Raw genomic sequence first — 232396 nt, 5'->3', positions numbered from 1 at the left:
CAACTCTACATCTACAAGACTTCTCCTAACACACACACAATGTTCACCCTCCATTGTGAGAGCCAACATCTCATCACTCATCTCTAACAGGTTCCTGCTGGAGCCTTGGCAGTGAAACCCAGCCAGCACCACCCAGGGCTGCAGCATAGCCTGGCTGTCCCTGGAGATCACAGCCACACTGGGATCCTGCTGGGCTCAGCCAGAACCCCATAAAATCTGGAAAGGAGTGGGAAGAGGGCAGGAGCAGTTGCCCCATGGGAGCAGGGCAGGAGTTTGTGGTTTGTTCCAGGGGCCCCGTGTCAGGCCCCTGCTGAGGACAGGAACCAACAGCCTCCAGCCCCTTGGCTCAGCTGGCACTGCCAGCTTCCAGCTTGGGCAGGAGCTCAGCTGCATGTCCAGGGCATGGGCAGCACCTCTGGGAGCAGCATCCCCTGCCTGCAGCCTGCAGGGAGCTCTGCTGAGGGACAGAGCCAAGGCCAGCACCACCGAGGTCCTGTGGCTCTGCAGGAGGGACAGCAGTGCTGGGCTTTGGGGTCCTGCCCAGCTACTGCTGCAACTCTGCCAGCCTTGACTGCCACCAGCTCCAGAACACCCTGCCAGGCACAATCCTCAGCCTCTTTGGAACCTCCCTTCTGGTCCCCAGAGAGGACCTGGCCAGGGCTGGCACTCGGGGTCCTGGCTCTCCTCAGGTGCAAGGCTGCACTCCAGAGTCAGAGTGTCCTGGTTTAGGGCAAATCTGGGAGAAAACCTCTAAAGGGGCCCCTCCAGAAAGCAAACCCACACAGTCCCTCTTCCCAACTGGTTCAGGAAGGATTCCTCAGAGAGAAGTGGAAAGAACCTGTTTATTTAACAGGCACAGAACCCCCCAGCACACAAAATGAACAATACCAGATGACAATACTCATTCGCTGTTCTGAAAAAGATGACAAATTCAGAAAGTCTCTCTTGGAAGTGGTTGCTCTGTTATCAGTCTCTCTGGCACTGGGGGTAGCTGCTGCAGCCACAAGGTGCAAAATCTGTGTTTCCCAGGTCCCAGTCCGGAGCAGGTTCGAGTGTTTCCAAAAAAGGGAAAGGAAAAATAGTCAGGGGAAAATTCGGTCTGCTTAGCTAAACTAACTAATGAGCAGAAGCAAAAAGCAAAAAGCAAGAGCAAAGCAGGAGCAAAGCAGAAGCAAGAGCAAAGCAAAAAGCAAAGAAAAAGCAAAAGCCACACTAAGTACTGCCCCGTCTGTGTGTGCCGCCAGCTGTAGGGGAGTAAGCTGATAACAAACAAAAAAAAACCACCTTCGCTCTCCACAGCCAATCTTCAAGGCACAGAACATAATATCCAGCATAAACAGAACAAACAAATGGGGATACATGCCTCATTATGTGACCCTAGGACACAGAGCCACAGCGTGTGCTGCTGGGGGAATGCAGCCCCCTCCCAGCACCCCCAGCCCCCTCCCAGCCCCCTCCCAGCATCCCCAACCCAGCCCCAGCACCCCCAGCCCCTCTGTGCCCCTGGCCAGCTGAGGCTGTGCTTGCAGCTCACCAGAACTGGACCTTGTTCCCCGCTCAGGTCCTATTCTAAATTTCCCCAAGGTTTTTTTATAATTCCTGCTTTTAAGCAAACTGTAGGAGGACCTATTAGTGTGGAGGCAGCAGGAGAAATCTCACCTGGGATGTAATCTGGCACTGAGAGGTAGCAAAAAATAAAATTTATTTTTTAAAAAATCATAAAAATTTACCAAAGAAAAATTTAAAATAAAATAAAATTTAAATTATTTTTTAAAATTTACAAAAATTCTTTAAAAATTATTTTAAGATTAAAAATTTAAACATTTATTTTAAAATATTTTAAAATTCTGCATGGATTAATCCATTAAGAAATTCCCAGTAACTACCCAGGAATTACAGTGGTACTATACAGTACTATTCAGCATTTTAAATTTTTTTAATTGCTATTTTCTTATAAGTTGACAATAAAAATGAGGGTGCACTAGAACTGTACTGAAGTGTATGCTTTCAATCTTTTCTAAAATCAAACTGCAGGTGAATTGTAAGGCCTCAGGCTTGTGATTGTTAAAACTTGATTGGTTTTCTGGAGGTGTTTTAGGAGTTCCTGGCTGTCTTTGATGGAAGTTTCCACACCTCTGGTGCTGCCTCAGTGTATTTTAGGCAGAGAAATCTTCTCAGGTGAGTAGAAAGAAGGGTACATGAAAGCAAAATAGAAGCATCTTCACCCACACCATGAGATAATTCAACAGTTTGTGAAATGCTGCAAGCTTTGAGAAGTTATCCTGCTCAGGAATCCCACTCAGTGTTTGGTGCCAGGGCTCTCAGCTCCTTCCTGGAAAAGCAGGGGGAGGGGGTAGGGCCCAGGGAGCCGAGAGTGGCTGGGGCATGTGCAAACCCAGGGCACTGGGAACATTTCTCTGTCTGCTCTGGGGTGCCCTGACACCCAGGGGAGCTCTGACTTTGACCCTCATTCATGGAGAAAGTTTCCCAGAATTCAAGATAGACTGGAATCCACAAAAGCGTGAAACAGATTCTAGAGAGCAGTGTAGGTGTGTCACTGGGTGAGAAATGGAGGGTTTGGGGATTTTTAGTGTGTTGTGGATGGAAGCAAGATGGAGGGCACAGGGTGCTGTCCAGTGTTTCTTCTTCATTCTTCTTCTTCCTTCTTCTCCATGGGTTTGGGTGGCATTTTGTAACTGGGCAGAAAAGTCCCCACTGGGGGCTCTGTGGGATCAGTTATTGGGTTAAAAGTGAAAATAATCCAGGTGTCAGTTCTTAATTGGATAGTTTAGTTTTAAAAGACCTTGGAACAAGAGATTGTTGGCCATTTTGTGCTTTCTAATGAAAAGCTGCCAAACTCACAGTAGTGAGGCTGTTTTACTGAAAAGAAATAATGAACACCTGAGTCTGAACATGAACAATCATCTCAAGTGCCTTCAGCCCAGCCCCAGAGGAACCCCCAGCTGGGACCCGGCAGGGGAAGCGCTCTCCCGTCGCTGCCGCTAGAGGACAACACAAACACGGCTGAGCTGCAGGAAAACACCAACCCCGAGCAGCAGCGGGAGCTCCGTGCCCGCAGTGATGCCATGGCTCACTCTGAGCTGCAGGTTCAGCCAGACAGGGCTGGAAATTACACTTCCACCCCCGAAGGGCTTGTTCAGAAATTCCAGGTTTGCCATGTGTAGTGGTTTTGGTTTGTTAATTTGAGATTTTATTAATTTTGAGATTAACAATTTGGGTTTCTTGGGGTTTTTTTCATCTTTAACATGGGTCTTTCACAAAGGCATGTTTAGTTTTTTAGTGGATTGTTAATTATAGAAAAAGTTTTTGTATCACTCCTTTAAATTTTTCCTGTATTAAACTATGACACCATGGGAGCATCCAAGCTCTGTGGTCCAAGTAACTTGGTGTGCAGTCCCTCAGTTTTGCCAGGATCCAGGTGACATGCTGGAATAAATGATGCTTTGGATGTTAGCAGCTGTTATAAGATCTCAAAGAAATAAGACATGGATATGAACCCCCCCAGACAGCCTGGAATAAAAAGCAACAGAGAAGTCAAAGTGGAGAAAAGCTCCACAACACCAGGACATGCAGCTCCACAGAAATGTGAAAACTGCAGTCAGAACCTTCCTGAGGAAATATCCCTACTTCAGCTAAATGATGGCTTCAACAGGAACCTCTTCAGTGGGATTTTCTGCAAGAACTGCATTAGCAGTGTGGTCAGCCAGAGCCCTGGTGCTGAGGACAATTTGCTGAGTGAGGAATTGTCAGGAGGGGGTGATGTGGGTGCTGTTGGCTGCTGAGGCTGGAGGAGCAGGAGTCACAGATAAGAGCTGCTGCTGCTGCAGGCAGGAGTGAGAGGCCACCCCCAGCTCCAGCTCAGGGGTTCTGTCCTCCCTGGAGCGGACACGAGGATCCAAGGGAGCTCTGAGCTTTGATCCAGCTGCATTTTCCAGGGAGGATGGAAAAATGAGGATGGAATCTTGTTTGGGCCTTGATTTCACCCCCCACCTACAGCTCAGGGGTTCTGCCCTCCCTGTAAATGGCACGAGCATCCAAGGGAGCTCTGAGCCTTGATCCAGCTGCAGTGAACTTTCTCCAGCCTGACTTCCAGTTCCTGGCTGCTGTCAGAGCATGTCCAGCCCTTCCAGGTCCTGCCAGTGTCCCAGAGCTGGAGGGGAAGCATGCTGAGAACCCCAGGGACCCATCCCTCTGAGGAGGGCTCCCTGTCTCCCACCAAGCTTTTGTGTTTTACATTTGGAGCTGTCAAAAGACATTGCAAATGTTTAATTAATGACATCCCCAGCACTGTTCATGATGGAAGAAGCTCAATTCCAATTAAACCAGTTCCAGCTCCCAGACCAAAATCGTCTCTCTCCTCTGCACTGGGGGATGATTTTTCCAATGACTGCAGCAGTCTCAGGGAGTCCTGGAGCTGCAGGACCTGAATGCACTTTGCAAGTGAAATGGTTTCACATCCAGCATCACCCCAGCCAGGAGCCCTCAGAGGAGTCTGTCCATCAGCCCCCAGCCCTGAACTCCATCTCAGCACTTTTTGGGGAGGAGACTCCTGCTCTCACAGGTCTCAAGGCACCCCAGCCCCATGAGCTGGAGCTGTTTAAGTCTCCAGGTCTGTGCCAGTTCACCTCCCTGACCCCAGGTAACACTTCAGCTCTTTTATCCTGCAATAATGAGGACATCAGTCAGGATACTCTCATGCAGAAGGAAAGGCCTGTTCAGAGGAAGCAGGGCTGTGAAAGAATCCCTTAGTCTGTGCCTTGGCCACAGCATGGGTACATTGGGAGGGGTGACTTTTTGGGTGCACTTTGCAGCCACCCAACCTGGGCCCTTCTTTCTCTGCCCCATTCACCTCCTCCATGCAGTGGTGAGAGGGAGGCAGAGGGAGGAACAAACCAGGGTCCAGATGCACCTAAAGCCCCATGGACAGCTGTCTGTCTTCAGGTGATGCACCTAAAGCCCCATGTGCAGCTGCTGTCCCTGTTGCAGACGAGGTGCTCGGCTCTGTACAGAGTCTTGGGGTGGTTCAAGCTGTGGGGCCAGGCTCACCCCTACCCCTCAAACCCCTGCCATGGCATGACAGCAGTGACCCCACCTGAGGGCATCACAGTGACACTGAGCAGCTTGTGGCTGGCATGAGAGGAGACAGAGCTGTCCTTTGCAGCCCTCTCCTGTGCAGCTGCAGCACCCTTTGCTGGGCAGGTGTTTCTGCTACCCCAGAACTCGGCAGCTCCTTGACACAGCATCCTGGTCTGATGCCCACCCCACGTTCCAAGACACTGGGAGGCCCTGGCCTGGGCAGTGCCCGCTGCTAAGCCAGGCTGTGACACAGGTCCAGAGGACACAGCTTCAAACCCCCACTCAGTGGAGTATTCCCCTACTTTGGCCACTTTAGCCAGGGTTAGAAACAGCTCTGGAAGGATCCCAGCCCCCTGCTCCTGCCACCAGTGATGGGCAGCTCCTGCAAGCACAGCTCACACGTGGTCACACCTGGGCAAAGCCAACACAGCACCGTGTCCCCCCATGTGACACTGCTGCTCCATCCCCTGTGTCTCCCCTGCTGCAAGGAGAGAGCAAAGGGCTGCTGCTCAGGACAGACAGACAGACAGTCTTGAACATGGTCCCTGCCAGCAAAGAGCTAGTCCTGAGCTCCTCAGTCCCTTCTCCCCTGACTTTCCAGTCCCAGCTGAGTTTAGCAGCCAGCAGAGACACCGAGTCCTTTATCTGGGGTTGTATTTCAGTGTCCCCAGGTCTGGAGCCCTTGAAGTGCCTGGGGTACTCCTGCCTCACTGCTTACACTCCTCTGCCCTGCCGGAGCCAGCCCTGCCTTCCCCTGCCCTGCTATCTCACAAAAACACGGTTACAAAACAAGCCAGCGTCCTGGAGCTATGAACAGGTCTTTATTTGTTGAGGTTTCTTTTGTTTTGTTTTTTTTTTCCTCCCCTTTCTTCCCTTTGAATGAAATTCCTGCCAGCTCTAAGAGAGAGAGAGAGAGAGGGAAAGAGTAGAAAGTTTAACTCCTCCCATTGGAGTGTCTCACGCCCCTGCCCAGCCCTTGAAACCCAATAACCAAGATCATTCAGCGATGCCTCCCCTTGCTCGGCCGCATCCTCGGCGCAGCGGGACCTGCCGGAGCTGCCGTGCCCGCTGCGAGCCCCGCAGGGCGAGCATGGCCGGGCTCCTCTTCTGGGGCATTCTCCTGGCGTGCTGTGCCCGCTGCCAGGCGGTGCCCGCGGATCCAGGTGCGCCCTCCTGCCCGCCCCAGTGCCACTGCGAGCAGGATGGCATCGTGCTCTCGGTGGATTGCTCCGAGCTGGGGCTCTCGGAGGTCCCTGCCAGCCTGAGCCCTCTCACCGCCTACCTGTAAGTACAGACTCACCCGAACCCTCGCTGCTTCTTTTTGCAATGCTTCCCCCGGAGCCCTCCGACAGCTGCTGCTTTCCTCCGGCTTGGAAGCTGGTGCCACATATTCCCGAAATTAAATTTCCTGTGGAAATTAGAGACCAAGCAAAATAACAACAAAAAAGGCAGCTCTTTGGGCAGGACCTGCCAAGCTCCCCTCCTCCCGCGCCCCTCCGCGAGCGCTGTTTATACTGCGATGTTCTGCTCTGCTCCGTGATTGCAGCGGACCGGGGAACTGACTGCTTGATTTTGATTGTCTGAGCACATAATGGAGTATTTTTACACAGCAATTAGCGCAAACTGCTCTGGGATCCTTCTGTCAAGCATTTCAATAGCTGCAATAACTCAGAGCTTTGCGGGGTTTGGGTTGTGCTGGCCACCAGCAGTGTCCGAGCTGCCTTTTTTAAATGAGTATTTAAGCCTTGGGAGAGGTCTGGGGGGTTGGAAAGTGTTGTGATGATTTATGTATTGATTTTATTTAGGAATTATTGATTATCTGAATGTTTCATACTCCTTCTGATGTTAATACCCCGAAGGGTTAATTGACAGACTGCTGCGTTCATTTCTAGCCCCAGAGGTGGTCTCGGTGCCATCATTCTGGTGATGACTGAGGATCCTGATAAACGGCTGTGGAAAATCTCAGGCTTTAACCGGGAGAGGGAACATCCCTCTCAGGGAGACAAGTTATCCCTGAGGAAGATGCTTCCTGGGTTCGTCCGCTGCAGCCGAGGTGTTTGGCAGGCAGGCTGGGCAGGACCGCGGCATTCCCAGCTCGGAATGCAGCCAGGGCAGTGCCAGGGAAGCCGCGTGTGCCACAGCCCTCAGGGAGCACGGGCAGCCCCAGACGGTGCTGGGGGAGTTCATGCTGAGCTCACTGCTGAGAGGGGACCCTGCCTGGGACTGGCACACAGACCATGGGGGTGCTTTTCCAACGTTCCTGGATGGTGCTGAGACGCAGGTGCTCAGCTGTCAGAGCAGAGCACCCAAACCCGCCCAGGAAGGGCTTTTGCACAGCCAGGTGGAAGCTGCCGGTGCTGGGTGAGAGCTTCTCTGCTCCTCCTGCTCGCCTGAGGAGCGCAGTCTTGTGCCAGCCACTGGATGGCCCGAGCTGTGCTGGCTTAGCTGGGAGGGAAGTAAGGCAGGACGGGACGATGTTCACTGGAGACCATGAAAGATGAGAGAAATGTGTCATGAAGGCTGTATTTCCCCTGGGAGAGGGAACCATTTGTGACATGAGGTGTGACTGCACAGAACTGTCCCTGGGGCTGGTTTGGAACCGGCTGCCCACGAGTGGGAAGTCACAGGACCATGAGGGAGAATGCAGAACATTGCCTGCTTCTGTGGGGACGGGGGCAGCCCCATCAGGCACCCCCTTCACCCTCAGGTGCCACAGAATGGGGACCCCGTTGGTGCCCCTCCTCAGAGAAGACGCTGCAGGTCATCCCCACAGAGCTGTCCCTTGGGCTGGGAGCTGCGGAGCTGTCCCATGAGCCCAGGGACATTCCGGTGCTCCCGGAGCTCAATGCCGTCTTCACCATGCCCACGGTGGCTGGAGCAGGGACACGGAGCGCTGGGACACGGATCCCTGTGCATGGACCAGCGGGGGGATGCTCGGAGGTGCAGCCGGCCCGGAGCGGGTGCAGCCGGACACTGTGGCGGCTGCTGGCAGAGCCCTGGATTTCAGCGGGACTGGATCCTCGGGACAGCCTGGAGCACCCCGCACTTCGGGAGGCTGCTGGTGCTGTCCCTTGGCCGCGGCCCCGCTCCGGTGTCTGTCCCGGCCCCGCTCCCCGTGTCTGTCCTGGCCGTGTTTCTCCATGAGCTGTCGCGGCTCCGTTCCCGGTGTCTGTCCCGGTCCCGTTCCCGTGTCTGTATCCCCCGTGTCTGTCCCGGCTCCGTTCCCGGTGTCTGTCCTGGCCCCGCTCCCGTGTCTGTATCCCCCGTGTCTGTCCCGGCTCCGTTCCCGGTGTCTGTCCCGGTCCCGTTCCCGTGTCTGTATCCCCCGTGTCTGTCCCGGCTCCGTTCCCGGTGTCTGTCCTGGCCCCGCTCCCGGTGTCTGTATCCCCCGTGTCTGTCCCGGCCCCGCTCCCGGGGCTCACACGGTGCTGCCGGTGACAGCGCTGCCCCCGAGCCCGGGCAGAGCCCCCTCCCCAGCCCCCGGGCAGGGCTGGCCGGGCCGGGGGGACCCTCTGGGTGCGGGACGGGCCCGGCGGTGTCGGGGGAGCCTCGGTGTTCCTCCCTTCCACTTTGGGGAAAGCCGACCCGTCTGGTGCTTCTCCACTAAACCTGCCAGCGAGAGCACCGAACAGATGTGATGGAGGCAGAGAGTCGGGACGAGCTGGGGATGACTGGGGCAGCACCGGAGAGCTGGGTTCTCCCTGCTCCTGTCACTACTGTCAGCAAGTTAGGTGAGATCAGTTCCCCAGGTACAGGTGGGCAGCCAGGGCTGGTTTGTCACAGTAAATCAGCATAAATTTTGTAGGAAATATGGATATTGGAGTGAGATCTCAGTTCTTCCTGGAAATACAGGCTTGAACTCCTCATTCAAATGTGTAAAGAAATGCTGGATTGCTTTGGAGAGCTACAAGGGCTGAAGAGGGAGCCCTGGAAGGGCAGCAGGAGCACGGAGCTGGTGGGCAGCTGCTCACAAAACTTTCCAGCTTCTTTGCTCCGTGCCCTGTGCTGACGGCAAGTCACTGGCACTGTGAGAGCAGCACTGCCTCCGGAGCAAAAGAAAGGATCCTGTAATCACCCTTGATTAGGCACTGCCTCAGCACTAATGAGCTGGTGCCCGTGCCCCATCCTGCCGCTGCCGCGCCCCCACCGTGCCTGTCTCCCTGCAAGAATCCCGTCCTTGCTCACTGCTGCACCCCTCTGTACTTGGCCCCGATCCCATCCCAAGCCAGGTGCTTTCAGTGGTGAAAATTTCATCGCTGGTGAAATCACAGCTGTGGTCCAGGAGAGGGGAGAGATTTCCCCTTTAGCTGAGGTGCCAGTGCCAGTCCTGTGTGCCCATCCCTGTCCCTCCGAGTGTGTCAGAGCTGATCTGGGGCTGCAGCACAGGGGGCTGGAGCTTCTGGGGGGTCCCTGGAAAGGACTGCAGTGAGCTGGGGGTGCAGGAGAGTGGAGCTGCATAGAGGAAGGTTCCTGTGCAGCAGAGAGGTCACTGCATGAAGGGGCACAAAGGAGGATGGGAAAATGGAAAACCTTCTTGGTGCTTAAAATTTTGTCTTAGCTGTGATCCCTAGCACCACTGCCCACCCTGCACGTGACCTGGAAGAGCAGCCCCACCTCAGATTGCCCAGGGAGTCACAGGGGCTGGTGCAGTTCTGTCCCCAGCTGTCCCCATGGCTGTCACCAGGGAGATGCCTGCAGATGGGTGCAGGTGCTCAGGGCAGCCCCCTGGCCCAGGAGGGGTGAGGAGCAGTTAATGAGAAAGGAAAAGTAGCAATGATGCAAAAGGAACAAGCAAATGTAAAACACCAGCCAAATGTTTTCTAATGTGAGGCAGCTGGAAATTAACTACTCATAGTCACATGGGAATATTTAACATTCAAAATATGTTCAAAAGCAAAAAAATCAAAATTGCCAGAGAGTGGACTCTTTAAAAATTAACACCCAAGAGGAAAAAGAAAATCAGAAATATTTTGCCTGCTTTGTAACAATTTATAATCCTGACCCCCTCAGCCCCAAGGGCCTGGCTACCAAGGCCTGCAAGGGGGACAGGTGGCAATGCTGGGGGTGAGGTAATGATCTCAATTTGCTGAGGCTGCTCCTTTTTCACAAATAAAAAGAAGACACTGTGTTGGTTGTGCCTGCCAGGTCCCCCCCAGAGATGTGCTGGCCTGTCAAGCTGTCACTTGCAGGAAAGAAAGGGAGAGTCTGTCTCAGCAGAGGCCACCTTGGGATGGAAAAGCAACACCCCCCAGTGGTGCCATGGCCACCAGTGGACATCAGCTGGCCAGGGAGCACACACCCTGCACAGGCCTAGAGGGGTGTGACAGAGGCTTCTCCCCAGCCTCATTCAGGGGGAGGTACTGGAAGGATTGCTCAGACGTCCTAGGCTGGAAGACATTCCTGGAGGTCTCTTATCCACTTTCAAATGGGTCCATCTTGTGAGGCTGCTCAGGATCTTGTCCAGCAGGCAAACCTACTGGATAATCTGGAGTATCTCTAAGAGTCCCTCACCTTTTTCCCATTTTTTACCATCCCATGTTTCCTAATATCAAATTGCAAATTCCTATGGTTTTTTTTGTGCCCATTACCTCTCATCTTTCCCCTCCAAGGAGAAGGGTTGGATGTTGGCTGGAGCCAACATCTCCTTGGAGCATTGCTCCAAGGAGATGTTGGCTCCAGCTTCTCTACACCCTTCCAGTCAATAAAAGAGAGCAGTAACACTCCTAACTATTGCTCCTATTTTTGTGAGGACTGATCAAACCTCCTGGTGTGAGCAGCATGTGGGGATATCTTGGTTTGGAAAGCCAGGTGTCTGCTAAGGAAGGCAGGAGCCTCCCCTGAAATGGAAAATGTAAACACACCGAATTGGTATAAATTTTAGATTAAGGGGCTCTCAGGCAAAAATTATGGGAGCAAGAATAACAGTTCTTTAATAGGGAAGAAAATAAAAAGATAATTTACCAAAACTTTTTATCTTCTTAGGAAAGAAGATGAAAAGTTTCAGTAAACTAAACCAACCCTGGCAGAGCCAGAGCACAGCCTGACACCCTGTGGGTCAGGGTGTTGGCAGCAGTGCCACTGGAATTGTGGCTCAGCCCTCCTGCAGTGCCAGGGCTGGTTCTGCTGGAGCAGGGATCCTGGAGAAGGGTGCACTCTGCCTCTGAAGGGCCAGGGGCAGAGGCAGCTGCTGTTCCTCTGGGAAATCCAGTGGAGAAGCCGTGCTGGTGTTCCAGAATCTCCAGATTCTATCCGGGTAGGAATGCTTGGCTCCTCCCCCTGGGCTCACATCTCCCAATGGGATGCTGCAGCTCTTATCAACCATGCAGGGACATTCCATGGCCTGTTATCAGCAGATAATAATTATTATAATATCAGCAGATAATATAGAATAGAATAGAATAGAATAGAATAGAATAGAATAGAATAGAATAGAATAGAATAGAATAGAATAGAATAGAATAGAATAGAATAGAATAGAATAGAATAGAATAATCCCTCCCAGAGGGAGGAGTGGGTGTGGAAGAGATAAGGAAAGCTGCCCGCTGAACAGAAGACAGCTGCCACACAGATGACAAATGGAATCCAATTTTCTTGGCAATCCAGGACAGGGGAGCACAGCCCTGTGGGAGAGGGGGAAGGGGAGTACTGCAGGGGGGGAGATCAGGGGCACAAACTGGACGGTGCCACACACCAGAAGCACCTGGCTCAAAGCTCAGCTGGAGGAGCCATCCCCGCCCTTCCATGGGTCTCAGGTCTCCCCAGCCCCACGGAGGGGTCAGGCAGTTCTGCTGCTCTGAGCCCATCCCCAGAAACACCAGTGCCTGCTGCGTTCCTGCCCTAGGCCCCTGCACACCTCACTGTGGAGCCAGGCACAGCCTGCAGAGCTGTTCTGTGTCCTGGGCAACCAGCAGAGACCTGGGGCAGGACACAGCTAATGGGGCTGGCAGGCTGCTGCTGCCACAGCAGGAGCTGGGGGAGGGAAAAGCAGCAGGTCCTGGCTGCTCCCAGGTATCACCAAGCATCTTGTGAGGCTTCTCACCCGCCACACTCTTTCCCTTGAAGAGAATGGGACCAGGAGCCTTCAGGGCTGTTTTCACCTTGCAGAGGCATTTTGAGACACTGTCTGGAATTTAGCATCCCACTGGAAGTCTGGGGCCCTGCTTCACCCACCCTTCCCCTCTGAGCTGCCCTCTGGAATCAGGTGCCACAGACCCCTGACAGGGATGTGCAGGAGACAGGGATGCTTTGAAGCTGAGGAGACACTTCCCAGGTCACACAGTGCTGGGTCCAGCACAGGGCAGAGTGAAGGAAAGATACTATTTTCTTGATATTTGCATTTTCTAAAGAGCCACAGAGTGGCAGGTGGGTGAGGCAGGAGGTTTGCAGGCTCAGCACACAGCTGGTGCCTGCAGCAGCACAGCACCAGTGCTGAAGGAGCTCCCCCCAGCCCAAATCCCTCCTCATGTGCAACATCTGCCCCTTGCAGCCCCCCTGTGGTAAGGACAGCCACCAGAACCCCCCAGGATGGGGAGCACCCAGGAGCTGCCACAGGAGCTGGCACACCAGGATGTGTAGCTGCCCTCTGGAAGCCTGGGCAGGCAGGACAGCCCTGAAGTGGGCATTGGAGCTGAAGGGTGATTAAAGCTCCCAAGGATGTGGGGTTCCTGCAGGGGTGACAGGGACCCCTGTGTGCCTCTGGGACAGTCACACACACTAGGGAGAAAGAGGGAGCAGCAAAAATGCAGAGAGCACAAAGTCCCAATGCAAAGTGTAAATTAAATCCTTCCTGGGGGCAGTGCTGCCCTCCTGCCCCAGGTGATTGTGTACAGACCAGTGAGTCACCATCCTGTGCCCGATGCTTGCCTGGGGCCAGGGCCCCTCTTCAGCTTCTTCTCCATGCCATGGTCACCACAGGAGCCCCACTGCTGCAGCAGGACCCATCCAGACACACCACAGAGGTGCAGACTCACTCCCAGTCCCTTCCACTTCTCAGGCCACAATGCACCTCAGGACTACCAAATGCTCCTACAGCTGGGGCTGCTCTCTGCCTGACTTTCCTTCCTGCTGGCAGACTGACAGGAAGAGCCATTCCTGCCCTGTTGGCTTGGCTTAAAAGCCAGGTGTCTGTTAAAGAAGGCAGGAGCCTCCCTTGAAATGGAAAATGTAAATCCCCTCCCTCTGAATTATAGTAATTTGGAAATCAAGGGCCTCTCAGGCAAAGATATGGGAATAGGAATAGCAGTTCTTTACTAGGGGGGGAAATAAAAAAAATAAATTTAAAATGCAGTTATACAAAACAGCATCAGAACAGGCCCTGCCCCACTGTGTGTCAGGGTGGTGGCACAGTCCCATCCCAGGGTGGCACAGTCCCATCCCAGGGGGCTCAGGGTGGTGGCACAGTCCCATCCCAGGGGGGCTCAGCCCTCCTGCAGTGCCAGCTGTGGTTCTGCTGGAGCAGGGATCCTGCACAAGGGGGGAGTTTTCCTCTGCAGCTCCAGGGCTGCTGGAGATGGGCCTGCTCTCCCTCTGGGAATGCAGGGCAGCAGAAAGCTGCTCCTCTGGGAATGCAGGGGGCAAAGGCTGCTGGGCTGTTCCAGGGCAGATTGGATCCAGGTAGGAATGCTTGGCTCCTCCCCTGGGCACAGCATCTCCCCATGGGATGGTGGAATTTGATCAGCCCTGCTGGGACACTCAGTGGCCATGGACAGCAGAGATCTCCTGGAGGGAGGGTGGGCTGTGGGAGAGATGAAGAAAACTGCCCAGTGAGCAGAGAGAACTGCCCCAGCTCTGACAGATTGGAAACAGAATTCACACTTATCTTGCAATCTAGGACACCTGTACAGTTCAAAGTCCACAATCTCATCCTTGGGAATGCCTGGGAGAAGGGAAAGCAAAGCAGGAGCAATGGGAAATGTTTGTGGGCTTGGGGTTGTGGATGAGGGAGATAAAGCTGGTAAGGGGCACTTGAAGAGCTGGGCTCTGCACACTGCATTCACATGTTTATATTCACCATTCATCAGCTTTGAAGAACTTTTTTTCCCCACACCTAAAATACCAGGGCTAACAAGGGTTTCCTACTTTCAGGGATTTGTGTTCCTTCAAAGGGACTCTGCAGAGTCCATCTGCTGACTCCACACAGACACTCCACAGGGACACAGCTGTGCTCTGCATCCTTGCCAACAGCATCCCAAAGATTTTAGGGGCAGGCAAGGATTCAGCTCCCTTTGCCCAGCACCTCAATCACAGCCTCATGCTCTCCTGTGGGTGACAGTGGCTTTTTGCTGGTGTGTTGCTATGAGTGCCCCAAGGGGGAACATCTCCCAGCACCATGACACTTTGGGATACCCAAATGAGCTGGTCCAAACCAAGGACTGACTGCAGGGAGAGCCGCTGGCACTGAATCCAGGGCTCTGGCTGGTGTTTCGCTCTGGAGCAGGGAGATGAGCACTAACCAGAAACAGGAATTCCTGTCCTGTGCTCCCCAGCCTTCAAGGAGGAGAAAATCAAGTGGAGAAAATCTGGGACCAGGCACAGCTTGTGAGAGAAACTGAACAGCACCAAGGAAACAGCACAGCTCCTGAGCAAGTGTTTGCAAATGTTCTTTTGTGTCCTCTGGGCAAGGTGGAGCTGCCAGCCCAGCAGGAGCTGAAATGCCCTGGTCCCTTGGGCACAGCAGTGCCTTTATCCCTGCACTGAGGATGATGAGCATGATTCTGCAGAAGCTTCATGGCTGTGTGTCTGGACTCGAGGCTCAGGGCAGTGGAAAAACACCAAACTCCACAGCAAGCAGACAAAATAGTGGTGAAGGAGCCCAGGTCAGGGGACTGGAGGGAGTGAGGGGTAGGTGGGAGTGCTCAGAGCAAAGCCAGAATTGCAGGACCATTAATCATAGAGCCACAGAACAGTTTGGGTTGGAAGGGACCTCAAAGATCATCTCATACCACCTTCCACTTGCTCAGGCTGCTCTAAGCTCCATCCAACCTGACCCCAAACACTTCCAGGGATGGGGCAACTACAGCTTCTCTGGGCACCCTGTGCCAGGGCCTCCCCAGCCCTCACAGGGGAGAATTTCTTATGAACATGTAATCTAAATCTGTCCTCTGTCTGTGGGAAGCCATTCTCCCTTATCTTCTCACTATCTGCCCATGTAAAAATTGCTCTCCCTCTTTTCTTTAAGCCCCTTTAGGCACTGGAAGGGGCTCTGAGGTCTCCCCAGAGCTTCTCTTCTCCAGGCTGAGCCCATGCCTTAATAGGGAAGTCAGTCCTAGAGCTGCCTGAAGAGCATGTTTGATGGGGTGGTTTTCCAAGCAATATCTCAATTAATTGAAAATGAAAAGCTTAATGAAAATGGACAGTGTTCATGGGGCTGTAAACAGTAGAAATGTAGTAACAAGTTCAATCAGGAGAGATTATTTCATTGTTTTCACTTCATGGTGTCTTTCTAAAGAAGAGTTTCCATTTACATATTTTCACCTGCTGGTGTTACATTTGGCCATTTAATATTCACATTGCAGGGTTTCAAGACTATCAAAGCAAAACATTTTGCTCATTTTAAAACACAGTGTATTTTTTTACTATGCTAAATATTGACATGCTGGGTCTTTGTTCTAGGCCGAAGGGAAAGGAAATTCAGAAGTGTCTGAATTTCCAATGAGTTTCATGACATCTCTTCCCATTTCCTCCTTCTGCTTCATCTCCCAGGCCCCTTTTGTGCCACAGGCTCTGCTCCCCTTCTGCTCTCAATGCCATAAGGTAGCAGCACTTTGGGTCCAGCAGTGTTCACTTTACCTGGCTGCTGTTTTCCCACTGTGGGTAGGGTTGGCATTAATGGGATGCTGTGCTCTCTGTAGGTAGCTGGTCCATGAACAAGGGGTGCATCCCTCAAGTCCTTCCAGCCACAACAGGCAGTGCTGCAGGTGCCAAAGCAGGTGCCAATGCAGGTGACAATGGCTGTGCCTACAGTGCCATCATGCCTGAGACCTCCCCAGGATCTCAGTTCCAAAGGAAAGAGGCACCTCTTGCAGGGCTGGTGGGAAGTGGTGAGGGTATCTGGCTGTGGGCAGATCTCTGACTCTTGGTGGGGACACACTCAGATACCACAGAATTCTGGGCTCTTTTGAGCTGGAAGGGACCCATGAGAGAAGTTGAATTCAACTCCTGCGCAAGGGGAGATGCAGGACAGCTCTGCCCCATCCCAAAGCCACCAGCTGGTGCCCAGGTCACTGCAGGAGGGGCAGCAGCCCAAAGCCACCAGCTGGTGCCCAGGTCACTGCAGGAGGGGCAGCAGCCCAAAGCCACCAGCTGGTGCCCAGGTCACTGCAGGAGGGACAGCAGCCCAGCCTGAGCTTCACTCGCTGGGCTCCGGCAGCAGTAGAGCAGGTGCGTGGAGGGAGGGAGGGAGGGAGGGAGAGAGGGCTTGGAGCCGCTGTGATAGAGCTGGGGCTGTGCTGACTGGACAGGCTGGACTGCCAGCACGCCTCCTCCCTCCTCCTTCCCTCCGCAAACCGCTCCAGGACTCGGCCGGGGCTGGCGGAGCGCGGCCGCTCCGCTGGGGCTCTGAGAGATGCCCCGGTGCCGTCCCTCGGCCAGGCGCGGGGATGGAGGGAGCCGGGGGATGGAGGGAGCCGAGGGATGGAGGGAGCCGGGAGATGGAGGGAGCCGAGGGATGGAGGGAGCCGAGGGATGGAGGAAGCCGGGGGATGGAGGGAGCCGAGGGATGGAGGGAGCCGGGAGATGGAGGGAGCCGAGGGATGGAGGAAGCCGGGGGATGGAGGGAGCCGAGGGATGGAGGGAGCCGGGAGATGGAGGGAGCCGAGGGATGGAGGGAGCCGAGGGATGGAGGAAGCCGGGGGATGGAGGGAGCCGGGGGATGGAGGGAGCCGGGAGATGGAGGGAGCCGAGGGATGGAGGAAGCCGGGGGATGGAGGGAGCCGGGGGATGGAGGGAGCCGGGAGATGGAGGGAGCCGAGGGATGGAGGGAGCCGAGGGATGGAGGAAGCCGGGGGATGGAGGGAGCCGAGGGATGGAGGGAGCCGGGAGATGGAGGGAGCCGAGGGATGGAGGGAGCCGAGGGATGGAGGAAGCCGGGGGATGGAGGGAGCCGGGGGATGGAGGGAGCCGAGGGATTGAGAGAGCCGAGGGATGGAGGGAGCCGAGGGATTGAGGGAGCCGGGGGATGGAGGGAGCCGAGGGATGGAGGGAGCCGGGGGATGGAGGGAGCTGCTGCTGGCCGGCCACAAGCCCCGGGCTCCAGCTCGCCCAGCCCCATCCCGCTTTTCCTCTCCTGCCCCCCCCGAAAGCCGCGGCGGAGCCCGGCTCTCGGCAAGGTCCTTGCAGCGCAAAGCCTCGCTCCCCCCGCTCCCTGCCCGCCCCCCGGGCTAAGCAATGCGCCACAGCCTCCCCTCTCTCCCGCCCTTTCTTGAAGAATAACCTCATAAATCTGCCCTGGGCAACGAAAACACTGAGCTCATGGCCCTTAGATCTGTGTGGGAGGAGCTCTCGCCGGCGATTAAAGAGGAGTTGAAGGTTTGCTTTGAAAAGCTCTTTGATTCTGCTGGGGGCTCTGGTGCCAAAGGCAGCGCTGGGGCTGCGAGCGCCGCTCCCCCCCTGCACCTGCCTGGGTCAGGGAGCAGCGGCTGCCCGGGGCAGGGAAGGGGGAGCAGCGCTCCCGGCTCGGCACGGGGAGCCCAGGGACCCCTCTGGGAACAGGGGCAGGGACCCCTCTGGGAACAGGGGGAGCCCAGGGACCTCTCTGGGGAGCAGAGTGCTCCCAGCTCGGCACTCGGAGCCCAGGGACCCCTCTGGGCAGGGCAGCGCGGAGCATCCTCTGCCCGGGACACTGCCCACGCAGCCGGGGTGTGACATGGCTCCGTGCCTCTGGAACACGCTGCTCCTCAGGTCCTGCCTCCCAGGGGCTGGGCTGGGCTCAGGGACGGGGATCCTGCCGGTGGGACAGGGACCGAAGGGACAGGAGTCAGGACAGGATCACCAAGCAGCGCTCTGAAAAGGGGTGGGAAGGGATAGGGCAGGGCTGTCAGGGCAAGGAAGGGAATGACTTGAGTTTGGTAGGAGCAGAAGAGAGATCAGAAAAGGTCTTTGTGAGGAGCAGCAGGACCAAGCAGGAACATCCTGTGGGAGCCCAGCTGAAACAGAGCCGGGCTCCAGCCCGTGGGGAGGCAGGAGCTGTGCCGGAATGGAGAGCAGGGGGAGGGTCCAGGGAAGCTCAGGTGCTGCCTCCAGTCCTGCAGGGATGCACTGAGGACCCAAAAAGGGCTCATGTAAAACCATTCCCGGCTGCACCAGCCCAGGCTTTGCTGGCAGGGATGAAGGAGGGCAGCTCCCAGCCTCCTTCCCTGCAGGGATGAACAGGTCTCTCAGGCTGTCCACAGCTCTCTGTCTCCCTTTGCCTTGTTTGCAGCCTTCCTGTGGCTGTTTCAAGCCCTTTGAAGGATTTGCAAATGAAAAGCAGTCCCCATGGGAGGGGAGCTGTAGAACACACCTGTAAGGGCAGGACATGCTCAAGGGACATGCTGTCTGTTCTTGTGAGCAGCCACAGGTCCCACTACAAAGAGAGCCCGGGAGACAGGATGGTTTCCAGCACTGAACACCCCCGTGGGGCACCAATTAGGAACATTCCCTTGGTTCAAAGGCAAGGTGAAGCCCAAGCACCACGTGTCATCCCATCAGATGTGCCACGCTGGGAACCACAGGGCTGAAAGGGGAGCAGAAATTTGGCCTGCTCTGCCAAGTATGGCAGGGAGACCAGGGCCAGACAGGCTGAAAGGCTTGGACCCTGAGCCCTGAAAGCCACCAGCCCCTAGGACATGCCCCTGCCTGTGCCACCTCCCAGCACTAGCTGTGCCAGCATGGAGCAAAGGGAGCTGTGGCAGTGTGCCATGTGGCAGTACCAGGGATCTCAGGGACCTGCAGGACCAGAAAGATGTCATCCCAAAGATGTCATCTGATGTGAGGATGGCTCTATAATTGTGTCTTGAAATTTCAAGAGAATTCACAATTGTGGGTGTTTCTCAGCCTCAGTAAAGTAAATATTCATCTTTGCATGAAATCTGCAGGAAAGACATTTGCACCTTTAGACAGAAATTCATCTTCTGTCTTTCCCTGAGGACACAAGAAAAAATTCTGGTTGCAGGAAACAATCTCTGCAGTTCTTTATCCCTGATTCTGCATCCCTGAAAGTGTCCCCACCAGCCCCTCAGGGCTTGGGGGCTGAGAAAGGAACAGCCATGTGAGCATTTCATCTTAGAATGACAGAATGCCAGAATGGGTTGGAAAGAACCAGAAAACTCATCCTGCTCCACCTGCCTGCCATGGCAGGAACACCTTCCACTGCTCCAGGCTGCTCCAAGCCCTGTCCAACCTGGCCTTGGGCACTTCCAGGGATGGGGCAGCCACAGCTGCTCTGGGCACCCTGTGCCAGGGCCTGCCCACCCTCACAGGGGACAATTCCTTCCCAATATCCCAATATCTCAGGCAGTGCAGAACCATTCCCCCTTGTCTTTTCATTCCAGACTCTTGTCCCGAGTCCCTCTCCATCTCCCTTGGAGCCCCTTTAGGCCCTGGCAGGGGCTCTGAGCTCTCCCTGGAGGTTTCTCCAGGTGAACACTCCCAGTTTGCCAGCCTGGCTGCAGAGCAGAGGGGCTCCAGCCCTGTGAGCAGCTCAGAGCCTGCCCTGGGCTCGCTGCGCTCCCCAGGCAGCACTGGCTCACCCTGGCTCAAGCAGGAGCTCACCCTCACACAAGCAGGAGTTCTGTGCTGCTCATGCCCAGCTGGCTGCTCCCAAGGGAATAATAAGATGCAGATCCACAGAGCTGCTCTCTGGCTCTCTTCTCCTGGGCACAGGGGATGGCAGTGGTCAGATGCCATCCCAAAACTGGAAGGTCCCCTCATGTACCAAAGGACAGAGATGCACCTTTAGGCTCAGGTGTGTGGTACTGAAGCAAAGGCACCACAGTCAGGACAGGACCCTGCTCAGAGGTGCAGGTGAGGTTTGTGTGCTGCACTGATTTCCTGTGGCAGTGTGTTCCATGCATTAATGAGGTCCTGCTGCACAGGGAGGTTTGATGTGTGCCCTGGTGTTCTATGTGTGTCACTACAGGACATGAAATGACACGATGTGCACACACTGTTGTTTTCAAGGTAAAAAGAGAAGTTTTTTTTCTGACTCTAACATTTATAAATTTCTAAAAGTGACAGTAGATTAGAAAGTGAAAGTGCTACCTCTCCAATGACACTAAACAAACAGTCCATCAAAATTCTCTTCTTTCATAAAAGAATACAAAACAATAAGTTATTTACAGAAAGAGTGGGAGAAAGTTCATTACGAAAATGTAAACATCAGAAAGCTTAAAAAATCTTAAAAAATTAAAGCAACATATGTGAGGCATTCTAGAGCATGGAGCAGCCATCCTTCACCTGCTGTGTGTAACTTGTCTCCAGCTCAGGGCCAGGCAGCAGGTTCCTGTGCTGCAGGTTGTGTTTGCAGCTGCCTCCTGAGCAGGGAAGTGCCTGCCAGTTTAGGTATTGTTGTGCTTTCATGTGGTGTAAGACAGCAGAAGATTTATTAGTGACAAAAGCATGAATGCTGGAAGCTGTGATTTATTGAAGGAGGGGGAGAGGAAATGTGCTGCAGCCCTTGCTGGTTAGTGTGGTGTGTCTGAGGTGAGCTCACACACGCTGTGAGAACCGCCCTGCTCCTCCACAGGGAGCTCTGGCTCACCTGGAGAGACTGTGGGGTGCACCCAGTCCCCCTCCAGGGGAGACCTAGCACTGCCCTTCTCACAGATGCTCTGGGGAAAGGGTTTCTCCTGCTGAAGGGACACAAGAACTCAGACTTTTGGGGACAGGTGTCCCACAAGCTTTGGCTCCCATGTGTGATATAGGGCGGAGACACAAAGGACAGTGCAGCAAGAGGAACAGGTCTCTAGCTCTGTCCCAGCCTTATGGCTGACCCCAAAGCACTTTTCTTTTCCTGTGTTTCAGTCTCCCTCTCTTTAAAGCACTGCTAATAAACCCTTCCCAACATGCTTTGGGACCAATTGATCAAACCAGTGCTCCGGAAGAGCTGGAGACTCTCTGCACTTTCCAGCCACATGTCTGGACCTCTCAAGCTAAAATACCTTTTAGAAGTTTATTAAAAAGTTCTTGAGCTTTCTATTTGTTCAGCCACAACATGAAGAAAAGCACCACTGAACTCTCAGATTTAGTGCTGCCTTTCATGTCCGCTGACCTCATCACTTCTCACTGACAGAGCAGGCACAAGTCAGAGCAGCTACTCAGAAACTCCTCACAGCCAAGGCAGCAGCTCTCAGAGCAGAGAGAGCAGCTCTCAGAGCTCCTGGGCAGTGCCAGAGAACCCCAGGGAGGAGGTGAACCCAGCTGGGAAATGTCAGCTTGGCCAGGGATGCTGTAAACCCCAGTTCTGTTTTCTGTAGGAAGATCCTTTCCTTGCAGCACAACTCTTCCTGAGTGGATGGGGTAAAGAGCAGCTGGTGCAGCTCTTTGCTAAGCCTGAAAAGGAGGGAAAAGGCTGGCTCAGGTTAAACAACCAGGGATGTTCTCCTCAGGTTTCCCAAGCAATTAAAACTAAACTAAACCAAAACACAACAAGTTTTCTCTGACTATCCCCAAACCATTTTCCTTTGACCCAAACCAGAGTACTTTTCTTTCTTGAGTCATCTGAAAATCTTTGAACCCTTAAAAAAAAAAAAAAAAAAGTCTTACAATGAAAGATTCCACCATTCCCCCCAGTCTCACTGATTTTTTTAGTGGAACATAATTTTTCTGTGAACTTACTTTTGACCAGAATGCTGTGGGTTCTACCTTGGCTGGAAGTGGCAGCCATCCAGATGAGCTTGTGCTGTCACTTGCTTTTCCTTTCAACAACATTTCTGTCTTTTCACCTCCCACTGCACAGACACAAAGGTCTCATGGGAGCATCACCCTCATCCCAGGGCTGTGCTGAGTTCCCAGGGAGACCAAAGAGGGGCTGGGAGAGGGAAGGGAAGAACCCATGAAGGCTCTTTTTAGCTTCAGAGAGCTCCTCTGACTACCTCTGGCTACTGCCAAGGCACCTTTGAAACACCTTTGAAACATCTCCAGCATGTTGGGCACCATGACTGGGCTGGAGGGGAAATCCACATTCCCTTTGAAGTCTGGATACTTGAGCAGTCTTAGAATTATAGGGCTGTAATGTGCAGGAATGTGTGGGGCTGTAATTGTGACTTAGATCCTTGGATGAAAGGTGCTATGTACATACAAAAGGTATTATCATTATTGCTACTATTATTACTATTATTATTACTATTATTATTGCTATTATTATTATTATAGGCTTGCAATATGTGGATTGGAGATGAAAGTAGCACCAAAAGATCCTGAAATACAAGATGTGTCTTAAGGAAATTTCAGCTTGGAGTTGGCTTTTGTCTACACAGGAAAAGTGGAGCTGACTGGCTCTGCTGCACTGACAGCTGTGGGGTTTGATGGAAGAACTCCTGTATGCAACCATAATTCCCAAATTTGAGTTCCTCTGGCCTTTAGAAGGGTGTCTCCAGTAGGAGCAATTCCAGTAGGAGCAGTTTTAGCATAAAAAGTGAAATCAGACATTTTCACCATCCTTTATGAGACACCCTGATTGCTCTGTAGACATCACAAAATCAGTCCCTGGCGTTTGGGCCATTTGGTGTGAGGAGTTTGGGAGCTGGTGTCCTCACAGGGCTCAGTGTCACTTCCTTATCTTCTTCTCTGCCTCTGTCAGGGTTGGGATTGAAAGCACTCAGGATAATATTTTGTGTTTGGGCTCAAATGTTTACTATTTCTTATCTATGTAACAGTCCCACAAGCTGTGAGTTCTACAGCATTCTACCAACAAGCTACAAAATGGCTATCTTTCTCTACAAGGTCTTTTAAGGATAAAATGTCCAATTAAGGAAGGACACCTAAATTATTTCCACTTTTAACCCAAGAACTAATCACCCAAAGTTGACAATGCAGACTTTTCTAACCAATTACACAAAACCACTCAAACCTATGGAGAAGAAGGTGAAGAACAACCAGCCCACCACCCTAAAACCTCCATCTTGTTTTATACATATTGCTATATTCTAAAACCCCAAACTCTAACTTTTCCACCGTGTGGCATCACACACCTCTATTCCCCACCCACAATCCCAGTTCTGTCATTCCATTTTGGAAGCTTCTCCACAGCCTCAGGTCAAATGCAGTGTTCTCTAGGGGTTCTGTGCCTTTCAGCACAGAAAGTTTAAAATTCTCAGCATCCAGGGTTCCAACAGCTCAGAGGCTGCAGAGGAGGCTGGAGCAGGCTCCTGGTGTCGCTGGGTGTGGAGAGAGCTCCTGTGCCCTGATCCTCCTGCACTGCAGCAGAGCCAGGCCCAGAGCTGCTGCCCTGCCCTCTCCAGCCCTTCCAGCACCCAGCACGCTCTGCCAGGGCAGTCTGGATGCAGCACATGGAGAATCACAGAATCACAGAATCACAAAGTTGGAAGAGACCTTCAGGGTCATAGAGTCCAACCTGTTCCCTGACACCTCAGCTAAACCCTGGCACCCAGTGCCACATCCAGGCTTATTTTAAACACCCCCAGGGATGGTGACTCCACCACCTCCCTGGGCAGCCATTCCAGAACTTTATCTCTCTTTACATGAAAAACTTATTCCTAATATCCAACCTGAATTTCCCTTGGTGCAGCTGGAGGCTGTGACCTCTGGTTCTGTCAGTGCTGCCTGGAGAAAGAGCCCAGCCCCAGATGAGCACAGCCACCTTTCAGGAGCTGTGCAGAGTGATGAGGGCAGCCCTGAGTCTCCTTTTCTCGAGGCTGAGCACCCCCAGCTCCCTCAGGGGTTCCTCACAGGGTTTGTGTTCTCAGCCTCGTTGCCTCCTCTGGACGCGCTCGAACATCTCAATGTCTTTCCCAACCTGGGGGGCCAGAACTGGACACAGCACTCCAGATGTGCCCTCACCAGTGCTGAGTAGAGAGGGACAATGACCTCCCTGCTCCGGCTGGCCACACCATTCCGAGAGATCCGGGACCAGCTCCATCCTTAAGGAGCTGTAGGCCTGTGCAGCCTCCACCATCAGCCTCTCTTTGGTCCTGCCCTGTTCTCATTTACGGGGGCCCATAAGCCAAGCCAGGCACTGGAGGGGACTCCCCACGACAACCCAGCGAGGATTTTCTCCTGTGTCACAGGCTCTGCAGAGCATCAGGTTTCACTTTCTACCTGAACCACAGGGCCCGCAATACCTGACTCACGCTGGGGAGCGGGGGAGGATGAGTCAGGTCCATCCACAGCACTTTTTCCATGGCTAAACTCCCACAAGAGCGATCTGGCTCCTCGCAGGAAAAGTAGCATCAAAAGATCCTGAAATACAAGATGTTCCTTAAGGAAATTTCAGCTTGGAGTTGGGTTTTGTCTACACAGGAAAAGTGGAGCTGACTGGCTCCGCTGCACTGACAGCTCTGGGGTTTGATGGAAGAACTCCTGTACCCAGGCATTATTCCAAAATCCGAGTTCCTCTGGCCTTTGGAAGGGTGAGATGGATAAACCCAGGGAACCCTCCTCGCAGGAGCGTTCAGCCCCGCAGCCTTTCCCAATCGCAGTGACCAGCGGAGCTCTCCCCGCAGCGCCGGGAGCGCCGGTTCCTCCCCGGCCGCGGTGCGAGCCGTGCGGGCCGGGGCTCCAGCGGCGGCTGCTGGGCAGGGGAGATGCCTGCCAGGCTCTGGACAGCAGAAGAAAGGCTGTTCCCGGTGCGCGGGTCTCGGGTTTTGCGTTGCTGAAATGGCTCCCGAGGTATTAGAGAGTCTTTTTTTTCCCAGCCCCGTGACAGAAGAAGTCGGGATTCCTCGGCTCTGGTTTTCAGGGTTGTTTATTTTTTCTTATCTATTCCATTCTTTCTCCGACCCACTGAGATCTGTCCAGCAGGTTGGTTTGTGGCACACTGACTGCCCTTGGGGTGTTGCTAGCTTTTTATACTAAGAACTACATTTACAATACTACATTTACAATAATTTTCCAATACCTATCACCTATATTAGACAGTCTGTCTCTACTCTAAACCAATCCAGAAGTGTCATCATCCCAGCAGAACATGGAGGACAAGAAGAAGGAGAAGAAGGACAGGACACACCCAGATTCCTCCATCTTGCCTCTTGAACTCCCATTCTAAATCCCCAAAATTCTACTTTTTCACCCTGTGACAAATGAACTATCATTCTACTCAAACTCTTGTGGCTTGTAAATCTTTACACAAAGTTGGTAATTGTTTCCATGGGCTAAAATCAAAGGCACAGGTGTCTTTGGTTTCTGAGCCCCTTGCCAGGGTCTCGAGCCATGCAGGGCAGTCAGAGGAATGTCCTTGGTTCTGACACGTGGGGACCACCCAGCTGAGGATAAGACAAAGCAAGAGCTCTGATGCCTTGTGGCTTCCTGGTGACACCATGGAGTCTGCCAGCTCACTGCTCGGGGGAGCAGACACTGCTGAGAGGAGCCAGCTCCCAGCATCTCTGACACACAGCCTGGCCCTCCTGAGCAGCACCAGCGCTGCCAGGCCATGGCTGGGCTTGGCTGGAGAGCACCTCAGCCCAAATCCCTGCAGGCATCTCTTTGTCCTTGAAAGGCTGGTGAGGAATGCAGCTGGGATCCACCTCCCACCTTGGGCTCCAAGCCCCAGCCAAGCAGCGAGTGTCAAACAGCACAGAGCATCTGCTCTGCTGTCCCAAACGCTCGCAGACTCTGTGTCTGTAAATCATGGGCTGGTGTTTGGGAGGCAGGGCCGTGAGGCTGCCTGGCCACAGAGATCCAGGCTGTTCTGGCTGAGGTGCTGGCAGGAGCAGCAGCTCCCCGGGGAAGGGCTCAGAAATGCCTGGATTGTCAGCACTGGCACCGCAAGGGACGTCTGCCCGCGTCAGAGGGGAGGAGTGACAGCATCCTGTCTGCCATGTGTCCCCACAACCAGGATGCATCCTTTGGGTTGGAGCCTCAGCTTCTTCTGGCTGAACTTCACAGCTGCTGTTTTTGAAATGTCCTCTTGAGAAGGCCAGAAGTCCAAAAGGCATTTTTCAGAAGCTTTCAGCCATAATGTTTCATTTTGGGAAATCTTTGGTCTGAACACAGATAATTATCAGCCAAAAATTACTGAAAACCACCAGCAATTTTCAGTTCTGATAAAAATGCTATTCTCCATTTTACAGTGTCAACAACTGTTTTTTGCTCCCTGTTCATTACAGTTTCCTGCAAGACAAGTCAAACATCTCCAGGCAGCTATCCCCTGGGATCCCAGCAGTTTATCCATCTCTGTCACTCAGCATAGTCCCTTCTCCAGGACTGTTTCTGTTGCCTCCAAAGAGATGCAGAATGCTGCCCTGGCTCAGGGTCTGAGCTCTGTGTGGATGGCAATAACATTTATGGAACTGCCTGGATTGGGCTTTGCTGCACACTAAGGCTCAGCTCAGAGAGGAAGGGCGAGCCACAGCTCAGAATGGTGCTGGCTGACAAAGTCATGGCAGCAGAGGGCAACAGATTAGGTGGGGAAATCAAGTAATAAAGCCCAGGAGCATCTGTGAGACTGCAGGAGCAGGAAACCTTGTCTGATGAAGCAGCTGGGGAGCAGAGTCTCTCCCTCTGCATCCTGGGCTTTTCTTTGCAGGCAGCCCTGTCGTAGCTGAGACAGGGACAAAACAGAGCAGCACTCCATTTCCAGAAGGCTTCAAACTGGTTTTATTCTAGCATGCATGCTTTAAATACATTCTTACAAAACTCACAGGTTTACACTTTACTCATTGGTCATGAGAGACAAAGTGCTCATTGGAACAGGCACTTGCAGGTTTCTCTTATTTACCCTTCTTTCTTTCTTTCTTGGTTTCTGTCCCAGTGACCTTGCTAGAAAATTCTTTCAGGGATAAACATGGATCCTCTTCTCAGACTTCTCCACGGCTCACAAGAGTCACTGGAAAACCTCTTCCACACAGCCCAAGGTCAGGGACTGAACTGCAGCTGGTGGGCTGCCCCAGGAGGAAGACAGGCTGGGATCTTGAGTGGCTCCTCAAGGGTTATTGTGCTACAGCCCAAGAAACAGAAGAGATGGTGTGGATTGGGACTTCTCAGAAGAGGAGATCTCCAAACAGGACAGCACTGGTCTCTCTCTGGCTGCAGTGTTGCCAAGATGAGCTGCAGCCAATGCAAGGCTGACTGCACTGGCTCAGAGAGCTCCCTGTCCCTGCAAGGCAGCTTGTGCCTGCTGCTCCCACCTGGTTCTGCTGATCCCTCTCCCACTGGGAGCAGGGAGAGAATCAGAAAGGCAACACTGAGAGCTCCCATGGGTCAAGACAAAGATAGTTTAGGAAGGAGAGCAAAGCTGGGTGAGCAGGAAGAGCAAACCAAGGGAACCATGCACTGCTTCCCATGCCAGGCAGGTGTTCCCAGGAAAGCAAGGCTTTGTCACACCTCAGGGCTCCTTGGGAAGACAAATGTCACCACCACAAATGTGTCTCCTTGCTGCCCCTTTCCCCACAGCTTTCAGTGCTGGGTCTGGTGCCACAGGAGGTGGGACATCCTCTTGGCCAGCTCAGATCACTGCTGCCCAAGCTGTGTTCTGTCCCCTCTCACGTGCACCCAGGCTCCTGCTGGGGCAGAGAGGGGGCAAGCTGCTGTGCAAGCCCTCCTCAGCACAGCCAGGACACTGGTGGGGTACCAGCATAGACACAGACCCAGACTACAGCACCCACGGGCTGCTTGAGGAAAACTCTCTCCATCCCAGCCAGGACCAGTTCATGTCTCCACCAGCTTGCCCAGCTCCAGCTGCTTGCACTTCTCACTGGCAGGTTTTTGCAGGCTGGTGTAGAGATCAAGGGTCTCTTCCCAGATCCTGTTATCACCATGTTAATTCATGGCCACAGCAGACTAGAATCATGCTGGAGCTAATCTGAGTGTTGGCCTTGATCTTCCAGAGCATGCTGTAGATGCTGGTTGCTGTTGTGGGCAGGATTCTGCTCGATCTTGATAAATCAATCCAATTCTGATAAATCAATCTGATTTATTCACTTTATATCTGGTTCTTTCTGTAATGATTTTCATCAGTTATGTGACACCCTCCTTGATTTTTTTTCTCACAACAGTTTGGGGGTAGAGAGGTAACATTGATGCTTGTAGCTCCAGTCCCACAGTCCTTCCCAGAGTCCCACACAACAGCACCAGCCTCCTGGGGCAGAGCCCAGCCATACCATCATTTCTATAAAGGTCCAAATAAAAATTAATATTAAGTTATGACATTCTTCTGCTTGCAGATGTGAGGGACTTTTGGATATGTGCAGTTTTGTGTCTGAGGTCAGAAGTTTTCCATGGTTCCTTGGCCTGCCCTTGCTATTCCTGACAGAGATTGAACTTTCACCAGACCCAGCAGGCTCATGATTGGACATAAAAGGGCTTTTTGTTACCCTGAGTCATTGAGGTATCTTGGCTGGGGGTGACGTCTCCCACCTGCATGGCTGCAGTTCTTAGCACAGGAGGGAGCCCTCAAGTTGTGCTGGAGGAGCTTTGTCCCCTTTTCTTACCCATTGTTTGTCCCACAGTGCTTCTCATGGTGAAATGCCACCTTGGCTGGCCCAGGTCTGGGATATGTGACAGACTCCAGGGCTGGGACCAATGTCCTCTGTGCTCTCTGAAACAGAGCTCCAGGTGCTTTCTGGTGAGGTGAGACCTTCAGAAGGGAGAGCACGAGCAGAGATGTTGCTGTGCACCCAACAATGCACCCTACAGGGGAAGGGTCTGGGGCAGCAGTCTGGGGAGGAGTGGCTGAGGGAGCTGGGGGGGACTCTGAGGGATCTGGAGGAAAGGAGGCTCAGGGGGAACCTTCTGGCTCTGCACAACCCCCTGACAGGAGTGGGCAGCCAGGAGAAGTTGGGCTCTGCTCCCAGGGAACAGGGACAGGACAAGAAGAAACAATCTCAAGTTGAATATTAGAGAATATAAGGCTGAATATTAGGGAATATTAGGGAATATTAGGGAAAACCCCTCCCTCAAAGGGTTGTCAACCCCTAGCACAAGATGTCCAGGGCAGTGCTGGAGTCACTAGAACTGTTCAAAAGATGTGTGCTTGTGGCACCTGGGGACATGGTTAAGTGGTGGCCTTGGCAGTGCTGGGTTAATGGATGGACTTTATCCTAGAGGCCTTTTCCAGCCTCAATGATTCCATGATTCTGTGATCAAGCAGACCTTAGAGGAGAGCTGGTTTTGCCCTTGCACAGCACTGAGACTCCTGTGAGGCACTGGAGTGCCCAGATGTCAAGCAGACAGAGACTGCGCATGTCCAGGGCAGCTGGGGGGAGGGAGGACAGTGTGACACAGACTGTGACAGTCACACCTGACAGGACACCTGGAGAGCCATGAGCTGTGTGCCAGAGCCCCTTCCCCAGAGCTGTTGGAGAAACCAGAAGCAAACCCTGCCTGCTCAGGGAGGAGGGAGCAGGGAAGCCAGGAATCCTGCTCAGCATCCTCAAATGCAGATCCCAAGCTGCTGGGAAAGGAGCAGGGAAAAGCCTCTGGGAAAGGAGCCTCTGTGGAGGCCAGGGATGAACCACAGCAATCTTTGCCCTGTGGCCAGCACAGCAGGAGCTCAGGGGGACAGAAGGTGCAGGGATCAGCAGAGTGCCCTCCTTCCTCCTCTCAGCCTGTTGGGTGGTACCTGCAGGGTGTGCCTGGCATTTAACCCTCCCTTGGCCAGCTGCTACTGGGACTTCCCCAGCTGGCACTCAGCAGGTGTGCACAGAGCTGTTTGCCCTGTGGAATTTGGAGTGGTGAGGCTGCAGAATGTGTAACCTTCATCAGCCAGGAGCCTGCCATGGTCTTTGATGGCTTGCTCTGTGCCAGGAAAGGTGTTTCACTGCTCACATTCCTTACAGGGCACCCACCAGATGTTCCCTGAGAACACCTGGGGGCTGTTTCCCACAGGTGGATCCTGTCAGCTCCAGCCTCTCAGATATTGTTATTTTGGAATATTGCTGCCTTTTGCTGTTGCTGGTGAAACTTGTCTGGACAGGACAGATGATCTTTTGGTGCATGAGCAGAGGTAATGCCAATGAATCACCCGCAGGGCATCTGATTTCCAGACGTGGCCCACATGCTTCATTGCCTTTCTCCCAGGAGACCAGGCCACAGGTTCTGGGCTCATTGCACCATCAGCTGAAGGGAGGGAGCAGAGCTGGCACTCAGGGCTTTCCACCAGAGCAGCATCTGCTGCCAGCAGGCAAAGGTTCCCACATTCTGCAGCTGCCATGGGAGCAAAAGGGGCTGGTGGGATGTCCTCTCTCATTGATGAGGAACATCTGGCTCAGCTCCCTACCTGGAGCAGTGGGAGAATGAACAACAGGAGCACCCTGGTGCTGTGGTGGGGAGGGATGGTTCTTGGCAGCTCTTTCCACCTGAGAGCCCCTGCAGGTCACCTCTTGGTGGCTGTGTGTGCTGATAGTGTCCTTGGGCACTGTGAGGATGGCCAGGGCTCTGGAGAGCAGCTGCATGTGGCATTAGGCACATGGGGACATGCAAGGACTGGGTCAGAGCACGGATTAGGCAGGGACTGCCTCACCCCAGAGCTCTGCTTCCCAGCCCTGCTCTGCCCCCCTGCTGTCCCACCCAGTTTGCCCTACCTGCACCAGAAGGAGCTGGGTAAAACCAGTGCTGAGCCCTCAGGCACCGGTCCAGCACGTGGCAGCCAGAGGTGGGGAGTTTGCACAAGTTCTGCTCATGATTTCCCAACCCAGGAGAGCACCAGGGCCTGCCCACAGATCCTGGCCACTGCCAGGGTAACCCCCTGCAGTTCAAAACCTCCCTCTAATTAGTGAACCTTCCCATTACAAGTCACAATGGAACAATTCATTATTAGTGATGTGTGCAGGCTCTGCATTCCTCTGGCTCTGCTGCTTCTGCAAGAATGTGGGGACTGATCTGAAGAGATGAACCCATCTCATCCGCGTCCTCCTCGGTGATTTAAGAGTTTGGCTCTCTAAGTCTTTGGCAATTACCTGCTTCTTAATCCTCCACATCCACCAGCTTCCAGGTCATGCAGCCAAGTGGATTTGCACTGAATCACATCTGTCAAAAAAAGGAATTAGAAACACTCTGCTTGAGGGTCCCTTCACTGTTGACCCCACAGCAACCAGCAGGGATGTCAAAACATGAGCTTCCAAACTTCCTCCCAGTGTGAGCACTCAAACCCAGTCCTGCTGTCAGAAACTTCTGTTTCCCCCTAGAATCCCAATGACTTAATGCTGCCTGTAAATTTCTCATGTTTTACTGAATTGTCTTTTGCAGCTGTGAGGGAGCAGGTTCCTGGATGGCTGGGATGGAGGGGAGCATGTCCCAGCACTGGCAGACAGGGAAGGGCAGCCCTGGGTACCCTGGGGGAGGCACAGCCAGAGGGGCTGCAGCTGGGTTTTCCACAGGGAACAACATCCTCTGATCACAGCAGGAGCTGTGTCCCAGGAATAACTTGCTTTTCTCTACGGGGAGGGCACCATGCCGATGACAGAGCAAGGTGACTTATCAAGTGTTAAAGTTCTGTTCACTTGCTCTCCTCCCATCAGGGAATTGCCTGTCTGGCTTCTCCTCTGCTGAGGGAGTGCAAGCACTCCAGCATGGACACTTGGGACCTGTTGGCCACGAGGACATGGAGATTTGGGACCTGTTTGTGGCCCTTTGGCAGCCTGGCATTGACTGGGTGGATCTGCCTTAGCCCTGTGTTCCCACCTCAGGGCCCCTCTCATGCAGAATGACCCTGGAGACAGCAGAGAGTCACTGCCATGCTTTCCTCAGGGAGCTGTGGCTGTGTCAGGGCTGTTCCTCAGGAGGGTTTTTACCTGTGGGACAGGTTTGCTCGTGTTGCACTCGCTGTGCCCCCAGAGCCTGGCTGCCTGGGGGGTGCAGGGGCAGGTGCATGCCTTCCACTAGCCCAGGCTGCTCCAAGCCCCATCCAGCCTGGCCTGGGACACTTCCAGGGATGCAGGAGCTTCTCTGGGCACCCTGTGCCAGGGCCTCACCACCCCCAGAGCAAGGAGTTTCTTCCATGGATCTCACCTTAATCTTTCAGCTGGAACCCATTGCTCCTTGTCCTGTCAGTCCAGCTCCTGATAAAAAGTCCCTCTCTGGCTGGTGCCCACCCCTGATTTATCCAGTCTGTCACTGCAGGAGCTCGTGGCCCTCCAGGGCAGCCTGTGCCTGCCCTCAGAAAGGCATGGCCAAGGACCAGCTTTGCTAAGACTGCTTCTGTAGGCAGCTGGCCCTTCATGTTCCTCCTTTCCAAGCATTTTAGATGTTTCTAGTCTGTTTTCCTGAATGTGGAAAGGGGGGAAAAGCCTTCAAGAATCCATCTGACACTCACATGCTGTGCTGTCGGTCTCCACTGGAGCAACTGCTGAAACCAGAACACAACAGAAACAGAGATGTTTTTCCAGGCAGAAATAAGGTCTATGGGACAGGAAAAGGCTGGATTAGAGCTCAAAGCAGGAATCAGTAAGAGATGATTAACTATTAAGAGAGGGCAGAGATTTGAGGAGCTGTTGGCAGCTGAGTGCAGGAAGCTTTTGGGATTATTGGAACATTATTTTTCATGTAGGTCCAGCATTGTTGGGGAGGGGTTTCCCTGGACATGGAGCGTCTGTAGAGACTCCAGCTACCACGGTGTGTCCTGCATTTTCCAGAGTCTGATGGATGGCAAATTTCCATGAGATTCATTTCAGTGGCTTTCCAGGAGTTCTCCAATGTGCACAACTCTCAAAGCAAAGAAATGCTGCCCCGTGAGCTCCCTCATAATCAGTATATTTTTGGGTTTGACACTCTGGAAGGTCACCAGCGTAGATGAGAGGGAGGGAAGTGCTTTTTCAAATGTGTCTTCATGGGGATTCATGAAACAGAGGCAGAACTCAAAGCAGCAAAGATGTAATTTATTGGGTGGATCTGGGCAGAAATTGTGAAAGGTTCCCCACAAAAATAACAGTTACATTTTTAGATGAGGGTGAAGTTTGTAGGTGTTTTGTCTAGACTGTCTCTTCTTTTGATGAAGTTGGAGACTCCCAACAATGAAAATCTGGCTGGGCTTTAAAGACTTCCTTTGATATTTTCAGAAGGGACTGTAAACCCTTCTGAAGACAGAAGGGTACAGAAGGCACAGTCTGGCCTAGGTGAGAAATCTGGCCTTTTGTAATTTAGTGTGGCAGAGACTGAAATAATTGATAGACCTCAACCTGTCAGTCCAGACAATTGTACAGATAAATGAAAGGAGGAATGCTATGGGAAGCAGGATAAAATGCACCTGGTCAATCAAACAGTGCAAGCCCAAACCATCCTCCCAGAGTTTACTTTAGTTTACTTTCCATTTTTACCCATTACCTTAAAGAGAATAGATAGCAGTGAAGAACTCTTTTGTTCCCAATATGATAAGAAGTTCTTTCCAAAATGTGGATTAAATCTGAGGCTTGCAGTGAGAACTCCCAGCAGGCAGCAAGTTTACAAGTTAAGGAAAGCTGAGCTGCTCCTTAATAGCAGGAGGGTAGGTACACAGTAGAAGGTGCATTATCTTAATTAAGCTGATTAATAAGGTCAATAAAAAGCTATTCTGATTCCGTGGAGGTAGGAAATGTAAGCTTACATCAAAACATCAGCTAAAGAGAGCTGTTGTGATTACAGATGCAGAGGCATCTCCAGTTCCTCAGCCTTGATCTATTTGCAGGGTTTGGCCTATAAAACACACTCCTGGCTGTCCCCAGGCATGCTAGGCTGGTCAAAAAGAATAGAGTAAGAAGCTTCTAGTCTCTGAACAACCTCCTGGGTCAGAAATGTGGTTTGCTCATACCTTGAACAGAGCACTCCACTGTGGGCTCCCAGCTCTCTCCCAGCCAGGGCAAGCAAGCTGATGTGTGCATCACACATCACAGAATCAGGAATCTCCTGGGCTGGAAGGACACACAGGGACCATCCAGTCCAACCCCTGCCCTGCACAGACCCCCCACCAACCCCACCCTGGGAATCCCTGGCAGCGCTGCCCAAACCCTCCTGGAGCTCTGGCAGCCTCGGGGCCGTGCCCATTCCCAGGGGAGCCTGGGCAGTGCCAGCACCCTCTGGGGGAAGAACCTTTCCCTGATACCCAGCCTGGCCCTCCCCTGGCCCAGCTCCTGCTGTTCCCTCAGGTCCTGTCCCTGTCACAGAGAGCAGAGATGGGAGCTGCCCCTCAGCAGGAGCTGCAGCCTGAGATGAGCTCTCCCCTCACTCCCCTCTCCTCCAGCTGAACAAGCTGAGTGACCTCGGCTGCTCCTCGTGTGACCCCTACAGACCCTTCACCATCCCAGCACCCCTCCTTTAGATGCTGTCTAACAGATTTAGATTTTTTTTATATTGTGGTGCTCGAAACTGCCCTCAGCACTTGAAGCAGGGATGCCACAGATCAGAGCAGGACAAGCTCCTGTGGCAATCACATATCCTCTGAATAGAGAGAGACATAGCTCTCTCCCAGGATTTTCCTGGGAAGCTGTGAGAAAGCTGAGAAGAGAATGAGAAACAATTCTTATCTCCACTTGCTGCACCTGCTGTTGTGCACATGTGGAATGTGTTATGGAGATTGTTTATCAAAGGGTGGTTTCTTAATTGGACACTGGATGGTGTTTGGATTGATTGAGCAATTAAGTTAAACTGTACTGGGCAGTCTGTAAGGGTTATGAGTTTATTAACAGTATAATATAATATAGTATAGCCTAATAAAGCAATTGATCAGCCTTCTGCAATCATGGAGCCAATGCTAATGACTCATGAGCATGAATAATGCCAATTATTCCCTGTTCAGGGGACTGTTGCCATGATAATCTCCTCCCTGCACTGCTGGCCCCCAGGACCCCGTTGGCCCTTCTGGCTCCAGGGCACTGCTGGCTCATTCAATGTGCCATGGGCCAGGAGCCCAGGGTCCCTTCCCACGGGGCTGCTCTCCAGCCCCTCATTCCCCAGCCTGCCCACACATCCAAAGTGCTCCATCCTAGGTGCAGAATCCAGCACTTGCCCTGGTTAAAACTTCATTGTTCAGCACAGAGAAGGAAGGCCTTTGGGGGTGCCATAATTGGGACCTTCCAGTACCTTAAGGGAGCCTGCAAAGAAGATGGAAAAGGACTGATTGAGGGCCTGAAATGACAGGATGAGGGGAAACTGCTTCAAACTGACAGAGATTAGGTTTAGATATTAGGAAGAAATCCTTCTCTGTGAGTGTGGGGCAGGCCCTGGCACAGGGTGCTCAGAGCAGCTGTGGCTGCCCCTGGATCCCTGGAAGTGCCCAGGCTGGACAGGGCTTGGAGCAGCCTGGGACAGGGAAAGATGTCCCTGCCTGCGGCAGGGGCGTGGAATGAGATGACCTTTAAGGTCCCTTCCAACCCAAACCATTCCATGATTCCATAATTGTTCTGCTCTCTCATCTGTTGAGCTCTCTGCAGGCCCTCTGTGTCCTCCCAATTTAGTGTCACCAACAAACTTAATTATACCTTCAATTGCTGCCTCTGAGTCCTTTATGAAGACATTGAAGGGTGCCTTGCATGGGCACCTGTCTTTGCTTGAAGACTGTGAGCCACGAGTCAGCAAAATCTTCTTTAGGGTGGCTGAAGAGTTCACACAGACAAACCCCAGGTGGTTTTCAATCTGACCTCCAGGACTGCAGACCAGAGCTGGTTTTAATCCAAGCCCACTTTCTACATCTTTCCAACAGGCAAAAGGCAAAGTGGTGAACAGAAAGATGATAACCAGGAGACAGGGTGGGTTAATAGAAGCTGAGGTTTGTGATCATGGTGCTTTATCCTCCCCAGTGTTCCCAGCCTGGCTGGGCAGGAGTGGCTCTGCTGCAGGAGCTCATCAATTGCAGCTAATTCTCCTGAATTCAGCTGCTGTCATCACAGCATGTAGGGAGCAAGCTGTGGCTGAAAGGTCTTTACCTGACTAGAGCTGCTCCTCCAGCACAGTGAGAAAGAGCTGCTTTCACAAGGACCCGATGGGAAGGGTCTGTGGGTATTATGAATGGGACAATTATAAAAACCTGTTCAAAATTATCCCATATTTCCTCAGCAACGAGGGCGTGATTTACCTCCACCTAAAACTCCCATCTAAACCAGGCAGCATGAATCACACAGTGAAAGGACTGGTTTCTCCCCATGGGACTGGAATGGAAATCCAAAGTCTAGCTCAGATGTAGGCAGGTACATTGCAGGCTTCCAAACTGAGGCACTGAGATTCAAGCATCCCCCTCTTTAGTAAGTCCAGAAATGGGAAGATTATTTGGTGAAGTCTTTAATTAATTGGTGATAAAAGCTAATGAAGCTAAGAAAGCACTGAAACCTAGTAACTGTCTTTGGCGTGGCCACGTCTGTGCTTTCTCAGAGTACATTTCCATTGCCTCTGGGGAGCTGAAGCAGCCCAGGAATTCCATGGAAGACCTTTCAGAATTTTACCTCTCTAATTTGGCATATGAGTTTGTGACAACTCAAATATTCTGGGACTGATTTTACAAGCTGCTCAGGTTGGTTCATGTCCTGTGAAAAGAATAATGCTGTTGTCCAAGAACATTATTATAAAGGAATCTAGTAAATCTCCAAAAAACGTAATTAAAAATTTTGCAAGGTAACTGCAGCATTACACAGGCCAAAGGGCATCACTAAATGCTCAAGTTTGTTTCTGGTCCAAAAGCTAATTTTGGTTTTATCTTCTGAGGATTCTCTTGCCAAACTTCAGATGTGTCTGAGTAGCAGTTTTGTAAAGACATACCTTACAATCTAATTTTCAAGATCAAGAGTAAAGCTCTCTTTTCTCATCACTCTTAGCTGATTTCCCAAACCTTGATGTGCAATGGAAATAAGCCATCCTACTTGCCCACAAAGAGAATGTGGCACAGCTGAGGGACGCACAACCCCGCTGGCTTTCAGAGCTGTTCTCCAGGTGCTTTCATGCTGGTCTGACAATGGATAAAGGAAGCCCAATCTGGCTCCCAGGGCAGTGTGGTCGCCTGCCCAGAGGTGGGAGGAGCAGTGTGTGTCTCCACAGCCAAGTCTTGTGTTGGCATAAGCAGGACTTGTCTGACTCACCCAGGCTGGGGCAATGCCAGGGACCTTCCTCCCAAAATCCTGGCTGGGATGACATCACTGCTGATGACAGCCTGATGGAGACAAACATCAAACATCAATGTGATCCCCCTCCTCCTAATGGCTTTGGGAATTTTATGATTGTGCAAAGGGAGTCAGTCCCTTGTACCCCTTCACATGACTGGGAAATGGGGCAAATGAGCCCGACAACTCTTAATAGCTAATTACTTTTTCTCTGTAATTGCAGCCACTACTAATATTTCTAACACAGGAGATGCAGACAATCCAACAGGCCAAAAGGTGGCAGGGATGGGAAGAGCTGCTCAAACACAAGGCTATCACCATAAAATTGAATAATTTTCTTTGTTTTTCCCTGAGAACAGGCTGTGGGTGCTTCCCTCAAAGTCATTCTTAATGTGGACAAATCTGAAAACAAATGGGTAGTATAAATAAAAACAAATATCAGGTGGAATTCACACAGCTCCTAAAGGCACCCAAATTTGAGGCTATTGACCTACTAACCATTGTGCTCAGCCCAGTGCTTAAACCAGTTCTGCTGCCTAAAAAAATGCAAGGGGACAAATGCAACACCAGCTTTCAAAAAGCCTCCAGGGGCAGCCCAAGGAATCACAAACCCTTAAGCCCATCAGATGGAGTGAAGGTAGAAGTAAGGAATAGAATTAGTAGGCAAAATTATAAAGGGTAAATGTGGTAGGAGATAAAAAGAGGAGGGTCTGAGAAAAGGAAGCCATTCATTGAAGGTGCCAACAGGCATCTGGTCCAACAGAAATTAGTGGCTGAATTTACAGAGTCTCCAAAATGAACCCACATCAAACTCTCTTAAAGGGATTCAGTTGGTGTGGGCTGATAACTGGTCAAGAGAAAGGAAATGAGAAAATGATCAGTGGGCATTTTGGGAGCAGAAGGCAAGAGGAACCAAGAACTGGGAGAGTATCACAGAAACTTGTGCCTCTGCCAGATGCCAGAGCTTTGCCAGGAGAACAGATGAGGAAAATCAGTTTTGAGAAACCCAGAGACAAACTGGCACCTGTGTGCAGCCAGCAGTGGGCTGCAGGGGTGTAATGACCAGCCAGGAGCAGTTCCTGCAGGCAGTGCAGGCAGGTTGAGAAATGGGCCAGCTTGGTCCTCAGGGTGATCAAAAAGGCAGGTGTGGAGGGCTGGGAGGAAGCCACAGCAGACCCGGTCTGTAAAGCCTAGTCTGTAGTCTACAAAAGTGTGTGCTAGGTCTGCTGGAGTCCAAAGGAATGACCCAAAGTGGTGCCTGCCCTCATTCTGATGTGCAATTAAATACCAACCTCACAGGCTGAGGGTCCAGAGCTCACAAAGGAGATGGCAGAAGAAAGAGAGAGAAGATGTGATTCTCTGTCATCCCCATGAATCAGTTCCGTGCTCTGGTCTCAAATCCCTGCTTCCCTTGCTGACTCCAGCAGGTCCTGCTTTACTGCCCCAGCCAGTTCCACATGCTTTTGACTCAGGAGCTTAGGAAAATGTTCATTTTGCCAGGCCTTTCCTCCCTTTGCTGCTCAGAGCAAGTTCCCACGCTGTGAAACACTTTTGTCAAAAAATTCAACTTCAGAAGTTTTCAAGCCTGTTCTGGGTGCAGGATTCTCTCTCTCTGTGTGAACTGACAGTGAAATGATTATAAAAGTGAATATAACTGAGATACAGAATTGGCAGAAATGAAATTATAAAAGCATGGGTTCCTGATCCCATCATGATGATATTACAGACTAATTCTGGTAACGGATGTACCACTTCTCTGACTCTTCTGCCTTTCCAAAATATCATTAACTTCACAGGAACCATGTCCAGCTTCCTTCCTCTTGTTCCATCCTGGGTCAGACAGACCCAGGCCCCTCTGAAGGATCTCTCTCTAGGCTGGTGTATTGGTTTTGCATGGCTTGGCTTTTGGTAGCAGGAGGCTACAGGGGCAACTTCTGTAAGAAGCTGATGGAAGCTTCCACCATATCTGGCAGAGCCAGTCCCTGATGGCTCTGAAGATGGACATGCTGCTGGCCAAAGCTGGGCCAGTTAGAGAGGTTGGTGACACCTCTGTGACAACAGATTTAAGAAAGATAAACAAGAAGGTTGATTGAGCAGTTTTAATTTCAGTCAGAAAAGAGCCAAGTGAGAACATGTGAGAACAGCTCTGCAGACACCAAGGGCAGTGGAGAGGAAGGGCCAGGAGGTGCTCCAGGCACCAGAGCTGAGATTCCTCTGCAGGCTGGGGTGATGATCATGGTGAAGCAGCTGTGCCCCTGCAGCCCATGGGGATCCACAGGGGATGCAGAGATCCACCCACAGCCCATGGAGATCCATGGGGATGCAGAGATTGATCCACCCACAGCCCATGGGGATCCACCCACAGTCCCTGCAGGAGCCCACACAGGAGTGGGTGGATGCCTGAGAGGAGGCCAGGATCCCCTGGGAGACCTGTGGAGAGACAGGCCCTGCTCCCAGGCTGGAGCAGCCTGTCCCAAAGGACTGACCCCGTGGAAGCAGTCTGCATGGAGCAGTCTGGGGAGGGCTGTTGTCCCTGGGATGGTCCAATGCTGCCCAGGTCACAGGGAGCTGCTGCTCATGGGAGGGACACACACTGGAGAAGTTCATGGAGAAGTCTCCCTTGGGAGGGGCCCCAAGGTGCAGCACAGGGGTGCCTCCTCTCCCTGAGCAGGGCATTAACTGACCCAGACCCCCATTCCTGGTCCCCCTGCACTGCTGGAGTAGGAGGTAGAGCTGGGAAGGAAGAGGGTGGGAGAAAAGTGGTTTTAAGGGCTTATTTACTTCTCATTGTCCTGCTCTGATTTTGTTTGTAAAAAACTAATTTCATATTTCGAATTAGAGCTTGTTTTGCCCATGACAGTTTTTGATGAGTGACCTCTCCCAGTGGATGACCTCATCCCATGGGATGCAGTCTGTCAGCTGCCCAGCAGATGTTCCTCTCCAGCCATGGAGAGAAGGACAGCCAGCTGTGCAGCTGGGGGACACAGGGACAGTTTTGAGAGGGAGATAAGGAGGTCTGAGAGCCATTGGCTGGCAGCAGAGCAGGAACTGGGAACAGAACAGTGTGGGCAAAGAGCAGAAGCAGCGTGGGTGTCTTGGTTTGAAAAGCCAGGTGTCTGCTAAGGAGGGCAGGAGCCTCCCGTGAAATGGAAAATGGAAACCCCCTCCCTCCAAACTGAGATCAGTGTGGTCTCAAGCCATGAACCCTTATTGAATTGTCTCTCCCTGTCCAGCTGCAAAGGGGAGTGAGTGAGCAGCTTTGGGGGGTGCCTGGCCAGGGTCAACCCATGACAGCTGGATTTTAAGTGTTCAGTATATTTGGTGCTGGGGTGCTCAAAAATTGAGTCATTATATCAACAGGAACTGCTGGTGCTACTTCTTTATGAAATCCAGACTGTACTGAGGTGCCTACAGGGAAGCTGAGCTCTTTAGAAAATCTGGCTCCAAAACCAGCAGCTCCTGGCACTGTTTCTCCAGGCAGGAGCTGCTCCATGGGAGAGGGAAGTTTCTGGCTTAGGGATTTTTTAAGTGGTAAAATGCACTTTTGTCCTCAAATTGAATATTTCCTTCAGAACACGGTGGTGTTTGCCAGAATGTCTCAAGTTTCCATTGGGAAAGTGAATCATGAAGAATTGACTGGTGTCCTCCAGTGCCCAGTCAAGGAACCTGGCAGGGTCAAACAAAACCATGTTTGACTTCACAGAGACACTGAACTGTATAATGGAGGCATTTGCTTGGACCTGTAGCTCAGAGAATCCTGCTAAGAAGTTTTCTAATCAGAGCCCCCGAGTGTCTGTGATGTGACAGAGACATTACTGCTGGAGAACTGCTCTCTAGGTAGAAAACAGAAAGCAAATATTGTATTTCAAGCTTTGCTGTTGTTCTGAAAAAGACACTGGGAATATTTCAGTCAGCCTTGATGAGATTAGCTGGCTTTTCACCAGGTCCTTTCTGATTCCTGGCTGGTGGTCTTTGTAAATGGAGATGGACAAACTGTAGGAAACAGGAAAAAAAAATCCTAGAACAATATCCTAGAACAATATATTCCAATTGTTCTCACAAGCTGAAAAGCAGGAACATTTGTTCTCAGTTGAAGACAGTGTTTTGTCTGAACTGATTTCAAGCAATTCAGTCTATTTTACTATGCCAGTTTGCATGAAGAATAATGTATTCCAAGGGTCTTTGTAAAACCAGAGCATTTTAGTATTTCCAGAGTTTTGCAGCCTTTGCCTCCACAAATTAGAAAACCTAATTCTGACTTGCCAAGTCTTGAATTATCATCCTATGAGTGCATTAGCAAAGAAAATATCAAAACCCTTTTCTTTGTCTCTGCAATGGGTTCATTGCTTTGTTGCATCTTCTCCCAGCACAGCTCAGAGGGAAGCAGTGACTGCCCAGCGCTGCCAATGGCCCAGATGTTCTCTGGTGAACACTGGTCTGGGCATGTGGAGGTCCTGAGCAGGGACTCTTCATCAGAAACTGTAGTGACAGGACAAGGAGCAATGGGTTTGAGCTGAAAATGGGAAAATTTAGGTTAAATATACTGAAGAAATTCTCCCCTGTGAGGGTGGTGATGCCCTGGCACAGGGTGCCCAGAGCAGCTGTGGCTGTCCCATCCCTGGGAGTGTCCAAGGCCAGGCTGGACAGAGCTTGGAACAGCCTGGGCTAGTGGAAGGTGTCCCTGTCCATGGCAGGAGGGTGGGATGGGACGGGACGGGACGGGACGGGACGGGACGGGACGGGACGGGACGGGACGGGATGGGATGGGATGGGATGGGATGGGATGGGATGGGATGGGATGGGATGGGATGGGATGGGATGGGATGGGATGGGATGGGATGGGATGGGATTTAAGGCTGCTTGCAACCCAAACCATTCTGTGATTCTCATTCTAGGACAGTCAGTCTGGGTAACTTGACACAAATTTTCCTTGTCTTAAGCTACTGTCCAGATCTTTACACAGATCTCCTCAGCAGCAAACCAAGGGTGAAATTTTAATTTTGCTCCTCCTTCGACTTTTCTTGTCTATACATAAAGCTGACTGTACAACCCCACATCAACAGCATCTGCCTTTGGTGAGCAGTGATGGATATCCAGGTGGGTTCTGGTCTGAAAAATGGCATATTTGCAGGGCCCTGCATGGCTGGGCATGGACAGAGCTGGAAGCTCAGCAACAAATGTGGGTAAAGGTGGAGAAATTTTGTTTAGTGAGTGTGGTAGAAAAGGAAATGAAGGTTTTGTGTGTGGGGATGCAGTCTATCAGCTGCCCAGCAGATGTTCCTCTCCAGCCATGGAGAGAAGGACAGCCAGCTGTGCAGCTGGGGGACACAGGGACAGTTTTGAGAGGGAGATAAGGAGGTCTGAGAGCCATTGGCTGGCAGCAGAGCAGGAACGGGGAACAGAACAGTGTGGGCTAAGAGCAGAAGCAGCGTGGGTGTCTTGGTTTGAAAAGCCAGGTGTCTGCTAAGGAGGGCAGGAGCCTCCCCTGAAATGTAAAATGGAACCCCCCTATCTCCAAATTATTATAATCTTTTTAATTAAGGGGCTCTCAGGCAAAGATATGGGAATAGGAATAACAGCTCTTTACTAGGAAAAGGAAAATTAAAAATACAAATGCAATAAAACAAAGAAAAACCACTGCCAAAGTCAGAGCAGGCCCTGCCCCCCTGTGTGTCAGGGTGGTGGCACAGTCCCATCCCAGGGTGGCACAGTCCCATCCCAGGGGGGCTCAGCCCTCCTGCAGTGCCAGCTGTGGTTCTGCTGGAGCAGGGATCCTGCACAAGGGGGGAGTTTTCCTCTGCAGCTCCAGGGCTGCTGGAGATGGGCCTGCTCTCCCTCTGGGAATGCAGGGTAGCAGAAAGCTGCTCCTCTGGGAATGCAGTGGGCAAAGGCTGCTGGGCTGTTCCAGGGCAGATTGGATCCAGGTAGGAATGCTTGGCTCCTCCCCTGGGCACAGCATCTCCCCATGGGATGGTGGAGTTTGATCAGCCCTGCAGGGACACTCAGTGGCCATGGCCAGCAGAGATCTCCTGGAGGGAGGGTGGGCTGTGGGAGAGATAAAGAAAACTGCCCAGTGAGCAGAGAGAACTGCCCCAGCTCTGACAGATGGGGATGGAATTCACACCCCAGGCTACAGCAGGGGGTGATGGTGCAGTGCCAGCTGTGGGCACTGCCCCGGGAGCTGCTCTGTGCCTGTGCCCCACGGAGCCCCCAGAGCACCCACAGGGAGTGTTGCTCTCCCTCTGGCAGAGCTGGGCTCGGGGTTTGATCCTCCCCTGCTGTCAGGAGGTTTTCCAGCCTGTGGTAGGAAGGCAGCAGCAGTATTCGCAGTGGAGCAGAGTCCTTTGAAAACACAAATGGAATGGAAGGATGGTGTGGCACGGCTGGGCCTTGCACCCTGCAGGCAAATCCTCAGAGTCTTCCTCCAGCTGAGCTAGGACACCTGCAGCACCAGAGGCTGCTGCTTCCAGAGAAAAGGCAGTTTCTGCTGAAACTCCTGCACTGACTGCCCTGGCCAGAGGCCAGAGAACTTGTGGTTGGAGTGGAGAGTCTTCCCAGGTGATGTAAATGTGCTGGAGGTAATTGGACAGCACACAGTGACATGCCCTCACTTACTGTTTTGATACTTGCAGGGGGTTGCAGTCCAGTTTCCAGGTCTTGGCAAGAGATAAAACTGGTTTTCCTTGTTTTTCAGGGATCTCAAGGGTCCAAACAAAGAAAGGGGCTATTTGAGTGTCCCACGAGGAGACAGTGGCACAGCTGGAATCAGGGAGGTCACCCCCTTGCAAGCCTCCCTCCCCAGTGCCAGCTCTCCCCAGCATACCTGCCTGAGCACGTGTTGTCACATGTGTCACAGGAGGTGTGGGCACACCCTGCCAGTGCAGGACGTGGTCATTCCATGTTTTCTACTATTTTATTTGTACTTTAAATTTTCCTAGTAAAGAACTGTTATTCCTATTCCCATATCTTTACCTGAGAGGCCCTTGATTTCCAAATTATAATAATTCAGAGGGAGGGAGTTTACAGTTTCCATTTCAAGGGAGGCTCCTGCCCTCCTTAGCAGACACCTGGCTGTTCAAACCACGACAATCCAATAGTGCACCATCCCCAAGAGCTGCCTGGCTCCAGCTGTGCTGCAGGCAGGCAAGGGTTGCTCTAAGGGCTCTTCATTTCACAGAAAAAGCAGAGTGCAGGTCCTGAGCAACAAGCACAGACTGTTTGCACTTCTCTTGGTCCCAGGGAGCTCCCAGGCTTTGGGACACACTGCTCAAAGCAGGGCTGAGGGAGGGCAGGTGCAGAAAGAGCAGGTAAGGAGTGCTGCACATCACACTGGCCATGTGGCCTCTTTTGTTTGTTCTGGGGGTACCACAGGAGCAGCCCTGGGTGTTCACTTCCTATCTCCCACTCTCACCAGGCATTTGGGACAGTAAATGTCTCCTGGAAGCCAAATATCCACATCCCAAGGCACTTTTTGGAAGATGGGTTGGCAAGGAGCTGGGCAGGAGTTGGTTAGGGGGCAGAGAAGGCAGCACACACCAGACTGGTGGTGATATCAAACCTTCACTCTTGGACCTTACAGCAAATATCATCTCCTGGAATCATGTGAAATAAGTGCATTTTCTTTGAAAAAGATATTTCCCAGGCCTCTAAAGGCTCAAAATTTAAAGAAGGCAAATAATAGAAACCAAGAATTCTTCATTGTTAACTCTTTTCACCAAGCAAGCTTACAATACCAGAGTCATGAAGGCCTGGTTTTGTTGGGATGAAAATTAAATTATAGGAGTTGGGTGCTTGATGTAATCTATTTCTTCACCAAGAACACACACTGGGGCCTGTTACCCTGCTCACTGCAGAACAAACACCAGCAGCCTTGCTCTGAAATCCCACACCTGCCCCTCCATGCCCAAAAGACCTTGGGCCATGTCCTGTCTTCTGTCACCAGGCAGTGTCTCTCAGGCCAGGCTCTACCACCTGCAGCCTGATTCCAGGACATGATTCTTCAAATCCTGCACCTCCCCAGCTTTCAGTGTGGGGTTCCCCCATGGGGTTGGGTAACAGCCATCAGAATGGTCCTTCTTACAGCTGGTTGTTAAAAAGAGGCTTGAGTTTTTGTCTTGGTTTGAAAAGCCAGGTGTCTGCTGAAGAAGGCAGGAGCCTCCCCTGAAATGGAGAATGTAAAACCCCTCCCTCTGAATTATTATAATCTTTTTAATTAAGGGGCTCTCAGGCAAAGATATGGGAGCAGGAATAACAGTTCTTTACTAGAAAAACTAAAAATACAAATAAAATACTACAAAACAAACCACTGCCAGATTCAGAGCGGGCCCTGCACCCCTGTGTGTCAAAGTGGTGGCCATCCCAGGGTGGCACAGTCCCATCCCATGGTGGCACAGTCCCATCCCAGGGGGGCTCAGGGTGGTGGCACAGTCCCATCCCAGGGTGGCACAGTCCCATCCCAGGGTGGCACAGTCCCATCCCAGGGGGGCTCAGCCCTCCTGCAGTGCCAGCTGTGGTTCTGCTGGAGCAGGGATCCTGCACAAGGGGGGAGTTTTCCTCTGCAGCTCCAGGGCTGCTGGAGATGGGCCTGCTCTCCCTCTGGGAATGCAGGGCAGCAGAAAGCTGCTCCTCTGGGAATGCAGTGGGCAAAGGCTGCTGGGCTGTTCCAGGGCAGATTGGATCCAGGTAGGAATGCTTGGCTCCTCCCCTGGGCACAGCATCTCCCCATGGGATGGTGGAGTTTGATCAGCCCTGCAGGGACACTCAGTGGCCATGGACAGCAGAGATCTCCTGGAGGGAGGATTGGCTGTGGGAGAGATAAAGAAAACTGCCCCATGAACAGCAGAGAACTGCCCAGCTCTGGCAGATGGGGACAGAATTCACACTTTTTTTACAGCCTAGGACACTTTTGGAGACTGGATGTGTTTGGAACCTGAACTGCAGCCATTGCTGGAAGGGAACTGGAGTACACTGAGATGGTTGCCTTGAAAGTCTGATGTCTCTTTAAGATAAATTAATGTAGGCATCATTCTGCACACATGTGGGGCATTGAAGGCTGGAGATGGACATCTCTGGTGTCAAAAGCAAGACTGGAATTGCTTGCAGTACTGTGACAGGAATGCACTGATGCAGGTGGATATATGGAGGTAGGAATGCACTATCTGATGGGGCACAGAAAACTGGAGCACTGCCTGGAGTCCAAGTATCATTGAGATACTAGGTTAGTAGACCTATTCCAGACTTTTTCAGAAGCTGAACAGTCAGACCTGAACTGGAATACTCATTCCTGTTGTCTCAGGGTGACTCAGTGCTCGTAACAACTTGTGTCTTGTGGTTTTCCTTTGCATTCCCAAACAGAAGCCCACTTAAAAAAGGTATGTGGGCACCAGGACCCCTGGCAGCTGTGAGCAAAGGTTGTCACTCCCTGCAGCAGGCCTGGCTCCAGAGCCATCTGAAAGCCTTGTGTCCACTGCCAGCCCCAGGCTGTGAGCCCAGCATGTCACCCTGTGTTTCCTCTCATCAGCCTTCCCTGTGCTGGGCACATTCCTGTGCTCCAGCTGGAGTTTGGAGATATCTGTAGCAGCCAGTGCAGAGTAACAGTGTTCAAGATGTTCTTCATTCCTTCTTTACTGCTTCTGTTTGAGGGATGAAAAAGGGTGTTAACTTGTAAAAGTGCTTTGCGGGAGCATTCACCCCTGGTTGGGGCCTGCACCTCCCACCAGCCCCTGCAGTATTTTTGTGCCTGTTCCCTGGTGACCCAGCTCACTTCAGGACCCCTGTCAGATTCACAGAATTCACAGAACCACCAGCTTGGAAGAGACCTCCAAGATCATGGAGTGCAACCCAGCCCTAACCCTTCAACTCACCCCTGGCACCCAGTGCCACATCCAGGCTTTGTTAAACACCCCCAGGGATGGTGACTCCACCACCTCCCTGGGCAGCCATTCCAGAACTTTATCTCTCTTTACATGAAAAACTTATTCCTAATATCCAACCTGAATTTCCCTTGGTGCAGCTGGAGGCTGTGACCTCTGGTTCTGTCAGTGCTGCCTGGAGAAAGAGCCCAGCCCCAGATGAGCACAGCCTCCTTTCAGGAGCTGTACAGAGTGATGAGGGCAGCCCTGAGTCTCCTTTTCTCCAGGCTGAGCACCCCCAGCTCCCTCAGGGGTTCCTCACAGGGTTTGTGATGTGTCCCATGGTGGCCCAGCTCAGTTTCCAGGGGCAGGGGTTGGCCACAAGCAGTGACCAGAGCAAGCTGCAGCTCTCCCAGTGCCTGCTGACAGTGACAGCCCATGTCTCTGCCACCCTCTGGCCATGACAGCTCCCCTGCTCAGGGGTCAGAGTGCTTGGAGTGCCTGGCTGCTGCCAGGAGCCCACTCCAGCACAGACATCTCATTTCAAGCACATTTCAAGACCCTCCTGGTAATGTGAGCAGGGTCTGGTGGGGCTCTCACCTCTCCTGCACAGCTCAGAAGGGACAGGGACCTGCTGGAGCAAGTCCCAGGGAGGTCACCAAGTGGATTAGGGAGATGGAGGCACAGCTCCTTCAAGGAAGGGCTGAGGGAATTGGGGTTGTTCACCCTGGAGGAGAGAAGCTCCAGGGTGACCCAAGGGCAGCCTTTCAGTGCCTGAACAGAGCTGAAAAGGAAGATGGAGAGAGACTGTTTAAAAGGGCCTGGAGTGGCAGGACAAGAAATAGATTCAGACTTACAGAGTGTAGGTTCAGATTGAACATTGGGAAAAATTCTTCCTCTGAGGGTGGTGAGGCCCTGGCACAGGGTGCCCAGAGCAGGTGTGGCTGTCCCTGCATCCCTGGGAGTGTCCAAGGCCAGGCTGCATGGAGCTCTGAGCAGCCTGGGCTAGTGGAAGGTGTCCCTGCCCATGGCAGGGGGTGGGATGAAATGAGCTTTAAGGTCTCTTCCCACCCAAACCAGTCTGGGATTCTGGGATTCTGCTGGGACAGTGACAGAGAGAGGCTGTGGCACACTCCCAGCCCCACTTCACAAAAACATCCATGAAAAGCAGCTTGATCCAGCCTTGCCAAAAGCCAGGAACAGTGTGGGGAGCACTCCAAGGGCCCTTCAGGACACTGACCTTTGGTATGTGGCTGTGAGAAACAGCTCAAGGTGATGTGTGGGCACAGCTAGCTCACGAGTGGGCACCTGTGCAGCCTGCTGAGGAAACATCAGCCATCACCCATCACTCAGCAGAAGAGACTGGGTTCAAACATCCCTTTGGGGCTGTGATGGTGGTTTCAGATTCCCCCCACATTGTTCAGCAGTTGGGTGGGTCATGGTAGCTGTGTCAGCTCTAACCACAGTGTAGAAGGCTTTCTCTTTCTGTGTGCCTAAGTCTGTTGGAGCAATGAAATGTTTCTGATCCCAAAACTGAGTCCAAAACATGGGGAAGAAATAACACAATCACTGTTTCCCCCAGAAACATTTTGCACAATTGAACTGCATGAGATAAAACCAGCAAACTGGAGTTGGGTGAGAGTGCTGGCCCAGCCTAGGGTGATGCTCCTTGTCTCATTGGCACCCAGAGTTGCCTCCTCTACCCTAAAGAGCCACAGGGACCTGAAGCAAGTCAAGCCATGGCCCTAAAGAGGGTTTAGACACAATCAGGCTGCCAGCAACTGTTCCAACCATGATAAGGTGTCTGCCCATATCCCAGGGTGTGTGACCACATCCTGAGTGGGAAGGCAGTCAAACCCCAAAGCATTCCCTGGATTACCCACACAAATGTCAGTGTGTCCAAGGTCAGCTCCACTCAAACAGGGCAGAGGAGTCACCTGGAGTTGGGCATGCAGCCAGAGCTTGCTGTGCCTCCACACTGCAGGATCCAGCTCCTGTCTGCTGCTCCTTTCTCTGCTGCCCGGAGGCTACAGGTGAACCCCCTCCTGGCCTGGGCTGCACAGAAAGAACCTGCCAGCAGCACTGGGTATTACTCTGTGTCCTGGAGAAAGCAGAGAACAAGGTGGCACAATGCTGCACTGGGGCTGCAGAGGACAAGAGGTGCCCACTGCAGCCAATGCCTGTCAAAGCACTGAGCAGAGCAGAGTGCAGCAGTGCTGGAACACAGGCAAGAAAAGCATCCTGTGCTGTCCTGTGCCTGCCCACAGTCCTGTGTCCAGCCTGCACCTCCTGCACACAGAGAGGCTCCCCAGGGCACAGCACAGGGGGTGTGCCCTGTCAAACATGTACGAGGGATGGGCCCTTCACACCCATCCAGCTGCTCCTCTCCTGCACCCACGCATCAAACACTTGGTCCAGGTCTGGTGGTCAGCAGAACACCTGGTCTGGTGGTGCAGCAGGGGCAGGAAGAGGTCAGACATCACCCAGATGTCCAAGGATCCAGCAAGCCTGATGTCTGCTCCTCACTTGGTTTTCCTCAGTCTCTCATGGTCTGCACAGCTCTGGGCTCTCTGTTGTCTCATCAGAAGTTTGCTTTAAAGGAATTCTTTGCTTTCATTAGGGCTTCTATCTCCTGCTCTCAGTAATGTGGTCTAGCAAGACTGGGATCTGAGTCTGGCCATAGCTGGGCTTGAGAGAGAGGGCTGCAGATGGAAGGACTCACACTGTGGAGTACTCCAGCCCCATCAGTTCCCAGGTGCAGCTCCTGGTTCTTCCAGGCTATGGAAAATGCCTCAAAATGCAGACACTGCTGCAGCTGCTCCTTGTCTCTCCACAGCCACAGAGCAGGATACAGTGCATGAAACATGGACTGGACAGATATTTAACTCCCCCAGAACCTTGGTCTTTCCTGGGAAGAGCCATGCCTCGAACTTTCCAAAGGAAAGGTGAGGGTGGCTCCAGCAAGCTGCAAGGCTGGAGAGTGCATCTCCATTAGCATCCATTGGCCCACGATCAGTGCAGGACCATCAGCTCTGATGGCAATGACAAGGAGATGTTGCTCTCTGAAAGTCTGGATCTTGTTAGCACAAAATACATCCTTCTTTCCATTTTCTTCTGGTGCAGAAGTGCCTGGCAGTGCAGTGGGGCACCACAGAGGGAACCAGGAGATGCCCATCTGATGATCTACCAGCCCTCAGGGGCTGTTTGCCACTTAGCTGCCTGCAGACTGGGCAGCTTGGCCTCAGGGAAGACAGCTTTAAGGTGCATGGACAGGGTTTGGACAGTGCTGTGGGCAGCAGGCCCCGTCCAGGCCAGTAGAACCCTTCTCTGAAACCCTGAGGGATCCCCAGTCCTGGCCAGCACATCCCTGACCATTGTATTTGTGGGGTGCCCCATGGCAGGCAGGAATGATGAATCTGTCTCCATGTTATCAGAGGGCTAATTTATTATTTCATGATACTATATTATATTAAAGAATACTAAACTATACTCTACTAAAGAATACAGAGAGGATACTTACAGAATGCCAAAAAGTTAATAATGAAAACTCCTGACTCTCCCCAGAATCTCGACACAGCTTGGCCCCAGTTGGCCAATGAGTCAAAACAACTCACACCAGAATCCAATGAAACAATCTCCAAACACATTCCAAAGCAGCAAAACACAGGAGAAGCAAATGAGACAGGAATTGTTTTCCTTTTCTCTGAGGCGTCTCAGCTTCCCAGCAGAAAAATCCTGAGCGAAAGGATTTTTCAGAGAATGTGAATGTGATACCCTGACCAGCACCCAGCCTGAATGACACCTGCACCAACAGGCTGGAAGCAAACCAGACACCCCAGCATCCCAGCAGCCTCTGGGGATCTCCTCCCCCCGAGCTTTCCTTGGCCCTTTCCTGCTTTATTCTGCATTTTAATGCATCGGATGTTACACAAACCCACGGATTGTTCTCCCTTTTGTGCTGGGCAGACAGACAGGCTCCCCAGACAATAGACAGGCTTCACCTGTGGCTGGGAAGGAGAGGTGGAAGATTTACTGCCATGAGGTAATGGGCTGGAGGAATTTGAACTTTCTTTGCTTCCGGAACTGCCTCCATTGTCCTGCCCTGTCAGCAAAGCAGAGCCAGGGAGGGTCCCGAGCATGGAGTGCTTGCAACAGGCAAGGTTTGCCTTTTGAGCACCAGCTGCACTCTCAGATGGCAGCCAAAACCTGAATTCTTGGGCTGGGAAGGTTTTCTGCCCCTGGGTGCAGCTTACCCCACCTGCTTTGACACTTCTTTTGCCAGATTTCTCAACCGTGGCTGGTTGGTGACCCCCCTCTCCCTTATTCAGAGCATAAAAATGTCCCAACCCTATTTCATTTACCTCATCAGTAAGAATTAAACTTCTCCTTGATGCCTTTGATAGTGCATTAGGACATGACAGGCAGCATCACATGCCAGATCACACAAGTGTGTGGGTGCACGGTGAGAAAGTCAGAGCAAGAGGTGAGGTCTTGTGGGCTGTGTGAGGTGAGGAGGGATCTGTTTTCAGCCAGGAAAAAAACACTTTTGCAACTTGCAACTGCCCGTGGTGCTTTTGAAATCCCTTCCCTTTGCGGTGTGGGTGCAGCAGGCACAGACCAGGAAATGCTCCAGCAGCAACACCAACGCCTCATCATCCTTTCAGGTGCAAAACACCACTCTGTTGGCATCCAAACTCGAGGCTGCCACATTGCTTGGGCTCTTGAGTGCTCCAGACAGGTGTTGTGTCTGTCCTGAGTGGCTGCTTTAGCTCAGTATTGCAGCTGCACAGCTTTCACAGCTGGGCCACAGCCCCTCCTGACTGCGCTGCCTCACCGAGTTTTCCAAGCTCTGGGCTGTGGCCCTGGACATAGGTCACTGCCTGAGAGAGCTGCTGAGAACAGGAACAGGAAGCTGCAGGATGATGTGTTAGGGGCCCTTCAGCACAGCTCTGCACACTCATGGCCAGCAGGAGCACTGACATTATCAGCTGGAGACAGCCTGGCAGACAATCTGGGCTAAGGGTGGCAGTGCCAGGGTGGGATATGCTGGGGAGAGCCCCAGCCTTGAGCTATGCACCCCAAAGGTTCTGGTGCCTGGGGCTGGGGCAAGGCAAATGGATGAAATCCATGTCCAGACTCATGCCACAGCCTCTGACAGCTCTTCCAGATGTCAGTGGGAGATGCCCAGGGATCTCTGTACCTAACATCAGCCTTGTGGTTTTCCACCCCAGGACCAGCAGGAAAGCCAGTGCTGCTCAGCTCTTGTAAAACTCTAGATGAAGGACTTCAAATGATACTTAAAGAGCTATTTTACATTTTATTTAAGCTTCTGAATTGTGTGGAATTCTGTGGGTTTTTTTCCTTTTCCTGACTCTGTCCCCATATGCAAACCCAGCCACTGGAATTCAGGCTTGGATTTTCTGTGAATCCCCCAGAGCCTGTTCTTCTTCCCTGAGTTAAGGTGATACCTCCCTTCTCACTCTGCAAATTCATCCTCCTACACAAAATAAAGGGAAGGCAGAAACATTTGCAGGAGCAATTTTATTTTTTTTTGAGTTTTCATTTACTCACAGTCTCATGATGAAGGCAAACATTTCATGCTGGCCTGGCCACCAGCAGAGGCTTGTCCATCCCCACAGCTCTGACAGCAAAGCCTTGTCCAACAGAGCCCAAAGCAGGGATCCAGGTTCCAGAGTGAAGTGGGCAAGCCAGCTGCCCCCAGGCTGTGAGCACAGGGCTGGGGGTGCCCCAGCCCCTCCACACCCCTCCTGTGTGGGCTGCTGAGTGGCCAGCACTGGCTTCAGGAGCATTAGCCTTGGTCACAGCCTCTCACAAGGTGACACTGCAGGGCTGGTGCAAAACCCATCCTGGAACCCTTCCTGGGCAGCCCCATGGACAAGTTGTCTGTCCTTCTACCACAGTGCTGGGAAAATGTGGCCTCAACTGGCTTTTCAGTGCTCAATGTTCTCAACTGGCCTTTCAGTGCTCAATGTTCTCAACTGGCCTTTCAGTGCTCAATGTTCTCAACTGGCCTTTCACTCTCAGTGCTCTCCTCTGGCCTTTCACTCTCAGTGCCTTTCTCTGACCTTCCAAAGCTCTCAGCACGGGGGGCTGCAGGGCAGGGCAGAGGGCTGGGCCAGGGGAGGAGCCCAGCTCTGGGTTTCTGCCCGTCCACCCAGATATTTGGGCAGGGTGTTGAAGAGGCTGAGCTCTGATCAATGTGTCATGCCTCTGGCAGCAGGCAGCACTGCCCAGCTCCCAGGAAACAGAAGAGGGCAGTTTTGTGCACTTCTTTCCCAACTGACCTAGTTAATAGTTGGCCAGGCCACAAGCTGGAATGGTTTGAACAACTTTTGGGACAGGTTGAATACAATTGAAAACCAAACTTCTCTTCCATAAAAGCACCTGCCAAGCCCCACTCTAAATATAAATCATCTCCTGTGCCAGACCATCCCAAGGCAGTCCTGCTCCAGAGTGAATGATTGCCTTCCCTTCCTGCTTGAGTGCATTAAATGCATTCAGCTCTGTCATGACACGGTTGTTCCTCCTGTGCCCTGTTTTGGCACAGAGAACTCCACCTCCAAGACAAGGGGCTGAAAGGCAAGCCCTGGACACTGCCTGGCTGCTCAGCAGGTGTTGGGTTATGCCAGGTTCTCTCCTCTCAGGGCAGCCCTCCTGCAGATGTGCTTTGCTGCCCTTTGCAATTTGCAGGGCCTTACTTGAGCGTCTTTGCAAATCCCAGCCTGCACAGGCAGCCCTTTGTCTAAACAGTTGTGTCTCACTTGTGACTAAAGCAGTGGCACAAACCAGACTAAAACAGCAAAGTGCAAACCTTGAGGGAGGTTCTGCTGCCCCATCCTTGCAATGGGCAGCTCCTCTCAGGGCAAAGCAGGGGATCAGAACCATAGGATTGTAAACTACAGACTGATTTGGTTTGGGAGGGACCTTAAAGCACATCTGATTCCAACTCTCCTGCTGAGGGAGGAGACAGGGTCAGGGTCAGGGTTCCACCAGACCAGGCTGCTCAGAGCTGCACCCAGCCTGATCCATCCTGGATCCTGGTGATACACCTCCCTGCTGGTGGAGAGCATAACCCAAACTCAGGGCACCTCAATCCATGACAAAAGGCACAGGCACAGGGTTCTTATTCACCCACAACTCTTCCCCACCTCTCCTGTTTCTCTCGGCCACTCTGCCCAGGGAGGACCCTGCTGACCTGGCTGCTGGGGTTCAAAGTATACACAAGACAAGAGACACAGCTGGGACTGAAAGACAAGACACATAGCTGGGACTGAAAGACAAGAGACACACCTGGGAGGTGTCCCTGCCAGCTCTGGCTGGACACAACCATTGCTCTTTGTTTGCCCAAAGTTTTGGCCAAGTCTTTTGGGACTGGATGCAGTTTCCCCCCAGGGGCTCTAGTGCTGATCTGTGGTGTCACAGATCCCGTGGGCACAAGGCAGGACCCCCAGCTCCTGTGCCTGAGCACAGCGCAGAATCAAGACCAGGCTTCCCTCAGTGCCTTTCCTGCAGTGTCTGGCACCCACAGGAAGCCAAGATGGTAACTTGCTTGTGAGCAGCAAAAGGATCCCCTGCAATGCCCAGGGAAACCAGGCTTTTCTCTGAGTAAGCTTCCTAGAGCAAAAACTGCTCTTCCTCAAGTGCAAAAGTTTCCAGGCAACAGAGATGTGGTAGAATTTTTTGAATGAAAACATATTGGAAATGTTTGAGTCTGAAGTGAAGGATTTTGTTTCAATTGGGGTTTCATTTTACTTTTGATATTTCCAAATTCAGCCTCGGGTTAGTTTGTGCAGGTGCTGCCTGTCATTAAATATTGCATTGTCATGGCTTGGCTTTTAGTGAATGAAATGTTTTGATGTGAGCATAAAGCATTTCAATCAGCCATTCAGACATTTTCAACTACAAAATTTATCAGATTTGGTCTCCTGTAAGATGTTTCCAAATTTTGCCTACTTCCAACTAGTGACAGACACAAACTGCACAAAGACTCAGCAGTGCATCTACTGCAACCCTCCAGTTCTCCTTTGCTGTTTACTTGCCCCTCTCAGGACTTTGGGATCAGCTTGTCCCCAGGGCAGTGGTGCAGATGGGGAACTTTGCCATAATATGGTTTAGTGATATGGTGGCATTTGGTCAAAGGCTGGACTCTGTGATCCTGGAGGCCTTTAATGACTCTGTGATTCTGTACATCATTTTGTGTAATTCTGTACATGATTTGGTGTGATTCCATACTCTCTTTGGTGTTAAACCCACCAAAATGTGGCTTCCCAGGGGAGAGGCAGCCTGGCCCAGTGGTTTCCCAGTAGTGCCTTGTCCCAGTTCTTCATCTCAGCAGCTTCTGCCCCACTCCTTTAGCCCTCACCCACAGTGACTGACACCTGTCAGAGCCTCCCTCTGATTTCCTGCCAGCCAGAGAATGGCAGGAAGAGTTGTGTGCTGCCAGACTCCCTCAGTGGGACAGACCCCAGAGTGTTGACCTGCACTTCTGGCAGTTCCAGGCTATGGAGCTCCTGCCCACCAGCCACAGGCTGGGCCATCAGCTCTCTGTGGTCACTGGAGCAGGGCTGGGGACAAGAGGGATCAGCTGCAGGGCTGGGACAGCCCTGGGGGGTCAGGGCTGGCAGCAGAGGTGGGGGGGTGTGCAGTGAAGAGCAGCAGGACAGAGGTGGCTGCTCTGGGCCAGATGTGCAAGGAGCTCTTGCACAAATTAATGGTGGGCACACAGAGTGCACAAGGGCTTTCAGCTCCCAGTGCAGGTGAAACTCCCTAACCCAAGTACTGCCTTTCCTTAGGCTTCCAACTGATACTTTCCCAGAGCATGTGGGGCCAAATCTGCTTTGAGCAGAGCTGGTGCAATCAAAGGAAGGCTGTGGGTGACGGTGGCTACAGGAGCCCCCACGTGCAGCTGGAAGCAGGTCTGTGTGCAAGCCACACCTTCCTCCCCTCAGCCTGCTCCCTGAAGGAGATCCAGAGCTCTCAGCAGATTCTCTGACCTGGGCACAGGTACCAAGGTGGTCTGAAGCCAGTCCCAGCCAGGTACACACCCAGGAAGCACTTGGGTCACACAAGGTCTCCAGCACTGCCTGTCACTCTCAGGTGTTTGCTCATGGAAATTCTCCAAGAGCCTCTGGGAGCCACAAGAAGACAACTTTCAATAACCTCTGCTGCTGTGCTGCCCTCAGCCTGCCTGGACCCACTGGCTGGTCCTGGCAATCAGTGATTTAGGCACCCCTGAGCCAGGGGTAGCACTGAACAATCACCCTGAGTAGCCACAGAGAGATTTATTCCATGTTAATTTGTTGTGTATTTTGTCTTGTGTCTATATAGAGAGACTCTATACAATTCTTTACCGGCAATTCTTACATAAAAAGCACATCCTCCTACAGCATCCAACCAGCATCATGCCTCTGTCACACCCTCCTCACTCATCTCCTGCAAGCAGAGGAGTCCTGCATGTGTACATTGACTCAGATCCTTACACCCTGTCCCATCTCCTGGTCCTGTCTGCTTCACCAGTGTGGGGGTTCCTCTGGGTCTGGGCTGAAGGCACTTGAGATGATAGTTCATTTTCAGACTCAGGTGTTCATTATTTCTTATCAGTAAAACATACTCACTACTGTGAGTTTGGCAGCTTTTCATTAGAAAGCACAAAATGGCCAACAATCTCTTGTTCCAAGGTCTTTTAAAACTAAACTATCCAATTAAGAACTGACACCTGGATTATTTTCACTTTTAACCCAATAACTGATCCCACAGAGCCCCCAGTGGGGACTTTTCTGCCCAGTTACAAAATGCCACCCAAACCCAGGGAGAAGAAGGAAGAAGAAGAATGAAGAAGAACCCAGGACAGCACCCTGTGCCCTCCATCTTGCTTCCATCCACAACATACTAAAAATCCCCAAACCCTCCATTTCTCACCCAGTGACACACCTACACTGCTCTCTAGAATCTGTTTCACACTTTTGTGGATTCCAGTCTATCTTGAAGTCTGGGAAACTTTCTCCATGAATGAGGGTCAAAGTCAGAGCTCCCCTGGGTGTCAGGGCACCCCAGAGCAGACCCAGAAATGTTCCCAGTGCCCTGGGTTTGCACACATCAGTGTCTGCTTTTTGGTACACTTCAACAAGCCTTGCTCTCCAGGTGGATCAGTTCTTTCCCAAGAACATTTCTACAGAAATTAATTACTGTTCCCACCATGTGGGCTCCAAGAGTGGTTGGACCATTGTGCAGGTGGCATCAGGTGGGCTGTAAATAAATCCCTTTACTCTGAGCATTGGGGAAAACTGCCCAGAGAGGTCTGGGAGCTGTGGACCCAGAGCAGGCAGGGCAGGCTGTAGTGGATAAGCTGCTTTCTGAGGTGCTGTGCTACCAGAGCAGCTCCAGTCTGTGCAGGAGCCTCTGCCAGGGAGTTTCTGCCTGCTCAGAACAGCCCTATGGCTTAAAACCATCCCTGGCTGCTGTCCTGGTTCCAGAACTGCGTTCCTTTTTGCAGTATTTGGGAGGGGACACATTTCCAACCCCCATTTGGTTTCAAGGACACTTGCATGGGGGGTGCTAGGGATGCACCAGTTGTGTTGGTTTGCTGTTTGCTGCTCCTTGTCTTGTTCAAAAGGCTTTGGCTGGGCAGCAAAGAGGAAGATGCTGCTGGGTTCACCTTCCCTGGTAGCTGTTCTGGGTTAAGAGAATAATTCCTCCCACAGGAGGAATTTTGCCCCCAAAAAGTCTGGCAAGTGGAGACCTGGAATGCAGCAGAGGCCTGGAGGAGGACAGGGAACAGCCCCCCACTCTGGACACGAGGGGATGTGAGGTTCTTTCATCTTTTCCTTTTCATTCTTTTTTCATTCACGCTTTTCTTGCATTAATTTCTTCATTCAAGAAAAGAACGAGGTTCTTTTCATTCTCTTTCAAAAGTCTCCACTTTTCATAGTGGAGACCATTTAGCTGCCAAAAGTCAGGATGTTGCTGAGCTGTGGCTGCTCCAAAGGACATGGTGGGAAGAAAAGACATAAATTTGCAATCTCATTTTTCTTGCTTTAAAAAGGTGTTCCTTGCTTTCATTCAGGTCCCAATGTTTCTTTTTAGTTTAGAGGTTCTTTTAGAATGAAAATGTTAAGGTTGATCCAGCTCATCCACTTACCATTTCTGAACCCTGTTAAGTTAGGCTAACATGTAAAAAGAGTTTTAAAGAGGTTGAGAATCCCTGCTTTGACACTTTCTGGACAGAAAGCATTTTTCTTTTCAAATTACTTCTGGTTTAGAATGCCCTTTCTGGGATGATTTTTTAATGTCAGCACTGAAGGGAGGGAAAAAAACCAACATGGTTTTTATTATTTTGATCAACCCAAACCAATTCCTTCTGGACCTCTCTTTCATGGCGATCACCAAAAACATGAACTTGCAGAATGGTAACAGAAAAGAAAAATTATGGTTCTTGCCCAACATCCAACTCAAAGCAGACTGCTGCAGCGGCTGCTCTGTCTGGGAAGTGAAAGAGGGAGTGGCAGGGGCTCTGTGATTCTCAGATTCCCCATCCCCAGCTCTGTGTGGTGGCACAGAAGCCACCACAACACTCACACAGGCCAGGGGATGTCAGTGCCTGTCGTGCTCCCCAGAGCTGCACCCAGCCAGAGAAGCCATCTGCTCCCTGCCTCCTCACAGCACCAGGGCTGGGATTGTCTTGTTCCTCGGGAGCCAGGACAGCTACAGACAGGAGACAGAGCCCAGGGACAAACCTCCTTGGGTTCACGGAGCATTTGGACACTCTCAGGAACATGGGAGGTCCTTGGGGCTGTCCTGTGCAGGGCCAGGAGGTGACTCCATCCTTGTGGGGCCCTTCCAGCTCAGGATATTTTATGATTCTGTGATTCTGTGACAGACTGTGCAAAATTCAGGATTTTGCCTGTTTAGAATGAGACTTGGATCAGTGCCTTTATGCTCTGATCCAAGTCTCATTCCTGCCCCTGACACAGGGGCTGCTGTTCCCAGCCCTCTCTCCTCCATCTGGCTGCAGCCTGTCCTGCCAGGTGCCCTGAGCTTTCACCTGCCCTGGGCTTTCACCCCACACCCCTCTATCTCCCCTGACTCCTCCTGGCAGCCCCTGGGCTGGGATGGGATCTGCTGGCAGCCCTGACCTGGCACAGGGTTTCTAAAAGTGATTTCTTCTGGTTCCCACACCAGCCATTCCCAGGGGCAGAAAGGCAGCACTGCCCTGCTCAGCCCCTTCCTGCTCCCAGATGGAGGGCACCTGGCACAGGGCAGAGCCTGGCACAGGGCAGAGCCAGGGCAGGCACAGGGAGAGATGCAGGAGGAGCAGCCAGAGTGGCAGAGCTTTACTTGCCAAGGGTAAAGTAAAGTGCTCCCACTGCACAGCCCCAGCTTCTGGTGCAGGAATGGGCTCAATCCTCCCCTGGCTGAGACTTTATTATTGAAATGTTGTGGAGATCTGGGGTAGGGCCTACACGTGGGGGATGATCTGAGATGACTGATCTATTTTCAAACGTGGAGAGGTGGGAGTAGAAACACGTTCTGCTCTTGCCCATTGCAGTGATATGGGATTGAAGCAGGGCTGGTGCCTCCAGATATCGTGTGATGTAAATGAGCTCTCAGGGCTTTGATCTCTTTATCTTCCCTTTCTCCTTCTCTTTATGGAGACTACCTTTAGTGTAGTTTTCAGCCTGCAGGCTGTAAGGGAGAATTTCAGCTGGTTCTATGGCTCCAGGTACCATTCTACCATCAGCCCCAGCTTTGCCCCAGGCAGTGCAGGCATTTTGTGGTGACCTTGGAGATCTCAAGATAAGGAGGAAAAGAGATAGTGAGAACCTTTATGAATCACTCTAGTATAATCTGAAGTATTTCTGAAACCATCATTTTTTGCCTTTGGGGTTCTTTTCTGGTGGTGTAACTGTGCATTTTCACTGGATGCTAATGAGAGTGGCCAGGAGAGAGGCACAGACAGTGCTCAGTGCCCAGGGATTTCAGGGTGTTTCATTCCTTACAAGAGCAGGCCTAGTGCTGGGCATTTCCAGGATAAGGATGGGAATTTTGGTCTGGTTTGTTCAGTTCCCCATGAAGTCAGACTGCTGGAATGGGAGGCCTTACTGCTGTGATTGTGCAACGAATTAATCAAAAGGATAGCAGGTCATTAACTTCTCCTCACAATCACAAAAATTTCTGCTCACCTGCCTGAGTGTAAGGAAGGAGTTTTATGGTCCAGGAAGCCACAGGTTCAGCACCAAAAGGGAGAGGAGCTGGGTTGAGCCTGGACTGGGAAGAGAGCACATTAATATCCTGAATATCTTGAGAAATATGAACATATTCATCCAGCAGAGCAATTTAGGGGCTGAGAACACAGTCACCATCTGGGTTCTTAGCAGCTTCCTGTAGGCTCAAACCAGGATCTCACTCAGATTTGTCCTTTGGGGTGACTTTGCCTCCTTACAAACAGGGAGCAAGAGCTTCATTTCCCAAAATACTGGAAGTCTTTTCCAGTGACTGGGGCCATGTCTGCCATCATTTCCAGCTGGCTTTCACTGAGGTACCAGGGAAGCCAGAAGCCCATGGGGAGCCCTGCTGTGGGCTCTGTGAAGGTCCAGGAACAGCAACCTGAGCTTGCAGAAACCTTGCAGAACAAAATTCTTGAAGGAAGCTGCAAGAGCAGGAAGACACAGGCTTCTTGCTCTGCTGAGTGACAGAGGGACCCATGGGGAGCACCTCAGGGGACTGAAGCTAAGGACAAACTTTCTGCCCCTTTGGAGTAGACAGAGGTGGATGGGGAATGTCTTGTCCCAGCCACAGGTAGGAGTTGCTCTTTCTGCAGGAGAATCTCTCTGCCAGCTGTGCAATTTTCTACACACATCTGGCTCTGAGGTGTCTCTGCTTGGCCTCAACCAAGCCCTACCCCTGCAGTTTCCCCTTCAAATCCTCCTGGCTGAGCAGCCCTGGTCCTGTTGTGTTACTCCAGGGGGGCTTCAACCTGTGTTGCTTTAGGTCCGTTGGCTTCTGCTTGCATTAATTCTGCTTGCATTAATTAATTGCAGCCCATCTCTGAGGAAACACTTTGCTTTGTGCCTGGGAAGACACATCAGGAGCTGTGGGGCTCATGGGCAGGGCTCACCTTTCCCAGTTTAGTGGGCAGCTTTAGGTGCTTTGGGTTTGTGAGAGGCACCAATTCTGCTGTCCCTAGAGGAACATCCTGGGGACGTTGCTCAGGCAAGACTTGCAGGCTGTCCTTCATGCAGCCCCCTTAGAGCAGCATGAAATCCTGTCCTTTTGGCCCAGAGCATGCAGGTCCACCCAGCCCTGCAGGTGCCTTCTCTGCCTCCTCCCAGAGGGGCTGCACAGGGACATCCACAGCTCCATTCATGTAGCCTTTGCTGGGGTTCAGGGTGTCCCAGGGGCTGCAGTGGCGTCCAGATAGCCCAGCCCTGCTCAGCCCAGCCTGTCCCAGCTCCCAGGCAGCTCCCAGCCACAGCCACCTCAGCAATCTTAGGTGATATCAGCTCTAGTGATTATCAGCTCATTGTGACTTCAGCTCTCAGCTTGCTAAGGGCTTTGGGCAGAGGCAGGGAGAGAGAGGAGAAGGCTGTGTGAGGTTCCACAGTGATGGCTTGACTGAATCTTCTGTGAAGGTCTCAGGGACAGCTCTTCTGCCAAACTGGGCAGAAGTAGGGGCTTTTATAGGATACAGGGGTTTTGGAAATTGTCAATAGTAAGGGTTAAAGGAAAGTGACCTAGAGTCTTACAGAGAGATAAGCCCCTTCTGCAGGCAGAAAAAGGGGCTCTAAGGTCCAGTCATCATCACCAGGCATTTCCTATCCTGGGCTGCTGAACACCATGGGGGCATTGCAGGCCCTGGGTCTGCTACACTCCATGGCTCAGAGCTACCCCCCCCAGCCTGCCCAGCAGTGATGCCAAGGAAAAACCCTTTTGATCTCTGTTCTCATATCACCCCTGAGCTAAAACTCTGTGCTCACCATCTCACAGCAGGGGTGGCAGGCAGTCCCAGCAGGGAGCCCAGCACCCTGTGTGTGTCGCCTCATTTTTTGGTAAAGGAAGATCAGCTAATCAGTGAATAATCAAAGGTTGCTCATGAAAGAAGGTGACATCAAAGCAAATAATTTAAGGAACCCCTCGAGGGCCAGAGGAGTTGCAGGGTCTGAGGCTGAATCACATGAGCTCAGTTTCCATGAACTGTGTCTCAGTTTTCCTGCAGGTACAAGTTAGAAATGCTTACGATAAATGTTTAGAATTAGTTGGGGAAGGGGGGAAAGTTAAATCACACTAATTATAGCCATGATGGCTTTGGTGCAGTGCCATTTGAAAGCATAGGTGTATTCTACACCTAATGCAAGAGGCATTCAAAGGCATTGCTTCTTGGGTAAGCAGGGTGATACGAGAGCAGAGTCTCAGTTTTGGGAGCAGTAGAGTAGTTCACTCCACCAGCTGCATTCCAGACCACAGCCATGAAGGGTGATTTGACAGCAAAAGAGCTCCTGCTTTTATTTGATATTTTGTAGAGAGGACAGCCAGGCCAGTCACTGGGGAAGGAGGAACAGGGAGCTCTGGGACAGGAGAGGGTGGCTTGTCCCAGAGCACCACTGCTGAAAAGTACCATGAACTCAAAGGCAAGAATCTGGACAGTTCCTCTGCAGGTCCTACCCTGCAAGCTTGGGGGAAGCTGCAGCACCCCATTTCTTCTCCTACCTTTCTGATTTCTTTTAGAATTTAAGGGACTTTGGGATTTGAATAATTTGTGCATTTCTGTACTGCTTGCTCTGGTACAGACCTCACCTTTGGAATGGTTTCTCCAGTGCAAATGACAAGGGCCATGCACAGACATGAGGGACCCAGCACTTGTTTGTTTTTCAGTCACTCAGAAGAGACCCCTAGCTTGGAAAGCCAAGGTCACTGACCCAGCTGGGAAAGGTCAGAGGAGCCCCTGACCCATTTATCCATGGATCCCTATTTATTCTGCTAGATGCTGCAGAAAAAATAACCCAACAAGGTTCAAATACTGTGGGTTCCTTTTAAAGTAACTGAATGTGGCTGACTGAAGTAACCACCCCCAAAAACTTGAAGAGATAAACAGCTCCTCTGATTGCTCTGACAGGAAGCATTTCCACCCTTGCATGTGCTGGGCATGTACATAACATAAGAAACCTTACTAAGAGGAAAATCACAAGCTTGGGAAAACACAGCAACAAGTCAACAACATCTTTAAATGAGTAATAAGTCAAATATTTACTCCCACAACACTTCAGGCAAGAATCCTGTGCCTCAGCTTTCACACAAGCATGGACAGCCTGTGGAGAAACATCTCGTACTTTTGTGGCTAGAAAAATCACTGGGTCCAGGGCTGTGCTTGGGAAGTTTATTTCCAGCACTGGGAGGAATTTGTTCCTCCTTCACACCATTTGTCCTTGCACATTCCCTGCTGTCCTCACACCCCAGCCAGGCCAGCAATTCCAGCACCCCAGGTCGGGTGTGATGTCCCCTGCTCTGGAGGAGCTGCTGGGGGGTCCCTGCAGGATGTCACACTGCAGAGTTCATGGCAAAACTGAGTCCCTGCAACCTTTGCCTTGCTGTTCATTAGCTGGCAAAGCACTGCCAGGATTTGCCCTTTTGGGGTGCCCTTTCCAGGGCTGTCAGTGAAGATGTATTACCCTTGAGTCCTGCAGGACTGCAATCCACCAGAGTGTTCAAACAGCCAAAACAGCAATGACTTTTGAATAAAATTACTCAAAATATTTTCTGTGTAACAACCTTGAAAAAAGGCTGGGCTCTTCTTCACTGCCCAAAGAGATGGTGGGAGAGACCCAGGTCTCAGACCTGCCCGTGGCCAGAGCCCCAGGGCTGCAGGAGGGGGGCTTGGAAAGAAAAGTCACATTCTGTGGAGCTCTGAGGCTCCAGAGTGATGGGATAAGGGCATCTCTCCTCTGCCTTTTGGAAGATTTCTTCAGAAACCAGTGAATTTTGTTCCTTTTTGGAATGGATCAGGGCAGGAGGAAAGAAATGTCCAAGACCAGGTTGGATGGGGCCTAAAGAAACCAGAGAAAGTGGAAGGTGTCCCAGCCATGGCAGGGGTGGAACAAGATGAGCTTGGAGCTCCTTTCCAGCCCAAACCATCTGGGATTCTAAAAGATAATTAAAGACATTCTCCCATATCCTCAGCCACCCAGAGCCCTGCTGCTGTCTGGGACTGATGATTCCCATCCTGATGGGTCCAGACTGATGGGTCTGCACATCCCTGCAGCCACCACCCAGCCAGGTGTCCAGCTGTCCCCACCACACCTGAGGAGCACCTGGGCACACAGAAGGCACTTCCATGAGGCTTGGAAAGTGGCAAGCAAGGGGTATTCTCTATACTACCAGCAGAAGGCAACTTAAGGAATATATATCAGAATTTCAAGGAGATCTTGGATGTTTCAGATCTGTGTTTTCTCTCACAGTCTTTCATTTTACATTATTTTTTGTTATTTTCACATTGTTCCACAACATGTCAAAACATCAGACAGATTCATTACAACACAAACAGGAGACACTTTGATGTAGGAAAAAAAGATGTTTTAATGGGTGCTAAGTAGCAACCGCCCTTGGGGGTTTAAAAATAAAAATAGAAGCAGCAGAAAATAATATTTTAACCCTTGTGTTCCAGGATCACCAAAATATAGAATACAGTATTGCACACAATTAGTGCAGGCAATAATTTTCTTTTTGCACTCATTCTAAAAACAGAATTTTGAATTCTCCTGGTTTTTTTGGTGAGTTTTCTACTACTTCTTTGGAGAAGAGAAAGTTATAAAGGAAAAAGTAAACTTCTCCAGGAGTCTTTTTCAAAAGGGCTCACAAAAGTGTGTGGTTTTGTCACAGGACACCTCTCCAGAGAAAAAGCAAAGACAGCTTCCAGCCTTCCTGGTGTGTCACCTGCCGTGACACCAATGCCAAGGGGAGTTGGTTGGAACATGGTGGTTTGGGTTTTTTGTGGTCAAAATGTAGAAGCCTATGCCCCCCAGGTGTTCTGCTCTTTACCAGCAAAACTCCAGCATTTTTTTTCTGAGGAATACAAAGGCATCTCAGTAAATTTTTCAGTGAATTCGTTTTTCAGAGAAGCAATTTCCTCCCCAGAGCCCAAAGCCAGCTGAGATGCTCCAGATCATTTGCTCTGTGACCTGGGAGATCTCAGGTGCTCTGAGCAGGTGGAACAGATCAGAGAGGTCCCTCTTGTATTGCTGGCTTCTCCTGAGGGGCTTTTCTCCTTTCTGCTTCTGTCCTTGTCCTTGGCACCAGCCTCCTTCCAATGCCAAGACATTCCCAGTGCTCCTGGGAGGGCAGGGAAGGTCCTTCCTCAGGCTCACAAGTCTGTGAGGTTCACAGAAGGAAAGAGTAAATAAATTGCCTTTATTTGGTTGTTGTTTCTCCTCATTTTCCCATCACACCCATCAGGCTGTGCTGTTCAGTGCCAGGAGGAGCTGAGCTGTGCCCTGTCTGTGCCCAGTGACAAAGAGCAGCCCCTCTGGCACCCAGAGACACTGCCCACATTTCTTTGCTTTCCAGGGGATATTCTCCATCTATTCCCATTGGGTTTAACCACACCAGCTTTTCATTCTGCCTCATCCTACCTCAGCTTTAAAGTGAGCTCCCTTGCTCACCTGGACACAGCCTGGTCTAGGCTGGGGTAAGCAGTGTGGGTTTCTTCATGTGCAGCTGCTCATGAGGGCAGGGTTGCAGCTATCAGACCCCAAGAACAGCCTGGAAGCATCCTTGTTTTTCCCAAATACCAGCTTGTGCATTGAATCACTCGGGACAGACTCAGCTGCTCTCACACCCTGGGATGGGGAGAGCTCTGCTCAGGCAGCTCACAGTGACTGTAACGTGCAGAGGGCTTCAGCACCACCCTGGAACCTCTGGGTACCAGCACAGCCTCCTCCAGAGGCTCTGCTGGAACCCAGGCAGAGGAGATGAGCCCTTAGCTGGAGATGGCAGAGTGAGACAAGCACAATCCAGGTTCCTTCTACCTCCCAACCTCAGTTTGTCACCCACAGAGCCAACCTGTGCCCCTCCGTGCTGGTGTGCTTCTCTAGTTTGTACAGTGTAGAGAAAGCCAGCCCAGTGGGATGGACCCTTCTGTCGTGGGCTGCTGGCTCCTCAAAAGCAGATGTCTGTCCACACTCTGGAAAATCTCCCTGTGGGGGCTGGCACAGCCATGGTGACAGAGAGATGCTCTGGGGTCCAAGGACATGCTGTCCTTTACAGTGTCACGGGGCTTCCTGTTTGCTCTCCAGAACTTGTGAGACAGCAAGACTGCTCATGCTGTTGGGAAATGTCCTAACTTGCTTCATAACTTGGAGGAGCTCGGGCAGACCACCCTGAAGGAGCCAGCTCTCTCTGGCTACTCCTCTCCATCCATCCCTCTGCAGCAGAGCCCGGGCTGTGATCAGGTGGCAATGCTGAACTGCTGCTTGCAGAGGCTTCTCAGACTCCCACTCAGCAGAGAGGGGACCCAGAGCCTGGCACTGAGGTTCATTCTGTGCTAACCATGTGTGACTGATCAGAAACCTCTGTCTTTGCTTCCTGCAGAGACCTGAGCATGAACAACATCAGCCAGCTGCAGCCCCGCGCGCTCCGGCACCTGCGCTTCCTGGAGGAGCTGTGAGTACTGGAGGGGTGCTGCAGGGCAGGGGGTGCTGGGGGCTCGGGGACACTGCACAGGGTCCTCCAGCACTGGCCACAGCTTCCAGTGCTGCTCCTGCAGCTGCAGGCTGAGCTGGAAGCAGCCTGTGCTGGGACAGGGTTTGTTTGCTGCTCCAGCTTAGGAGTTTCACTGAGGTCGTCACCTTCAGGCTGAGGTGGTGCCAAAAGCCAAAATAAAAGAGGACCTAATCTCTCATGCAAAAATCAACACTGTACCCTGGAGCAGAGCCAGCAGTCAGAGAGCTTCACTCACCCTTCAGCAGCCAGGGTCCCCCTCACAGCCTCCTGCAGCCCAGACACACGAGCCCCTGGGCAGGGGGTGGAACCACCCTGAAAAACTGAAACCCAAAAAGCTTTTCGCAGAGGCTGAGGTGTCCCACCCCACAGCAGTGTGCACTGAGGTCTGAGCAGACACACTCAGACACAGCAGCAGTCTCAGTCCTGGGGATCAGCATGTGGCTGTGTGTCAGTGAAGGAGTGGCCCCACTTCTGAAAGTGTGAAAATTAACCAGCAGCACAAGAAACCACTGGAATCCTTTGTGAGCCCCAAAAATGGGAGCCCAGGGGGCAGAATGTTGAGGTTGGCCATTTCTGCATGAGTAAATTGCACCTGTATGGTCTTACTCCACTTGACCATGAGAAATACCTCCAGGTGTTATTCTCATGCTGTTGGTACTTTCAACACAACAGCTTCTGTTGGAAAACACGATTTCTTCAAAACACTGTTATTGCATTCATGAAATCCTAATATTAATGCTTCATTTGATGTGTGTTGTAAACTTACTGTGGATATAACAGTTACTGTGACTTAATCTGCCTAAATGAAACACTTTCACTTCTCTGAATCAGGTCTTGCTGCCACCACAAGGCACAAGACTGGCATTTCATAAATGGTATTTTCCAAAATGTCAGAATTACAGCTATCACCCTAACACCTGTGAGGGTGGGGAGGCCCTGGCACAGGGTGCCCAGAGCAGCTGTGGCTGCCCCTGCATCCCTGGAAGTGCCCAGGGCCAGGTTGCATGGGGCTTGGAGCAGCCTGGGCTGGTGGAAGGTGTCCCTGCTCATGGTGGGGGGGGGAATGAGATGATCTTTAAGGTCCTTCCAAATCCAAATCACTGCAGGACTCTGTGGGTTTATATTACAGGGTTTTACCTCAAATGGTCCTTTAACTGATCACCATCTGTCTGTATTTCAAATTCTTTGGAGTTGTAAGGACCCCAGCCGCCCCAGCCCCCCTCCCCAGCAGGCATTTAAAGGCTGACAGGGAAACATTTTTGACCTGTTTTGGCTTTGGAGCCAGAGCTGCCCACAGAAGTGGGCTCTTCAGCACTCTGCACCCATCTTGCAGCTTTTCTCCTTTCGTTTTATCACATCCATGTTGAAGTGTGGGCACCCAGCACCTTCTCTGAGGGTGCTGAGGCTTTTCACACACCCAGACTCCTCTGTGTACAATTAGCAGTTGTCTTGCTGCAAGCAACCATGTCCTGATTACGTCATGTACAAACAGAGCAGCCTCAACCAGCAAGGAATAAATATTCATAGGTTCCAAAAGAGCCAGCTTCCCACAGCCAAAAATAATTATGAATGAAACAGGCAAAGGGGAAAAATTTAAAGAGGAAAATCTGAAAAAATAATTGGAAGTTATTAGATAATATTTTACTGGAGGCCCAATGTGTCACTATTGCCCCTTTGGAAAGTATTGACATCACAGTTAGGGAAAGAAATGGAAACTGCAGCATCATATACCTGTGCATAGCAAAGTGTCTGCTTGAATTTGATAGCAGTTAGATAGTAATCCTATTTATGGAAATCAAGTTATTTATATGAAATCAAGCAAGGAAGGATTTTATATATTATGGCAAATTAAAAGTGATTCTCTCAACAACAGCAGCTAGACAGGGACAGTTTGTACAGCATTCATAGGGCTGTCACTGACCAATAATGCAACTTGCCTGGCATTTCCCCTGCTCTTTTCATTTATATCTTCACCAAATTTTCATCCCACAACATTACATCAGGACCATGACATTCAGGCTGGGATCACCCTCTGTGCCAGGACACGCATAAGAATCGAGCAAACAAATCCTGCTTGTTTAGACATCCTCAAGGGAAGTTTGTTCAGGTTTCGCAGCTCAGATCCCTGCTGATTTCATCTGCCTGGGACACATTCCCAGGGTCTGCCAGGGTGACACGTTGCACACCAGACCAAGCCCTTTATCTTCACCCCCATGGCAGAACTGCCAGTGCTGGGACATGCCAAGGGAGTGAAGAGAAGAAACCCTGCTGAGCAGTGAGGGACAGCCCAGGCACCCCAAACCCACTGTCCCAGTGTCTCCTGGGCAGGAGCGAGACCTGCCTGCCCCCCTGCCTGTCCCCCTCCAGCAGGGAAGGGCTGACCATGAGGAGGACTCTGCTGCAGCTCATCCTGGCTGCAAGTGCCTGTCTTCAGTGAGATGGAAAGCCTTCAGCAGGTTTCTCACCCCCAGGGATTTTGGGTGGCTTTATGGCCCCAGTCTGCCTTCTACACAGAGTCACAAAGTCAGAGAATGGTCTGAGGTGGAAGGGACCCACAAAGATCATCAAATCCAACTCCCAGCCCTATCCAGCACCATCCCCAAGAGTCACACCTTGGTCCAGATGCTTTTTGAACTCTGTCAGGCCTGGGGCCATGATCAATTCCCTGCCCTGACACAATATCAGGCCAATCCCTTGTGTCCTGTCACTGCTCACAGAGAGATCAGTGCCTGCCACTCCTCCTCCTCTCCAGGGGCTGAACAGAACCAGTGCCTCCAGCTGCTCCTTACATGGCTTCCCCTCCAGGCCCTTCATCATCCTCACTGCACTCCTTTGTATGCTCTCTGATAGTTCAATATCTACAGCCTTATGTTCCCTATTACATGCTGGAGAAACCAGGTGAGTGACAGGCTGGAGCAATCAAAGACAAAATTTACTAAAGTCAGTTCAAGGTGAACAAAAACTGATGTTCTGGGGCTTTGGTCAACTCCAAAAAATTTTTTTTAACCTGAGAGAAAAAATTGTTTCATCTTCAGGTTAATTCTTAACATTTAGTCTTTTACTTTGGATAAAGCCCTAAAAGAAAATAGTATTTCAAATTATATTTGCTTTTTTGCCAAAGATACTTTAGCAGAAGTAAAGTACAAAAAAATCAGAGGTTCCTCAGCAAAAGATTTGCCAATTTCAACCCAGATTTTCAAATCTCCTTTTCAAGATTCTATGAAATGATCTAATGTTCAGAAACATCCCAGGAACTCTTGACACCCCTTGTCCTTGATCTATAACCCTTATCTTCTCCAACAGTCAGAGAAAGCCCAGGTTCCCCTGGCTCCTCCTCATGGTTCTCCCCTCCTGCTCTCACCCATGACTCTCTGATTCTGTCTTCTCTCTCATTAGACCTGTAGCCCAGGGTCCTATGGAGGAGAGCTGGTGTTTCACACCTCCCACCACTTCTCCTCCTTCTGTTCCTCTATTTTAGCACCACCCCAGGCTCCTCATGGAAGTGAAGTTTCCCAGAAGTCAGAGATCAGCTGGACTCATGGCTGAGCTTGTGCATGGAGCTGGGATTCAGCCGAAGAAAAGGAATAATGGGAAAGGGGAAGAGAGCTGCAGAAAAGGGTGGATGAAGCCCGTGTGTCCCAGGGACAACAAGGCCACACGTGCCAGGTTTCAGTGCTGTGGAGCCCTGCAAATCCAGGCTGTGGGCCCACCTGGGCACATCAGTCCTCTGCACACACCCACACTGGGTGGCGGCCTGGGAGGAAAAACCAGTGCAGGGTGGCACGTGAAGGTCCTGAGGACAGCAGAGCCATCACCCAAGGGTGCCACCCGTGACACCCAGCCAGGCTGTGTCCCACAGGGCATTTCTGCACTGGCTCCTCTCTGCTCTGGACACCAAACGTGTCCTGATGGCATCAGGGGGGATGCTGTAGTTAGGGCACAGATGAGGGCACAGGGACTGCTCCAGCTCACTCCCTGTGTGGTCTGGGTTAAGTTATTTTCACTGCCAGGGCTTCATTGTGCAGCCATGAGAGCCGGCCCTCAGGTGTGCCCTGAGGGCCATTTGTATTTACTGAGAGTGCCCAGGAAGGTGTTGAGAGTGCAATTAGCTCTCCTGCTCAGGGCATGCCCAGAGACCAGATCCTCCAGACTCAGCTGCCTTTGAAGAGGAGTGGGAGAGGGGCCCTCAGTGGCCATGCACCAGGCTGTGCTCCCCTCTGGCTCCCAGCCTCCCCCTCCAGAGACAGGAGAGGCTGCACCAGCAGGCACAGTCCCGGCCCAGGCACTCACCAGACTTTCCCTCCAAAGAAAACCTGCACAGATAGAGGTGTTGAGAGCTGGGCCTCACACAGGCAGGGAGCAGCCCAGAGTTTAGTATGTCTCCTCTTTGTTTCTTTCCTTTTTTCCCCCCCTTCTTCTTTTCTTTCTCTCTTTTTGGCAGCAGGAAGATTGTTTAAAGTTGCTAATAAATTCCAGTTAATGAAGCCTGAAAAGCCAGAGCTGGGAGCCAAGAGAAACAAGAGCAATCAGTACAGAAGGAATAGAAAGAGATCTTGAAAGCCGGCCTGGGAATAATAACATGTTGAAATGTGTTCGCCGGCGAGGGCTTTGTTACCGCGCTTTGAATCCAAGCGCGAGCGCTCGGTGCCAAGAAGGGAAACTGCAGCCAAAGGCAGGTGTTCATTGCCATTTACCTCTTGCTTCGGGGCACAGCGGCAAGATCAGACCCCTTCCCAGCCACTGGCTCTTTCACCTGCCTGTTCTCGGGCCCCGGGGGCAGAGGGACTCACGGGCACGGGGAGCGCAGGCTCAGCGCCGCGCTCAGCACCCGCCGCCCCCTGCTCTGCCAGCCCGGGGACCAAGAAATGGCACGAAAGCAAAATGAAATAAAATGCAGGCGTGCGTGCTGGGAATGTGAATACAGCAGCCTTCTTCTCCTGCCTTGTACCCGTGAGGGAAGCCCCTTCTCACTCCCCTTCCCATGTGGGTCCAAGGGAGCCATCACAGCTTATGGGGCACCAGTGCCGTTCTTGGCTGTCCTTGCCTGTTGTTAGAGCACCTCCACCCCCCCATCAGCCTCCAGACATCTGTAACATCCACTCTGAGGGGGCTGCTCAGCACAGGCTGAACTCCAAGGCAAATGTCACTCTTGGAGAAGGCAGCACTGTAGTGGTGCTGGCAGTGGGGCATGGCTCTTGTGGGAGTGACAGCTCCTCTGTGGCAGCAGGGCTGGCATTCCTGGGCAATGCTCACATGTGCTGGCACGGGGGTGAAAAACTGCTTCTGGAGCAGTGCTGTACCGTGTCTGAAGTAGGGGAGAGCAGCTTTGGTGGGTTTCCATGGCACATCAGGCTGGACAGGTCTCATGGAGACACAAACACTTGTAGGGGACGTTGTTTTGCCACACTGAGGTTTGGAGGCAGAATCACTGCTCCCTGGGCAGTCACTTTGCCTGGCACAGCCCTCCGTTTCCAGGTGGCCGTAGCTAAAGGTCTGCAGCTCTGAATTCTTGACCTCTGTGGTTCTCCCAGGATTCTGACAGCTCCTGTGCAGAGAAGGCACCAGGGTACAACTCACTGGCAAAAAGGAGACAAGCTCTGGTTCATCCAGGACTTTCTGTCCCCCTGGATGGCACCAGTCCTTGGCAGAGGATGGTGCTGCTCATCAATTCAGTGGGTGAGCAAAAGCACAGAGAGAGTTAAAGGATAATTCCTCTGAGGAAGCCTTCCAAAGCTCATCCCTGTGCATGGTGTGAGGGCTGTCCTTAGCACTGGCCAAGGTGCAGGTGAGGACAAGGAGAGCAGAGCTTCTAAGGGGTTGTCTACCATGAACACTGACCAATGAGGCCAAGATATTGCAGCGGTCCAAACCAAATTCAAAATGTTTTGAAAATTTAGAGATTTCCATTATACTTCTACTCCATTAAGACCAGGGAGAGTGTTCAGCAACTGAAAAATCCTTGCTAGTTGGGATACTTGGCCCCAGTTTTCCTGAAAAGTGCTTTCCATATTACTAATTATGTTCTGAGGTACCCCAAATGGGGCACCAAAAGTAGAGTCAAAAGTGAAAACTGCTCTGAAGGTTTGGAGGGAACAAATAGAAAACCCTTGCAGTTTCTAATATAAAGAGATTGAGTGAAGATGTTCAGTGTCCTGTTCATTAAGGAGCTGTGTCTTATTAATACTACTTGGCAAATGAATGCAAACTGGCTTGCATATGAGCATTTATGTGGGTTGAAAACTGGCTTGAGGACCATAAACAAAAGAACAAATGCGATCAATCTATCGAGTTGGAACAGGCACTGAGGGGGTACAGCGAGCAGGGCTGGAAACAGGCACAGTCTTCTCCTCAGGGATGGAGTGAGACAGCAGAGACCACATTAGAGGCATCTTCAGGAGATACCAGACTAGGACCAGCTGCAGATTCCTGTGTGAGAAGGAAGAGTCCAGGCCTGGCCCTTTCCTCAAATGCACCATGTTTTCACTTGTTGACTTAATTGGCTTCATTCCTGCTTTGCACCAGCACAAGAGCAAACTCAGGCATGACACGGGGCCTGTGGTCCCCTGTGTGCCCAGGGGAAGGCCCAGGCTTGGCATGATGACACAGTTTAGGCAGGAGCATGGAGTGTCTGGGCACACTGCCTCGAGAGGGTGAGTGCTTGAGAAACCAACCTGAGCAGGAGATCAAAGGGGCGGCCGCCACGCTCAGTAAAAGTTTGGCACGGGGAGAATCACTGGAATATGGACACACATGTTTGTCCTGTCCTGCCAATGGGCAACGTTCCTGCCTCCTAATGTGAGTGATAAGAGCATCACTGAGCTGCCTGAGCACCTGACATGAGCCATCTTGCCCAGCACAGCCTTCGGGCGTGCCATGGAAGTTGTAGCATGACCAAGAAGCCCAAGATACAGGAGGGTGAGCCTGTGGTAACTGAACAGCAGCAACCATACAGTGGTAAGCCATGAGTTTGTTCCAACTTGGAGTGTATTGGGAATGCAGATCAAAGCCTGGAGGAATGTTCCCAGAAATCACGGGAGTGGTGGAAGGGGAGGCGGGGGGGCAGGATCTAAAATCCACCACAAGCTTTCTGAAGCAAGGCAGCCACATCCAGCTGTCACCCTCCCCTTCTACCTGCCCCTTCTCTCCTCCTTCTATCAGCCACCTTAAATCCAGAGCTTTCTCTTTCTCCCAACCCTATATCACAGTGTAAACTTCAGGAGAACAGTGAATTAAGTCTGTCCTAAAAAGAGCCCTGAGCAGGCCTAGAGCTGAGCCCATGTGGACCAGAATTTCAGCCCTGCAAGAATAGCTTCTCTTCCCTGTGCTTAGGGCAAAGGCAGTGCCTTTCTGTCCTCCTTGGTGGGGTTATTCACCCAAGCCTCCTCCACAGAAGGAGTAAATTAGGAGCTGTCTCAGGGGATGACACACTGGCAGCATCACTTCAAATGTTATTGTTCCATTTTAAATGGAAAGGCAGGAACCATTTCACTGCATTTCCTGTGGGATCTGAATTCTGCAGATGTATTCAATGGGTGCTTGTCTGCCAAGCAGGGGAATTGCTGGAGAGTTTGAGTGAGAAGGACAGAGGGAACCAAGCACTTGGAAGAGTGCCAAGTGACCATGGACAGAGGAAGGGTCCCACACAGGAAGATTTTATGTCTTTGGTCTCTTACATGAACTGACACAGGAGTTTACAGCATGGAAGCAAAGGATGGTCAGGAAGAGGCTCCAAGAACTGGAGCCCCTCTGCTCTGGAGCCAGGCTGGGAGAGCTGGGGGTGCTCACCTGGAGAAGAGAAGGCTCCAGGGACACCTCAGAGCCCCTGCCAGGGCCTGAAAGGGACTCCAGGAGAACAGGAGAGTGACTGGGGACAAGGGCCTGGAGTGACAGCACAAGGGGAATGGCTTCCCACTGGCAGAGGGCAGGGTTGGATGGGATATTGGGAAGGAATTGTTCCCTGTGAGGGTGGTGAGGTCCTGGCACAGGGTGCCCAGAGCAGCTGTGGGGGCTCCATCCCTGGAGGTGTCCCAGGCCAGGCTGGACAGGGCTTGGAGCACCCTGGGCTGGTGGAAGGTGTCTCTGCCCATTGCAGGGGGACGATGAGATGAGCTTTAAGGTCCCTTCCAGCTTTAACTGTTCTGTGGTTCTGTGACATGTTCCCAGTGTTCACCCTTGACAGGCCACCCCAAGAGGCTCACCCATTCCTCATCTGCTCTCAGACAGGTGGCACAGCCTTGCTCTCTGCCTGGAACACCTGGCTACCAGCCCAAGCATCAGCAGCACCTGTCCTGGGAGGTCTAGCAAACCTCCAAACCCCACACCTCCAGACCCTGTGAGCACACCCAGCCATGCAGCCCTCTAGGAAAGTGAAAACTCAGCCTGTGTGCACAAACACAGACATGTCCCACCTCCCAGGCCCTGCAAAGAAGTGGGCATAGCCCATCCTGGACCCCAATGACAGTGTCAATTGCTTTGGGAGAGGAGTTCAGAGAAGTGGTTGTGGTTGGTGGCTCCTTTTGTGCCTGCTCCTGGCTTGGCATGGACCCCTGACCCTGGGGAGAGGAGCTGGGCTGCCTCGGTGGCAGGGAGGAGGTAAAGGCATGGAGAGAAGAGCCAGAGACCAGAGGTGTCCCAGAGACAAGGCACAGTCTGGTGCAACATGGCCAAGGACAGAACCATCTGCAGCAACAGTGAGGCACAGGGCCTTATCTGGGGCTGGGGGTGCTTTGAACCTCTAAAGTCACCTGGGAAACCTCCAATTTCACCCAGTGAAAGCAGGGCATCTGCTTCAAAATAACGCAGAGTTATTTCCCCCCTTATGTTCTGTGCTGCCCACAGTGCTGAGGTGACATCAGCTGGCTCTGCACGTGTCCCACCAGCATCTGGGGCTCCCCACACCCTGCTGAGGCCAGCAGCCCCAGCTGGAGCTCCATTTAAGCTTCACATTCCTCTCCTGTTAATCCTGGAGGTCCCAGATCCATTCAGGAACCTGGCAAACACTCAAACACACCCAGGAAAATGAGCAGAGAGGCACGGAGCTGCCAGAAAAGGCACTTTGAGCCTGGAGTAGGTGTGAGCTGCTGCAGCCCCGAGCTGCGGGGAGGTGAGGACAGACAGCCAGGGAGGAGGATGCAGGAGCAGGCTGGGGATGCCGTGCAGGAACACATCCCCTCCAGGCAAGCACTCCAGCCTCCCGGACAGCACTCCCTCCCATGTGGAAATCAGCAATCAAAAGCAGCAATTACCCCAAATCACAGCCCCTAAGTGACAAATAGCCCAGCCTGCCAGGCAGATCATGTGCTGCAGGAGGCAGGTTCCAACCTGCTCACACACATTAAAGAGAGGACCCTGTGCTGTCTATTCTGTCAGAGGCCTAATTATGGGAGAGATTTTCTCCAGATTCCCGAGGGGAGGGAGAGCTCAGGCACCCACACACGCCTGCTCTGCCACAGGTGAGCCTGGCTGCCCAAAACACCTTGGTCCCCTGGGTGACCTCTGCAGAGCCCTGGTTCCCCTGTACTCTGCTTCCAGCCAGGATTGCACTGCTCAGCCTCCCCACCTGTCTTCTTCCCCAGCATAATGCCTAAAAAGAATCAAAAGTTTAATGAATATCTTTGCCAGGTCTGTACCAAACCTCTTGGGCCTGGTTCGGACTTTCTGAAGATGAGCCTGGTCACAAATGATGTTCACTGTCTCTGTTTTGGAGATGCAACATTCCACTCCAAGTCATGTACACAGGATTCTTGGCCAATTTTAGTAGCAATTTAGGGTCTTAATCAGGTTGTTGAACCTGTCTTTATGATCTCTGGCTGATGGGGGCTGGGACTTCATCCATGTTTGTCCTCAAAACAGGAGGAGAAAGAGAAAAGTCACCTCTTCTCTAGGTCAAGCCTAGATTCAGAAGTCCTGAACTTCAGTCCTGGCTCAACCACATGCCCCCACCATAGTCCTGATGGTAACAGTGAAGCAGATTCTAATGGCACTGAAAAGTACAAATACCTTTTCATTCCCCAGCCCGCTCTGGGCCTTGTCAAATGTTGAGTTCTAAGATCAGGTGATGCTGTACAATGGCAAATCCCACAGGGTTCCTTCAACAAATTCTTTCAGTAAGTTCTGAATGTTTTCCCCTGCTCTTTGCTGTGTCCCAGACATGTCCCATTTTCCCATTGTGATGCTGCTCTTTGCTTCCTCTCCCATCCCCTGGCCCTCATTCACCAGCCAGGATTTAGGGACAGTCCTCCCATGAGCAGGAACAGCTCTGCCCTGCTCCAGTCTCTCTGCCAAGGCCTGGCATGGAGCAGGGTCTGTGGGCTGGTCACTGACTGTGCTGGGGACCTGTGTCTATCCAGGAAATGCCTTTAAGCCATGAGCTGTCTCTGGATGCTGAAAATGCTGGATTCAGGTCTGGCAGGAGCTGGGATTTTCTTTGCTGTTCCTCAGGCTGGGCAAGGGGATGATCCCAAGCTCAGGACTGTGGCTCAGCTGCAGGTGCTGCAGCCTCCTCTGGAGGGGACAGGGGCAGCACGGAGGAGCTGTTAAACCTCTGCAGACAGGGGACTGTCATCACAAGGATGCTGACACATGGCTGCCTCTTCTTTCCACTGCAGACGCCTCTCTGGAAACCAGATCTCCAGGATCCCAGGGGAAGCTTTCTCTGGCCTCTACAGCCTGAAGATCCTGTAAGTAACTTACTCATCTCTTACAATCCCTGTCCCGCCTCTTCCCAGCCCCTGGCACTGGCCATGAGCAGGGACTGCAGCCATCCCAAGGGGATGCAAAGCTTCAAGGTGTGGGGTCAGGTGTTAAACCCACCTGGGCAGACCTGCCCTTGGTGACTGGGGAGCTGTGTCCCACCCAAGTGGGGAGCTGTGTCCCCCCAATGGGAAGCTGTGTCCCCCCCAATGGGAGCTGTGTCCCACCCCAATGGGGAGCTGTGTCCCCACAATGGGGAGCTGTGTCCCCACACTGAGGAGCTGTGTCCCCACACTGAGGAGCTGTGTCCCCCCACTGGGGAGCTGTGTCCCACCCTACTGGGGAGCTGTGTTCCCCCCCCCCATGGGGAGCTGTGTCCCCCCAATGGGGAGCTGTGTCCCCCTAATGGGAAGCTGTGTCCCCCTAATGGGAAGCTGTGTCCCCCCACTGGGGAGCTGTGTCCCACCCAATGGGGAGCTGTTTCTCACCCTAATGGGGAGCTGTGTCCCCCTAATGGGAAGCTGTGTCCCCCCAGTGGGGAGCTGTGTCCCACCCAATGGGGAACTGTGTCCCACCCTACTGGGGAGCTGTGTCCCCCTAGTGGGGAGCTGTGTCCCACCCCACTGACTGAGCAGGGCCCCCCAGGGCACGGTGTGCCCACAATGTGCCCTGGGAGAGTCTGCAGAGGTTCACATTCTGCATCAAACTCACCAACCCCCCCTCAAGTGGTGTCCCCCAGATGTAGAGCCCTGACCCCAAACTGGCCCCTTCTGCTCTGCTTCTGTGTGGGGGCTGGGTTGGAGCAACTCCAAGGTCCAGGTACCTGGGAAAGGGGCCTGTGCTCTGTGCAGCTCAGCTGCCCTCACCACAAGCCCCTTCACAGCCCAAGAGACCTCTGCAGGGCTCTGGAGTAACCTGGGAAAGGTGGGATCCTTGGGCAGTGTGACCTGAGGGACCCCAGCCTGCCCCCAGGGCTGATGGAGGCAGCTGGACCCTGGAGCTCTGCAGCGCTCTGGGATCTGCTAACCCTGCTCAGTAAAGGTCACTGCAGGCTAACCCTGCTCAGTAAAGGTCACTGCAGGCTAACCCTGCTCAGTTAAGGTCACTGCAGGCTAACCCTGCTCAGTTAAGGTCACTGCAGGCTAACCCTGCTCAGTTAAGGTCACTGCAGGCTAACCCTGCTCAGTTAAGGTCACTGCAGGCTAACCCTGCTCAGTAAAGGTCACTGCAGGCAGCACCCACCCCTGCTGCCCAGTGGGGAAGGTCTGAGAGACAAAGCTCCTCTGGAAACTTTGGAATCCACACTCAGCTGAGCCGGCTCTGCTGTGGCACCTACACTCACACCTTCCTCAGGTGTCTCACTGCTCATGGAGTCACTCTGCTTCTTGTGTCCATGTGACAGCCCTCAGGGCCTGGGCAGGATGTTGAGGCGGGAGTCCCTTTCTCCCTGAGGAGCCATCTTAAAAATCTTCTGCAATAAACATTTCATCCCCAAGGGGATGTTTTGAACTCAGCCACAATGTGAAATTGTTGTAGCTGGTCCAGTTTATGCAGAGAGAGCAGGTACAAACCTGCTCCCAGGATTAGAGAGTATAAGGCTGTTTACTACGTCTTCTGAAGATGTAAAGTATGAATCCTGCCCTAAATCTCAGGGCTTAGAGATTTATCCATCCCCTGCATTAGGCAACAAATCAAAGGAACTGAGGAAAAACCGCAGCTCTCCCACCCAATTTCAACAAGAGGAGCTTTCTGCTCTGGGGACAGGAGCTTTTCAAGGTGCTTTTGATCAATTCTGTTTGTGTCAGGCCTGGGTAAGGACAAATGCAGCTTTACTGGAGCAGTGCCTCCCTTCAGAGCCCCCAGCTCCGTGGGAAGGGGAGGGTGAGCTCTGCCCTCCTGCCCCAGGACAGGGCTCTCTGACACAGCCACAGGCAGCACCAGCAGGGACACCCTCACCAGTGACCCCAGAGCCAGGAGAGGAGTGAGGGATCAGGGCCTTTCCAGCTGGAAATGTTGCATTGGGAAGCTTGAGGAGTGAGGGATCAGGGCATTTCATCTGGAAATGTTGCATTGGGAAGCTTGAGGAGTGAGGGATCAGGGCATTTCATCTGGAAATGTTGCATGGAGAAGCTTGAGGGGTGAGGGATCAGGGCCTTTCCAGCTGGAAATGTTGCATGGCAAGCTTGCTCCATGCTGTGCTGTGAGACCCATGGTTGGTGTCCTCATGCTGCAGGATGAGCTGCCTTGCTCTCAGCCAGGCTGTGCCAGTGGCACAGGGTGGCATCTGGGCTCTCATGTCCCTGTGGCTGGCTGCAGCCCTGGCTGACACTGAGCCATGGGCCTGCTCAGGGGCTGTGATGGTGGAGCTGGCAGGGCTGGGTTCATGGTGGGACTCAGTGATCTCAGAGGCTTTGTCCAATCTTAATGCTCCTGCTGTTCTCTGGCACTTTCCTGACCCCAAACCTTTCCTGGGGGTGTGCAGAGCACTGGCCCAGCCACCAGGGGAGGAAGGTGGATGCTCACAGTGACTGATCCACCCATGAACCTCTTACTTAACAAAGTTTCTGCTTCCTCAAAGCAGGGGCACTACCAGACCCCACATCACTGGGAGCATTTCACCTTCCAAAGACTCTGATGGTTCTCCTGGCCTGTCTGCAGTGGAATGTGGTGCTGCCATGTGCCCTCACTACAGGAGATGCTCTGATTGCCTTCTGCAGTTTCTGCGGGCTCCACTGGAGTGAGGTGTTTGGGGGAAAGCAGTGTCAGGTCCCTGCACCCTCCAGGAAGAGCAGTCTTTGACCCCACCTGTTCCTCTGTCACTGGAGGAGTAAGGGCCACACTGAGGGACACGATGGAGACAGAGTGGTCCCTGGGAATTGCTGGAGCAGGTCTAGAAATAGAAATGTTGCCAGGACACACCTTGGGAGCACTGAGCTTAATCACATTGGTAAGGCTCTTGGCAAGGGTGGGGACTCTCACTCATTTCTCTACCAAGAGAAGACTGAGGAAAACCACAAGAAGGCAGATGAAGGCCACCCTCTGCTTCCTGCAGGTGGTGAGTAAGGTCCCTCAGCAGTGACCTGGCTGGGGCTGGTGGCTCTGCAGCAGCTCAGCAGGATCTGCTCCATCTCTCCAGCAATCAGGGGGAACAAGTGTATTCCCTCAGTCTGCTTGTGGCCAGGGTTGGAGAGCAGAGCCTGGAGAGAGGCCATGGGGCTGAATGACCCTGCTCCTTGTGCCCTGGGAGTGACCAAAAACCTTCACCCTGTTCCCCAGCTCGGTTCCCTCTTCCCTTTCCTGCACTTCTCTGTACCCCATCCAAGGCTGCTGAGGGTCAGAATCCACTGCTGAGCTGGCTTCACCAAGATCTCCCTGTATCCTGGAGCTCTGAGACTGCAAATATCAATTTCAGCCTGAAAGACTGAGAGGAGTTTGTGGTGCTGGGGAAGGGCAGTGGTTTGTAGGGTGCTGTGGTTATGGACACTGTGGGTACTGCAGAGATAAGGGTGCAGCCCTTAAAGCTGTACCTTGGTGTAAACTGGTGCATGTGCAGTATGCACAAGTGTGCCAGGGAACTGGGAAGCACCAAGGAACTGGGGAACACCAGACTGGCCCCAGTTATGTCCATGTCCTGTGCAACCACACTGGGAGAGGACAGCATGTCATGGGACATGAGGTGCTCACTGCACTGCTCCCCATCCAGACCAAATCCTTAGGCCCAGTGTAAGCATTGCTGCAGCCGTGTGCTTTTATTTGCACTTTAATCTCCACCAAAACCACACAGATAGTGAACTTTAACCTCCACCAAAACCACACAGATATTCCCCTCTTCCGGGGGTATCTGGAGATGGGAATCCAAAGAGCCCATGAGGCAGGAAAGATCAGAGAGATGCTGGGATGTCAGATATTAAAAGACAGGAGCATGGAGGAAACTCCTGTCTCTTCACTTTAGGCAGAGGCAAAGCATTGAGATTATACTTAACCACTCTGGCTCTGCTGAAAATCAAGGCAGAAGAGGAACTGGGGAGGGCAAATCACCCTTCAGGCTTCACACTGAACTTCCCTGGGGGATGGCCAGCAAAGGGCTGCTGGGCTGGGACCCACCTGCCCTGAGACACCAGCTGTGATGCTGCTGCTTCTCTTGATGCTGGACCAGCTCTGGCCAGGCCAGGCTGTCCCACCTGGGCCCTGCCCTGCAGGACACGAGGCAGCAGCAGAGCAGCCAGGTGAGGATGGGGAAATGCCAAATCCTCCCCTCTGGGGAGCCTAGAACAGAAACTGCAGGGCTTGTAGAAGAGTGGGATTGATGGGGCTCCTCCAGCCATGTCCCCTCCTGCAGCTCCTGTGCACAGCTGGGCCCTGGGCAGCACAGGGGGCCCTGGGGGTCCCACTGCTCACAGGGGCCACTCCAAGCCTCTGACACTCTGACAATCACAGCTGCCTGCCCCCTCAGCTCCTCTGTTTACCCCCTCCCAGCACTCTGCCCCTGTCACCTCCCTCTCCCCCTGCCTGGGGATCTCCTCCCCTCCTGCTGCCCGTGCTCCCGGGGCAAGGGCAAGGGGCAGCGAGCACCAGGAGCTGCCTCGCTGCTGCACCCAGAGCCCTTCCCATGGGGGGCATGCTGCCAGGCTGCTGGCACCCCTCTGCCATGGCTGCCACCCCCACAGCACGGGTGGCTGCTGGTCCATAACCATGGGCTGTGCTTCTCCTTCCCAGCTGAGCAAGGCCCTGGGAGCCCCAGGGATGGATCCTGTGGGTTCTCTGCAGCCCACGGGGATGAAAACCTCATCCAGGGGGGCAACTGTCCCACAGGGACCAGCACAGCCTCTGGGGCTCCTGCTCCTGCTGAGGGATTTGTTTCTGCAGCCCAGGTGTGCTGGGGAGATGAAACCCTGGCTCCTGCAGCCCAGTGAGAAGGATTTGGGATCTGGTGGTGAGCAATGAGTCAGCTGAGGTCACAATCTGGAGGAGAGGGGAATGAGGATGGGCACAAACCTTCAAGGACAGGCTGCTGCTGCAATGAGTCAGGAAATACATCATCTCCATATATGAACACAAGGAATAGCAGGTTTTGGGATATTGGGGGTGCTGTGTTTGAGATATGGGTGCTGTGTCCCAGGCTGGTTGAGGTTTGACAAGTGACAGGCTGGAATGGCTGCCCCAGCCATGACCAGCTGAAACCTGGGCAGTTCAGGAGCTGACTCACAGCAGGGTCAAAGATCTTCCCTCTGGTGACAGGGGGGTCCCATGAGGAGGCAGGCTGATATCTGGGGATAAAACAATTTTCCTAGTTTAATTTTAGTGTGCTAGAGCCCTAGGGCTAATTGCAATCCTGTGCAGGTCCATAAGTAAACTCTCACATGCTTCTTGGGCTGTCATGGGCCTGGTGCTTTCCCAGTCTTCCCAGAGAATCAGTTTATGTTTAAAAAAGGATGGGAAACACCCTGGGAATTCCTCCACCAACCCGCCTGTGCAGATGGTCTCTCCCTGCCCTCGGAGTGAATCCCAGAGGTTCTGGAACCTGGAGCAGATTCTTGGCTCTGCCTCCTCTGGCTGCTTCACTCACAAAAACCACCTGGAAAGTGGCCATGAAGATAGGCCTGTGCAGAAACCATGCAGGGGTACACCCAGGGAAGCAGGTGTGTGGAGACTGGGAAGGCAGCAGGGGAAGAGCCAAGCTGCCCCACTGCACCAAACACTGTGCCCCAGACCTGCTGGGATGGGCTGAGATCTTCATGCATGGAGCCTGGAGCCAGCCAAGGGCAAGGGGAGATGTGGCCTCCTCAGCCCCCTCAGACAAGGGCAGGCTGACAGGGTGGATGCTCAGCAGCAGGAGCTGGTGCTCAGAGGTTTTCTCCACTGGCAGGTCCATCGTTGAGCAGAGACTTTGGGAGTGCAGCTCTGCTGGGGGCTGCTCTGCAGCACGGTTCACCCACCTCTCTCCACAGAGCTGATGCTCCTCAGTGCAAGCTTCATTGCCAGGATCATTGGAAGCCACCCCACAAGCTGTTTTGACCCTCTGCAAGCTCCTTCCCTTTCAAAATCAGCTCCTTGATCCATGTTCTCCCAGCCTTGGAGCTTTCCAGGGTGGCAGAATATGCTGCTTAATGAGAGTATCTAGAAAACTGGAAATTTCTCTATGAGAAAACTGGAAAACTGGAAATTTCTCCTCATTATCTGCCTGCATGCTTCTCACCTCCAAGTGTTCTGGCTGGAGCTCCATCAGCCAAGAAGCTCCATCCCAGCTGGCCATGGGACTGATTTGTGCTGCCACAGCTTCAGAGCCATCCTAGCCTTGCTCAGGTGTCCCTCCCCAAACGCTGCCCTGCACAGCCAGGAGTGCCCCTGCTCTGACTCCTGGCTGAACATGCTGCAGCAGGGCTCACTAGCCAAGAAGGAATCCCACACCAAACTCCAGGGGAAAGACTCCAAGTGCAACCACAACTTCATCCCAAAACGTGGAGGGCAAAATGCCTGAGTGCATCCTCTTGGCTGCAGACCTGCTCCCACAGCAGGCCCACCCTGCCACTCCATTCCTCAGCAAGCCCCAACCAGCCTGTGGGAGTGTGCAGACCCTGTGCTGCCCAGCCTGCCTGCACAGCCTGGGGGTGAGCCCTGCACTGCCCCAGCAGTGCCCTGGGTGTGAGCACTGCCCAGCACTGCCCTGGGTGTGAGCATTGCCCAGCACTGCCCTGGGTGTGAGCACTGCCCAGCACTGCCCTGGGTGTGAGCATGCCCAGCACTGCCCTGGGTGTGAGCACTGCCCAGCACTGCCCTGGGTGTGAGCACTGCCCAGCACTGCCCATGGGTGTGAGCACTGCTCCCAGCACTGCCCATGGGTGTGAGCACTGCCCAGCACTGCCCAGCACTGCCCTGGGTGTGAGCACTGCCCAGCACTGCCCAGGTTGGCAGCACTGCCCAGCACTGCCCTGGGTGTGAGCACTGCCCAGCACTGCCCTGGGTGTGAGCACTGCCCAGCACTGCCCAGGGTGTGAGCACTGCCCAGCACTGCCCTGGGTGTGAGCATGCCCAGCACTGCCCTGGGTGTGAGCACTGCCCAGCACTGCCCTGGGTGTGAGCATTGCCCAGCACTGCCCAGGGTGTGAGCACTGCCCAGCACTGCCCAGCACTGCCCTGGGTGTGAGCGCTGCCCAGCACTGCCCAGGGTGTGAGCACTGCCCAGCACTGCCCAGCACTGCCCTGGGTGTGAGCGCTGCACTGCCCAGGGTGTGAGCACTGCCCAGCACTGCCCAGCACTGCCCTGGGTGTGAGCACTACCCAGCACTGCCCAGCACAGCCTGGGGTATGATCACTGCCCAGTTCTGCCCAGCACTGCCCTGTCCTGCCCAGCACAGCCTGGGGTGTGGACTCAGCACTGCCTGAACCCCCTCCCATCACACTCTCCCCAGCCATGCCCATGGTTCATCTCCATCAACAGGCAGGCTGGACAGGAGTGGCCTTGTTCAGCAATGCCACATGCCCTGGATGGGCCCTACCCAGTGCCCACCTCCCCATCCCCTCCTCTTTTCCTCCTAAGCTGTGCCCTCAGGACCTCCTGTGGCCCAGGACAGGTGCTGACTCACCTGGAGTGAGAGCACACATCAAACAGCATCACCAGAAAAGTCAAGCTGCCCCAGGATGGCAGGTTTGGAGGTGGCTTGGGACACTTCAGCAATCCCTAGACAGACCCTGCTCTTGGCCAGCCCTGAGCTGTGCAGTGCAGAAGTGGCTTTGAGACAAAGGCAATGGTGTGGCCCATCCAAGAGACGCTCCCATTGGGAGGGAAGAGGAACGTGCAGAGGTTGGAATGTCTTTAATCCCCATGCATGGGCTCCAGGCACAGTTGCCTCCAGCAATAACAGCCCTTTGACTGTGCTGGCTGAGTCACTTCAGCCTCCCAGGATGGGGACATTTTATCATGCACAGGCCTGTACCTCTGAGGGCTGTGTGTCTGCTGAGGCTCTCTTGTGCAAGGATCCTGGTGTGATGGGACCCGATCCCAACATTTTTCTGGTTGTTCAGGCGTGGTCCCTGCCAACAAACAATCCTCCTCCTCCTGAAAATGAAACCTGACCTCTGAGGAGCTGTGATTTATTCTGGTTCCAGCCAGACTGCTGTGGGCAGCAGGTGGAGTGTCCGTGCCTACTGGTGTCTGCAAGCCCTGGCACCACCTGAGCAGTGCCAAGCAAGGTGCCAGTGCTCCATCCACACCTGGGCTTCAGTCATTGCTGCTCTGAGCAGTCTTTGCTTGTCATGTTCATGAGTGTCCTCAGCTTGTCCAGAAGTTGGCTCATCAACCAGCAAGGTCACAGAATCACAAAATGGTTTGGATTTGAAGCAAGCTTAAGGACCATCCCATTCCACACCCCCTGCCATGGCAGGGACACCTCCCACCAGCCCAGGTTGCTCCAAGCCTCAAACCTGGCCTTGGACACTTCCAGGGATGGGGCAGCCACAGCTGCTCTGGGCACCCTGTGCCAGGGCCTCACCATCCTGAATAAATTCGAAGAAAATTAGACTCAGCAGCTGAGAAATCACATCAGCTAGACCAGGATTGCTCCCTGGGCACAAGAAATTGAGCTCTGACTGAGGTTGTCCCCAAGCTGCTGTGAAGCAGCACCTTGCTGTAGGAAAGCCAGTGTAATCCAGGGATTTAGCTGGAAGGCAGGAGCTGAGGGAGAGGCAGGAATGGACAGATGCTGACAGACAAAGGCTGAGGCCAGTGTGATCTGGGATCTTGGGGCCGCTGTGATTTTGTGGACTGAGGTCCAGCTTCACAGACTGTGTGTGCCTCAGGCAGGCATCCTGCAGCAGGCCTGGGCTCCACACAGACCCTGCACCAGCATCCCTGCCCACACCCTGGAAAGCAGGGTGCTCCCTGGGGGCTGCAGGAATGTGGGGAGGGGACAGAGTCTGCCCCAGGCTTTTAGGACCATGAGTCAGGAGGTGACAGGTGACTGGTTTGCAGAGTTGTTGCCTCTTTTCAGTGCTGCTGACATTAATGTGCAGGGACCTCTTGAAGCAGAATTGTGTTGGCCATCCTTGGATGCTGCAGGTGCTGTCCTCAGTGAGCTGCAGCATTGTCTTCCCTCTTCTTATGCAAGAGCAGCACCCCAAAGGGCAAAATGCCACAACTTAGACAGAGAGGGACCCAGCAGCCCTGTTCCAGCTTTTCAGATGCTCTGCTGTCCTCTGAACCCTTTTGCCATCCTCCTGTGGTAGCACCCTGGTATGGAGCAGCCCCAGGAACCAGCTCTAAGCCCAGGAAGGAGGTGGCACAGAGAGCAGCTGTGATCCTGCAGCTGTGTAGGATCATCCACCTGGCATCTTCCACCAGGTTTGGGTAGAATTGTTTGAGCTCTTCCCAAAATCATGTTGTATGTTGTTTATGAAAAATAAGTGGTTAAGCCAGGGTGGTTTAATGTGATGTGTAAGGAGTGAGTGCAGTGAGCAGGGCCTGATGGGGGCTGTCCTTAACACCAGACTGTAAGAGAAGCCATCCTGGGACATCCAGGGACAAACACAGCATGTCTTCTCCTGCTAAAACCTGAGCTCCCTGTGAGAAAAGCTGGAGCTTTCCTGAGCTTGAGGCTGAATGGAGAATTTCTTGTTTAATGCCAGGGTGGCCCTGGCCCTAGAATATTATCAAACTCTGTTTGGAATTGGGTTTTGGTTTCTCTGTGTCATGCTCTGACGATGAGTTATTGGATTCATTATGTGCAATGTGAAGAAGTTCTGGTTCTTGTCCCAGTCCCAGCATCTGAAAACTTCTCTAGCTGCCCTGCTGCTGTGAAAAACAGCATTGTCCACCACTCCAGTGGTTTTTGAGGTCTCTGAAGCATCTTCCTTAAATATTGTTTGTCTGCACCAAAATGGCTTCATTTTGGAACCAGTCCATGCTGATGGTGGTCTGGAGAGTCTCTCAGTCTGTTTTACTGGTTGGAGGAGGGACTTGTCATGAATGGCAGACAGCAGGATCCAGCAGAAGTGTGACAATGGGCTTTGCTTTAGTGCTGCTTTCAGATACTTCCAATGATCAACACTAAACACCAAGCTCTCATTTCAGAGAGCCACTGAGATTCAATGTTTGTCCCACCAAAACCCTGAAAGCACTTTCTGAAGCTCCACTCTGTATCTCTCTGTGTCCAGCTCCACAACCTCTTGATTTTTAACACTCATGAATTATTATTCCACTTCACTGGGCTGCAGGAGCCAGGGTTTCATCTCCCCAGCACACCTGGGCTGCAGAAACAAATCCCTCAGCAGGAGCAGGAGCCCCAGAGGCTGTGCTGGTCCCTGTGGGACAGTTGCCCCCCTGGATGAGGTTTTCATCCCCGTGGGCTGCAGAGAACCCACAGGATCCATCCCTGGGGCTCCCAGGGCCTTGCTCAGCTGGGAAGGAGAAGCACAGCCCATGGTTATGGACCAGCAGCCACCCGTGCTGTGGGGGTGGCAGCCATGGCAGAGGGGTGCCAGCAGCCTGGCAGCGTGCCCCCCATGGGAAGGGCTCTGGGTGCAGCAGCGAGGCAGCTCCTGGTGCTCGCTGCCCCTTGCCCTTGCCCCGGGAGCACGGGCAGCAGGAGGGGAGGAGATCCCCAGGCAGGGGGAGAGGGAGGTGACAGGGGCAGAGTGCTGGGAGGGGGTAAACAGAGGAGCTGAGGGGGCAGGCAGCTGTGATTGTCAGAGTGTCAGAGGCTTGGAGTGGCCCCTGTGAGCAGTGGGACCCCCAGGGCCCCCTGTGCTGCCCAGGGCCCAGCTGTGCACAGGAGCTGCAGGAGGGGACATGGCTGGAGGAGCCCCATCAATCCCACTCTTCTACAAGCCCTGCAGTTTCTGTTCTAGGCTCCCCAGAGGGGAGGATTTGGCATTTCCCCATCCTCACCTGGCTGCTCTGCTGCTGCCTCGTGTCCTGCAGGGCAGGGCCCAGGTGGGACAGCCTGGCCTGGCCAGAGCTGGTCCAGCATCAAGAGAAGCAGCAGCATCACAGCTGGTGTCCTGCTCCTCACAGCCCCTGCAGTCACCCCCAGGGTCTCTGTTCTCTCCCAAGAGCACTTCTGCTCTGCCCTGGCTCTCCTGTGATTCCCACTAGCCCAGGCAGTGCCCAGCTGTATTTGTGCAGCCTTTCAACCTAGTTCCTTTATTGGGCCTTTCCCTCAGTTTCCCTGTGGAATTCTGCATTTCCCACCTGCTCCTCCACACCAAACTCTCTCCTCATGTGTGCAAGTTGTCGGCAGAAATGCCGGGTGAGATGCTCTCAGTTCTTAATCATGCTCTTCATTTGGAAGGGAACCATTTATTAAGTGTGGCCTCTCTGCTGCCCTTTTGTACCAAACACATCTTCTCCCCTGCACTAAATGTCAAAATTTAACATTTTACTAAAGGAAAGCTGAAGTCATGGTAGCTGGTGTCTATTCTTTCTTCTCCATTCTTATGCTCTTTTACCTTGTATAGAAAAAAATGTTGGCACAACTCATTTTTCACAAGCTACTTCTGACAGTTTCCTTGCTCTTTCTTCTGTGTTCATACAAATAATTTATTGGTAAGTCCCTATTTTCTTCCAGAAGTCAAAAAGTTTTGTGCCCTAAATCTTTCCTTTTTTAAAGGATGTCTCTTTCCAAACTCCCTTCCATGTCAGACTCTGAATCCTTGGCAGAGAGGCTTCAGTCACTGCAGTGGGTCCCTGTTCTTTGGGCTGCCCCTCCCCACTGAGGCCATGTCCTGCTCCTTTGGCACTGGCAGTAAATTATGACAGGACCCTAAGCACCATTTCCTTTTTCATGCCATCTCCAATCACTCTAAGAAGGTTTTTGAGTAACCTCAGGTATGTAAAACTTTCCCTTTTCAGGCACTTCCCCAGGCCCAGCTACCTTGCTGGGATGTGTCTGATACCTGGGGGAGCATATGTCAGTGATGTCCCAGCTCTGGAAGGAACAAAGCTCAGGACAGAGGCATGTCTAGAGTCAGGAACAGCCTTTGCAAAGATGCTGAGATGATGACAGCAGTGAACTCAGATGTGTGGTGTTCCAGTGGGCCAGTGAGAGAGGATTGTGTCTGACCAGGTCTGAAACAGCCCTTGGAGTTTGGTTCTCACTCTGCCTCCATGCCTGGAGCTGTTCAGACACCCACCCTGGGTGCACTGTCGCCTTTGTCTCCTCCTACCCCAGCACCTGTGTAGGTGTCCCCATGTGCACTGCCCTCCTCCATGCCCTGCACTCACTTCCACCCCTGAGGGCTCCTCCCAGCAGCCCCAGGCACCTGCTCTCTCTGCAGTCTCTGGTTTGGTTTTTTCCACAGCAGCTCCAGTTCCTGCTGCCAGCTGTGCCAAGGCTGTGGGGTCCCTGAGCAAACAGTGGTGAGCAGCTCCTCACCCTCTGTGCCTCTTCCACAGTGGGGAAGGAAAGCTGCCCAGGGCTGGTTTCCATCCCCTCTGGAGGGAACCACTGAGGGAACACACATGGGTAAAGGATGCTTGACTCCAGGATAAATGTGGGACACTCTGGCTCAGAGCACTGGTGCCAGTCTGGGGCAACAGAGGCACATCTGCAGGGCAGAGGCCCCTTTGTGCAGCACCAAACTCCCCTTGGCCCTTCTGCTGCACCTCCTGGGCCACACTGGGCTGCAGCTCACCTGCCAGCTCACCTGCCAGACACCTTAAACTTGCTTAAGAGCCCTGGCTGGCCAAGTGGTGCTTCCCAGCTTTCCAGCAAGAGCCCAGAACAACTTCAGAAACAAGCAGCAGCATCCTCCATTTCGTGTCAGGCTGTTGTTGTTGGGTTTTTAACAAAGTTTTCTTTCTTCTAATTATAGGATGTTGCAGAACAATCAGCTGAGCCGCATCCCTGCAGAGGCACTGAGAGATCTTCCAAATCTCCAATCTCTGTAAGTCATTAAAAATCAATGCTGCGAGCTGCACAGTCCCTTGGGGACCCCAGGCTTCCCAGCATTTGAGTCATTAGTTCCTTTGTCAAGGATGTTCTGTTCCTTCTTCCTTTTCTTTTCCAATTTATTCAAAGATTACTGTCACTTAGAGTGGAAGGGAGGGGAGGGCAGTTTTCAAGGAAGAAACACTGCCTTGGTAGAGGATGTTGAAATTACAGCTCCCCATGTGTGCATTGTGATGAAAAGGCCACCAGAGCCAATGCATATTTCAAGGAACATTGGAAAACATCCACCCAAAGAGTCTCTGTCCTCTGCACTGTGGACCACAGTGGGGAAAGGACCTGCCAGTGAGCACAGAGATCACTCTGGGCTGTCAAAGGGCGAGCTGGGCTGTTTTACCCAAATGGAGAATAACTGTGGCGGGGTAGAACCGCTGGAAAGACTTTGACAATTCAGCCCTGGGAAGAAGCTGAGGCTGTGATTGTGCTTTTCCTGTAAAGGAGCTGTGCCCACAGCAGGTCTGTGCTCCTGTGTTCCCTAAAAATCACAGCACTTTGGAATTGTGCTGTTTCCTGAGTATGGGCAGAGTTGAGACCAGACCTTGGGAGTGCCAGTGGATTTAGGGAAGGTGTGTTTGGTGCAGGGAGCACAGCTGAAGCGTGTAAGAGCATTCTGAGCTGGCCTGAACTGTTGGGGAAGATGAAACAGGAAAGCCTTACAAATATGATTGCCTGGCAAAAGATTTTGAGAATATAGAAACTATAAGTGAGATTAAAATGAAAGCAAGCTTTGACATCCCTTAGTTACTGAACAACGGGAAAACAATGGTGTGGCCGGCTGAAGGTAATCCCCTCTTTATGAAACAATACCCTCTGCAAGCAGGCAGCTCCAAGGGGCAGAGCAGACCCTGCCAGCTTGGCAGAAGAGGTCCGAAGAGTAGATTTAAAGTTTAAAATGTAGCACAATATGGTAATGTAGTGATTCTTATAAGCTGTATGTAAATACTATAAGATTTGTATGCTCTACTAGTTCAGTTAGCGAGAATCAGAATATTCAACACAAAAGATGATTTATTGTATTGTAACGAGAACTTCACTCTCTTGTTCTCTTGCTTTTACTCTTGCTCTTACTTTTCTATGCTCTTAGCTCTTGCCTTTTACGTTGTTACCCTCTCATCCTCTCTCTTCTCTCGGGCCTGCTCCGAGCTGCAGCTGGCAGCTCCCAGCAGAGCCCTGTACCCACGCCCTTTGCAATAAACCACAAGTTCCACGACCTGGCTTCAAAAATCTCTCGTCTCCGTCCGTCCCGGCCGTGCAACCCCCAGTCTCGCCCACACTGAACCACTGAAAATCTGACCTTCTCCCTTAATCCTGAACTTCAGTCCCAGTCTTACACGGCCCTTTTATCACATAAATGTCAGCTGGGAGCAGTTTCTGGCAGTCTCCTGCCTGGAGCAGGATGATCCCAGATACTCAGGGGGGCAGCTGCAGCTTTGTCTCTCCAAGCACAGAGATTCTCCTCTCACTGGTAGCCTGGGGCTGTTCTTCCTGGGGAAGAAACTTTTTCTCAAGTCCAACCTAAACCTCCTAGAAGGCAATTTGTGGCCATTACTCTTTGTTTGATCACCTGGAACCACCCTGAAGGGCTTGGCTCCATCATCTTTGGTTGCAGGTCCCTGGCAGTTCTCCTCTCAGCCCCTTCTCTGCTAAGTGAAACCAACCCTGCTCCTTCCACCTCTGCTCATGGGGCAAATGCGTTGGGACCCTGGCTCAGCCACTGCCCCTCCAATGGACCTGTCTCACTCCTCCTCATCCTCCTTACACTGGCCACCCCAAAACTGGGCACAGTTCTTCATGTGTGGCCCTCCCAGTACCCAGTAGGAGTTTCTGTAAATATTAATTTAAATATTAATTTGCAATGGGGGTGTTGGCTGTGCAGGATATAAATGTTCTTTCTGCCAGAAGAGATTTGAAACATTTGTTGTTGAAACATCCTTGGCACATGGTTGTGGTTATTATTAAATTGTGTTGACATCACCACCAGTGCCAGAGTCAAGACCCCCACTCCAGGGATTTTGAGATCAGGTTGTTTTCCAAGTGACTTCTCTTTCAAGGGAAGCATGGCATGGAAGGCTGCAGGTTCTCTTTTCTGCCTCTGTCAGGGTCGGGATTGAAAGTGCTTGAGATGATATTTTGTGTTCAGACTCAGATGTTTATTTTTCCTTATCTATCTTACAGTCTCACAAGCAGTGAGTTCTGCAGTATTTCACTAACAAGCTACAAAAATGGCCCCATATCTATCACTACAAAGTCTTTAAAAGATAAACTATCCAGTTAAGAAATGACACCTAAATTATTTTCACTTTCAACCCAATAAATAATCCCTCATATCCCACAATGCAGACTTTTCTGTCCAGTTACACAAAACCACCCAAACCCATGGAGAAGAAGGTGAAGAAGAAGGAGCAGCCTCTACTCTAAAACCTCCATCTTGCTTTATTACTATATTCTAAAATGTTAAACTCTAAGTTTTCCACCCTGTGATATCACACACCTCTATTCAAACTCCACACCCACAATCCCAGTTCTGTCATTCCATTCTGGAAGCTTCTCCATGGCCTCAGGTCAGTGCAGTGTTCTCCTGGGGGTCAGTGCCTGTCAGCACAGAAAGTCAAATTCTCAGCACCCAGGGTTCCAGCAGCAGGTCACTGCCCCAGGAACATCCCTTCCCCCCTCTCCTGTCTCAGCTATGCCCTGCCAGTGGGTGACAGCCAGTGCCACCAGAGCCCACGGCTGCAGGGAGCCAGCCTTGGCTTCTGAAGGTTCAGCTGCTGCCACAGCCACCACTGCAGCTCTGGCCACCAGTCCTGGGGCATTCCCCACTGCTGGGGGGCAACCTGGGCTAGGGCTGGGAGGTCCTCATGCTGCATCTCCTCAGCCCACTGCCCCTGCTAAAATACCACAGGGCACGTGAGAAACGCAAACCACCCCAAGAAGACACCTGCAGCACTCTGGGGTTGTTTAAGGGGCAGGGTGGGAGGATCCCTTGTGGGAATTAGCACTGAGGTACCTGCTCCCAGTGCATCTCGAGGCCACCTCACCCAGGGTGGTTTCCCCAGGTGTCTCCAAAGTTGAGTCAGGACCTAGGGCCACCTGGGATCCAGTGCTCTTCCTGCAGAAACTGAAGAGTAAAAGCAAAATTTTTGAAGAAATAAGCTGCTTTAGACAACCTGAGGGAGACTAGGCTTGGAATAAAATCAGAGGGAGAGCATCTGGGCAGGTCTGGCTGGGACATGGCTAATGCCTGTCCCAGCAGCACTGCTTTCAAGAGCTGCAGCCACAGTGGCCAGAGACTGCTGCAGCCAGCTGTGTCCTCCCTGCCCCCAGAACAAGCTGTCCAAGCTGGTTGGTTCCCACCCAAGGTCTGAGGTGACTTAGCAGGGACCTCCTGCCTTTCCTGAGCAGCCCTGCTCTGTGCACCAACCTGTCTGGGCTGCTCCTGCCCCTCAGAGTTCCCTCAGCCCCTCACCCCTGCAGTGCACAAGCAGCCACACCTGGTCCCTCTGGGCTCCTTTGCTCCTCCTCTTCTCATCATCCATTTTTAAGATACCTGACCTCATTTCCCTGCAATAGAGCCACATCTTCTGTGCCTTCCCCAGCTCTTCCTGAGGCTCAGGGTCCTTTCCCAGCCCCTCATTGTTTCTGAACCCTGTCCCAGACCCAGCTTGGGCACAGGAGGGACTGGGACTGTGACCTCCCACTCTTCCCTCTGTTTTTTAAAAAAAAACCCAAACTGTTAGTCTGACAAGACCTGAGTTCAGAATGGGAAAGGCACCGACACCTTCAGTCCTGCAGAGCTGCTCCACCCAATGCTCCCAACTCCCCCAGCCAGGCCCACAGCATTTTCACCAGGCACAGTGGGAGCAAGGAAGTTCAAAGGAAAACTCCTGCTGAGAAAATAAATTTTTCATGGGATGGGGTCTAAAGTGCCCCTCCATCCAAGTGAGCCTCCAGACACGTTCTCATGGTCACAGAGTGCCCAGGGCTTCTTTAGAATCAGAGCACAGAATCACAGAATCATCACTGTTGGAGAAGACCTCCAAGATCAGCCCAGAGCACAGAGTGCCACATCCAGACACTCCTTGGACACCTCCAGGGATGGAGGTGGGGACTGCACCACCTCTCTGGGAAGCCCCTTCCAGTGCCTAACAACCCTCTCAGTGAAGAAATTCTTCCTGAGGTCCAACCTGAAGCTTCTCTGGCACAGCCTGAGGCCATTTACTCTTGTCCTGTCAGCTTTACACAGGTGACTGATTAACACCGTTTTTGGGAGCCCATTTGAGAACTGGCAGAGCATATAAAAATGTAAAGAAATCTATAAATATAAAGCGTACTGGGAACAGCATCATCCCCTGTAGCAGATCTGTTGGGACCTTAAATGTTATCTCAATCCAGCCCCCTGCCACGGGCACTTCCCACGAGGCCACATTGCTCCAGGCCCTTTGCCAACCTGGCCTTGAACACTCCCAGGGACAGGGCAGCCACAGCTTCTCCGGGCAACCTGTGCCAGGAAGATGAAGAGCTCCAGGAGAAGATTTCTGTAACAAAGAGCAAGCAGCAAATGAGTAACTTGTGTAGGTCTGACATCAGTGAACCCAGCTCACCCATCCCGTTCTGTCTGTGCTTACAAGAGTTCAGGGTGAAGCCACAGGAGATCAGTCACATCCCCAGCTGTCACTTCTGCATGTGTGCCCCTGAGGCTGGCACAACTCTTTAGCCAGCTGGGGGGCAGTCTCTTCTGGAGGCAAAAGTTTCAGAAGTGCTCTATGCAATGGAGAACTCTTCCCTGTCTGGGATGGTTAAAGGAAGGGCAAAAAGTGCTTCTCAGAGGGATCCTGAGCACAGATCACCCCCAGGCTGTAGTGAAACCTGCCCTGAGCACGAGAGGACAGGAGGGAGCTCTGCTCCAGTGTGGGTATTCCACAGGAAGGCTATCCTCCAGGGGAACAGGCACAAGCCAGCTCTGCCTTGCATTAGCACCACACCAAACTCCTCTTCTGCCTCAAGCCTGACTTCTTTAAAGTGTGGAGGGCATGTGCAGACAAAGATGTTGATTTGCACTTTCATATAATCACCGAATCATCAAGGTTGGAGGAGACCCTCAGGATCACCTAATCCAGCCACCAACCCAGCACCACCACCCTGACCGCCACACCACATCCCTGAGGGCCACGTCCAGACACCTCTTGAACACCTCCAGAGACAATGACTCCACCACCTCCCTGGGCAACTTATCCCAGTGTCTGACCACTCTTTCAAAGAAAAAATAATTTCGAATGTCTAATCTGAATCTCCCCTGGAGGAGCTTAGGGCCATTTCCTCTTGCCCTACCCCCACCTCACTATAACCTCCTTCCAGGCAGCTGTGGAGAGCAGCTTTCTCCTCCTCCCACAGAAGCTGCCCTGCAGAGACCCTTGGGCAGGGTGAGGTGCCAAGAACCAGGTCTGGTGACACAGCCCAGTGTGGCTGCAAGGCACAGCCCTGCTGGGGGTGGATGGGACATTTCTGAGCACACACAGAGTGTGACAAGGTGGTGCCACTGCTGTGCCTCACACTGGGGCAAACATGACCTGGAGAGCATCCTGGGTCTCACCCTGTGCTGCTCCCCTGGGGGAGTGCTTGCAAAGTCCTGCAGTTCTCCTCCTAGCTCATGTTCAGAGGTGCTCTCCACCCATCAGGAGTGGCACAGCATGGACTGTGTCTGAAGGGGAATACAGGGCTGAGATGCTTTGCTTAGTTTCTACTGCCATGGCTTCTCCAAATGTGGCTACTCACCTCAGACCAAGAGACTCCATGCAGGTCTGCATTAGAGTGATTTTTTCCCCCCTCTTTTTCAAATATCTGAGTCATTTTCCACAAGTTTATGAGACTCCTGTGTATCCATTGCCAAAAACTTTGCCAGCCTGGAACACCCAGAGGTCACCCACAGCACAGTTTTCAGGAATTACCAGTCAGGCCATGTGAGCCCCAGTGTCTTTGTGCTGCTCAGAGACTCCTTTTTTCCATTCAGAAGGGGAAGTGGCTATAAGGCACATCATGACAGTCCATGAGTTACCAGGCTTGTATGGCACTTGTGAAATGTAACTCTCTGTTTGCATGTTGGCTATACATCCTAAGCAAGCAGCACAGCTGGGAAGGGGGTGACAATGGGAGCCAACAGGAGCGGGGTGGAACCAGTACCAGACAGAAAGGGATTGTGTGGTGGTTATTTTCTTGCTCTTTCAGGTGTTTACATTTAGTGTCCCTGTTTGTCGTTCTGGGATTCAAGCAGGATTTGAAGGGAAAGTGAGCATCCCTCAGGGACAAACTGACCCAGGAGAGGAAAGGCAGACTTCTCAAGGACCAAGTTTTTTCTCAGGATTACCACAGAAGCAGGAAAACTAAGTGGAGACTGAGAGCAACTGTTTTTAGCTAAGTTCTATCAGAAAGACTTGTCCATCAGTTCAAGAGATGAGGTGACCAGACAAATGGGACAGAAAGGGATGTTCTGGCCACTGTGGGACAGAGAGAGGCTGGCATTCACTGCCTGCACAGCACAAAGGTAGATCTGAAATGCAGCAAAAAACTGTGTCAATGAACTCCTGTGGTCTCCAAATGGGGCAGCTGTCTTGGCTTCTGGCATTTAGAGAGGATGAGACAGGACACATCACCCAAGTTTTGGAATTGAGCTGCAGGGTCCCTTGTGGCACTGCTGCAGTCCAAGCCTGGCTCCCAGGCAGGAGGAGTATCCAGACCTGCCCTGAGGTCCCTCTGCGTGCTGGCTGAGAGTGCTGGGCAGTGCAGGCAGCTCCTGCAGGCTCTGCAGGGTGCATGCCCTGAGATGAGGAACCCTGGAAGTCTGCAGGGAGTCTGGGAGGCCCTGACAGCAGGAGATCAGCTTTACATACCTGCTTGAGAAGAGGGGAGGCCAGGCAGGAGGAAACTTCAATAAATGCTGTCTCTCAGAGGGCAGAAGAAAGCCAATCCTCATTTTTATCCAAAGGGGAACACTTTGAATCTCCCATCTCACTGAAATATGTCTGAACCATTTTTTTTCCCTGGCTTGCTGTCTGTCCAGTGAAGGATCTTCAGTAACTTGGGCTCCCAGGGAGCCAGTGTGCCTCATATAGAGTACTTCAAATTACTGTTCTGCCAGTGCTGGTTCCACAGCATGTCTTTTGTGGAGAACACCACCCTGCCATGAAAAATTCTGCACATCTGAAGTCCATGGGTTGGCAGCTCTGAGAAAGCTCCTTAGCTGCAGACAGGTGCCCAGGTGCTGATGCAGGTTGAAGTTCCCTGTGCAGGGTGATCAGAGCCAGGGACACAGGCAGAGCCTGAGCTCCCTGCTCCAGAGTGCCTCGACCACAGGAAAGCCTGGGGCCCTCTTGCACTGCACATGCACCCCCTGTGCCTCTCACCTCTGGCTTTGTGGCAGCCTGAACACATGGCTTCAGCTGCCCTCTGTGCCAAGAGCAGGAGCTCTCTGCACCTGGGTCCTGCTCACAGCTGGCTCTAAATGACCAGGTAAAAAAGGAGAAACACAGATGTCACAAAGACCACGCTTACACTGCTCTGCTTCTCCCCCTCTTCTTGCCTTCTGATGGGCACCTGTCTGCAGCTAAGGAGCTTTCTCAGAGCTGCCAACCCATGGACTTCAGGTGTGCAGAATTTTTCATGGCAGGGGTGGTGTTCCCCACAAAAGACATGCTGTGGAACCAGCACTGGCAGAACAGTAATTTGAAGTACTCTAGATGAGGCACACTGGCTCCCTGGGAGCCCAAGTTACTGAAGATCCTTCACTGGACAGACAGCAAGCCAGAAAAAAAAAATAGTTCAGACATGTTTCAGTGAGATGGGAGAGTCAGAGTGTTCCCCTCTGGACTCTGCTCTTGGACATTCCCATTTCCCTGTGTGATCCCCCATATCTTTCCTAACCAAGGAAGATGCAGCTCTGAGTTCTGGCAAATTTCAAACACAGTAAGAGGCCTTCCTCCTGCAAACTCTCCCTCAGGGGCTGTGAACCCCAGCCAACCAGGAGGAGGTTTCCATCCATCCCACATACCTCTGTGCCAGAAGGGCATTGGTAGGTCTAGCTTTGGTCTGACCCAAAGCTTGGCTGCTCCATGTTGGACCACTGGGTAAAAGCAACCATTGGTCATCAGGGACCTTCTGCACCATCCCTCCTGAAAGGGTTTGGCTTTCCCCAGCCAGTGTCCATGGGTCATTCTGTCCATGGATGTCAGCCGGCTTGAGGGGCAAGTGTCACCCCCACCCAGGTAGCCCCATCAACATCAGACACCCCTGTGCTTACAAAACCACCCAGCAGGTCCTGCAAAGATGCAGAACCAGACCTGCCCTGCTCCCTGTCAGCCACAGGATGTGGAGACATCACTCTCTGGAGCCCCAGCTGTCAGGAAGGACACCTTGGCAGCTTTCTCTAGATGAATACAAAGAGGAATTTGGATTTCAAAAGAAAAGTCCAAGCTCTGGAGACGGAGCCTCCTACCAAGTATGAGGGAGCTGTTTCCCAGCAGGCTTGATTTATCTGGGAAGCATGTTGGGAAGGCCAGTAGGGAGGATTAGAAAGAACACGCACACCTGATGGCAATGCTCTGAGCCCTGCAAGGGCTGCCAAGGCCTTACATAATGCTCAGATGCAGTTGTGATCCCCTGGCAGTGTCTGGCTGCCAGTGGTTTGTAGGTGCAGTAACAACATACCATGTGCATTCTGGAAGAGTCGTGTGTCAGTCTAATTAACGACTTTGTGGTTTGTGAGCACTTACCTAAAGCAGATGGGCACTGTGTCTGTTCCTCTGCCAGGCAGAAAGAGTCCAAGGTATTTCAAAGTGAGCAGGTGCTATAAATTATAATTACCAAGCTTGTCGAGGTAGAGAAAGCAGAGAGAAAAGAAACCTGGTGGATTAAGAGATCAAGATAAACTCCTGGTTTTTTTCTTTTTCAAATGCCTATGGAAAGCTTTTTTGGGAGTTTCTTGCAGATCAGCATTTTGGGAAGGTGTTTAACATGTGTCTGGCTCCTCAGGGTGAGTGCTGTCTGTACCAGCCTGGGGGGGTAGGTAAGATTTACCCAGGTAGAAGAGTTAAAGCCTCAAGATCCTGCACTATGAGACTGAGCTCCCCTTACCCCCTTTCCACACTGCACTTTGGGTTTTCTCTCATGCCCCTGGCAAGATGCTCCATTCTGCTGGCAAAGCCTTGGGGGCAAGCCTGGTGGTTCATTCCCTAGCTCTGTATCCCATAAGGATTGACTCTCTTGCTGTTGGGCTTGATGGCATCCAGGAAAACAACCTGTGACTGGGTCTCCATCTTCTTCTATCTCTTGGCAACTCCTCCTGTGTGCAGAAAAGTAACTGCTTCCCTCTCTGCCAGCATGTGCCAGTCCCCTACAGCCAACCACACTCTGCTACCCTGTGGCTAGTGCAGCCAGTGCAGAGGTAGCCACTGTCAGCACCAGCATGCAGCAGCCCCATTCCCTGTGATCTGGCCTTGCCCTCATTTATTTCCCATTTCTCCACCACACTCTTGCCTCCCTCTGGAATATTTGCAGAATTCTCCTGCCACTGTGCCACAAACCTGCTGTTTCCAGTTGAAATCAGCCAGGGGCTCCCAGAGGAGCACTCTGGTCCCATCAGCAGCATCCCCACCAAGGGCACCTTCTTGTTTGTGACCCTTCTGTGACAGCAGTGCTGTCCTTTGCTCATCTGGCCTTTATAAGCTGAGGGGATGCAGTCTGGAGGAGAAACTGTGCCATAAATGTTGTTCTTAAAAATACTGAAATCATCTTCCTGTTTGCTAAAGCTGTAATTTCCCATTATATTCTGATTTCACTCCAGCTGTACTTGACCCATAATCATTAAGTGCTAAATCAGCCCGACATGTAACTCCCTGTACACAGGTTAATTGTACTCTAACTAAAACAATCCACTTCCTCCATCCCGTCAGTTTGCCACCATTTGGACTCCTGTGGAAATGCAATAAAGGCTGCTTCCTCCCCTGTCCCTTAAGGCAGGTAATTATTTTCATACATATGGCCAGAGATTAAAATGCAAAAAATGACTTATAGCAATTTGAGAACATGTGGACTTTGATGTAGACAAAGGAGGAAGGCTCTTCCCACCAGATCAGATTCTCACAAGCATATAAATTCTTATGACAGAAGGAAGAAAAAAATTCCTTTGGAATCAACATGGCCTGAAGAGCTCAGTCTGTTCATTCCTCATTTCACTTCTTTGATCTGTTTGAGATTTGACAGTTTGCTGTTCATAGCAATATTCTTCTCTATAAATCCCAGGTGATGCTGTGAGCTTTGGGGAAGGTGCTGTTTCCATGGGTTGTTTAGGGGATAAAAGCCACAAACTGATTCCTCTAAAGTCAGAACAGCACCGCAGTGACTAACAGCTCTGCTGAAACAGAGCTCTCTTGTGGCAAGCCCACCTCAGCTCTGATTTACTGTCTACAGAGTCTTTCTGGAGCACAGAAGGAGGCCAGGGAAGAGCAGTGAGGTAGCTCTGATGGAGTGTATGAGGATGGGATGAAACCAAGTGACTGCAAATGTTTCCCTGGTGCTGCTGCTGCTGAGCACACGGGTCCTTGGATTTCCCCTCTTACGGACACCTCTGCAGCAAGAAAAGGAGCCCAGGGTGGGCATCACAGTGTCAGCAGCATGCTTTCCTTCCACTTGTGAGGGCACTGGCTGCTCAAAACCTTCCCATCCCAGCTCTGAAATACCCTTTTCCCTGAGGCCTCTCTTCCCATCAGCCAGCTCTGCACAGCAGCAGAGCCGAGTCAGGGAGCTCTGTCCCCACTCCTGTTTTCACAAGCCTGATCTCCATTTTGGCACTTCAGGCTTTAATGATGTTTCGCCAAAGGAGATAGGCTGGGAGGGTCCAAGAGCAGACATTCACCACATTCAAGTGACCACTGCAGGCAGATGTGCCGCACATCTGGATGCACTGAAGTGAATTTTCAGGCACTGATGTGGTGTGGTGAGTCTTTGCTGAAGTTTGGTTGCTGCTAGTGTTCCTCAAAGCTGTATGGAAGCAGGAGCCTCTCTGGCTGCACTGCCATAATCCCACCTCCCAGGTACAGGTTGCACAGCCTGGGAGTCACCTGAAAATGGCACAGTGGCCAGACAGGGAAGAGATGATACAACTTTGTTTCAGGTGGGCTGATGTCCCTAGAAGGGAATGATGTCTTCTCCTGAAGCCACTTCTCATCATTTGATCCATCAGTGATAAAGCAAATCCAGAGGAATTACTGCTTTTTGGCACAGCCTTTGAACAGAACATTCTTCTGGTTCTGTGTACCTCGGGCTGTCCTCCAACCTGCCATGCCCCAGCTCTTCCCTCCAGCCAGTCTGAGCTGCCCCTGGAGATCTGTGTTTGTCACTAGGACTGGCAACAATAGCTTAGCAAGATCAGACCAGGTTTGAGGAGAAAAAGGTGCATTAGGAATACAAATGCAGTTCAACATTCCAGTTTTGGATTCATTCCTCTGTTTATTTAGACCTGACCCAAATCCCAGGTCTGGGTTCAAGAGTATCCCTGACTGGGAAACAAAGTGCATGGCTGGACCTTATTTCCTGTTCCAGCAGCTTTCTCTGCCATTCAGCTCATCACCCCAGGCTGTTCAGAGTGTGCTCCCCAGTACCTCTGAAAACCATTTTTACTGCAATGATGAGCAGCAATGCATTTTCAAAAGCTAAAGTTGATGAAACCACTTAGCAGAACATGCATCACTCCCTTTTATTGGGGCAAAACCTGTATCTTGGTCACTGTGCTCTTGCTAGGACCACAGAAGCAGCTCCCTGCAGCCCACAGGTGACAGCAGGGGGATCAGCTACCATGGTGTTTGGCTGATCTTTAGATCAGCCAAAGAGCCCTGGGCCAGGTTTGTAGCTGGGATGTTGAGTGCCTGGGACCAGGGGACTGGTGTCTTTGTGCCTCTGCTGTGGCTGGGCTGCTGGATCCTTCCCTCATGGTGGAGGATCCTAAAATACTGCCAGGAAGGAGATCAAATTCTTCTGAGTCACCAGCACGGCCTCACTACACAACCTTCCTTCACTTTGGATAAGTTTCTGCTGTGCCCACGTCTCCCTCAGGCAAACCAGGTGGATTTGTCTCCCCTGACCGTGGCTGTCTAGATATTACCTCACCCCAGGAGCAGTGGAAAATGATCAGCATCTGCAGAGGGTGAATCATCTCTTATCTCAGAGCCCTCTCTGGGGGATGAATCACTCTCTGGAGGAATCTGGTTTTCTCTTCTGGCTATAGAAAGACCCTATAACTGATTTCAAGTTCTGTGTGAATAAGGCTGGGTGAGATGTGGCTTTCCTGCACTTGGAAGGCAAAAGAAAAATGTCCCTGTCCCCACCCCTCACTTTCATCCAGCAGAATCAGCCCCCCAAGCTGGCACACCCCATCAGAGCAGGGCTGACCACCTCTGCTCCCCAAGCCCCCCGCACATGGCCCAGCCACATTTGTGTAGCCCTCAGGGAAATCTATCAGAGGAGATCATCTCACCCAAAAAAATACAAATGCAAGGAGCAGCTTACCCTCTAAACAGGGAGGAATTTCTCTACACTCCAGAGCTGGAGGGATTTGAATCTGCAACTGCTGTTCTCAGAGCAAGTCAGAAAGGAGGCATGGCTGGTGGTACATCACAGACATGGATTTTTCCTGTCAGTAGGAAGAACTCAGCTGGTCAGATTAGAGTCTTTTCTGCTCAGCAGTAAAAAACCATGAAATGCAATGTGGTTATCCCAGTACAATGGTCTCAATGGCATTTTTAAGAGGAAGATTTAATGACCACACACAAGCTGTTGAATGTATCATCTTCAAGGAGCAGTTCACTTTAGCAGTGCCACAACAAATCCTTGCTGCATTTGTTTTTCATTCATTACTTGCTGTTTGTCAGCAATGAGTTGCTGTGAAGTTTATGTAAAGGCAATGTCAGCAAAATTCAGTCAAGAACTGGAAAATAATGCAGAAAAAAGAGCTGTCTGCATGAATTGGCATCTCCTCCAAGGATAGTGTATGGAGATACAAGACAGAGAAACTGCCCCAGCTGCATCAGCTGCCTCATCTGTGCTCACGATGTGTAAAAAGCAGCAGCTTCCTTTCTTTCTTTTGAAATCCTTTCCTGGAACATGCAGAGTAGGTAATCCAGGTCCCAATGACCTTGAGTGGGGCCAGCATGTCCATGATGTCAGCTTCTCTCTTGAGACTTCACTTTCTAATTTCCTCATTCACTGAGCTGGTGGTTGGCAGCACTTGGAAGGGGGTGATGGTCATGGTGGTGGGGATGGGAATGGTGATGGGATGGGGATGGGGATGGGATGGGGATGGGGATGGGATGGGGATGGGAATGGTGATGGGGATGGGTGATGGGATGGGATGGGATGGGGATGGGATGGGATGGGGATGGGATGGGATGGGATGGGATGGGGATGGGATGGGGATGGGGATGGGGATGGGGATGGGATGGGATGGTGATGGGATGGGGATGGGGTTGGGGATGGGGATGGGGATGGGGATGGGGATGGGGATGGGGATGGGATGGGGATGGGGATGGGATGGGGATGGGGATGGGGATGGGGATGGGGATGGGATGGGGATGGGGATGGTGAGGGACTCCCGTACCACACCCCAGCACCTCCAGAATTCATACTTGTGCTGCCAATGAAGTGGTCCCAGCACAGGGAGGTGTTTGGAGCTGTGCTTGTCCAGCAGCTTGGCAGTGACTATTCCTGCCTGGCTGTGCCCACCAGGTGCTGCAGTCACCTCCAAACTTCTCTCTATTGACTGTGGCAGTGCAGCAGGGCCCCTGGTGCTCACATTTCTCCCCAGATTGTTTCCCCCTTTCTCTGCCCACACTGCAGTGACTGCAGAACCCACCTTTCAATAAGCAGAGGTCCCTCTGACAAACACTGAAACTTGACTGAAACTTGACTGACTCCTCAAACACACTGTCACCTCCCATCTCAGGCTGGAAGAGCTTTCAGGAAGAGGCACACGCTGCCTTGGCTGCCCCCAGTGTGTGTCCTGGGCACATTGTGAGCACTGAAGAAATAACAATCACAGCTCACAGTCACACTCCTGCCTCATAAAGTCATGAAGAAGGTTCCAATATGTTTCCATTAACCTTCGTCATGGCATAACCCATAAATGTCATGAACCTGAGCTCACTCACCCACATGAGCACCCAGGCCATGCTGTGTGTCCCTGGTGATGACTCAGTGGAAATGAGAGACAACATTGATCCAGACAAGAGCCATGTCAGTGCCAAAGGCAGATGGGTCCCAGGTGTTCAAGCATTGGTGTGTAAGCTCACATATGTGTAAGGAGCTGTGGTTCACCCACTCCTGATAAACCAAGAGGAGCTTCAGGCAAACTGGAGATAGGGAGAGGAGCAAGGAATGGACACACTTAAACTGGCAACATCTGTCATAGAATCATGGAATCCTGGAATGGCTTGTGCATAAAGAAACCTTAAGGCTCAACTCATTCCACCCCCTGTCATGGCAGGGACACCTTCCACTTGACCAGGCTGCTCCAAGCCCTCTCCAGCCTGGTCTTGGACACCTCCAGGGACTGAGCAGCCCCAGCTGCTCTGGGCACCCTGTGCCACACTCACCACCCTCACAGCCAAGAATTCCTTTCCAAGATCCCATCCATCCCTGCCCTCTGCCAGTGGGAAGCCATTCCCTGTGTCCTATCACAGCATCTTTTGTCCCAAGTCCCTTTCCAGCTCTTCTGGAGACACTTTAGGCCCTGGAAGGGGCTCTGAGGTGTCCGTGGAGCCTTCTCTTCTCCAGGTGAGCACCCCCAGCTCTCCCAGCCTGGCTCCAGAGCAGAGGGGCTCCAGCCCTTGGACCATCTCCATGGGCTCCTCTGGACCCACACGAGCAGAGCCGTGTGTTCCTTTGCTGAGGGCCCCAGATCTAGGCACACCAAGTGTGCCCAGATCTGTTCAGAGCCTCTCTCCCCAGAGCACAGCATCTCCTGTTCCTTCTGTCCCAAGAGCTGCTCTCCCTTCTCTTTCCCAGCTGCCCTGTGCCTGACAAACCCCACGGTTCCCATGCAGGCCCTGCTGCTTGGTGAGCTTTGAGCCACTCTGCTCAGCCTCCAGCTGCCTCCTGAACCTCCTCCATTCCCCTGTGCCTGGCACCATGGCCAAGGGGGCAGTGCCAGGGCCTGGGGAGAGGCTGGTCGGGGAGCTGGCACAGCTGCCCAGCTTTCAGCAGTTTCTGTAGCTGCACAGAGATTTTGGCAATCCTTCCTGCACCGTTCTGACCCGAGGGGTTTTGGAGGTGTTTGCAACTGGGGATAACAAAGCCCTCTTGTCTACACCAAAGACACTTTGTGTGGAGTCTAGGTAGTGCTCTGATTTCATTTCCTGAGCATCCCTGGTGGAGAGCTTCCCACAAAAACATGCCCCATTGAGTCAGGAGGGAAGACTCACTGCAGCCCAAACAGAGCCCTGCAAACTTTCTCACCAGGTCCTGTTCCACAGCCAACTGCAAACATGTTTGTGTCTCGAACCTCCATTCACTGCCTGGGATGGTTTTCACAAGTTTCCAGCTGGAAATGGAGCCAGGCACCACTTGTGAGTCTTGCTGGAGGGCTGAGAGTCTTCCTGTGGCACAGCAGGGATGCCAGGTGGAGGAGCTGGCCTACGAGGCAATAATGTGTCATTCACAGAATCATAGAATGCTTTGGGTTGAAAGTGACCTTTAAAGGTCACCTAGTCCAATCCCCTGCAATGAGCAGGGACATCTTCAACTACACCAGGCTGCTCAGAGCCCCATCCAGTCCTGAATGTTTCCAGGGAAGGGACACTTCTCTGACCAGCTTGTGTTAGTGTTTCACCATCTTACTGCAAGAAAATTCTTCCTTATATCTATCTAGTCTGAATCTCCCTTCTTTTGGTTTAAAACCATCACCCCTTGTCCTATTGCTACAGATCCTACTCTAAAGTCTGTCCCCATCTTGCTCATAGGCCCTTTTAAGGCACAGGAGGGAGCTCTGAGGTTTCCCCAGAGCCTTCTCTTCTCCAGGCTGAGCAGCCCCAGCTCTCAGCCTGTTTCCAGAACAGGAGGGCTCCAGCCCTCAGCATGGCCTCCTCTGGGACCACCCCAAAGCTCCATTTCCCCACTGAATCTCCGATTCATTATGGCAGCAAATACACAAGAGGCAGGCAGGCAGAAATTTAACCCAGTTTTCCCCTTCCAGGTGAGCTCTGCAGTCCCTGGCTGCCTTTGTCCTCTCCCAGCTGGTATCAGTTGATAGAAGAACCCTCCCTGCTCCTCCCCTGGGTTCCTTGGGCAGGCTCAGGGACACAGAGCCTGCTGCCTCTGCATGTCAGGCCCCAGAAGGGCTGAGCAGGCACAAGGAGCAGCACGAGTGGGGCTGGCAGTGTGGCAGTGGGGACAGAGTGCCCTCGGGCAGGGTAACCCCAGAGCCCTCCCTGGCCGTGCCCTCAGCTCCAGGCACAGCAGCTCCTGGGGCTCCCCAGGCAGCTACTGACTCAGTGTGGGAGCTCTGCCTGAGAAGGGAGCTGAGTGTTGGCCCCAGTTATTAGTAAGTTATAGGAGAAGTGGAGCTGCAATGACATCATCTCCTTCTTATGTTACTACAAGGAACTCAGATCCTATTATGGGAGAGGAGGTAACTCAATCGAGCCTTTCAAGATAAACTCAGACAGGAAGAGAGACACGATTGCCTGGAGGCACCAATTAGACATTTCTGGTGAGCTCAGCTCTGTTCAGCTGACACACGTGTGCACTGGGGCCCGGGAGACAGGAGCTCCTCTCTGGTGTCCCTGGGGTGGGATGGCAGGGCTGGGCAGCCAGTGCTTCCTCACCGTGCTGCTGGCTCAGCCCTCACACCTCCAATGAGCACAGCTCTCCCTCCAGAATGTCCTTTCTTTGTGTGCTGTGGTCTGCTGTGCACAGGGACCCACAGAGGAGCTCCCTGGTCTGGAGAGAGCACGGCCCAGCCCTGCACCACTCAGTGCTGTGTATGGCAAGTCTCCTCCAGCTTTATCAAGGGAGATAAGAGCCCAAGGTGTTGCAAAAAATGCTGTGAGGATGGGCTGGAGTTTGAGGTGCCAGTGCCCTGTGGTGACTGGGCTGTAGGGAACATCCCAGACTGTGCTGCAGGCCAGTTACTGCACAGCAGGGGCCTAAGACATGCAGACAGACAGCTCTCACTGGCTCTGATGTGTGTGAGGAAGGAAAAAACAGCAGCAAAATCTGGGACGTGTCCTGACAGCATGGTATTGAGCACTTCTGTTGGTTTCCAGGCAGCAGCTCCCCTGTAAATGCTTCACAGCCAGAAGGAAATGGTAAAAGATGGGCAAATTTGCTTCTGTCAGTCATAGGCTGAGATTTGCACCACATCTTTTAGGGAACAGAGAGGCTGGTTCTGGTTATCCCCTGGTTATTCTGCCAGTTATGTTACCAACAGCTCAGAAACACACTTGTACATCCTCTGAAACACTCTGGAAGCATTTTTTGGGAAAAGACAGTTCTCAGAAACTGCTGGGTCTGTGACACAGAAAATGGAAGATGTCAGATCAGCTCTGGATTAACACAAACCTCACTCCCTCACTGCACTGAGGACTGCACAGACCCCACCCCTGCCAGACCTCCCCAGTGGCTGCACTGCTGGCATTGGCTTGTCTTCTGCCCATTGGAAAGGAGGAATCTCCCACTCCTGACCTTTTCTCCTTAGAAAAGGACTTCCCTATTTGCCTGGTTCCTTCTAGAAGTGTTCCTGATGCCACCATCCTCTCTGGACTGCTCCTGACAAGAAGGCAGTTGATTTCTCCACAAGCATTTCTCAAACACAGACAGCACAAGCAATGAAGGGGCTCTTCCAAGGCATGTTGGGCCCTTAGCCCTGGAACTCAGTATGAAGCTGACCTGAAACAGTCCTGCCCAAGGAAACACTTCCCTTTCCCATCCCACATGGTTCCTCTGCCTCCCCAGGGCTGTCACTCCCCTGCAGCAGCAAAGGAAGCAACTGGCAAGCTGAGGCACACTCACATTTGGAGCTGACCTGGTCCTCTCACCCTGGCTCTGCACAGATGTGAACAACTGCTCAGAGAAAAGCTGCCTCAGAGCAGTGGACTGTGGATGTCCTTCCAGGCAGCTCCCTCTCTCACTACCCCTGTAGTCCTCAGGTCTGAGGTGACTGCAGGCACTTGTAGGACTTAAGTCAGTGTCATGATGGAGTCATATAAACACCCTGTAACTCTCAGCAGCAGATGCAGCTCTAGAGCTAGCTAGAAACTTTCAGCAGCTGCTGTTGTTCTTGAATGTCCCACTTAAAATCACCTCCTTCTGCATGCAACAGACAGGCCAGCACTCTGCAGAGCCTTGCTTGATCCCATTAAGTCATTTGGAAGCCTTGGCCATGCTGACATCTGGAGTCCCTGTGTGTGATCCTCTGTCCAGACCCACAGCACTGCTCAGAGCAGGCGTGGGATGAGCTCCTCTCCTGAGCCATCCAGCAGCTCTGCCAGAGGCATCTTCCTCTGCAAGCAAGCAAAGGGTTAAAGCTTGCAGGGAAAACCAACTGAGTGATTTGGTGAAACAAAGATTAAAACATCTCCGTGGAAGGTGAGGAGCCAGCCCTGGCCTGTGCTGTCTCATTTACCCACTAATCAGCCCAATTACCTCAGGTATAAATCATAACACAAAACACTTACGGAGCCAGAGTCACACACTGAAGAAAGGAGAGAACTGTTGGGTTGGTTTTTGTTTAGTATAATTGATATAATTACTAACAACTCTGTGCCAAGAACTTCAGCTTTTCTGCTTCCAGAAGAGAGTGGAGAGCTGTCTGAAAGCCATAGCAATTAGCAATCCCCACATGCACAGCTTTTATTAGAAAGAATGCACATCTATTGCAGAAAGAGCCAGCAGCTCCCTGAGGAGCAGTTAAGCATCCCTTGGTGCCAGGAATGCAGCTGTCACTGAGCCCATGTCCCCTCAGCAGCGCTGCAAGGGCGGTAAGGAGTCCTGCCCATCATGCTGCACGTGAAGTGCCTTCACCTGGGCACTGCCTTGTTCCTCATTTTAGCTTACCTGGCTCCAGATAGGTACATCTTGCTGTGCTGTGGTCCAAGCAGGCTGCTGATTCTCAGGTCCAGCTCATTGTACCAGCAGAAAGTCTCCCTTTTGCTCCACTGAGGAATCTGAGCTCTGATCTCCACGCTCTGGAGCAGACTGACAGTAATCACATGGCTGGAGCTTCCCAACACCTCCCCAGAAGTGACTCCAGAGAGTCACTCCAGAGAGTGTCTCATGGACAGATGTTGGGGAAGGTGAGACAGGAAAGCCTTATAAATATGATTGCCCAGCAAAATGTTTTGAGAATATGGAAACTATAAGTGAGATTGAAATGAAAGCAGCTCTGAGATCCCTCAGTTACTGAACACCTGGCAAACAATGGTGTGGCTGGCTGAAGGCAATCCCCTTTGGATGGAGCAACACCCTGTGCTTGCAGACAGCTCCAAGGGGCAGAGCAGACCCTGCTGGCCTGGCAGAAGGGCCCAGAGAGGAGTTTTTAGGGTTTAAAATGTTACACAGTGTGGTAATGGAATGATTCTTATAGGCTGTATGTAAATGCTCTAGGATTTGTGTCTTGGACTAAATTGGTCAGTGAGAATAAGAATATTCAGCACAGAAGAGGATTTATTGTATTGTCAAGAGAACTTTGTCCTTTCTCTTTTGCTCTCTCTCTCTTTGGGGCTCCTCTCTGGGGCTGCTCTGAGCTGTGGCTGGCAGCTCCCAGCAGGGCCCTGCCCCCAGGCCCTTTGCAGTAACCCACAAGTTCCAAGGCCTGGCTGCAGAGGTCTCTGGTCTCTGTCTGTCCCCACTGTCCTACCCCCTGGCACTCCTACAGTCAGCTGCCACACGTCCCACCTGGCCAGGAGGTCCCCAGGCAGCCCTGCAGAGCTGGGGAGCAGCAGAGCTGGGGTTCTCTGAGCCCTGCAGGGGTGACCTCTCACTGGCAGTGAGCTGTGCAGGCACAGAGCTGTGGACACACGAGGCTGCAGCATGTCCACAGCCAGAAGCCATCCAGGAGTTTGTTAACAAACTCTTTGGATGGATCCAAGCACTCAAAAACCTCCACCAAGGACCCGTGCTGCACTCCTCATACCCATGGACATCCCTAGGGGGAAAAGGGCCTTTCCTGGGTGTTGCTAAACAGCCACAGAGCAAAGCCCATTCATGCTTTCCCCAAGTCCTGGGGCACCATGACAAACCAAACTCCTCTGTGGGTCAGACTCAGGAGCTCATGAGCAAAGTGGGATGGAAAGTTGGACAGCCATGGGCTCCACCTCGCTCCCTTGTCCCTGTCCCTGCTCCTGTCCCTGTCTCTGCCCTGTCTCTGTTCCTGTCCCTGTTCCTGTCCCCATCCCTGTCCCCATCCCTGTCCCAGCCCAGCCTGGTGTACGAGCTCCTGGCTCTGGTTTAGCATCTCCATTTCTGAAAGCTTAGTTTGGGTCTGAGAAATTATAACTAAACTATTCTCATGGGTATTTTCATCATCTTTTCTTTAATAAATTAAACTTGAAACTGAGCATTCACTTTAAAACAATTTTGATTAAACTTATAGGGATTTGGATGAAAGAATATCTCTGGGGGAAAAAAAGCAGTGCTGCTTTTTTAAAAAATTATTTTAACAGTTTAGGATGCCAAAACCTAACAGAATTCTTATGCTGAAGAAGGAATGGAAAAAAATAAGCAAAAATTAACATTTCGTGCAGAATGTTTAATTTTGCTCAAAACGTTCTTGTTTGTCCCAAAACATTTTGATGAAATTTTCCAATAGGATCCCTAGCCTTACTCTGAGCTGCTGAAGGGTTTGCTTTTCTGATCTTTATTCTTTGGAGTTGTTGTCTCAAGAAGATGAATGATGTTATTCTCTGATTTGTTTATAGTTGGGGGGGCAGTAAGTAAATTGGGGCAGAACTTGCAGTGCCCACTCTCTCAACAGGAAAAATCAAAATCCATTGTCTTGTGTTGGCCCTCTGAGCAAGGACACAAAACCTGTGGAGTGGAGCTTTGAGTGTGATGTGCTTTTGTGATCCTCTCAACTGAACTGAATCACAGAATTAATCACAGAATGAATCACAGAATCCCAGAATGGTTTGGGTTGGAAGGGACCTCAAACCCATCCAGTTCCATCCCCTGCCCTGGGCAGGGACACCTTCCACTGTCCCAGGCTGCTCCAAGCCCTGTCCAGCCTGGCCTTGGACACTTCCAGGGCAGCCACAGCTGCTCTGGGCACCTGTGCCAGGGCCTGCCCACCCTCTGGGGTTAATGCATTAATGTGGAAGAATGGGGGTAATGGAACAGGGGTTTAACCCACCCTGAGTTATCATTCCAGTCTAAGGTGGTGCTGAACCAGAGCTTGTACTTTGCATTTCAAGGACATTTTTCTGAAGATCTCAGGAAGGTTTGACTGCAATTCTTAACCAGGTACAAATCTCCAGATTTGTCCAGCCAGGGCAGGAAATGCTTCTTTCTGTGGTGTAGGGAAGGTTTGTTTCCCAGGATTATCTGAGAATTTTCCCCAGGAAATACCACCCACACCCCTGTGCAGAAAGCAAGGCTTGCACCCAGCCTCTCCCCTCTCCCACTCGTGATGGGGCCCTGGTCTCCTGCAGTTACTGCAGTGTTCTGTGAATTAAGAAATGTTGGGGCTCTTTGAGGAAGGGTTGTATCTGGGGGGGTAACAGTTTCTGGGGGTTTGCTCTAGAGTTCAACTTTCATAAAAAATATTGCTTTCTATAGTCAAGAATACTAATTTCTTTACCACATTCCTTTCTGGAGGATCATTGATTTGAGGCTGGGCCATGACAGCTCTGTTAACTTCCTTTCTCATGCTTTGATAAGAGACAAAGTGCTTCCTCTTTGCAATTTGAATTCAAAGATCTCTGCTTTAGATAGCTTGGAAAAATGAAATAACCTCTGTTGGCTGTGTATGGAAATTAAAATTTTGTATAATTGGTTCCTGGTATTTCGTCCAAATGTGAAGTATTTTCCTCTTATAATTTGGTTTCAAAATCTACAGATAACACATTGTATCCTGCTCACCATCATTGCAACAAAAGGTCTTTAGAGAGATGATTCCCAAACCAAGTTTTAAAGTTTTTTTCATAATAACCTTAATATTTTTGGCTTGTCATTCTATTTTGAAACAAAAACAACTGTTCAAAATTAAAATTTCTCAGCAAATTAAACCTCAAATTCAACAGCCTTAAGCTTTCCATGGTGATTAAAAAGAAGCAACTGGCAAATGGAGGGGAGGACAGGCCCAAAGGTGTGATAGCAGAGCACAGGCTCAGCTCCTGCCCTGTGACACTGGGTCTGACTCCTGCACAGGTGCCCCTGGTGGCTGGGATCCCACACAGGACCCCAAGCAGGGCTGTGCCACATTTCCCATTTCTTTCTGGAATGAGGCTGTGGCTCCTGGCCTGGTGTCCTGCACACCCGTGGGTGTGAGCCTGGGCTGGCGCTGCTCAGGCAGATCCATGGCAAGCACAGCCCAGGAGATGCAGCTGTGATGCTCCGAGTTCGGGGTGGCTGCGAGCCCAGGGCCCACCTGGAGGGACTCAGCCCAACCATGGGGCTTCAGAAACTGCCATCAGCTGGCAGCACCAAATGAGCATCAAGGAGGGATGGCCCTTGTGATGCCTTGAGAAGGCTGACCTAGAACAGAGACTGGACAGAGCTAAAGAATAAAGCAGGGATTTATTAGGAGGCCTCAATGGAGCCGCCTTGGGCAGCACAAGAGCCCAGCCAGGGCTGCACCCCAGGTGAATCAAAATGGTCACAAAATGCACGACCGGTCACGGGGTCTCTCACTTTTATAAGGTTTGGTCCATTTACATATTGGAGCTAATTGTCCAATTACAGCTCCAGCCCATGCAGTCCCATCCTTCTTGGTTTTCTCTCTTCAGCCCATGTTGTTTGTGCTCTTGGACCTGAGATTTGGATCATTTGTCCTTGGTCCCCAGCTAGAGAAGGAATTGTTTTGTCTCCCTATTCTGTGCAGAGAGCTCACCATCCCTTTATATGAAGCTCAGATCCACTCACTAAAGCAGAACAGAACCTGAAAAATTTAAAAGACAAAACCTGAGGTACCACTTGGCGGTGGGCAGATATCAGTTTCTCTGGGTCTGGGCTGAAAGCACTTGAGATGATTGTTCATGTTCAGACTCAGGTGTTCATTATTTCTGATCAGTAGAACAGCCTCACTACTGTAAGTTTGGCAGCTTTTCATTAGAAAGCACAAAATGGCCAACAATCTCTTGTTCCAAGGTCTTTTAAAACTAAACTATCCAATTAAGAACTGACACCTGGATTATTTTCACTTTTAACCCAATAATTGATCCCATAGAGCCACCAGTGGGGACTTTTCTGCCCAGTTACAAAATGCCACCCAAACCCATGGAGAAGAAGGAAGAAGAAGAATGAAGAAGAAACACTGGACAGCACCCTGTGCCCTCCATCTTGCTTCCATCCACAACATACTAAAAATCCCAAACCCTCCATTTCTCACCCAGTGACACACCTACACTGCTCTCTAGAATCTATTTCACACTTTTGTGGATTCCAGTCTATCTTGAAGTCTGGGAAACTTTCTCCATGAATGAGGGTCAAAGTCAGAGCTCCCCTGGGTGTCAGGGCACCCCAGAGCAGACAGAGAAATGTTCCCAGTGCCCTGGGTTTCCACAGGCAGACATCTCCCAGGAGAGGTGGGAGCATCACCGACACCTTCTCATGTTAATGACTATTTACAGCCCAATCCAATCTCCCTGGCCATCAATCCATCCCGCTCCCTTTGCATAACACCTGGGGAAGGGCTTTCACTGAACCCTGCCCTGTTTCTCTCCCACCCAGCCGCCTGGATGCAAACCTCATCTCCGTGGTGCCCGACAGGAGCTTTGAGGGGCTGCTCTCCCTGCGTCACCTGTGGCTGGACGATAACGCGCTGACGGAGATCCCCGTGCGCGCCCTGAACCACCTGCCAGCGCTGCAGGCCATGACCCTGGCCCTCAACCAGATCTGGCACATCCCCGATTTCGCCTTCCAGAACCTCAGCAGCCTCGTGGTGCTGTAAGCCTCCTCCTCTTCTTATTCCCTTGGCTGGGACAAGGTGCTGCCCAGGGGCTCCTCCTCCTGCAGGAATCCCCCCAGGGTTAGGGGCAGAGGGTTTGTTCCCCCTCATTTGATGTGAAATGCTAAATTTGCCTCTTTTGATTTTTGTCATATTTTCCCCAGTTTTCAGCAAAGAGCTAGAAAGCTCCCTGATATAATTCAGGAAATGTTATGTATTAAAAAAAAATCAGTAACTGGAAACAGAAACCAGATTATTTTCCTTGAAGACTCAAGCAACAAAAACCTTCTTATTTTTTTTTTCTCCCTCCAATCCCTGTGTTAAAACTACAGGAATTTCTAGCAACATGAAAAAAATAATTAAATTGCAACAATCTGCAGTCAGGTCAAAAAAGTCATATTTTAACTTCTTGGAAAACATACCAGCTCACTCCCTCTCCTCCCCTATCCCCTTTTACTACCAAATACGATTTTAAACCAAAGGTCTAACGTCAACACCTTGTCCAAGCCAGTGCCTGCTTATTTGCATGAGTGTGGTACATCTGCAGGTCAGATGTTCTGCGGTGGTTGCTGTCCAGTTCGCGTTGTAAGCATCTCCCAGCAGCGTAGGGAGCGCTGGGGAGAGCAGCTCTGCTCCGGGATGGAAACGCTCGCTGGGGAGAGCAGCGCTGCTCCGGGATGGAAACGCTCGCTGGGGAGAGCAGCGCTGCTCCGGGATGGAAACGCTCGCTGGGGAGAGCAGCGCTGCTCCGGGATGGAAACGCTCGCTGGGGAGAGCAGCGCTGCTCCGGGATGGAAACGCTCCCTCCATGGGCAGTGAGACACCAAAGCAGCCACAACCTCCGGCAGAAGGGAACTGATCCCTCTGGCAGCTGCTCGGGAGGGGCATCCTTTCTATCAACAGATTATCTTCCCTTTAAAAGGAACTTCACATGTGCAAATTAGATGCTTATTACTTCTTTGGTGTTGATTAGCAAGTTCGGGTGTGATTGCCAAATGCTTTAGAGCTCCTCTATCCACACAAAATGCCACCTCTAGTTTGGTAATTTGTACTGATAGCAGAGTGTTAAGTAACCTCAGCATGTAGTGCCTTAGTGAAAGTTAGCAATTATTTCCCTTTCAAAATTTAAAGTGTTTACTGAGACCATCCAGCATGGAAAGTGCTTGGACAAAGTACAGTTCAGAGTTTTATTAAGCATCAAATTCATCTGTTTAGACAAAGCATAAAGGCTTATTTAGGAGAAAAGCAAAAAGCAACTTGAGAAAAATCAAAAAAGTAGTTTTCACCCACAACAGTGCTCATTCTCTAAGGCAACCCCTGGCCACCATAATGCAACCACTTCAGTCAGCTTTAATAGCTCACTCAGCGGGTGAGCTGACATTTGGGGTTTCATTTCAGCCTCCAAAGCATGCTGCTTTCATTCTGGCTCATCCCATACTGTGGGCAAGGAGCAACTGCTTAATTAACCAGGCAGGCTTGAGAAATAAAAGTCATTGACCATTAGGTCACAAGGGAGGGAATAATATCCCACCACACACAATTGGAAGGGAACACATGTGTGATCCTGCCAGGCTCTGTGGGACACGATGCTGCATTTTTGTGGGATCACAAGTGTTTGGCAGAACTGGCCCCATAAATCTCTCCCATGCTTCCATGCAAGCCCTTGTCAACACTTCACCAGTGGAAAGTCACCCAGTGTCCCTCCTGTGTCCCAAGCAGGGACATGTCCCTGCTCCAGACTCACCCACCAAGCTGACAAGCAAATGTTCCCAAAAGGCAGCCAAGCTGGAGAGAAGGCATTCCCCAGCAGGGTGCAGATGGCCTGTGTGCCTTTCTCTGCAACAGTCTGGGTTTGCAGGTAGATGGATCTGACGGCTGCTGCTAACACCTGGAAACTCCCAGCCCCAGGGCTAGAATGAGCCCCTGAGGAGAAGGGCAAGGGCAGAGGGGCTGGGCACAGGGGAACCCTCCTGAACAGCCTGGTCAGGACTCAGGGACTCAGCGGGACATGGCTGACCATTCCTGACCATTACTGACCATGGCTGACCATGACTGACCATTACTGACCATTACTGACCATGGATGACCGTGACTGACCATGGATGACCACAGGTGACCATGACTGACCATGACTGACCATGACTGACCGTGACTGACCACAGCTGACCATGGTTGACCATGACTGACCATGGCTGACCATGACTGGCCATGACTGGCCATGACTGACCATGGCCGACCATGACTGACCATGGCTGACCATGGCTGGCCATGACTGGCCATGACTGACCATGACTGGCCATGACTGGCCATGACTGGCCATGAATAACCATGGCTGAGGGCAGGAGCCTCCCAGGTGCAGCTGTGCTGTTCCTCCCCAACACCCCTTGTGCCCTGGGCAGAACCATTTCACCATCCTGCATCGCCACAAGCACTGACATCAGAGAATCCCAGCCTCAATCTGGAATGCTTTAAAGGTTCGGTGTCTGCTAATAAATGACACCTTTGCTGAGGAATTCCCTGATCTTATTCCCATCTATTGCTGCTGCAGGCTTCAAACTAGAGCTGCAGGCTGTTCAGTGAGCAGAGCCCCATGTACATCACTCATCATGAAATCCATGAATTTCTGTAACTGGCACCATCCTTTCCCAGCTTTAATAACAAGGCTTCATGAGCTGGGGTGCTGGCACTGTGCTTTGATGGCAGAAGAGAGGTGGATATTTGATCAGGATACTTCATGGGAATAGCTGGTTACCTTCCAGTCTGATCTATTCAGAACCACATGTATCTTAGTATCTGCACACAGAAATAATCTTGAATACTTTTCAGCTGATGGTTTGTATGAAGTAAAGGTTGCTTTACAAAAATCATCATCTTTCTTGAGCAAAAGAGATTTTTCATTCAGCAGTCAGCATCTGAAACCCCCATGCTGCTGTGCTGACAGTCCAATGAAGTGTCTGACAACAGTTCTCAGTAGTGTCCCTCATTTCCTCTGTCAGCTGAATTCAGTAAGAAGTCTCAAGCCAGGAATCACAGCACCTCTTTCAGTCCCACTCTCCAGAGGTGTTCTAAAATCTTTCATAGCCAGGAAATCCCCCGTGCTGCAGATGTGTCCTTGCTGCCACATCTCTGCAGTGGGCTGCAGTTCCCTTCTTCCCTTCTGTCACCAAAGGAGCTCTCAGCAGAGGTGCTGGGATGTGTGTGGGACACAGAGCCAGAGTGAACTTTCCAAAACAGGCCAAGCAGTAGAGAGGTTTGTCCTGTAATGAGGGACCTGGATAGAGAAAATCTTCAAGTAGTTTTACTTCCATCACATAGCAGAGAACCTCTTAAGTTAGACCAAACAAGGTCAAAACCCAGATCCTTCCTTGTTTGGGTCCACAGGGAGCCTTGGCTCCTGGAAACCTCCAGGAATCATTTTGGCCCCATAATGGGAGCAAAAGAGAAGCTACACGCCTCTGACCTGGCCCTCACCCTTGCCTGCCTGGTCAAACAAATGGACTCTAGGAAAAATTGTTCTCGTGCCATTAGCAGTTAGTTTGTGCTGTGTGTCCATCTCCTCTGTGCCACTGCTGGATTTGTCATGTCTGCTGAGCCCTTCCCTCAGCTCAGCTCTTCTAGTCCCCATCCACTTACCTGGTTTGAAACATGGAATCCCAGAATGGTTTGGGTGGGAAGGGACCTCAAAGCTCATCCTGTTCCACCCCTGCCTCCTTCCACTAGCCCAGGCTGCTCCAAGCCCTGTCCAGCGGCCTTGGACACTTCCAGGGATCCAGGGGCAGCCACAGCTGCTCTGGACACCCTGTGCCAGGGCCTGCCCACCCTCCCAGGGAAAAATCTTTTCCCAACATCTGATCTAAGTCTACCCTCTCTCAGTTAAAAAAAAAATCTACCCTCTTTCTCCCTTGTCCTGTTACTACCTGTATGTGTGAAATCAGTAGTTCTCATATTACACTTATTTTTTCCTTCACACCTTCACATGGAGAGACCAACTCTGTACTGCATCAAAGCCAAAAATTAATTCTGGTTTATATCATGGTACAATGCTGTTCTGTACCTATTTCCTCTCTTCTAGCTATCCCTGTCTCTTCATTTGCTTTTTTCATAGCTACTAAGCACCAATACCTCTCCCCTGGAGATGTATAAAAGCCTGATAGTGTGTATGCTGACAGAACACTGGTTCTCCCCTCTGCTGCACTTGACATTCACACAACCTGAATATCAGGTGATAATTTATTGTCAAGGTCACTCAGCAGCACCTTCCAGCAGAAAGTGTGAAGACAGTAAATGAAGGATCTTTAGTAGAATTCCTACTTCTTACAGTTTTTGTCATTAAAGGACATGATACAGCTCTCTCTCTAACACAATGCTTTAGTGACTAGAAGAGAAAACTTGTTTGCAAGACTTCTGGGTTCCCATTCCCATTTTGTCCTTGTTCTGGTGCTACTCTGGCTGAGACTTTCAGAAGGGACCACTGCTGTTCAGTGTCTTCCTTGCCCAGGAGCAGCCACCAACCCATCCCAGCTTTCCAGGGAAGCTGATCATCAGTCATTTCAGTGACATCTGTGGGACCTGGGGCCTCACAGCACCCAAAGCCCAGCCTGGTGCAGGATGAGCCTGTGGATCCCTGCCCTCACCTGTGCAAGGGGGTTGCCAGTGTCTCTCTGAGAAGTTGTTGGAAACTTTGGTGTTGGCAGGGAGTGCCAGGCATGTGCAATTCATTATCACTAAGAACAATATTGCCTGGGACATCTGGGTCCCATTCATGAGCCTTTTTATTGGCAAAAGTGCCTTTTCTCTCAGAGGACCAAGCTTGCTGCCTTGGCAAAAGTGGATTTCCTTCTCCAGCACTTGAGGAAGAAGAATATCGTGCTCCAGTGCACCCTGGGAATGTCATTTCTGATCGAGCTTTATTCTTCACCAGACAAGCCTCATGCTGGTCCTCCAGTAACGGAAACAATCCATGGAATTTGCACCATTTATGATTTAGATTTCTCTACTTATCCATGGCCAAGTTGAGGAAAAGGACAATTTTGCCACAATAAAGATGGAAGCTCATCATGGCAGTGGCTCGTCAGGGAAGAATTCATATGATGTCAGATTTGAGCTTGGTTCAAATCATCTAATGCAAATAATTGATGGAAAATGTTTGCATTTGTCCTTTTTGAGAAGAAAAAAAATGAAGTCATTAAAAATGAAAGCAATGGCAAATCCACCACTTCTCTTTGTAGTCTGTTCCAGTGGTTAATCATCCTTAGTGTTAAAAAAAAACCCCACTCATATTTCCCATTTGAATTTTCTTTGGCTTTAACTTCAGACATTTGTTCTTTTTATTCTTTTCTCTGCTAAATCACAGAACCATTTTAGTACCCAGTTTCTAACCAGGAAGAATCCTATACATTACACTGCTCTCATCCCCTTGATCTTATTTAATAAGCTAAACAGATTGAGTTCTCTAAGTCTTCATACTATTTTTTTTCCAGCATTTGGATCATTTTTGTTACTCTTCTCTGCACCCATTTCAGTTCATTGACATCCAGTTACCAGTGTGGGTATCAGCACCACATTTGTCCTGCCAGATCTGCTTTCACCAGTGTTCAATGCTAATACAATTTCCTTTTCCTTGCCCATATAGGTGCCCATAGCTCCTTCATTAAACCAGTATTTAGGCACTAGCTCAGCTTGCTTCCCTTCTGTGTAAGACAAATGTGCAATCCCCTTGGAGGTGGCATTGCCAGAGCTGAAGCTACTGCCTGTGTTGGGCTGTCTCTCAGACTGTTCTCCAGGACCTTTGAATTCACTGAAAAACTAAGTGGAAAAGGAAGTCAGATGAAAACTGAACAAATTTGACTAAGGGTGAATGATGGGGGAAATTACATTTATTCCAAATTTCTGATAAGAAATTGTTGGCAAGGAGAGAAAAATCTTTCTAGAATCTGTTGCATGTTTCTTATTGTGGGGCAGAATTAATCTTGTGGGGTATGGGGTGCAGCTGTCCGTCTCTGCTCCCACACACACCTAGGATGGTTCTTTGCACGCTGGGCCTCAAAGGATGAGTCTGGACTCTAGCTTTTTCTATCTTCAGAATTGTTTATTATTTCTTATCAACAAAGTTCCTTCTCTGCCCAACCTGGATTTGACCAGCAGGGCAGCCAAAGGCACTGTGACTACCCATGAGGCGGTTGTGTCTTTTTATAGTAAAAACTACGTACATCATATTTACCTTTCATTCCAATACCTGTCACCCTCGTCACCACGTGCACCTTCACCCCAGACCAATCCACAAGTGCCAACATCACCACAGAAGATGGATGACAAGAAGAAGAAAGAAGAGCCTTGTGACACACCCTGATTCCTCCATCTTGGCTGCATAAGCCCCCTGTACCAAAACCCCAAAATCTGTGTTTTACCCTATAATAATGTCTTCCCTTCACCATTCACACCTGAGTGATTCTCACAGGTTTCATTTCCTCATACACAGGTGGCACATCCCTAGATGGATCAAAATCCATCCACCAAGTACTTTTGGCAACATTGCAAGACTCCCGAGCCCCCCAAGGGTTCTCTCGGTAGCTCTGGACATCAGGAGTGATGTGCTGAGTTCCCACAGTGGGGTTTGATTTTTTTCTCCTTTGTCTCTGAATTCTCACCACCTGAGGCACCAGCCAGGCTGCAGCCTGTGTCCCCAGCCTGGGTGGGATTCTGCAGCCACTGTCATTGATGCTGGTTTCAGCAAGGGCTCACCTGGCAGCAGAAGAGCTCGCTTGTCCCATGGCAGGTGGGAGCCCTTGAGTTGCTCCAGGAGCTCCCAGGAGCTCCCACCCTGCCAGGCTCAGTGTGACCATGGCTGTTCCTGTTTCTGATGCAGGTGTATGGCTGAGAACAGCCAGCCCACAAAACAGCAGTGACTGTCCTCATCCTGGCCATAGCCTTCCATGGGTAATTGCCCAAACCCACCCTCACTCCATGGCACTGACCTGCAACGGAAGAGACCCAGCTCCTAAAGCCCATTGCCCTTACCAAGGTGACTGGTGGGTTACAGCAAAAGCTTAAAGACTTCCCATGTTTTTGCATCACAGGGGTTGTTTATAGCCCAGAATCAAGCACCTTGAGCTGCTATCAAACCAGCTGAGCTGTAATTTACAGGGCAGAATATAACGTTGTGTGGGCTGAGCTCAAATTGACAAGCACTGGAGATGTTGCAATTCCACTTGTTAAAATTTGTTTACCAGGGGAGGAAAAAAAGTCAGGATAGAAGACAGGACTGTCTTTTCAAGTGTTTACCTTTCCAGCTCTCTTGTTTCTATTATTGCCATGTGGTTGGGTAACTCTAGAGTTCAACTTGGACAGCAAATCTTTTTATAACTCCCTGTTTTGGTCGTTCATAATTTTCTCACCAACAAAGAACTTCCTTCGGATGATTTTCATTACTCTGCCTCCAAACAAAGCACTCTAGAGCCAAATATAAACACAGCAGGTGATTGCTTTTCCCTGCTGTCTCCTTGCCTGACTGCAGTGATAGCAGTCAGCTGGGCAGCCTGTCCAAGCTCAGACAAGGTGTCCAGGCACACTGTCCTGACAAAGCTCCAGGGAGCTCACACCTTCCCTGGCATTCAGTCCCCACACTGTCACCTCACAGCAGACAGGGGTTTGGAGCATGGGGTTCTTGTGGTACCTCTTCATGTGATCCCACAGCAACTCCAGACCCCAACCTCTCTTTGCAAAAGGCAGTATCCAGTGGCAAAGGAACTCAAAGGGGTTTGCAGCACCAACTGAAGAAAAGGCAGCATCACCAGAAGTGCTAACATTTGATGGAGGAAACCATCTGGGCACAAATTTCTTTTCTTGTGACAAAGAGAAATTTCTCCCATAAGATTCTCATTTTGATCTCAGACTTCTTTTCTCCTCTTAAAGACACAATCCAAGTTTTCCTGCAGGCAACATCCTTTTCTTTTTTCCCATTTGCTCAAAGGAGCAAACATATTTTATCAGATATCTTTCCCTTCCCCTTCCTCTGAAATGTTTGTATGTCCTCATCCCAATGACAAACATCCCTCTCAGGATGGTTTCAGTTTTGCAGGCCCCTACCAAACTGCCCTAGAGCCTGGCTGCTCCTCCACTCCCAGCTTCCTCCTGTTTTACCCTACAACATTTGGCAGTGGGAGCTGCCTGTGCTCAGCCAAACAGCTCATGCTCCAATCCAGGTGGAGTGAGAGATTTTTCAGGCTGAGACACATTTAGATCAAGAAGGAAATAATGAAAAAATCATTGATCCACCTGCCAGGATGGAGCCTCCCCCAGGCTCTTGGAAAGAGGCAGCAGCATTGGACAAATGCTGGTGCATCCCTTGCTAGTGCTATCATGGGCATGGGACCATGGATCCCCAAGGAGAGTGGCATGGCAGAAATTCACCACATGGACTTGGCGTTAAAAGAGAATCTGAACTTACGGGGGAACCTCCCCAAGAGACCTTGCTGGGCAGTTAGCACACAGAGCATCACCAAGGGGGTTAAGGGGGGGCTGATAGAAGTGCAGACTGGGCAGCAGTGCGTTGTCTTCTCCTGATTTTCAGCAGACTTTTCCCAGACTGCTCGCAAGAACTCTGTCCATAGACTCAGAGGTGCCTTTGAGTGGGATTTCAGAGGGAGATGCACAAATAGCCACAAGTTCATAGCTGCAAAGGAAGTGATACAGAAGAAGCACTGAGATGTGCCCACATACACAAGAGTCTCTGATAACCCAAGATGAGGAATCCAGGGATTAGGGCCTTGGGTTTGCCAAAAGACTGAGACAAGGGAGTGAGGGATCCATGGAAACACAGAACCCAGAACTCCAGAAACTCATCACCTACAGAGCTTCCAAGGCAAAATTACCCCAGGTGGCTTTGCAGGGGCCTCCAGCATATGGCTTCCCAGTGCCAACGTTAAGGCTGGGAGCTCCCAAGCCTGTAAGCACTAGATGCTTGTGGCATGTAGCAGCAGGATGAAGGGGAACAGGAAAAAACTGTTCCTTTGGTGCAGAGAATCTGCACCAGCCTGTGGCATAGCCCCAGCACTTCAGCCAGGCACTCTGAAGCACTGAACTGAAGACAGCTCTCATTGCAATCAAACTGGAGCTGGTCCAGGAACTGGCAGTGTTTTCTTTTTTTCTTTTTTTTTTTTTCTTTTCACATGAAAAGGTAATAAACTGTGACTAACAGGATGATTTTGCACTCAAAGTCTTTCTGCTGGTACTAAGACTCCAAGGAGTCCAAATACAGTTGTGTCCTCAGATAGCACCCAGTGCCCATGAGCAGCTATTGAGGCCACAGATGGGCTGAGCCCAGGCTAAGGTGAGCTCTAGGGTGTTTCTTGAAGCTTCTTGCTTAAGCATGTTCATCCACAGCCACCTGGCAGCTGTGAAGGTGGAGATCTCAGGGAAACTCCTACATTAGCCTGGAAGTCCTGAGAGGAATGGGAGCTCTGTAGCTCTCTGCAGGCACTGCTGCACCCAACATGTGTCTCATGGGGTAAGAGAGGGAACCCCATAAGGGCCCTGGGCATCCCAGCCCAGGCTGTGCTCAGCCTACAGGATGTTCTGGACCCAAGGAAAAAGTCAGCCTGCACCCCCAGTAACCATCTCTGTTTTTTCCACAGGCACCTGCACAACAACCGGATCCAAAGCCTGGGAGCCAATGGCTTTGATGGGCTGCACAGCCTGGAAACCCTGTGAGTGCCTGTTTCATCCTCTGCCCTAAAAACATGGGGTGTGCTCATCCCCAAGCACAGCATGCATTGTCAGATTAACCCCTTTTCTGACCCACAGATGGGGTGACTGAGAGGTGTTTTAAAAACTTTTCTTATTTTCAGTCTCATGAGAAGGGTGAGACAATACAGGTGTTTTAATTCACACCATCACAATCAGAAGCTAACCATTTCCTAATTACAATGCATTATAAGCTTTTCTTGGCCTATCAGCTTTTGCCATGCCATGCTGTAAATGCCTTCAAGCCAATCATCTAAAATTACCCCTTGTGGGTCCTACTACAATCCATCTTTCATAGCTCTATTTCTCCAAAGTATCCAGTCTTATTTACAAAACCATCCTTTGAAACTCATTTCTAGTTCCATTTCTCTCTCAACAATGTCTTATTCCATAACATTTCTAAGTCAGCATTTCTTATCTCAAACTTTACATACAGTTACACACTGTGTGAGCCTTCTGTCAAGCTTTAAGAAGTCTCTACAAATCCATTTCCCACGTGCAGGAAAGGGGGTCAGCCCCACACGTGTCCCTGTCCCCAGGCACTGAGGGCAGCAGCAGGGCTGCTGGCACCAGTGGATGCCCAGGGCACTATGCCAACGGGGCAGTGAGAGCCTGGGCTTTCCTCCTGCGCCCGTGCTGCTGCTGCAGGGGAATCTGTGCATGTGGGCAGGGTGGATAGCAAGGGGCTCTGAGGCCCTGGACACCATTCCAGTCCAGGTGCAATGCCCAGAGCTGGGATGCATTCCCTACTCAGGGATTGTGTCTCCTTTCCTCAGCACATGGCCATGGTCCTAAAGCCTCCCAAAACCAAAAAACCAAAAGTGAGAAGCTGGCTCGAGTCTGGGGCCTGTAAAGTCCAGAGGGGTCTGTGGGGAATCTCTGAGGGGATGTCATGTCTGCTGGCATCACCCCTAGCCAGCTGATTTCATTATGCACCATGTGCTTGGCGTGGCTGGGAAACAATCCATCAGAAGACTGCAGGGAGGATGGGAATCAGGAATGACCTCATCTCCAGGACACACCTTCAGGAAGGTAGATTGACATCAGATAGTGGGAAGGAATTCTTTGCTATGAGGGTGGGGAGGCCCTGGCACAGGTGCCCAGAGCAGCTGTGGCTGCCCCATCCCTGGAAATGTCCAAGGCCAGGCTGGACGGGGCTTGGAGCAACCTGGGACAGTGGAAGGTGTCCCTGCCATGGCAGGGGATGGACTGGGATGGGCTTTGAGGACCCTTCCAAGCCAAACCATCTGTGATTAGCAGCAGGGGGCTCACCCTGAACTCAGGGACAGTGTCATCCCACAGCCTGGCCACACATTCCCTGTGCTATGACAGCTGCATGAGTGGCCTGGGCCTCATGTGCTGTGCAAGGGCCCAGGAGGAAACATAAACAAGCAAACAAATGAATGGAGGCTCTGAAAGACTGGAAGAGGTGCTTGATGCCTTCAATTGTGCAGAAATATGTCCCTTCATGCAGGCTCGGGGTCGGAGTCAGGCCCTCGCTTCCTGCCAGGAGAACCAGGGGGTCCAGGTCATGGCAGGAGGAGATGCTGCTTCCCAGCATTCAAGTGCCACTCAAGGAGACAGGGCCCCTCTGTGCCCAGCGTGGTGCCAACAGCAGCCATTGGGCAAGAGTGGCAGCAGCAGGCAAAGCCTTGGTCCCCAGACACACTCCTCAGGGCAGGACCATGACACACATTGTCTCTGCCTTGCAGACTGGCAGATCCTGGGACCACCCAGAAGGGCTCAGCTGGGGAGAGGCTGAGCTGTGCCAGGCTGATGGATAGTCTCCTCTGGTGACCCACGGGTCCCAGCTTGGCTTTCTCCCCAGTCATTTCTGGTGGTCACAGGCAAAAATGTGAGGGCAGAGCTGTGGCACCCAGGCAGCACAAAGGCAGGAGCTGCAGGAGGAAGCAGAGAACTCGCTGATGGAAGAAAACCTTGTTTGGGCTACAGCTGTAGCAGACAGACATGCAGCAACATCCCAGCCTGCATCTGGGCAACCCTTCTCTGCAGCCAGCGTGGTTAGAGATGCTGCTGCCCATCCCAAGCAGGATGGAGCTGCAGAGGAAAAGATGGCCCCTTGTTTGCTGTGGGAAAGACTAAAGGGTTTCCTAGCCTTGGGAGATAATTCTGTTTCCACAGCCATTTCTGCTGAATGCTCATTTTCCCTCTCTTCCACTCTGCTCCCACTCTCACACTTTCTTTGCTTTTTGCTGCCCATCTGAGGTGCCACCTGGGGAGCTCGGTGTCCCCTGCTCCCAGTGCCTGCAGGGCCAGGGCTGTGCAGCAGTGTGGGGACTCTGCAGCTCTGCACGCCCTGTCTCTGCTCTGCTGATCAGGAGCCCTGGGAGGATCCAGCCTCCCAGGGTGGTCCTGTTGGAGCAGGGCTCTGCTGTGCCCAGGCCCTGCAGGATGGAGGGTGAGAGGGTCCCACAGCCCCACCCTGCAGAGCTGCCTGCAGCAGGGACGCTGCTGGGGCAGGCAGCTCCAGACTCTCCACACTCTCCTCCATGTCTGATTGCCCTGAAGCAGGGTCCTCCAGAGCAGGGAGAGGCCTTCTGCTCCTCTTGGCCTGAGCATCCAATTCTCTCCTCTGGGCCAGCAGGAATTCCAGCTCAGTGATCCCTGAGGAACAGGTGTTCCTCAAGTGGAGCCACCCTCACATCAATCCTTAGCACCCACCTGTCTGCTGACCAAAGCTGGGCAAGCTCTGGGGCTAAAAACTGCCAAACTTTTGGTTGCACTGTCCCAGCCAAGCTGCTAGACCTGCATCTACCTTCCACCTCTCAGCTCCTGTGCATGTGGAGACGATTACAGTCTCCACATTTATCCTTTAACTCAAATTATGATTACATTCTGTTGACAGCACTTAGCACATTTTCTTGGCTTGTGGAGGCCAAACCATGCTCTCAGTTACCCCGTGGGTGTTACCTCCTGGAAGGCAGCAGGATGGTAAGGGTTGGTGAAGACAGAAATTTCTCCAGGGTTCCTAAAATGAGTATTTGTGGCCAGATGCTGATTATAAACCAGGCACAATAGTTGAAGAACTGTAATATTTGAATGGAAAACATTGTTTCAGGTTTTTCAGAAGAGGCTGGGAAATTTTAGGTGCAAAAACCTCTGTCTCCCTAACGGAAATATTTCTTCTCATATTCAGCTAGACAGGAAAACTTCTATTTTTATTAAATGCCAAAACCCTGAGAGAAGCAGAAGGCACTGCCCCATGCAGGTCTCAGCAATGTGTGAGCTGCATAAGTGCAACCACACTGCTCACCTGCTCCAAGTCCCAGCATTTCTGCAAAAACAGATCCCAGTGTGGCATCTTTGTTCTTGGAGAGGGTTTGGCCCTGATATTTCAGGAGGGCAGCAAATCTAGAAAGAGATGAAGCCAGATGAATTACTTCACAGTAATTCACAAAACAAGTCAGCTCTGCCAAGTGCACAGCAAGAGCAGCTCTGTGCTCTCCTCACTAATGGGGCACAGGCAGATGTGCAGCACCCACCAGGCCTCAACGAGTCAAATACCAGCATGAAACTGGAGAAAGCAGCTCCAAGAAAATTCTCTCTGTCAGGGCAAGACCTGGCTGCTCCCCAACTGCCCCCCAGCCTTCTCTTTCTGGGAAGGAGAGCTGGCAGGTAGGCTGGAAGCAGCTCAGATCAGCCTGGGCCAGGTTCCAAAGGGGTTTCAAAACAGCCCTGTAAACCAGTGAGATTCCCTCTCCAGCCCCCACCAGCCTGAGAGATGGCACAGAACCACCCTGCAGGGCTGTGGGAAGAATCCCCAGGCTGAGCCATGGAACCAGGGATTAGATAGTCAGAGTGGGAGCAGCTTGGCATTTTTTAGCCCTTTCCCAAAGACATGGAGTAAAAGAGAGTGTAAATATCCTGATGTGACACATTCTTACTGTAGCCCCTTTGGGGAACAGCCTCCATCCTCTACACAAGGTGTAAGGTCAGGGGATGCCCACAGGAAATGCAGGGAGGGGGCAGCACTGCCCTGCTGGGCATGGAGACCAAAAACACCAAGGGAAGGACATCCATCACCCCCTGGCATGGGCTTGGCCTGTGGCCAGGGGGAATGTCTGGACCATGGCCAGGCACAGAGGGGTGAGGGTATCCTGAGAGGGTGAGGGATGAGGAGGTGAAACGAAAAAGAGTCAAGAGAAGCACCATCTCTTGCAATAAGCGGGTGCAAGTCATGCCAAGAGCTGAGACTGCAGCAATGCTCTTTGCATTGCTTCCCTGTTCCTGATTTCCCCTGTCAGTCCTGCCCCGTGGTGTATCCTCCTTTGGGATGTTTAACTCCTGCTGTAAAACATCTGGCAGCATCACCTTTTCTGCCATTTGAATGGAAAGATCTTGACTTCTACATTTCCTGATTATCTTAGACTTCATTTCTCAGTTTTTAACAAAGCAGGAAGAAGGGCAAGGGGTTTAGACATCTTCTAGAGAGAGATGTCCCTGCCCATGGCAGGGCCTTGAAATGAGGTGATCTTTAAGGCCCCTTCCAACCCAAACCATCCATGATTCTGTGATGAGATTTGTTTTGTGTCATAAGCCTGCTGAATAGAAGTGTTATGGGAAAGCTGTTGGAAGGAGCAGTTCAGCTGCAGCCAGGAGCATCCCTGCAATGGCAGAGACTGATCCTTGGGAACACCAGACCTTGTGCTCAGGGCTGGGGCAGAGCTAGGGACAGCATGGCTGTGGTTTCAGAGGAACAGCAAGGGCAAACTGCCAGCCAAAGGCCTGCATGGTGCTAACACAGGGGCCAGCTTCCCCTCTGCTCTGGGAGGGAAGGATTTCTCCTGAGGGGATGGATCCCTGTGACACCAATTTCCACAGGGAGGCTGGTCTCATGCCCAGGTTTCCTCCTTACCACTTTCACCTGGAAAGCTGAGCAGTGTTCTAAGGTCCCTGAGCTTTGCTACCAGTCTGGGCACAGCACAAAGGCTGATGAACAATTGCCTCACCCACTCAGGATGCCCTCACCTCACTGTGCTCAACTTCGGCCTCATTAGGCAGATCGTGATAACACTGAGTTTATCCCTCTGTGTCCCCAAAATATGAATATCTCATGGATCACAGCTGAAGGGGAATGAGTGAAGCCCCCCTGCATGGCCCAGCTCCAGGTCACTGCTCTGTGCAGAGGGATGGAGGGGAAGCTGAACCTGTGCAGCCACAGGTGTTTGAGTGTGTGTGTGTGCACCTCAGAGACAGCCATGGCAGCTGAACCTCAGAGCTGGCCCCAAATTCCATCTCCAAACAGCAGCACACACAGACCATCATTCAGCACTGCCCCCTTCCCTGCTGTCAGGCAGCCCTCAGCCCCCGGTGTCCCCATGGCAGAGCAGAGCAGACCCCAGATAGCAAGTGCAGAGTGCAGCTGGACGGGACAGAGGCTCCTCAAGGATCTTCCCAAATCCTCCACCAAAGCAATTGTGGAAGTGACTCATTGGAGATCCCATCCCAGTGGCATTTTCAATGAGTCACTTCCACAGCTGCTTTGGTGGAGGATTTGGGAGGATCCATGGGATGGCTCTGGATGGGATCTCTCCTTTGAAGAAAAGGAGGAAGCTATTTTTTCTCCCATCAGACTGTATTGGCCAAGCAGGCAGAGGGGTGGTGGCCCTGGGGGCTGACTGTCACACACACACAGCAGGAAGCCTGATGAGGATGAGAGTCCCTGGGGGCTCTGGTACAAGGCAGGTGGGAGCCAGCAGTGGCTCTGGCAGATCTGTGCTCTCAGGTGTGCCTCAGCTGGGCTGGCAGTGCCAAGCAGAACCCTGGCAAGGCAAGTGCAGGGTCCCCACCACAAAATCCACCTCACATTCTGTAGGAGTGCCAGGGGGTAGGACAGTGGGGACAGACAGAGACCAGAGACCTCTGCAGCCAGGCCTTGGAACTTGTGGGTTACTGCAAAGGGCCTGGGGGCAGGGCCCTGCTGGGAGCTGCCAGCCACAGCTCAGAGCAGCCCCAGAGAGGAGCCCCAAAGAGAGAGAGAGCAAAAGAGAAAGGACGAGAGGACAAGAGAGAAGAATGAGGACGAAGTTCTCATTACAATACCATAAATCTTCTTCTGTGCTGAATATTCTCATTCTCACTGACCAATCTAGTCCAAGACACAAATCCTACAGCATTTACATACAGCCTATAAGAATCATTCCATTACCACACTGTGTAACATTTTAAACCCTACAAACTCCTCTTTGGGCCCTTCTGCCAGGCCAGCAGGGTCTGCTCTGCCCCTTGGAGCTGTCTGCAAGCAGAGGGTGTTGTTCCATCCAAAGGGGATTGCCTTCAGCCAGCCACACCATTGTTTGCCAGGTGTTCAGTAACTGAGGGATCTCAAAGCTTGCTTTCATTTCAATCTCACTTATAGTTTCCATATTCTCAAAATCTTTTGCCAGGCAATCATATTTATAAGGCTTTCCTGTCTCACCTTCCCCAACATCTGCTCAGAGCAGTCTGGAGCTGCTGAGGCAAAGGGAAATTGCACAGTAAGAGCTGTGGCCCTGCCAGTGGGCCCTGTCATGGACACAGCTGGGTCCCAGGGAGCAAGGACAGGGCCAGGGCTCCCCTGCCTTGGCACAGTCACACAGACAGCCCCTGGTGCTGGCAGAGAGCAGAACCCTGTCCTAGCAGTGTCCTGCCTTCCCAGGCAGCCCCCAGCAGGGCCAAGGTGATTCCTGGGGCACAGGCAGGGCTGGGGATGAATGGCTGCTCCCCAGGACCGGCTCAAAGGGCTGGAGGTCTCCAGGCTGCAGCCAGAATAGGAACAATCTGCCCCAGAAGTGCTGCTCCTCTGGGAAATCTCCAGCCTGTCTCTGCCACGGCCGTGCTCAGGGAGGCCACACAGCCCTGCCCATCCCCTCCACCTGAGATGACCCCGCTGTTTCCTCTCTGCCTGGATTCTCCCTCCCCCTCTGCATCCCTGCCAGCTCCTCCGCCCATCACAAAGGAGATAAATCACTTGGAAAGAGCAAATCTCCATTCATTTAAAAACCTTTTAATTTATTTTTAAAAAATAGCACTAATAAATTAGAAACATCTCCCAGAAGGGCTGAATCCAAAACCCTCTGGCTCCAGGCACTTTATCTGCCTAACCTTGCCCCACAGGAAATGCCCTTACCACAGCACCCACCCCATTATCTGGGTAATTAGTCGAGTCTGTAAATGCAAAGCAGAGGTGGAACCTACCAACTCCTCTGGAGAGCTGGATTTTCTATGGGAGAGGAAAAAAATAGTAAGAAAATTAATATAAAGTACACCTTGGGCAATGAAGGCAGGAAGAAGGAAATGGGAAATATCTCCAGCACAGCTCATAAAAGAGTTGCTTAACACTTTAAGGGCCAGGCAGGCTTTGCTGTCCTCCCAGAAAACTGTCTGCCAAATGGTACCTTGCTCCTCAAGTGGATTTCTCTCCATCAGCATGTTTAATTTGAAGCCTTTTGTGCAGTCTCTTGATGTTAATCCCAAATCTGTACAATTCCCAAAGCAGCTGATGGATTTGACCCCTCAAGGACACCTTGTTTGCTGCACTGAGCTGCTCTGGTACTTCCTCAGCATCCTGATGCTCCAGTGTCAGCATGGGTCCCCAGGCAGCTCAGTAGAGCTTGCTTGTGTGATCCCAAGCTGCTCTGCCAGAAGATGGGAGGGACTTCAGGAGGGGCTCAGTGTCTTGGTTTGAGCAGACAGGTGTCTGCTAAGGAGGGCAGGAGACTCCCCTGAAATGGAAAATGTAAACCCTCTCCCTCTGAATTATATTCTTTTTAATTAAGGGGCTCTCAGGCAAAAATATGGGAGTAGGAATAACAGTTCTTTATTAGGGAGAAAAAATAAAAATTCAGAAATACAAAACAACACTGACAGAGTCAGAATAGGCCCTGCCCCCCTGTGTGTCAGAGTGGTGGCACAGTCCCATCCCAGGGGGGCTCAGGGTGGTGGCACAGTCCCATCCCAGGGTGGCACAGTCCCATCCCAGGGGGGCTCAGGGTGGTGGCACAGTCCCATCCCAGGGGGGCTCAGCCCTCCTGCAGTGCCAGCTGTGGCTCTGCTGGAGCAGGGATCCTGCACAAGGGGGGAGTTTTCCTCTGCAGCTCCAGGGCTGCTGGAGATGGGCCTGCTCTCCCTCTGGGAATGCAGGGCAGCAGAAAGCTGCTCCTCTGGGAATGCAGGGGGCAAAGGCTGCTGGGCTGTTCCAGGGCAGATTGGATCCAGGTAGGAATGCTTGGCTCCTCCCCTGGGCACAGCATCTCCCCATGGGATGGTGGAATTTGATCAGCCCTGCAGGGACACTCAGTGGCCATGGACAGCAGAGATCTCCTGGAGGGAGGGTGGGCTGTGGGAGAGATAAAGCAAACTGCCCAGTGAGCAGAGAGAACTGCCCAGCTCTGACAGATGGGGATGGAATTTACATCCCCAGCCACATCTTGTAACCTAAGGCACTCAGGTACCCAGACTGGGGGGATGGGGAAAGGAAGGGGATGTGGCTCTTTGGAAAGAGGGCCACAGCTCAGGGCCCTGGCTGCATGGGTCCCTGTGCCCAGCCCAAGAACAGAGCTATAAAGTTCACTGACTGCTCTGATCATTGTGTAAGTGGAAAGTGACTTTTCCAAACAGAGAAAGTCACCTGTAAAACTGAACTGGCAAAGACACCTGGCACTGACTGGGTGTCTCCTTGGGCCCTCCTCCCAGTGTGCTGCAGCTTCTCCCCCTAAGGCAGGAGCCTGGACTACCAGGAATGTGCCCTTCCTGGTGCAGCTCAGCTCTGAACCCATCAGTGCCTTATAACCAGGCTGAGCTTTGACAGAACACAAGCCCAGTCAGACACGTTATTTTGCAGGTTTATAAAGAAAAAAAGAGAGAAAGTGAAGGCAGTTCAGGTGAAAAGGTGGTTCTGGAGGTGCTGCACTTTTCCATGGCTCTGCTCTAAGGCTCATCTCCCTGTTCCCCCTTTGCCCACCAGACCCTCACAGCCCCTCTTGCACCTGGCCAGCTCTCCAGCCTGCCTCCCCCTGCCACTGTTCTTGCAGCCTTGGAGCCACTGATCTTGCAATGACCAGCAGCACTGGGGCTCTCCAAGCCCCAGCCTCAGAGTCTGCACACATGCTGTGGCCCATCACAGGTCCTCAGCTCTTCTGGCTTTTTGGGCTTCCTTCTGCCCTGTTGCCAGAGCCTTTCCTGGAGCAGCTGTCCGTGTCTCTTCCTCCCGAGGTGTGTGATGTGAAGTGATGCCTGTGCAGAGCAGGAGCAGCCCTTGCAGGCAGCAGAAGGGCAGCAGGGGCAGCTGGGGGCACGTTTTCACCATGGATGTGCTGATGCACAGGAGCATCCATCCCACACTCTCTCCTGCCTGCAGCAGAGCTCCAGGGGCTGATCCCCAGCCATTTGTGCACCTTGGGGAGCAGGTAGAAATCCCCAGTTTCTTTCCTGGAACTGGGGAATGCTCTTCTGTAGAGCAGGCTTCTCTGAGCTTTGCCTTCCTCTCCAGCGTGGCAGAGAGCCCCCTCCTCCCTGCCTGCTTCCTGAGCCAGCTTGTGGGTGTTTCTGTGTGTCCCAGCACCCAGAAATGAGGTCCCTTTGTGTCTGAATGTGCATGGCAGAGTGTTTAATACATCAAACATTTATCCATCAGCTCTGTCAGTCAGAAAGCAGAGTCCTGGCTGGAGCAGCCACACACTGGACACTGCTGGGATGTTCAGTGGGGGTCAGAGCTGCACTGGGAGGGACTGGTGGCTGCAGGGGTGCAGGGCACAACTCACAGACAGTCAGCAATGGACCATCAGTGCCACAGAAACCCTATAAAGTGCTGCAGCACCCTATCAGTGAGAGGCTGAGACATTTCCAGGCCAGCAGAATGAATCCTCATTCAGAGACTGCTGCTTGCTCCTGGCAGGAATCATGCACCCTAAGAACCTGACAACCTTCCCACAGTGGGCAGCCCATCTCTGCACCTTTGGGACACACATGCACTCCTCAAGTTCCATCAAAGCCTGGCTTCTCCTTAGAACTGGCAAAATGAAAGAGGTTTCTAGGGCATGATTAATGTCCCAATGAAAACACTGACCCTGGCAGATGAATCCCATGGTGAGTCCTGCCTCTCTGTGGTGCATGTGAACATCCCCCTCTTCCTTAGGGGATGGGCACATTGCCTGAAGCCAGACAAGTCCTTCCACATCCCCCTTGCCTCCTCTCACTTCTTATAGCACTGGCAGCATATCATCCCCCAGGCTGAGCTGGGCAAGGGTATAGTGGATATTTTTGCTCTCAAAGAGGGGGAGAAAATTATGCATTTGGCTTTATTTTATTAGAAGGCTAATTAATTATTTTACTATATTATTTTATATTATATTACACTGTGTTGTTTTATATCTAAACTGAATTTGCTAAGCACTCAACTCTGCACACAGCTGTACAGAATTTTGTGACTGTCCCAACACACAGACACACACAGACACACACAGACACACAGACACAGACACACACAGACACACAGACACACACACACAGACACGCTTGGCCCTGATAGGCCAAGGAAACAAAACACTATTACTTTGGGTAAACAATTTTTATATTGCCTTTTGCTTTTGCACAAACACAGGCATAGCAAATGAGATGAGAATTGTTATGATCATTCTCTGAGGTTCAGGGAATGAGAATCTCAGAAATATTCTTGGGAAGATCGCTTTGCTTTTCTCTGTGAGGAGAAATGTGGCTACACAAGGGCACACACACACTGCTGCCACCTGTGGCAACCACATATCCTCTGAACAGAGAGAGACACAGCTCTCCTAGAATTTCCTGTGAAGTTGTGAGGAGCTGTGAGATAACTCAGAGAAGAGAATAAGAAACAATTCTTATCTCCACTTGCTACACCTGCTGTTGTGCACATGTGGAATGTGTTACAGGAAATTGTTTACCAGAGAGAAGTTTCTTAATTAGACACTAGATAGTGTTTAGATTAATTGAGCAATTAAGTTAAAGCTGTGTCAGACAGTCAGTACGAGTTATAAGTTAATAGTATGGTATAGTATTATATGGTGTGATATAGAAGAATTAAGCAATTATTCAGCCTTTTGCAATCAGAGAGTCAATGCTAATTATTGCCCATTCAGCAGACCATTGCCATGATAGCCACTGCCAGGAGAGTGGGCTTTGGGCTGGTGCTACACAACAGGAGGTGTTGCAAGCAGTCAAAAAACCACTAAGGGTGCTTAGGGATATGTTCTAGTGTGGAGTTGATGCTTGGACTCGATGATCTTGGCTTTTCCTTAATGAATCTGTGATCCCATAAAATACAGCAGCAGATTGTGCAGTTATTTTTGATATTTGACCTGATCTGGCAGCTCAGCCACAAGCCATGACTGGATGGATGGAGTCTGGGTAAAGCTGTCTGCTCAGTACTGGGCAAGAGGTCAAACTACATGGTCACCATGGCCCCCTTGGGCTTCCAGACTACCAATTAAATCATTTCCAGTGCTTGATTTGCCCACAGTAACTAGCACAACTAGCAGAGGCAGTAATTACATTTATTGGCAGCTTGATGAGGTGCCAGCACAGGAGAGGTGGAAATGCAGGTCCTCAGAGGAGGCTGCACAAAGTCCCCTCCAGGCACCATGGTAACATCTCCAACCCCACTGGGACTGAAATAGTCAGAAAATGTCCCATCTACAGCTTCTCATCTCACTTCATCTTCAGGTTTATTAGCTGCAAATTTGTGGTGTTTTGTGGCTTTTGAAAGAATTTATAGTACTATATAATTTTATTTTTTTTTTGGCTTCCTGTGTGGAACCACTAATAGTCCCTAACAGGCAGAAAATTGACCTGAGACTCTTTCCCCTCCTTCTCTCCTTTTGGCATGACTGAAGATATTAATAGTTCCAGGCTGCTTGCTGTCAGCTTCAAATCACCCTGACACTTAAAGCCCAAAATAACTGGGCCTTTGATGTCAACTTACTTTTATTTCTAAATAAACAACAGTGTTGGTTAAGATCTTCCAAATATGAAGCTATAGACTCCCTCTAGCAATGAAAACAATGGAAAGCCAGCCAGTTCACTGTGTCTTGGGCAGACTGGGTGACCTTTCAGAGGCTTTCATCTCAAGTAGAAGAACAGACAAGGCTCCTCCTGCCATCCCACTTGCCATGCTAGAGCTGGTAACTTTGAGTTATTAACTGCCATTATTAACTGCCATTATTAACTATTATTAACTGCCATTGCTCTTGCACATCAGTTCTGAACCCCTTGCCTGACTGATTTCACTTTCAAAAGCCCTTGATAATGGGGAAAATTCCCTTATGTCATGCTAATTATTTTTAATTTATTTTTGGTTTTGTGAGGCTTCCCTATTGCTTGGCATAGCCATGGCCATGGTGTGTTGCCATCCTTCCACCAAGTAATGCTGCCCTTGATTTCCTTTGTGCCCAAAAGGACAGCACTCCTGTCCTTTTAAAAAAAAAGGAGAAGAGAAAAAATATTCCTTGTGTTCTTTCCCTGAGTAAACAGCAGAATTCAGGGATTAATTTGGGGCTGGAGGATCCTTTCCCTCGGTTGCTTTTTCTCCCTGATTTCTAATTTTGTTCCTGGGTTCTTTGGGAGAGCAGGAACTCCTCATGGCACAGGAAAAGGATATTTGAGCTGATCCAGGGGAAGATTCCTGGTGTTTTGGATGACAAACTGATTAAATCGAAGTGCTGGAGAGGGAAGGGCTGTCCTTTAATTATTCCAGGGAGACAATGTGCTGAGGAATTTTCCTATTCCCTGGGATAGGAATGAGTGAAAAGTAAAAGGAAATTTCTGTGCTGAGTTATTAAGGATGAACAACAACCAACGAGCTTTTTCATGTGGGAAACCCCACATGCCACACACAAAGTGACAGGAGAGCATTCAGGAGTCCTGGGGGAAACAGCCACACTCTGGACACTGCTGGGATTTTCAGTGGAGATCAGAGCTGCACTGGGAGGGACTGGTCAGACCCCAGGGCTGGGGCAGCACTGCCAGGTCCAGCTCCCTTGGACCAAGAGGCTCCTGGGCCAGCCCAGCCCATGCCTCAGCAGTGCAGTGGGAACAGTGAAGTGGCTTTTTGCAGCTTTCCCTGCTTCATCCCAAATCTGGAAGCACTGGGAAGGTGGCAGAGTGTGGAGTTAGGGAAGCAAAGCATTGCCCAAGTACCTCAGGGAAGGCAGGGAGAGGAAGGGAGCCCTTCAAGGGGTTTGCTCCAGCAGCTCTATTTCCTACATCTACCAGCTCCTGGAGAGGGTTTGTGACTCATGGGCAGTTCTCTGACATGCTCAGGAGAGGAAATTTTGTTGCCACTGGAATCAAAAAGCAAAATCATCCCTGACCCACCGAGCTGTGAGTCCTTCCAATTTGCCTTGACCCTGTGCTGGGGAAGAAGCTCTGGAGATCCACCAGCAGGAACATGGGCTGGGCCAAATTCCCCAAATTCCCCATTGACAGCAGGCAGAGAGGAGATGTCTGGCCCAGATAGAGCCCGACAGCACCTATGGAAAGACCTGAGGACTGGATTTCACCAAATGAACAGAAACTTCCCCATGGACAGGAACACCCTGGTGGAGGTTGAATGCTGTTTCTGGGCCATTGCTTGGACCAGAGCCCAGCTCCAGTTCTGTGAAAGAAAAAGGGACAAATTGCAAATCAACAGTGACTCCAGCGTTGGTGAGGGAGAGAGAATGATGCATCTGACTCCATGGATATCACAAGGCTAATTAATTACTTTATTATACTGTATTGTTCTATACATCTGAATCTGAATCTGCCAAGCACTCAAGCCTGCACACAACTGCTGACACTGCCCAGAATCTCGTGACTGTCACCCAACAGTCCCAACACACACACACACTCTTGGCCCTGACAGGCCAAGAAAACAAAACACCATCACTTTGGGTAAACAATCTCCACATTGCATCCTACTTTTGCACAAACACAGGCACAGCAAATAATATGAATTGTGTTTTCTTTCTCTGAGGTTCAGAGAATGGGAATCCCAGAAATATCCTTGGGAAGAACTGTGCCTTGCTTTTCTCTGTGAAGAGAAATGTGGGGCTACAGGGACAGGGGAATTTTTTCATGTCATGGTTTGGGTCTGGGCTTTGGGAAGAGTGGCCCCACTGCAGGGAAGAGATGTCACCTGAGGACCATCCTGAGGGCTGGTTTCTTCCAGCCCCCTCCATCCAGCTGAACCCCACGAACTGGGCAGAGCTGGGCCGGGAGCTGCCCTGGGGACACGTCAGGGTGAGAGCAGCACATGATCCAGAGCAGCCACCTGTGAGCAGCACCCAGGGACCTGCTCCCCACAGCAGCTGGGCTTTCCAGGAGGGAGGCTCACCTTCGCAAACCCAGGAAGCAGGGCAGGAGCAAGCACAGGCACATTGTCTCCTCTGAACAGAACAGAACAGAACAGAACTGAACGGGGTCCCTGGCAGCCGGGGTGCAGCAGCAGGACTACACCTGGTTGCATTTCCACTTTCCAACAAGCCCAGTGGCTGCCAGCATTCCAAGATGGGCTTTCACCCAGCAGGAGCTGAACACAATGGAAGCTCTTTGTATGTGTCAAGTGCAGAGGGGAGGGAGGCCCCAGGATGCTGCCAGGGCTGGGAGCGCTGTGTGCTCGCTCAGGAAGAGCTGGTCCTGTACATACTTGCTCACATAGGGAGGTACAAACAGAACCTTCATCTGCTGATGAAAGACCAGCCTGCCTGGAAGAGGTGCAGGCTGGAAAGGAAACACATTTTTAAGACAGGAGCAAATATTACAGCACGATGAATTATTCCCTGTAAATAATCCTGGTTGCAGATCTAAGATCCCTTGTTCTGTTAGTGAATCACAGGTGAGCCAAGGCTCCTCTCTGCTGGGCAATATTTTCCATCTGTTGGCATCTCACAGAAACAGCCCTGTGCCATCACAGGAAGCCTCCACAGTGGCAGTGACACTGCAGTGATGGGCTGGATGTCACCTGGGGCTGGGGCTCACAGAGCCTCTTCTCCAGGGACCATCCCTTGACATCACACAGGCTCATCCCAGCCCCAGTTTGTGGGGGGAGGGAAGTGGCACAGGCAGACACCCAGCCTTGAATGACCTCTGCAGCTTCCTGGTCCCTGTGGAATCTCCCTCTAACTTCAGGGAGTCACTGCAGGGTGAAATTTTTAAAGGTATTATGGACCTTATGTGCATAATTTAGGGCTGTCAGTCGACTTGGGCTGCTAATGCCTCTGATTTCAACCAGTGCAGGGATCTGGAGGTTAATCAGATTTGACTGATGCTTTGAAAATGCGCATTGGGGTCCTGCCTGCACTTCCCATTGCTTGTTCACTTGGGAAATCCACTCCTGTATCTTCCTGAGCAGCAGGGAAGGGATGTGTCACTAAGTCCTGCCCCTGGTAACCAAGCCTGTGCAGTGAGAGCCCTCAGCCAGTCCCTGATGGAACCTGGCAGTGCCATCTACAGACACTGGCCAAGAGCACCCAAGCAGCTGACAGGGAGCTACAAGCCAAGAGCCCAGCAGTCATGTGTTGGGCTATTTATCCTTGAACTGATCAATTTGGGCTCAAGCAGGGAAGTCTGAGGAAAACCACTGATCTGCTTGGAGCAGGATGAGAACAGAGTGTCAGAGCAGGTTCAGGGAGAGGCAGAGCTCTCCTGCCTAACAGATGTGAGGAGGGGCCACCACTCCTGTTCCACTTCTGGGCCCTGGGACAGGCACAGCAGCTTCAGGTGTGCTGGACCCTGCACCACTCTGCAGGGCTGGCACTGGGCAGGCAGAGCTCAGGGTCTCACCACCAGCCCTGTGCTCCTCCCCTGCTGATTGCCAGCCCTGCCAGCCAGGCAGCATGAGCCCTGCCTGGCTCCTACAGGAGCAGGATTCATCTGCTCAAATCTCTGCACAGATCCCAGCATCCAGATCCCTGTGTAACAGGAGGAGGGAGAACTGCCCTCAGTGTCAGGGGACAAACCCTGCCACCCCAGGACCTGCCACAGCACCTGGGCTTCTCAGGGAATCCAGCAGCAAGGTCTGGTGTGGACCTTGTCAGAGGTAAACCTGACAAAATCCACCCACAACAACCTCATTCCATATTTTTCTCTTGGGTTTTGTAATCCTGTGATAAGCATTCCCTAAGACATAAATCTTATAAACTGGAAGTCCTGGAAGGACCTATTTGGAGAGACTCTCTGGGTTGATTTCCCATGTAAACACCTTCAGGGCAAAGCTGAGCTGGTGTCATGGAGTCGTTCCCAAGAGGGGCACTGGTGGTGAGAGAAGATGTAAGAGACAAGGGGGCCAAGAGAGATCATAACATAATGACCATGCCTGGGCCAGAGGATGAGAATTACAGGGTAATTGGGCAGCAGCCCATTGCTGTGTAAATGCTCAGTTATTTCTGTTCCATAAACCACAATCCAGATTACATGGTAATTACTTTGAGGTTCATTAAGTGTAATTATACAGTAATCTCCAGGAGCCAATAATCATGTTCCAAAGTATCTACACTTAAAATTTGGTGAGTGTCATGCAGGTAGGAAGCAGTCTCATGGCTTTCAGACTTCAAATTACAATGTGGGATGGCCAGGACAGGGTCAAATGTTACTGTGACAGCTGAAATTGCCTTCCAAGGAGAAAGTTTGGCATGTTAGAGAAGTGCTGCACACCCAAGGCCAAGCCAGTCTCCATTGGCACCCTCCAGCCCACAGCAGGATTGGTGCCTTTGAAGGCTGCTCCTCCCAGGTTGCCAGCAGTGCCCAGAAGTCAAATAAATCCTTTTCCAGAGGTTAAGCCCATCCTTGGAGAACAAACACAACTCTTGAGATTTCATTCAGACTCAGATGTCTCTTTTAGTTGCCAAGTCCGGGTGGGTAAATTCTACACTTGTCATTACAACCAACATAGTATATTTTAATTTTTTTACCACGCAGCAAATTAGACTTAATGCTCAACAGTGTCAGTACTTCTTGCACATCACTTCCAGCTCTGGCTCACAGATTCCAATGTGGGGTTGGCTCCAACCATCAGAAGAAGATCGAAGTCCTCCCACAGACTCCTCTTCCCACTGTTCCCAGTCCCAGCATGTCCCAGTGGCAGGGAGACCCAGTGTCCCCAGGAGGGGGAATGAGGAATGTCCCCACTGGGGAAATGGTCCCTGATTCCCTCTGCACCACAGAGAAGCCCTTCATGGGCTCCACACAACTGACACTGCTCATGTTTCTTGTCCTTCAAAGAACCCAATTTTGACCTGGAGAGGCAAGAAAAATTACTCAGATCCAAAGGCCCAGGGCTGAGCTCCTCGGAGAAAGGACCAGGGCCCTAAGGGGATGGGGAGCATCTGCCCAGTGCTGACCACAGGACACTTGGCAGGGAGGAGCCCCCTGGCAGCAGCCATGGCTTGCACTGGCTCTCACCTGGCAGTGCTCTGAGCAGGGAATGTTCCTGCTGCAATATTCCTGCTGCAGGAGTGGGTGAGAGGTGTTTCCAGGCAGTGGCTGGATCAGCATGGTAGGAAAAACCTGTCTCCATGTTAAGGACCAAGTTCCCAGCTTCAAAGGTCGAGTCCCTACAGAAATATTAATTAATGCTTTTCCCTTCTCTGTCTTTCAGGGATCTGAACTACAACGAGCTGCTGGAATTCCCTGGGGCTATCAGGACACTGGGCCGACTGCAGGAGCTGTGAGATTTTCCTTTTATTCCTTTTCAAACCCACTCCCTGTGGGACAGTGACCAATAAAGCATCGGGTGTGCTCTGACTTGGGGAGAGCACTCAGTCCAAGCCTTTATTTTCCTTCCCTGCCCTATCACTGCATCAAAGCATTTATCCCCTCGATTTCCATCAGCCCTGACCAGCTCCCCATCAGCTTCCACACCACAGAGGAGAGTGGGAGTCTCTGCCAGCCTTGGGCAGGCTCCTCCTACTGCTCCTCACTCTCCTGTGGCATCTCAGGGACTCAGATTCCATCTGTTCTCTGGCTGCTTCTGATGCCCATTCCCCATCTTGGGACCACAACCTGGACTTAACCACGTTATTGTGAGGCCACAGTTTCTGCAGGCACTGTGCCACCTCCTCTAATGCAAAGAAACTTAGGATAAATTTATAGGATAACTCCCTTAAGAAAAATTTATAATAGGGAATTACTAGTTTATGACCATTTTAGTGGACAGCTCTCCTTCCTCTAACTGGTCAGCCTGGAAGACACTAACAATAAGAAACCATCCCACTTATCACCCAAGAGGGCAGAAGCCCCAGGGTGGGGGAGTTGATGTGGATCCACAGTTCCTGTGTCACACTGGTGCTAGGCTGGGGTGGGACAAAAGCAGCTGCTCTCATGTTTCTGGGAGTAAAAATCTGACACGACTTTTTTCTTTACTGGAAGAATTTTCATGAGATTTCTCTGTTCAGCCCAGATACCATCATTATTCTCACCTTCAAAATGAGAATAGGATCCTTAATCCCCTTTGAGATGGCTTTTGAAATGCCTTCACTAAAAAAGAGGCAAATTCCAAACAGTCGTCAACTAATCACCTGTTCAGACTCTTCTGGGATAAACAACTTGGGCATACCCAGAGCTGGGTCTCAGTCCTGGACACAGGAGCCTGTGACTGCCTTTGCTGTACAGGAGGTCAGACTGTGGCCACAGAACTCTCTTCTGCTGAGAAAGTTTGCTGATAGAAATTTTCACAGAATTCACAATATTCACAGAATTCAGAGAATCCCCAGGTTGGAAGAGACCTTCAAGATCATCGAATCCATCCCAGCCCAAATATCTCAACTCACCCCTGGCACCCAGTGCCACATCCAGGCTTTGTTAAACACCCCCAGGGATGGTGGCTCCACCACCTCCCCAGGCAGCCATCCCAGAACTTTATCACTCTTTCTATGAAAAACTTTTTCCTAATATCCAGCCTGAATTTCCCTTGGTACAGCTTGAGACTGTGTCCTCTGGTTCTGTCAGCTGGTTCTCAAGCTTAACCAAAAATACCCCAGCTAGAGCTACAAATCCTTTAAAGTCACGGGGGCTGATAATTCCTGGCACACTCTGGTTGGCAGCTGTGGGGCTGTAATGGAAACCATCCACAAAAATTGCAGTTCCTGGTGGATAGAAAATCTTGTATTTGCTTGTTTCTGTTTCCTGACCTGTAAAGTGTTAAACCTGAAGTCTTTGTACCCTCGGTGGGGTTGGGGGAGTCACATATGGAACACCCACAGAGTAAATGCAGCAGATGTTGTCCTGCCAAACCACAGACCTTGTTCACCTGCTGGGGTGATGCTGCACCTGGGAAGGAGCCTGTATCTCCCATTTGATGAATATTTTGAAGGCTCTCTGGCTTTAAAAGTATTGAGAAAAGAAGATTAATTTAATTAATATCAAGATATTTGTTTCTCCCAACAGCGGTTTTCATAACAACAACATCAAAGCTATTCCAGAGAACGCATTCGTTGGGAATCCCCTCCTCCAAACAATGTAAGAACATTAAATAATGTTTCCTACATCTTTACCTTGCCCAGAAAGGAGCACTTCCTGTTGTCTTTAGCTGGGATTTCTGACAGTGGTCAAATGACAACAATCTGATATTTGCTATCCATGTGCCAAAGCAGGCTGAAGTTGCTGCTTCTGGGCTCCTTCTCAGAACTGCTGTGGGTTCTCCTTTCAGAGGACAGTATTGCCTCTGAACACAACTCAGGAGAGCTGGTGAGAGAGAAGAAATGGCCATGGGAGTGAGGGGATGATTCTCTTCCCCACAGGAAGGCAAGAGATCAGTCCCAAGCTCAGGATCTTTGAGGCCCTTGGGTGCTGTGGGATGTGAAGTTTGGGAATCCTCACAGGGTGAGGATTTCCCTGCAGCTGACGTTTGCTGCAGCACAGGCTGATGGCAGGGAAGGAACAAAACACAGGTGGTCTGCATGGAAACCACCTAAGCCCTGGCTGACATCTGCTGTTTATTCCTTGTGCTCAGAAAAGCTGCTGGCCAGCTCCAGCAGCAGCCACACGTGTCAGAGAGCTGGGACTCCAGATCCCTGTGTGTCTGCCCAGACCTGGGACACAGAGCTCTGCAGATAAACACACCCAGCTGTCAGGTCATTTCTGCTCTGACCCAGGCACAGTTAGGGATTTTTGGATACTTCTCTGAACCACACAGATATGGAAAACCTTGTGACAAAAGCTCTGCTTGTCCAAACTGGGCTTAAATTACAGAAAGACCAGTATCTGGAAAGCCATGGTGACACTGGGTGAAACCATTCAGTGCTCCAGCCAGAACGACCTGCCTCATCCCCATCTGCTTGGGCAGCATCCACAGGGTGATGATGGGGGCCAGTACTCCCAGAATGTTCATCTCTCCATTGCATCTGCCCATCTAAAGTCTTCCACCATTAGTGGGGAAGTGCTTCTTGCAGGAGGTGACTCAACTCCTCCCACATCTCACTGGGTCCTAGAAGAGCTCACTTCACTGACTGTGACAAGTGGGAAAGCTGCTGGTGCCGTGTGTGACACCACAGGAGTGTCCTCCAGTGCAAGGTGTTCTCAGTAGGACTGAAGAAGGGTTTTACACCTTTCCAGCCCATCTGGTTCAGCAGGACCCCCAAGAGCCCATTCAGAGCAGCAGGAGACCTCAGCTGTAGCAATGTCCAGCCAAAACAGGCCATGGGAGAGCCCGTGGTTATCTGGGAGCAAGAATTCCTCACAGCCCAGCAGCACCTCCTGCATGGCTTGCTGCTGGCAGCTCTGAGGCTCTTGACCTATAACAGCATCTTCTCTTTGTGTGCAGCAGACTCTGACCTGTTCCTCTTTCCCATTGCAGCCATTTTTATGACAATCCCATCCAGTTTGTTGGACAGTCTGCTTTCCAGTACTTGCCAAAGCTCCACACTCTGTAAGTTCACCAAGCACATCCCCAGAGAGCTCCAAGCCCTGTGTACTGGGCACCTTTGTGGCCTCCTCCCTCCCTTTTTCCAAGCCCCTGTGCCAACAGAGAACCATGAAGCCACTCTCTTGTCCAACCCCAAAGGTTACTCCAAGGAGTAGACACTGCAAATGTTTTCTTCTGAGGAAGGATAATTTTGAAAAGGGCATTTTGGAAGCAGCCACTAATTCCTCCTCCCCACACAGCTGACAGGCACTGGGACTTTCCAGGGTCTCCACAGCTGTGCCAGGAGCAGCAAAGTACCACACACAAGTGCCACAGCTTTTTCTGCTGTTGCATAACTGACCAAACAGAAGGACTCTGAAGGCATCTGCCTTCCTCCACAAGATGGAGAAGAGGAGGAACACGTCCCAGCACCATGGCACAAATGACATTACTGGACAGCCAGCAGTGGCACTGCTTCCTCCACATCTCTGGCCCTGTCCCTGCTCCAGGGCCACCAGCACAGGCTGGGCACCACCTGAACCACAACAGTTGCCCCACATTGGCGTTTCAGCCGACCTGTTGTGGCACAGCACTAAAAATACTGAGGCAGAGGCAACCTCATAAATCTCTATTTATAAGCCTCACCCAGGCACATAAAATAAATCATTCAAATAGCCCTGCATTCTTTAGATCCAAATGCATAGACCCAGGGAGGCTTGGGTGGGATGCCCTGCTTACATTCCCCATGGTAATTGTTTGGGGTTTTTTTATTTAATTTGGGTAGAGATCGTGCCAAGAATGTCAGTGGCTGGGAGAGGCTTTGAGCTTGCCAAGTCTCCCTGCATGGAAGTGCCAGCTCCATCTTGCTGTATGCACACTGTGTCTGCCCCAGCCACAGGGACACGCTGGGGCTGGGCCTTGATCCCATCTGGGTGTGAGGAAGCAGATTTGCTACCCTGGCTGATGGGTCTGGAACCCTGAGCAGCTGCAGGTGCCTCCAGGTGCTCTGCCCACCTCACTGCACCCTCGTTTCCCTGCAGGTCACTCAATGGAGCCACGGACATCAGGGAATTCCCGGACCTTAAAGGCACCACCAACCTAGAAGTTTTGTGAGTGGCACCTCTCTCCCTCTTACCCTGCTGGCTGTGCTCTTCCTCCTCCAAGGTGGTCCAGGCTGTTTCAGTGAGGACAACTTTCCCAGTGCTGTGCAGTGTTCAGCTCTGCCTCTCTCTGGTCGCTCACCCTTCTGCTTCGTTTCACCCCTGTGGCTCCTGAACGCAGCTTTCCTCCCTGTGAGTGGCTCTCTCGGTACTCTTGAGTGTGCCCCAGTCTTTTTTTTGTTTGTCTGGTTGGTTTTTCCTTCCTTCCCTCCTGCACCTGTGAAGGAGTGAACCTGTGAGTGCAGTGCTTCTGCTGCACCCCAGTGTCTCTGCCCATACTGGAACCAGCACCGTGGTCCAGTTCAGGAGACATCTGGCACCCAGGCTGGGGCTCCTGCTGCTGCTCTGGTCCCCTCCCCAAGCCCCCAGGGCCTTGAGGACACACTGTCTCTGGCCACACACGGTTCTCCTCTCTTGGACACCGTCCACACACTGAGCCCACACTGCAGCACCCCTGGCCAGGGTGTGGCCTGGCCCTGCCGTGTCTAGGGGACACAGGGACACACCGTCCATCCCTCAGACACAGCTCCTGAGGCAGCCCTGGCTCCAGGCCTGTCCAGCCTGGACAGTGGGAGCAGGGAGGGCAGAGCCACCTGCCCCCAGCAAGGCCAAGGACATCTGTGAATTCAATACTCAGCAGTGGCCCAGAACTCTTCCCATTCACCTTAGCCAGGTCCAGCAGCAGTGCCTGTTTCCAAAACTGCCAGGCAGGATTTTGTCCTCTCCATGTCTTTTATTGTCCTGCTGATATTGTCTCTTCTGCCACTATCTGGGACTGGGCTTTGGGTCACAGAGTCTGGGTGCTGGCTGTCAGCAACTGCATTTCTTCTCTCTCCTCCATCCCTCCAGGACCCTGACCCGGGCAGGAATCCATTTCCTCCCCAGAAGGATGTGCCAGCAGCTGCCCAGCCTCCGAGTCCTGTGAGTAACCCGTGTCTCTGTTCTGCCTGCTCCTTACAAAGTGCCCTCAGGAACTGGGCTTTCCTTTTGCCTAGCTCAGGGAAAGGACCAGCTGTGGAAGACCATTCTGTGGTTCTTGTTCCCATCATCTTTTCCATGCAGAAATCACCACCTTGTTCATCACTACTTTGAGCTCTTGCTTGTTCCTGCACTTGCTGCTCCATCCCAGCTGCTGCTCTGCTCCCAGGGCTGCAGCCATGCACCTCCTCCTTGCCCTGCACCAGCAGGACCTGTCCCCTCCCCATGCAGGGGGAGTAGAGAGAGTACAAAAGGAGATGGTTAAGGATGGCCACAGCCCTTCACAACTCCTCTTAGCCCAAAACCAAGGGGGAAATCACCTTCACCCTCTGCCCCAGCCTTGGCTTGTTGCAGTTGGAGCTGCAGCAAGGGCCATCACCTGGAGGAAGGATCCTGTTCATATCCCAGGAGGGGTCTGACCTGATGGAGACCTGTGAGGCCACAGGCCTCATTTCTTCACCTGGGGCAGCACAGCCAGGTCAGGGCTTTGCTTGGTCTCTGTTTCTTTGGCTCTGCCTGCTTAGCCAGGCACTGAATGATGCTGGGGGGTCATGCTCTCTCCTTTAGCTTGGTACGTGATGAAATCAACATCTCAGAAAGGTTCTGCACCATCTCAGGAATCACACCCCTGGTTCCTGAGATCCCCAACTATGTTTGCAGTCAAAGACATCCTCAGGAAATGAGTCATGAGCCAGATTTATACAAGTTTGCAGCCTTAGGGCAACAACAGGCTTGCCTCTCATCAGTCTTTATACAAGCAAGCTGAAAAAGAAAACAAGTTTGTTCCAGGAAAGCAACAGGAGTGAATTCTTGATCACAGAAATTGGAAACAAGAATAAAACATAAAAATAAAAGAAGACAATTTGTAACTTAGGAGATTACAGGCTTTTGGTTCCAGATGTCTCTGTAGGGAAGATCTCTCATCTTTAGACATCTGGACCAATTCAATGGATGAGTTGCTACAAAAATGCAGCTTTTGGGCTGGCCCAGGCTGTTGGGTCCCAGAGCTCTGTTTATTTTTGCAGTTATCAGGCTGCAAGCCCTCACAGCAGAGCCTGTTCTTTGTGCCTGCCCCCCACCACCACGTGGGAGAGTTTTACTGGGACACACCACCTTGTTCCTTGCCCCCTGCTCCTCTTCCCTAGTGAACATTCCTGACATGAACTGCATTGCTTTTGGGTTTGGAGAGAGAGCGTGAGGGCCAATGTTTGTGCATGTTTCCATCTCTCTTGCCTTTGAAATGCCTTGGCCCCTGTCCCCACAGAGCCAGTGGCTGCTCTCTGCCTGGCTCTGGGCAGCCACAGGAGCTGTGGCTGTGACACCTCTGGCCATAGATGACGCAGGTAAAGCTGCATTTCCAGGTGTGGACTCTCTGCAAGGACCCTGCACAGGGACTGTAGAGCCACTGCTGGGCCAGAGGGTCACAGCCATCCTGGGATGCCCCACACAGGCAGGGCAGCCTTGGGCATCAACTTGGCATCATCCTGCTGCTTTCATCCAGAGTTCCTGCTCAGGGCAGATTTCCTGTAACCATGGTACATCCTGAGGTGGAAGGGACCCACAAGGATCATTGAGTCCAGCTCCTGGCTCTGCACAGAACACCCCAACAATCCCACCCTGGGCCTGACAGTGTAGTCCAGATGCTCCTTGGGCTCTGGAAGATTTGTCTTTCTCCTCAAGCAGAAACAGGTGAAACTCCCCTGAGCAGAGCTGAAGTCCTTTGGTGCCATCAGCACCTTCATCCTGGTGTGTTCCCAACAGAGCATGAATGACTGAGGCTGCTCTGTTTTTAGATTCTGGGCTGCAAGTGGTTACCCCCACTCTGGAGGAGCCAGAAATAACTCCTGGGGCTGGTTCTCCCCATCACTGTTAGCTAAACTCCAGCCCTGTCAAGCCCCATGGATTAACACAGGAACCAAGGAAAAGTGACTGATGCTAAGGATTTTCTCCATCCTGGGTGACAGCCTCCAGAGCCAAGCACAAACCTTTTGCTTGCTTTTCCCTCCCTCCTCCTCTCCACCATGGAAAACTGGTGGTGAGTGGGTTGGCAAAAAAAAAAAAAAAAAAAAATTTGAAATATTTTAGGAGCAATCTATTGGCAGAAAGATGGAAACCAAGTTTGGAAAGTCGGCCGAGAAACCACATACAAAACTTTACCCTGGGGTAAATTTCCCTTGAACAACCACAAATCCAGTCTCTGCTGGTGGAGGAAAGAGCTGGGTTTAAACATTGCTCCTTACCCAGCCTGTTTCAGCTTCAATAAATTCTCATTAAGCTGTGCCAGGATGGGTTTTCCTCTGACTATCAAGGCACTCTAGAGGCTGACAGGACACTGAGCCATGAACCAGTGGCAAGAGGAGTTTGCTGCAAACTGCTTTCGAGTGACAGCACTTGGAAAAACAAGGACCAGAGGTTGTCAAAGTCTGTAATGTCCTGAACCAAATCCCTGCCAATGCCACAACCCCTTCCCTGACCTTGGGACAAAGCCAGGAAAGGCTGAAGGGGGAGCAGGCAATGGGCAGTGGGGTTGCTGTGCCAGGAGGGAGCTGGTCAAATCCTCCCCAGGCTCTGCAGGCACATCTGCTGCTTGTGCAAGCTCTGGCAGAAATATCTCAGTGCTGTGCCCATGGAAAGTAGGGCTGGGCACAGCAGAAGTGGCACAGGAGGGTTTCCTTTCCCGGCTGACTTGAGGCTGGGGAGAACAAGCCCACCCCAGCTGTACCAGCAGCTCCATCAGCCCACAGGCTGTGCAGGGAGCTGGGCTGGGGGTGGGGAAGTGGGGAAATCATGGGGCAACCCTCACCCTGCACAGAAATCATGGGACAACCCTCACCCTGCACAGAAATCATGGGGCAGCTCACCCTGCACAGAAATCATGGGGCAGCCCCAATCCTGCACAGAAATCATGGGGCAGCCCCAATCCTGCACAGAAATCATGGGGCAGCCCCAATCCTGCACAGAAATCATGGGGCAACCCTCACCCTGCACAGACTCCCAGAGCCAGCAGCAGCTGCAGGGTGGAGATCCCACTCTCTGGGTTCCCAAAAGTGGAGCTGTGCAGGATGAGGTGAGCTCCCCTTGCTCTCCAGCAGTACCTGCCTCGCAAGGGAGGGCTCAGGGGCACTGGCTTCTGGTGTCCCAACATTCCTGTGCTGTCCTTTCCCTGCAGAGAGCTGTCACACAACCAAATTGAAGAGCTGCCCAGTTTCCACCGGTGCCAGCAGCTGGAGGAGCTGTGAGTATGGAAAGGTCCTTGTTTGTGCTGTGCTCTGGGGAAAAAGAGCTGCTTTGAGGAGAGGGATGGTTCCACCCACAGAACTCCCAAACACTGGGGAAGTTGGGCATTGTAACTCACTGTTTGGAGTGCAACTGGACCAAAGCTCCACTCTCTGCCCCTGTGCACATAAAGAATAAAAATACATCCCCTGTGCACAGGAGCTTAATTCAGGTCCTGCCAGAGGTCCCAGACACTTCAAACAGAAGTAGGATCTGCCAGCACTGAATTCCCTTCTCTAACCCGAGTCCCACTCTGAGCTAATCGAGAATGGGGTTTATGGCCACCACAAATGTCTCCTGCTCAAAGGAGGGGCCCCATGCCATGGGCACAAAGCAGCTCTTGTCCACCCTGCCCAGGGCCAGCCCCTCCTAAGAGAAGGGGGATTCTTTCCTCAGCTGTACCTCTGGGTCCTCTCCAGGCCTCAGGAGGCACTGCTGCTGCTCTGAGACAAAGTTATTCACACTCAGCTCAAAACGTGGCCCTACACTTCAAAGAGAACACAAGTTCTTGGCCTTTTTGAGAAAAACTTAAAAAAAAAAAAACAATTAAGATAGACTCCATGATTTTTCACTGAATTCTGCTACCTGGATGAACAGATGTATGGGAGCTGCATCCCCATTAAAAACCCACAGGAAAGGCTGTCCCTGCTCTCTGTAGCACCTCAGCCTGGATAGTCAGAGCAGCTCATCCAGCCTCAGCAAACTGGACATTAGAACACTGAATCTGCATGGAAATGAGAGTACACAGCCCCTGCTGCTTTTTATGGCAGCTGTGAGAGTACGCCCAGGAAAACATTTGAAAATAATAGAAAGTACACCAGAAAAAGACAAATGTTCAGAATTTCAAACCTGTAGTTTCACACATTCTGCCTGAGCTCCTTCTTACAAAATTTTATATTATGCCAAATTCAGACTTAACATGAACATAGAATCACATTAAATCCCAGTTTCTGGCTACTGAAGTCAAATAGATTATACCTATACACCTATAAAAATAGTAATATTTAAAATAATATTAAATATTAATATTGATTTTAATACTAATATTAATTTAATATTATTTTTTCTTATTAAAGACCTTATTAAAATAAAAATAAAATATTCTTATTTTGGTCCCTTATTTCTTAACGCACCAAAATGAGTTTTTGGTCCCTTAACCCCAAAGTTATTGTCCTGTAAGCCCCACCCCCACCAAGCATCAGTGTTCCTGATGGTTTGAAACAAGTCTGGGGGTGCCTGGTAGTACAACCTGGCACACAAACAGCTCAGCTGTGCCCTGGCTCTGCTGTAACTGCTGGTGTGCACACCTTCACCTGCACCACACAGGTGACCCCTCACAGCTACACACCCCTAAATTCTTTTTCTCAACCTTGTTCCAATACCCTTCTGCCCAAACTCCACCTCTTCCAATCATTGAGGCCCCCAGATCTGTGCCCACATCTTCCAGTGGCTCCCAGGTGAAATCCTGGCTGGAGACAGGGGCACTGCCAGCCTGGGGCACCACGGGGGCAGCTCAAGTGCCCACCTGTGGAACATGGCCAAATACCACCTGAGACACTGGAGCCAGCACATGAGGTCCTTGTGGGAGATGAGTCAGGGTCATTTCTGAGTCTAAAGGCAGGTTACCCACCTGGGGAATGCCCAGGAGCTGCTGCAGGAGCAGCAGTGGCCGTGTCCCCTTGCAGGAGGTCATAGATGGGGGACACTGCTTCTGCAGGTCTGGGAATTCAGGATGGGCTCACACGAGGGAAAACAGCCCTGAGGAACTGAACCTTTCCCACAAGGTGCATGGTTGGAGCATCCAGGATGTCTCTTGAGGATGTGGGAGTGTGTAGGTCAGTCAGCAGAGTCTGTGTGAACTCTCACCCTGCTTTTACCCCATCCCCAGGGGATGAAGGAGTTGGAAAGGGGATGTGGAGGGCTGAGGCACTTCATGTGCAGATGTGGACAGTGGGTTCTACAAAACATCAAGATACTTCTTCGTGAAACACTGAGATTTGATACCTTCAGCCCTCAAACCTTCATCCTCACCAAGGCAAAGGGCAGCACCACATGGTCCTTCCTGAAGGGTCACACAGATCTGGTTGCTGATCACTGGCTCCAAGTTCTCAGCTTTTCCTCTGGAAAAAGCAGTTTGGAGGCTTAGGGCAGAGCAGAGTGGGAAACCAGCATGGGTTTGGGGTTAACAAGGCACCTTTGGCCACTGCAGCTCAACTGTTCTTTACTGAGTCCTGATGCCATCAAAAGCAGAGGCTCTCTGAGCCCTGGAGCTGCCTGTAGGAGAAAATGGCTTTGACACATTTTGCTGCTCATCCTGTTTAACTCCTGAAATAAGAGTAGGTCTCCCAAGCCCAGCATCTTCCACAGTGACAGTGCTGCCCTGGGATAAAGATCTCCATAACTGCCTTCAGCTCTCTTCTCAAAGCAGTTTCTGTTTTCCAGGGGTCTCCAGCACAACAAGATCCAGGAGATCAGAGCAGACACCTTTGTGCAGCTGATGGCCCTGCGCTCCATGCAAGTATTGTCTGCCAGGAGACCAGCTGGGGTCGTGCTGGGGAGGGGGATTGTGAGCCCAGGTGGGCTGGGGGAAGCTGCCAGCCTGCCTCTGTCTCTGCTGGGAGGCTTTTCTGTTGAGTCCCTCTTCCATTCCTCCTTAGGAAAGAGGAGGGTACAAACCATCCTTTTGGCTTCCCCCACGCCTGCAGCTCCCCCTCCTTACCTGCCCCCTCGTGCCCACACCCACAGCTCAGCCAAGGCAGAGCCTACATCACAGACAGGCTCCTGAATGCCAGGAGGAGCCCAGGGCAGTACCTGAGTGCACCTGAGCTCCAGCACCCCATCCCTCACAGGCAGGTCTGGAGCCATGCACTCCTGGAACACCCATCCCATGGGTTTGAAAGCTCCTCCCCACCCCTCAGCAGTTCGTGTTCCACAGGGGCACCCAAGCACCTCCCACACACATTGTCACCTCCTAGGTGCCTGGCACCAGGCAAGGCCCTCAAGGGCACCACTGGCTCTGTGACATCTGGGAAGAGCCCTGACAGTCTTGTTTTGCTGTTCTGTCAGGAAGTGAACTAAATCCCACCAAACCTGTTCCCATGGTGCAGCAATGTGAGTGCCATTTCATAGCTCCTGGGATCCCTGAGTGTCACAGACACCACAGTCACACCTGAGGTGTGGCAGGTGACACTGCAGACACCCAGGGAAGCCTGAGCATGCTGCCCCAGCCCAGTCACACACAGGTGAGAAAGCTCTGGCAGCTTTGGGTGTGTTCTGGTGCCTGGGAAAGGATTCCTCCCGCCCAATGTCACACACACCTGAGCAGGTGGCTTCACTCCCTTAGAGCTGGAGAGAAGAAGGCTGGCCTGTAGTCAGCCTTAGGGCAAGAAATGTGTCCCAGTTTGCTGATTTCCTCTTTCCTGCTTACAGAGGGAGTGGAGCTCTCTCACTTGGATGGAGGCAGAGCTTATTGAGGGGACTCAGTGAATCCAAAGCACCTGTGACATCCCAGGCAGGAGACATTCTAAAATCACTCACCTTCCCCAGACCCCTGTTCTATGGGGGTACCTGTTGCCAACTCCTCAACTTCTGGGTCTCAGGCTGGGCCTTCCCTGGGGGCTCCCCTGTCAGGAGAAACCCTCCTGGGGTGGTTTTGTGTCAGGAAAGAGAGATGCATTGGATTTTTTTGACCTTCAGGTTCTTGTTTATTATTATTTCTTATCAAAAGTTTTGCACGCTGTCCACACCAGGCTCAGCATGCTGGAAAAGCACCACAAAAATGGCCAACAATCTCTTGTTCCAAGGTCTTTTAAAACTAAACTATCCAGTTAAGAACTGACACCTGGATTATTTTCCCTTTTAACCCAATAACTGATCCCACAGAGCCCCCAGTGAGGACTTTTCTGCCCAATTACAAAATGCCACCCAAACCCATGGAGAAGGAAGAAGAACCCAGGACAGCACCCTGTGCCCTCCATCTTGCTTCCATCCACAACACACTAAAAAATCCCAAACCCTCCATTTCTCACCCAGTGACACACCTACACTGGTCTCTATAATCTATTTCACACTTGTGTGGATTCCAGTTTATCTTGAAGTTTAGGAAACTTTCTCCATGAATGAGGGTCAAAGTCAGAGCTCCCCTGGGTGTCAGGGCACCCCAGAGCAGACAGAGAAATGTTCACTGTGCCCGGGGTTTGCACACTGGCCCTATCTGCCTGTGCCCCACCCAGCACTGTGACTGCACTGGGCATGCTCTGGCACTAAGGCATGACCTGTTTGGCATGTTGGCAAAAAATTCCCAAATTTACAGAAATCAAACCAGAAAAGAACATTTTTCATGGATCCTTTCCCATTGATGTCAGCAGAGGAGCTCCTGCAATGCAAACTCTTGTGCCCTCTGTTGGAAACCACCCATATACAGCCCCAGACTTGTCTGAGGGGAGCTACAATGGGACAGAAATTGCTGCTGACCAAGGAGCTACAGATCCCACACGTGCCCCCACCAGGGCCCTTGGCTGGGCCAGTGTCAGCAGCTTCACTGCCCTGCTCTGCTCCCTTCTTACTGCTGTGTCCTTGCCTTGCAGAGACCTGAGCTGGAATTACATCCAGTTTATTCACCCAGAAGCCTTTGTGACCCTGCACTCCCTCACCAAGCTGTAAGTTGCAGGGATATTTCTTTCACCAGGTGTCGTGGGGTGACAGCCTTTATCCCAATATCGTGTGTTGTGTCTGGCCTTTCTTCCCCCTCCCCACCCCCGGCCGTCTTGCCGCGGCGGGGCGGGGAGGGGGGGGGGTGAGGGTGACCGGGCACCTCGGCTTTGGCTTTTGGCTGGCTGGCTGCTGCTGCTTAGCTGGCTGGCTGCTTTTGCTTTTGCTTGCTGCTGCTGCTTAGCTTGGCTGGCTTGCTTTCTTTTGCGCTCTTCTTTTTTTTTTCCTTTCCCTCTTTCTTACCCTCCCCTGAAGATACCCTACCGGCTCCGGACCTGACCTGGGACGTCCAGGACCCCCCGGAGTCTGCGAGAAGAAGATCAGCACCCTCCACAACACTGCCTGTTTCTTTTTCTTTTCTTGTGTTGGGGAGTGTTCCTTTGTTACTTGTTATTAAATAGGTTTTATTTTCCACTTTGCTCCTCCGAGGAATTCCTTCCCGAACCCGGTATTGGGGGAGGGGTGGTTGGAGGTTTGTTTTAGGGGACTCCCTTTCGGAGATTTCCCCTAATTTGTCCTCAACCAGGACACCAGGGATGGGAGGTATCTGAGCACCTCAGACTAACTCCCTGGGCTACCAGAACACCTGGGATTTAGATGCTGGAAGACTGATGTGTTGAGGTGCATGTCTCAGCATTGTGGACACAACAAATGCCAAGGTTTCCAATTATTTCTATTAATAAAGGGATGATGAAGTGCAGGAGGGCAATCTTCAAGATGCTCTCACCCTGAACACTTAAACCTCCATTTCCTGGTGCTTCCATAGCTGCCTTAGATGCCTTTAGGGAAGATCAGCATGTTGGGCTGTTTCTGCAAAGTCACTGCAGACCATCTGTGCTGGCTCTGGAGGGCCCCCAGTTCTCAGCCCCCTCTCTAAGAGCCTCGGGTGTTTGATGGGCTGGGACCTGCAGCCATCCCTGACCCACAGTGGAGGAAGAGATGTGTGGGGCAGGATGTGCACAGGAGGGAGATACCACCCAGGGCTTTCAGCACGGCCACCAACCCCAGCCCCTGCAGTGTTTACCTCCAGAGGCTCCTGGCCCCAGTGCAGCCCCCAGCCCCATTTCAGCATCACATCAAGGGAGCAATTGAGGCAGTGCCCTCTGCTTGGCTGAGATACCACTGGCAGCACAGTCCTGACCATGCTCTCCCTCTCTGCTTTCCCCTCACCAGGGACTTGACTGACAACCAGCTGGTCACGCTGCCCCTGGATGGTTTGGCTGGACTGACCCATCTCAAGCTCCAAGGCAACCCAGCTCTCTCTGAGCCCTTCACCAAGGAGAGCTTCCCCAAAATGAGGTACTTGGGGTGTTGGCTGTTTCCCTTCTGGTGTTCAGCACAGCTGTATTTGCTCACAGCACTCAGCCTCCTGCTCTCCTGGCCCATCTTGTGCTTTCTCCAGGCTTCCAGGCCCAAGGGGTGAGGGAGATCCATCTGCTGCTAGCACATCTCATCTTTAATATGTTCCGTGGGAGAGCAGTGATGTGCTCCCAGGCCACCACCCCCACCCCAAACACACACACACAAGTGGAAAGCATGGAGCAGGCCCAGCTCAGGGCTCCTCTCAATGGAAAACATTCCCAGAAGCCATCCTACCTAATGACATCCAGGTTTTCTTCCATAAACTCTGCTTGTGTGGCCGTGTCTTGTCTGTTATGGATTAATGAGGAGCCTGAAGGAGTCAAACTGATGAAGAAGAGGCTGCAAAAGGCTCAGAGCAGAGTGCTGTGCTGCAGGCTCAGACTTTCCTGGCCCTCCTTGGCTCCTGGGTCTCAGTGTGGCACCTGCCTTTGAGCTTAGACACCCAGGGTCCAGAGACACAAATTCTTCTCAGATGAAGTCATCTCTCATTTGGGTGTCCCAGGGAATTCCCTTCAAGCCAAGAATGCATGAGCTGATGCTCCCACTCATCCAGGTTGGGTTCCCAAAGCTGGAGCTTCTCCAGTTTCCACACAGGGCTGGGGTCACAGATCACTGCACCAACACAGAGCTTAAAGCTCAGGCCTGAGGAGAAGGGTGGGCTCTCCCTTCAGGCTGCCTCAGCAGTGGCGCCTGCAGGGCTCTCTCCTTCTGACTTTTTTAACTCATAGCTAGGAAATGCTGCATGACTGGTTTCCAAATGGCAGGGGCTTCCAGAAGCTTTTGGAGGGTTTTCCACACCCAAGATCATACAACAATAGAATGGGGTAGGTTGGACAGAAACATTAAAGCCCATCCAGTCCCACCCACCCCCTGCCATGGTCAGGGACACCTTCCACCATCCTAGGTTGCTCCAAGCTCCATCCAGCCTGGCCTTGGACATTCCCAGAGGTGGGGCAGGCACAGATTCGCTGGGCAACCTGTACCAGGCCCTCACAGCACCCTCATAGGGAAGAGGTTTTTCCTAATATCCCATCAAACCCTGCCCTTTCCAGTAAGAAAGGATTCCTTGAGGATTCCTTGTCCTGTCCCTCCAGACCTTTGTCCAAAGTTCCTCTCCAGCTTTCTTCACAGAACCACAGAACCAGAGAATCATTAATGTTGGAAAAGACCTCTGAGATCATCGAGTCCAACCTGTGACCAATCCCCACCTTGTCACCAGCCCAGAGCACTCAGTGCCACATCCAGTTGTTCCCTGAACACCTCCTGGGATGGGGATTCCACCACCTCCCTGGGCAGCCCCTTCCAATGTCTAACAAGCCCTTCCTGGAAGGAATTCCTCCTGATTCCAACATGAGTCTCCCCTGGTGTAGTTTGAGGCCATTTTCTCTCTCCCTGCCACTTAGTGCCCAGAGAAGAGACCAAGCCCCACCGTGTCACAAATCATCACTTGTAAGGAGTGATAAGGCCCCTGTTGATGGGGGAGAGCTTCCTTTTCTTCAGGCTGAGCCCCCTCAGCCACTCTCCATATGATTTACTCTCCAGACCCTTCCCCAGCTCCATTTCCCTTTCCTGACCCCAGCCCCTCAATGTCTTCCTTGAACTGAGGGGTCCAGAACTGGGCACAGGACTGAAGCTGCACCCTCACAAGTGCCAAGCTCCTTTAGGCACTGGAAGGGGCTCTGAGCTCTCCCTGGAGCCTTCTCTTCTCCAGGTGAACACCCCCAGCTCTCCCAGCCTGGCTCCAGAGCAGAGGGGCTCCAGCCCTGGAGCATCTCCTTGGTCTCCTCTGGACCTGCTCCAACTGGCAGTCCCTTGTGCAGGGTGGGTCAAGTTCAGCACTTCCAGGGTGTTTCTCCTCTAAATTAGTTCCATTCACATCTCTTGAGCTGGTTTGTGTTTGTACCAGAGAAACTGAGCCTGCAGCAGTGCTTCAGTGAACCATGCCAGGCAAAGGACCCATTAACATTCCCTAAATTTTGGGTACTGCCATTAAGCAGCCTTACTCTTGGGGCATATGTCTGCAGGAGTGATCTGGGAGCAGTTCTTAGCCTTGCTGGGAGGAGCTGCACCTCCCGGCCACCTTTCAATAGTAGGATCTAATTTGGAGCTTATAACAGGAAACAAGCTTGTATACAGACTTTCCAGACCCTCCCAGGGCTCGGCCAGAAATGTTTGGGAACATAAAACAAAAGCATATTTTTAGAATATAGAGTTTTACCATATTTACTGATCTTGTCAGAGGACCTTAATTGTCTGGAAAACATGGGGTTCCTTTGCCTTCATCAGCAGTCTCCCTGACTTCCAGCAAAGCCAAAAATGCAGCTGCTGACAGACAGCCTGGTATTGCATCCAGATGATGCTCAGCTGCTGTTGAATTAACCTTGTAATACATGCTATAATTAGCAACTATCAATTCAACTTTCAAGTAGAAATTAGACATATTTGAATAACTTGCTTCACATGGGAGACCTGAGAATTCCCTGCCTGAGCTGGGACTCCTGGAACTGGAGTTTGAAGGTGCCCTCAACAACAAGGGTAGCCTTGCTGTAGGGAAGCTTCTCCCCTTCAAGGGAGGAAAGGATGCCTGGGAAAACATGGCCCTGGGGTAAAGATTGAAGACTTCACATTGCTTATTGGAGAGAGGGGCTAGTTTATTCTGAGGAGAACAGCAGAAGGGTTTTTAGGAATGTGGTGGTTTAGGAACGGTATTCTCCAATTTAGTATTCCTGCTAAAACCACGCACCACTCCTCCTCCCCAACTGGAGGCACAAAAGGCCAAGATCATGGGTTGAGATAAGAACAATTTACTGGAAACAGCAATGAGATAAGACACAAACACTAACAGCAACAATATTAATAACAAAAAGCATAAGAAAAGAAAGTTATTTACATGGAAAGCCCCCAAAAACAAACAAATGCCAGATGGCTCCCCCACCACATTTTCTCCTTTCCCCCTAGCCCCCAGCAATGAGTAAGATGGTACAGAATAACCTCTGGGTCCTGGCCATGCTCCCTCACACCTACTGCAAAAATTAACCCTGTTCTGGCTGGAACCAGGGCAAGGAGCTATCTGGAAACTTTAGAGCAGTTTCCAAACCTGGTTTTTGACAACATTCTATTGACTGGCAGTGCCTTAAGCACCAAAAGTTGTGCAGAGAGACCATGGGCTGCCCTGGGTCCACACCCTGTCCTACATGGAGTCCTTCACCAAAGCAAAGTCCCTCTCCACTGTAACCATCACCACACAGACCAGCTTATGTCATGTCAGCAGCACAGGTACCAAAATTGGAACGATACAGAGAAGTCCAGCATAGCTCCTGCACAGAAATTTTTGGAGTGTTCCATATTTTTTGGACTCAGCTGGTTAGAGCACAGTGCTAGTAGCACCAACATTGTGGATGTGATCCCTGTAGGGCCCCATTTACTTCAGAGCTGCACATGATGAGCCTTGCAGGTCCCTTCCAGCCCAGAATATTTTGTGACTCTGTAGAGATGAGTTTCATCTTTGAACAACTGAAGGAGCTAAGCAAAAACTGCAAAGCAATGGAGAGTCTGGCCATGGAGGGGACACACCCTAAAGTTCTGCTTTCCTCTGTGCAGAGTCCTGGAGGTGCCCTACGCCTACCAGTGCTGTGCCTACGGGAGCTGCAGCAGCTTCTTCAGGGTGTCCAGCCAGTGGGAGGCAGAAGACATGACCCCTGAGGAGGAGGATCCCCACAAGAGGACCTTGGAATTGTTCCCAGGTCACACTGACAACCACTGTGAGTAAACAGCCTCTGTGGTGATCGGCCCTGGGCAGGGCTGTGAGCTGGGATGCAATCCTGCCTCTGCAGGAGTGGTGCCACTGTCAGAGGCGACTCCTGCCTCAGGGAGGGCAGGCTGAGCCCTCTCCAACACAGGTGGCCCACTGCTTTGAATAGGCTTCATTTGGTGACCCTGTGTGGCACAAACCTCCACAAAGGAACCAAAGGACCTGGCAGCCCCCACACCCTGGGCATGTTTGTCAGTTTGGCCCTGCTGGCCATGGAGGGAGACTGCTCAAGGCAGTCACTGAAGGTGGCTGAGGCTACCTGGGACACCTGGGCTTGGTCATTAGGTTTCTGGGCAATGTGGAGCCTTTGGCAGGACATCAATCTGTGTTCTTATATCACCTAGAGGAAGGACCCAGGGATTAACCTGAGTAAGGGAATGAACTCAAAGACCTGGGATATCCTTCTGACTGGAGGCAGAGAGAGCTCTTATCTCTCTCTTGGGTGTTACAGCCAAGGTCAGGGTTAGGTGGGACAACAGGACATGTTTGGGGAACACAGCACAGGGACTGGCCAAGGCAGCAAAGAAGAAGCTCCATGGTTGAGCAGCACTTTCTGTCCAGGAGTCCATTTATTCTACGCTCCAAAGTGCAGCTCTGCACAGACTGCTTGAGGCCAGTCCCAGGAGCCAGCAGAGTGCTAGGTACCACTGCACTCCCAGCCCCACAGCACAGTAGCAGCTCCAGCACCAAGCTGGTGTGATCCCTCTGCAAGAGAATCTCAGAATAACAGAAAGAAAAACATGAACCCCTTTGCTTCCTCTGTAACTGCTGGAGAGTGCAAACAACATTTCAGAACACAGCCTGGATGCTGCTTCTGTTTATATATTTGTGTAAATACAGTGCACTTCCGAGGCCTGAGACATCCTGCAGGCAAATCCACGTGGTAGCTGGAGAGAGGGCTGTGCCCCTGCAGAGCCCTGAGCCACCTGCTCCCAGGAGCTCTGAGCATCCAGCCCCAGCCAGGGCCCTGCTGTCCTCCCACAGCCTGAGCAGGCAGGACTGCATCTGGAGTCAGACCCAGAGCTGCTGGACACTGCTGTCAGGAAAATGAATCCACAAACTCCAGAGGTTTATGTCCAAAGAGGAGACAGAAGAGTCCTTTTTTGGCTTTATTCCAATAAAGGGAGAGGCCATGGGGCATTCCCCTGGGATCTCTCAGATTTTTGGAAGATGCAGCCTCCTTTTTATCCCAATTTCCAGCCACATTTCCCTTCTCTCTTTCCCCATTTCTGAGGCACTTGAGAGATACAGACTTCCCAAAACACCTGATACCAAAGATTTCCCTCTAATGTACAATCCTCCCTTTTCATTTTTAATTCTTGTGGAATTTAGAGGTTTTTCCCCATTGTTTCTTTCATCTTTACATGTCTGTTTCATTGATCAGCAAACCTAAAGTTTATTTGTAAAAGCAAATCTCTTTTTCCATTCATCAATCAGTGGAACCCTTCCCATTGTTTCCTTTCTCTTCCAGGGCTAGTTTTATCTACCAGCAGACCCAGAGCTGGTTTGGAAAGACAAATCTGCCATTCCTCTCACTGTGTTATTGGCAGGATGACCAAGACACTTTGTGACACAGCCAGCAAGGGACCCCCAAGCCCTGTGCTCCGGCTCCTGACTGATCCTTCCTCAGAATGACCTTTAGACATGCAAAGAGCCCAGCCAGAGGGTAGCAAATGTGGTTCCTACTGGCATGATGTGGCTCCAGGAAGCATGGTAGACTTGGTGGTAACACTGGCCAGACAGTACAGAGGAGTCATGTTACAGTCATTGCTGCAGGATTTCATTCTGAGCCAGGTCTCTTTTTCCATCATTAATGCAGCCCTTACTGTAGCAGTCCTAGTGCAGATAGTGGTGGGGTTTGCCCAGCAAATTATGGCATTTGTGGAAAGATCTAGTTTGTGCCAAGGGGCCACTGACCTGCTTTTGCTCGGTACCAAAGTCCTTGATGTCCCAAAGGATGCTCTCACCTGGCCCTGTCAGGAGACCAAAACCTACCCCAGGGTGCCAGGCCTCCAGGCCAGTCCCAGCACCACAGGGGAATGCTGACTGATTCTAAGATGTGCCAGATGAGGCTATGTGCTGCTTGTAAAGACTCCTGTTTTCAGAAGTTAAAGCATTGGATGGGTTTTGGAATATCAAATCACAGAGGTGCAAATGTGAAATGCACAGGAACATCACTCCTTATGATGTGCAGCTTTTGCATTTGACTCCAGACCTCCAGCAGCAGGGTCTGCTCTTGATGATATGGGGTTTGTGATATTGCTGTTTCACTTAATTAATAATGGCTTTATTTCTGTTCCCCATGCTTCCTTTCTGATGGCCACTGATGGCATTTGGCTGGATTATATGAACCTTGTAACACTTCCCCATTAAAGAGGAAAAAAGCTCCCAAACATTCCTTTCATGCAAGAGGGAAAGTGGTCTGCTGAAGAGAAAATACCTCAGGGCTGTGTAGCAGCAGGTCCAGCCAGGCTGGTCAGGGCACTCAGGAGGCTGTGGGAGAACTTGTGAGAGGGACAGGGAACATTTCCAGACAGCTCTGTCCTCTCAGCCTTGTGCATTGCTCCCAGTCCTTCCCAAAGGAGGGAAGAGGTTCCCAGAACCTCGGGCTGGGCAGTGAAAGGCAGCTTGTCCCAGGCAGCCATGCAGGGATAAGAAATGGCTCCCAGCACCCAGCCCCGCCCTGCCCTGCCTGGCAGGGGCTCCTACAGCCTCTCCTGCTCCCATCCCAGCCCTGCCCTGCCTGGCAGGGGCTCCTACAGCCTCTCCTGCTCCCATCCCAGCACCCATCCTGCAGCCAAGCCCAGCCCCGAGGGACCACCTGACTCCAGACTCAGAGCACACGTGGTGCCACAGAGCCCAGGGCCAGATCAGCTCTTCCCCATCCCCCCAGGGCCCTGAGTGCCTGGGAACCCCCCCACACCCTGAGTATGTCCATTCTCATCTGAGTAACACCCACCTGGGGCCAAGACTAGAGTGGTCAGTGCACATCTCATCATTCTGTCACCTTGCCAAAAAGGCGACAGAATGATGAGATGTCATTTAAGGTCTCAGTTCCAGCACTTTTGGTGTTTGGGATATCACTGAATTCTAGAACGGTTTGGCTTTGGGAAGTACCTTGAAGCTCTTCTCATTGCCCTCCTGTCATAGCAGGGACACCTCCCACTGTCCCAGGTGGCTCCAAGCTCCATTCAACCTGACCTTGGGTACTTCCAGGGATCCAGGGGCAGCCACAGCTGCTCTCCAGCTCTCTTGGCATCCCTTTAGACACTGGAATGGTCTCTAAATCCTGGGGTCTTCTCTTCTCAGGCTGGGCAATCCCAAGTGTCTCAGCCTCTTTGGATTACAGCTGGCAGTGTTTAGCAGACACCCCCTGCCCCAAGGTTGCCCTGTGGCTGACCAGGAGTCCAAGGATTGCTCGGGGACCTGTCACCAGGACAGCCCCCAGCAGCTCCCAATGGTGCTGCAGAGGAGGGCAGGGAAAATGCCCTGGGGCACTCCCATCACCACCCCAGCACCTCCCTTTGGGACCTCTGGTTTGAGGATAAAAAGGGATGAATTCACTGACAAGATGTGTTTGCAATGATGGATGGGAAGTGAGAAGGGAGCACATGTGTGTGGGTACCCTGGGCAGTGGGACACTGCTCCCCCAGCCCAGCACCTCCAGCAGCTTGTGGAGTTCCTAATGAACTTCTGCATCCTCCTGCAAACCCTGCAGGGTCCTTAGAGATCCACTTCTGCTACTGTCATTCAAAAGCTTCTCCAGACCCCAAACAGGATCTGCCCAGGCCTCTTGCAGCCACCCTCACACTGAGGAGAGGGCAGGTCCCTGCCACCCAGGGGCTGTCCTGGCTGAGACAGGACTGAGCAGGGAACAAGCAGACAGCACTAAGGGGGAAAAGCATTCACCTCAGTGTTTTCTGTTCTACCCCTTCCCCAGCAATTCTGCTCCTCTTCCTCTCACTTGACTTTTGGTACAGGCAGCTCCTTTCTCATGGATAGGGCACTACTGGCAAAGAGGGTTTTTCCCATAAGACCTCAGAAAGTGGGGGCACCTCAGCACAATTCAAATAAATAACAGCTTCTTCAAAATTAATGCAGCCTGCCTTGCTAGGACACAACAGCCTTTTTCCTTTCTCCACAGTTCCCAGGCTGGAGAGGGACTGGTTTCTAGCAGAGAGAGGTACATTTTTCACTTTGAATCCCACTGTGCTGACTAAGGATTGCTTTGTAATTCCCAGCAGGCACAGTAGTCCAGGCAAAACAAGAGATCATCCTTCACTTCAGTAAAATGTTGAACCTGGGCTTAAAACCAGGCTTTGAGGAGAAAATGGATGGCACAGGTTAGACTTTCCCAAGGGCTGGGTCTCAGCAGAGCACCGAAAGAGCAAGGCTGTGTCTGTTTTATTTGGGTATCGTGACTGCACATCACAGCCTCCACACTGTGGCTGGAAAAGACACTGGAGATTTATAAGACTATAAAATACAAGGATGAAATATTTTTCCATCCTACTGTGAGGGTTTCCTTGCCAGGCTCCAAAGCAGCAGTAATATTTCAATTCTTACACAGACAGATTTTAAAAATTACCTTTTTTTCCAAAGCTCCCTGAAGCTGAGAAAGCCATGAAGCTTGTCAGGAGGCACTAAAGATAGCACGTTATTTGTCATCATCCTTTAATCAAATAATCCCAGTCACATTTTCAAACACAGGCAGGGAGCAGAGCTCTTGAAAGGCACCACTTCTAAACAGATTAGACACAAAAATCCCACTCAGGTCAGCCTTATCTTCAGCACTGTGGAGATTTGCCTTCCTGGCCAGTGTCTAAGCTGCCAGGTGCACACCTGGGCTCCAGCATCAGTCCATTCATCCGAGAGACAGTTCATCCCACAGCCACAGATCCAGCTCTCTGGCTACCAGACTGGAGCAAGAACAAAACCACATCCTTTCCCTTTGCTCCCACTGGCAGAAAACCCTCCCAAGATCTGCACTGGGAGCTGAAGGCTGTGCTGGTGCCACGGCTGGGAAGGGGGCAGCAGGACAGAGCTGTCCTCACCATGTCCCAGTGCTGCCAGCCAGCAGGACTTTGGGAACAGGAGCAAAGAACAAAGCAGAAAAAGAACCTCGTGGATTAGGCTGAGAGGATGCCATTCAGCCTGGTGAAAGCCTGCACTGAACACACAGCTGAGGGCTCAGCCCCATTCCCTTCCAGCAGCTCCTTCTTCAGCCAGGGGCTCTGCCTGACCCTCAGCAAGCCCCAGCCTGGCTCGGGATGCAGCTGCCAGCACGACAGAGGTGCTGGTGCAGGGCTGGGCTCTGCAGCCTGGCTGCACAAACCCCATGGCTGCAGAATCTGCAGCCACAGGCAACCAGTCTGCAAATCCCTCAGCAAATCCTGGGAACATCCACGATTAAAAACGAGGCACCGCAGTCCTACGATTTTACAGGGCATAAAATAACACAGTAAATGTTGTGTTCCCTTGTGTCTTTGCTGAGGAACTGCTTGGTGGTGGTTGCTGCTGACAAAAAATTTGTGCTGCAAGAAAAGGCTGATGGTTCCCTCTGAACAAAGCCCCAAAATCCCTGTTGATGAACAAATATTGGACAAGGCCTGCCCAGAAAGCTCCCATGGAAAAGCTGCATTTGAAGGCTTTGTGTTCTGTAACCACACAGGCTGGAGGATTTCGTTACTTTTAATAAAGAGTGCTGGGAGGAGGGAACCACAGTCACACAGCTCTGGGATCTGGGGCTCTCACACTTCAAATGTTGGGAGTAACCTAAAAACAGAGGGGTTGGCTACACTGCAACCCACCAACGTTTACAAGATCTTCTCCCTCTACAGCAGTGACTGCAGGGGACAAACTGCACACCAGCAGCTACTTTGAACTGGCTGGGAAGGTCTGTGTGGAGGACAGGCAGCAGGAAAAGCTCCTGGCCCAGTTAGCTTTGATGGTTCTGCTTGTTTTTATCTGAGCACTATTTCTTGTTCTTTCCTCCCCAGATGACCTAGATGCAGATGATCTTCAGCTGGACCTTGAGGAATCAAAGCTGCACCCCACAATTCAGTGCACACCAAGCCCAGGTGAGCAGCCAGGGAAACCCTTTGAACAGAGTTGGGATCCTTTGAGCTTCTCTCAATACCCAGGATCTCCCACGACCTCTCAGATCAGAAGCGTGATGGGTTGGGCTTAGGCCAAATGGGGGACAGGTGAGGAGTCTCCTTCTCCCTGTTGGATGCAGCTGCCCTCCCAGGAGGGGAGGCCCAGGTCAGGATCAGCCTGAGCAGGAATCCCAGGTACCACCAGCTCCTCCATCCACTGACCTGCTGCCCTCAGCTCTGGCTCTCCTCTTTCCCTGCATGCCTGACACTTGGCTTTGCCTCAGCCAGCCTGGAATATTGCATGGCGGCCTTGTCCTTGGTGTCCTGATCATACCCATGGCACTGCAAACTGCAGGGGTTCTTTGCTCTGTTTCCTGAGGAAGGGGGAGCAGGGAGGCACTGGACTGCAGTGCTAGTTGGGGCCTGAGGAAGTTGCCTTCTGATTTTGTCTCTGCTCATAGCTCAGTGGGGTCCTACACAGGCACACCTGGAGGCTGGAGAGTCTGGTTCCAGCCAGCCTGCTGTGGAACACTGACAGGGACAGACCTTTTACCAGTTGTTCCACTGAGTTTGTTGCAAAAGGAATAAGATTTCAGCTGAGGGCATGTCCCGCTGCCTGGCACTCTGAGCTTCACCTCCTTAGAAATTAAAAAGCTTTCTCCATTTCCCCTAATTTTTTTGTTCTCTACCACCTAAAATTTCTACCACCCTGATTTTGTTTTTGCTGAGCACTCACTGAAACATCCCAATCCCTCCCAGAGGCAATTTTATACCATTGCCCACTCTCTCTTTCCCCTCTTTCTTCTTTTTTCTTTGGCAAACAGCTTCCAGACCAGTCCTCTTTTTTACCCCTCCATGACCTTCCCTTACTCACTCCCCCCTCCATCCATTTCTGCTCTTTCTTTCTCCTGACATCCTTCCATGTTCTGCCTGCCCAGACCCCTCTGTCCCTTCCCTGCCACCCCAGCTCCCTCCCTCTCTCCCTCATGCCCAGACACTTCACCTCCTGGTGCTCATCCCCATTCATGCAGAATGAATGAAGAGGTGCAGACACCTCTTAGCCAAGGTCTTGAGTGCACAGAGAGAGGCTGGCAGTGCCAGAGCAGGATGCAGCACCCTGGCAGATCTCCACACCACCAGCTCCCAGGGGACACGTGAGAAGGAGCAGGTAATGGCAGAGGGGCCCAAATGCCAGGCTGACACCATGAGTGTTGGGTGGTCTGCAGTCACGACCTTCTTACATTTTAGGAGCACTGATCAGTTTGTTGTTCCTTACATTTCATTTTGACCTCTCCCTGCACCTTCTTCCCACCCTAGACAAGATCTGAGAGGAGGCCAGAGGTGCTCCAAGTGTGGGGTCAGGAGCACAGGGGAGAGCCAAGAGGCAGCTGCAGAAGAGGGGGGACAATGTTATATTTTCCTTGCCAGCCCAAGGCACTCATGTGGCTGGTAGGGCGAGGAGAGGGTTGGGACTTGGGCACCAGTGGAGAGAAGCAGTGTCTGCTGGGTGTGACTTTGGGGTTTATCTTCCAGGTCCCTTCAAGCCCTGTGACCACCTGTTTGAGAGCTGGATCATCCACCTGGGAGTCTGGGTCATCGTTCTGGTCTCGGTGCTCTGCAACGGGCTGGTCATCCTGGCTGTCTTTGCTTCCCCCAGCTACCTGTCCCCAGTGAAGTTCCTCGTGGGCTCCATCGCCGGGGCCAACCTGCTGACGGGCATCTCCTGCAGCATGCTGGCCCTCGTGGACACCCTCACCTACGGCCACTTTGCCCGCTACGGCGCCAGATGGGAGACGGGTGCGGGCTGCAGGGTGACAGGGTTCCTGTCCGTGCTGGCCTCCCAGGCTGCCATCTTCCTGCTGACCCTGGCTGCTGTGCAGTGCAGCCTCTCAGCCTCCTGCGTCCGGGGATATGGGAAGTCCCCGTCCCTAGGCAAGGTCAAGGCCGCCGCCTGTTGCTGCCTGTTGTTGTCCTCTGTGGCAGCCGTTCTGCCTCTCTTCTCCATTGGGGAATACGGAGCATCCCCTCTCTGCCTCCCATACCCCATCCCAGAGGGGAAACCCAGCACCCTGGGCTTCACCGTGGCCTTGGTGATGACAAACACGGTCTGCTTCCTGACCATCACCAGCACCTACATCCGACTCTACTGCAACCTGCTGAAGGGGGAGTTCAGCGCTGTCTGGGACTGTGCCATGGTCAAGCATGTGGCCTGGCTGATCTTCACCAACTGCCTCCTCTACTGCCCAGTGGCCTTCCTCACCTTCTCCTCTACCCTCAATCTCTTCCTTATCACCCCAGAGGTCATCAAATCCGTCTTCCTTGTGGTCCTGCCCCTGCCTGCCTGCCTCAACCCCTTGCTCTACCTGCTCTTCAACCCCCACTTCAGAGATGACTTCCGCCTGCTGAGGCAGAAAGGGCAGGACAAGGGCAGCTTCCCCCAGTCCTGCAGGGCTGATGACATGGAGAAAAGCTCCTATGACTCCACCCAGGCTCTGGTGAACTTCTCTGACATCGACCACATGTGTGAGACACCTGATTCCCTGGGAGTGCGCCCCATCCTTGACAGCTACAGCTTCCCCTCCATGACGCTTATCCCCTGCCAGCAAAGGGTGGGCACCAGGGGCAAGGAGAGGGGTTGGTCTGAGCATTGTCCCTGCCTCAATGACAGTGAGGTGCTGATAACTTCAGAGAGCCGGAATCTGTCTGACAGCAGCCTCCGGATAACCTTCTTCCCCTCCCCACCCACGCCACCCTACACATCTCACTTATAACCCTCCTGGGAGCAGCTGTGGGAACGGCCCCACAGCCTATGCCGAGGGCCAACACCAGTGCCCAGGGGCCAGCAAAGTGACACAAACGGCTCCCTGAAAAGCACCAGTACGACCTGTCTACCCTCATCCCCATCATACCTGCCTGGGCAACAGGCACCGCTCTGCCAACTGCCTCTGGCCTAGAAGGGCTCTGACTGAGCTCCAGACACTCAGGGCTGGCCATGGGAGGAGATAATCCCTGTGTGAGTCTCACTTCTGCTAGGAACAGCCTGGGAGAGAGCCCCCCTGGCTCAGGAAGTGGGTCAGGGAAACCTCCTCCTGCCTATCCTGCAGCATCACCAGCCAGGAGGAGCCTGCAGTGAAGCCAAGCTTGTCTTCCCAAGGCAGAGACCTCTTGGCCAAAGCCGTGGCTCTGTGGCAACCCCTGGAAATGGCCACCTGCAGTGACATGGCCACTCACAGGAACCCCAGGCCTTGTCCTCTAGGGCTCTCTGCAGGTCCCACACACCGCTGGAAATGGGCTGGTGTCTGTCTCACACCACCAAAAGCAGCATATCCATGTGTACACCTGAGTTTTGGATGCCTCTACTTTGGGAATCCCCACTCATTCACTGGGGGCCTCGTGGGTTGGACACAACCCTCACTTCCAGCCCAGACCAGGAGCTGGGGATGCTCAGTCTTTCAATCTGACCCACAGTGTCTCACAAGGGGTCTCCGAAACCCACAGCAGCCAAACCCAAACAGTTCCCAGAAAAACCCATGTGCTCTGCCTGAGGTCACCAGCAGCCCTGAGCCAAGGCACCTAAGGGCACACCAGGCCCCCTGCACCCCCCCTTCAAACAGCACAGCACACCTGGGGCACTCCTGTCTGTAGCCACCTGGCTCCTGGTCAGACATGGTGAAAATGGAGTCTGGCTGCTGCCTCATTGCCCCCAGACCTCGCTCCTGGAAGAGGCTCTTGGTTCTGGGTGCATGTCCCACACACAGTGGAGCCATTTGGGGGACTGCATGTGCCTGCTCCTGTTTTAAGGGCAGGCAGCTGGTGTAGAAGGAGGAAACAGGAATCAGCATTGTGGGATGGTGGCATCAGGAGGACACAGGCCACTGGGAACAGCCTCAAATCCACTCCCTGCAGCTCAGGGATCACCCAGATCCACTGACTCCATCACAAACCCTCCCAGTGCCACCCAGTGCAGCAGGGAGCCCTGTGCTCAGAGCTCAGGCCTGGGCAAAGCTTTGGTTCTGCTGACGTTACTGCAGCTGTTTGTCACTCATTTTCATGAGATAATAAATGAGCCCTGTTGCTGACCAGTGGCTGGTTTCTGTCCTCTTTCACGTGAGGAGCACCCTGGTGGCTCCCCTGGCAGCTGCTGTGCCTTGGGTGTTGTCTGCACTGCCCGAGTGAGAGCTGGGAAATTGTGTTGCGTCCATGTGAGTTGACACCACCCTCACCACCCTGCTCTCAAGAGGAAAGAGCCAAATCACCCACCTTTGTGCAGCAGAAATGTGGCACCAGGTGCCTCTCCAGGTCCTGTGGACCAGACTCCTGTAAGCTGTACCCTGTGATCTGCTGCTCAGGGGTTTGGGTTCATGACCAGGACAGAGTCTGTGGCATCAAAGTTTAAGGACATCATTTAATGGGGTCTGTGCAAAGCCAGACTCACCAGACAGAACCTGGCTCTGCTTCCCTCCTCTGCACTTGAGGCCTGTGGCCTTATCTCAAGATGAAAATCTTGAGAGATACCAAGAAATCAGAGGAACAAGATCCAAGGGTTAGACAAGAAGGTGGGACCCCCAAATTCAATGACAAAATCCAAAGCTCTACTACAATCTTCAGGTGGGAGCTGTGAAAAACATGGCCTGTTGTGAGACTTGAATCCTGATCCTCCAGACCTCTGATATCCTCCACATGCTCAAAATCTGTTTTCATGTTTGGCTTATTAAAAACACAGAGCCATTTTCTTCCATGTCCTTAGGGCTGCTCATATGCACAGGACTGGGAAAGACTCATCCTAGGTCGATTTCCAGAAACAAAATGCTCCTTTGGAAGTGGGATCAACCTCCTGGAGCTAGTCCAGAGCAGGGCTACAAAGCTGATTATCGAGATGAAGCATGGGGAAAGGTTGAAAGAATTGAGATTGTTCAGCCTGGAGAAAGGAAGCTCTGGGGTGACCTAATTGGGGCCTTCCAGGACCTGAAGGGAGCTTGCAAGAAAGATGGAGAGAGACTGTTTGGAGGGCCTGGAGTCACAGGACAAGGGGAATGGCTTCACACTGACAGGGAGGAGTTTGATTAGATATTGGGGAAAAAATTCTTGGCTGTGAGGGTGGTAATGCCCTGGCACAGGGTGCTCAGAGCAGCTGTGGCTGCCCCCTCCCTGGAAGTGTCCAAGGCCAGGATGGATGGGGCTTGGAGCAGCCTGGGGCAGTGGGAGGTGTCCCTGCCATAGCAGGCATGGGGCTGGATGAGCTTTAGGGTCAATCCCCATTCAGGACAATTCTGGGATCCCCAGCACAAACTCAAATTCCCCAGCACATATCCTTACTCCATAAGGAAATCTCGAATTGGAAGACAGCCTAAAATAAACCCCACTGACAATGAGCCTCATCACAAGTCACAAACAGCAACACTCCTGAAACTTGCCTGAAATCCCCTGCCCTGCACTGCTGCTGGTAGTATCTGCAAGCAGTCAATGAGGTACCCAGATGCACACAGGGCAGAAGCTGTCCCCAGCAGAGGGACATGCGAGTTCTCCAAGGGCACTGGGCCATCAGGGGCCAGCCCTTCCTCACGATGGCAGCAGGAGCTGAGCAGCACTGTGGACAAGAGCAGCATGATGCTGCACAGCCAGTGTAGCAGGAACGGAGTCCCCAGCAGGTACATGGGGCTCCCAAACTGTCAGATCTCGTGCACAGCTCCTGAACATGTCAGGCCGCTGTGGCTGGAGAGGCTGTGGGGTAGAGACCACAGCTTCCTTTTGGGATTACACAAGTTACAGCCCTCTTCCAAAGGGTCTCTATAGTTTCAGCCTAGTAAGTGTCTCAGGTGGTGGCCACTGTGGGGGACAGCAATGGCAAAGTTAAAGACACCCTTGATGGCACTGAAGGCAGAGGGGCAGGGAGTCAGGCCAAGGCTGGCACAGTCACTTTCCAGGGCTCAGGCTCACCACTCAGGAGCTGGCTGAAGGGAGGGAGAGCATCTGAGAGAGCCCAGCCCTGGAAGACCCTGAGATAATGACAGGGCTGATACAGGTGAAAGCACTGCCCTTCCCATGAACAATTTCCCCAGGAAGCTGTGCAAAATTCCACTGTGAGTCTGCATAAAAGCTCTCTGGTTGTGTGGGCTCCTTGACCAATGGGGGACTTCCCACACCCTCTTCTCCCAGATGAAGTGCAGGCCAGCAGCCCTGCAGGTCCTGTCTGTGCCAGAGCCCAGCCCAGGCCAGCCAAACTGAGACCCACAGCACCTCACCCATCTCTCAGAGCCTCCACAGCAGCTACTGTCCATGGATGTGCTGACCATTGCTTCAGCTCACCCAGAATCCCCACACTCACATCTCCAGGCACGTGCCTGGAGGGTGTCCCCAGTGAGCCAAGGACAGGCTGCAGGGCATCTCTGGGGAAGAAGGGACTGAGAGAGCACCAGATCACCCCAAAGGGCCCTGAGCCCCAAAAGCAGACATGCTGTAAAGCACAGGAGCTTTTCCTCACTGTTCAGTGAGGAACCTTTTCCCATCAAGAGTCCCTTGGCTCCGTCCAGGGAAGCTCAGTTGCCTCTGAAAGCCAGTGCCCATCTCCTGGCAACTCAAGAATGGTCAGCCTCAGGGAGAACAAAGCTACTTGGAGCACTGCACAATGCACCAGCCAGGATCCTCTTACCCAGCTCCCATGGGCATAGAGCCCTCCCACACATTGCTGCTGCACAGGCAGTCGGGGGAATTTAGCTGAGCACAAGCTGCTTGTGGAGCAGGGATCTGCTCCCTCTGCTCCCCAGGCCACAGCAGCCCCTCAGAGCCCACGGCAGCAAACACAGCCTGGAGGCCTCTCTGAGCTGTGCTCCTTGCAGGGCTGCTGAGGGGAAGGAGGGAGCATAAACACAGAGCACATCCTGTACTGACCAAAGGGATGTACTGCATGGATCTGCAGATGTGCAGGAAACAGAAACCAGCACCTTTCCATTTCTGCTGCAGGCCATAAATCCTGAGTATGAGCTCTCTGGAAAATGCCCAGTGAAGCGCCTTTCCCCACATCTCTGACAGCGTACACGTCTTTCCACTCTACCAAGCACTAAGTTCAACAATTATTTTTAAAAAATTTAAAAGTGAAAGCAATCCTACACCACTCCATCTCCCTCCCTAGCAGCTGGTGTGGTCCTTACTGGTGCCACCCTGCCCACCTTTGGGCAGCTCAGCCCTCAGCCACCTGTGGTACCTGGGGTGACCCTGGGCTTCTGCAGGCAGCACATCCCACCTGGACTAGCCAGTCCCACACACAAGCAGGAGTCAGCTTAGACTGTGCCACCCACTTCTGGCCTCCAGCACAGGTGTGAAATGACTTCAGCAAGGCCAGAACTCAAGGAAGTTCTTGCTCCCCATCCTCCACCAGCAAGAGCTCATGAGGCTGCTCTTCTGTCTCCTCTCTGCTCTGGTCAGGTGAGACCCCACCTGCAGCTGCCTCCACTTCTTGGGCCACCAACACAAGGTAGATGTGGATCTGGGGGAACAGTTTCAGAGGAGGCCACCACACTCATCCCAGAGCTGGAGCCCCCCTGCTCTGGAGCCAGGCTGGGAGAGCTGGGGGTGCTCACCTTCAGAAGAAAAGGCTCCAGGGAGAGCTCAGAGTCCCTGCCAGGGCCTAAAGGGGCTCCAGGAGAGGAGGAGAAGGACTTTCAACAAGGATCTTGAGTAGTAGGACAAGGGGGAATGGCTTCCCACTGCCAGAGGGCGGGGTTAGATGGGATATTGGGAAGGAATTGTTCCTTGTGAGGGTGGGCAGGCCCTGGCACAGGGTGCCCAGAGCAGCTGTCGCTGCCCCTGGATCCCTGGAAGAGTCCAAGGCCAGGCTGGACAGGGCTTGGAGCAACCTGGGACAAGCAGTGGAAGGTGTCCCTGGCATGGCAAGGAGAGGAATGAGTTGAGCTTTAAGGTCCCTTCTGACCCAAATCATTCAGATTCCATGATTTTAAGTGGAGCTAGGCTTGGGGTCCCAATGTGATAATGCCACAGTTCTGAGCTGATGGGGACACTGCAACAGCCCAAGAGGGCAGGAGGGCACTGAGGTGCTGGGACAAGCTGAAAAAGAAGGAGGCTGAGGCCATTGTGGGCTGCATTTTGGCTGAGGAGCAGTATTGGGGGTGGCAGGGTGACAGGCACAACTGCTCTGGAAGCCATTGTCAGGGCTGGGCACCTTTGAGGTTTCCCCTGCACGTCAGCAAGGCAGTGCCAGGACACCCTGAGGGGCAGACATGGCATGTGTGAGGAGGATTTTGGCCCTGAGGGACCCGGAAGCATTGTGTAGCAGGACAATGTGGAGGCACGCTCAGATGTCCGCTCTCCCCTCGTCCAGCCCTCCTGGCTGGAGATGTGCAGCTCCTCTGAAACAAAGCCAGCAGAGCAAGCACCCTACGGTATTGTTTTTCAGCCTCATTGTTTTTTCCACCAACACTGATTTCTGTAAGACTGGGCCATGATTGGGAACTCTTAGGATGGCAGCACGGCCGTGGCCACGGGCATGCGAGTGATGAGGAACAAACTGTGCATGGGGTGGCAATGCCTGGTACTGGCCTCCTTGGAGGCCAAAGGAAAACAGACATTTTGGAGAATGCAAGCCCATCTTCAAGACGGGGATGGACCACACATCAGGTCTGGCAGGTGACCTCAGCAGTTGCAGGTCGTACCTGAGCTACAGCTACCTTGTTCCTGCTCTCCAGTGACACAAAAACACATTCACTTTCTCAGGCAATCTCTTCCATTACTGTCCCAGGCCTGATGACAACTTCCAGACTCTTGTTCACACAACACTTGCTGGTTTGAACTCCTAGAAGCAAAACTGAGGCACTTCATCTCAGCTTTTCGTCTGTGAACATTTTGTTAGCTGTAATTCCTGCTGGGATCTTTTCCCTGCTATCCAGACCCAACTTTTCTCCATAGGGACACTGTGCTCCCAGCCCCAAATCCCCACACACCTCTTCCTTTCATCACAGACCCAGGAAAGGGCTGCTGATTGGTGTAGTCCAGAGCAGAAGCATCACAAGGATCAAATATATCAGCTTTTGTTCTCCAGTGAAAGACACTGCGATCTTCAATCTGTACTGCCCATGGTGGAGGCTTCCCTTGTATCTGCTCCATTCCATGGTCTCTGTCAGAGTTCCAAGGTGAAACAGTCAAAGATGGGCAGACTGGCACAGGAAAAGGTGAGATCTGGTGTTCTCACAGAGGGCTCAGCTACAAAAAACACAGGGTTAGACCCAAAGAGAGCTGTGAGCCAGGGTAGGGCACGGAGCAAGAACCTCGTGGTGTCCTGTGCTGGGTAAAGGCCACACAGCCCTCATGCAGCCAAGAGCTGGCTCTCCCCAGAGCCTGCAGGTACCAGCACCGTAAGTGGGGACGCCAGGGCTAAAGGCACACATCTATCTGAAATATGCCTTGCTTCAGCTGGATGTTTCCCACAGGCAGAGGAAGTGGAGGCACCACTTTGAGAGGTGATAGCCAGGGGCACCTGGCAGAGATTGGAAGCAGGATTGGAGGGGGCTGAAGAGTTAACAGCCTGCTCTGATTCCTCTTGCCTGTTCTGGGAAGGATTCTGTTGGGAAGCAGAAGTATTCTTGGAAATATTCTGCTCTGAGATTTCTTAGACCTTGGATGAAAGCAAAGTGTGTGAAAGCTCTCTCCATGTGTGATCCCAGGTATACAGCAAACTCCAGACCTTGCATCTTCTCTTCAGATGTATTGAGGATGACATTGTACATACAATTGTCAAGTGGACTCCTAGGAAAAAATCACAGGAAAAGCTCAGCTCCCAGTGTAAAAAGCCAACCTGAAAAATTGCAAAAAGCTCCAGCTTCCTGAATGCCTCAAAACTGGAGTAACTTCCCTACAGCTGTGAGGAAGGAGAATCCCACTCAAATACTGTCAGTCACAAACTAAGTCAAACACCTCAACCTCTTCTGTGACTACCCCCCCCCCCCCCAAGACATACAGGGCTGAAAGAATTAAGGTTTGTCTGGGGCAGGGTAATTGTCACAATGGTCACAATTCCTGTCCTAAAGGCCTCCCAGGGCACACAGTGCTTAAGGATGCAGAGAGATGTTTTCTGAAGCACTTTGGCATCTACCTATGAATGGAAACAAATGCCCAGGATCATCTGACTGCTTGTACAGCCTCAGTGTGCAGTGAGGGATGGGGGGAGCTGGGGATTCTGCAGCTGCCTCTTCTCTTCCCCAGATACTCACTGTGATCTGCCCTTTCTGCAGCTCCTCAAGGAATCCAGCAGCAGTGCTCACTCAGGAGTGAGCTTTCTTTTGGCCCCCCCAGGCCCACAGGTGTGTGTAAAAGCACAGACAGCAACCCAGAAAGAGTGAGGACACTCTGCCCTTTGGATATTGGCTGCAGGTGGGTGCAGCAGGAGCTGCACCTTCACAACATGGGTCAAATCTGTACAGGCAGCCAGTCAGGGGTCTGATGGCTCAACCTGGATGCCACAACCTTCCCAGAAAGAGGTCCCACAAAAGACAAATTTCTAGGGGTCTCAGGCAGTGCTTCAGCCAAAGGGTAACCTCAGCAAGGGGCAGGCAGCTCAGCTCTTAGCAGAGATTCCAGCTCTGCCTTGCGAGGTGTAACAGGGGCACCGTGTGGTTATTCTGCAGAGTTCCTGTATTTCAGCACCCTGTGACAGGCCAGGGACAACAGCTCCCTCCTGAACAAGGCAGAAACAGGGGACTTTATGGGTAAAATCGGGGGTGGTACAAAGGGGGAAAAACCAATCAGTCCCAACAAATGTACATGGGATTCCAAAGCATGCTGGGAACTCACCGTGACCACAGAGGATTTCTCAATCCAGGAGAGTTTGAGATCTTATCATAACCCTTTCAAGGGATACCTTTCCAAGGCAGAGGGCTGGCATGCCCATCTCTCTCCACAATATCTGTCTCTATCTTCCCTGTGCCACAGTGATATAGAGTTCTGGGGATGCTCTTGTATTGCCAGCTTACTGATGGGAGTCAGGTGTAGGGGCATCTCCAAGAGCTCCCACCTTACCTGCTCTGGGAATGCAGAAGGCCCTGCATTACCCACCTGTGGCACCCACCTCAGAAGCAGCAGGTGATATCCCTTTCCCTTCAGAAGTGAGGAGCAGCAGCTCAGGTGCTTCCTTGAGCAGCCTGAATAGAAGAGGGTTTAAAAATCAAACCTGCTCTTGCATTACTCAGTGGTTTCCATCACCCAAAACTAACAGAGTGGAATGCTGGGCTGCCAAAGTACTCTAGCAGTGCTAAGGAACTGTTCATTCATTTATGACATCATTGGCACAGGGACTGTGATCATCAGGACAATCAGAATCCAATTTTTATTTATTCCTTTTCAAAGTGTTCTGAAATAAAATGCAAGATAGAGAGCAGGACCCACCAGAGGACATGGGAAATGTGGTCGTCATAAGGAACGCAGTGCTGGGTTTGAAGGTAGTGACTGACACGCATCACCAACAACCAAAACCAGAGGAGACTGGCCAACCACTCACATCACAGAAATATTATAAGATCTACTTCTTTACACCAATTAAGTGATTTTCCTGAAGTGTAAATCAAGTTGACAGCAAAGCCATCCACAAACTAATCTCACACTTTCCCCTGCTCCTAGTAACAGCATTTTCTTTGCTTGGAGAGTTTAAATTCTTTGTGATATTGTCTTCCTTCCTTATCCAGCAATCTGGGATAGCCTTAGAGACAAAGAAATCTTCCAACCTGCAGAACACAGCCCAGGGTCCTGATTCTCCTGTTGTCCAGCACACTCCCAGCCTCATGTCCAGGGTTCCCCACCACATTGCAGAGGCACAGGAGGGAAGCAGAGGGAGATGCACAGTTGTTCTCATCCAAGTGTAGTACTTGACCCCAAACATTGGGGAATAATAATAATAATAACAAAATCAACTATTTTAGCACTTATAACTGAAATGTTCATTTTAGAAGTTGTAGGAGACAGCAAAGGGCCATGAACTTGGTAAGTAGAGGCAAAAACTGGCTCCTCCTCTCAAAAAACATCATTCTGGATCCATGTTTACACCACAGTGTGTGGGAAGAGCTGATCCTGAATCACTGCCAGTCCAGGTATAAAATCCAGCAGCCATTCCACACCACCTAGGAAAAGTTTGAGGTTAATTCTCAACAACAACAAGGGCCACTTTCATTATGGATGCTTTCCTGAACCAAAGAGAGGAGGAAGGAACCAGATGAGTTGTTTTGGTGGCAATGACAACTTTTCCCAAAATCAGCGGTTCAGGAAACTACAGCCTTCAGCAGCACAGTTAAAGCAACTCTAATACTGAAGCAGATGGTAAATTGAGTCCAAGGTTGCCATTGAGGTTCAAAGGGTGCCCCGAAGAAGTTCTGGCTCCTACACAGTTGGGCTCTTCCTCCCCTTTGCTGCACTGCCCCATGAAGCCAACCAACAAACAAAAAAACAATTGCACCAAAAACTCTGCAGTTGTTTTACTCCAAGCCCTCAGGGAGGAAAAAGCCTTTCATGCTTTTAATCTTCTGGTTTTCTCTTGCAATTTTGCCAATTGAGTTAATCAATTAAAATAACTGGATTAGTTTCCTTGCCTAACCCTGCTAACCCACCTCTCCTCTTCTTCTCCCACTCTCACATTTAGACCTTTATTTTCCTCCTTCCTCCTCCCCTTTTATTTAAACTTGTGGTTTGGAAAATTCCACAGCTGGAATTTCCCATTTTATTTTGTCACCACATTGGAGACATTTGAGGAAGACAGTGAGGGCAATGTCACAACAGGCACAGTTACCTTAGGGGCAAAGGGAAAAGACACATTAAGGTAAAGCAGGTTCCAGTTCCTGAGCCTGGCTTACCTTCCCCTGCCTTGCCATGAGTGACTGGCTGTTAAAACCCTCCATTCATTTCATCTCTTTACTACATCACTTCTTCCTCTGGAAGCTCAGTCTTGGTTTCTGGAAATCCATTCCTGCTACACACACCCCTCATTTCCCTACACAGAATAAAATCACCTATAAGAGGAATAAAATTGCACTGCACATCTGAAGGTATCCGGTGTGAGTTGAGTGAGCAAAGCTTTGAAGAGTCCAATTCCCTAGTTTGACAAGGGCTGGGCCCCTCACTGCAAGAAAAACATTGAAGTGCTGGATCACCAGGGGAGGTTCAGGTTGGACATCATCAGAATAAATCAGGTGAGACTCCATTTTCTCCATGGTGGAAGAAGCCCATTCTTTATCCACATCACCGGTTTTTATACAGTTTTACAGACCTCGTGTGGGACTCCAATTGGTCAGGAGCTTTCTTGCCAATTCTTTATTGGTTAGTAAAAGGTATTTTACTTGTCCATCAAATCTCTCTGCTCTTAAATGGTTTACATATTTTCTTCACTGGTTCTCATGGGATACATTTAATGTTTATGCAGTTTTTTTTCACCCAGGAATAGATTGTTCTGTAAACGAACTGTTCACACCAGGATTGCTTTCACATGGGAACTTGCAAAGTGCTAGCTGCACTTAGAAGAAATGACAGGCCGGCCAGCCATCCAACTGAGCAGGCCTGATTTTATGAGCCTTTCTTTTATAATTTTTCTACCTTACTGCAACAGGACATCAGGAGAGATTTCTTTCCTGAAAGATTTGTTAAGCACTAGAAGGGGCCACCCAGGGAGGTTTGGAGTCCCCATTCCTGAAGGTGTCCAAAGAACATGTGGAGGTGTTACTGAGTGCTCTAATGTCTTGGTTTGAAAAGCCAGGTGTCTGCTAAGGAGGGCAGGAGCCTCCCCTGAAATGGAAAATGTAAACTCCCCCTCCCTCCAAATTATCATAATTTTGAAATTAAGGGGCTCTCAGGCAAAAATATGGGAGTAGGAATAACATCTCTTTCCTAGATGAAAATAAAAAATAGAAATGCGGTAATTCAAAACAACACCAACAGAGTCAGAGCAGGAGCTGACCCCTGTGTGTCAGGGTGGTGGCACAATCCCATCCCAGGGTGGCTCAGCCCTCCTGCAGTGCCAGCTGTGGTTCTGCTGGAGCAGGGATCCTGCACAAGGGGGGAGTTTTCCTCTGCAGCTCCAGGGCTGCTGGAGATGGGCCTGCTCTCCCTCTGGGAATGCAGGGCAGCAGAAAGCTGCTCCTCTGGGAATGCAGTGGGCAAAGGCTGCTGGGCTGTTCCAGGGCAGATTGGATCCAGGTAGGAATGCTTGGCTCCTCCCCTGGGCACAGCATCTCCCCATGGGATGGTGGAATTTGATCAGCCCTGCAGGGACACTCAGTGGCCATGGACAGCAGAGATCTCCTGGAGGGAGGATGGGCTGTGGGAGAGATAAAGAAAACTGCCCAGTGAGCAGAGAGAACTGCCCCAGCTCTGACAGATGGGGATAGAATTCACACTTATCTTACAGCCCAGGACATCTGGGCTGGGTGACCAGGTGGGGATTGGGCACAGATTGGACACGATGACCTCAAAGTGTTTTTCAACATTAATGATTCTGTGATTCTGTGAATAAGGAACATCCCAGAGCCCCAGAGGCTTGCAGGGAATGAGGGATTTGAGCTGTGAGGCTGCTCCAGAGCCTTTCCAAGACACAGAGCACTACTGGAGCTGGCTGAGCAGATCTGTGCCCATGAGGACAGCCAGGCTGGGTCACTGTGTGCCCTGCAGTAGCACAGGTAGGGATGGGGATGTACTGACAAGGCCAATGGGGGGGAATGGCAATTCCCAAGAGAGCACATGGCCATCACACAGAGGCACTGCTCTGTCCCAACATCCAGGAGGCACTCTGGCTGTCACTGTCCCACCACCCAAGCTGGGACCGAGGTCCCTCTGCAGCTGCATCCCCACACTCACCAAGTCACTCCAGATTTTCTCACCAGCTCCATCCTGGGTTTCCCATCAGAGGACTCCATGAGAGTCTTAAATGTCCAGATTCTTACAAGAATTTTATCATGATGCAACAGCTAAATAACAAACTAACAGCTTGAGCTGGTGCCTCTTAGGAGGCCCTCCCAACCAAAGAAAACCCTGTACAGGATTTATCCCATCACACTCTAAGGACAGGAAAATCTGGGGGTTCTTGGCTCCTGCCATGTGTCTGAGTGTCCAAGTCCTTGGCCTGGCCACAGGAGCCTGGGCCCTTTGGTGTGCAAAGGGTCAGCAGTTCACAGCTTCTTGCCTTGGGCTCTGCCCCCCAGAGCTCCACTGCAGCTCCAGTGCCACAGGCACTGAGTGGATTCTCCACCAGGCCAATCCTGTCACAGCAGTGTCGCTGCTCCTGAGGCTGAACTAGAGCCTGGTCCTTTGGATTCTACTCCCATCCCACAGAAGCCCTCACCTGTCCCCCAGACCTCCATGGAATGAGTGCACCAAGGTTAGGATTTTTGGAAAGCCCCTTCTCTTGCAGGTTTATCTGAAAATTCTAGTCTTCAAGCAGCAGAACACAAAATTTGGAGGCCACAGCCAGACACCACACATGCTACACCACCACCTTCCTCATACTCCCACGTGAGCAAGAAACAGCAAAAAGACTTTGCATCAGAGAAGTTGTACTGCACAGGCCATTCCTCATCTCCTCATCTCCCTTATTCACAGACAGCTACAGATACCTTTAGCAGTCAGTGTAAGGGGAGAGGGCAGAGAAAAAATCATAGAATCATAGAATGGTTTGGGTTGGAAGAGTCCTTAAAGATCATCTGCACAGGAGTCTGGAGAAGCACATCATAAGAAGTGTTGGAGAAGGAAAGCCCTTGAGGTCTGTGGCACAGATCACAAGGAACAGATGCTAAATCCCCTGGCCCAGGTGACTCACAGAACCTTACCGCCCTCTGCACAGCAGCTCTGGCAGGAGGTATTTCCTTCTCTAACTTAACTGAAGCTTCTGCCTTACCTCCCTCAAGTGCCTGCTCCTGGCTTCTGACATTTCACATGCTCAGGGATCTCTTTACCAGCTCTTAGCAGCAGCTTCCCCCACCTGAATACCTGCTCTGTCATTGCCTCATCAGTGATCAGGAGGACAGACACATTCTCTAAGCCCTTTTTCCTCCTTCCTAGCAGTCTTTAATGACTGCTGTTAACAAAGCCTTGGGGAGCTTATAGTGAAGTGCATTAATCAACCAAGGGAAGAAGAGGAAAAAATCAGCATAGAAAGTGCATCATCCTTAACTGAGGGTCCGTGTTCCAAACACCGTGTCCAGGGATCCAACCCTCACCTCTAAATGCCTTCCACATGCTCAAAATGACAGCAGAAATTGCAGCTCCCTCACCATGTGCTCACCATGGGGTGAGATGCAGTTCACTTTCCAGAAACAGGTCCTCCCAAGCTGAAAGTGCTTTTTTCATATGACACTTTTGCTCCAAAGAAAGTTTCTGAAAAGGAAAAAAAAAAAAAAAACACCAGAACTCACCAGAAGTTAGAGCTCAGTCAGACACCAGGAACTGAGTGTTAGCTAAAGGCTGCTGAGCAGGATGATATTCATCTTACCAGCCTTAGTGAGTCCAGGCCATTCCAGTGCAGGATGAAGAGTTCCCAGATTTGAAAGGGAAAGAAGAAAAGAAATTGGACCTTGGCTAACTCACAGCACCCAGGTAGCTCAGGCTGGGCACACACAGAGTTCCCAGCACGCTAGGGGCAATGATGTGTCCCACCAATGTGGTCCTGCCTCTCCCCAGCCAGAAAAGACTCAGCTGCCTGAGCTGCCCTCGTGTTACATGGTTTTCTGGGGTCCCAGGATGAGGGAAGAGACGAGACAGTTGACTCCATGCATCAGAAGGCTTGATTTATTATGATATGATACATATAAGATATAAAAACTATACTAAAAGAATAAAGCTAGAGATTTCACTACCAAGGCTATGCTAAGAATAGAAAAGAATGTGTACACGAAAAGTCTTCTCAGCCCGAGACACTGGACAGGTGTCCTGTGATAGGCCTCTAACTGGAAACAGTCCGACGGGGCCAATCAGAGACCTTCCCGTCGCATTCCACAGCAGCAGATAAGAATTGTTTACAGTTTGTTCCTGAGACTTCTCAGCTCTCAGGAGAGGAAAATTCCTAAGTAAAGGATTTTTCATAAAACATGTCGGTGACATCTCATCCTTCTTATTTTAGTAAATTAAAAAGAAAATGCAATCAAAAGATCAATCAAATGCTGGTGTGGAACCATCAGGGAAACCCTTCACCTGCAAAACACCAAATTCCCATCACATCACCAAAACAATCTTAAAATAGAAGAAAATGCAAAAACAGTCCAAGGAAAGTTCATTGCTTCAAGTCCAAACAGCTGAGTTTCAGGAAAAAGTCCAAACTGAAGATGTTCTTCTTTGACAGTGCTGAAAAGTCCCTTTTGGTCCTGAAACAGGCTTGCAAAAATTTCTGAGCTGCTAGCTCTTTCAACCCTTTTTATTTAATTTTTTTTTTTTTTTTGAAAGAGCTGTAGCAGAGAGTGGTCCACTGAGACCCCAAACAGGCTGGTCCACCAGCCACCGTTTGTGGGGGGCCCTGCACCCCGTGGAGGGAACAGGGACCCCAGACCCGGCTCACAGAACGGTGGGCCAGGTCCAGGCGGGGGGAAGAAACCCCCAAACCCAACAGGCACTGGCCGGGAGGCCCAGGCCCAGGGAACCGAGCCAAACAGCCCAGACCCGGCCCACGGAGCGGGCTCTGTGTTCTCTCAATCCGGCACACAGCTGCCGATATCCGGGCAGCCCGAGTGACCGAACGCTTCAGCCCCGCTGAACTGGTGCAGACCAGCAGCTGGGGAAGAAAAGCTTTCCCAGGGAACAACACCCCAGATCTGGGGGTGCTTTGTCCCCACAGCAGATGAGCGATGCTCACTTTGCACTGTGACTCCTGCCTCTGCAATGCAAATGCAAAAGATGTTCCCTCTTTCTGCCCCTCAGTACCACCCCCTGCGGGCTGGGGACCGGCGGCAGAAGGCTCAGGAGCCACCTCCCGAGAGCCACTGGGGCGCACGGGGGGAGTCAGGCATTCCAACCCCCAGTGGGAAACCCCGGACCAGACCCCGGTCAGCCCGCGAAAAACACTGAGTTTGCAGGCAAGCAGACGGGATGAACCTGCAATCAGCTGTCGAGCCACACCCCCCCCACAGAGGGGCAGGCCGGAATCCCCTTCCCCTGTCCCAGCTCCCCCCGCAGGGGCAGCCTCGGAACAGCCCGAAAAGCTCGGGGAGGAATCCAGGCTGATCGCAGGCGCCGCGGTGGCCGCCGCGGTCGGCTCCAATGATGGTTCCGCTTGGTGACTCTCAATCTCAGCCCCCTCCACCGGCGCGGTCGCCGCGGGGGGTGGCAGGGGCGCGGTCGCGAGCTCTTGGTGATCGCTGTCGAGTGTGTCGCCTAGCAACTCGGGTGAAGCCGCGGGAGGCGGTGCTTTTGCCACGGGAACGCCGACAAACTCTGCTGGAGGCGATGGGTCCACTCCAGGCTGAGGCGGGCCCGCGGGAGGGGCTGCGGGGACAGGCACCTCCTCCGGGGCGGGCAGCGGCTCAGGCAGCGGAGCCAACTCACCTCCCCCCTGAGAGCTGCGAGGGGGGAGGGCGGTTCTGTCGGAGCACGCTCCAAAGTCGCAGAAAAAAACTTTTCTTCTGCCACGGGCAAAGCTTCGCCCCCCCACCCCGATTCAGGGGGGCTGGAGACTTCCAGGCAGCGGATTCGGACAGGCTTTACTTTTTCCAGCTCCAGCGAGAAGGGAGACATCCCCCGCACATTCGCAATCCACTGCTATGCTAATGCTTTCCGTCTCAAAACTGGGAAGAGAGTTCTAAACGACGGATAAATCTGAGGAAATCCAAGTCCCTGGTAAAAAAGATCTCGGATAATGAATTCCATGCATTCCCAAACATATGAATCAAAGGCATACAGCACATCAGAGAAAAAACCATGGTGTTTTGCCCACCGGAAAAACTCATAGAAATGTGTTGTCAGCATAGGAATTCTGTCCTCATGACCCCATTGTCGCCAGAGGCTGATAAGTTTCTCCTCTGAGGGAGAGAATGGAACCTCTGCCTCCGTAGGCACCCTTGTCCACATCCGAATCTGCCTCACACGAAGGGCAGCATTTTCAGGAAGGGAACTGTAAACAGTACCTTGTGACAGTGTCCTCTGGGCTTCAGCAAGCTGCATTGTGCTGCGAAGACTCCCGGACATCTTGTCTCGGAGACTTTTCAAAAGGTTCTCTCTGTGGCCAGCCTTGGCTGTGAACTCTGTCCAATTTCAGGATCTTCAGTTCTTCAGCTCCTGGCTAGAAGCCACTTCTGAGGTGGTGTCCCTTTTTTCACTCGGGGTTCACCATATGTTACCTCGTTCACAGGGGTCCCAGGATGAGGGAAGAGACGACAAAGTTGACTCCATGTATCAGAAGGCTTGATTTATTATTATATGATAGATAATATATTAAAACTATACTAAAAGAATAGAGAGAAGGATTTCACTACCATGCTAAGCTAAGAATAGAAAAGGAGTATGTCTAAACAAAGGTCTTCTCCCAGACCGAGACCGGCTGGACAGGTGAACTGTCATTGGCTCTTAATTGGAAACAGCTTGACGGGGCCAATCAGAGACCTCCCCGTTGCATTCCACAGCAGCAGATAAGAATTGTTTACAGTTTGTTCCTGAGGCCTCTCAGCTCTCAGGAGGGGAAAAATCCTAAAGAAGGATTTTTCATAAAACATGTCGGTGACACTATAGGCAAAAGAAAAACCCTTATGGCTTTCTTAATGAAACCTATACAAGGTGGGCATTACCATTTTAGTCTAGAGGAAGCAGGTGTCCAGAAACCAATAGCAACAGAGACGTCTTCAGAAAAATTTTGCAAACATCAAGATTCGCAAAGCATCAGCTTTTCAATGGTGTATAAGCAGAGAAAAATTTGCCTTTTAAGTTTAATTTCACTTCCATCCAGACATTTTTGTTAATGAACAAATAAAATGTGAACTGACCTAGTTCCATATTCCCTGGACCTTGTTATCTGACACTAAAACACTGACTGGTTTAGAAAATACACTGTCAAGCATTCAGGGTTGCAAAACACAGCTAAAGGAAGTTTCACCTGGCTCTGGTGAACTACACAGGGATTTTGGAGCATTATCCCTGTGCAAAGAAAGCCTGTAAGCAAAACGTGTTAGTAAAAACAGCAGTACCAGACAGAACATCTCTTAGTGGCAATTTATGATTTTGAAATAATTTAGACTATCCCAGATGTCCCAGATGGTATAACAGCAACCAGCCTGTTCAAAGGATCTTGTAAATCTTCTACACAGGACAAAGGTAAATATTAGAAAGCATAATGTACTGTAATGTAATGTAATGTAATGTAATGTAGGATGTAATGTAATGTAATGATAATAATATAATATAATATAATATACATATCAATAGCATATAATATAAGATACTCATCAATATAACTATGCATACTCATATAACTCTCACTCGCATCAAGATCACTATACTCTCATATCATATCATCTCTACTATCCTATCATATCATCTCATCTCATATCACTCTACTCTCTAGATCTCATAATATACTATCATCTATAATCTATAATATCATATAATGACCCTACATACAAGATAAATACTGCACACTTTATGGTCCTCAATAGGATGTTTAGATTAAACTCAAATACAGCCCTTTGTGCAAAGAGATAAAAGAAATCTAAAACAATTTTGGTCAGCCTAGCCCTTTGGAGGACTCCAGTCTAATCCCCTCCCCATAGCCAGGATAACCCCAAGGCCAGAACAGGGTGCTCAGCACCTTCTCCTGGTCAGTTCTGAGCCCATCAAGGAAAAAGATTCTCCCAACTTCCCAGGACCTGTCCCAGAACTACACCACCAAGGCCAGGTCGGACAGGGGCTGGAACAAACTAATCTAGTGGGAGGTGTCTGTGCCTATGGAAGGGGCAGGAAAAAGATGAGCTTTAAGGTCCATCCCAAGTCCCACAGCATTCTGTGGTCCTATAACACTCAAATATTGCCGTGGTAAGGTTAGAGGGACCCTTATCTCCTGCTTGGGGGTTTCAGAAGAAATCCCAGGGATCTTTCCAGCCCGTCACACACGCAGAGCTCCTGGAGCTCTCCCAGCGCTGGCGCTGGCAGTACCGCACCGGGCGGGCTCGGAGCTGCTCTGCCCTCGTGCGGTGTGCGGGCACTGCTGCAGCTCCGGCACACGGACAGACCGACACAGACACGTGCACGGACAGACAGACAGACCGACACACACACACACACACACACACACACACACACACACACACACACACACACACACACACACAGACACACACAGACACGGCCAGAGACACACACACAGACACACACACACACACAGAGAGACACACACACAGACACACACAGAGATACACACAGACACACACACACACACACACACAGATTCACACACACACAGAGACACACACACAGACACACTCACACACACACAGACACACACAGAGATACACACAGACACACACACAGAGACACACACACACAGACACATTCACACACACACAGACACAGACACACACAGACACACACACAGACACACTCACACAGAGACACACTCACACACACACATTCACACACACACAGACACACACACAGACACACTCACACAGAGACACACTCACACACACACATTCACACACACACAGACACACACACACAGACACACACACAGACACACTCACACAGAGACACACTCACACACAGACACAGACACACAGACACGCTCTCTCACACACACACACACACACACAGATTCACACACACACAGAGACACACACAGAGACACACACACACTCACACACACACACACAGAGATACACACAGACACACACACACAGCACACAGACACACACACAGACACACTCACACACACAGACACACACACACACACAGAGACACACTCACACACAGAGACACACTCACACACAGACACACACACACACAGACACACAGACACAGACACACTCACACACAGAGACACACCCACACACACACAGACACCCACACAGACACACACACACAGACACACACCACAGACACACTCACACACAGACACACCACACACACAGACACAGACACACAGACACACACACACACACACACACACAGACACACAGACACAGACATAGAGACACAGACACACACACAGACACACACACAGACACACACCCACAGACACACACACACAGACACACACACACAGACACACACACACACACAGACACACACACACACACACAGACACAGACACACACACTCACACACACACACAGACACAGACACACAGACACCCACACACAGACACAGTCACACACACTCACACACACACACACACACTCACACACACACAGACAGACACAGACACACAGACACAGACACACACACACTCACACACACTCACACACACAGAGCCCCCGTGGGTCCCCACACCCATTGCAGGGGGCTGTGCTGTTGTGCTGGTGGCACTCGGGCTCAGGGCTGTGCCTGACACATCCTGTCCGTATGACAGTGGCACCCCAAACAGACACGTGCCATTTGAAGCTTAGCTCATCACAGGAGGTTTTCAAAGTGCTGCTCAGACCTTGTGAGACTTCTCTTACAGTATTCCTGAATACATCCCCCAATTCCAGAACCTTGATATCCCAAAATCATTTTAAATTGATTCAAAGCTCTCACCTAAAGGACAGAACAATTTGAAAAATCATCCAAAGTTCCAGCCTAGGAACCGACCATTGTGTGACTTTTCTGAAAGCTGGAAAAAAATTCTGAACTACTGACACAGCACAGCAGAAACAACAGCCAAAGGCAATTATGAAAATACATAGATCTATGGTCCCAGCAAAGAAATTTATCAAAAGTCTCAGAGATCCCATTGAAGGGACATTTAGAAAATGCCCTCAGGGTGTCACTGATGAAACAATTGTGAAAATCATCAAGGCAATTGTAAAGCTGCCCTAGAGTCAAAACCATATGGATGAACTGGGAACATCTTGGTGATTGTAAAATTGCCCCAATAACATCACATAGAAGCCATTTTGGAAGTGATCTGTAATGTCAAAGCATAGCAATAAACACCTCATAAAAAGGACCATTTAAAAAAAAACCAACTAAAAAATCCCACAAAGCATCCACTATTAAAAATCTTTTGTGTGATATTTGGAAGTATTCTCATGGGGGCCTTTTGAAGGGATTTGTACAATGATCCCTCCATTTTTTATGGTTAAGTTTACAATGGTTCCTCTGTGGGAATTTGGGCTTACTCTTGATAGCTCCTTGGCAGTGTTTTTGGTCTCCTCTCTGTGTTTTCACAATAGTTCCATGATGGAGGTGAGGTATTTTTACAAGAGGCATTTCTTAGATTTTTGGAGACAGTTTACATAATGGTTATGTAACGGTGTCTTTGGGAAAGATCAGAGATGTGATTTAAAGGTCTGAGTGATGTTGTATTTGTGAGTATTTTCCCTGTTAAGTCACATTCACTGGACCCATTACATGCTGTGAAGAGCAAAGTGGAGACAACCACAGTCACTGTGACCTCGTGGAAAGGTAGAACAGCCATACTGTCAGCAGCTGAAGATGACACTACCCTGCAGCTCATGGGAGGAGCAAACTGAATCTGCCATGAATATTTCCATTCATGACTGCAACAATTCCCAACAGATCACCTGAGATCACCAGCCCAGTCTGGTTCCCTCTTGCACCACTCCTCTGACAGTGAGCATGAGTTTCTCCCGCAGGGATGGAGCTGACATGCTCCACAGTACAGCCAGATTGAAAACCACTGTGTAAGAAGTGAGAGATCAAAGAGTCTGGCTTCTTCCATCATCACAGCCACAATAGTCCTGCCCATCCCAAACTGGTAAACCACTGCTGAAGAAGAATCTGGAGCTCCCTGCTGCTGCTCAGACGTGAAGGAGAGCCTGGGTGCACACTGGCCTGTTTTTCCAGGAATATCAGTTCCTCTGATATAAGAAATCACCTCTTCCTTCTTTTCAACTGAAGAACATCCATGAGTAGCTGGACTGGAAGAGAATAAAAACATTTCTTAACCCAGGGCATGCAACAGGAGCTGAAATGCAGTGACTGAATGTTTCTCCTGGAAACTGTAGCACAGGAATTGAGAACAGACTCAGGCTCCTCAGATGAGCAGCTCCATGCAGGAGCTGAAAACGGGAGGTGCTTGGCAGTAGCCTTTGAATGCCTCTGGCTGGTAAAGGATTATCCTCCAGAGGATGAATGTTCTCAAGAGGATATTCCCAAATCTGCTGGTGGCTTTTGTTAGTTTTGACATAAGAGACTTAACAGTCAACCCAGTTCCAACATTTCTTCCTCTGCCTGCACCAAAACATCCTTCTCCCACAGCACCACAATTTTGCACGCCCTGTAAGCACTGAGAATGGGCCTAGTGTGGAACCAAAGGGATGAAAGTCCTGGAAAAAAAAGGAAACTTCTAATAAACTTCAACAGAAAACATTTTCTCTGTTAATGAACAATAAAACACATCAGTCTTGTGTCTAGAAGTACATGATCCTCCAAAAACCTTTTTATAACTAAAGTATTTCAAATAATTTTTTTTTTCAATCAGAAGTTTGTGATGATTCTGCCTGTACTCAGGCTAAAGCTCTCCTTGCTATCTCATGGGCACATCTGGTTTGTGTCTCCAGAGTTCTTGCACACCTCCTCTCCTTGAATACCACAGTGCAGTGCCTGAGTCTCATGGGCCCTGAGAGTTCCTGAATGTCCTGGATTGCCAAGCAATATATATTCTATTTACCAGCTGTTAGAAGTATGGCAGTTCTCTCCTGTTCAGTGGGCAGTTTTCCTTATCTCTTCCACAACCACTCCTCCAAGGAGACATCTGCTGATAACAAGCTATTGAATGTCCCTGCATGGCTGATAAGAGCTACAGCATCCCACTGGGAGATGTGAGCCCAGGGGGAGGAGCCAAGCATTCCTACCCAGATATAATCTGGAGATTCTGGAACACCAGCACAGCTTCTCCACTGGATTTCCCAGAGGAGCAGCAGCTGCCTCTTCCCCTGGATCTTCAGAGACAGACTGCACCTTTCTCCAGGATCCCTGCTCCAGCAGAACCAGCCCTGGCACTGCAGGAGGGCTGAGCCACAATTCCAGTGGGACTGCTGCCAACACCCTGACCCACAGGGTGTCAGATTGTGTTCTGATTCTGGCAGTGTTCTTTTGGTTTACTGCATTGTTTATTTTAATTTTTTTCATTCTCTTCCCTAATAAAGAACTGTTATTCCTGCTCCCATATCTTTACCTGAGAGCCCCCCTTAATTTCAAATTTATAACAATTCAGAAGAGGGGGTTTACAGTTTCCATTTCAGGGGAGGCTTCTGCCTTTCTTAGCAGACACCTGTCTTTTCAAACCAAAACACTGAAGGTGGCTTGGATGCACCCTCAGTTCTCCCAAAATCCATCTATCTGTTCCCTGAAATCTTTGTTCCTCCCTGTGGCAGACTTACACTTGTCCAAGCCATATCAGCCACCTTCCCAAGTGCGCAGCTATGGGAGAACAACCCTCCCCAGGTTACTCTGCTGGGCAGTGACAGCTCCAAGGACTGTTATCCCTGAGAGCTACAGACAAGGGAGAAAGGGAGGAGTGAGAGGGATTCCAACTGGGACACAAAAACAGCAAATGCAAAACATCTCAAACTGGGCATCTGGGCTCTGTACTGCTGTGCCCAAGTAAAAGGGTCTGACTTGTCTTTCTAAGAGAAAGAGTGAGTACATCTGGGAGAAGGAGGGCTGGAGTACAGCCAGAGCAGCTGGGCTTCCTGGGGAGCTCATCTCAGTGTTCTTAACCTACAGAACCTGCAGGCCCAGACTCTGTGTATTCACTCAGATTTGCAGAAAACCAGCTTTGCTTGGTGTGACAGCAGCTTCCCCAGCCTGGCTTGTGCAGGAGACACTGAGCCAGGACACACTGCAGCCTTGGAGGGCCAAGATTGTTCCCATAACAGCTGGGAACTATGTCCCTGATGTCCCAGCACGGGGCTGGCAGAACACCAGAGTCACCAGGGAGTGTCATGTTTGGGTCAGAGCACTCTGCAGGAAGTCCTGAGGGCACAAGAGCTGGCCTGACCAGCTCTGCTTCAGGTGAGATTCAGTATTATCCACCCCAAAAGTCATGGAACACAGACCTCAAAAGCCATTCCACCACATCCCAACTGCTTCTTCAAATAAGCAAAGCACATGTGGCTCCTCCACTCACTGGGCTGGGCCTGTTCCAGTGGCAGGAGGTGTCTCAGTCTAAGCCAGTCTGAGGGAGTGTTACATGGTTTTCTGGGGTCCCAGGATGAGGGAAGAGACGAGACAGTTGACTCCATGCATCAGAAGGCTTGATTTATTATTATATGATATATAAGATATAAAAACTATACTAAAAGAATAAAGCTAGAGATTTCACTACCAAGGCTATCCTAAGAATAGCAAAGAATGTAATCTCCCAGCCCGAGACGCTGGGCAGGTGCCCCGTGATAGGCTCTCAACTGGAAACAGTCCGACGGGGCCAATCAGAGATTTTCCCGTGGCATTCCACAGCAGCAGATAAGAATTGTTTACAGTTTGTTCCTGAGACCTCTCAGCTCTCAGGAGAGGAAAATTCCTAAGTAAAGGATTTTTCATAAAACATGTCGGTGACATCTCATCCTTCTTATTTTAGTAAATTAAAAAGAAAATGCAATCAAAAGATCAATCAAATGCTGGTGTGGAACCATCAGGGAAACCCTTCACCTGCAAAACACCAAATTCCCATCACATCACCAAAACAATCTTAAAATAGAAGAAAATGCAAAAACAGTCCAAGGAAAGTTCATTGCTTCAAGTCCAAACAGCTGAGTTTCAGGAAAAAGTCCAAACTGAAGATGTTCTTCTTTGACAGTGCTGAAAGTCCCTTTTGGTCCTGAAACAGGCTTGCAAAAATTTCTGAGCTGCTAGCTCTTTCAACCCTTTTTATTTAATTTTTTTTTTTTTTTTTGAAAGAGCTGTAGCAGAGAGTGGTCCACTGAGACCCCAAACAGGCTGGTCCACCAGCCACCGTTTGTGGGGGGCCCTGCACCCCGTGGAGGGAACAGGGACCCCAGACCCGGCTCACAGAACGGTGGGCCAGGTCCAGGCGGGGGGAAGAAAGCCCCCAAACCCAACAGGCACTGGCCGGGAGGCCCAGGCCCAGGGAACCGAGCCAAACAGCCCAGACCCGGCCCACGGAGCGGGCTCTGTGTTCTCTCAATCCGGCACACAGCTGCCGATATCCGGGCAGCCCGAGTGACCGAACGCTTCAGCCCCGCTGAACTGGTGCAGACCAGCAGCTGGGGAAGAAAGGCTTTCTTAGGGAACAACACCCCAGATCTGGGGGTGCTTTGTCCCCACAGCAGATGAGCGATGCTCACTTTGCACTGTGACTCCTGCCTCTGCAACGCAAACGCAAAGGACGTTCCCTCTGTCTGCCCCTCGGCACCACCCCCTGTGGGCTGGGGACCGGAGGCAGACGGCTCAGGAGCCCCCTCCCCCACGCCGCAAGGGCGCGCAGGGGGAGTCAGGCATTCCAACCCCCAGCGGGAAATCCCGAACCAGACCCGGGTCAGCCCGCGAAAAACACCGAGATGGAAAGCAAGCAGACAGGCCGAGCCTGCAATCAGCTGTCCACCCACAGCCCCCCCACGGAGGGGCAAGGCGGGACCCCCTTCTCCTGTCCCAGCTCCTCTCGCAGGGGCAACCTCGGGACAGCCCGAGAAGCTCGGGGGGAGGTCCCAGCTGATCGCTGGCGCCGCGGCGGCAGCCGCGGTCGGGTCCGATGACGGTTCCGCTGGGAGACTTTCAATTTCCGCTCCCTCCCCCGATGCGCCAGCCACGGGGGGTGGCAGGGGTGCGGGCGCCGCGGTCGGAGCCCTCACAGGCTCTGCTGGAGGGTCGGGCGCGGGAGGGACCGGCGCGGACAGCGTGGGACCGACCCCCGCCGGGGGCGGGCCCACGGGAGGGGCTGCAGGTCCCGACTCCGGGACGGGCTGCCGTCGATCGTCGCTGCTGTCAAGTGTGTCGCCTAGCAACTCGGGCGAAGCCGCGGGAGGCAGTGCTTTCGCCCCGGAAACGCGGACAAGCTCTGCTGGAGGCGATGGGTCCACCCCCACCGGAGGCGGACCCGCGGGAGGGGCTGCAGGGACTGGCCCCTCCTCTGGGGCGGGCAGGGGCTGGGCCCTTGGCCCCAGTTCAGGTGACAGAGCCAACCCACCTCCCCCCTGAAAGGGGGGAGGCAGGTCTGTCGGCTCCTGCTCCAAGGTTGCAGAAAAAAACTTCTCTTCTGCCGCGGGCAAAGCGTCGCCCCCCCCACCCCGATTCGGGGGGGCTGGAGATTTCCAGGCAGCAGATTCGGACAGGCTTGCCTTTTTCCAGCTCCAGCGAGAAGGGAGACAAGCCCCGCACATTCGCAATCCACTGATATGCGAAAGCTTTCCGTCTCAAAACTGGGAAGAGAGTTCTGAAATGCGGGTAGATCTGAGGAAAGCCGAATGCCCGGTAGAAAAGATCTCTGATAATGAATTCCATGCATTCCAAACATACGAATCAAAGGCATACAGCACATCAGAGAAAAAACCATGGTGTTTTGCCCACCGGAAAAACTCATAGAAATGTGTCGTTAGCATAGGAATGCTGTCCTCATCACCCCATCTCCTCCAGAGGCCGATAAGTTTCTCCTCTGAGGGAGAGAATGGAACCTCCGCCTCCGTAGGCACCCTCTGCCACATCTTAGCCCACCTTGCACGAAGGGCAGCATTTTTAGGAAGGGCAGTGTAAACAGTACCTTGCGACAGTGTGCTCTGGGCTTCAGCAGGCTGCTCTATGCCGCGAAAACACCTGGACATCTTGTCTCGGAGACTTTCCAAAAGGTTCTCTCTGTGGCCAGCCTCGGCTGTGAACTCTGTCCGATTTCAGGATCTTCAGTTCTTCAGCTCCTGGCTAGAAGCCACTTCTGTGGTGATGTCCCTTTATTCACTCGGGTTCACCATTTGTTACGTGGTTTTCTGGGGTCCCAGGATGAGGGAAGAGACGAGACAGTTGACTCCATGCATCAGAAGGCTTGATTTATTATTATATGATATATAAGATATAAAAACTATACTAAAAGAATAAAGCTAGAGATTTCACTACCAAGGCTATCCTAAGAATAGCAAAGAATGTAATCTCCCAGCCCGAGACGCTGGGCAGGTGCCCCGTGATAGGCTCTCAACTGGAAACAGTCCGACGGGGCCAATCAGAGATTTTCCCGTGGCATTCCACAGCAGCAGATAAGTGTCGCCCTGATTTTGTAAAACTTTGTAAAGCCTTCTGATGTTTATATTCTTTCAACAAACTTTCTCACACAATTCTGTAAATAACCTATGTTTTGCATTCTTTCATGGAGGTGGAGAGAATTGATGGACCCTTGGTCTGTCCAGTGGCATTGGAGAGGTGGCACTGTCACCCTCCAATCCACTGTCACCTTTGGAAAACTATAAATGTTGGAGTCAGAAAATAAAGGTCCCCTCTTTTTTTGTTCCCCTCGAGAGCAGCAGTGTCTGTGTCATCATTTCGTGCCTTATCTCAACATCTGGTGAACCCCTTCATGTGAATTTGAGACCTCGAGTGTCGTGTGGCCTTGCTGGGTGAGGTTGTATCCTTTCCCCCCCCTTGTTTGCCTGGCGTTGCCTGCTGCTCTTGTGAGAGATGGCAGCCTCTGTGAGTTCCTCGGATGATTCTGTTCTTTTAGACCTCTGGAAAGTTCTCCTCGACCGGAGGGGAGTTTCCCTTTCCTGGAGTGAGTTTGAGACTCTATTTCTGTGGGCCAGAGAGCAAGGGTTTTTTTCGGACCCTTTGGAGGCGCTCTCTAGGGAAGCGTGGTCTCGCGTGGGGGATCATCTCATGGTTGCTCTCCTTGACGATTGTTCGGTGGATGTGAGATCGCTGATGGTGCACTGGCAGAAGTTGAGTGATGTTTGGCGGGGGTCTCCTCGTTATAGCTCTTGGGGTTCCCTAGGGACTCCTTCTGTCTCGGATGTGGAGGAGGGGGAGTCTGATCTTCTGTATGACGCAGGAGCTCCCCCCCTTCACCCCGAGGGGGAGAGCTGGGGGGCAGCTCCACCTCGGAGGGCGATGTCTGTTCCCCCGGGGTGGATTGGGCTCCTGGCCAGCTGGTCCCGAGCCCGGCGTGGGGTGCCCCGCGGGCATCTGGGGGCTCGGTGGAGCCGGGGGGCCACCCTCGCCCCGCCCCGCACGGCCGGCGGGACGGGGGGGGACCCTCCCTCCCTGTGTGCCTTCCCGGCGCTTGGGGACGGCGGGCAGTCACGGGCCCCACTACCACCTCTGTTTGACTCTGATTCCGTGACGACTCTGTGTCCGCACTGTGGCGTATCCACCAAGTACCCCCTGGCTGCGGTGGGGACGGCTTCGCCTCCCCCTGGGTCTGGCTTCTCGGAGAGGGAGGCGGTTTCTCCCGTCCCTGGGCAAGCGCAGTCCGTGGCCGCAGCCCGGGGCGGGCCGTCCGTCGCTCCTCCGGCGGGCCTGGCCCCCGTGGCTGGGCAGCCCGCCCCGCCCCGCCCCGCCCGGCGGAGGTGGTACCCGCTGCCGCCTGTCGCGGCACGGGTCCGGCGCTCATCGGGGCTTTGCCCGCCCCCTTTGTGCTGGCCCACTCTGACGTGACTCCATGGGCCGTGCCCCTCTCAGCACCCGGCCCCGCCCCCGTGTCGGGGGAGGGGGGCCCCACGCCGGTTTCAGGATCCGTGCCGGCACCCGCGCCTGCCCCCCCCGCGGAGCCCTCTGCCGGGGCTGCGGCGCGGCAGGGCGCTGAGGTGTTTCAATTTAGCGCGTCTACTGACGCTGCCGGCGGGAGGCCAGTGACTCCTCGGGGCCGTGGTCACTCCTCGTTGGCTTTGTGGACGCTTCCTTCATGTCAGGTGACGGTGCGTCCGAAGGAACCTAGCTGTTTCTGGCAGGAAGTTAAAGCTAAGACTGACAAGATGTGTGATCCTGCATCCCCACGGCAGCTGCGGGATCAAGGGGAGTCTCCTCTGGCTCTGCTGATGTTGCAGGAGATGCAGGGCCTGGCGCTGCCGGGCTGGCTCCCAGCCCAGCATCTGCTTTTGTCCCTGTGATGCCCACAGGACAGGATGTGGCAGGTGCTGCAGCTTTGTCAGAAAGTCTCCAGGCTTTCCCTGTGATCAGGGGTGTTACTCACAACACCCATCAACCTATTTTGTTTAAGGTAGAGCAGGAACTTTGCGATGCAGTTGCTAAGCATGGTCTGGGGTCTGTGGAAGTTATGCACGTTCTCCGGAGAATTACCGCAGACGTGCTGACACCTCACGACATCCGCAAGCTGGGCCATGCTCTTTTTAACCCTGTGCAATTTGCGGTTTTTGATGCCAAGTGGACTCGCCTGGCAGCTGAAGCGATGCAGCAGAATGCTGCGCTGGGGGCGCAGGACCCCCGGCGTGCGGTTGTCGCTGACATGCTGTTGGGCACGGGGCATTTTAGTGATGTTCAGGGGCAGGTTGGCTATGATCCTCTTGTGCTTCAACAGGCCCACGAGCTGGGCGTGGCGGCACTGATTCAGGCTGTGGAGGTGGCTGCTCCGCAGGCGCCGTATGAGACCATTTGCCAAAGGGCTGATGAGCTGTTCATGGACTATGCAATGTGGCTGTCTGCAGCTCTGGAGAGGCAGGTGTCTGATGCTATGACAAGGGATCACCTCCTTTCGAACGTGTTAAAACTTAACAGCAATGAGGCTTGTAGGAGGGTCATAGAGGCTCTGCCTGCGACTGCTACTATCGCAGACATAGCGGAGGCCTGTTCGAATTTCAACCTTGTGAGGCCAAAATTGGGTGCCGTGGCTACTGCTGTGCAGCCAGTCTGGGCGGCGCTGCAGAGCCAGTGGCCGCAGCAGGGGAATGCGCGGAATGGCAAGAAGCGGGGGAAGGCAGCGCAGAAGGCCAAATATCCCATGTTTTTATGTGGTCGGTGTGGACGGCCTGGTCACATGTCCAATGCTTGCAAGGCGACGGCTCATGTTAATGGCCAGGCCTTGCCGGGTTCGGGAAACTGGAAGCGGAGCGCCCCGGAGAGAGGCGCTCCGACACAAGTCTCTCTCCAGACCCCGGAACCGATGGAGGTCTTCTCTACTGGCTTGCGGCCAGCACCCGCGGATCAGCAGGTGTGGATGTCTGCACCACAGCAACTGTTGTCTTAGAATCTTGTCGGATACACAAGATTCCCCTGGATGCTTTTGGTCCCTTGGGTGGAGGCATGAATGCTCTCCTGATGGGGAGGTCTAGCGCCACCATTCAGGGCATCATTGTGCACCTGGGGCTCATTGATGCAGACTTCACAGGGCAGATTTGTGCCATGGTTTCCACACCCACCCCCCCGTCACAATCCCAATAGGGACACGCATTGCTCAACTTGTGCCTTTTAAGTCCTCTGTTCACAGGACGGCTGACCGGTCACGTGCTGTGGGCGGCTTTGGATCCACTGGGTCGCCTCAAGTTCATTGGACCACCGTCCTGTCCAAGGACCGTCCCGAGATGCTGTGCACCCTGTCCAACCCTGGTGCGACGCCGTCAGACATCCGCCTCCGCGGACTTCTTGACAGTGGGGCTGATGTCACGATTCTCTCCCTTGCTGCCTGGCCCCCGGAGTGGCCCCTGGATCCGCTGGAGACGCCTGTCACAGGACTGGGAGGGACGGCGCAATGTTTCGTGAGCCAGCGGCCCGTGCTGGTCGCAAACCCGGAGGGACAGACGGCCTGGGTTAGGCTTCATGTTACGTCTACCCCTGCTAACCTCTGGGGGAGGGATGTTCTGTCCGCCTGGGGGGTGCGCATCGGGACGGGTTTTTGATGGGGGCCACTGCGACGAAGGGCGCAGACTGTTCTATGCCTCCTATACGGTGGCTGGTAGACAAACCTGTTTGGGAGAACCAGTGGCCCCTCCCTCATGAAAAATTGGTCGCCCTTCGAAATCTGGTGCAGGAGTAGTTGGACCAGGGTCATCTGGAGCCTTCTACCAGTCCCTGGAACACTCCTGTCTTCTGCATCAAAAAGAAATCTGGGAAATGGAGGTTGTTGCAAGACCTCCGAAAGGTCAATGCCGTGATGGAAGGCATGGGAACATTGCAGGTGGGCATGCCATCGCCTACCATGCTTCCCGCAGACTGGCCGGTCCTCATTGTGGATCTGAAGGATTGTTTCTTTACAATTCCTTTGCATCCCAATGACAGGCCGAAATTTGCCTTCACGGTGCCAGCAATTAACAACGCTGAGCCGGCACAGAGATATCAATGGAGGACGCTGCCCCAGGGCATGCGCAATTCCCCAGCCATATGCCAATGGTATGTGGCCCAGGCTTTGTCTGGAGTTCGCAAGCAGTTTCCTGATGCACGTCTGTATCATTATATGGACGACATTTTGGTTGCTGCGTCCACCCAGGATGAGATGCTGAGGATTCAGCCTCGGTTGCTGGATGCTTTGCATGCTCATGGGCTGCAAGTGGCTCCAGAAAAGGTTCAACAACAACCACCTTGGAAGTATTTGGGGGTCAAAATTCTGGAACAGACAATTTGTCACCAAGAGGTGCAATTTGTGCATTCTGTGAAGACACTGAATGATGCTCAGAAATTGGTAGGTGTCATCACTTGGTTGCGTCCATATTGGGACTGACCGATGCACAGCTGTCTCCGCTGTATGATTTGTTGAAAGGAGACAATGATCTAAAGTCACCTCGCACATTGACCCCTGAGGCGCAAAAGGCGCTGGAGGTGGTTCAGCAAGCTGTTGCGGCTTGCCAAGTTCATCGCATTGATCCCTCCGTTGATGTCACTGTGTTCATCACCACTCCAGATTCGCATCCCACAGGTATCATTGGCCAGTGGAGTGACAAATGGTCCGATTCCTTGCACATCTTGGAATGGGTTTTCCTGCCCCATCAGCCGCAGAAGACGGCAACTGCATTGTTTGAGCTAATCGCTCGCTTGATAATCAAATGCCGGCAACGGTGTTTGCAATTGATGGGTGTGGATCCCGCAAAGATTGTACTCTCGGTGCAACGGGAGGATTTTGACTGGAGCTTTGCAAACAGTGTGTCCCTGCAGAGTGCTCTGGAAAACTTTTCAGGGCAGATCACTTATCATCTGCCCAGCCATAAGCTGTTGCATGTGGCGAACTTCACACGAATGTCTTTGCGGCCCAAAAATAGTCAGGAACCCGTGCAAGGACCCACCGTCTTCACTGACGGTTCCGGGAGGACCGGAAAGGCCATTGTTACCTGGAAGGATGGATCTGAGTGGCAGGTTTTGGAAGGTCATGAGGATGGATCAGCCCAATTGGTTGAACTGAGGGCTGCTGTCATGGCATTTGAGAAATTTTCCTAGGAGCCTTTCAACTTGGTCACGGATTCCGCCTATGTGGCCGACATCGTGCAGCGATTGGGTCATTCGGTTTTGAAGGAGGTCAGTAATCCTGCCTTGTTTCATTTGCTGAAGACCTTGTGGCATGCCATTCAGGCTTGGGTTCATCCCTTCTATGTTCTGCATGTGAGGAGTCACACCTCTTTGCCAGGCTTTATAGTGGAAGGTAACGCGAGGGCTGACAAGTTGGCTAACCCAGTGTGGGTAGCGCCTCAGCCTGATACACTCGCGCAGGCCAAGGCATCACATGGGTTTTTCCACCAAAACGCACATACCCTGCAGAAGCAGTTTCAGCTGACGCCAACTGAGGCTCGTGACATTGTTGAGTCGTGTGACGACTGCCACGCGCTTGCTCCGCCTTTGCCGGCAGGGGTAAACCCCAGAGGCCTTAGGGCCTTGGAGCTTTGGCAGACCGATGTCACCCAGATTGCCGAGTTTGGCCGGCTCAAGTATGTGCATGTCACGGTGGACACGTTCTCCTCTGCGATGTGGGCTTCTGCTCACACTGGAGAAAAGGCCCATGATGTCATTGCCCACTGGAGGCAGGCCTTTGCCGTTCTGGGCATACCTTCTGCTGTGAAGACCGACAATGGTCCTGCTTACGCATCACAGAAGGTGCGGCAGTTTCTGCAGTTGTGGGGTGTCTCACACAAGTTTGGTATCCCTCATTCTCCAACCGGTCAAGCTATTGTAGAACGCGCTCATGGTACTCTGAAGCGGGTTCTTCAAAAACAAAAACGGGGAATGCAGAGTGAAACCCCGCACAGTTGGTTGGCAAAAGCTTTGTACACAATCAATCATCTCACTGTGCCGCAGAACTCAAATAATCCTGTCATTTTGAACCATCATCTCTCGTTGCAGGCTGCGGATGAGGCACTTCAGCCTCGAGCGAAGGTTCAGGTGCGGAATTTAGTCACCAAAAAGTGGGAAGGTCCCTATGACCTTATCGCTTCGGGGCGCGGGTATGCTTGTGTATCCACAGATACTGGGGTACGCTGGGTACCTGTTGCCAACATATTTTATGAAAAATCTTTTACTTAGGATTTTTCCTCTCCTTAGAGCTGAGAAGCCTCAGGAGCAAACTGTAAACAATTCTTATCTGCTACTGTAGAATGCAACAGAAGAAATCTGTAATTGGCCCCGTCAGACTGTTTGCAATTAAGAGCCTATCACAATTCACCTGTTCGGCCCGTCTCGGGCTGAGAAGATTTCAGTTTATACATTCCTATTCTATTCTTAGCTTAGCTTTGTAGTGAAACCTTTCTCTTTATTCTTTTAGTATAGTTTTTATATCTTATATATCATATCATAATAAATCAAGCCTTCTGATGCATGGAGCCAACTGTCTCGTCTCTTCCCTCATCCTGAGACCTCAGAAAACCCCTGTAATAGGTACCATCGAAGTGTGTTCGCCCTGACCTGCGACCGCAGAGACAGAATCCGGCCGATGGGCAACATGGAGACCGTGACCAACCTGAAAGGCATCAAGCGGGTGACTCATCGAGTGATGACTCGGATGCAGACGACGCGAGTGATTGCTCTGATGACTCCTCCGCAAATGGACACTGAACATTGTTCATGTTTGTTTTTCACATTGTTCATTTTCTTTTTTAGACAGAAAAGGGTGAGATGTCGCCCTGATTTTGTAAAACTTTGTAAAGCCTTCTGATGTTTATATTCTTTCAACAAACTTTCTCACACACAATTCTGTAAATAACCTATGTTTTGCATTCTTTCATGGAGGTGGAGAGAATTGATGGACCCTTGGTCTGTCCAGTGGCATTGGAGAGGTGGCACTGTCACCCTCCAATCCACTGTCACCTTTGGAAAACTATAAATGTTGGAGTCAGAAAATAAAGGTCCCCTCTTTTTTTGTTCCCCTCGAGAGCAGCAGTGTCTGTGTCATCATTTCGTGCCTTATCTCAACAGATAAGAATTGTTTACAGTTTGCTCCTGAGGCTTCTCAGCTCTCAGGAGAGGAAAATTCCTAAGTAAAGGATTTTTCATAAACTATGTCGGTGACAAGGGAGAGCCCAAAAGGAAGAAACAGATAAAGTTATCCCAAGTTTCTCCCTTGCACCATATCAGCTGGGACTTTTTAATGCAATCTCAGAGGACCCTCCAAGGTCCAGACAAGTCCTATCAAGACAAACCAAGGAACTTGGCTATAGACATTAACCTAGATCCAAAGCACAACTTAAATCAGACGCTTAGGAGAGCTGGTCCCACCCCACCCGGGGCAGAGCCAACACCAACATCACATCAGGTTGCTCAGGGCCTTGTCCAGGTATATGTAAGTGTCTTTAGAGCATGGTGTGTTCGTTCAGTGTTCTAGAGAGCTTCACCACTGTGGGGTTGAAATGCATTCCCACATATGGGATGACATGTTCATTTTCAAAGCCCCTGCTTTACTTATTTGCTTATTCTGAATATTTGCTTATTCTTAAAGAATATTGCTGCAGTGAATTTATTTGTAGATTATTTCTGAGCCCTATGATGCAGCTTGCTCTTGTTTACACAAATTTGATCATTCTACTTTCTCTATTTTAATTCATTTTACCTATTTCAATAATATTTATTTAAAGGGATAAAAAAATATATGAAGAACATTAATGTAGAGAGCAATGCAATATATCTTATCATTCAAATAAGAACATGTACCTAATTAACAAACATACAGTAAATTGTGTCATGCTTTTCATCCTTTGAAATACAAAGTTTAATTTCAATATGCAATTTTTACCATGGCTGCCTTAATTTTTTTCTTGAAAAAAATCAGAGAATCATAGATACAACACCTCAGCTGGAAAGGACACACAGGGATCATCCAGTCCAACTCCTGCCCTGCACAGACTCTCCAACAGTCCCACCCTGGGAATCCCTGGCAGCGCTGCCCAAACACTCCTGGAGCTCTGGCAGCCTCGGGGCCGTGCCCATTCCCTGGCGAGCCTGGGCAGTGCCAGCACCCTCTGGGGAAGAACCTTTCCCTGATACCCAGCCTGACCCTCCCCTAGCCCAGCTCCTGCTGTTTCTCTCAGGTCCTGTCCCTGTCACAGAGTGCAGAGGTCGCAGCTGCCCCTCGTGAGGAGCTGCAGCCCCCAGTGGGGTCTGACCTCAGGGCCCAGGGTGAACACACCAAGTGCCCTCAGCTGCTCCTTGTGTGGCCCCTCCAGACCCTTCCCTATTTCTGGGTCCCTCTTTTGGACACTCTCCAATTGTGGTCTTGTCCACAAGGGTCACAGGATGAGGGAAGAGACGAGAAAGTTGACTCCATGTTTCAGAAGGCTTGATTTCTTATTATATGATAGATAATATATTAAAACTATACTAAAATAATAGAGGAAAGGATTTCACTAGAAGGCTAAGCTAAGAATAGAAAAGGAATGAATAACAAAGGTCTTCTCTCAGACTGAGACCGGCCGGACAGGTGAACTGTGATTGGCCCTTAATTGGAAACAGCCTGATGAGGCCAATCACAGATTCCCCCTGTTGCATTCCACAGCAGCAGATAAGAATTGTTTACAGTTTGTTCCTGAGGCCTCTCAGTTTCTCAGGAGGGGAAAAATCCTAAGGAAAGGATTTTTCATAAAACATGTCGGTGACATCCAATAACTTCAGATCCTTCTCATATTGCAGTGCCCAAAACTGCCCCCTGGACTGGAGGTGAGGCTGCACCCATGCAGGGGGTGGGGGAGCCACTGACTGTTCCAAACTGGCCTTTGATACTCCAGGGGTTTCATCTGTAGCCTTGGACAATCAGTCCCAGGTGGTCACAGAGGCTGACTGTTGGGAAATGAGATGCACAGAGAGCACTAAGCAAGGCAAATGCTGCCTCCCTCCGTTCCTGCAGGCTGTATCTCCCATGCACTGAGTCTGTTCTCACACCCTGGTCACACATCCCTCCTGACTGAGCTCCCAGCGGAGCAGCTGATGATGCAGTCTCACACACATACTGGTACCTGCCTCCAGAACAACAATTTGTGCTTGAGTTGGATCTAAAGAAAGAGGTGCTGCTGACTCAAAAATCCCCTGTGGCAGAGCATCTGCAGCTCTGAAGGCAGTGGTAAACTGCCCTCCTTGCCAAACACTGGATTCTCATCTCCAGCTGCTGGATCTTGCCAATCATTTGCTTCTTTAGCATGGCTGAAGTCAAACAAATCCTCCAAACTCTCATTCCGTGTACAACCTCCAAACAGATTGACCCTGGTTCTTGGAGGAGGAAGCTTATGAATTAATGATCAGCCTGCAGGTCAGGATAAAACCTCAGCCTCTATGTGCAGATTCCTTAAGTCATACTCTGTTCTACATTTAGCTGGGAATTTATCTCCGGTTGCTGACAGTAACTCTGCACCTGACTGTATGTATGGATTCAGGTTTTAAAATTCATCCCCAGGCAGGCTTGGAAGCAAGCTCGGGGGCAGGAGGGGAGCGGAGGCGGCTCAGGGCTGTCAGCTGGAGGCGATCTGCTGGAGATGTTGAGTTGTGTGTGTAGGAAGAGCTCAAAAATAGTATTAATTTTAAAATCCTAGGATTCTAGAGCAGGCTCCCGGTGCCTGGCTCCTAGCTTGGCTCCCGCAGCCCTGGCAGAGCCAGAGCCAGGGGTTCACCCGGCAGGAGCCACACCAGGGGAGGGAGGCAGCTCACGCCAGTGCACTGTGCTCTGTGAGGGCTCTGCTTCAGAGCACTGCAGCAGGGAACCCAGAATCATGGAATCACAGCATGATTAAGGTTGAAAAAGGCCTCTAAGATCATGGAGTCCAACCACTCCCCCAGCATTGCCATATTCACCATGAAGCCATGTCCCCAGGGGCCACATCCACACATGTTTTGAACACTTTCAGGTATGGTGATTCCACCATTCCATGCCCTCTGCCCTGGGCAGCCTGTGCAAGGGCCTGACTCCCTCCAGGGAAGAAATTTCCCCCAGTATCCAACCTGACACTCCCCTGGCCCAGCCTGAGGCCGGTCCCTCTTGTCCTGTCCCTGTTCCCTGGCTGCAGAGCCCGACTCCCCCCGGCTGTCCCCTCCTGTCAGGAGTTGTGCAGGGCTAGAGGCATGCCCCCGAGCCTCCTTTTCTCCAGGCTGAGCCCCTTTCCAGCTGAGGGAGCCGCCCCCGCGGCTCCGGTCCCTCCCCGCCCTCAGGGTCCCTATCCTGCGGGTCCCGCGGGGGCCGCTGAGGGGCGCTGTGAGGCCCGCCCCGGGCTCGTTGCTCGGCAACCGCCCGGCACCCCGGGGCGGGGCGCTCTGAGCGCGGTGCGGCGCGATGACGCAATCAGGGCGCGCGGCTCGGGGAGAGGGAAGGGCGGGGGGAGGCGAGGTGTGCGGGCCGGGACCTCTCCCCGCGGCGGTGAGTGCGGCCGGGCCGGGCCGGGCCGGGCTGGGCCGGACCGGGCGGGGCAGGGCGGGGCCGGGTCGGGCTGGCGGCCCCTGGCCGCCCCGGGCGGGTGTCGCCGGGGCGGCCGCGCCGCGGGGTCGCGGTGGGCGGGGGCGCCGGGCGGGGCGGGCGCTGAGGGCGGGCGGGGCGGCGCGGCGGCAGCGCCCCCTGTCGGCGGCGGGCGCCGTGCCATGTGGCCGTGCTGGCTGTGCCCGCAGGTGCCGCGCGCCATGGCCCCCCCCAAGGACATCATGACCAACTCCCACGCCAAGTCCATCCTCAACGCCATGAACGCCCTGCGTAAGAGCAACACGCTCTGCGACGTCACCCTCCGCGTGGAGCACAAGGACTTCCCGGCCCACCGCATCGTCCTGGCCGCCTGCAGCGACTACTTCTGCGCCATGTTCACCAGCGAGGTCGGTGCTGCCGCCGGCCCTGGGTGCTGCGTGGGTGGAGGAGGCAGGGCCGCCCAGTGCTTGGGCTGTTCTCTGTAGAGCTGCTCAGCAGCTGGGCCAGGATCCCCCGTGAGGGCCCAGGATCCCCTTGTGGTGATCCTGGAGTCCACTGGATACTCCCTGTGGTTGCTCAGGATGCCCCGTTGTGGTTCTTGATCCTTTCATAGTGGCTGTGGGTGCCTCAGAAACCCCCATGGTCGCCCTGGATTTCTCCATGGTGGCCCTTGGTCTCTGTGAATCCCCCTGTGCTGGCCCTGGAGCCCTCTGGGTTCTGTCCTGGTGGCCCTGGAGCCCCTCGAGGTGATTCTGTGTCTTAGTGACTCCAAAGCCATTTATTGTGACCTGGTGGGGAGTTAAAAGGTTGTGGCCTTGATTCGTGGTCTGCTGTGACCACCCTGTGCCCAGGGAGCTGCCAGGCTGAGCTGCCAAGCCAGAGAGTTCTGATACATTTATTTATTTTTCTAGTGGTGATTTGTGGTTTCCGTGGTTCCGGGCATCTTTCCTGCCCTGGCACAGCGCTGTGGGAGCCGTGCTGGGGATTCTGGGCAGCCCTTGCAGTGCAAGGGAGGGTGTTTGATGCCTGCCCTGGGCTGCCCTTGGCACTGGCTGAGAGCTGGGATGTGCTGCTCTCCTGCTATGGGGGTGTCGCTGGGGCTGGGGTGGCTCTGAGCGCCAGGTGCTGCACCCAGCACATCTCACCTGTGAGCACCTTGGCTCTCAGCCCTTCCTGTGAGACTTGCACTACCTGTGTGCTGTTTCCCTGAGTCACTGACAGGCACTGCCTCAGCTGGAGCTGGCACTCACTGCTGAATGTCAGATGCTTTGCCTGGCTTTGTCTTTACAAGTTGGAGTCAATCTTTGCAGCTTTTTCTTATGGAAGATGCTTTCCTTATCCTGCCGCCTTCCCCATGAGTAGGGAAAAACATTGTTAAGTAGCTCACAGGTCCTAAAGCCCTCCCTGCTAGCCCAAGAGTCATTGCAGCAGAGAATGATTTTTTTCTTTGTTTTACCCAGGCACGAAGGCTGTGGCAGAGCTCTCTGTGTGCCCACTTATCTCAGTGCTGTCAGGGCAGCAGGTGTTTACAGTCCTGTGCAAAGAAACCAAAATGATGCATGTGTGGCCTGACCTCAGAGCAATATTTTTTTTTTTGTCCATATCTTCATGAAATTTGTAAATCCATCAGGTTTGTGCTCTTTCTCTGCATAAAGGAAATGTATTTAGATGAAGAAAACGCACAAAGCAAATTCAGTCACTGGAGGCTGAAGTTCTCTGTTCTCCAGTAGCTCTAGGTGCTCAATAGTACAGAGGTATCTCTGCTTCTCTGGGTTTGCCTCCACGTTCCTGTCAGTGCTTTTGACTTCTGGACTTGGTCTAGGCAGTGTGCAGAGATCCAGTCACTCCATATGCTCCAGAATGTTCTTTGTGGCTGCTAACAAAGGCAGGGGATTGATGTGCTCTGGGTCTGAGCTGTCTCTCCCTGCTTCGTTACATTCATGTTAACTGTAACATCATAGTGACCTTCAGACATGTGAATCTTCCCAGGAAATTAAATTATTCCTGGGAAAACAGCTGTGCTCAGTGGGCAGAATTGCTTGCTCTCTCATGCTCCCACAATGCCTCTGCTTTAAGGGTTTATTTTCTTTTTCTTGGTTTGTGTTTCTTCCAAACTTGCTTCTTTGTTACGGAAACCCTAAAGTGCCCAACCTGCCAAGGGGCACACAGTTAGGGAGAGCTTCCTTCCAGGAAGGGGCAGCTTGGTGAGCCTCAAGAGTGACCATGCTCCCTGTATGTGTCAGCGACAAGTGTGTCAGGGCCTGTGATGGGACGGTGCTTGGACACTCTCCAGGCATTTGTGGGTGCAGGGTTTGGCCAGGCAGGGACTCCAGGGAGCTCAGAGTATGTGTGGTGTCATGGCCCTGCCAGGGCTTCCTCAGCACTCCATTGCTCACCTCCAGCAGCTCTGGGGACTGCTTGGCTGCTCTGATGTGCCAGGCTGGGCTGCACGAGGCTTTGTTCAGAATTGATCTTGGGGTTATGCCATGGCATTCCTGGTCTTTTCTCCTGGGGTTATGCCACAGTATGCCTGGTGTCACATCTGTGCATAGCCAGTACAACACTGAGACTTCAGCAGATGCTGTTGTCATAAAGAACTGCCTTTGCCTCTCTGTGTCTCAAGTTTCCTTCCTTCTCTCACTTCTGACTTTTAACATACTAAAAAGTTCTCAGTCTAGCTTAGTATTAATTTCTTCCCATTTTCTGTTCCCGTTTTGCAGCATGAGGAGAAGCCACTGATCACCTGATGAACCCCAGGCTTTTTGCAACACTTTCCTTTGCCCCTGTGCTGAGCAGTGTGGGAGAACTGAAGCACCATCAGTTTTACCTGCAGGGTTGTTCCTTGTAGTGAAAATTTCAGACTAGTTTTTTCTCCCCTGGATCCTGGCTGTGCACTGGTATTTGTCTTTGTTTGTCTAAGTTAACATAACTTGGGATCTCTTAAGAGCTGATTACTGGCTCCACCTCAGAAGGAAACTGTTCTGTCTTCTCTTGGAGGCTGTGTTCTAGAAATTTAACAATCCTTTCCCCTCAGAACAGAGAAATATTATTCTGAAAGTAAATAACTGGTGTTTCGAGGTTCTTACATGATCAGCTTCTCTGTGCTGTGATTGCTGTCCAGGGTGCAGTGAGCCACACATTAGCACTGTCATGCCAGCAATTCTCTTCCCCTGTGAGAAGAATTTGGGATTTATTCCAGACACTTTTGTGTCTCTGCATTAGTAAGGGCAAAAACAAGAAGTAGCCTTGGGTAAGAAAGGAGTTGCAAAATTTTAGACCCATTCTGCTGCTTGATTGTCATGGTTTAGCCCCAGGCAGCAGCCAAGCCCCTCAGAGCCCTTTGCTTGCTCCCCTACCAGCAAGATCAGGGAGGGAGTCAGAAGGGTTAAAGCTGGAAAATTTGTGGGTTGAGATAAAGACAATTTAATATGGAAAGCAAAAGCCACACGTGCAAACAAACCAAACCCAGGAATTCACTACCTGTTTCCCATGGGCAGGCAGGTGTTCAGCCATCCCATGGAGAGCAGGGTTCCAGGACATGTAACAGTGACTTGGGAAGACAAACACCATCACTCCAAACATCCCTCCCCTCCTTCCTTCTGCCCCCACTTTATATACCAGCATGATGTCATATGGCCTGGAACATGCCTTTGATCACTTTGGGTCATCTGTCCCAGCTGTGTCTCCTCCCAGCTCCCCACACACCCCCAGCCCCCTTGCCAGCCTGGCAGTATGAAAAGCAGAAAAGGCCTTGGCTCTGTGTGAGCACTGCTCAGCAATAACAAAAACATCTCCATTATCATCCCTACATTCAGCACAAATCCAAAATACAGCCCCATGCCAGCCACTGGGAGGGAAATAAACTCTACCCCAGCCCAAGCCAGCACAATGATTTATGGGTGGAATGGAAGAAGCAACATTGTGTCTCACAAAACAGCTGCAACCTGCAGCCCCTGCCTTAAGCCTTTCAGCACCTTGGGCGTCTTGAGGTAAAACTCCTGAGGCCTTGAAGTGACTGTCCTTAGTTGTTTTCTTGAATGCTGTGGTTGATTTTGGGATCTGTGCTGCTGCACACTTCCTATGCATGGGCTACTTGATTCCCTTCAGGGAGAGTGAGCAGAGCTGTGATATTAAACAAAGTGGGAAACCAATCTGAAATTCTGACAGCAGACATGTGTCTTGTGCCACTGAACAACCTCAGAAGTAAACAGTGAACACCTTGGAGAGGAAAGCTGCCTGGCCTGAGTGTTGGTTAGCATTGTATGACCATCATTTTGCATTCTGAGTCCAAGGATGTGGCTGCATAGATGGACCAGGGACTGTCTGTGTCCCAGCACTGAGCACTGCAGGCAGTTCTCTAATGCTGCACACACAGGCTGGAGCTCAGCTCAGGCTCAGGGTCCTCGTGAGTCTGAAAGGCTGAGAGAATTGGGATTGTTGAGTCTGGAGAAGGTTCTGGGATGGCCTTCCAGTACCTGAAGGGAACCAACAAGACCATGGAGAGACTGTTTTCACTGGGGTTACAGGAGAAAGGGAAATGGCTTCAACTGACAGAGAGAATCCACAGAAGGTCCCTTCCAACCAATCCATGATTCTGTGTTCAGAATCAAGTTGTCTCCACGCTTAGACTCTTCTTTAAGGTATGATGTTAGGGTCCCAATTCTGCATCACCCACATTAGATGAGGTTACATGAAATACTTCCTTCCTACTAGGCATTCTTAGCATGTGAGTAAACTGAGCAAAATAACAACCAAGCAGTGGAGTGTAGCAGAAGTACAAGGGAAGCAGGAAGTAATCATCTGTATGGTATTAGTGTTGTCTTTGTGGTTTGTGTTGTGGTCACCAATATAAAGAGAGTATGTGCATGGCTGGTTGATTGTGGGTCAAGAGCTTCTGTATCAGCTCCAGGCTCATGTGTGAAGAACTGATGCTTACAGCTATCAGGAGGTCAATAGAAGTTTGTAACATCTTTGATCCTAAATATGTGTGGTCTGTATCTTAATTTGCTTATTAGAATCATCTGAACATCTTGTCGGATGAGTTCTAAACTTTGGTGGCATCTTTGTCCTTTGTGATGCAAACAGCTTAGTCTTGGTTCTGGAATGTTTTGTCTGGCCCAAGGCAGGAACTGGTTTTAGCTTCTGAATGCAATGCCTGGCCTGTCACACAGCAGGTCAGACAAGGCAATTTGCAGTTCCTTCCCAACTTTAGAAGCCATAAAGATTGCTCACTGAGTCAAGAGATTTGAAAAGCCTCTTCTCTCAAATTCCTTCAAGGGTCACCCTTACCTCCTGTACTTCTGTGCAAGTGTATCTCTGCATGACAAACAGGGCTCAGTCCCAGCAGACATCTCTGCTGTGTCATGGAGTGCCTCTGCAGGAGTAGCTTCCACTGCTCTTATTTTCTGTATTCTGTATCACCTCCTTTTTCCCCAGATGTGGCAGATGTGAAGTTCAGTGATGGTGCTTTGGCCGTGCTTTCTGCTCCCTGAGTCTCTGCCCAACTGGCTGTACCAACTTTAGGCTCATTCTTGGCAAGAGAAGCCATGGGCTTTCATCTGCATTGGGCTTGCACTGGTGGTGACTGCTCCAGAAGTTAGGGGCTGGTTTTGCAGCATGCCACAGGAAGATCATAATCTCTTGAGGAGCAGCCATGCTGCTGAGCTGGCAGCAATGTGCAGGGTGTGATCAGTGAGCCCACCAGGCAATCCATTGGTCAGGAACCATTAGGTGCTCTGCCAGCAGCTCTGTGCTGGAGGCACTGAACCATGAAACTGATGCTGTGTGGAATATAATCTGTTCTGTGCATATTTGATGGAGGCACAGAATTTGCTGTTCCCAAAGATTGACCATTGAGAGGATAATGTTCCTTGGAAGAATAATTATTCCAGAATTAATCATAGAGGTGATAAAATAGTCAGGAGACAAAGTCTGGATTGTGTAAGTGCCATCACTGCACAAACTGTCATTTTACTTTGTTTCATTTTAGGAATGAAGTTCACCATGAGCTTGAAGAATTAATCAGGGAACTGATGAGTTGAAAAAGCTTTTTCTTTGTCTTGGTTTTAGAGAAGAGTGGTGAAGATGTCCAGGTGTTGGAAAGGAAAATTAGGTGTCAGTAGAATTGACTTGTTCAGGTTTAGGGTTGGACATGCCCAGGGAGAAGTTACCAAAGCTCAGGCAGAAGGATGTCCTACTGATAGGGGGCACAGAGAAGCCACATTTCTGGGCCACAGAGACTCTTGGCAAAACTCCCAAAATAAGGAAGAAATTGATAAAGCCAGCTCAGCAGTTGTGCTGAATTCAGCTCTGAATGGGTAGAAGGTAATTCTGGCAGGGGCATGTTGTGGCCGCTGACTCACAGCCACTAACTCCAGAAGTTCACTGAATCAGAGGAAGAGAAAGACTGAGCATGGGACTAATTAGCATAAGAAGCAAGGAAATCTTTAACCAATACAAGTAGAAGGCTAATCAATAAGAGAACTAGATAGCTTGTAGCCAATGAACATTAATGCCTTTGTTTGCTAAAATGTGTTAGTAGTAAACAGTTTTGCCAGTCTGGCTCCTCTTGGCATTTGGGGGCTTTGGCCTCCAGCCCCCCTTTCTGTGCTGAAGTGAAATGAATCAAATACCCAGACTCTGGGTGTGGATTGGCCTTTTTCACATTGAGGAAAAGAACCTGGTTTGGGCCAACACCTAGGTGGGGTGTTGCTTGTTGCACAAGCTTGTTGCTTGTTCCTTGTGAACTGCAGCATGTCACACACATCCAGCTCAGGGAGGAATTCCCTTGGAATAAAGCTTGCAGTACTGCATGGAGGAGACAGTTTAGTTGTCTTGCACAGGTGACACATGTGATCTCTGCTGACTCAGATCTCAGCTCACAGGTTTTACTGTGCAGTCTGACTATCCTTTTGATCCATAAAGAACTTTGTCTCTTACTCATTTCTGTACGTTAATTCTGTAGGGAAATTCCCTCCTTCCCTATATCCTTTCAGTGAGCACCAGAATAGAGAGGACAAATCTCTGTTGAAAGCTCTGACAGATCTTATTTTCAAACCTGCTGAGGGTTGTGGGCTTTCTGATCACATTAATGAAAAATAAGGCTGTGTCTCCCTTTTAATTTACAGCTCTCAGAGAAAGATAAACCCTGTGTGGATATCCAGGGCCTGACAGCCTCCACCATGGAAATCCTGTTGGACTTTGTATATACAGAAACTGTGCATGTGACAGTAGAAAACGTCCAAGAATTGCTTCCAGCAGCATGTCTGCTTCAGCTGAAAGGTAATTCAAAGATTAGCACAAATTGCATCATTGCTGCTGTTTAGAGATTTGGTTTGTTTGACCCTCTGTGCATGGAAGAGAGACTGGGGGAGGAATGATATTTATAAGTAGTTATGTCAAACTTCTCTTTTCTTGTGCACTGCGGTCTCATTGGTAGAGGAACGGATTTGGGTGCAAAACAAAATGGTAAAACAGGTTCCATTCTTTAGGCTACTGTACTTCTGCAGGAGGATTCCAAAGAGGAATTGTCAGCTGTATAGCACATAAATATTGCAGCTCAGTTAGATTATTATAATAAGCAATCCTAGATGCCATTTGACCTTCCATCACAATATGTCTGGGTCAGTAACAGACTGGTTGTTGTCATTGCACATGCACCTAGGGAACTATCCCAGACAATTATCCCAAATCCCAGACAGCTTACCTAAAAGTTATTATAGACCTAGAAATCTGGTGCCATATCCACTAGCAGACACATTAGTGGTTTATAATCCATGAAGCTGAGTACAACTCACATTGGAATCTTAGTAGTATCAGATTGATGTAATTTTTTCATTGGAATAGAAGAGGCAGAGCTCCCACCAGCCCAAACATGTGGTCTGGCTACTCCAAGTGTCTTCAGCCTCCAAAGCAATACATGCATGTGTTTGTTTGTGTGGTACTTGCTATTTGGATTGGATTTTCATTATTGCTTAGAACTTTCTTTTTTGAAGCCCTTGCCAAAGCGGTGGATTGATAGTAAGTGTGCAGTGCTCATTCACCCCTCCAATTTTCCGTAGGTGTGAAACAAGCTTGCTGTGAGTTTCTAGAAAGCCAGCTGGATCCATCAAATTGTTTGGGCATTCGGGATTTTGCTGAGACACACAATTGTGTGGATCTAATGCAAGCTGCAGAGGTCTTCAGCCAGAAACATTTTCCAGAGGTGGTTCAGCATGAAGAGTTTATCCTCTTAAATCAAGAAGAGGTTGAAAAGCTCATCAAGTGTGATGAAATTCAGGTAAAACCTGAAAAGTACCATTACTGTGCAAAGCATTGAAATAAAATATTGAAACTAGTCAGTAATTAGTCCATACTCCTGGGATGGACTCCTCACACACTTCCTGAATTTGAAATTTATTTTCAGGAGGCATCTATTTTTATTTTTGCTAGTTTGTAATTTTATCAATACCATGTAGCTTCTCTGTAAGAATTTGTTGTCTCACAAGTGTTTCTTGCAAGTCAATCACAGTGAGTTAGTTCCCTTTGCAGAGTTATTGGCCCTTCATTCTCTCCTTTCCCTGGAGAAGATAAGTTGTCTCAGTGCCTACATTTCAGAAATAGCCTCAAGCCTTAACTTCTGTTTGCTGCTGCACAAGGAATCCTGGGATGGTGCAGGGTGGTCTGACTCTGCCAGGGGTTACAGGGAGATTTAGTTCCCTGAAGGTGAGCTTCTCGAGAGTGTGCTGTGTGACTGGAACATGTCAAATACGTTTTTCCAACTTTTCTATGAAGAAGTTGAACATTCCCTGGTAATGAGGAGAGAGCTTGACTATTTATTGAGGTGGATTTTGTCAATGTTCACTGATGTTCACTGGAGTGGAAGGGCTTGAAGTAATCACTGCTCAGAGTTCAGGGGAACAGGAATGCCTGGAAGCAAACCAGTGTATGGGATATCTTTGGTGGGATTCCAGTACAGGGATAGCCAGAGAAGACTTGTTGATGTATTCCTTGAAAGTGGTCTTCAGCCATATCAACATCCCCTTGTTAGTGAGGCTGCTTGAGAAAAAGCATGTGAGGCAGTGGTGAAAGGACCCAGCTCCAGCTGGGATCTGCAGTGGAGGAGGCTGAGTGTGCTTGGTGTTTGACAAGCTGCAGTTTTGTGCTGTGAGGGGCTGAGCTCCTCTGGGTTGTGATGCTACTGGGAGCAGCTTCTGGGTTGGGAGCAGAAAGTAATGAGGAACTTCAGAATGACCCAGCTAAGCTTCTTGGATGATCTGCTCAGGAAAAGTGACATTACATTCCTAGTGGATTGGGAGGGCTGGTTCAGACCTTGCAGCAGACAGTGTGTTGGGCATGCACTATTGTACCTTAAGAATATGTGACAGGTAGGGCAAGGGAGGGGATTCTCCCCCTCTTCTCTGTCTTTGTGAGACCTCACCTGGACTGCTGTGTGTAGGTCTGGGGTTCTCAGCACAAGAAACAGGTGAACCTGTTAGAAAGGGTCCAAAGGAAGCCACAGAGATGTTCTGAGGGCTGGAGCCCCTCTGCTCTGGAGCCAGGCTGGGAGAGCTGGGGCTGTTCACCTGGAGAAGAGACAGCTCTAGGGAAACCTTATAAAGGGGCTTATAAAAAAGAAGAAGAGTGACTTTTTACATGGGCAGAGAGTGATAGGACAAGGGTTAACAGTTTTAAAGAGGAGAGATTTAGATTTGATGTTGGGAAGAAATTCTTCCCTGTGAGAATGCTGAGACCCTGGCACAGGGTGCCCAGAGCAGCTGTGGCTGCCCCATCCCTGGGAGTGTCCAAGGCCAGGCTGGACCAGGAGCAACCTGCTCTGGTGGAAGGTGTCTCTGCCCATGGCAGGAGGTGGAATGGGATGGGCTTTGAAGTCCCTTCCAGACCAGTCCAGGATAAGGAGCAGATCACTCTCCTGCTGTGCCAGCACAGAGGTGCTCTGTGGAATCAAGAGCGTGGTAAGGGAACACCCTCAGAAAATCTTGGAGCTGCTCAAGAAGTGCAATGACAGGTCCTCACTGTGATCCTGCATTTAGAGTTACTCATCATTTATCAGAAAACATAAATGATTCAATGAATAGTAAAACTGTTAAATATATCTGAGGACTTTCAGTTCACGAGGGAATAAATCAACACAGGATTATTGCATTTAAAGAGGAGGTGGGGAAATTGGAAACAATACAGTAGTCTGCTCTCCTTTTGTGAGCTCTAATTGTCCTTCCCCTGTAATTCCAAGAGAAAGAGGCCATTCCAAATTATACTGTAACAAATATAAAACAATGGTGTAGAAGAATGCCTTACATAATTAACCTCAGTGGCTCCCTGCTTCAAAACATTCTGTCTGACAGCTTCAAACTAGATTTCAAAGGAGACCAGTCATAGGCTGGTGGGAAGGCTTAGTCCTTTCATCACAGGCTCTTCTTTTATCTTCATATTTAGTCTCAGTTAACAGACTGTGTGATAATAAATTCATGTCTGATTTCCTTTTACGTCGGATGATCTGATAGATGTGCAAAAAGAAAACAAAGTCTAAGTAATATATAATTTATATATAAGTAATAAGTAATCTATAATTCTTATATGTGTATATATATATATAAAAATACATATATATATTTAGAATTCTTTTGATAATCATAGGTGTCCAAAGCATCTGTGGTTCATTACAGGATCAAATTTGAATGGTTTAGTCAGTGTAATCTCCAGAAGTGGTGTAAGCACCAGCATGTGCTGGTCCTAAATGGAGACAGAAATAAACTAGTGGTAAAATAAAATAAACAGTAGAAATAAACAGTAGCATTCATGCCCTGGGATTCTCCACTCTGAAATCCTTTGTAGTTTTTAAAAGGTGGATTGAAACCGTAAATGTACCTGCTCTGGCTGGAGTGTCTGAGGGGCAGTGCGTAGGCACAGGGCTGCCAGGGACCCTTTGCTGTGCAGAGGAAACCTGGTTCTCATCATCTCTTTGATAACACTTGGAATTTTGCAGGATCACAGCTCCTGCTCCAGAGAACTGGGGGAGCTGTCCTGTGAGTTCCCACTGACAGTGGATGGAGCTCTCAGCTCCAGGCTCTGCTCTGCACCGTATCACTCACTGCTCTGGGGCTTGGACTGCCCATGGTTGATCTCAGCTGCAGAGGAAAAAGCAAACGCAGGTTTATGGAAAAGAAAGTGAGGGAATTCTCTGTGCTTATGGGGATTTCCCTAAGGGACTCGTAGCTGAATTGTCCTGCTCCCTTGCTCACTGTGAAGCAGTGCAGCAGCTGAATGTTGTGTGCTCCATAGCAGTAGCTCCTGTTCTGCTGCCACGTGATCAGGATGTGCCTCCTGTGTGCAGGTGGACTCGGAGGAGCCGGTGTTCGAGGCGGTGATAAACTGGGTGAAGCACTCCAAGAAGGAGCGCGAGGCGTCGCTGCCGGAGCTGCTGCAGTACGTGCGGATGCCGCTGCTCACGCCGCGCTACATCACCGACGTCATCGACACTGAGGTACAGCGGCCACTGCTGCTCCTGCCTGGCCTCTGCTGGCCCCCAGAACGGCTGCAGAGCCCTTTCTCTGCTGCTGCTGTTTGGTGACACCGTGCAGCTGTCCCTGCCCAGCGCAGTGCTGCTGGCACACTGAGCTGTGTTTGCTGTGCCAGCAGTCACAGCATCCTGCTCTGCAGCTGCAGGGTGCCCTCTCCAGAGCCATTAGTCAGATATTCACAGCACCTTTCTGTTGCCATCCCTTACAGTCTCCAAGTGCTTTCTGCCTTCATTCCTAAGCACTGGCACGTCCCCTTTCCCCAGGCTAAAGATTGCTGGCATTGATCTCAGGGAGGTCGTGGCTCCTTAGAAGGTGTCTGACATGCAGGTGGCCAGCAAGTACCTGAGTGAGAAAGACAGCATCTGTGTGGGTCCAGGACCAACACACAGCCAAGAGCCGTGGCTAACACTGCTGCTTTGTGTTCTGGGATGCTGCAGAGGCAGCCCAAAATGGGGATGATGCAAAGCGACAATTAAGCTTTTAAGTGCAAATTTAATTCCAGACAGGAAGTGACCCCAGGCAAGATTTCAAAGGAAGGCCCAGAGAAGGTCTAACCAGCCTTCAGGTTAGATGATGATGGGATGTACTCAAGGATTACTACCCCTTGTCACCTGACAGGTGCTGAATGGTGAATGGTGAATGACAGGCATTTCTCTATGTCAGGAAAAGGCTGATTCAGCAACAGTCTTCTCAGATGTGATAGATTAGGGATGTTATCAGATCAGGACAACCTAATGGGCTGTTGTGTTAGGTTGTGCCAGAGCTAAAGGGTATTCAGTCAAATTATCATGGTCCACTTCAAACTGAAATTTAAGCTAATGGAAAAGGGACTGGTACCAAAACAAATAGATCTGTTCCAAATCCTGAGACAGTGTACAGCCCTCATCTCTCAGAGTGAATGTGGAGGGTTACCTGTCCAGTCTGGCAGTGCCACTGGTGGCACATCCCCAGCTTGGGGCAGTGTGGAGAGTAGAGTGTTGGCCCCATGTGGCTGCCTCACACAGACACCAGGAACCGGTAGAGTTAAATCTGAACTTACTGAAGCAGCATGTACACCCAACACCCAAGGGAAAATGAGTGCTGAGCTGAAGGGAGGTTGGTCCAAGCCCGTGGGTAGGGAAGGGAATTACACAGCATTGTGCCAGGAGATGAGGCTGTCCTTGGGTGCCCCTTACTCTTCAACAAGACCTCAGTGTTCCTGTTGCCTCTTCACCAACCCCATGTCCTGTGTGCACAGTGACCAGGGCTGTAATTCAACTAAACAGTTTCATTGTGCTGTGTTCTCCCTTTCTTCTCCAATGGCAGGTGCAGGACAAGTTATGTGGGGCAGATCAAGTGTGCTTTCACTGCCAGTTCCCCTTCCCAGTCATACTTCTGCTGGCTTAAATGGAGCAGAAGTGGCTTTTCCTTAGTGTTCCAATGCAGCCATTTTCTTTAGGGAGCCTTCAGTGCCAGACTGTGAGGATGGAGCCATATCTTCTCAGCATCTTCAGTTGCCTTTGCATTTCCCTGCGTGCAGTATCTGCACCAGAACCTGCACACAAGTCCTTTTCATGCTGTCTGAGCTGATGAGAGTTGGCTTTAGGACAGTTCTTCTGAGGTTTCCTAAAATACATTGCATGCAGCAGTGACTCATGTTTCTCCCCAGCCCTTCATCCGTTGCAGCCTGCAGTGCAGAGACCTCGTGGACGAAGCCAAGAAATTCCACCTTCGGCCCGAGCTCCGGAGCCAGATGCAAGGACCCAGGACACGAGCACGTCTGGGTGAGCAGCAGAAAAAGGACCTTGAGAGGGGCCAGGGCACTGGCAGGTGTTGTGTCAGGCACCTTGTCTAATGCCTTGTAACTGTGTTGATGTTCTTCACAGCAGTAACTGGTCATGCCATGGTCCCCAGCAGGACAGAGAGGGGACTGGAGCAAAGGACAGAGGTGCCTCTGTTATAGAGTATGATTGCTTAGTGCCAGTGTGGGGACTAGCTGATTGCCTTTAATCCCAGGCCCTGCTGTGGCCTCAAAACCAGTTTCCTGAGTTGCTGGTGCCTGCAGATGCATTTGTCCCAGCATGCAGCTGTCCAAGAAGTGTGGGATGAGTTTCTTTCTGTCTGAAGAGGTAGGTATCAGAGTCCAAAGGAGAGCTGTGAGGTGAGTGGCAGCTGCCTTACAGTGACAGCAAGTTTCCACAGCAAACTGAACAGGGGAAGGTGCAAGGAGGGAGATGGAGATGTCCCTCTTCCCCTTCAGAGGTGCTTTTTTTTTTCTATCTAGCCTTGTTAAGGCAAATAAATGATATCTTCCTCTATTTCAGTAACTTCTACCAAGCACAGTCACTGAATTGTTCAGAAAATGGTTGTCTTAAGACTGTGAGCACTCAAGAGCAACATAAAAGTAGGACTGAGCTACAGAAGAAGGAAAAGTATTTTACTGGCTTCTACTGTGCCATGTGTCCTGGTGCACTGCCATCAGTGCCAGCAGGGACCACTCTCCCTGCAAGGAATCCTCCCTGTGTGTTCTCCAGTGCTGCTGCAGGTGTGGTGGAGAGAGATTCCAAAATCCTTTTGTGGCCTCTTTTAGGGGACAGAAAGCAGTTTAACCACAGAAGGAGGAGGGCAGATTAGGTTTGTCAGAGACACACTGATCAGACTTCTCTGGCCTGAAGGAAATGTTGTTATGCTGTTTCTGCACAGTCCAGGCATCAGCACATTTTGTTGGAATTCCTCTGCCAGTTTCAAAGACCTGCACTTCAGCTCAGCCTGTCATGGCATCAGCCTTCCAGTATCTGAAGGGTCCTACAAGGAGGCCAGAAAGGGACTCTTCATCAGAAACTGCAGCAATGGGACAATGGGGATGGTTTCACACTGAAAGAGGGGAAATCTAGGGAAGAAATTCTCCCCTGAGAGCATGGTGAGGCTCTGGCACAGGGTGCCCAGAGCAGCTGTGGCTGCCCCATCCCTGGAAGTGTCCAAGGCCAGGCTGGACAGGGCTTGGAGCAACCTGGGATAGTGCAAACTGTTCCTGAACAGGAAATGACATGAGCTTTAAAATTTTTCCAACACAAACCATTTTGTGATTCTATGATTTTAGAAAAACACATTTCATTTTATTCTTAGTTGAAATACTTCAGCTGATAAAAAAAGACATTAAAAAACTGTTTTATTGTCTAATTGTATGGGTTAAAACTGCACATTAATGTTGAGGTTCATCCTTTGGATTCAGCCCTAGCTGTTTTAATTGATTCCATACCATCTGATATCAGCAGTGTGTCACTTTAAAACTGTGATCAAGGCATGTATTAACTTTGCATGGGAGGAGCTGAAGTGATTGCACTTTTAGCTTTCCTACTGGAAAAGAGGCTTTCCAGGATGTTGGAGCTCTTGTGAATCCTTCCCAGTTATTTTTTATATTACTTTTCATCTGAGGTGGCAGCTTTCTGCTTTGTGACAGACAAAGTATTGTTAAATGTTTGTTGCTTGGTGTTCAGTCCTTGTGCAATGAAAGGCTGGACAGTCCTAAATTCTAGTGATAAACTCCCTGTTCCAGAAAGGGCCCAGGGAGTTGTGGGGATGGTAAGCTGTTCCAAACCTGAGACAGAAGCCTGCTTCCAGGCAGTGATTAGAGGGGAAGTTACAACTCTCTAGGTCACAGCTGTTATTAATAGTCATGGAGGAAATAAGAAAAAATCAGAGAATTCATCTCAGAGAAAATTGAGGGAAGGCAATTTTGAAATTAAATACACAAGATTTAAGAGACTGTTCACCATGTAACTGAGAAACAAGTCAGGCTGTATGAAGCTTGGAAAACCAATTAAAATTTTTTCCAGGAACTAAGTCCCCTAAATCAGGCCTGGATGTCATTTGAGACCAAAAGGAGACTTTGTGTTGTGAGAAGGCTGCAGGGAAGCAGCCATTCTGCTACAGATTCTATGGGGTGGTGAGAGGTTTGGGAAAAACAGGGGAAAGGGTACAAAAGGAGATATAAAGGAGTGAACTTCACCACCTGTCTCAGGCAGCTTGTCTTTTCCAAGTGCCTCTGATGTTAGATTAAGCAGCCCTCCAACAGCCGTCTCCTAACACCTCAGTCAACTGTCTGCCACATCCTCTGAAGAGTTTCTCCCTTCTCTTTCTTGCTGAGCACAGAGGGAGTGTTGAGTTTTGGAGGGTCCCCAGGATGAGGTGAGAGATGAGGAATCTAACTCCATGTTCTCAGAAGGCTGATTTATTATTTTATGATATTATCTTATATTAAAGAATGCTATACTAAAACTATACTAAAGAAAGAGAAAGGATACAGACAGAAGGCTTAACAAGAATGATAATGAAAACTTGTGACTCCTCAGAGCATGACACAGCTGATGGTGATTGGTCATTAACTAAAAGCAATTCACATGAAACCAATCAAACATGCACCTGTTGGTAAATGATCCCTGAGACCACGTTCCAAAGCAGCAAACACAGAAGAAGCAATGAGATAATTATTGTTTTCATTTCTCCCTGAGGCTTCTCAGCTTCCTAGGAGAAGAAATCCTGGTGAAGGGATTTTTCCAGAAAATATGATCGTGACAAGGGAGTGTGAGTGCCTGAGCCAGGGTAGGTCCCTTCTCCAGAGCCGAGACAAAATCAGGGATTTAGAGGCAGCTTTGTGCCAGGGAAGGCTCCAACTATCTTCGGGTTATTCCCCTGAGGTGACCCTTTGGTTGTGAAGGGACTGACTTGGCTTTGCTGTCTCTCTGTGCCTCAGGAGCTAACGAAGTGCTGCTGGTGATCGGCGGCTTCGGCAGCCAGCAGTCTCCCATTGATGTGGTGGAGAAATACGACCCCAAGACCCAGGAGTGGAGTTTCCTGCCGGTAAGGATCTGTTTCTGACCACCACTGGGCTGACCAGGCTGTGAGCAAATGCTGATCCTGCAGCACCAGCTGGATAACCGTCTCCTTGGGCTGTCCTGTGCAATCTGCTGAGGATTTCTGACAGAAATTCTTTAGAGATTTTCATGGTGAATGCTGAAACCACTTCAGCTTGCATAGTGACTGAGGGAGAGGGGGTTGTTGTCATAGACCTGATCAGCTGAGCCTGCAGAGACCCACATCTTGGTTGTGGGAGTGAGAACTATCATGTTTCTTAGTGAAGGGGTGTGAAGCTTTAAGGTTAGTGATGATAATTGGAATGTCAATAGGAACCGTGTAATCAGTGCAGTCTTAAGGGTGCTGCGTGATCCCACTGCTTGCAGTGTTTTGGAGCATAATGGGAAGAGAGAATTCTTGCACTGAGGAGTATTTCTACCCAAATTAAAATCACCTTTGTCTGTGAAATGGTGGAGAACTACCTTTTCTTCAGTATTGCCAGTCAGGGCAGACTCAAAATCACCTGGTGTTCCAAAATTCTGATCTTTTTGGAGGCTGAAAGCTTCATCAAATATTCAGAGTCCCTACTTTTTCCCATTGCCAGTGGGAGGCTAACAAAATCATCCCAAATGCATTGAAGGTTATTCAGCAGCACAGGATAAATGACATTTAGTGTGAAATATTTGACTGCAGAGAGACACGGTCCTGAGAAGAGAGCACGGCTGGGGGAGGCAGGCGCAGTCACTCAGGCTGTGTCCTTTAAATCCATAGTGCTGCCTGCCCTGGGGCAGTGGGCCATTTCCCAAAGGAGCAGCAGGAGAGGGTTGAAGAGCAGGGGTTGGTCTCCATGCCCAGCATTGTATCTGCCTGTGACCTTGGTGTTGCTTTGCTGTCCCAGAGCATCACCCGCAAGCGGCGCTACGTGGCCACGGTGTCGCTGCACGACCGCATCTACGTCATTGGGGGCTACGACGGGCGCTCCCGCCTCAGCTCCGTGGAGTGCCTGGATTACACCTCGGATGAGGACGGCATCTGGTACTCCGTGGCTCCCATGAACGTGCGGAGAGGGCTGGCGGGAGCCACAACCCTTGGAGGTAGGTCCTGGTCACTGCCAGGGCAGAGCAGCCTGTTCAGCTCCGGCCTGAGATGCCCTGAGCTGCTGTGTGAAGAGTGGGCTGGCTCTGGTGGAGGAGGGGAGCCTGAGATTCTGCTTTCTCATCACTGGGATGCAGAAATGGAAAACTTGCCCACATATCCTGAGAGGAGCTCTGCCTCCGCTGCATTCCTGCAGCATGTGTCTGTGAACTGGGGGAAAGGGGCTCTGTGAGAGATTATGGAGTGGGGAGCTCTGAGGGTGGTGACAGTGTTGGGCAACACTGAGCAGAGGACACCAAATACAGCTGTGACCATCCAGCACTGCAGTGACTGGAACATCTGCAGGGAAGGAGTGAGGACTTTGGAGAGGTGCTGACATGAGGTTCACTACGGACAGAGTTTGGTTTGGGCATGGCAGTGTTTCAGTGGTTCTGCAGCATGAAAAAAAATAGCCAGATTGTGTGTGTTCTCTTTCATCCATCAGCAAGAAGCAAATTTAAGGGCCAGATGGAACTTGTGTTTGTTTGTTGAGCCTGTGCACCAGGCTGAGCCTGGGTTCATCTTGGTTCCTAGTGTGCCATGGTCTGTTTTCTGTGGTTTGCAGTCCATGTTGTAGCTTTGCTCCGTGTGTGTGGGCCTTGGTGCTCCATGTCCCTGGCTGACTGGCAGGGTGTCACCTCTGTCCCTGCAGACATGATCTACGTCTCGGGAGGGTTCGACGGGAGCCGCCGGCACACCAGTATGGAGCGCTACGACCCCAACATCGACCAGTGGAGCATGCTGGGAGACATGCAGACAGCACGGGAGGGAGCAGGCCTTGTGGTGGCCAATGGAGTCATCTACTGCCTGGGTAGGTACCCTCAGCACCTCTGGGAGCTGTGCAGAGCCTGCCTTTTTACCCAAGTGACCATTCAAGTGCTGCCTGAGCAGCCCCAACCTGTCACATCCATGTTAGAAGAGGTTTAACCTCACGGCACTCACAGCTGTGTCAGTGTTGCCTGACCTCACTGTTCCCATCACAATGGCTTGGGCTGCAGCTGCCATCACTGCAGAGAACGCTGCACACTACAAATTAAACACAATTTAGACACACTGCATTTGAGGGATGGCAGGAGTGTGGAGGATAAGCAATGCCGGCTGAGGCTTTGTGCGGCCTGGGCGGTGTCTAAATGGCCAGAGATAAAGCAGGTGACTGTGGGACAGAGGGTGCACCTGCAATGGTGGCTGTAGTCCTCCAGAAATGTATCCTGAGCTGTCTGTTCTCCAGCTTCTTCCTGTAGCACTCATTTCAGTTTCAGAGTACTACACCAGCTGTGAATATACTGAGATTGCCAGAGGACAAAACACTCTGAAGCTTGTTCTGTGGGTCACCTTCTAGGCCCCAGAAAAGGCAGCCCAGCATTGCACCCACCTCTGTTGCAGTCCTGTTCCTGGGGAGTCACAGACCTTAGGCACTGGTTTCATAGAACCACTGGATGGTTTGGGTTGGAAGGGACTTCATCTCATTCCACCCCCTGCCATGGGCAGGGACACTTTCCATTAGATCAGGTTGCTCCAAGCCCTGCCCAACCTGGCCTTGAGTAAACCAACCACATTCATTCCTCTTCCTCATGCTGTTCCCCAGGGTGGATGGCAGCACACTGCTCCTTTGCTGGGGCAGCACAGAGATGTTAGTATCTGCTTGTGAAACAGCTCTTGAGAGATCCCAGCCTGCACCATTCAGCCTCGTGCAGCTGCAGCACAGACCTGGGAGCTGCACATCTGCAGGGCTGCACCAGCAGTGGTCTCAGTGTGCTTAGAGGCAGCTCCATGGGGCTGGCCTGGTTTGCTAGTTTGGGGAGTTGATGCTCTCCCACATGGCCCAGGGCAGTGTGGGGTCAGAGCTGGCTCTGGGCTGGCTGCAGGATGCTCTGCCCCACCAGGATGGGCTGTGCTGATGGCAGTGCCACGTTGTGCTCGGGGCCCACCAGGCATGGTACTGCTCTCTGCACAGAAAACACTCTCCCCAGGTCAGCTCCATGGTTTGCTCCTGTGCTTTGTTTCAGGAGGCTACGATGGGCTGAACATCCTGAATTCTGTTGAGAGGTATGACCCCCACACTGGACACTGGACAAATGTCACTCCAATGGCCACTAAGCGCTCAGGTAAGAGCCCACAGTGTCACCGTTGAGTCAGAAATGACAATGATAAATGAGTGACACACTCCATGTGTTTTCAGAAGGCTAATAACAATTTTTTAGGAACCCATTCCTTTTTATATTCTACTTCAGATAGGTGGACCTGATTGGTCTTTTAACCAAAACACCCTCACCACTGGCTAATTAAGAAGACACGCATCTGTACACAGCCTTATGGGAAAACAGTTTATTACAAACACCACCTGTGGCCTGTTTAGTATTTGACTATCATTCTTTCTCTCCAGCTCCCTCAGACCAGTTCAAGGGAAAGCTTATCCAGCTTTCTCTCTCTCTGACCAGACTGTCACATCCACGCCCACAGTGCCTTGAGGTCAGTGTGTTTCCTGCTACACTGAGGGAGCAGTCACTGCTGCTGTGTTCTGCCCTGGAGGATGCTCTGGCCCCAGTGGGTGGGTTGGCTTTGAGAAAGGATGATTCTACTGGCTTGAATTCTCAAGAGAAATATTAATTTTTACATGCCTCCATCCCAGGCCAAGGTGTGTATGGAGGAATGCAGTGGCAGGGTCACAAGTTACAGGGAGGCAGATGAAATGTGAAATGCTGGCTGACTTCCACAACTGGGAGCAATGCCTGGCATGGAGAAGAGCTCCCAAGGCACAGACTGACCACAGGAGTAGGTCAGTGCTCATCAGCTCTCTGGGACATGGTGAAGGCAGGTGTGCCCTGCCAGGCTCCTTCCCCTGAGCCCTGCACTGGGCAGCACTGGGGCAGCACTGCCACAGCCCAGAGTGGGCTTACACAAATGGTGCAGTCACATAATAATTATTCCCCACCAACTCTTCACTTGTCTCTCTGCCTAGTGTTCTATCCAAACTTTAAGTTGGCAGTTGTATCTAGGACAAAAAATACAGTTTAAATCCTACTTTTGGAGTATCTTTGTGTTTAAATTCTCCTTCATTTCTCATGGGGCTCCTGTAGCTCCTGTGTGCTCAGGTGTGTTGACCTCCTGCTCTGGCTGGTGGGCTGCCCTGGCCCTGCCTGTGTGTACAGGAAGGTTGCTCTGTGCCTCCACACCTGTGTGCCTCCCAGTGCTTACAGTTATGTGCTTAGACCCTCTTCCAAATCCCTTTTGAAGTTGCTTTTTCTCTACTTCTTTCAATAACTGGCTCTCAGAGCCAGCCTGGGCAGCCCTGCTCCATGTGATCCCTGTGCAGTGGTTCTGGTTAGGGACAAATACTGGGTACTCAATAAACTGGGCTCTGTTCCAAAAACGTTCCAATTTTCTTGTGCCTGCAGTAGCATTCACCAAACCCCCAGTCTTTAAATATTTATTCCTGTGAGAGGGATATTCCTGTTAAGTGTTGGTTTATCAGCCAAGAATGGATTTGATTTAGGAGTTGGGCACTTTCCACATCCAGGAAGGCCTTACATTTAAAACACAGGATAAAATCTGCAGGTTTTTCTAGGTCAGAGGCACCATGTGAGGTCAATCCATGCATCTCTAGGAAGCTTGAGGATCAGATGGCTGCCCTCATTGGGGCCTGCTTTGGGCACCAGAGAAGGCTGCCTTTGGACAAGGGCAAGAGCAGAATTCAAGCTTTCTACAGCAGGCATTTCCCAGGTCTGTGCTCCCCACAGGAGCTGGTGGCTTTAGTGGCTGTGCCTTGGCTGCAGCATGAGCTCTTTGGTGCCACAAGCCAGCAGGAACCTGGTGAGGCTCTTGACCCCAGCACTGGCTCATGTGGTTCCTTCCTTGGCACTGTGACCTGGAGTACCAAGATCTGAAACGTGTCCAAGGGCCTTTTTTTGCTCAAGTTTTTGTGCTGCCACTCATAGCACCCCTGACTACTCACACCTTAGGTGTGAGTGCTGGTGACCTTGGACCCTGCAGAATTTCTTTTGTCCCCAAAAAACCCTCTGAGATTTATCCACGTGCAGGTCTTTTGAATTCCAAGATCAGGACTAAGAGTAATCTTGGCTTTATTCACAGAGATCATTTCCTCCTTCTTTCTTTTCACCTCTTAGGACAGGTTCTGGAGGGAGGTTACCTCTCAGAGACCTTGGCCATATTGCATTGCTGGAACCAGTTTCCCTGATTAGGCCTTGGTTTGGTCTCTTCAACCAAAGCTCCTGGAGATCCCACTGGGCCAACCTGGCCATCCCAGCTGTTCTGAGGCTCTCAGCAAGGACAGACAGGGAAAGGCAGGATGTGTTTAGAGGAACAGGAAGTCTCTTATATCCTGTTTGTAAAGAAACAGATCCATGCCAGGGTAGCTGGCTCTTTTCCTTCAGGATATTCATTAGTGCAAGAGTTCCACGTGGTGGTGACAGCCTGACAGGGCTGACTGTGCTCCCAGGACCCCCTGAGGCCACCAGGTGCCTGGTAATGTCACAGTGTCCTCCAGTGCCATACCTGAGGGGCTGCCAAGGAGGAACCAAGGCTGGTGGTTATTTGCTGCTGGTTTCAGAAATTCCCAGGAGCAGCATATTATTGTCTGCTTTCACTGTGAGAACACCTCTTCAGGCAGCTGCTCCAGCCACCTTTGCCTCTGCAGCAGTGTAGAAACCAGTTTTCATTTTGTCTTCCAGAGGAGTAATGTCAGGGAAATCCCTCCTCCAGCTTTGCATGGAGCAGTGTGCAGCTGCTCTCCAGGCCACAGCCAGGAGCTGGGTGACACCAGGGACTCAGAAGCGCCAGAGGAACTTGTCTCTGGCTGACAGTCCCAGCCAGCTGCCTGCCAGCAGAGCGGGCCTGGTGCTGCTGTGCTCACACACCTGTGGTCAGGTGTCAGCCCAGGTAAACCTCTTGTGCTGCTGTGCTGCCCAGGCCCCCCAACCCCAGAGTCAGGAGTGTTCAGTGGAGTGAGATGTTTTCATGTTTCATATTGGGGAGACAACATCAACAGAAGACATGGTTATCAGCTCTTCTAGGGGAGGTACAAGCATAAAAAATGTCCAGTGGAGAGGGAGGAATTGACCTGTTCACCTCGTGGCAGCGAGCCTGGGGCTGCCAGTGTCACTCGTGGTGTGACTGTGCCACCTTCTCTCCGCAGGGGCTGGCGTGGCTTTGCTCAATGACCACATCTACGTGGTGGGTGGGTTTGATGGCACTGCACACCTGTCCTCGGTGGAGGCCTACAACATCCGCACCGACTCCTGGACCACGGTGACCAGCATGACCACGCCGCGCTGCTACGTGGGGGCCACCGTGCTGCGGGGCCGGCTCTACGCCATCGCCGGGTAAGCCAGGCCTGCAGCTCTGCGTGCTCAGCAGGTGACCCCAGGGGACACAGCTGCTGCCCCTGGCACGGGGCCTCTCCTCTGTGAGAGGAGACACCCACAGGGTCACTGTGCCCAGCCAGAACAGGCAGCACAAAGGTTCAGTATTGTATTTGCAGGGAATGCCTGACGAAGGCAGGAGTGATGACTCTGACTCCATGTTCTCAGAAGGCTAATTTTATTACTTTATTATACTATATTATATTAAAGAATACCATACTAAAGAATACAGAAAGGATACTTACTAAAATGCTAAAAAGATAATAATGAAAACTCCTGACTCTTTCTAGAGTCTCGATACAGCTTGGCCCTGATTGGCCAAAGTGTCAAAACAACTCACACCAGAATCCCATGAAACAATCACCTGTGGATAAACAATCTCCAAACTCATTCCACATGAGCACAACACAGGAGAAGCAAATGAGATAGGATTTGTTTTCCTTTTCTCTGAGGGTTCTCAGCTTCCCAGGAGAAAAATCCTGGGCAAAGGCTTTTTTCAGAGAATGTGAATGCCACAATCCAGGGCCCAGGCAGGCGGGAGAGTGACCGCAGACAGCAATGGCAGCCTGGTGCAGGGGCTATAATTTGGGCTATTCCAGCCTCCCAGGAAGAGCTCTGAATGCCTCAGCCTCTTCCTCCATCACCGTCCTTCATGTGTAACCTTCTGTCCTGGCAGATACGATGGCAACTCACTGCTGAGCAGCATCGAGTGCTACGACCCCATCATTGACAGCTGGGAAGTGGTGACCTCCCTGGGGATGCAGCGCTGCGACGCCGGGGTCTGCGTCCTTCGGGAGAAGTGAGCAGAGGGAACTCACAAAGAGAAACATTCTAAAATGTCTCGTCTGGAGGAAGAGTCCCAAATGATTTGCAGTGACTGTTCTTGAGAGTTGTGGATGCTGTGGGAATAGGCACCAGAACTGCAGCTTTCTGTGCTGCTTGTGACTAGAGCATGTGCATAACTGTGTGATCTCAGCAGTCATTTGAAATCAGGGGCTCTGTGGGAAGCTGGAGGAAGGGGATGAATGGGTCAGGAGAAGCTGCACTCTCTGCTGTTCTGTGGCTCAGTCTGTGGGCAGAGCAGAGTTGCCCCAGCCTGGTCTCAGCCAGCCTGGTGACCCCTCCCAAGGACATGTACATAGCCCTGGGTCACCTCTTCAGCCACCACAGGACCCCGCGGGTCCCCGGCTCGCTCTCAGCCCTGTGGGTGTGTGAGGCTGAGCCCAGCTGCTCTTGTGTTCCAGCTTCAAATCATCGTGTACATCCTGAATGTTCCAACGTGCTCCCCGAGCACTGCAGAGCCAGCCTGGGTGACGTGTGAGGGGCCCTGAGCTGTCACTTTGTCTGCAGGGCTGCAGGCAAAGGAGTCAAAGGTTAAAGCTGTCAGCTACTGTGACCGGAGCCTGAGGCCACGGGGCAGAGGCAGGGGAGGAGCTCGCTGCCTGCCACAGAAGCATCTGCAGTGTTTGTGCTCTTGATCAGGTGCTCAGCAAGGTTCATCACATGTTTCCTCAAAAAGCTTGACAGCTCCAGCTGCAAATGATGCGTGGCACCGGGAGCTTGGCTGTGCCCCACGCTGTGAGGAGGTCACCTGAGCAGAGGCCAGGAGAGCAGGGACACAGTGGCTGCTGCCCACCAAGGTCCTGCTGGGTGAGTCACTGGGGTTTCTCCCCAGACAGAACTGAGTCCAGCACACCCAAGGCAGCCTTTCACTCAAGTTCATTGTGTTGGTTTTCCTTTTATCTAGGATTTTTCTGCTTCCAGGGCTGTTCTGGAGTGACATCCAGGATTCTGTTTTGCCCTTTGTTCTCAGCTCTTTATTCTCCTGTCTCATAAGTCCACATCCTGTGACACTTGCTATCCCTGGCCTGCCCCATGAGCCCAGGTGAGGCTCCATCAGTGGCTCACAGCAGCTCATGGAGCACTCCCTGCTCAGCATGTCCTGCCTCACTGCGTTCCTGGGAGCACGGGCTCCCCTCTGCCATCAGCTTGGCCCCACAGTGCCTGGGCTCCATGTAGTGCTGCTCGTTGAGCTTCCTGCTGACTCCTTGCTTGGGGACAGGGTGGGATCAGGGACATGGTAGCATGACCTAATGATGCACTTTCAGCCAATGCTCTGACCTTCTGCGTTTGTTTCTATCACACAAGTGTTCTGTGGTTTTGTTTCCTATGTTTATTTTTTAATGAAAGTATAAAGAATAAAATATTTCCTGAGCCAGTAGGAGTTTGGCTTCTGTTCTCTACCTTCCAGACATATGACTTTACTGTGTGGAGGGTTTGTGCAAACCCTGTGTTAGACAGCCAGCTGCCCTCAGGTGTGTCTCTGGCCTGCAGCTTCAGCCCAGTAGTGAAAAACAGCTGCTCCAGCTGTGAGATCTGTGGCACAGAGACAGCCAGGCCTGGAGAACTCCCTAATGAGGGAATTACTTCAAGGTCTGTTGGAGAAGAGCGTGGAGCAAAGAGGAGAAAAAGACTCCGATTACAGCTTGACAGCAATAATGAATCATCAGGGGCTGAACATGAGCCCAGGTGGCCGAGAAGGCCAATGACACCTGGCATGTACCAGCCACGCTGTGACCAGTGAACATCCCTCTGTGCTGGGCACTGCTGAGGTCACACCTCCAATCCTGGGAACAGTCTTGGGACCCTCACAAGAAGGACACTGAGGGGCTGGAGCATGTCCAGGGAAGGAAATGCTGCTGGGGAAGGGTCTGGAGCACCAGGAGGGGCTGAGGCAGCTGGAAAGGGGCTCAGCCTGGAGAAAAGGAGGCTCAGGGCAACCTTGCGGCTCTGCACAGCTCCTGACAGGAGGGGACAGCTGGGGGAGATTGGGTTCTGCTCCCAGGAAACAGGGACAGAACAAGAGGAAATGGCCTCAAGTTGTGCCAGGGGAGTTTCAGGTTGGATATTGGGGGAAATCTCTCCTCTGAAGGGCTGATCGGGCCCTGGCACAACTGCCCAGTGCAGTGGTGGAGTCACCATCCCTGGAAGTGTTCAAAAGACCTGTGGATGTGGCACTTGGGGACGTGGTTTAGTGGTGAACACGGCAGGACTGGGAAAATGGTTGGACTCTTTGATCTTAGAGGCCTTTTCCAAATTAAAC

At 51.4% G+C, this 232396-nt stretch overlaps 2 protein-coding genes and 1 non-coding gene across 7 annotated transcripts; all 3 read left to right on the top strand.

Annotated features, from left to right (window-relative positions):
• The first annotated feature begins 5863 nt into the window (after positions 1-5863).
• On the top strand, positions 5864-170664 carry LGR6 (leucine rich repeat containing G protein-coupled receptor 6). 3 transcript variants are annotated; one of them, XM_009097410.4, is made up of 18 exons: positions 5865-6381; positions 66692-66763; positions 77431-77502; positions 90323-90394; positions 114379-114594; positions 124228-124299; positions 141945-142013; positions 143732-143803; positions 145140-145211; positions 146228-146296; positions 147197-147268; positions 150495-150560; positions 153044-153115; positions 155188-155259; positions 156485-156610; positions 160274-160434; positions 166484-166564; positions 168116-170664. In XM_009097410.4, the coding sequence occupies exons 1-18, from the start codon at positions 6104-6106 to the stop codon at positions 169351-169353; spliced, it is 2952 nt and encodes a 983-aa protein (XP_009095658.4). In that variant the 5' UTR covers positions 5865-6103; the 3' UTR covers positions 169354-170664. The 3 variants fall into 3 exon arrangements, with proteins under 3 accessions (XP_018777797.3, XP_009095658.4, XP_050841182.1); XM_018922252.3 differs by lacking the exon at positions 150495-150560 and having other exon boundaries at positions 5864-6381; XM_050985225.1 differs by lacking the exon at positions 114379-114594 and having other exon boundaries at positions 5866-6381.
• LOC115484691 (U6 spliceosomal RNA) lies at positions 159932-160024 on the top strand. Its single transcript, XR_003945398.1, has one exon. It is a non-coding gene; the product is annotated as a U6 spliceosomal RNA (small nuclear RNA).
• A 35645-nt stretch (positions 170665-206309) lies between the features above and the next one.
• KLHL12 (kelch like family member 12) lies at positions 206310-231512 on the top strand. 3 transcript variants are annotated; one of them, XM_050985231.1, is made up of 12 exons: positions 206310-206393; positions 206639-206836; positions 213557-213710; positions 214490-214707; positions 217762-217911; positions 219597-219711; positions 222681-222787; positions 223680-223875; positions 224568-224726; positions 225922-226020; positions 229068-229254; positions 229970-231512. In XM_050985231.1, the coding sequence occupies exons 1-12, from the start codon at positions 206310-206312 to the stop codon at positions 230094-230096; spliced, it is 1794 nt and encodes a 597-aa protein (XP_050841188.1). In that variant the 3' UTR covers positions 230097-231512. The 3 variants fall into 3 exon arrangements, with proteins under 3 accessions (XP_050841188.1, XP_050841189.1, XP_050841190.1); XM_050985233.1 differs by lacking the exon at positions 206310-206393 and adding an exon at positions 209150-209326 and having other exon boundaries at positions 206697-206836; XM_050985232.1 differs by lacking the exons at positions 229068-229254; positions 229970-231512 and adding an exon at positions 226299-229057 and having other exon boundaries at positions 206313-206393.
• Positions 231513-232396: the final 884 nt, after the last annotated feature.

The sequence above is a fragment of the Serinus canaria genome, chromosome 26, assembly GCF_022539315.1.
Source record: "Serinus canaria isolate serCan28SL12 chromosome 26, serCan2020, whole genome shotgun sequence".
NCBI classification, from domain to species: Eukaryota; Metazoa; Chordata; class Aves; order Passeriformes; family Fringillidae; genus Serinus; species Serinus canaria.
The sequence above is the reverse complement of the archived record's forward strand: the minus strand, read 5'-3'. Positions and strand labels throughout refer to the sequence as shown.

Bases quoted from the DNA above. Each gene is read 5' to 3' on its own strand.
- LGR6 (XM_009097410.4), top strand. From the start codon at position 6,104: ATGCCTCCCCTTGCTCGGCCGCATCCTCGGCGCAGCGGGACCTGCCGG. The intron at 114,595-124,227 runs GTAAGCCTCCTC...TTTTTTCCACAG, and splicing joins CTCAGCAGCCTCGTGGTGCT to GCACCTGCACAACAACCGGA. The intron at 142,014-143,731 runs GTGAGATTTTCC...TTCTCCCAACAG, and splicing joins CTGGGCCGACTGCAGGAGCT to CGGTTTTCATAACAACAACA.
- KLHL12 (XM_050985231.1), top strand. From the start codon at position 206,310: ATGACGCAATCAGGGCGCGCGGCTCGGGGAGAGGGAAGGGCGGGGGGA. The intron at 206,394-206,638 runs GTGAGTGCGGCC...CTGTGCCCGCAG, and splicing joins CGGGACCTCTCCCCGCGGCG to GTGCCGCGCGCCATGGCCCC. The intron at 214,708-217,761 runs GTAAAACCTGAA...TCCTGTGTGCAG, and splicing joins TCAAGTGTGATGAAATTCAG to GTGGACTCGGAGGAGCCGGT.